The sequence below is a fragment of the Neomonachus schauinslandi genome, chromosome X (genome assembly GCF_002201575.2).
Source record: "Neomonachus schauinslandi chromosome X, ASM220157v2, whole genome shotgun sequence".
In the NCBI taxonomy this organism is placed as follows: domain Eukaryota; kingdom Metazoa; phylum Chordata; class Mammalia; order Carnivora; family Phocidae; genus Neomonachus; species Neomonachus schauinslandi.
In genome coordinates, this window is record NC_058419.1 from 114,651,787 (window position 1) to 114,895,758 (window position 243,972).

Genomic DNA, 243,972 nt, shown 5'->3' on the forward strand with positions numbered 1-243,972 from the left:
ACACATAAAAAAAAGCTCAGGCAATATCCTAATTAGGATGGAATATATTTTAGAAAAAATTTCTGTCTTCAATGGTTTAAACATGCACAACTGGTATAATGAAAACAGTAGATTTTCATTTTGCTCATTCTCAGAATATGACAGTTTTCCTATAGACAAAAACTGTACTCTGGGCAGTTTTCTCTTTTCCCTTACTTCGCAAAGCGGCCGAGTTATTACACAGCTCCTCTCGTTTGGGGTGGCTTTTATTGCTAGGTTCCCAGCATTCTTCTCTGTGTTCTCATGTACTAATTTATATAATATTCACAATATGCTATGAGATGGGTATGATATTATCATCAGCTTTGAAATAAGGAAATGAGGTGTGGGGGTATTATTACCTGCTTCAAGTGACACAGCTGGCGAGGACAGAGTAAGTCCATTACGCTTCCTGGCTTCTTGTAAATGGCAGGCCCATAATGGAGGAGAGCTGTCCATCCCGTCTTCTCCTCTGAGTCTGAACTGTGCTTCCAATTACATTATTTTAGACCATCTACCCTCTTGTTTATTTTCCTCTGGATACTCTCCTGTGTCTCTCTACACTTGCGTTCCTCTGACATGAACTTGATGCTCTAAATTATTTTGCATCTAATACCTCTATTAACAAAGTCTAACATAGTGTGAGGTGAATTTTCCTTTTGTTTGGCAGCCAAATTGGAGTTACAGCTCGTCTTAAGTTTTTTATTCACCCAGCTTGTCTGGGCTGCTGTGGTAGCAATCTGACTGGTCTCCCTGCCCCTGCCCTTACCCCCTTGGTGTCTGCTCTCTTTTCGGCAATGAGACTGAATCACTTCTCTGCTGGAAGCCCTCCAGTGTCTTCCCACATTACTCAGAGTAAAAGCCAAAGTTCTACAATCATCTGTATAGCCCTCCTGCTGTGGCCCCCAGCTTCATCTCCATCTTCACCTCCTGCCACTTTCCTTAGGCACAAGGCTCCAGACACAAAGGCCTCTGATGTTCTTGAGACCTGCCTACACCCTTTGCACTCGCTGCTCCCTCTGCCTGGAACAGTCTTCCCCAGATATCCACATGGTTTTCATCCCTTCCTTCAGGTCTTTGCTCAGAGGTCACCCTCTCATCCCTACGCCGTCGCTCACCACTCTCCTTTCCTGCTTATTGTGAAGTCATAGCATTGATCATCGGCTGTTTGTTTCTTTCTTCTACCCCATCTCATATCAGATGATATCCACAAGAGCTCTTCCTGTCTTATTACTGTATAGCCAACAACTAGGATGGCACCTAGCATATAGTAGGCAGCCAATAAATAATTGTCGAATCAAGATTCTTGTTTTGGACGCAAACTGTTATTAATCAGAGGACTGCTGCATCCTGTACCTGTGTGGTTGTTTCGGGGACGTTTACTTTTTATTCTTATTTTTTGAGTTTCAGTTTTTTATTTAAATTATAGTTAGTTAATATATAGTGTAGTATTGGTTTCAGGAGTAGAATTTAGTGATTTATCATTTACATATAACACCCAGTGCTCATCCCAAGTGCCAACCTTAATACCCATCACCCATTTAGCCTATCTGCCACCCACCTCCCCTCCAGCAACCCTCAGTTTGTTCTCTATGGTTAAGAGTCTGTTTTATGGTTTGCCTCTCTCTCTCTTCCCCCCCCCATGTTCATCTGTTTCATAAATTCTGCATGAGTGAAATCATATGATATTTGTCCTTCTCTGACTGACTTATGTCGCTTAGCATAATACACTCTAGCTCCATCCATGTTGTTGCAAATGGCAAGATTTCATTCTTTTTTGTGGTTGAATAACATTCCATTGTATATGTACCACATCTTCTTTATCCATTCATCAACTGAAGAACATTGGGGCTCTCTCCGTAGTTTGGCTATTGTTGATAATGCTAATATAAACATCGGGGTGCATGTGCCCCTTCGAATCTGTATTTTTGTATCCTTTGGGTAAATACCTAGTAGTGCAACTGCTGGGTCGTAAGGTAGTTCTGTTTTTAACTTTTTGAGGAAGCTCCATAGTGTTTTCCAGGGTGGCTGCACCAGCTTGCCTTCCCACCAGCAGATGTTTCGGGGACATTTAAATCTACTTGTATAACTTTACATTTTGTTAAATCCCTTACTGAAGTGGAAGATACACTGTATACTTTCTATTTGTTTTCTTACTATTGTAGTCTTTTATCAGAAAGGAAATGAGGCAGTTAGCATGTGACTCGTTCCTAGTAAATCCCTAGATATGTATTTAGGACCAGAGACCTATATATTTCCCAAATGCAAACCATATCCTAAAAAATTACATTTTACAGTTTTATCGGGTGTCAAGATCAAAGTCTTCCCTCTACCACTTATGAAATTCACCCTCCAACCCTTTTGAAAAAGTAGAACAGGTTTCCTGCATCTCCAGTTTTCTAATTTTTTTTCTGGGTCTCTGTTCTTTCTCAAAGACAACCCATTCCTTTGAGCCAGTTGTGTTTCTGGGTCCCATCCCCTGGGTCTTTAGTGGAGTCCTTCCATTCTCAGCATGGGCTTGGACAGAACACTGTCAGAACAGCAGTATCCTCTCAGTGGAGAGTGACCAAAAATTCCAACGATCCAGTCTCTGCTTGCCATGATGAGCTAGTTCGACAGAATTATTGTGACAGTTCTTCTATTTCTGACTTTTCCAACTTTCTTGGCTTCCAGAATTTTCCTGCCTCACTCTTATCCCAGGCTCCTTGTCCCTCTATTTTTAGCTCTCAGATTTCATATCCTGCTTTCTCCATTTCAATTTGATCATGTTAATCTTATTTTCTGCCTCAGTGAATTGAAACTGGACTACTTCCATTTTTTTTTTTTTTCCTAAACCCAAGAGCTTCATTCAGGAAGTGACCTGAGTAGAGTTTCGTTTCAGCTTTTATTAAAGTAACATTCCAACTCTTTGTTCAGAGCCTCACCTGCTGCTCCCCTTTCTCTTGACTGATTTTTCTCCTAATGCCTATGAGAAGTGGGTGGCTCCCGGCTTCCTCAAATGTGGGAAGTGCTGTACTTGACTGAAACTTGGAAAATTCACTGATTCCCCCCAACCCCTGCCCCCTGTCAGCTTTCTTCTAACATTCTTTATCATAATTGCTTAAATTTGTCAATTACTTTATTTCTTAGAAGGATCGCATATTTTGATTCACATTAAGGAGAGTAAGAATCCACCTCTTTTGGGGACACCTGGGTGGCTCAGTCGTCTGCCTTTAGCTCAGGTCATGATCCTGGGGTCCTGGGATCGAGCCCCACATCAGGCTCTCTGATCAGTGGGAAGCCTTCTTCTCCCTCTCCCACTCCCCCTGCTTGTGTTCCCTCTCTCCCTGTGTCTCTGTCAAATAAATAAATAAAGTCTTTAAAAAAAAAAAAAAGAATCCGCCTCTTTTTGGTGTGGCAAAAGCAAATCTGTCATCTTCACTGAAGGCACACGTCCTTCTGCTTATACCTCTGTTATTGCTCTTAGACTACTGACTACAACGGAAAGGTCTGTACTCTAGAATCACATGGCATTCCCGGCTCTACCACTTACTAGCTGAATGAGGTTTGGCAATTTATTTAAGTTCTCTGAGCCTCAATTTCATAATCTGTATAATAGCGATTTAAAAAAAAAAAAAAGATTTACCTCTAGGAGCACCTGGGTGGCACCATCGGTTAAGTGTCTGACTCTTGGTTTCGGCTCAGGTCGTGTCTCAGGGTAGTGAGATCCAGCCCCGCATTGGGCTCCACACTCAGCACAGAGTCTGCTGGAGATTCTCTCTCTCCCTCTCCCTCTGCTCCTCCTGCTTGTGCTCTCTCTCTGAAATAAATAAATAAATGTTTTTAAAAAAAAATTTGCCTCTAGGTTTGTTGTAATGCTTAAATGAGATATTATAATGCAAAGCGCCTTGAGCAGTTACTTAGAATTATTTTTTCCTGTTCTATAATAACACTAATTTAACAACTGTGGAATAAGGGAAAGTCATGAAAACTTTTTTTTAAAAGCTTGGTTACTGCACCTGGACCTGGAAGACTTGTTTTTCTGGGTGAAGAAATATTTTCCCTGGGTGAAGGTTTCATAATCACAGTCAAGCTGGCCCATGAGCGCTACCATTTCAAGTGGCTCTACTCTTTTATCTCTGATATACCTGCACCCTGGGAATGAGGACACTGATCCAGCTCCTGAGACTCTACAGGATAATCACTGAAGTCTCTTTGAATTCTGTGTTGCCATGATCCCATGGTTTTGGATACCCAGAGCATAACATGGACACTCTTTGAATTTCACACCATGCAGAGTCATTTTTACTTCCCTGGGACCTCGACTGAGTTTAGAACAGGTAAGTGAGAGGGAAGGAGGCACACAGTGAAGTCGGCCATAGAACCAGTGTTCAACATGGTCATCTGAGAAGTAGAAAGCGAGCCTTTTTAAGTTTACCCAAGCCAGATCAGGTGAGTTAACCTGTGGAGTGGAGTGGAGGGTAGCCTTATACTTTTAAAAAATGGCCAGGGAAATTAAAATTTATCAGAAAAAAAATGAATTCCATCAAGACAAGGGCAAAGCCGTTTATTTAGGAGGGGAAAATGTTATCCAAGTAGAGAGAGACTTTCTGTGAATATGAGCTTGAAATAAAAAGAAAGGAGAGATAACTGACTTTCAATGAAATCCTGTCTGGAAAACACGTAAGTACCACTAATACCCCCATGATCCCTAAATCTAGGCTTCTTTGGTCCCTGTAAAATTATAACACCTTCAGTGTATCTTTAACAGCTTTTTAGGAACATATTAACTAAATGTGCAAGTTCTGATCTGGCCATAAAATACTAGGAGAGCTGTGATTCTCTAGGATTAATGAATAACATTTGTTTATTTGATTTACTTTAAAAAATCATTCTAAAATCTGTTTATATATCTGTCCTCTCCATGATGAACTTTATGGTGGTTCAGCAGACTGTTTACTGTTTCTTCTTCTACTACTTCTTCTTCTTCATCTTTTTTTTTTTTTCATCTTTCCTGCTCAGTGCCCAACCCAAGTTCAAAGGCTGATGAGAGAGGAAAAACTCATGAAGAGGTTTTACTCTAGGGAAAGTTGTTCAGTGGATGGGATCTTGGTGCATAGGGAAAGATGTTAGGCTCTTCCTGGCTCCTTCTCAGCCTTGCTGCTCTAACTGCTGCTCAATCCACCACTGAGGATCTGGTGAAGACATTTTTGGAGAAGTTTAACTATGAAGCTGAAGAGCTGTCTTATCAAAGTTCACTTGCTTCTTGGAATTATAACACCAATATTACCGACGAGAATATCCAAAAGATGGTGAGTTTTCATGGCTACCTAGGGGTATTTGTTGCTTCTTAAGGGTTAGATTACTGCCTGTACAACTGAAAAGGGAAATCAAAGAAATGCTCCGAGTTGTGAGATTGGATGTTTGCTTCAGTATTTCTGATTCTGGAGTCCCAGATGACTAAACTTAATTGACCTTGGGGCTCATTTGGAAGCTGTTACAAAATAATTCACTGGTCTCAGTCCAGATTCTTAGAAACCAGTGAACATGCTTTGTAAAGTTGCCACCATAATTCTCATCATAATCAGGGTTTCAAAGCATTTCACGGAAATGCCATAAGTTATTGAGTTAATAATTTTCCCAAGCCTACAATGTCAACAGGAATATCTAAAGACTCTCTGAAATGATACATTAACTGGAAAATGCAATTGGAGGCTTAGTGAAAAAGCTAGCTAGTAATTAAAGTAACCATGGGTCTGGAGACTGGATTTGGGTGTTCCTTCCTTCATTGTCATGGAGCTCTAAGGGACTTCCAAAGGTCACAGAATCCATCCAGAGCCCTCGCAGAAAAACCAAACTAAGCCAGTTTTGACAAATCTCAGAATGCTCTGGGAAAGCCAGATGCTTTGACAGGGGCAAGGATTTAGGAATTTCTTCTCTCACCGATCCCAAAGCTGTGTCCTTACACATTTGTGCTGGAAATTGAGCAATATTACTTAAGAAAAGATTTTGTGACACTTGTATAGCAATACATTCCTTCAAAAATGTAGTTCAGATATTTTTTCAAATGTTGAGTAGGTTGCGTGTTTAAATTACTGCCACTCATGGGACAGATCCAACCTGAGACCTACCACCTCATTTGAAATACCCCAAGAGAAGGTTTTCCATTTTTCTAATGCTCAAGGAAATCCTGGAGATTTTGACAGCCCGGTGTGGTCATAGGAGGTCATTTGTTTCTTGTCTCCTATTTTTTGGTCTTACCTTTCCTGATCTCTTTATTGTTGGTTTTTCCTCACTTTTTATTTGATCTCTGTTGGAGGTACCTATAGTGTTCCATGCATTTGTTTCCATTCTCAGCTGAATGGTCCCGTAGGCGCTGGTGAAGGTGTACCAGCTTCATGCCTCAGGACTCTGGAGCCAGACTGCCGAGGTCCGGATCCTGGCTCCAGCACTTTCCAGCTGGGTGAGCTTCAGCTGGTCAATTAACCTCTCTGCACTTTCATTATCTCACCTGTGTAAAAGAGCATCCCGCTCCTGTCTGCCTTGGAGGGTGGCTGTGAAGCCCGAATTCATACCCAAAGCTCACAGAACGGTGCTCGATGCTTGTGAGCATGGGAGAACAGCACCGTCTTACTGCTCTGAGTGTGGGAGGGAGTTACAACTGCTGAAGAGACATGTAACAGTTCTGCTGAGTGCCCTTTGCTGAGAAGGCATGTTAAAAGATTTTTTTTTTTAAGTTTTTTTTTTTTATTTATTGATTCGAGATACAGAGAGAGAGAGAGAGAATATGAGCAGGGGGAGAAGCAGAGGGAAGGGGAGAAGCAGGCCCCCCGCTGAGCAGGGAGCCCGATGTGGGGCTCGATCCCAGGACCCCGGGATCATGACCCGAGCCGAAGGCAGACGCTTAACCATCTGAGCCACCCAGGTGCCCCGAGAAGGCATGTTATCGAGCGAGACGGAGTGATGGTTGTTGATAGCATCTCTGGATCATTAGGTGTTATTACTTTTGGATTGCAGTGGTTGATGAGAGCCAAGGCCAGAGAGGAAAGGGCATAAATCACAAAGTGTGGCCAAGCTGCAGAAAGCATGGACCCTTTGAAGGAAAGTGAAAATATTAGAATGCAAAAAGGAAGCAGGGGGCCGCCGGCTACGTGCAGAGAGGGTAGTCCGGTGGTCAGGAGCCGCTGCTGCTTGGCGTAAGGGCAGGCAGCTGGGTAAAAGAGCATGAAGCTAATTTTGGCTAACTCCTTTGGTTTGGAGCAGTTTCGTGGGGTTTCAGACCTAGTTATAGGACCTGGGGGATAAGGTGAGGTTTTTTTCTTTGCTTTTACTATAGAGAGCTTTTAACGACCGCTTTACTGAGACATAACTTATGCACCATGAACTTCTCCAATTTAAAGTGTACGATTCAATGCTTTTTAGTATATTTGCAGAATTGTACAGCCTTCACCACCATCTAATTTTAGAACATCTTCATCTCCAGAAAGAAACCACATGCCTGTCAGTTATCACTCTTCCTCCCAGCTCCTGGCCCTAAGCAACCACTAGTCTACTTTCTGTCTCCATAGGTTTGCCTACTTTGAACATTTCATATAAATGCAATCATACAGTACATGGTCTCTTGTGATTGGCTTCTTTCACTTTGCACATTGTAGCATGTAGCATTACTTCATTCCGTTTTGTTGCCAAATAGTATTCCGTCGTATGATTTTTCTTTATTTTTTATCATAAAAATTTTCAAACATGTATAAAAGAAGAGAGATGAGTATATTGAATTTCCTCATATCCATCGCCCAGTTTACAAATTATTAACACTTTGGCCAATCTTGTTTTAGTTTTCTACTCAACCCCACACTTACTGGAATATTTTGAAGGAAATCCAAAATATGATGTACTTTTATGTGTGTATTGCACCTTCTCGCTCTCAAAGTACTTTTAAAACAACCTTAATAACAGTACCGTGCCAAAAACTTAACAATAACTTCTTCGTGTCGTCAAATATCTAGTCAGCATTCAAATGCACCCTATTTCTTTTTCAATTTCAGCTGTTTTGTTTGAATCAAGATCTAACAAGGTCCTCTCCTTCCAATTGTTTTGAATGATGTACTTTAGCTCTCTTTTAATCTACAGAGTCCCTCCCTCACTTTTTTTTTTTAAATTTATTTGCCAAAGAATTAAATTTTGGGTCCTGTAGAAACTCCCACTTTTTGGACTTGCTGATTGTGCCCCCTAAATATTGCTTAACATGCTCTTTTGTCCCCTGCATTTCCTGTAAATGTATAGATCTAGGGAAGAGGGCAGAGCACTTTTTCTGTAAAAGGCCAGACGGTGAATATTTCGGGCTTTGTGGGCTCTATGGCCTCTGTTCAACTCTGCCGTTGTAGGGCGAAGGCAGCCATAGACAATACATAAATGAGTTTGACTATGTTGTAATAAAACTTTATTTACAAAATCAGATGGTGGACAGAGCCCTGATCTAGAGATTTTATCAAACCCAGGTTTCACCCCTGAGTTATTTTATAGGTGTGGAAATAAATTGAATAAATAATAAACAGATACCTTCAAAGTACCTATATGCAGTATAATTTAAAAATGTTCTAAGACTGGGCCCTTTTGGGGATTGTGAGTTGTTTCCAGAGGAGACTGAGAACGAAATCATTCTTGTAATTTGGTATCAAAGTTTTACCAGAAATTTTGCTTGACAGTACATCATCCTGGATTGGGTGAAGAAGGACAGGGATTTAGAGATAAGTGGTGGGTTGCATAGACGAGTCTGTGCCAAAAACCAAACTCTTCTTTCCATAGCTCACTACTTCCCACTCGTGTGTTACAGAGAAGAACAGAATGTGTTGAATACCATCTATAGTCAATGGTTAGGAGCGTTAGCTTTGGAGGTAAACATATCTGGGTTGGCACTCTGGTTCTTTCAAATTACTAGCTGTGTGACCTAGGAAAGGCTACTTACCCTCTCTGTGCCTCAGTTCCCTCATTTGTGAAGTGGAGACAATCACAGCTACCTCACAAGATTGTGAAGATTAATTGAGAAGTAGTTCCTGAGGGCTTGTATGTGCTCAATAAAGAGAGAAATCATTTTCCATTTTTACTGCCACTATTTTCATCTCTTGTCTGATCCATTGTTGTCATGACCACACACCATTCCCATCATGTCATGTGCCTGCTTGGAGCCCCTAAGTGATTCCCTAGAATTCAAAGAATAATAGTCAAATTCCTTGGCCTGGAAAGTGCAGTCCTGCCTGAAGCCCTGCCTTTGGGATTGGTACTAATTATCTGTTGTGTTAAAAACTACCACAAGCTGGGACACCTGGGTGGCTCAGTCAGTTAGGCGTCTGCCTTCGGCTCAGGTCATGATCCCGGGGTCCTGGGATCGAGTCCCGCATCGGGCTCTCTGCTCCGCAGGGAGCCTGCTTCTCCCTCTGCCTCTGTCTCTCATGAATAAATAAATAAAATCTTAAAAAAAAACAAAAACAAACAAACAAACAAAAAAAACTACCACAAGCTTAACAGCTTAAAATAACACACATTTATTATCCCACAGCTTCGGTGGGTCAGGAGTCCAGGCACAGCTTAGCTGCATCTTCCGTTTCTGAGTCTTCTAAAGTTGCAATCAAGGTCCTGGCTAGTACTGTGGTCTCAGCTGAGGCTTGACTGGGGATGAATCCACTTCCAAGCTAATGTGGTTAGTGGTAAGCATCCAGATCCTTGTGTGCTGCTGGACTGAGGTCCTTAGTTTCTTGCAGGATATCAACCAGAGGCCATCCTCAATTCCTCAACACGTGGCCCTTTCCAAAGGGTCATTCACAACATGGCATCTTGCTACATCAAAGTCAGCAAGGGAAACAAAGTTTAAGCAAGATAAAAATAAGATTCTTTTATAACATAAATATGTACATCCTGTCACTGTTGGTATATGCCACTGGCTAGAAGTGAATCATGGCTCCTGCTCACACTCAAGGGGGAGGAGATCATACAAATGTGTACCACCCGGAGGTAAGGATCATGGGATCCATCTTAGAGTTTATCTACCACAGGATCCAGGATCCAGATGCTGTCAGTTGATTGCCATAACCACTTTTTCTCTCAGCCCCTTTATGCAGATATGAATAATGGAGACAGAATGATTTTCTATCTCATGGGAGTAGGAAGATCAAATGAAGTAAATTATTCTACAAAGTACTCTACATCCATCCAACTCCTACCTACTTTAGGGTCTTCTCCATGAGGGCTTGGCCAAATCTAGTTGCCTGCATGAGTCTTTCTTTTCCTATAGCAGAAACTGACCACTCAAAGTTTATACATTATCATATGCTCTTATATTTCATTAATGAAACATTCATGATGCATACCTTATCTGTCTGATAAAACTGTAAGCAACTTAAGGACAAAGAACTTTTTTCTATAAATTATAAAATAGCTAACTTTTTTGAATGTTTAGGATGTATCAGATACTGTGATAAACATTTTATTATTTGTTAATTCTTCTCATCCTTACAACAACCCTTTGAGGTAAGTCCTATTATTACTCTCATTTTACAGATAAGGTAACTGACTCAGAGAAGGTAAGTAATTTGTCTAAAGTCACACAGCTAGTCAGAGGTGTCTGACTACAAGAATGGAGTTCTTTTTTGTTTTTAAGATTTTATTTATTTGTCAGAGAGAGTGCACAAGCAGGGGGAGCGGCAGGCAGAGGGAGAGGAAGATGCAGGCTCCCCGCTGAGCAAGGAGCCCCATATAGGACTCTATCCCAGGACCCTGGGATCATGACTTGAGCCGAAGGCAGACACTTAACTGACTGAGCCACCCAGGCGTCCCAAGAATGGAGTTCTTACTTTTCTCATATGCTACCTCTTTTATATAGTCTAGAGAAGTACAGTGTACAAAGTAATAGCTCATTTTCATCTTTGAAAAATGGAAATGAGTTTGTACATTGAGAAAAGACTGTACTAGAGGAGTCTGGAGATCCACTTGCCTATACTGATGTTCAAGATGGGGGGCAAGTGAGTTCTGGCATCATCACCTGTTTGTTGGTTTCTTTTGCTGTTAGAAAATCACCATGGCTACCAAGTGGCCATATCCTGGGCAACCTTCTTTGGGGAACATAATTTAAGATCAGAATCTCTGGTAAGTCGTGGCACTATGGAGCTCACTGCAAACTGTTTCTCATTTCTTATGGTTCCAATTGTCATGAGGGGCTGTATCCCCATTAAGTTTGCTCTGAGCTTTACTGGGCCCTCCCTTTAGAGCATTCATCCTCAAATCCTTGATTAACTCACCCACGTCATAGTGCTAAGGCCATAAATTCCAGGGCCCCACAATGTGAATTATCTGTGAGAATTCATTTCCAGTTCAGGGGATAGGACCCTTGGGAAAACTAGGCACTGGGCCAGAAAGAGAGAGTGACCAAGAATGGCCTGGTCACTCATAACCTAAGCCTTGACCTTCAGCAAAGTAGAGAACTAAACCACTCTGGAAATATTAGATATTCCACCAGATGTTTTTTGGACGGCATCTTCTGTTCTATCTGTTCAAGCAGTGCCATTCTGACTTCAACTTTATTTTTTGTCATTTCAGAATGTTGCTGAGGCCAAATGGTCTGCCTTTTATAAAAACCAGTCCAAGCAAGCCAAAACTTACCCACTAGAAGAAATTCAGGATTCTACACTCAAGCGTCAATTGCAGACCCTTCAGCACAGTGGGTCATCAGTGCTCTCAGCAGACAAGAGCGAACGAGTATGTGAACATTCTAGCACTGACCCCAAGAGCTGAAATATTTGGGAAACATTAAACATTAATATCCCCATGGCTGCTTCCTTTATCTGCAAAGATGATAGTGATGCTGACATTAGAAAGAGCTCTGTGCCTAGGTAGGGTGACCACAGAATTTGTCATCCAAACTGGAATCCTTTTGCAAGTGAAAGAAGTCACTGGTAATAATTATGTTAGGACACAGAGTTAAACTGGTGTTGTCTGGGCACTGTGTTATATACGCATACCATATACAGAAGTCACCTTCCTGAGGACCAGGCAGCCTGAAGAATATGCTTAGTCTATGTCAGTCGTGATCAACCAGGGGTGATTTTGCCCCCCAGGGACATTTGATGATATCTGGAGACATTTTTGGTTGTCATAACTGGGGGAGGGGGGCAGCTATTAGCATCTAGTGGGTAGAGGCCAGGGATGGTGCTAAGCATTCTACAGTGCACAAGACAGCCCCCAATGGCAAAAAATTATGTGGTGCAAAATGTTAATAGTGCCAAGCTTGAGCAGTCCTGTATGTGGTCCAGTTCTTTCCCCCTTTCATTTTTGACTCTTCTCTGCAATGTCTTTAACAAGTGGCTAAGAACCTCAGCTCAGACTGCTTTAGAGGTGGGTGATTCATCTCTTTCCAAGACATCCATTCCATAGGTGGGCCCCCCTAATTGATGGAGATACTCCCTCCACTGAGCATTAAGTGCTTTACCTCCACTTTGTTCCGCCTCCTGGTCCAAATTGCTCTTTCCTACAATAGTTTTTAAATAAATGAAGGCAGCTATATATTTTTTAAACTAGTTGAGTCCTTTTATTTTAATCTAGGCTAACTATCCTTCACTCTGTTAATTTTCCTCTATACAGTGGTTTCAAGTTTCCTAACCAGTCCTGGCTGCTGTCTTCATTATGTCAGTAACCTTAAACTAAACACCGCACTCTGAGTTGGTTCCGGTCTGCATGAAGGTGCGCAGGAATATGACAGTCTGCTTCCTGTGCCCTACATCTATTAAGACAGTCTAGGACTATATTAGGTTTTTGTTTGTGTGGGTTGGGTTTTTTGACAGTCAAATTCCATGTTGGCTCATATCAACATCACTGTCAATGAAGTCTCCAAATCTCTTCCATCAATGTTGTTCTAAAATGATAGCTTTCAAAATTCTATTCTTAACTAGGTTGTTTGTTCAAATTTAGGAAAGCCTGTATTCGCCCTGTTAAAATAACATCTCTCATCCCATCTCTCTAGCCTGGGAGCCAGCAAATGTTTTTCTGTAAAAGAAAAGATAGTAAATATCTTGGGTTTGGTGGGCCATATAGTCTCTGTCACGATGAGTTAACTCTGCTGTTGCAGCAGGAAATCAGCATAGCTAATACATAAACAAATGAGTGTGGCTGTGTTCCGATAAAACTTTACAAAAACAGGCAGCAGATGGTATTTGGTCTGCAGATCATAGTTTACAGACCCCTGATCTAACCTATTAAAACATTTTTATCTAAAATATTTGACTATTTAACATCAAAGTCTTCTTTCTCAGTTGCTTGTCCTCTGGAACTCTGTTGTAATCCCCATCTATAAAAAGAAAAAATTAATGATAAGGACAAAGATAAAACCATATGGCATATATCTTCCTACACGTTGATATTTATTATTCCACATTCTTTGGATCCAATTATCCAACTCCTTGTTAATCCACTTTATCTTATCCATTCCATGCTTCCCCATGTTTTTCACAAAGACACCATGTGAAACCTTGCCCATTGATCTTTTAGAGTCTAGATAGCTAGATGGAACCTGGACACTGTATTTTTATAAGATCCCAGGTAATTCTAATGTGCAGCTAAAGTTGAAAACCGCTGAAATGCCTGTAAAAGCTTGGAGTGTTTGGGAAGAGAGGAGACTCAAGGATGCATGAGTTCAATGGAGAGGAAGGAGGAGAGATTGAAAAAGCAGGTAGACAAAGAGACCATGAGGAGTTTTGTGCCATGGTAAGGAATTTGGATTGATTCATTTGGACTATGGGATCTTGTTGAAGTGTTAAGCATGGGCTCTATTTCATGTTCTAGGATAATGACTCTTGTAGCAGAATGAAAGAATAATGGAAGAGGGAATAGGAGAAGGGAAACAGAGTCTTTCATCCAGTGCTTCTTAAATCAAATGTGGAAGAGAACCAGTTCCTCCCCTTCCCTTCCCTTCTTTTCCCTTCCCTTCCCTAGCCTACCCTTCCCTTCCCCCTCCCTCCCTCCTTTTCTCCCTCTCTTATTCCCTTTCTTCTTTTATTACCAATCCATTGCAGATCAATACTTGGTTTACTTCATTGCTCTCATGCCTAGATGTCGTGGGAATATCAAATGATTTTTAAAAGTTTATAAACATTTATTCTCTTTAAAAAAAACATTTATTCTCTTGATTCCTGTACTTATCACAGAATAGAAACAAACCATTTACTGTCTTGCACTGGTCCACAGACCATACTTTGAGTAGCACTGCTTAACTCTACTACCTTTACTCTCCTTTACCTACAGGGTAAAGTTTAAACTCTTTAGTGTGGCACAGATGGCCCCTCACGACCTGGCTCCTGCTGACCTCTCCATCCTTACATCCCCCACTTCCCTCAGTCAGCATCACTATGCCAGTTTCCTTCAACGTGTCATCATTTCTGGAAAATGCCTGCTCTTTCCCAACTTCCATCCACCTTTTAGCTTCTGCCTTCTCTCTCCTTTTTCTACTTGGCTAATTTGTACCTCTCTTCCAAGACACAGCGCTAATGCCCCCTCCTCTCTGAAGCCATCCCTGAATCTCCAAGTTCTTCATTTATCCACTCCCCGCCAGACTGCCACATCACTTTTTCATGGCAGCTATACCACTTGTCACTTGGTTATGTAATTATGATTTCATGGCCCCACTGTCCCATGACTTGAGGACCAGTGACTTGTTCATGTCAGAGTTATCGGAGTGTAGGACATAGTAGATGTTCAGTAAATGTGTACTCAGAGAATGCTGGACAAGACAACAAATGCCCGTCTCCGTGCATGTGTACCTGAGCAACGTCCCCAGAATTTTGGTAGATCTGTTTATTTCAGTCACTCCACATATATTTATTATGTGTGTCTATCTAAGGTTCTGTGTTAGTTAATACGGGGGAATTTAACAGAGATATTCCTACCCTACATAAAGGAGGATACTTGGCAAAGATGGGAACTGCTGTATTTTGAGGGCATAAAAAAATCACATGGTCAAAAGGACATCTTTACCTTAGCATTCCATACAGCACATTTCCCAGTTTAAACATTGTTTGTTATGTTTAATTTGCAGTTGAGCACAATCCTAAATGCAATGGGCACTATCTACAGTACGGGAAAAGCTTGTAACCCAAATAATCCACAGGAGTGCTTATTACTTGAGCCAGGTAGGTTATTAATTTTGAGAAATGATTGTGAATTTTAATTTTTTTACTCTAAGTTTTAAGGATTTTATTTATTTGTTTGTTTATTTGAGGGAAAGAGAGAGAGAGAGAGCATGTGCCTGTGCGTGGGGTTTTGGGGCAGTGGGAGGGGGAGAGAGGGAGAATCTCAAGCAGACTCCGCGCTCAGCCCAGAGCCCTACACGGGGCTCGATCCCATGACCCCAACATCATGACCTGAGCCAAAATCAAGAGGTGGATGCTTAATGCTTACCTGACTGAGCCAGGCACCCCTTTTTACTCTAAGTTTTAAAACTGAGATTGGCACTGGATGATAACATTGTGCCTTTCAAATGGATAATCCAAAGATGATAAGATTCCAAATAGGTGTTTCAACACATAGATGAACTTTTAACTTGTAACAAAACTTCATGGTAAATTTTGTCACATTCCAAGGAATTTAATTAAGTTAGTAGCTAAATGATTTCAATGGTTTATTTTCTCTGCAGAAATATTTTGAAACTATAACAAGGATGAAGAAATTGATAAATCGTGAGATTTCATTTAATAACCTTATGACCTTGATGTCTGCCAGTCTTACTTTTAATTATGTAAAGCTCATATAATTGTTTGCAAATAAAAATATTAGAAATGTATGTTGATTTTTATTGGGTGCTTTGCAATGACAGGTTTGGATGACATAATGGCAAACAGCAGAGACTACAATGAGAGGCTCTGGGCCTGGGAAGGCTGGAGGTCTGAGGTTGGCAAGCAGCTGAGGCCATTATATGAAGAGTATGTGGCCCTGAAAAATGAGATGGCAAGAGCCAACAGTAAGTTTGCCGGTCTAAAGAGGTCCTGAAGCCCTCTATGGGGCTGTGGGCTATTTCTCATGAATTACCAAGGCTGCCCTTTGATAGAAGAAGTATCCCTAAATTAATGATCATCTGCTGAACAAATTCAGGTTATGTGTCTCAAAGAAGAAACTACTAGGGAATAGGGAATGGTGCACTGACATTCTACAGTTTAGAGAGCTCAGAAATGAGACTGAACTACAGGGCGTCAAACAAATCAGTTGTCTGGGGATGTATCAGGAACCTGAGGTAGCCTGGGGATTGAGTAGGGATTCTGGTTCTTAGACAGGATGGGAGACAGAGACACTGTCTCTCACCTAAACTCCTATCTGGCCACAGTTTATTCTCAAAGGCCATTTGTGTCTTTAACTCAAGATGGTGTCCCAGAAAGAAAATAAAATCAGATTAATTTAGGCTGGAAATCCATTCTGTTCTGCAGTTGTAATTATAACTCAGATCGTGTGGTCATAAAACTCTTAACATGGGGCAGAATTTCCATATCTCCTAACTTATTCTCCTGCCTGAATAATGAGCTGAAGCTATGGCATTATGAGTAACATTTTGCTTTGGTGATTCACTGCCTCCTGGGGTTGAGGAAGGAAGAAATTTTTTTTTTCATCTGTTGTTTCTAAATGTCTTTCACTGCCACTTAAACTGATATTCTCAAGCCACAGGCAAACTGGAGACAGTAGCTCATCACCATATCCTTCCATCCAAAGAGTTCGTTCTCTCTTCCTTCTGATCATCCATTGCCAGTGTGCATGTAAAAGTAAACATTATCAGAACAGATTTGCAAACGTTATCGGCTAACATCCTAATGCAAGCTTGTGTTTGCTGATGCACAGATACTGCATGAAGTGCAGAGAGATGTTCTGTGCCGACATGGAATTTGCAAACAAACACAGGCCCCCTGTGGCAAGGTCTAAGATGAGTTAGATGTGAAAATATAAGGCCCTAAACAAAAGGAGAATTTAAAAACTCAAATCCAATCACATGGTAGAAAGCCAAAGCTACAAACTGAAGTCTGGAGAAGGTAGAGACCGAGGGTTAGGGGACTCGCAGTGTGCCTTGCCCCTTACCAGTGGGGTAACCCTGGACAAATGATTTCACTGTCTAAGAACAGCCTGCTAATCTGCATGGTGGGGACTTTGATAATGTCAATCTTGTAGAGTTTTTGTGCTTATTAGATGAGATAATGCGTTAAAATTTCTGGCAGAGAGCAAGTGCTTGACAGACACTAGCTAGCATTATTATTCGTTTCATCCCTTTGAGGGATACTGCCCTATCACTTAGAAGGGCAGTAAAAATGTGACAGATCTTTGGATTTTTTAACCTCCCAGCAAGGTTATTCGATGTATACAGTGCCTCATCTCTTTCTTTCCCTTACGTTCTCTTACTTCTCCTTTTTAAAAACAGATTATGAGGACTATGGGGATTATTGGAGAGGAGATTATGAAGAGGAGTGGCCAAATGGCTATAACTATAGCCACGACCAGTTGATTAAAGATGTGGAACAGACCTTCACCCAGGTAACCAGGGGACCGATGTAGGGCAGTGCATGGGAGGAAGGGGCAATGACCAAAAGCATTCTGGCTTGTTCTTACCACACTCGTCAGCTATTCCCAGGCCTCAGAGTTATGGAATATTAGAGCTTGAAAAGATTTTAAAGAATAATAGGGCAACCGCTATGGATGATCAGAACTGCTCTGCTTTCCTCCCCTTTCCAGCCACTGAACTCACCAGCAATTACCAAGAGCAAGATTATGAGAAGGAAAGATTACAGGGAGGAATGGTCTTTTAGATTATAAGAAGGAATAGTTTTTGTGAACTACATGGGACCCACACTGTCTTACTTTGTTAGCAGAGCTGTAGGTTTTGCTTCCTTCCTCAGGACAACTGATACTGTTGTTTCCTTACCTTCGACTAAGGAAAGTCTTTATAAGGAAAGGAGAGTATCCCATGGACACTTCTCAGTGTCTCCCTGTTTCTTCATTTTGATTCCCACATCTCCCGCTTATCCCTGTGCCTTCAAACTTCTTTTTTTTTTTTTAAGACTTTATTTATTTATTTGACAGAGAGAGACACAGCGAGAGAAGGAACACAAGCAGGGGGAGTGGGAAAGAGAGAAGCAGGCTTCCCGCCGAGCAGGGAGCCCGATGCGGGGCTCGATCCCAGGACCCTGAGATCATGACCTGAGCTGAAGGCAGTCGCTTAACCAACTGAGCCACCCAGGTGCCCCAGTGCCTTCAAACTTCTTATGTAGACTGACTCTGTCATAGCCTTAGTTAGGCAGAGCCATCAAAAATGGAAGTTGGAGAGGGGCGCCTGGGTGGCTCAGTTGCTTAAGCTTCTGCCTTTGGCTCAGGTCATGATCCCAGGGTCCTGGGATGGAGCCCCTCGTTGGGCTCCCCGCTCAGTGGGGAGTCTGTTCGTCTTTCTCCCTCTCCCTCTGTCCCCACCCCTCCTCCCCAGCCGCTCGTGCTCTGTCTCTCTCAAATAAATAAATAAATAATCTTAAAAAAAACCTCACCACACACACGCCAGAATGGTTTTGGTTAAAAAAGCAGGTGCTGGTGTGGGTGTGGAGACACTGCCAACAGAAATGCAAAATGGCGCAGCTGCTGGGGAAAGCGGTTTGGCGGTTTCTTAAAAAGTTAAACACGCACTTATCATGTGACTAAGGTATTCCACTCTTAGGTATCTATATGAGAGAAATGAAAATATAGATCCATACAAAGACTCACACATGCAAGTTCATAGAAGCATTATTCATAATAGCCCCAAACTGGGAACAACCTAGTTGTCCTTAACTAGTGAGTTGTATCCATGAGATACTAAATGAAGCAAACTCAGATGTATTCATACAATGAAACACTACTCAGTAGTAAAAAGAATGAACTACTGATACATCAGTAACATGGATGAACCTAAAAATCATCCTGAGTGAAAGAAGCCAGATACAAAAGGTCACATACTTTATGATTTCATTTATGTGAAATTTCCAGGATAGACAAAATTGTAGAAATAGCAATCAGTTCAGTGATGACCTGGGGCTGGGGGTGGGACTGGAATTGACTGCAAATGGGGACAAGAGTTTTGTCCAACAGTATAAATTTACTAAAACTCAGGAAACTGTACATTTAAAAATGGGTGAATTTTATGGGCTGTAAATGTACTTCAATTTAAAGACAAAGGAAGTAGGTAACATCTTTAAAATGAATATTTTTTGCATCTGCTTTCATTTTGGGACCTGTATTCCTCCAGGTGTGTTAATTGTTTTAAGCAGTAAAGCTAGTCATCATTAATATCTGGGAAGAAGAGATGCTTTCAAACTCTCCAGAGTATTTGAGAGGAGAAGAGATTAGAATTTAGGGAAATTCTACTTGCCTAAAGAGGCTCCTATCTTTAGTGTTGGGGATTGGAAATTGGAGTAGACTACTCTTGGTCTTAAATTTTCTTCCTGGGCCTTTCAGATTCAACCATTGTATGAACATCTTCATGCTTATGTGAGGGCAAAGCTGATGGACACCTACCCTTCCCATATCAGCCCAACTGGATGCCTCCCAGCCCATTTGCTTGGTAAGAAACTCCAGGAACTCTTTGTGTAGTTTGTTCTCTGTTATTTTCACCAATAACCTTTTTTTTTTTTTAATGAGGCCCAACATAAAACTTTTGGAAAATTTTGTGAATGAAGTTAGTAACATTATCGAAATCACATTTTGCCAGCACTTTCTTCGACATAAAAGCCATTTAAAATTGTTCTCCATTGCATTACTTTATTTTACACATAAAGGATTATTATGTTGGCCACAGTCCAAAGGATAAAGGGGTTATTTAAGATAACTAGAGAAAGAACTCCAAGTTCAAATGAGAGCGGAAATGGGGAAAATAAGTTTTATAATTTAAATTGATTGGCTAAGCTCTTGAGGTGGAGTTTGGCATTTTAGTATTATATTGTCAGAGGAATGAAGCTTGGTAGGCTGGGGGTGGTCAGGGGTGAGAGAAAGGCTTTCTAGAATTAAGGTATAGCTTGAGTGAAAGTTTCATAAGTTTATTCTAAACTGCACCAATTACTTTCACTGCAAAGTATGTGCTTTGGAATTATATGGGTTTTGAATGAAGTCTTTGCCATGAAGACAAATGCCTAGCTTAAGAGGAGACTCAGTCTTCCAAGAACTTTCTATCCTGCCACAGAGCCTTTATAGACCATGAAAGTCCTGGAGCCCTTTACTGGATTGCCTAATTCCCTTCCAGAGAGTGGCCATCCTTCCTTCCCCTCTACCACTCCCTAGAAGCTGAGGCCAAATAAGATATACGTGTTTGGAAAGTTCCTGTCATGCGTACATAGCATTCCTACCAAGCTAAGTTGCTGATGGCTAATTCTTCTCAAGAGCCAAAGCTCTCTCTCAGCAGGAGAGAATATGGACAAAGGAACTGTGGAGACTTTTACTCCAAGGCAATATGTAAATACTCTCTACAATGTCTTTGGTAGGCTTTCTTTAGTAATTCAGTTTCTGCTTAAACCTATCTGGTGTGATGTGGCTCTTTCTTCCTTCCAAGGTAGGCTAATCTATTGCTATGTGGCACCAATTATAAGCAAGTTCTACCTTATGTGGGACTGAATCAACACCCCTCTAATGCCTTGCATTCATTACATCTAATTCCATGATATGAGGTTACCCAGAATATGTCCATTCTTCTTCTATAAGATGGCCTTCTGGATCTTTTAAACAACCATTGTATAAGGCACAGCATAGTACTTGGCACAAGAGTATGTAATCAATATATTTTAGAGGGTATTATTGTTACCATCATGTATATACTCTTTGCTTCTTTCCAGTGAAATATCCTATACAGATTTTTAGCCATTCCTTAAAATCTCAATTTTCTAATTGTTCTCCTTTGGACAAGCTAGGCTTTGTTGATGTCTCTCTTCAAATACCATGCTCAGAACTGAACCATTACTCCAGATGAGGTTTGGCCAATATAGAGCAAAAATGGTACCATGCCTTCCTTTGTTCTAGACACTATAATTCTATTTATTTACCTTAAGATCACATTTGTGTTTTGGAAGCCATGTCACACTGTCTCTTGGGTCCCTTTTGGTCTTTTACATGTAAGCTATGTTTCAGCCTGAAGTCACTTATCACATATTTTTATAGTGGATACACCTTTCTTTAAAATTTAAGCAGAGGGGCACTCAGTCAGTTAAGTGTCTGCCTTCGGCTCAGGTCATGATCCCAGGGCTCCCTGCTCAGTGAGGAGTCTGCTTCTCCTTTTCCCTCTGCCCCTCCTCCCTGCTTGTGCTCGTTCTCTCTCAAATAAATAAATAAAATCTTTAAAAATAAATAAATAAAATTTAAGCATAGGCCTCTATTAGGCCTTACCTCTACTGAATTTTATTGTTTAAAACATGAGTTCACTGGAATATTCTTCATGTAGTTATGTTGCCCCCTTCCTTTGGTGCCAACATCCTGGTCTTGCTATTAGATTGACTTTTTCTAGATCCATCTTGCCTTTTAGGGTCTCTGGCCTGGGAATCCAATTTAGCATTTGTTTGAGATGTTTGAAAAATTACCCAATTAAGTGTATTACTATAGTATACTGATAAAGGTGGAACTTTGTTACTAGTTAGTAGAGATTCCTGGATGATGATCCTATATGATCTCTCTTGAGTCCAATATTAGGAATTACTAATAGTCTAACTGGCAATATTTTGTTCCATGGATGGTAGATTATATAAATCTGTTTCTAATCTATAGTAGCTATGATGTTCCATATATTTAATAAATTGTGCCTTTGAATTGTAATTCAAAATGGGAGAAACAGGGATAATCTCCTGCCATTTTAACCTTTTAAAGGAGATAGTAAAAGAAGGGAGTGTTGAAAATTGTAAATAAGAGAACAGAAAAAGAGGTAATGAAAAGAAACTAGATTAAATTTAGAATACTGTGTGGCCTATTTACCGATCCTAACTTATGCACTGTGTAAAATCAGGTCTATGCTTCTGCTGCCTTTGCTATGTATTAACAAAATCTTTTTTTTTTTTTTTTTTTAATAGGCGATATGTGGGGTAGATTTTGGACAAACCTGTACCCTCTGACAGTCCCCTTCGGACAGAAACCAAACATAGATGTTACTGATACAATGGTGAACCAGGTAGGAAGAGGCCTTAAAAACCAAATCTAAATCCTCAACTTCATTTCTTTTTCTGCCACTCTTCCTTCCTTTTCTTTTGCATGTAAAACCATGTAAATAAAAAAATGTTAAGCTAATTTAAATGTATTTCTTGTGGGGGGCCTGGGTGACTCAGTCGGTTAAGCATCTGACTCTTGGTTTCAGCTCAGGTCATGATCTCAGGGTCATGAGATCGAACCCCGGCTCCATGCTCAGCACAGTCTGTTTGAGATTCTTTCCTCCTCCCTCTCCCTTGCCTTCTGGCCCTTTCCACGCCGGTGCATGTGCACACACACACACACTCTCTCTCTCTCTCAAATAAATAAATAAATAAATAAAATCTTAAAAAATAATAAATATATTTCTGATGTAGCTCTCTTTTCATGGAAAAGTAATTTACAATGTCAGTGACATCAAGTACCTTGAATGATAAGTATGGTATTGATCTTGCTGAGAGATATTAAAAATGGAGATGACCTGAGTTTTCCGTCAAGCAGTAAGATGTGGAATTATCGACTGGTTGGCATTACTCTTTCCAGAGTTAGTCACCACTAAGTAATCAGTCTGTAGTCTCTATGAACAGAAAAAATGATATCATTAGAAGATTTTAAAAAAATCATTATTGTTAAAAATACTATAGGAATCTTTACAATAATTTTTATATTACTTTTTGTTACCATCCTTGCGTAATTGTTTAAATTCACCGTGTTCCCTACCATGGGTGAAGTCATGTTATAATTATATGTTTTTCTTTATTCAGCTGATAGTCTACATTTTTCGGGTACAATGTATGGTCATACTTCTCTTGGCTGTATAAAATGTCTTCAGAGAGTTGCACCATGATTTCCTTTCCTATAAGCAGCCATGCAGTGAACATCTTCCCATATATAACATGCTCCTGGGGAAAGGCCACAGCAAAATAAAAACGTGAAGCTGCAAGGGCCTCCAAACTCCTGAAGCTGTGCTCGGCCTGGTTTCACAGTTGAGGAGCAGCAGAAGTTCATCTGCACATAGCTCCTCAGCCTGCTTCCGGTGTTAGTACACGCACCATCTCTCCTAAGGTCGTCTTGACAACACACTTACGAGACTGTCAGGATAGGGATGGTGATGGATCCGTGTTGTAGGTGAGGAAACTGAGGCCTGGGTAAATGTCTTGCCCGAAGTCACAAAGACAATCAGTGGCAACAAAGGTTTGACCTCAAAACTCCTAATATTTCCAGTCTCATTTTCCATTCGTTCCTTCTGCATTTAACAGACATTAACTGTGCTTACTAGCCTGCGCTGTTTTGGTATACAGATATTCTTTCTGCTTGAGAATGCCATACCTACTAATACCAATATTGCCTTTAAAGGGCAATAATAAAAAACATCCCCAGTGTCACATCCTGTTTCATATCCCTGAGGTGATAGAGGAGAAAAACCAGACTTGACTGGTCTTTGAAATCAGAGGAAGTTTTCTGTGTCACCAGAAGTGATTTATGAATTATCTGTCACCTGCACAAACTTAGCTTTGTGGTCCTTTTCCCCAAAGAAGCCCTGATCAGCTCCCAGAAGAGTTTGCTGGATGGCAGACACCTACTGCTGCCCCTTTCTGGTTCCAGAACATTCTGAAACTTTAGATTCCCATGCGGACTATGAAGCCAAGGCCCAGCTACTTACTGGCTACTGGGTCACACTCAGGCCTTTTGGGTTCCAAAAGTCCATGACTTTGTCTGCACCTTATTGTTTATGTCTTCCACTGAGCCTAACACCAGGGCCTCCCCCCGCTTGAAGGAGCTTGATCAAGGATTGTTGGCTTGAGTTGAATAGTTTTTTAGGAAAGAGAAGGTCATTGTTGTTTGCTTATACTTGGAATATAAAGCATAAAAACAAAAACATCACACATAATCTCACACAGTCTACTGTTAATTTTTTGTGTATTTCCTCATTAATATCACATTATATAAGTGGTTTATATATTCTACTTTTTCACTTAATATTAAATTACAAAAAACATCAATAAAAAGTCTTTATGAATGGAATTTATTTAGATTTTCCATTCCACGAAGACATCATTATGTATTTAACCATTCTGGTGGTGGTTTCCACTTTTTTGTCTATTAAAAATCATTTTACATGTTGTATACCTTAAATTTACACAATGTGATGTGTCAAGTATATTTCAATATTTAAAAATAATAAACAAAAAAACCCATTTTAAATGTAATTCTTTGACCTAACTTCTGAGAATTTCCTAGGTTAGTTCCCTAGAGACAGGATTACTGAGACAAAGAGTGTAAACACTTTGAAAGCTTGACATGTCCGTACATGTCGCCAAATTGCCTTCCAGAAAGGTTATGCCTATGTACATAGCCAACAGAAAGAATGCTGTTATTTTAATGCTAGAATGAAATGCTGTTCTTTTTTTTTTTTTTCTTTCAGAGCTGGGATGCAAGGAGGATATTTGAGGAGGCTGAGAAATTCTTTGTGTCTGTTGGCCTTCCCAACATGACTCAAGGATTCTGGGAAAACTCCATGCTAACAGAGCCAGGCGACGGCCGGAAAGTGGTCTGCCACCCCACAGCTTGGGACCTAGGGAAGCATGACTTCAGGTAGTGAGGATGATCCTTACAAAGCTGATACTAAACTGGGAGACAATGGAGGCAGGAATGAGGATGGATTTGGATTTCTTCTCTGCTTCTCTAAGCACAGAAGAGATGTGTGAACTCTCCTTAAATGAGGACTCGGGAGTCCATGAGAGCACATTTGGGCTTTTCCAGGAAAAGGGGATTGTCAGCAGGCCCTAACTTGAACTTTAGCCTGTCTGCCTCATTTGAAATAATATGCACCCATTAGATTTGCCTGGTCATGGGAAGGGTGGTGTCCCCGTGAGAAAGATTTGGTGCTAAGATTTATGGAAGATGGCTGGGTGGATCAGGCATTGTTCTTCCCCTCCATGTTTCTCTCTTATGAGTGAGACAGGACAGGTGAATAAATAAGCTGGGATAAAAGAGAGAAGGTGGTACGTGTTAGAAGAGAACCACAGAGAACACTCTATAGGGAATTGGAAGAGAACTGACTATACCCGGAATAGGATGTAGGCTCAGACAGGGCTTTTCAGGTGGCATTTGAATTAGGCTTGAAAGACGAGAAGGGTTTGGACAGACAGGGCTGGGAGGAGGACACTGGGCTGGAAGAAAAGCAGGATCAAATGCAGAGAGGCAGGGCCTGGCATTGTGTACCAGAACCAGCAAGTTAGGCTAGAATAAAGGTCATGTGAAGAAGGGTCTGTGATACAGCAGAATGTGCACAGGCTTTCGAATCCCAGGTGTGTAACTTAATGACTAGGTAGTGTTGGGCAAGGTATTCAACCTTCTTGGGTTTCATTTTCCTTATCTCTAAAAGGGAGTGGTAATCCCCAGGTAGCAGCTTTGTGAGTGTCTTAGGTTGGGTTCCCCAGCTTGAGAAGAAGATTCTGGTACAGATGCTTCACTGAGGGACAGACGTCAGGCAAAAGGGGGTGAGGGAAGGGGGGTAGGCAGGGGAAAGAGTTAAGTAAGGATGTGGCCTCTGTTGGAGACTTGGCCTCAGCCTGATCCCACGGGGCTCTCTGGACCCCGATTTGTACCACAGTTGGTCACACCTTGAGAAAAGAGGACTGGCCTTTTGTACCCCCACATTAGTCAGTCACTGGCTGCGACTGCCCCAGAGTGTGGGAGGACACATTCTCCTGGTTGAGGCACCTCTCACTTAGCCAAAGGCAGTGCACAAGGAAGCAGCTGTTGGCTTTTAAGGGCTATGACGCAGTCACAATGGGGGATGGGTGGATCTGCCTGGGAGAGCTGGTCTGGGCAGGCCCCCAGCAGCGTCCACTCGAGTAGGGCCTGACAGTCCTGTTCTGTAAAGGGCTGGATAGTAAATAGTCCAGGCTTTGCAGGTCTCTGCTGCAACGATTCAGTTCTGCCCTTGTGGCATCAAAGCAGCCACGTACCGTACGTAAACAAATGGCACCTGTGTTCCAACAAAGCCTCATTTATCAAAGCAATTCACTGACTCCCGTACTAGAGAGAGCCTTAAAAATGAGGGAGTACATGTAAGTTTCCTAGCCCAGGCTCTTAGGTACTGTAGACACTAAACACACAGTAGCTCTTCTTGTGATTGTTTCAAAAGAGAATAGAGAAAAACCAGGTTAGAAAGGCAGGTCTTACTGGGCTGTATTAAGGAAGCTGAGTTTCTTCTTGAGCACTGGGGGAGACTTACAGGGTATTTATCAGGGGGATGACATGGTCAGAGGGGTAAGAAAATTAATTTGGGAACCTACTGAAATATGCCCCCTGCATTCACTGGAATGGAACTGCTCTTGCCAAGCTGAACAGGACCACTGTCAATTGCCGAATGCAGTCCTTTTTGAATTGGGCCACTGCAGCCTTACACGGTGTTTACAAGTTTTCTTCAAAATGCTATTTTTCATTGGCTTCTGCACTGTCATGCTCTTCTGGACTTCTTTGACTCCTCTCTCTCTCTCCCCCTCCATCTTCTCTGAATCATCTTTCTCCACTCCGTACGTACTGGGACCTCCTAGGGCTCTGTTTTTGGCCCTCTTTCCTTGCCATTCTATGCCTGCTTCATGGGCCATCACATCAACTCCCTGACTTAAAATGCTAATGACTCCCAAATATCAATTTCCAGCCCCTTCTCCTCCTACTTCTCTATCTTGGCTCTACCAAACTGCCTGCTGTGTCCTGAATGCTACACCCTTTTCTCAAGCCTTTTTCAATGAGCACTTCCAGGAATGTCAACGTCTTGTCCCTCCCTGCCATCTACCTGGCAAACTTCTACATGTTGATCAAGGTCCGGGTTGCTCATTGCATCCTCAGTTATGCCCTTCTCGGTGCTTCTAGGAGACTGTGCCTGCATTCACTTATTGTTATGCCCAAGGCCATGTCTACTGATCACTTACAGAGTACTTGCCTGAGAGTTTTTGTAGTAGAAGACTCTGCTTATCTTTCTATTAGTTTGTGAGCAATAGGATTCAGCCCTGCCCATCGCTTTATATTGAGCACCTTGTACTGTTTCTAGGACATAAAAGGTAAGTTCTCAAGATTCATCGGTGAACAAATCTTGGAATGATGAACCATGCTACCAAAATCCTATACTGCTCTTACTGTGATGATTAAGTCAAATTCATTGAGATTCATTTTAATCTTGCCCGTTTTTGTGCAGGATCAAGATGTGCACAAAGGTGACGATGGATGACTTCCTGACAGCCCATCATGAGATGGGACACATCCAGTATGACATGGCATATGCTGCACAACCCTTCCTGCTAAGAAATGGAGCTAATGAAGGGTTCCATGAAGCTGTTGGGGAAATCATGTCACTTTCTGCAGCTACACCGAAGCATTTGAAAAACATTGGTCTTTTGCCACCTGGTTTTTCTGAAGACAGTGGTATGGACATTTTTCTTCATGGCTTGTTTTGGGGATTCTTTAGTTAGTTGTGGGCAAAGGCTAATATTATCACATATGGGATATATTTAATTTTTGCCACATAAAGTATATGATATTTATGGGTAACTGGGAATTGCTACTGGTAAAAACATTTTTTAAGGAATATATCATAACAAGGGGTGCCTGGGTGGCTCAGTTGGTTAAGCGTCTGCCTTCGGCTCAGGTCATGATCCCAGGGTCCTGGGATCGAGCGCCATGTCGGACTCCCTCCTCAGCAGGGGGCCTGCTTCTCCCTCTCCCACTCCCCATGCTCTATCTCTCTGTCAAATAAATAAATAAAAACCTTTTATTTATTTATTTATTTGACAGAGAGATAGAGAGCACAAGTAGGCAGAGCAGGCAGAGGGAGAGGGAGAAGCAGGATCTCCCGTCGAGCAGGGAGCCCGACGCGGGGCTCGATCCCAGGACACGGGGCTGGATCCCAGGACACAAGGCTCGATCCCAGGAGTCTGGGATCATGACCTGAGCCAAAGGCAGCCGCTTGACCGACTGACCCACTCAGGCACCCCAGTAAATAAAATCTTTAAAAAAAAAGAAAAAAAGAAAAAGGCATAAGAGAGCTGACTGAATGAATGGTCTTGGAACTTTAAGAAACATCTAACAGGGAATAAAAGATGCTAAAACAGGCCCACAGAACTGAAATGGCTTATCCAAGGTCACCCAGCTAATTAATATTAGAGTTCTGACTAGATCCCCCTGGTTCTGGTAAAAACTTCCCCAAATGTGAGAGCTGGAACATTCTAAAAACTATTTTACAGAGGCAGCAAACTGAAGACAAGAGAGGAAAAGTAACTAGCCCAAGGTCAAAAACAACATAGCAGAACCTGAACCAGAGCCGTAATCTAAAGCTTTTCCCATAATATTATACAAAGCAAAGTGCGACTTGAAATTTGAGAGTTCTTAAAGAAGGGGTGGTGGAATATCAAGATTGGATGGGACTGAAATGTTTTCTTCATCCAGCTGAAGCATGAATTTGCCCCTGTGACATCCCCTCAGATCCATGCTATCCTTCAACATCTTTGCCCAAGGCAGCCTGTTTCTCTTTGGATGGCTGGGACTTGATGGCACATGACGAATGTTCGTGAGATCCAGATTCTTCAGTGAAGATGCCATGACTTTTGATTCTTCCTTGTAAAAGGAGGATACTTAGAGCCAAATATGTTCTCTTCTGTATATTTCTCTCCCCTCGTTTTAGTTATGTGGTTCAAAACATCAGCTCCACTGGCTGGAACGTTTGGTCAGTGAGGTCAAGGTCATGAGCTCCATCCTTGTGGGGGCAATTCACTGTGCCTTGTTTCTGGCTCCAGACTTTGGTGATCTCATGAAGGCCTGGGAGTAGGTCAGTGTAGAGTCTTCATCATGTCTGAAAAAGTTACTGTAAGCATAGACCCAGTGGGTAATAGATGAGTAATAGCACCCTCCCATGAAGGGAGCAACAAAGGAAAGGGAGTTCACGGCAACCACATCTGTTGCCTAATTTTAAAATATAATTCTTAAGGTCGATTAGCAGACAATTAGTTGTTTTTATCATTTTTTAAATATTCCTTGACAGCAGGCAAAGATGATTGAATCACTAGGATAGTACTAGACATGGTTAAATGACTGGTTTGAAAAATTCTTGTTTCCTTCCTTGGCTCTGCCCCTGATCTGTGAATGATGGTAAATGAACCCCTTCATTCCTTCTCTCTCTCCCTCCCTCCTTCTCTTTACCTTGCCTCCTTTCTTCTTCCAAAAATATTTACTGAGCCTATACTATGTACAAGGCATTTTTCTCGACACTAGAGGTACAATGCTGTGCCAAGTAGATAGTATCCCCCTGCTTACAGTTCATTGAGCTTCCCTAGTACACTAGGCATGAGCTCTACTGCTTTTTACATCACTAAATAAAGGATAGATGAGATCACATAATGTGTTAAAGCATTTTAAACTGAGTGAAGAAGATGTCAGTACATTTAAAGTGTACTGTACTTCTGATTATCCAGTGGATAGTTTCTTCTGGGGAGGCTCTTTTTTGTTTGTGTTTCTCCTCCCTGGTTTACTGGCTTTTGGCCACATCTGTTTAAAATTTGTTTTTTAACAAAGACTCAGAGAGGGTATCATGTAGGAGACACCAGGTTAGGTATACAGTCTTGAATGAGACATTTACAGGCACTGCCTTCATGGAGCTTACAAGAATAAATAGTATGACAGTAGATGAAATAGCCCTAATTGGCTCTGATAAGAGGTATTTAAGGAAGGCAATTGACCCTAATGAAAAAATGAGGATTAGCGGTTGCTTGCAGATTCATTTTACCTGTTCTTTCCAAGTCTTCACCCTCCTCCAAGTCCCTTAGCTGAGAAAATGAGTAGATACATATTATTATGTTCATTGTCAGTATTTCTCACGTAATCATCCTTAATGTAAGCATATCTTGAGGAATAATATCTTGAGATTGGGAAATTAATACAACACATCCACTGTCATCCTCATGTTAATATTTATCCTTTTCCATTTTACTTTCAGAAACAGACATAAACTTCCTATTCAAACAAGCACTTACAATTGTTGGAACTCTACCATTTACTTACATGTTAGAAAAGTGGAGATGGATGGTCTTTAAGGGTGAAATTCCCAAAGAGCAGTGGATTAAAAAATGGTGGGAGATGAAGTAAGTCAATGAATATGGAATCAGCAAAATGTTTTGTCTCATGAGTTTACCACTTACCTAAAGGCATTTTCCTGGCTTGTACACACACACACACACACACACACACACACACACACACACACACGCAAGCATGCATGCATGCATGCACACGCTGCCTCCTTTTTATTTTTCAAGTCTTCATTTGGGTGCTTTCTCCTCAGATAATATGTCCTTGGTTCCGCCTTCCCCCAAGCAGGATCCGATGACACAACTTCTCATGGTCTATCTTCTTAAGTGCTGGGTCACCCATTAAACTGTGATATTTTAGGCACTGGGGATCCAATGCTGATCATTTCAGATGTTTTCCTTGACTTCAAAGAACTTTTAGTCTATGGAGGGATGTGGAAAATGAAACCATGGCAATGTGTTCTGTTATGGGAGTGTATGGGGATCCATGAGCATCCAAGGCAAGATCGAAAGCCCAATCTGGTGGGTCAGATGAGGAGAGGCATCCAAATTAAGCTCTGAGAGAGAGGTGAGAGTTAACCAGGTGTATGTAGAGGGAAACAGAGAATTCCAGGCTAGTGAGAGGCTGGCACTTTTGGGCAACAGATAGTAACGCTTTCAATAGTTTCAGCACTACATTCTTCATGCCTGGGACACACAGGTATGAAATAAATGGGTTTGGGATGGAAGAATTACAAAAGAAGACAGGAAGGAAGGAAGGAAAGAAGGAAAAGGAGGAGTCTTTTCCCCTCCCTCTATTAGTCAGACTCCTGTCAATTATTTTGCTTTGTTTTTCTTATTTTTCCTTTTTGTGATGAAGATCTACCTATATAACATTCAGCCCTGTATCCATGAATTTAAGTCAGTGCCACCGTTCTGCCAAGATTCTCTGTTGACATAAATTCTACTTGGGAGGAAGGAGACAGCAGCGAAAATAACTGTTTCTAGTATTTGAGTATTACTGAATTTGTCTCTAATGATCCCACAATCAGAAAGGACAAATGTCTTAAGTTTAAATAATGCCAAGTACATGGTTTCCCTGCATTTTTTTTTTCTGATTGAATTAATTTTTGATCCCCTTTAAAGGTTTATTTTGAAAGGTAAATGGTACCAGACCCTTAAAATCATTCATTATGCATTAATCACTCCATTAGTTCAACAAACATACATGCAGTCTTTCCTTAGCATTTGGCATCATGTTTGACACTGGAACCATAAAGGTAACTGAGACAGCCCCGCCCTCTAGGAGCTCCAATGTCCAGGGCCAAGAAGAAGATGTGTATGAATAATTGTAAAACAGAGAGAGAAATGCCAAAAGAGCACAACTAGGGAAGGCTAAGGGAGCTGGAGGGGTTCACTGTGCTGGCAGGTGGGTGGGATCAGGGGCAGGCCCCACAGAGGAGGGGGCACTCCAGCTAGCTTTGAAGAATAAGATGTCAATGTTACAAAATTCTGTCTGCCAGGAACACATGGAATGTGGTACCAGAGAGGGATTATTAAGATTTTCACTGTACATTTTTGGCCATGGGATGCACTTTATTAAATTAGTGTTTTGAAGATGCAGCTGTTTTCCAGTGGTATATTCTGGATGAATTAAAAAAGGAAGAGATAACCACAGAAGGGCTCTATTCTGTAATTTTTTACACTGTTTCTATTTCACCTGACAACCAGTTCCAGTAAAATGCCATTGGCTGACAAAACCATGTTAACTGCCTCTAACGTATCTGCTTTTCTCCCCACAGGCGAGACTTAGTCGGGGTGGTGGAACCCTTGCCCCATGATGAAACATACTGTGACCCTGCATCTCTGTTCCATGTTGCTAATGATTACTCATTCATCAGGTAAATGACAGTTGTCTTCTCACTGTTTAACCCCCAGGGTTTGTGGACAGCTGTGCTAATGGCAAAGAAATAGGGATCTATGAAGTAATGACTATAATTTCTCTTTCTCTTTCTACCCTCCTTCCCCCTACAACCTCAAAACAGATCATCAGTTTTAATTCAATTTAACTCAACATGATTTATTGGGTCCAATAAAACTTATGTGAGATCTTTTCTCTACCGTGAAGGAATTTATAGAATCCTTGGGGGAAATAAAATTATCTTCGTCTTCTTGTTACTGGCAGTGCTCAGAGTGATGGTAATAGAGTATTTTTAATCTGAAATCCAAAAACCTATGTTCTTCACCTATTAGCCCCAGATCTTGAGTTTGCTGAACCTCAGTTTCTTTATTTGGAAGGTGGAAATAATATTGTTGGCCTGCCATAGGGATCAATTGGCATTATTTATATGAAAGGGCCATAAATATGGAAAGCACAATACAAATGTGAACTAACATTTAACAAAGTAATACTGCCTTTTTAATCAGCTGATACATAAATACAAGTAGGTTATGATGAGTCTGCAGGATTCATATTTGGGTCTTTCTGGAGAAAGAGGTTGGACTAGTATCTCTTTGGTTACTAGAGCCTCAGAATTTAAACATATGCCCCAATCTGTGAGTCCAGCACAGTAACTAAACACGGGACTGCTCTCTTGTTTGTCTATTTTACAGATACTATACAAGGACCATTTATCAATTCCAGTTTCAAGAAGCCCTTTGTCAAATAGCTAAACATGAAGGTCCCCTACACAAATGTGATATCTCCAATTCCAGTGAAGCCGGGCAGAAGCTGCTGTAAGAAATACTTCAAGGGGCCCCTGGGTGGCTCAGTCGGTTGAGCGTCCCATTCTTGGTTTTGGCTCGGGTTGTGATCTCAGGGTAGTGGGGTTGAGCCTCGTTTCCGGCTCCAAGTTCAACAGGGAGTCTGCTTAAAGATTCTCTCCCTCTGCCCCTCCTCCCACTCTCTCTCTCTCTCTCTCAGATAAATAGGTGAAGCTCAAAAAAAAAATTTTTTTTTTCAAAAAAGAAATATTTCAAAGATGTTGAATATTTCAAAATGTTGAACCTCTCCTGCTATCCAATATTACTCATTTCCATGCCTAGGTTTCCTTGTTCTAAAAAGAAATTTCTAGGGGTGCCTGGCTGGCTCAGTCATTAAGCGTCTGCCTTCGGCTCAGGTCATGATCCCAGGGTCCTGGGATCGAGCCCCGCATCGGGCTCCCTGCTCCGCGGGAAGCCTGCTTCTCCCTCTCCCACTCCCCCTGCTTGTGTTCCTTCTCTCGCTGTGTCTCTCTGTCAAATAAATAAATAAAATCTTTTTTTAAAAAAAGAAATTTCTATAAAATTTGATTTCCTTGTTCTAAAAAGAAAAATTTTGAACTCAAAATATCCTCATCCACAAATTAATGGTTTATTTTATGGTCACACAGGAACCTAGACCATGTGATGGCTGGACAGTCTATCTCCTCTCCATGTCATAACTACAGAGCTCCCTTTATAGTCATTAGAAGGAAAAGGATTGAAGGATGAATACATCCATTAACCCACCTGATTTTCTTATCTGCCAGGAGCAAACTTAGCTAAGCCAAAGAGGAGAAACCATAGATCATAGTGTAAATATGTGTACATCTGGAATTCCTCAAAAAGCCCTGAACCCACCCTCCCCTTTTTTCCTGTAGCCAAATGCTGAAACTTGGAAGATCAAAACCCTGGACCTTAGCATTGTATAATGTTGTAGGAGCAAAGAATATGGATGTAAGACCACTGCTCAACTACTTTGATCCTTTGTTTACCTGGCTGAAAGAGCAGAACAGGAATTCTTTTGTGGGTTGGAACACTGACTGGAGTCCATGTGAGTACATTGAGTTGACCCATTTCAAATGCCTCCCTTTCTGCTTCCCCTAGTCTCCTCTGGCCCATCTCATGGAGCTATGACACAGCTGTGTATATTGTCCCTCTGTGTAGACCCTGCTTCTGACTGGCTATGGTGACTGCTGCCATTTTATTGGGGAGGAAACAAATTTGTTAAGCACCTACTATGTATCAAGCATGATGAAAACTACGCACACACACACACACACACACAATTTTCTCTCTCAAGTCTGCTTTATTAGCCCCATATTTAAAAATAAAAGCGTATAACACTCCCCAACCCACTGCACTCAAATCCTGCTCTTCAAAGACAATTTTTTAAAATCAGTTTTAATGCTATTGCCTCTTCTTTCTGGCAGTCACATATTTCTGAACATTTTGTTTATACAATTTCTTTATTGGTCAGTTTTAGGGATGCACTTCTGCCTACTCTCCCACCTCCCTTTCTCATCTCTCAATAAAGTTTTAACATTTTTTACAAGAAGTTAACAGTATTTATATCATAATGCCTGAAGAGCCAAGTAATATACTATTTTAAACACTTTCCTATATGGCTCTTTGTTTGTCCTGGAGTTTCTACTGCCTTATTTCTTTTAATGTCTAATTTGCTATTATTGTTGCATTTATCTTTTCCGGGTATTCCAACATACCTATTCTTTTCAGCCTCATTTTTTCCTAAAGACTTCCTTCGTAGAGTCCTACATTCTTCTGTCTCAATCTGACCACAGTTTTCATCCTGAGTCATCCATCTTTTTGCTGCTTTCCTGGGTTGAATCCAATGCTGCCTGGATTCCATGCCTTCTTTCTTGGATCACCTCTTGTTTTGCTGCAGCAGAGACTCCAAGTGACTTTCTAAGCAAGAGCATGTGGGGTAGGAGGGTCAACTGTGTCCCACAGTGGCTTTAACCATACCTTAACTTTCATTCCCCTTGTTTTCAGTCTGATATCTTCTTCCCACCCCCAGCTGTACTCGAATCCCAAGCCTCTCTGGGACTCTGTGGGACTTTTGGGGTCTGTACTGCCTCTGCATACACATTAGGCCATGGCTTTCTGACCCCCCCACCCCCCCGGCTCCATTACTTCTCATTTTCCAAAAGTGTATGTATTTATACCTGTTAAAAAATTCCTTTACTATCACTTTGGTGGGATCTTGGGAGGGGAAGGAAATAAATGCACATGGTCAATCTGTCATCTGTAACCAACAGTCTATGATTTCTCTTTAATCAGATGCTGACCAAAGCATTAAAGTGAGGATAAGCCTAAAATCAGCTCTTGGAGAAAAAGCAGTGAGTATTCTGGACAGTGTGTCCGTTACTTCTTTTTTTTTTTTTTAAGTTTTATTTATTTATTTGAGAGAGAGCACATGCAGAGGGACAGAGGGAGAGGGAGAAGAAGAGAAGCTGATTCCCTGCTGAGCGTGGAGTCTGCCACTGGGGCTCGATCTCATGACCCTGAGATAATGACCTGAGCCGGATGCTTAACCTACTGAGCCGCCCAGGCGCCCCCGTCCTTTACTTCTTAATGCACTCCCTTAAATGGGACAAATAAGCCCATTCCAGTGTGTTCTAAAAGAAGACAGGCCACATGTTTCTCTTAAAAACTACAAGCTCCAGATTCTGGCTCTTGGGCTTTTTTTTTTTTTTTCAGTAACACATTCTTTATTGGATTGGTGATGTCTACTTTTTCCTTGTTACTTTCAAGTGCTATGAAGATCAATGAGAAAACATCCGATCTTAAATATCGTGTCCACCCTTTTTTAAAAATAATTTTTAAAAAATTTTATTTATTTGAGAGAGAGCGAGAGAGCACAAGCAGGGGGAGTGGCAGACGGAGAGGGAGAAGCAGGCTCCCCACTGAGCAGGGATGCTGGCTCAATCCCAGGACCCTGGGATCATGACCCCAACAGAAGTCAGAAGCTTAATGGACTGAGCCACCCAGGCACCCCAAGTGTCCATCATCTTAATTCACTCTTATCACCATTACTTGTATTTGAGGAAGAGGACAAGGTTATGTTTTGAGAGATTGTTTTTAGAAGTACTGTAGATAGTTTTGCTTTGTTTTGTTTTAGTCAATCATCCATATCCTGGAAGCTTGTTAAAAATGCAGAATCTTAGGCCCCAGCCCTGGACCTGCTTAAGCCAAATCTGCATTTTCACAAGCCCCCAGCTGGTTTGTATACACTAGACTGGGAAGCTCTGATTTACAACAAGATTTCTCAAACCTGGCTGCACCCTGGAGTCTGGAGTCGTATGGGATGTTTAAAAAATATTAAAGCTCGAGTCCCACTTCCAGAGATTCTGACTTAATTGTTCTGAGGTATAGCATCAAGAGTTGGGCATCAAGAGTTTTAAAATCTCCCCCGGGTGATTCTAATTACAGCCAAAGTTGAGAACTACTGATGTCTATCTGCATTTGGGGATAACCGAATGTTTCACGGCAAACCAGATCACTCACACCTGCGTGTGAATTCCTTTCAGCAGCTATTGCTCTACTAGACACCTGTCTCAGGCTAGCCAGGCTGAAGAAGCAGTGGCTTTGGGAAAGAGGAGAGGACTGGGCAGCCCCAGGCAGATGGGGAGCACAGGAGGCCGTGTAGGATGAGAGGACAGCCTGGGACTGTTGGATGGAGCGGCCCCGGGCGCAACAGAAAATTGTGATTTGCACTGGATAGAGCCGAAGATTACATTTCGACCCCCTTCTGTTTCCTGCCAAGTTAAATATTGCCTAAGGCTCCACGGTAGTTACAGCGTCATTTTCCTAGCTAAGTAAGACAGCTAAACATAGATAACACAGTAGGAGTGAAAAAGGAAGCTTTTTTTTTTTATTCTTATGTTAATCCCCATACATTACATCATTAGTTTTAGATGAAGTGTTCCATGAAAAAGGAAGCTTTAAGAAAGAAATAATAAAAATGAAGGCGCATCCCTTCCCAAATCTTAAGCGTTCAGATTTCCAGTTCTTCACCATCATTGAATGTCTGTGGGATTATTTCTCTTATCTTTATATTAGTGCTTCCTTGGCCCAATACATTTTAGTTCCTTTAAAGGATCCAGCAGATCAGGATCCTTTTCAGTTATCTGGTTTTCTTGACGTCTGTCCCCATGTTCTCTTTCCCTGCAGTGAGGGATTGGTAAATGGTCTTCAGAGGGGTTGGTGGTGTGCCGCTCTGAGGCCCCTTAGCAGAGTAGCAGGCTGCTTTGCTGGGGCCGGCCCCCTGCTTTAGCACCCCCGGCGCATCCAGGCCAGAATCTCGGCCCAGGTCAACCTGTTGTATGGCAAAGTCCAGCCGGATCTTTGGCATGGTTTTGTGAACTCAACCTTTACTTTTTTTTAAATTTTATTTTATGTTATGTTAATCACCATACATTACATCATTAGGTTTTTTTTTTAAAGATTTTTTATTTATTTATCTGAGAGAGAGAATGGGAGACAGAGAGCATGAGAGGGGGAGGGTCAGAGGGAGAAGCAGACTCCCTGCCGAGCAGGGAGCCCGATGCGGGACTCGATCCCGGGACTCCAGGATCATGACCTGAGCCGAAGGCAGTTGCTTAACCAACTGAGCCACCCAGGCGCCCCCATCATTAGTTTTTGATGTAGTGTTCCATGATTCATTGTTTGCCTTACTTTTTTTTTAATATGGAAATAGTAACCAGAATATTCATAGTAGCGATATTAATAACATTATTAGTACTCTTAAAGCAGCTTTTTTTTGCCAAACCTGAGTGGTATCAAGCTGAGGTTAATGTAACAAATCTTCTGTGAAACCATGTCATTGTTTTTTCTAAAAGGGAAAGGAGAGAGGCAAAATTTGTGCCATTCATTGATTTCTACTGCCAGCTACTGGAGGAAAGAGTGAATGCTTTTTTACTCTTTTAGCAAATGTTCAGACTATGCAAATACGCCAGCTGTTTGTTTAGCACCGCAAAACAAGAACAAATTACCTTGTCGACAAACAGTTATTTTTTCCTTCGAACCTCAAGTTTCTTTTTCTTGTACACTTGTACATATCTGAGAACTTACTATATACACAGTAAAAGCTCTGCATCTTTGCCTACGATACCTGGACTTTTTTTTTCTTTTTTAAACTTATTTTTTTCTTTCCACTATAATTAACATACAGTGTTATATTCGTCTCAGGTGTACAATACATGGACATTTTAACTAAAACCCACAACTCGCACGGCTCCCATCCATAAAGCTGCCCTCAGGATGTTTATTTTGGCTCCTCTCAAACCGAAAAGGATCCATGAACATGGTCCTTAAAGCACAGGTGCCACCTGGGAGCTGGTTACACATGCAAATCCTCCGGTCCCATGCCAGACCTTCTGAATTAAAAACTCAGGAGGGTAGGGCCCACTCTTCAGTGGTTTGACCAGCCCTCCGGGGGATGCTGGTGCCCACACAAGTTGGAGGTCACTGACCTAATGAATAGCAAGATTCTCCAGAGTATTAGAAAATGTAAAAATAATGCTTCTGGAATATCAGGTTTTGAATGTATCCCATGATCCCTACTGAGCAGTGTTTTTCTTTTGAATTTGCAGTACAAATGGAATGACAATGAGATGTACTTGTTCCGGTCATCTATTGCATATGCCATGAGAGAGTATTTTTCAAAAGTCAAAAACCAGATGATCCCTTTTGTGTGAGTTACTCTAAACAGTATTTCTCTTTCTCTTGGGCCTGAAAAGATATTGTGCTTAAACTTTTATGCAAGTAAAATTAAGAAAAACCTCCTAATGACTCTGGAACTACTCTGATATCCTGAAATTTGGGCCATTCTCTTTAGGGAGGACTGTGACTTACTTGACTTATAGATTGCAAGAACACTGTTCTCTTTCCCCGTCTCCTCCCTTCTCCTCTCCCTCCTCTTTTCCTCTCCCTTTCCCTCCACCAAATGCTTCCTCTACCCTCAGCACTGAAAGGAAAAGACAGACATCTCTGCCTTCACTGTACTTGCCTTTAATGTGTATTTCATGTGTGGATTACAATCAGCAAAATATGTTAAGTGAAATATACTAGAATGAGATGGTGACAAGTTCAAGGGAGAAAAATACCACAGATGGGGGGCTAGGGAGTGCTGGTGTGTCTACAGTTCGGCTTTAACTGCAATAGTCAGAAAAGGCCTCATGAATCCTTGAGCAAACATCTGAAGCAAGGAGAGCACCAGCAAAGCAGACAAGGGGAAGGTAGGTAGCAGGTGGAAAGATTCTGAGGAACGAAGATCCTCCACCTGTTGAAGGAACAGCAAGGAGGCTAGTGGGGCTGGAGCAGTTAGCTCATAGAAGACAAGTAGGAGGTGTGGTCAGGGCGGTAGTGGGGCGTGGGGGTAGGAGGGGGAGAAGAACGTTCTCCTGGGCCTCGCAAGCATTCCAAGGACGTTGGCTTTCTTCTGAGTGAGAAGGGCTGGGAGCCACAGGATCTGCCTTAGGCTTTGTCAGGATCCCTGTGGCAGCTGGGAGAGGCCAGTCTTGTCACCTTGTTGGTAAAGCCCACTCCTTACCCCCTCCCCCCGCTGTGGGTGTAACGCGACGGGTTTTGCCTTGTGGGACTGGGGTGGAGGAACGCACCACCTCTGTTCATGGTACTGAGCCGTCGCCGCCCGCCACGGTGTTTATCACAATCCCGGGGCACCCATGGTTCCTCGCTGGTTCTTCAGCTGCCTTCAGTTCGAAATTTTTCTATCATTGAAAGAAAATGGGGTTCATCTAGGGGGCAGAACGGATAGCGCCAATAGTGTTATTCCAACTTGTGTCCTTGAGTTCATGTGCTTTGGGAAGTGTCGAGGATGTGGGGACAATCACATCCTTCCATTGTTCGCCCTATCCCATGTCTCTCGCCTTCACCCTGTGACTCCCCACCCCGCCCCGCTCCCACCCCCTTTTCACTGGCAGGGGGAGCCCCCATTCTCTTTGCTGTGTCGTCCGTGCCACAAGGGAAGATGTTTCTTTTCTCTGCAGGGAGGATAACGTGTGGGTGAACGATTTGAAACCCAGAATCTCCTTCACCTTCTTTGTCACTTTACCTGGAAATGTGTCTGATATCATTCCTAGAGCTGACGTGGAAGAGGCCATCAGGTGATTTTACTTTCAAACAAGCTCTCTAAGCGGGAGGGAGGCTGATGAATGCACCCACGACAAGGGCTTGTGGTTTAGTGTGCTCTGTGTGCCGGGCACTGTTCTGAGTCCCTTTTCAGCTTAAAGACTGGGGTTTTAATTCCAGAAGGATCTCTCTTGATTTGGGCTCCTCCGTACGCAGGCTCTTAAACAGTTAGTGGAGTATAAGTAGTTGATTTGGGAGGTGATCTCCAGAAGCTCTGAGAAAGAAAAGTGCACAGGGGCAGAGGATGGAAGGAAGATCATAAATGACATGTTATCGAGCAAGGGACCGCGGTGAGCAACTAGAGCTCTATGGTGCCGGGGAATTCTGGGACACTGAGCACATCATGCACCTGAACTGTCCATCCGCGCTGGGGTATTTATCCGCCGCCTCCCACCAGCCATTGGTTGCGAAGTGCTGGCTGGTGCCATGGCTTCCCCGGCAGTTCTGGTGTGCAGGCCGGGCAGCCCCTTGTGGCCTGAGAAAGCTCTCGGGCAAAGGCAGCATGTACTGGCTGAAGAAGGTCTGGCCTGCACGCGTACAGAATGGTAAATGCAGAAGAGACATGGACACGTATTGCCAGCATTTGTTGTAGGGACTCGGATGAAGGAATCGTTTCAGTAACCAGAGTTAGAAACGAGGTGGGCAAGAATAGGATTCCTTAGCTGTCGCTTGGCCTCGACACTAGGAGAGGGACTTACTGTGGGCAGTGAGCATCTAGAAGGAACGATTGGCCCAAGGTGCCTCGTCTGTTTCCCCAAACAGCGAGAAAGAACAGATCGATGACACTAAAAAAAAGGCTTAAGATACCTGCTGCTATGGGGGAGCCCGCTAGGTGGCCCTCTTGAGCCGCTGTTCATCTCTGGAAGCAAATCCAAGACCTGCCGGGCAGAGTGGGCCTGGAAAATCTGGCTTAGTTGGGGTGTACAACCCACCCACATCCAGAGACTTCACCGTCGGCCTCCAAATGACTTGTTTCTGTCCTGGGGAAAAGTGGCAGCTGAGATCAGCATTAAAGAGCCCAGCCCTCCTTGTGAGCTGCAGAGGGTCCCAAATCTCCCGTTTCCAGAATGACTTGAGACGAATTCAGGCTGAGGTTACATGGCTAATTCTGCTCTGACAGATCTCCCTCTCTCCTTTTGACCTCCTGACCTGTACTACACCCAAGGGTAGGAGGATGGGCTGCCAGACCCTTGGGCTTTCAATTCAGAATATTCTCAATTTCCCTAGTTTTGGTTTTTAAAATCCCCTCCATCCTTTTTTGCTCTCTAAAATTTAGCCATATCCCATCCCCAGTGCTGGAGAAATTGGCGAAGACCCCTCTCCTGTGTTCCTCCCCTGCCTCCAAAGGCCAATCACTTTTATTTGGAAACTACAACCGTCAAGACTTGGGTATAGGACCTGGTTGATTTGTAGAAGAGATGGACCCAATTGTCCTTTTCTGTTATCTGATATAAAGTCATTGTACACCTACTCTGACAGAAGGGAAATTCTTGCCAAATACGCTGACTTTGCCTTTACAACACAGCAGTCATGGATGAACAAACACCAGCCAGTTGCATGTTTCCACACTTGCAAACCAATTTTCCAAGGAAGCCGTTGCCAGACCTAATCTAGGCTACAAGATATGAAAGGTGCCTAATTGTCAGATCTCGTACCTTTCATGGGACCTGGCTATCGCCTTTGATTTCATCGCTATTTGAGGTGTACAGTCTTAGGCTAAGGCTTATCACATCCTTTCGGGAGCAATGATGTAAGAAGTAAATAATTACACACAATTCTGTTTTGCCTAAGTGTTTTTGCTTTTGGGAATAGGATGTCCCGGGGCCGTATCAATGATGCTTTCCGCCTGGATGACAAGAGCCTGGAGTTTCTGGGGATTCAGCCAACACTGGGACCCCCTTACCAGCCACCTGTCACCATATGGCTGATTGTTTTTGGGGCCGTGATGGGAGTGGTGGTGGTTGGCATTGTCCTGCTCATCTTCTCCGGGATCAGAAATCGAAGGAAGTAAGTGACCCTTCCTAGACTTACCTTATCTTAAAACAGAAAGGTTTAGGGAAAACTAACTGGAAAATTTGCAGCAAGTGGTAGGTTGTATAACCCAATTACTTTTTTGGACAATTTTGCACCTAAATATTCTGATGCATCCCCTAGAAATTTCCCAGATTTCGTCAGCACTTTGCCTTCCTAGCTGGCGTGCAATGTTCAGCCTAGGGCTTTCGAGTGAGACCGGGGCAACTCCGTCCTGGCCACAGTGTCCTTTCCCTACTGCCGGGAGGTCCTGCAAACTCGGGGAGGGGAGGCAGGCAGGCTCAGGGGATTATCCGCACTCCTAGTCTTCCTTGGTCTAGAAGTGACCCCGGAGACTGGCTCAGTGATGGTTGGCACTGTAAAACCATTCTAGAATGAGCTCTGCGATTCGCCTCAAACTGCCACACTTCCATCATCTTCATTCCCCCTCAGGTGGCCCATGCTCTCTGTCATCCCCGTAGCTCAGGGGCCACAGTGCCCTCTCATGTGTTCTTGAATGGGAGATCCAAGTCCAGTGAGGATTTAAATCGCCAGAGACCTGATTTATAATCTTGCTCTGCCACTAGATGGTTTTTCTGACCTTGAGAAATCACTGGCTTTCATTAGGCTTATGTAATTAATGTTAATAATATTTTATAGCACCTACCAAAACTGTGCACACTGCAGGTTGCCTAAACGTGTTCATGATGGAATTTTGACATGCCCTGGTCTATTTTGCTCAGTTCTTTACTGTGGAGATTTTTAGTTCCCTAAAATAGCTTCAGTTAAGAAAATTAGGCCTTGAATGGAATACATTCATATGGTTAGAATTATAAAAACTCCAAAGGATACCCAGAATCTTCTTGCCACCCTTTGCCTCCAAGTTCCCTTCCCAAAGCCAACAACAATTATCAGTTTCTCAGAGACCTGTCTGCGGTTGGAGGGTCTGCGTTTTTAGTAAGGCCACCCTCAGGTGATTTGTATGCACATGATGGTTTGAGAAGCATTCTTACTTTGCACATGAGCTACTTGGGGAACCTCCTTCATGCCGCATGCTGGCTACCCTGCTCAGTACTTGGACGCATTAATAGTCTCAGCAAACATATGATGTCAATATGTAATTATCTAATTATCTTCATGTATGTATCAAACTGAGCTTCAGAGAGACCAAGTCACTCTCTCAAACTGACATGGCTTGTCAGTAACAGATCGGGATCCACAGCCGGTCTGCAAACCTGGTGGTTGTGCGACAGAGCTGTCCGGCTCTGGTCTGGACACTTGGGAAGCTGATCATTTAGTAGGGAAGCTCTTTAAAAAGGAGGCACTTGGCTAAATGACCACTTCGTTTCTAAGTGACCACTTGGTTTCTATAAAGAATAATCCTGGCTACTATTTGTGGAGGCTTGTGTGCTGGGTACCGTGAGTGCTCTGCCAGCACCATCTCCTGGACTTGGCAGAACCGCCATCGTTTTCCAAATAGGCAAACTGAGGAACAGAAGTGCGCTCTCTCTGACCCTGGAGCAGATACCCTAAGCAGCCTCCCACGCTCTGCCAGCCTTCCCGCCAACCAATCGTGGGGCAAAAGGAGGGAATCTCATGCTCTCTAGGGGTTCCCAGTCCATCGGGAGGGGATAGATTCACCAACGAGCGATTTGATGCTGAGGTGTCAGAAGCCTGGGCCAGTGGGGTCCAGGGGAGGCCAGGTCCTTCAGCAACACTATACCAAGGTGACTTCGCTTTATTTAACAGGAACGATCAAGCCAGAAGTGAAGAAAATCCTTATGCCTCCGTGAATTTGAGTAAAGGAGAAAATAATCCAGGATTCCAAAATGTTGGTGCTGTTCAGACTTCATTTTAGGAAAACCTGTTTGATTTCCTCTTGAGGTGATTTTATTGCATGCAAATGTTAATTTTATGGTACAGATAATAGGAGATTATAAAGCTGTCATTAGATATCAAAACTATGGCTCTGGGCAGGAAAATTTACCCCAAGAAGACATGCCTGAGGAGAGGGCATCTTCACTGGCTTTCAGTATTTATTTCTGCCTCGAGATTTCACTTCTGTTCATGTTTGAGAGTAATAGAGAAAAATGTGTCTTTGGCCTCACCGGCTGTTCGGGGTAATGGAAGTGGAAATGTCTGTTGCCTGGCTGGAGTGGAAAGAGAAAAGAGGGATATATGGTGGGAGCAAGTGGGGCCTTCTATGGAGCCCAGATGGATCGCTTTTAAGGACCGTCTCTGTGAAATGGCGGATCTGCAGGGAGCGAGAATGGCACACGCTGTTCACTTAAAGTCAAGTGTAAAGGATGGCACGCTCTTTCACATTAAGTTAATCTAAGTACTATAGTGATTTGCCCATAGCGGTGAGTGGACTGGATCATGCCTTCTTCGGGATGACAGGTCTAAAGAAGAGAGAAGAATCCAGAGAGCTGGTCACAGATGTTGCCTTTTCACTTCCATCCATGCTTGATCATCATCTCCCTGACAATGTAAGACTAGCCCCAGGGGCCTCCTGGGACCTGCCCCCCCAGAGCACACCTGATGGAAACTCACTTCTGTTGTTCTCCATGGAGTGACTAGAAACCTCAACTGAATGTCCTCCCCGGAAGTGGGTACCCAATCTCTTAAATCTTGTATTCACCCACAATGCCTGAGTACTGCTGAGCACAAAGCAGACAGTCAATAAATACTGACTAGATTCACACTCCTGAGGTCTCACGTGTACTTACGTGCTGGGGCTTCGGGGATTCTGTCTGCTTGTCACTTCCACGGACAAAGTTGCTGTCTGACTGCCTGGGACACTTGACCTCTCAAATGTCTTGGAATGTGTCCCAATTTCTTAAATTGCTTTAGTGTACAAAGTGGCTCTAAGATCAGTCTAAAGAGGGGTGTGTAAGATTGTTGACACTGTCCAGTTAGGAACCAAGCCTAACACTCCTTTTGTAGACCTCAGAATCCAGCCCGGTTCTGAGCACAGCATCCACTACATACCTGAAGACGGATTCAAAATTGATGAAAATACCCCAACTTTACCCTGCAACTCACTCTCTGTGGTGACCAGCATAATGTTAGAGTAACTCTGTACTTAATACAGTCTATGGAGAGGGGCGCCTGGGTGGCTCAGTCGGTTAAACATCCGACTCTTGATTTCGGCTCAGGTCATGATCTCAGGGTTGTGGGATCGAGCCCCACATTGGTCTCCATGCTCAGTGGGAAGTCTGAGATTCTCTCTCCCTCTCCCTTTGCTCCCTCCCTCTCACTCTCTCACATGTGCTCTCTAAAATAAATAAATCTTTTTAAAAAATAAAATAAATTCTATGGAGATAATGGTCATGGTGAATCGGTTAGCCAAGTCAGGAGAGGATGACCTTTTCTTCACTTCCAAGAGCATGTAGGCAGTCCCCTGGCTTAAAACAATAGCCGTAAATGCTAAATATCACCACTAAACATGGTTAAATAGCATTTTCAAAATTATGCATGTTTTATGTGGTATGAGTATTGTTCCTTTCCTTGGCTCCTCCTAGCATCACTGGGCCGCTTTTCTTATAAACCTCTACTGGTATCTTAAAACCTTCCTTGACTTGATGTCGGGAGCCAGGCTTCTAAGCACTGCTTCGGTTCTTTTCATAGTAGACGATTCTGTACTGTTTGAAATTTAGCAATAAGTGTATATTACTTTTGTTACAAAGAAGGTTGTTTTTAAAAAACCAAATACAAAGAAATAAGGAGAAGAAAGGAAAGCAAACTTCACGAGGGCCTGTTGAGGAGAAGAGGAGTTGAGTTACTGGTTCCTTCTTTTCCCTTGGGTAGGCAAGAGCCCTGTCAGACAGTACTTGCTCAAGAAATGTTCGCTGAATGTTATTCATGCCCTAGTGGTTATTTTAAAGTTCCATTTCATTGTAAGGTGAGATTTGTGCACCTCTGTAAAAAAAAAAATAGAAAACTATCAAAAGTCCATTCTTCTGAAAATACAGGAATCTGCATGTATGTGTTAAGAAACAACCAAGAGAGATCACTGGAAATAGCTGGGAGGTGATGGAGTCAGTGGGATGAGACAGAATATGAGGATCTCTTAAGGGAGATGGTTAACTTCCATCCAGAGATGAGGAGCAGCACTTAGTGTCTTTTCAGTATAATTGTGCCTCCAGTGGCCTTTCTCTCTCCCTCCTTGATGTTACAGAAAAGACTGTGAAGTGCTTCAGAAGAGATGAAAACCTATGGGCTCAGCAGTGGGCCGTGAAGGAGAGGAGTCCCAGGAATAGTGTAAAAGCAGAAGTACCTTTTAGTAATCACCAGGAGAAACTGAAATAATACTTCCGTACCTTTGTGTCAAGATAGAAGACTGAAATAGAAATGTCAGTCACCAAACTAGCCAGGCACCCCAGAGCCCCAAACTCAAGGATTGAATATGATTAGAAGGCAGCAATCAATTCTAGAAATAAGACTGTGGTTACACCGTATCCAAATTGATAAGGATTAAAGTTAAAAAAAGGCATCAAGTTTACCTTAGCATCTTTAAGAATTTGCTCTATGTGGAAATATATTTAATATCTTCTTGAATGATACTATTTAATTTTAGTTTTATATTTGCATGGCATACATATATGACCCAAAGAGTCTTTGTTCTAACCTAGAAGTCAAATGAGAGTTGAGTCATTTAGATTGAATTACGGACCACCTAATGCTGCCCCACTGTATAAGGAGGTCCTCTAGGGCAGGGGTGACTGCGAGGAACATCTGGAAGCTTAGTTCCTTAGGAATCTCTGTGTGTGTTTAAGGATTTTATTTGTTTATTTGAGAGGGAGAGGGAAAAAAATGAGCAGAGTGGTGGAGTCAAGGGAGAGGGAGAAGCAGGGAGCCCAACACGGGACTCGATCCCAGGACCCCGAGATCATGACCTGAGTCGAAGGCAGATGCTTAACCTACTGAGCCACCCAGGCACCCCAGGAGTATATTTTAATGAACTCTCCTTTTGATTTGCATACATGGTAAAGTTTGACAGCATTGAAACATGAAGGCAAATGTCCACATTTTGGTACTTGTTAATAGCATATTTAATTATCAGGATAGTGACAATATAAGGAAAAGAACAAATATCCAACAAAGAATTTTTTAATTCGATGCAGTCTTTACAAATGGTACACCCTCTGTCTACCACAATCAGAAAATGTGCTTCTGCTATAGGCTGGGAAGTGTAATAATATTAAGAGCAGCATACACAGAATTACTAATTTGACCTAAATTTCAAGGAACTCTTTTGTTTCTTACCTTGTTCAATTTCGAGATAATACAACAGGCAAACAGCACACAGAACGCTATTAAGAAGAACTAGCTAAATTACATTGTCTGCGTCTTGCTACTTTCCTTAAAAGGAATGAAAATGTTGGCCAGCATTTACATTCGTTCTCATCAGATCTCCTGATTTCTTCTTCAAGGTTTGTCTTTTTCCCGAAGTGGTTCAGTGGAAGCTAGGAGTTGCTGAAATGTGGGACGCTTTTCTGGAAGCTAAATAAAAGAAAAACCCAATGGCTTAGTTTATGAAAGTTAGGATTAAAAATAAAATATAGACGATATGTATACCTCAAAACTAAAGCTAGTGACTGTTTAAGTGTGGAAACACTATGGACATTTCCACTAAAGACAAAACAACTAGAACCCTAAGAATTGGAAAAGAAACAGTAAAAATATCTTTATTTGTGTAAGATATGGTTGTATGCCTGGAAAAACCAGGAGAATGAATGATAGAACCGACCCAAATGATAAGGAATTCAGCAGGAGAGCAGTATGCAAAATTAACATATAAAATCAATAGCCTTCAGGTACATGTACAAGAACCAGCCAGAAGACACAATGGAAGAGAAAACTCCATTTAGAAGAGCAATGACACCAAAATAAAATACAAACAAAAATGTACCTCCCACCCCAAAATGAGGACAGCTTTAAACACTGCTGAAAAATACAAATGTAGACTTATGCACATAGAAAATCATTGCTTGTTCTTGAAGAGGACAAATCAATATCACAAGGATGTCAAATTTCCCTAGTTAAAATATAAACTACAGTCTCCTCCAAAACATGAACAAGTTTGTTTCAAGCTGAACAAATTGATTCTCTAGTTCATGGATTTTTAAAATATGCAGAAATAATACCTGAAATGAATATAACACTGTAGGTTAAGTACACTGGAGCTAAAATTTAAAAAATTTAAAAATTAAACTCAGTTTTAAAAAATGTATGTAAAAATAGCTAGGAAAGGTATAAAAAAAGGTGAGCAATGAGGGAGTGCTAGCCTACCCAGGATTAACACATATTATAAAATCTCTATAATTAGAACAATGCAGTGCTAGCACATGAATAGAGACCAGAGAACAGAAGAGGGAGTCCCCAAATAATCCCAAATACATATGGAAATTTCCTATGTTAGATATTTCGGCACCATTAGATGGTATCTTGCCCCTGGGAATGACATGATCTTTAAATGATGCTGCAGCAAGCAGGTAGTCAATTAGAAAACGAGATCTTTGGATCCATACTTCATACCGTATACGATAACAAACACAAACTAGATCAGAGATCTAAATGTGAAAGAATGAAACCATAAAAGTACTAGAGGAGAATCTGAGTGAATGCTATCATAATCAGGGTCTGGGGAAACCTATCTAACTTTAACTCAGTTTCCAGAAGTAATAAAAGCAAATATTAATAGAGTCAATCATATTTAAAAAAAAATCTTTTGCATGGCAAAAACTACCATAAATTAAGAGATAAGCGACAAACTGGGAGAAAATATTTACAACAATCACAGATAAAATACTAATCTCTTTCATTTATAAAGGGAACTTTAAAATCAAGGTGAGGGAAACAAAAAACTTGATAGAACAAAAGGAAAAGATATGCCATTTAATTCTCAGAAAGAGATACCCGTGCCCTTGAAAGTAAACCTGAATTGTAATGAAAGATGTACATATAAAAGCTGCAGTAAAATGCCATTTCTCATCTATCAGATTGGCAGAAATCCAGGAGCTTGACAATGGTCTGTGTTGGTAAGATGGTTGGAAAATAGGCACATTGATGGAGGGGCAACTCCTGCGGAGGGGATTTGTATGCTCCTTTTTTCATAAGAAAGAAATGGAAACACACACACACACATATGCATTCTCACTTTTGTGCAAAGAAGTATGGGAAAGATAAATTGGAATCTAATGAAAATCGTGAATGTTCTAAAAGTTGTGAAATAGAATATTTTAAAAGTGAGGGACCAAAATGTGCAAAACACTCACTATATGCAGAACCTTCAACTGGGGATTGTCTCTGTGCAGACCCATAGTGTCGTGGTTAAGAGCAGGGACTCGGAGACTAGCCAGCCTACCTCTTACTAGCTGTGTGACCTTGGGCAAGTCACTTAACCTCTCTGGGTCTGTTTCCTCTTAGTTTTGGTCATGCTGGTACCTACTTCATAGTGTGTTGCCTGATGAATAAATGGGTTAATATTTATGAAGTTCTTAGAACAGTGCTGGATGTAAGTTGTTTGTTAAACCGTTAGCACCTACATTGCTCCGTTGCTGGTTTTAAATTACAGACACTTGAGGGAAGGGGCTCGGGGCCGTTGTACCCGCTGCACAGCAGGTGTTTTCCCTCATAAATGACTCGCCCAGTGGTGTCCTAGGCAACCGCCGTGGATGCACCTGATGCCCCTTCCAGCCCCGCCCCCGCGGAGCACTTGCCTCGTGCCAGCAGCTGTACATGATCTGGTAGATGGTGTCCGATGCCAGTTGGGGCCGGTAGAGTCTGTGGCCCTGGGAGACCTTCACAACCACCTGGGAGTTGTCATACAAGTCATACGGCTGCTTCCCCAGGCTGAACACTTCCCACATCAGGATCCCTGCGCCACACGAAGGGCGAATGGCAGACAAAAAGGAAAGAGAGCCCATGGTCAGAAGGTACAGAGTTTGTTGAACAAGCCTCCCACACCAGATCAGGAAGGCTGTGGGGCAGAGCGAGGGATCCCCGGGAAATGAGTCCTAGCAAAAAGGACAGGGTATAGAGGGTGGGACTGTACCATCACTTCTGGAGCCCAGGGTCCCCTTCTCCATGTTCCCGGGGACCCGGGTGCCTGTTCTGGTAAACGGGTCAACGGCAAAGGCAGCCGCATCGGAAGCTACTTGGGGTCAAGATTCTTGGGCTGTTTCAGAGAGGCGGCTGGGGCCTCGTCCACCCTCAGAGTCAACCCCCGGCTCCCACCCGGAGGAGTGACTGACTGAAGTCCTCGCCCTTTCTTTCTCTCTGACTTGGCAGTGGTGTGCAACAATTTCAGTGCACCGTCAAATTGCCTTCCTGTGGAAATTTACAGATAAAATCATTGACAAAATTCCTCCGTTTTGCCTCGGTGGTTCCTAATACTTTGTGGGTCAGGTGTCCTTTTGAGAACCTGATAAAAACCATTGGCTCTCTCTTCGGAAAGTGAACACACAGCATTTTTGTGTTCGGTTTCTGGATGTTCGTGGTGTCCTGAAGCCCATCCAAGGCCATTGCAGACTCCAGGTTTAAAAACCGGGTTCTGGTCATGGTGGTTGAGGGTGGAAGTGGGGTCAGTTAGATGTGGCCTTTGAGGCTCAGTTCTGCCGCTTAGAGGCTGGGTAAGTTTCTCAGCCCTTCTCGGAGCAGGTTCCCTGTCTATAATAAGCCGATATTTGCACATCATAGAGTTGCTGTGAGCATGAACTAGGATAAGACATGCAGAGTGCATAAAGAGCACCAGGACACTTTAAATGCTCTCTAAATGGTGGCCAGTGTGCTGTCGTCCTGACCAAGCCAGAGAATTTCTTTTTTTTTTTTTTAAAGATTTTATTTATTTATTCATGAGAGACAGAGAGAGAGAGAGAGAGAGAGAGAGGCAGAGGGAGAAGCAGGCTCCCAAGGAGCAGGGAGCCCAATGTGGGACTCGATCCCAGGACCCCAGGATCATGACCTGAGCCGAAGGCAGACGCTCAACCATCTGAGCCACCCAGGCGCCCAAGCCAGAGAATTTCAACAGTCAGCCAGCTTCGAAGCTTTGGCAAGCCAGAAATATGTAAGAAGGAAGAAAACTATTCTAGAACCGTAACTGAAGCACTAACTTCAAAATTTCTTTGACTTTTAGGGCTACAGATTTTATGTAAAATATTTACAATAAGGCACTATTACAAGTTGCTGGGGCTGTATTTTTTTTTAACAACCTTCTAAAACAACCATCCAAAAGTTCTGTCTTTGGAAGGCTATCCACTTATCTCAAAAGTAATATCATTGCTTCAAATATCTGTGGGGCCCCCTCTTTGAGAATTGCTTTCAGAGGCCCTGGTTCATTTTGAATATCCTCACTGGGGACAAATTACTTAAGAATGGATTTAGTTTTGGGAAATAGCCAGAAAATATCTGGAGCCAACTTCTAGGGCATAGGGTGAGTAATCAAGCTGGGCAATGCCATTTTGGGATCAAAAACAAGCTATAACTCTTGAGTAAGGATACTGATTTTTAAAAGCATCTTTCATAAGGCATATCAACACAAGGAGACTGAAACTAGTTTTGACAAGTTAATCAGCCTGAAAGGGTATCAAGTATTCACCACAGTGCTATCTTTGTGGTTTTTTTTCTTTTTCTGTGTATGTTGGATTATTATTTTTTTAAGTGAACGATACTACTTTTCCAAAAGTAATAGTTATTTTAAAAATGTACAAAATCTGACACAATACAGGAACGAATGGGCATGGCTTGTTCCAATAAAAATTTATGTACAGAAACAGGCCACCAGACTTGGTCCTGAGCCAAGGTTTGCTGACCCTTGATCTAGCGATGAATTTTAATGAGGACCCTAGTTGAAATTAGTATGGGCTAAAGACAGCACTGAGTTGTGTTTGGGGTTTGCACCAGGCATGCCCAGAGGGTTAGTCGCTTCCAAAGGGAATGGTGGTCACGGCTGCTTTCACGCTGAAAGTTCATGACTATATCTCAAGCCCTTCAACGTTTTGGACTTCACGCAAACTCAGCTCTAATTCTCAACGACTCCTTTAAAACTGTTAGCATTCTTCAGTGGAAGAGTTTTTATCTCCTATGGTTTGATACAAAGCTAGCAGGATGCGGATTTTGTACAATACGAGGCAGACATCCTGATACGGGCCAAGCATAGGTCACCATCATCTTCAATCTCTTGCTTATCTTAGGCCATGAAGGTCATTTCGCAAGTGCTCGGGGCTTTTGCTAAAAATGGATGTTGCTGCTCTTGTGGTTTCCGAGCTTACGAAATGGGGCTGGGGCCCGTGTGGCCACATTCTTACCAAACGCCCACACGTCGGACTTGCTGCTGTACTTGAAGTAGTGAAACACCTCTGGGGCTGACCACTTGACCGGAAACTTGGTTCCTACCGAGCTGACATACTGGTCATCAAGAACATACCTGTGGGGGGAAAACATCAACACAGACCTCAAGTCACTTGGCTGTGCCCTCTGTGGCAGGTTGATTAAGGACACAGAGCCCCGCAGTCTCAGGGGAATGCCTCGGTTTTCTAGATCTTTTGCTCCTTTCAATGTGTAGCTTAGCCCAAGGCTGCTTATGACTTGTAAACCTTAAAAAATTATACCTAACTTTGCAAATACCAAAATCAGAATGCAAAACGTTTGGGAAATATAGAAAAACACAAAAATGTCAAAATCAAATGACTCAATCTCACCCTGAAGATAATTTGTAATTCTGTCATTCAAGATACATCTTTGCTTGTACTTTCCAATCTTTTGTTCTACATATAATATGCACAAAATTGGGTTTCTGTCGTACTGAGGTTTGCTTTTTCCTTTAACAACACAGCAAGAACACTTTCCCCGTGTGGTTACATTTTCTTCTGCGGCATCATGTTTAATGACTGAATAGCATTCCCTCTTGTGGATTAACATCATCTGGTTTCACCTTGTAAGTTGCTTCTAATCTGCTGTTATAAACAATGATGAATGACAATATCCTCTGGAGATACCGAGACCATAAAAATATATATTCAAGTATATGCACTATATAATAATGATAAAAATAGAAGCAACCTCAATGTCCACATGTTGAAGAACAATTAAATATGCTATAGCACATTAATGCAGTAGAACAGTATGTGGCCATTATGAAACAAGATAGCTCTATATTTACCAAAATAAAAAAAATACCCATGGAAAATGGGTGTGTGCAGAAGTAGATATATATAGTGTAATTCCATTAAAAAATATTTTTAATTCCAGTATAGTTAATGTACAGTGTTACATTAGCTTCAGGTGTACCATATAGTGATTTAACACTTCCATATATTACTCAGTGCTCCTCAAGGTAAGTGTACTCTTAATCCCCTTCACCTGTTTCACCATTTTTGTGGGAACAAACAATAAATGTACATATTTGCATATATGATTGGGTATACTTAGAAATGAGGTATGAAAGGACATCTATCAAATGTGTTAGCAGTAGTTACTCCTAGTGCTGAGAATAAGACAAAGGGGTGGGGGCAGATTCTACTTTATACGCTATTGCTATATTTCTTACAATAAGCATATATTATTTCTATAACTAATAGAGGGGAACCCCATATGCTTGCCTAGAAAAAAGCAAATAAATAATGACTCTTAAGAAAAAAGGAAAATGAGGGGTGCCTGGGTAGCTCAGTCGGTTAAGTGCCCGACTCTTGGTTTCGGCTCAGGTTGTGATCTTTACGGGAAAACTTTACACACCAAAAATGTGTTAGAGATATTTACTGTTAAAATGTCAGAAAAATCTGGTTTTGAAAATATTAATATTATGTGAATAATATATTAATATTTATTTAATATATGAATATGTTATGAATAGAATAGGAATATTAATAGCAATAATAAATTACACTTTCACAGGATTACATAAAATACCTTCCACACTTCCCTCCCCCAGACCCCCTCAGCTCCTCTAGACACCACAAGACACCCAGAAACTACTCTGGCACTGGGTCCTGTTCATGGCTTAAACCTTCCTTCAAATAAGTCACAGGCTTCTTAATGGTGACACCACAGGACTTCATGAGCAGCAGGGCCTGGTGCATGGCTCCAGGATTCCTTATTCAGAGCAAGACTTTGTGTCTCCCTTTTCCTAAGCTACAAAGAACTTGACGGTATATTCCCTGGATGCTTGCATAACAGCCAATATTCCCACTTGGAGAACAAGGTGGGGATCAGTTTCCCTGTCCTGGGAGCTCTTTCTCTCACACTCAGAGAGCTACGCATCTGGAGTGTTGGCAGAGGGGACTCGGTGTGTGGTGGTCACAGCGATGGCAAATAGCACACAGCTCAAGGGACATCTTGACAATGTTGAGGTGTCCCAGAAGAGGAGCACTTCCCAATACTGAATTTTGGAGAAGACTTAAAAAGCAGATCCTCCTGGGGCACCTGGCTGGCTCAGTTGGAGGAGCATGCGAGTCCTGATCTTGGGGTAGTGAGTTTGAGCCTCACATTGGGTGTAGAGCTTACTAAAAAAATACATAAATAAACTTTAAAAACCCAGATCCTCCTATGGTGTTTTAGGGCTATGGATGCTGAATATAGAGCTAGCCTTAGTCAACTCTTCAGACCTCTTTGAAAATACACTATTCCTCCTCCAAATTTTGTCAGTTTATGTTGAACTGACACAACTTTATAGCTGTATTTAGTCTCTTGCTCTCTGGATGAAGCTGATCATTTTGAGGGCAGGGACTATCCCATTCATATCAGTGTCTCCCCCAAGGCCTCGGTGTTATGTGGGTACTCAGTAAATGTTTGCTGAGGGTGCCTGGGTGGCTCAGTTGTTAAGCGTCTGCCTTTGGCTCAGGTCATGATCCCAGGGTCCTGGGATGGAGCCCCACATCAAGCTCCCTGCTCGGTGGGAAGCCTGCTTCTCCCTCTCCCGCTCCCCCTGCTTGTGTTCCTGCTCTCGCAATCTCGCTCTCTGTCAAATAAATAAAATCTTAAAAAAAAAAAAAAGTAAATGTTTGCTGAATGCAAAGGCCGACGTGTATGTCTTCGTTTCCCATGTAAAACCATGAACGCTAGCTCTGAGGCTTACATAGTAGGAAGATTCAGAATAAAGAAAATTGAAGACTCTTTGAAACCGCTATCATAAAATAATTTCTCTAAATCATAAAGTGGTGATAGAATGCCAGCTAAGAGAATCTCAAAGTCTACTTTCACGCCTTACTTGGTGATAAAGAAAATTTAATGATGTGACAACAAAAGCTTTCCTAGTGTTAATGCTATGCCTATTTGAATGAATATTAAGAGATAAACAGAGCTAAAGGAGTCTTGACTGAGTTAAGAAAAAATATATAAAACATATTTATCCCAATAATCTGACTAGAACATGTTAAAGTGAATATTTATTAATATTTAATATATAATTTATAATTATATATAGTTTTTATGTATAAATTTTTATATATAAATTTTGTATATAATTATACACAATCTATAATTATGATATATGTTATTGATATATATTTTAACATAATTATACATAGTTATATATAATTATACATAATTTATATTATGTAATTTATTAATATTTAAATATAAATTATTTATTAATATTCTTTCATGGAATTTGTTTATAAGTTTAAAAAATATTTATCAGAGTTTTGAAAGAAGGAAAAGGGACTTTGGATAATTTCTGAAGAACAATCCCATCTTCCAGGTGAAGAAATGAGGCAAAACATGTTTCCTAGGTGGTCAGAAGTAGTATGGGGAGGGAATCCAGGTTTCGAACCCCCCAGTGCAGAGCACGTTCCCTATCGCCACGAGGCCCACAATTCTGCCGGCATGTGGATGTGAATGGAAGTCCCTCTTCCACAGCTTGCCCTTTGGGAGCTGAGCTGGAGCTGGCTTACCTTGTCATTCCAAAGTCAGACACTTTCACGGAGAGATCACTGTCTACCAAGCAGTTCCGAGCCGCCTTTGGGGGAAAAGCAAAATTACCAAGTAGTAAAAGTGGCCAAGAATCTCCCCAGATGAGAATCCAAGATCTTCCTTCTCTCTGGCAGAGTACTCACAAAATCTAAGATCGCCTATCAAAACCGCAAATGTTGAGAAGTTGTCTTTTTTCCCTTTGCAATTCTCAATTTTTCAAAATGAAACTGTGCTCCCATCTGTATTTTCACCCAAGCATCCACCCTTGTCAAACAGCATGAAGGGTATTACACATTAAACACAGAACCTCAGCTCGTCAGCAAGAAGGGAAAAGCTATTTCTAGGGGTTCCTTCTCCACCACTGGGGTACCACATGTTAACGGGCGCTTTGAAGGCATAAATTCTGGCCTAGCACACACGGCATGTTTGCTGTTCGGCACAAGAAAATCTCTAAAGGTAAATAGCAGTGCATAGTAAGTAGAACGCTCCCCACTCCCAGCCTGAGCCAAAGATACACACAAATTTCATTTCCTCCTGGTTTTGTTTTTCTCAGTGCTGGTATTCATTGACTGCTTTAGCGCTAAGCCCTTCCCGGAGCAAAGGTCAGCTTGGGTTTCATGGTTGTGACACGCACTAAAACGACCAAAGTCTTTCCTTTTTATCTGTTTTCCTCCATACCACAACACAGCTACATAAATCGTGACGGCTTCTTCTTCTCTTCCTGTACCGCAAATATTTTATTTTGAAATTGTGGTTCTTAATACAAAAGTGTCATGTGCTTGGGCAAGTCACAAGGGAGCAAAGCACAAGTGGAGACGCCCTCCTTGCCGGCCAAGGGCACCAGCTCTGGAGGCGCGGACTGTGTGGATCCCTTGCTTGCTTTGAGGGGCCCGCGACTTTGCTTACCAAGTCCCTGTGTATAAACTGATGGCTTTCCAAGAAGGCCATGCCTTCACACACATCATAGCACATTTCTAAGAGCTGGGAGGTTTCAAGTCCTTTTCCATGACTCTTCAGGTAATTAAGCAAGCAGCCATTGGTGATATATTCAGTCACTATGTATATAGGGTATTTCTTTGAACACACTCCATAGAATTTCACCAGCTTGGGATGGCTGAGTTTCCTGGAAACCACAGATTTTCAAAGATTAGTACTAAATTTGCACACTCCACTTTCCAGATGTCCCGAACATGAATCACTTGCAGATTTTTGCTGGTTTTAATGTCCCCCATTCTACTTGAACAGAGAAAGAGCGGGAAAAGTTGTGGATTTTATTCTGGGAGCATCAGCCTTTGAAGGCAAAAGGAAAAAAAAAAGCTGCCTCCTGGGTTCGCCTGTCCTACGGAGAATCAGCGAAGCAATGGTCTGTTGTCTCCTAAATCCTGTTTAGTCCCCTGGCATCTAGAGAATTTCCGTGACTGATTTGGAGGAAGCTACACACTAAAGGCAATCACTTCCATTTCACTTTCTCAGTTTTGAAGTCCAAATACTTCGTTCTCAAAAAATAATTGTATCAGAATATGAAGGGTGCAGGAAAAATGAAAATAGTTGCCATGTTACGGAAGTGAGATTACCCATGATTTTTCTCTTTTTTAAAGAAATTCATTTTACATTATTGTTATATTATCTTTCTTTTTTTCTTTTTTCTTGAGATTTATTTATTTTAGAGAGAGCAAGTAGGGGAGGGGCAGAGGGAGAAGGAGAGAGAGAGACTCTCAAGCAGACTCCCCATGCAGAGCCCTACACGGGGCTCGATCCCATGACCCCAAGATCATGACCTGAGCTGAAATCATGAGTCCAACGCTTGACTGACTGAGCCAGCCAGGTGCCCCACATTATCTTTCAATAATAAATTTAGAAAATAGTAACCACCTGACATAGCCCTTCTGGTAGGTCATGACAGACGCTCTGCTATTATGGTGTTCATCCACTTGTCCGTGTAATTGATCAATTTACAGGCTGATTCTTTAATGTTCTGATGTGTAAAGTAAATTTAAAGCCAACATGTCAATTTTAGAATTTTTTAATGAGCATTTATTAAAGTTATTTTATATAGTTATAGTTAAATAGTTATAATTAATTAAATCATTATTTTCTTCTTACTTTAGGGACAGGCCTTATCAGGTTGCTCAAGGCTATGAGCTCGGTTATGCCTCTATCAGCTATTTTAGAGAATGGCCTGGAACTCAGCATTGCTCCCTGCAGAGGGAAGGCTAGTGGTTGGACAAAGATCCCTCACCCAAAAAAAGCTGTTCCTTGAGTAAATTCAGTCACTGACCAGGGGTTACACCGTAAGCCTACAGGAGTTTCTGCTACATTTTTCTGTCCTGCAAAAGGAGGACATCACAGGTCTCCTCCCCAGTTTTATGACAGTATGATTCCCCAAGGCAGGACAGGCTACATAATTTGCAGAGGCCGGTATGAAATGAAAATGCAGGGATCCTTATTTGAGAATTAGTAAGAATTTCAAAATGGTGGGGGCCTGGGTGGCTCAGTCGGTTGAGCATCTGACTCGTGATTTTGGCTCAGGTCCTGAACTCAGGGTCATGAGATCAAGCCCTGTATCAGGCTCCCCGCTCAGAAGGGAGTCTGATTGAGATTCTCTCTCCCTCTCCCTCTGTCCCTCCCCCCACTCTCTCTCTCTCTCTCAAAATAAGTAAATAAGTCTTAAAAGAATTTCAAGCTGTGACATCACAGCAGTAAAGCAAGTGCAGAGCCCTCCTAAGTGTGGGGGCCCTCAAGAACGGTGCAGGTTGCTTGCCCGTGAAACCAGGCTTATGTTCACATAGTACCTCTGCTTCCAGACAATTCTGCAATTGTGGTCAAAGTGATTTTTCGGACTCTCCTGGTACCTTTGGTCTTCACAAAAGAATGACTAAGGAAATGGACTGGAATGTCTGCCTGGGTTTGCATCTCTGCTCTCCAACTTTTACTAGCTTGCTGACCTTGGGCCTGTTACTTAACATTTCTCTGCTTCACTTTCCTATAAAACACAGATAACAATGGCACATCCCTCCTAGGCTTCTTAGGAGGATTGAATGCATTAATATTTATAAAGTGCTCAGAGAGATGCCTGTAAGCACTATATAAGTGTTTAAAAAAATTTTAAAGTGCAATTACTCTGCAGCAGGCTAGGATTTGTGATTTCAACTATCTTTGCTCAAAATCCTGCTATGGCATTGTTTTTCATATCATGTTGATTAGTTCCCTAAAGGCAGGATGACCAGCTGTCCCAGTTTGCCTGGGACTGAGGGGTCCCTGGATCACAGGACTTTCATTGCTAAAGCAGGAAAGTCTCAGGCAAACCTGGATGGTCGGTCACCTTTCAAAGTCTGATTCACCATGTTTATAAGAAGAGGTAGAATCATTAAAATAATTCTTTGTACTTACATAGATAAGAAGAGGGGGCCAGAAGAGGGAGAGAGAAAGTGAGCACATGTGAGTGAGCAAGCTGAGAGAAAGAACACATCAGCATTGTGGACTGTGTTTGGAGCTAAGGCCTGTTAGGAAGGGTATCTTCATTTATCAGATGAGGAAAGAAGTGGTGAGAAAGGGATTCTGTCAGACTGTACTGAAGGTACCAGGAAGGAAAAGGATATTGTCCATAGGACACTGGTTTTCAGTATTGCCTTAGTCCTGGCCACTAGAGGCTCCTGCTCTTGGGCATGTGCTCTACAGAGCCCCACTCTGTTCTTCATCCCACCATGCACCTCCCCAAAGGGCAAGGACATGCCCACTCAGAATCCATGCATCTCTTTTTCTTGGTCACCCTTGGGGTACCAGGACTCTGGAATCCCCTGTCCACATAGTCCTGAGCCCTCTTCCAGGACCTGGGTGGGCCCTTCCTGGGCCAGTTCCCCTAAGAGTGAACCACGCTATTGGTGTGTCTACCCGCAACCAAGATCCTTAACTGATACGGAGCTGTTTGTGAGGGACACAGAGGGAGCTTGGATGCACTGAATGCTATGTGTACACATAATTACTGAGCACATTGCAGGACAGAGCAGGGGGTGGGAGGAGAAAGGAGAGGGGTAGAGTTGGTGTGGGAGTGGGGGTGACATGGGCCAGAGGCTGGTTTCTCTAAAGACTCTTGAGAATTCTAAACTTGAATATGGCCTCTCAGGTTGTTACGGAGGTATACTTGTCAAAGTAGGAGCATAGAACTGATTTTATTTAATGTGTCAGCTTGATTTATAACTTCTAAGTGTACCTATGATACATGGGCTCTTGCTCTAGGCCTTGCAAATGTTAGGGACAGACCTGTTAGCATGAATGTCCCTCCACTGTAAGGGCCAAACTGCCATTCCTCAGAAGAAACTTACATCATGGTCTGGGCCTCCTGGAAGAATTCGTCTTCTGACATGGAGCCCTCCTTGATCATCTTAATGGCAACATCATATTGTCCCTTCCACTTGCCCAGATGAACCACTCCAAACTGACCACTTCCCAGCTCCTTCAGGAGGGTAAGCTCTTCTCTTTTCAGTTCCCATATTCCTAATAAGGCAAGATAGACACTCTTTAGGATGAGAATAGAAGGCTTTGGGGCTGACAGCTTCCCAAGTAATTTCTTCTCCAATGAGTTTCATATTGACAATATAAAGAACAGCAAGACTTTTTATTTTAAGTTGATCACTTAAAAAGATCCTTAGTGACATGGTCTTATGACCTATTTGACCACACGATAATGCCACCAGGACAATATAGTTCTTGAAGCAGCTATAGTTCTTGACAAAAGGCTTAGAACACTCTGCCACCCAGAGGCATCTTAGAAACGTCTGGTGTCAAGACACGCTCGATGCTCTTAGCTTGGTAAAAAAAATCACTAGTGTTTTCTTATAAAGCAAACTAAACTGTGATCTGGGTGGATGTCATGATCCTAAATACACAAGGTTGAAAACGGGCTCCCCTGAGCAAGCACAGAAGCCCGGAAGAAGAAAGGACAGGCAATGGGGTTCTAGAAGCTGATGACTGGGTCTAATAAGAGGCCAAATTGGACAATCTTTTTGGTAAGGCTGAGGAGATTACAGAGTTAGGTCGGGAGGACAAAAAAGATGTTTGGGTTTTTTTTCTTAAAATGAACAAACATATTATTGCTGAAGCCTTCCTGGGCACAATCTGAATAGGGACCTTCTTCCTGTCTTCCTTCTTTTTTTTTAAGTAAATATATATATAATATATTTTAAATAAATATATATATTACATATTTTATATATATAATAAAAATATAATATATATATATAATTTTTTAACGAGAAATGGAGTTTAAGAGCCCAGATGTACGTCCATACCACTTCCCAAGGACACGGAGATGGGAACCTTGTTGGCCTTGGTCGACACAGGGTGGCGGAGTCGTGTGATCATGCCTGCAATGGAACCAGCACCATATCATCACAACATGTCACATCACATGACATCACATGATATCACACCAGGTCACACCTCTGCTTGTGCTCTCTCCAGAGTAGCCGCAAAAGCACAGAGTTCAGGATGTCGTGATGGAGACAGGAGATCCATTCTGGCCCCATTCATCCTGTAGCTGTATTGATTTGCTTGGCTTGACTAATGAGCTCAATGTAAAGCAAAAATTAAAAGAGTAGAACTTTATGTGATTTTTAAAAATCGATCAAATTAGTTGCTCGATGGAATCTTTCATTTAAAAAATTTTCCCATTTTTGTTCTATCTTTTTGTAGTCCCATATTTAAATACATATACACACAGCACATACATCTGGTTAAAAAAAAAAAAAACCAAACAGTACAGAAGGGCACAAAATAAAAAGCAAACCACTCGATTTTTAAACATTGAGCCTATTACTAGGTTGCATTAAACGGTCAAGTCATTTTCATTGCTTACATCAAGTTATGATAAAGATGGATTAAAATAATCAGTATTTATAGTGGTTTGAAAGAACTCATTGAAAAAAATGTTTCTTGCTTAAACGTGTGATATTTTCCAAGTCCTGGGAAGTGTCGCATGTGTCCTTTTTCTCTCCTTCCTTTTTCTATATATTGCTTTACTTTTTATATGAGTGGTCTCCAAATGTTTTAAATCCCAAACTTTTAATCAGCAAAAAAAAAAAAAAAAAAGCTCACTCCTCCAAAATGGCTGCTGTATTGATACATTATGTGAATCATAAAATACACTCACAATAGAAAACTTAAGGAGATTTTGAGAAAAATCTGAAGAAAGATTCTAATGTTTTCTTTCTATACCCTGTAGAGTTTCTCGTGCATCCTCTGGAGTGGAATCATTCTACTTGGAGATATTTGTTTATACAATACCTGTTGAGGGTACTTTTGAGGTGCTAGAGGTTAAAAAATACAATTGAGGAAATTGGGACAAAGGAAGAACACAAGTAAGGACCAAAATCAAAGCCAGGAGTAAGGCTATTTCCACTATGTGCATGTAATCACGTCAGACAGACTTGCACAAATTTGATGCTGAGCCCACAGATGTTTACTTGCTGTTGGAAATCCGTCCAGGCATTGCCCATAAGCGGCACTTGTCTAGAAAAGGCACTTAGAGGAGATTTCCTTTTTTTAAATTTCTTTTTTTCTAAGCTTATTGAGATGTTATGGCCATATGTAATTTTAAAGGTAAACAGCGTGATGATTTGACAGATGTATATACCGTGAAGTGATCACCACACCAGGTGAGTTCCCGCTTCCATTGGAAGGGATTTCTATATACAGTTTCACGGGTCAATTAGGCAAAATCTAAAGAGTAATAGTACCCAGTGTTGGTGAGGATGAAGGAGATTGCTGTTGGCGGGAGTGCATGTCTCTGAAAAGCATTTGAAAATGTCTACGTTTTAAATCTTCTTAACATTATCTTAGAAATTCCACTTCTAGGGAATCTGGCTACAGAAACACTCATACAGAGCCACGTGCACAGGCCCGTGCACAGAAACATCGATTGTAAAGTGAAAATACTGTATGCGATCCAACTGCTAATCAATACAGGGTTAGGTGAATAAATTATGGAGCATTCTACAATAGAATTCTATGTAGCTCCTAAATAGACTGTGAGCTATATGTATTTGCGTGGAAAGACCACTAAGACATGTTGAATGTAGAAAGCAAGCTGAAAAGTAGTATGTGTGGAATGATCTCATCTCGGTAAAAATATAATGTGCATACATACACATATATAATTCATTAATATATATAATAAATAAGTTTTAGTATCAGCACAGGAAAAAATTCTGTCAGGATAGACACCAACTTGTCCGTGGAGGTTCTCTCTCTCCAATGGTAAACAATTCTATAATGCGTGAATTTTGTAATCAACTTATTTCTATGGGCAGAAAAAGACTGCAAATATTTTTATGAAGAGAATCTCTACTTCTAAGTCACTCAGCTTACTCCATTTTTCTGGCATTTTAGAGCATATAATATTATATTCCAGGAAACGTAGGCTAAAAAACACAGCAGGTGTGTGGCTTGAGAGCATTTTTATTCTGATTTTCATGGTTCCCGATAATATTAGGAATATTAGGAGGATTGGTAGTATCCAAGAAAATTGCTATTTATCAACAAGGACCCATAAAAGAAAAACTGAAATAAATTACCTGCTGAATTGTGTTGATGATAGTGAATAAGCTTTGGAATAGAATCAAAACAGTAGTTTTCTGCCAGGTACAATTTGTTCTCAGCATTTGTATGCACATGGTAATGCTTGACAGTTCCTTTTTTATCACTAGTAAGGAAGACAGAATGTTAGATTTTTTTTTAAAGATTTATTTATTTGAGAGAGAGAGGGAGCAGGGGGAAGGGCAGAGGGAGAAGGGGAGAGAGAATTCTGAAGCAGACTTCCCGCTGAGCACAGAGCCCGACATGGGGCTTGATTCCCCCCAGGACCCTGAGATCATGACTGAGTCGAAATCAAGAGTTGGATGCTTAACCAGCTGAGCCACCCAGGTGCCCCTAAAATGTTTTTAATTATTGATTGAAGCTTGATTCAACAATGGTTAAATAATAATTTAGATGCATTTGCAAATTTTGGAGAGGGAAGGCAGAGAGCGTTTCTCGGTCTTGACAGCTGATGTTTTTCTAGAGCTACCCATGACAATTGGTAATTATGGAAGAGGGCTCCTCTCTGAACTCAGCGTCACCTTTGTGCACATACAGAATTCATGTACAATAAAATTCCAACTTTCTGCACTGTTCCTCCCTTAGCCAGTCTAAAACTAGAATCTTCCTTTGATGATTGAGAGCTGTGCAGTTCTTCAAGATCATTATTCTGAACACCAATTCTCTTTTAGGATAATAATGAATATTAAAATGTGGGAGACAAAGGTGATTAGGCTGTGGGTGTTTCACCCAGAGCAGGGGTGGGAGGCTCTTTGGGGAGTGGAGCATGCAAGATGAAATGGGTGGGGATGTCCTTTAATTCCTCACATGAACTTGTACCTTTTCCACATAAAACATATTTTTCCCGTTGCTCTCCTTTTGGAAGATAGTGGTGAATTGATGCACATCGATTTGGGCTAATCAGAAATAATATGCCTGTGTCCGATTTTAGGGTATGGCCTAGCAGCCAAGAACTGGGCTTTGCGTCCTCGTCTTCTGCTTGCTAGCTAACCTCATTTGGTTGTTACAGAGATCGGATGCGCTTTTATATCTAGCAATTCGCACTATGCTTGGCGCATAAGAAACTATTGATAAGTTGTCGTCGCTGTAATACCAGCCTAGTTAAAATTGCAACTATAAAAAGGGAAAGGGGTGTCTTCTTGTTGCAAATGGCTACTTTGCTCTTGGTCTTAGTATGAAATTCATTCAAGCCTGTTGATGATGTTTCATAAAAGAAGGCTTCCGTAGTCATGAATGTGGATTATTTTCACTTGACTCCTTATCTATTTGCTGTTTTTTTCTACCTGGCCGCCTTCAAAAATAAACCTGGTGTCAAGGATCTTGACTAGGAAGACTTCTGCTATCAGCTTTGGCTGAAACTGCAGGGCCAGAGGGTCACAGAGCTCTTAATATTCAGTGAAGCAAATCTTTTCCCCTGGTTCTTACTGGGTTGGCTTTAGCCAGCATCTAGGTGTGCAACCTGGTCCATGAGATGCACCGGGGAGGTGGCTTCCTGCATTGGAAAATGCCGGGTCACTGCTTAGGGCACATCCTAGTCTCTCAAACTGGAGGTAGATACTCCATAAAAACATTTCTCAAAATAAAATAACCTTTTAATCACTCGTTATTACCAAAAAACCTATAGGTGCCAGGGGCAGGGTATACATGGGGGCAGCAGCAAAGTGCAGGGTCGTGCCATCCAACCAGTAAAAGAAATATTTTTCTTAGAAATACATATATATATTTTAAATACATATATATTTTCAAATGGTGCTAGTCAAGATTTGGCCAGATTGTTATCTCAGAACCCTGGGGGTCTCGACGTAGACGCAGGAGTGCGGTTGAAGGAACACGAACTCCGCTGTGGAAGGCCCAACTTCAAGTCGGTCACTTATTAACGTGGTGGGTGGGTCTTCGTGAGCGCTTGTGGAACCCCAAACCTCTCATCTGTAAAATGGTGCCAGTGAAAGCAGCTTTCCTGTTTGCTTCACAGAATGATTAGAAGGAACAAAAGAGCTAACAGCCAATGGGACAGTGGCTTGTAAAACTCTGGCAGAGGATCCTGATGTCGGTGTCGGTGACGGTGACTTGCAGGTGGTGACTGGGGGTGTCGTATGAGCCTGGGTGTTGGGGCAGGGGAGTGGAGCGCCTAGATTCGCTCCTTCACAATAACAACAACTATCGTAGTAATCGCTATTCATGTATTAAGCGCTTACTCTGTGTCGGGCACTGTTGTGATCCACCACGTGAATTAACTCACTTCATCCATAGAACATAATAGTCATTGTTATTTTGTCTTTTCAAATGGGGAAGCCGAGGCACAGAGGTTAAGAAACTTGCTCAGGGTCCGAAAGCCTTGAAACGGTGGAGTCGGGAGTTGGACCCCGAGGTGCAGCTTCACCACACAAAGAGGACAGCACCCCGGAAAGGAGCTATCTGGGGAACACAGATACACTGATGCAACTTTCTGCTAGCCCTGCCCCTAATGGAGAGACTGACTAAAAACCAGACACTGGGGAAGGTTCCTCAACTCACCAGGTGGCTCGGGCCAAGAGTGGACAGACTCCATTGCGCTTTTTCTCTCTTTCTAGGCTTCGGACCAAGTCAAGGGGAACAACCCCAGATTCCCTTAACAAGTGTTTACTGAGGCGTGCTGTGCGCTGGGCACTTCGCTGCCGCCTGGGATGGGCAAAAGAGGCTCCCCCAGAGAACGAGCGCTCAGAGTCGGGGCTGGGTGGGCAAGGTTGCATTCGATAGAAATCCTCTGAGCCAAAACGCCGGAGTTTAAAGATGGTGTCTTATCCCCAAATGTGACTAAATGGCCAACGTATTCAAAGAACATACACACAAGATAAAAGAGAGAAATCCATGTCATACTTACTTCATAGCCTTGCTAAATAAGGACACTGTGTACATTCCCACCTGGCGGGAATTTCTAACCATAAATGCACCTTCTTTTCCCTGGAAAGGAAGGAAAGAGTGGAAGAAATGGAAAACATTTTCATTATTCTTGAAAACTATTTTTCCTGGTAGGTGGTAGGGAATGGATCTTTTCGATCGACTTTAAATGTCATTGACGGCCCAGATCACCCAACAACTGGCACAGAAGGGGACCCACGGTTCAGCTTTCCTCCTTTTCTCTCTCAGTTCCTTGAGAGACCTACCCTGTGCTTTGACTCTCCGTCTCCACTTAGTTTTTAACCCTCTCTGATAATGTTCTCTGTTTTGTGTTTGTGGAAACCTGATATTTTAACCTTTCAGAAATAACACTTAAAACCACCTATCACCACGGAATAGAATACCTCGGAAGGTATTAGAAAGCCAAAGACGCAGAACAAATCATTTGTTAAAGTTTCATGCTCAACTTGTCTTTCTTTATGGCTTGTGCTAATTCCAAGCAGATCCAGATTCAGAAAGAGCAGACAATAAGCTATGAATGTGACAACATTGACGAGATACCGGGTTAGGTGGTGACGTCATCACATTCTCACTAGTACCCCTCAAAGGAACCCCTGGTGTGTTTTACTAGGTCGAACTGTATCACAGCATCAGTTTGGCAGGTGGAAGGAGTTTGCGTCTGTTAATTCCGTGCCAATTTTGTAACAAAATCAGGTAGAGGTATTCCCTATTACACCTGCCGTCCTCCGGTTTAGGTGCTCCTGGGCAGGGACAGAGTTGAGCTAGGCTGTTACATAGATGGCCCCCAGTCAATCATGTCTCTGTATTCTTGCCCTGGGCAGTCCCCTCCCACACTGAGTCCGGGCTAGGCCAGCAGACTTGCTTTGGCTAATAGGGCATCAGCAGGCCTGACAAAAGCCGAAATTCCGTCAGTGCTTGGGGTGAACCACGGGGCTTGTCCCCATCTACCCCTGCCTTGGGATCGCTGGGCTGTGAGGAAGCCCACGTCAGCCACACAGAGCAGAACCATGGCACCCTGTGGACAGAATGGCGAGAACTCCTAAATCTTGTTTCAAACTGCCAAATTTGGAAGTGGTTTATTACCCAGCAGGAGATAATGAAAAACCGAGGAAGTGGCTACATGCGAAGGGCCCGGTAACCCAGGGGCTGGACTGCAGCCTCTATGACCACTTGCCTGTATAATTAGCCATCCGGTTTCTATGAGAAGTAAGGGCATTGCCCTCTGGGCCCAACGAGAAAGATCCTTAAAGGCTACTTTTTAAAGACTAGATAATTTACCTTTTGTCTCAGTAACTGCTCCGATTGGGCCCTGGAGATGTTACCTGCAAACCAGCTACAAGGAGAAAGAATCGCATATTTGCGAGTTAATAATTTGTAACCGCGTGCCTGATCACTCCACTTTCTACCCCGTACAATGAGGCATCAGCTTCGATCAGGGATTTCCCAACCCGACTGCTCTAGAGAATCCCCCCAGGGGCTTTTCAAAACTACGGATTCGCGAGTCTGCACCACCTCCGTATGATTCTGTTTTCCCGCGGGCTAGCACTTAAAAACCTTTGGCCTCTTTCGGGCAGGCCCGTGAGTTCTATGTGTCACTGTTTCAAGCGAGAGCCGGAGATGAGACGAATGAAAGAATATTCCAATGGGAAAGTTGGGGTTGCCTGTCTTTCAACCCTATATTTTTCTTTTAATAATCTGATAGAAGCACACCTTATAGCATCTATTTTCAAAGCAAATGCTTTTCTAATGAATATTTTTTTATTTGCAGGATAGCAGTAGATAAGCCTCTATGGCTAGAGTAAGCCAGTAACAGGTACGGCAACCTGAGAAAGAGATGACGTGGGGCAGCCAGGCATGATCTTTAAATATTACCTTTTTCTCTAAGTGAGCCAAGAGCATCACATCTTACTTTCTGTGTAGAGCTCAACAGGCTCCAGAGTTGTTTCTCACGTGAGATCAACAGTGTCTGCAGTCTTTTGGCTTTGGCTAGAATGTCATACTAGGGAAATGAACAGGGTGTGAGGTGGGATGGAGCATGGGTTTGGGGGCTTACGAGGACCCTCTGGCCAGAGGATAACACCCGAAGAGGAAAAAAGAACCCGAGGGCGAGGATGTATTAGGTGGGGCGGGGGGCGTGTCAGCTGGTGGGCAGGCCAGTGGAGTGGAAAGAGCCACCAGCCAGCTTGGAGGTCTGAATTCTAGACATAACTTCCTAGTGAGTAGCTGTATGGCTCTGGACAAACCACTTGGCCTTTTTTGACCTTGGAATTACCCATCTGCAAAATGAGGATGAGGGTTGAATGTAAGTTTAAAAGTCTCTTCTAGTTCTACCCTTATAGATATGATATAATTAATACTTGAGGTATGAACTGATCATTTTCTTCTGAGTTAATATTTTAAGCTAATCACAGCTAATCAAAAGACTCCTCAGGGAATACGAACCAGAATACATGCCTATGGGAGAGAGAAGAAAGAGATGATCGGGAATAAGGACAGAGGCATGGAGAAGTAAGGTGGGATTGTGAATAAACCCCTCCCCCCAACACACACACACACACACACACACACACACACACTTTACTTGAGATCTGGCTCTGTTTGTTTTAAAAAAGATTTCAGCATGTCATTGCCAGAGGACCAGATTCTTAAGCCTGCTCCTAAGGTATGATTTTCCATCTAAACTTCAGTGCCTTAGCCTTCAATAGAACACAGTAGAAATCTTCATGAAGTTCTGCCCCACCAAACAAATGCTTCGGTGCCACTGAGAGAGGTAGAAGCTGGGGGCACCGAGCGTGGTGCGAGAGGCTAAGCCCCGGATCACGCAGCCCTCTGCTCCCGATTGCCCTTCGGCACCTCTTTGACTTGGAAGAGGGCAGGTCTCTCCTTTGAATTTAGAAATGATGGAGATAGAGATCGTCCACATGGTCAGATCTGGGCTTTCCCAACCGAAGAGAGACTTCCAATTCATTGAAATGCTCGAGATTAACATCCACAATTAGAGGTTCATTGCCATGGGTTTAAGTCTTTGTCATCCGTCAAAGTGCTATTATCTTTGGATAATTTTGGTGCTGGTGTTTCTCAGCGTTTATGTCTTAGTTTGAATTATTCTATCAGAGGCTTTCCTGAGGGTGGATACTGGGGAAGAAGATAGGGATCACGGGGAGCTAGATGGTGGTGAAAAAGCCATGCTGTGGAGGGGCGGGGCCTACAGCACGTCTTCCCCGATGTGGCGGGAACGCCTAGGGCCACGCTGGCTTAGAGGTAAGACAAAGAGTCGAAACCGTGACATGTACTTTATAAAACCTCTCACTGTACCTAGAGCCAATATATCAGTGACCACACTCATAGAAAAATAGAACTGAAAAGATGTATAATCCCAGTGTTCAAGTGAGTTGGCCACCACTGGGGAGACTTTAAATAAAGTTCCGGAGACTTATTTGTCCCTATTTGTAGAAGGATACAGTCTTAGATTTTGGAAAGGACCTTAAGGGCCCCTTAGGCCAACCTGTCTCAGTATAATTGGGGTGATCCTACATTTTTATTCACCCAGAAGAGTCCAATTCATGCCTGATGTCCAGGTGTAATATTTAATAGTGCACTCTTTCTCTTTCTAAAATATCCTAATCTGGATGTTAAATGATAAGGTTGCCCTAGAAATAGGACTCTCCCAACATAAATGCGGTCAAGTTCAAGTCTGTTGCGCTACCTTGTTGCTGTATCATAAATAACTTCAAAAACGGGACTAATAAGTGCTAATAAGAGCCTTCAAAGGTCACCCTGTCCAGAGACCTCCAGGGCAGAAATACTCGGCAGAAATGTCATATGCTGCATCTACGAAGACAAAGTCAAGTGAAGGGGACACCAGGTATATGATAAATCCGATGAATATGTACAGCCAGTTTAGATAATCCAGACTGAGGAAAAATATTTCCCTTAGTGACAACCCAGCTCATTATCACCTGTCATCCAGATAAATGGCCCAGCACCTCATATGAGTTTCCCCAAGTAAATACAGCCTCCCAAGCAAGTCTGAGACATCTGCTCTAATGCCTTTGGGGAAGAATGGAATAGAAACATCTATGTTAGTTTTAGAGGAACACAGAAGACTTTCAGACTCACTCATAGTCATCCAGGTTTTCCTCTTCTTCAGATGAACTTGACTCGGGGAATCCCCTTAAGAAGAGAGGAAATGACATGAATGCAAAAAACCACCAAGAAATAATGCAATTACCTAGCAGTGCAAGGTCGAATCCCACCCTGCTTTCACCCCCACAAATAAAATTTAGACTGTCAGGGTTCCCTCTTTGCACCTGGGAAGGTATCGGCAAAGTGAAGAGAGAATCACTCAAAAGTCGAGTTCATGCCCAGTTTAATGAGAAAATGGCTCTTTGCTACAGGAGGCCCCCAGGAATGTGGATTTGTTTGACTCTTTTGGAAGAGCAGGCTCATGAAATAGATGAATACCTTCGGGAGCAGCTGTAGTAGGAGGTTAAAAAAAAAAATTCAGGTTGTGTATAGAGCAATTCTTAGAGAAGAGTAACTCGACTTGAGGTGGTTCTTCCTCCTGCTAGAGCTGCCCGAGCCGGGTATATTACTGTTCGTGCTAACACCAGTGCATATCCTGAATGACGGATGGGAAATATCAGTGCGAGGAAAACTGTAACCCACAAGTCATCGATTCAGACCAACTGAAGGGTTCAGAGAGGCAAACTACGTGAATTTTTTTGGTTCGTTTTTACCTTAAACATGAAGTCTAGACGCAAAATGATTGCAAATGTGGTTAGTTTTCCTGCCAATGGAAGCAAATCCTAGACGTAAAGGAGTATCTGCATTTGATTTACCATGACATCTTTGAGGTGCTGTGATTTGCAACAGTCCTTTCCCTTTGGTTGCTGGTTGCAAAATCTTCATTGCTGCGACAAAAAGATACATTTTTGTAAACTTATGTTTATTTATAAATGTTAAAGGAGAAAAATAGTTTTGTTAGGTATCTTTTAGCTTCATTTAACATTTTGACCATTGTATTTCACTTGGTTTGGGAATTTAAGCTAATGAGTCCTTTTCACATTTTCATCCTTGCAGGGACCCCAATAACCAGAGGCAGCTTGACAGTGTTCCTAAACAAAAGAGAAGTGTGAATAGAAAAGTTGGATGAATAGATCATCTTGACTCCTGATTTTTTTGTCGCTATGCAAGCATTCGGTCACTTATATATTTTAACATGTTATTTCCCTCTTGGCTGTTGCAATTGCAACGAAAAGTCTGGAGAATACTGAACTTTTAACTCCACATGGGGTTAAGGGATCCTCAAGGTCTTCATCACCCCCTGCCACCCGTCATTTTCCCTCTTCCATTTTGGGTGGTAGGCAGAGCATGAGGAAGTGCCTACCTCTCCAAGTCCAAAGGCTGTTTTGCTTGGAATGTAGGACCTATTTCCTGCTCGCCTTCCTATCTCAGGCCCTTTTTCAAAACCACCCTTCCTAGCAACAAGCTTCCTTAACAAGGAAATGCTTCTCTGGCTCCATTTCAAGGAATGACTGGAGAAAGCCCTCAGCGCTGCCTTCCGAAGAGCCTTGCTCACTAGCATGGCTTTTTTACTTCATCTCTTCAAAAGAAAATTCTTATTTTAAAACGCTAAGCAATTTATTTAGCTTTTATGTTTTTTTAAGAACACACAGGGAATGCCCATCAGTGGTGCATCTCTTAGGTTTATCCATATGATGGAACACTATCTAGACATTCAGAATAATCAGGTAGCTTGCACAACATTGTAAATGTCCCTAACACCTCTCAACTGTATGCTTAAAAATTACTAAGATGGCAAAACGTATGCTATGTTTCACCACCATTCAATATTTTTTCCACATTAAAACTGAAGTGTAGCCTCATGTACTTAAATGGGAAAAAATGTCCAAGATGTGAAGTGAAGACAGAGAGTGGCACAGAAGAGTACGTGGTGAGAATCTGATTTTTTAATTCTCTACACGTGGTAATGTGTGCATAGAAAATAACGTGTGCATAGTTCTAGAAGAATGTACCCTGGATATTCTGCAATACTTGAATGCTTTAATGGAAGCATGCTGTTATTTTACTACTCAGAAAAAATTAAAAAGCAGCTCAAGTAAGGATAGTTGATAAAAAGTATTATCTCCTTATGTGAGCTGAGACTCATGACTGCATTTTTAAAAATCAGTCCACAAAGGTCTTTTAGGAATCATCATCATTCACTCACTGATGTAATGCTACTCAGGCTAAGAAGTGATTCATCGGTTCTTTGTTCAGATAACTAGCTTTCTCGAGTTCTAGGGAAGAATCCAAGGTCGGGACTGAATCTTGGGTGCAAAATCTAAGGGGGTGTCAGAGAAACTCAGTAGTAAAGGTAAATAACGTGTTAATGATATTTTTAAAATAAAAATTAATGCAAAAAATCCAAGATGAAAAAAAGTCAGTATTTTCAATAAATATAGGATTTATGGGGCGCCTGGGTGGCTCAGTCAGTTGGGTGACTGCCTTCGGCTCAGGTCCTGATCCCGGGGTCCCGGGATCGAGCCCCGCGTCGGGCTCCCTGCTCCGCGGGAAGCCTGCTTCTCCCTCCCCCACTCCCCTTGCTTGTGTTCCCTCTCTGGCTGTGTCTCTCTCTCTCAAATAAATAAATAAAATCTTAAAAAAAACCAGAGAGGATCTAGCCATTCAGGCATTGGTGGTTGTACTCCCCCCCCCCCATGAATTAATAGTGCTGACTACTTATTTGAATACTGATCAGTTTCACTGCACGTTTCCCTCAATGAATCCCTGGGGCTTCCGGTAGAGAGCGGGCCCAGGCACAAAGCTGACATGACACTCGCTCTCCTAGGACCTGCGTCTATCGATGGTCTCCTTCCACAAGAACCCTGGGTTGCAGCAAATAAATGTGACATGTCCCCTGAGGGGCCAGGTACAGATGAATGCACTTGGACTCCAGCTCCACTTTGAAATGAAAAGCACCACAGTTTGTTATATGCCAGAAGCAACAACAAGAATACACTCACATTCTTTCAAGTTCCGTGTGGCCCTGTGGTTGTGTCATTGGTAGAGGGAGGCATTTGCTTTAGGTAAAAATGATGAGGATGGAAAGAATAAAAAAATAAGAGCACGAGGGAGAAAACAAAGAAAGGAGATGCTGAGGAGTCAGAGAGATGTTCTGCATCCATTGTGGGGAAAGACAGACCCCGGTGCCCTGCAGGGAGGCTAATGACTGGGTGAGGAGACATCAGACAGTGAAGAATGTGATGGGGAGGAGGGCTGAGGCACCAAAGAGGGAAGGGCAGTCACTTGACCCTTTTTCTATTGTCATCTTGTGATTCAGTTCAATCTTTAGTGAGCATCAAGTATGGGGCCGGCTCAGTCCCAGAGACCCTGGAGAGACACACAGTTTAGGTACTGCCTTCCAGGTAGTTTTCATTTTCGCTTAAAAAACGTGTGAAGACTGATCACATCAGGAGAGCTGAAGGTGTCCATCCTGAGAAGGCAGCCGAGGCCTCGCTGGGAGTGTTATTTGGCATTTGTAAGCACAGGACAAAAGGAAGCCCACCCAAAACATGTAAAGGATACATTTTCAAGCTTCCAAGTTCTCGCACGTAGGGTTATTTGGGGAAAAGGGGGAGAGGAAGGGGAGGAAATAAAATGCGCAAGTATTTCTTAGATCATAGATCAGATCATCTAGGTGGGAAGTCCATGCCATTCGGTCCCAGTGGGCCACTGCTCGCCCAGGCTTCTGGCTCAAGCACTGAGGCTTTTCGGAGACGGCAGCCCTTCTCAGCTAGGGCCTGCGTGGACAGCTTTGAGGCTGACGTCCAAGGCAGGGGGCTGATGGCTACCCTAGGTGCTGGGCAGCCCGACTAAAAGCTGAAGTTTACCTCTTCAGTTTCCTTACTTGCCACCAGTCAGGGCAATCTTCTCTTGGAATATGCTGCATGTTGACAGTTAGCTGGGAGCCGTAGTTTCTCTTTGAGTCACTGTCATACTGGGCCACGGTGGTACTTGAGGATGGTTCATTCATTCTGAAAATAGGAACTGCTCGAGGAATCTTCAGCTTTGGAGGACAAGAGATTTTAATATATCACAGTGAGGCACAGATTCAGGTAGTGGGAGCTAACAAGCTAAGTACATCAGCTCTTAGGAAAGAAAGAAGGAAGGAGGGAGGGAGGAAGGAGGGAAGGAAGGAAGGAGAAAAAGAAAAAAAGAAAGAAAGAAAGAGAAAGAAAGAAAGGAAGAGGAAAGGAAAGAAAGAGAAGGGCAACAAGGGCAGTACTAAGTATTGGCAAAGGTCTGGAGCAACTGGAACTCTCATACTTGGCTGGTTGGAGTTCAGAGTATATAACCACATTGAAGAGCTGTTTGCAGAATCTACTCAAGTCAGGCGCGCACATACCCTATGATCCAGAAAGTCTATATGCACACCCAGCAGTGAAATCAAAAGACACATATAAGAATGTTCGTAGCAGAATTATTTCAATTCGATAAGAACTGGAAATGACCTAAATGCCCATTTAAAGGGTAAAATAATAAACCTATTTGATACTAAACATAAGGCGCTACCCTTCTGGCCCCGAAGATGGAGGAGGGGGCCAGAAACCGAAGAATGTAGGTTGCCTCTAGAAGTTGGAAAAGGCAAGGAGATAGATTCCCCCCCCCCCTAAAGCTTCCAGAAGGAATATCGCTGTGTGGACCCATTTTATTTTAGACTTCTAACCTTCAGAACTTCAAGAGAATAAATGTGTGTTGCTTCAAGTCACTCAATTTGTGGTAGTTTGTTACAGCAGCAATAAAATGAATGTAAGGGTATATTCACACAGTGGAATCCTATACAGCAGTGAGAGGAAATGACAACCACACACTAAAGTGTGGGTCAGTCTCAGAGGAAGACAGATAATATGTGACGATATACTTTATGATTCCATTTACATAAAGGTCAAAACCAAGCAAGTGAGCTATGATGTTATAAGTCAGGCTAGTGATTACTCTCAGTGGGATGTAGTGACCAAAAAGGAACATGATGGTACCCCTGGGGTTCTGTGATGTTCTGTTCCTTGATTTGAGTGAGAGTTATACAGGTGTGTTCGGTTTGTGAAAATTCATCAAGCTGAACACTTCGGGCTCGTATACTTGTCCAAATGCATGTTATACTTCAATTGAAAATTCACATAAAAAGATATAAGCTCTGCATTTAATTTTTCATACTCGTATTTTTACTTTTTTGCAGGGATCGACGACGTCCTGGAAATTTTCGCTCTGCAGGACACTGCTGTTTATGAGCTATGCGGTGGTTCTGTCCAGAGATAAATGCTGTGGAAAGTTCCCTACACGGAAGTCTGAACAGAAGGGCTAGAAAGTGGATTTTTAATTTCCTCAGCTCTGCAAAGTAAGTCCTCTACTGAATGTTCTGGTAAAAACAAAACAAAGGGAAACATGTTTTTCATGATACTCTCGCTGATCCCTGATCCCTTCGGGCAGCTTACAATCAAAACAGACTTAGAAACCCTTGGCCAATGATCTGCCTGACTGATAATTTTCAGCACATTTCCCCAAGAATTCCTTGCCAGAGATTAGATGCAATGGTTTCTGGCTCCTAAATTATCCTCTGCTCTTAGATTTGTTTAAAACAAATTTTACTGGATTATAATTTGCATACCATATAGAAGGTATAGAATTTGGTGACTTTTGGTAAATTTATCAAGTTGGGCAACCATCACCACAGTCCGGTCTGAGCACATTGCCGTCACTCCCATAAGGCGCCTGTGACCGTTAGCGGTCACCCGTTCCCATCCTGGCCCCGGGCAACCCGCTAATCAACCCTTTGTCCTTGTAGATTTGCTTATTCTGGACATGGCTCTTAGGTGTTTAATAAAGCCATAATTTTCAAGCTTCAGGACTGGAGCATGTACCCAAACTAAAATAGCAATGTTGCTGAGAACAAAATAAAGCCCTCCAACCTTAATAATTGTATTAGTTTCCTTGGACTGCCATGACAAATCAGTACACGCTTGGTGGATTGAAACAACAGAGATTTGTTCTCTTGCGTTTCTGGAGGCCTCAAGTTCAAAATCAAGGCTTCTCTATGGCCGTGCTCCCTTTAAAAGCTCTATGGAAGAATATTCGATTGCTTCTTCCAACTTCTGGTGGTTCTAGCATTCTTTGACTTGTGGTAGCATAACTCGAATCTCCTGCCTAGGTGTTTATTTATTTATTTATTTAATTTAAATTCTAGGTAGTTAACATACAGTGCGATATTGGTTTCTGGAGTAGAATTCAGTGATTCATCACTTACATACAACACCCAGTGCTCCTCACAGCAAGTGCTCTCCTTAGTACCCATCACCCACTTAGCCCATTCCCCACCCACCTCCCTCCATCAACCTTCAGTTTGTTCTCTATCGTTAAGAGTCTCTTAGTTTGTTTCCCTCTCTCCCTTTCCCCCATCCTTGCCATATGTTCATCTGTTTTCTTTCTTAAATTCCACATGAGTGAGATCATATGGTATTTGTCTTTCTCTGACTTATTTCGCTTAGTGTTATACTCTCTAGCTCCATCCACGTCACCGCAAATGGCAAGATTTAATTCTTTTTGTTGGCTGAGCAACATTCCATTGTACAGATATACCACATCTTCTTTATGCATTCATCAGCAAGGGACATTTCAGCTCTCTCCATAGTCTGGCTATTGTTGAGAATGCTGCTATAAACATCGGGGTGCATGTGCCCCTTCGAATCTGTATTTTTACATCCTTTGGGTAAATACCCACTAGTGCAATTGCTCGGTCATAGGGTAGTTCTGTTTTCAACTTTCTAAGGAACCTCCATACTGTTCTCCAGAATGGCTGCACCAGTTTGCATTTCCACCACCAGTGTAGGGAGGGTTCCCCTTTCTCCGCATCCTCGCCAACTGTTTCTTGTGTTGTTAAATTTAGCCATTCTGACAGGTGTGAGGTGGTATCTCATTGTGGTTTTGATTTGTATTTCCCTGATGATGAGTGATGTTGAGCATCTTTTCATGTGTCTGTTAGCCATCTAGACGTCTTCTTTGAAAAGTGTCTATTCATGTCTTCTGCCCTTTTTTAAACTGGATTATTTGCTTTTTGGTTTGCCCAGGTCTCTAAATGGCCTTCTTCACTGTGTATCTCCCTGTGTCCTCTCCTCTTCTTATAAAGACACATTCTAATCCAGTATGATCTCACCTCAGTCCTTAATTAATTACATCTGTAAAGACCTGTTTCCAGATAAGGCCACATTTTGAGGTTCTAGGTGAACATGAAATTTGGGAGACAATTTAACCTACTCCAATAATGGATTTCCTTTTGTCCTTCATGGTGGTTCATAAAGATTATATTTTTTTACTTAGAGAGAGGTGTGTGTGATAGTGTGCAGCTGAAAATAAGTGCCCAAGACACCATAGAGCTAATGGATGGGTAGAGACACCCTTTACTTTTAGGAGAGCTTCTAGAGCATCTGTGACTCTCACAGAGCAGAGCAGTCAAGGTTTTGTTTGTCATACTGTAGGCCAACTCCACCCTTGGGAGAGGGTTCTGGGAGCCACCTTGAAAGAAACTCTGTCCAAGATGGGTGAATCGACCCAGCAGAAATATGAGGACTAGAAACTCAAGAGCTGGGCGCCTGGGTGGCTCAGTTGGTTAAGCGACTGCCTTCAGCTCAGGTCACGATCCCAGGGTCCTGGGATCGAGTCCCGCATCGGGCTCCCTGCTCCGCGGGAAGCCTGCTTCTCCCTCTCCCGCTCCCCCTGCTTGTGTTCCCTCTCTCGCTGTGTCTCTCTTTGTCAAATAAATAAATAAAATCTTAAAAAAAAAAAAAGAAACTCAAGAGCTAAGGGTCAAGACTACCCCTCTGTCATAAAACTACATTTGGATATGCACGCCCGTGGTGAACCCACGAAAGTTTCCCATAAGCTAAAGAATCAGCATTAGGAAACTGTCTCACCCAGGAGCCACCCCTACCAAAATCATGATGGGATCAGCCACAAATGACTGCTTTTTATTAGACCCCCTCTTCCTGGGCCCCAACCATGACAGAGTCAGAAATCTCAGCTTCTCCTTGGCCCTCTCCCCAAAGCAGGCTGCCAGCTGATGCACACCTGAGCTATGTGAAGGGGAGAAGTTGTAACTTGGAATGATGTTTGGAGTCGTATGATTATAGCATTGGATGGGACAATTGAGAGGTTCTTCTCATGACTACTAGTAATTGGGACATTCTGTTTCATTGGCAAGCAGCTGGAATTCCATTCCATTCAGGGACAGAGAAGAAAGCCCATCAAGTGGCTTTGAAGGGATAACAGAGAGAAAGAATTAGGTTATTTTCTGCTTGTGCCCTATGGAGTCCCATCCTTCGCCAGGATACTCACATGAGGCAGTCTTGGCCAGGCTGCTGCTGGGGGAGGAATGACAGCTAATAACTCATGTGTGAGGCCATCGTAAGGACATGTCCCACATGCACCCATTTCTTGGCTACTATTTATGTGCTTACAGGTCAGAAAAGGCCCAGTTATTAAGTATAACAATATAAAATGGTAAAATGGTTCAATATTTGACCTTGGCCTTCGATACTGCCGCTGCTATGGGTGACAGCTCACCTTTGTCCTCTTTTTGCTCAGCACTCTGAATGCAGCCCATATTTTCTAGTCTTGAATCTGGCAACTCTTGGTTTATTTTAATATATCCTGGCTATGCAAAAAATTTTAAATATCGACTTACCACTCTGTCTGGGAAGATGGGAACCCTGTGTTTCTCTTCATGGGTTGTAATGTGCAGATCAGCATCTGAAAAGAAAAACCAAGTAATATCAGCAGGGACTTTAAACAAAACAAAGCAAACACCCAATGTTAAGAATCAAAAGACTAACTAGCTTATGGGATCAATGCTTCAGATGACGTGAGTTTAGACGCAGCATCTGGAGTGATTTTGTTGTTTTCCTGTGTAACGCTCAACTAAAACACCACTCCTCCACTTTTGATTAGCAATATCCTCCCCCAAATGGATAAAAAAATTCGAGTTCCTCTAAATCCTGTGAACTATTAATTTATACTGCATTTCCACCTTGTATTTGAAATACAGATATCTAATCTCGTTGGGTAGTACCTATGACGCTAGGGTTCAGAATCCATGTCTGATTCCTCTTTGATTGGCTCATATGAGATGCTTATAAGTAGTTGATTTTTTTTTAGATTTTATTTATTTATTTGAGAGAGAGTGACAACACAAGAAGTGGGGGGGGGGGCGGTCAGAGGGAGAAGCAGACTCCTTGCTGAGCAGGGAGCCCAAAACGGGGCTTGATCCTAGGACTCCGGGATCATGACCTGAGCTGAAGGCAGACACTTAACCGACTGAGCCACCCAGGCATCCCCAAGTAGCTGATTTATAAGTGAACTAAAACTATCCCATACTTTTTTCCATTTCTTGTGATAATTGTTGGTTCCTCTTTCCACTTCCACATGTAGATAGATGCCCAGGCTATGGGTGTAAAGCTGTTATGTGCCTTCCAAGCAGAGCGGCCATACAATTTACTAACCAGCCTGGAACGTTTCTTACAGGGATAGGTAAGCTTTTAATAATTGTGCCAGGTCACCAGCTGCAGAATGAGACTGCTCAAAACAAACTGGGGTGTATGGCAAACTTACTTGTAGGCCACGTACCCTGGAAAAGGAATGGTCCAGGGCATTTTGGAGACAGAAGGAAGCAAGGCTCTCAACTATTTCCTTCCTAGTAACTGTACCCTTGGGCAGCCCTGTAACCCAGCAGAGGAGTAAGTTATACTCGGCTAGATAAGTGATATCATAGCTGCTCATGGGCCACGGCTCCTCCAAATTCTGTCGTTTTCCTCAGAGGCTGGAAAAGAGCCTGTTGTACCCAGAACATACGGCAGATGCCATCCAGACCGAGCCTAGGAAGATAATCCCAAGGGAGTGCTCTCTCTGGCCTTTTTTCCTGCTTCTTCCCAGGGAGGTAGGGTCAGAGCTAGAATCTGGCCTGCTGGGTAATGATGCCAGATCGTGGACAGAATAATTGGGGGAAAGAAATAATGTTCTAAGGAAACATTATTCCTCAGCCCCTTAGAGTGGAGGGAGGATCCATATACACTAGTTTCTGTATAGTTCATTAAATCCCGATAATTCCCAAGTATAAAGGGCAATGTGATATACTTAGGATGAATAAATATTCACTGTGTAGTCTAATTAAGATAGAAAACACAATGAACATTTATTCATTGATTTTTGTTGTCAAATTACTAGTAATACCATTAATGTGAGCGTCGGGTGTCAATACTATAATGGAGTGAATTTGAATAATAGCTCATGTCCCTGTGGGTTTTACAGTTCATAAAGTCACTGCTGATCTTACTCAATTCATTAAAGTTGTAATCCAAGCATATTTTGTTCAGGCTGGTAAAACTGTCATCAGAATAAGTTCTCCTTTTTAATTTATTCACAACTTACTGTTGTTAAACAGTGACAAACTCCTAAAATATATAAGACTGCCTCATGGGGTGCCTGGGTGGCTCAGTCAGTTAAGTTTCGTACTATTGATTTTGGCTCAGGTCAGGATCTCAGGATCTCAGGATTGTGGAATCAAGCCCCGCCTCGGGCTCCTCCCCGCTCACTCACGGATGCTCTCTCTCTCTCAAATAAATAAATAAAATATTTTTTAAAAATCTTCAAAAAGAAAAAAAAGACTGCCCCATGTAAATATCCTGAAGATAGGATGAGACCCTATAGGGGCACAAACAGAAAACAACCTAATTCTTTTCCTCCCTTGCCCCTTCAAAGCCACTCAGTGGACCTTCTTCTCTGTCCCCAGATAAAGTCTCAGCCAGATTTTCTTAGGAATATAACTCTGGGTAGAATCTGATTGCGCTTAAAGCAGACCCTTCACTACCTTCTGTGGTGTTATTAAGAAATCAGTAAACATGTACAGAATGGTAAGCCCTTTAAATATGGGTCATCCATCACTGTGGTATATATGGTGATTCAAAGTGTTACTTAAATATTATCCTTTGACATATTTTTTTAAATTTTATTATGTTATGTTGGTCACCATACAATACATCATTGGTTTTTGATGTGGTGATCCACGATCCATTGTTTTCGTATAACACCCAGTGCTCCATGCAGTACGTGCCCTCCTTAATACCCATCACCGGGCTAACCCATCCCCCTCCCCCCTCCCTCTAAAACCAAAACCTTTGACATATTTTTAAAAAGAATTTTTTTTTTTTTAGTTTATTATTTTAGGTTATGAGCCATGGTGATATGTTCTCCACATTCTACCCATTTGGAGTTTATCTTAAACCAGGGAGAATTATGGGAGGAAATAGACAGCGCCTTGCTCGATTCATGATTCCAATTTAAAAAAACATTTCTCACGAAATCAAAGAACGGCAAATGTTAATATTGTTATTATTTTATGACTCAGTTGACCCTATAATTGGACTTCATCTGCCCGATAGCATTTTTTGAGGCTGAGTTTTCATGATGTCAACCGAAGTGGCACATCTTGTTTTCCCAAGCTGGTGAACTGTTCTGGAATTTGGCAGGTTTGCCTCATGGGGCACCGTCCTCCCAGGGCCCAGCCCAGTGGGGGGGGGGTCACCTTACATGCTTCCCAGAGGGTACATCCTGGGGCCGCTTTGCAGCTCTGCTGGCAGCACAGGAACTTTCCATCCACGAAGAACCCACTGTGGTACTTGATCAGCAGGTGGGGGTTACCCCTTATCTCTGGGGAACAGGCAGGAAGAAAACACAGCATGAGCAAATACTGGCCCGAGAGAAGAAACACATTCAGTAAGCGCTGTTATCACAGAACAATGAAAACCTTATTTTGCCAGCAACCAGGGTAAGAGAAAATGGTTCCCGAAGGATATGTCTTTCACTCAGAAGTTAATAAGCCAAAAAAAATTTTTTTTAAAAGTCTACCCAGGTATAGAGTGAGAACAACACAGTAACTTCTATCAGTCTTACAAAAAAAAAAAAAAAAACCGAGAAAATGTATATACAGATTAACTTGGTGATCTAGGGTTTTAGAAATACATCTATAAAGGAAGCAAGTGGGTTAGGGCACGTGGGGTTCAGGAGGCTGAAGGATAGTCCTAGATCTCAGCAAGACGAGAAGAAGGTTCTAATGCACATGTATTTCCCTCCGCTCTTCATTTTGAAACATTTCAAAGGCACAGATGAGTTTCAAGACTAGTACAATGAATGTCCGTATACACTTCACCCAGACTCACCAATTTTTAATTATTTGCCATATTTGCTTTTTCTCTTTCTCTCTGTGTATACATACTATTATTATTAAAAAATTTTAAACTATTATGTTTTGTTAACCATTTGAAAGTAAGTTGCAGGTATCATGACCTAAATAATGTCACCCATAAATACATCAGCATGTGACTTCTGTTAGTAGGGACGGACCCTTACATAACCATAATACAATTATCAAATTCTGGAACTTTGACATGGATACAACACTACTGCTGAGTATTTTATATTCAAAATTTTCCCAACTGTTCCAGTAATTCCCTTTATAATCATTCACTGTTTCTGACTGGGGATCCAATCCAGAATCACATATGGCCTTTAGTTTTCTAGTTTCCCTTGATCTGGAATCGTCCCTCATCTCTGCCTTGTCTTTCGTGACTTTGACTTGTTTACACTAGGAATGGATCATTTGTGGGGCGACTTTTCTAGGAATGTGCCTATTTTAAAAAAAAAATGGGAATAGGACAATGTTTAAAGAAATGAAATTCTTTTTTTTTTCAAATATGCTGTTATTTTTTAAAGATTTATTCAGTCACTTTAGAGAGGGGGAGCGCAGGAGGGGCAGAGGGAGAGGGAGAGAGAATCCCAAGCAGACTCCGCACCAAGCGCAGAGCCTGATGTGGGGCTTGATCCCATGACTCCAAGACCACGACCCAAGCCGAAACCAACAGTCAGACACTCAACCAACTGCACCACCCAGGCGAGGTGCCACCAAAGAAATGAAATTCTAATACTGGAGTAGAATACTGTTTCTACACCACATGAGCCTCTCTCAAAATACAGCAGAGAAACCTACAAGGTTTAGTAGAGAATAGTTCAAGAAGAGTCTCTAGGTGGGGAGGGCTGATTCTATGTGTGACTTCAATTCTTTTCTTCTTGATTTTATATTCATCTTAAGGCTTCCTTATTTTAATCCCAGGAGAGTTCTGCTCCGCCTTTCCAACCCCGATTCAAGGAAGTGTTTGGAGATAATAAGTGCTTTGCTGGGTCATCAGATCATAACAAACCATAATTATGTAAAGCATCCAGCACAGCATTTGGCTCAGAGCACGTGTTCAACGAACAGTGGGCTTTAGGTGTTATCATTCCCTTAGTTTAGCTCAGCTCAGCTTGGCTGAAAGCACTGGTATTAAAAAAAAAAAAAAAAAAAAAAAAAAAACCTTTACTAAATATTAATGGGAACTAAAGGGAAATTATTACAGAAGTCACAAAAAGCAAGAGGAGTTACAATTATAAAACACAAGTTTGTGACTAGAAACTGGTCCCAAACGGTCATTGCCATTCCTTGGGCCCATGACTTGCCTTCCTGCTCTCCGAGATCTTGCTCCCCATGTGCCAGGATTCCTGTTATTTCCTACTACATGAATTTCGTTTCCTGGGTAACTATTTCTTTTCCAACCAAGTCCAAAAGTCCACATTGCGACACTCCCACCATTTAATAATGACAATAAGAGGAACTCGTATATATTAATGTGTGTGTATAGTTTACATATTTCCCTTCACATGTATCATCTCGTTTAATCTACTCAACAGCCTTGCGGGGAGTTGTTACTGTCTTCGTGGCACTTACAGAGCTAGATAAACTGAGGTGCAGAGAGGTGGCCTAACTTGCTCAAGTTCACAGACCTCTAGTAAGTAGCATATCTGAGACTCAGCCCCAAGCTTTTTCTACTATAATCCGATGCACAGATGCCAGCTTCCCTGTAGAACCCCCTTCAGTTTTCGTTTTTGGAAAGAAGGACACGCTTTATCCCCAATCTGGTCTTCTGAACTCAGAACCATGGTGGCTGACACACCTGAGTCCCCACTCAGTCAGCCCAAACCTCCTGGGTATTGGTTACCGTCTGGAAAATGCCGTGTCTCCGACGCCCCCTTAGTTTATAATGCCCGAGCTAAATAGCAGACAAAAAGACTTCACAGGGGAGAGGACTTAAGTGAGGAAACTCCTTTGTTTTCCTGCGGTGGGTGGCGGTGGGTTGGTTGGCCAGGCTGACAGCCGATACAGTCCTCCTCTCTTGTTTCCTTCAAGCTGACAGCCAATCTCACCCACCTTCTCTCTTGCTATTTACCAGCAGGAAGGCTAGAAAAACCAGATACTGACTTCCAGCCTCCCTTGCATATAGAGGTGGTCATGAGACAGAGTTCCGGCCAGTAAAACATCTACAGAAGTTGGCAGGGGACGCTTCTGGAAAAGCTCAGAGCCTTTCCGAGCGCCTCTAAGGGTGGCAGAGCAGAAAGCTCGCAGGAGCCTGGGTCCCCACTGACTTCCCTGAGCTGCTGCCCCTGCCCTGGACCGTTTACCTCCGGACTTGTTAACTGTGTGAGAGGAACCGACGTGCATTTGTTTCAACAGCTGCTTGGCGTCTTTTTACCTGCATCCCAAAGCATCATTAACTGATACACGCGGCTTCCTGTGCACATGGCAGCCCTAGTGATAGGGTCCCTTTGAAGTTTTACGAGGGGCCAAGAGATTCACCTTCGCTTTTTCTCTCTGCTTTCCTTTATGCTCCATATGCCTTTACCTGAGCTCTCCAGGGCCCACCCAAACCTGCCTGCCGTACATAGTTCCAGAAAGACCCACAAAAGACTCTAGGGCATGACTCAAAGCTGCACACCGGAGGTGTCCACATGGCAACTGCTCCCAGGAAGTCCCCCCGGAGGAGACTGAATGGGAAGCAGTCTCTTAGGGCTCGTCCTGGAGGCCCCACTCTAACCACAGCGACTCACGTTTGTGTGTCGGATGTTTTAATATATATGTGAGTCATTCATTTGTGGCTCAAGATCACTCGAGGAAAGAAGCAACGTGACCTCCCGTTTTATAGGTTAGGAAACTGAGATCCAGAGATGTGAGATGTGAGAGAGGTTTCATTAGGTAACACAGCAAAGTAGGAGTTGGATGTAGATTTATCTGTCTCTAAGACAGATGCCCTTCTCACTTCAACAAGCTGGGAGCAGGGAGAGGGAGGCTTCTCCCCTCACTGGGCCACCTGACTATCCTACAGGATAGGTTGCTAAACCCTTTCATGCAGAGGAAAAATGAAGCCCTATGTGTTAAAAAAAAAAAAAAATGTATTTGCACCAAAGTGGAGTAGGGGGTTATCTAACGTGATATACTTTGAAGTACACTGCGAAAGAACCCTAATCGAAAGAAAACAAAACCTCACCCGATCTGGGGACTTAATATCTGCAATTCCACCAGTAGAGTCATTCATTCGAGTTATATGCTGTCCTCCTACTATCACCTACCTTTCAAATAAGAATATCACGGGGAGAAACATCACAGCGCCAAATTACCAACAGTGTTCTCTCTTCTACCGCGGGCTGTCACCCCAGCAACCTGAGAATCCCTGAGCAAAAGCTCCATTAAATCCCCAGTTTTGCTTAGGGTTGATACCATACTGGTTAAAAGGCCGGGTTGGGGTAGTCGAATTGTGAGTTCTCCATTATTGGGTACGTGACCCCGGCCATGTCTCTTTAACTTCACTTATCTGGCAAAGGGAGAATAAGATCACCCCTTTCCATGGACTTGTCAAGAAGATTACTTAAGGAAATGCTTTACAAAGTACTTGACATAGCAGTTGGCAGAGGATAAGTCGTAGGATAGAACTTTTTGTAAACAGCCAAAGTCCGGTAGCCACAGGCCTTGACACAGCCCCGGGAGAATGGAGACTGCCCTGGGAAAGGGAAGCACAGTGGGTGGGGGGCAGGTGGTCTGGCTTCCTCCAGGCTGCCCGCTGGGAAGGCACAATAGCTCGCTCTGAGCAGGGCAGGAAAGGGAATGCGAGCCACAGGTTTGCTCCATGTAACAATGAGAATGCAAAATGACAGTGAGCCTGGCACGTTCTCTGAGGTTCCTGGGAAAATCAGCAGGTTCTCTCTTGGCCATGGGTCCTTCTACTGCCATATCTCTCCCCAGCAAGCCTCAACAGAACTCCATGGAGGACTCCCTTTAATGACTTTTTAACATTACCTTTTTGTAATGCTTTCAGCCACTGACTTCGGCTCTCTTCGTTTGATGCGTAGACATAGAGAAGCCCATCTTTATAGACAATCTGGAAAGGAAAAGATTGGATGCATTTAGATACAATTGCATCCATGGTTCATTCCGGCGCGACTGCACATTTCCTGGTATCCCAAAGAAAAGTTGAGTTTGCTTATAAAATAGGCATTTGCTCTGGAATTAGATGGAAAAAAATCTAGTTATTTTTATCCTCCGCCTCTCAGTTTGTTTTATCCCAGACACTTCTACACTTGGGAAAATCACAGCAACGATGCATCTGACATCAGTGAACATTGAGGTCTCGGCATGGGTGCCCTGGACCATGGAGAATTATAAAAGTTCAAAATGTTACATATTACAGGTGTCTTAGGAATGTTCTGGTCCATCCACCGACCCAGTGCATGACTCTCTTTATAGCCCATTGGAAAATGTTTACCTGCTCTATCCTTAAAAATATCTTTAGGGACGAAATGTCCTTTACTTTTGCTAAGCCATCCTTGGCAATTTCCATATATTCTGATCATTATATAGTTCATACTTATATTGAGTAAAAATAGGTCTCCCTGTTACTTCATTCCCTTGGGCCAGGTCCCTCCCCAAGGAATCCCCAGCAGAAATCATTGTCTCTTCTTTAAGATGCTTGTTTAAATGTCAGAACATTATAATGTCTTCCCCAGATCCCTCTCTCGTTTATTCATTCAGTTTTTATGAGTAAATGATACAGATCCTTTATTAAATAGCTACTAGTTTCTGGGCTCTTTCCTAGGCACTTTAAGATCTTAATCCTGTCTCGGCTCTGTGAAATGTGGACAATTATGCCTGCTTGGCGAATGAAGAAACGAACTTGGATAGAGGGTTGAGCACATTGCCTATGGGAACACCAGTACAAACTGTGGGGTTAGGAGCTCTGGGCACCTCCGAAGCCTGTGCCCTTTTGAGCGTCCCATGCCTCTGTGATACGAATCTGAAGCATCTTCCAAGAAACCCCCCTGGTTTCTTCCAATTGGAGAGTGAGGAGTGAATCTTCCGCTTCCCAGGACACCAGGGCTCCTTCAATTTCACACTCACCCCCATTATAATGATCTGCAAATGCCTTGGGGACGAGGATGGCATTTGATTCCTTGTAGTGTGCCTAGTACCTTGGAGCCCCTTAGAAATGCTCAGCAACGTTTAATGAAAGAGACTGTCAGGCCCCAAGGCAAGTCAGCCCCCTGTGGCTTACTTGCTCCTCTTTCTTTCTCTCACTCTAGGGAAAGCGGATTGGTAGGTCGAATTTCAACAAAGTGCCCAGCTCCCATCTGGGGAGGTTCTAAGCCTTGTCATTGTCTTGGCCATTTTGCAACATCTTTTGTTATTGCCAATATATGGAGTTCGTAATAGAATGTGGTCCCTCTTACCTGAAAAGGGTACTGTCTCTCCACAGGGGTCTGCTCCTCAAGATTTACTTTCTCCACACATCTGATTTTCTTAATCTCAATTGATCCTTTTCTGCTGCCTCTTCTCTGATTTAAAAACCAAAATATAAGATGTGTCATGCGATAAACAATGGGACACAAAGAAAAGCATAAAGTGAAGGTTATCCTAGGCGGGAGATTGAGAGATGGGACGGGTATGTGAGAATTTTTCCAATTGTTCCATCATAGTCAAAATCCAGTGGCAACAGAATATATTTTTGAGTGTGGGCACAAACTCATATACTCCTCCAAAAGCAAGTCTAGAAGCAGCCCTTAATTTTGTTTAATAATCTTGAAACATATTTCCATCACCTGCCATGTGCTTAATCTATGGAAGATCAAGATTTAACTCCAGAAAGCATCTTTTAAAATTTGGCGGGGGGGGGGGGGGGGGGGGAGAGAGGGAGAGAGAGAATCCTAAGCAAGCTCCACGCCGAGCACGGAGCTGTATACGGGGCTTGATCTCACGACCCTGAGATCACCACCCAAGCCTAAATTGAGAGTCCGAGGCTGAACCGACTGAGCCACTTGGGCACCCCCCCCCCACCGCCCAGAGAGTGTCTTAATTTTGTTTCAATTTTAGGACAGTATTTTAGGATTTCTACTCTGATAGACTTCTTAGCTGAATAGAATTAGTCTGATTTCCAGCACAGTGTTTCTTATCTTCAGCACTATTTGGGGCCAGAGAATTCTTTGTGATGGGGGCTGTTCTGTACATTATAGGATGTTCAGCAGCATTCCTGGCCTCTACCCACTAGATGCCAGTAGCCCACTAGACACCCCTCCCCAAATTATAACCAAAAATGTCCCCTGGGGGCCAAAAATCACCCTCAGTCAAGAACCAGTGTTCTAAAGTTACAATTTGCCTTAGTAAAATTAGCCAATATTTTAAAGCCCTTGATCTTGGTTTAATCATACCTTGGTTAAGAAAAGACAATGTGATAAGTGAACGCAAGTTGATCTTGGCTGTGTGAGCTAAGAAACGGGACATTGTTTCATTATAATTAAGCACTTTGTGGAGACTCAAGATATATAAATAGTATAAACACAGTCGAATAAGCAGGGTCTCACCATTTTGTCATATTCATAGTAGGAGAGATCTGTTTTGGTTAAAACAAAAAGCCTCTCTTTGTAATTACTTGGCGACATTTTCTTTTTTTGCTGTGACCTTTTGAGAAGAAGTTCTTCTAGAATGGATTTTGTGTCCATATTGTCGTCCTAAGTAAAATAAAATGATGAAAATGAGTGTTTGCAGCACCTAGCTACATCCTCTTTTAGCCTTCAGAATTTTGAGTCAACTGTTTCTCATTCAGGGATAATATAAATAATACAGTTTTTACAAATCAGGTTTAGGATTAGCGAAGAAATTTTAACTAAGCAGACTCAAAAACACATACACCTGCCCTTCATTCCTACAGCCTTGGCCCTGACTTTTATAAATATGTTGATTTGTTTACAACATTTCATGTGTTTTACTCGCCTCCCACTCCAGGTCATAAATGCACTGTCTTTGTACTACCCTCCAGACCACCTTATCAAATTTCTCCTTATTCCTTAAGCATTCTGTAGGCATTTGTTGAATCGAATTGGATATGATCAAACTTTGAAATATTTGAACTCCAGACAGCTCACCATATCTGAAGTGACTGATCAACACATTTCTCTCCAACACTGTGGCTGGCTGTTTGACCTGATCATCCGGGCCATTGTGAGACTCTGATATCATTGTAAATGATCCCCACAGTTCCCGATCATGATCCGATCTTTAACATAAAGGACAGGGGTCTACTTTTCAATATTTCTGAGAACAAAACATTTAAAAATGCCATCAAAATCAATCTAAAAGAACTGAACAAAATTGGTACCTTACAAACTAAAAACACTCTTGCTTTTCCTTCCAAAGCCATGGAGAACATTAAAGCTTGAGGTAATTCTATAAAATAAATCCATTAATTTTCTGGTTCTACTAAGACTGTTGCTTCAACTCTCAGTCCGATATCAGGTCTGGTAATGAAAAGTAATGTTAAAAAAAAAGTAATGTTAAGCAGTAGGCCACGAGAGATCAACTTTCTTATGTTCTTCTTTGCTTTGCGAAATCACATGAATACTAGCCGTCAGATGTTCAATAGTTTCTATCTTCCTTTGTTTACTGATAATCTGAATGTCATTACCTTTACTCACCTTGCATTCGATCAGCCAGGGTGTGCTTGTGGGTCCTTAACTTCAACCCTCGAGCTCTAAGCAAAACCTTGCTGCTCTGGGGCACTCATGTTCCCTTTGGCTATGCCAGGATCATGCATTACAAAGAAAATATTTGCATCCTATTTATCACTCTCCATCAGGAAGCACCCACATAGGCATTGCTCTGTGTGGATGGGGGGGGGGGTTGCCAAGTGAACCTGTCCAATCACTAAAGGCCACTTCTCACTGGCCCTGAGCATAATGGGCCCACTATGGCAAGGAAGTGGGAGGGAAGGGAGACACATTGAATAAACCACAGTCAGGTCCAGCCAGCTTCCCTCCTGACATAGACCACACCACTCTAGAAACGGGAATCAAGAAAATCAGCCTATGTTCATTATTTATACAGATGAAGTGGCTATTTATTAATCCCTCACATGTTCTCTAAGGGCATCGTTTGGTTTAGAGGCAGAAGTAATGGAAATCTTATCCATTACAAATCTTATCCATTGGTTACTTTCTGTTTTGAATATTGTTTTAGCGGGGCGGGGCGAGTCTAATTCCTTTGGGAAAGTAGAGTGGGTTTCTTTTGAGCACAGTGGGTGCTATTTGTCATGGTCACTGGTTTCTTGGCCCCCGGACTCAAAGATGGGGCAGAGGTTGGTGGCAGTAAACCTAGCCTTTGTTAGAAACTCTATACATGCACCTGTTCAGATAAGATGATTTTCTACACCCAAAGTCTGTGGCCGGAAGAGAATTTCCTTGAAGACTTACTGAAACTGTGGAGGATCTAGTTTTTTGGAGGTGCATTCCCCTTTTGGGGAGCCATACCACACTGGGCATAGTTTTAAGGCACTTTTGCCTTTTACATTCCTGCATTCTAAAATTTTACTAACAAAGCATACAAAGAAAACTGTGAAAACTTTTGTCAAACGTCTTTTAGATCCACAGCTAAAACATGACTCCTTAAAGCGGAATGCTAGTTAAATAGATCTGGTTAGTTGAATACAAAATTTTTACTTTTCAAAAAAAAAAAAAGTTTACTTTTCAAAACTTTTTCAGTTGCTGAATGAACTTGTAACATTAAAAGCACTGTTTTAAAAAGGCAAATCCCAACATCCCAGGCAGGAAGCAGCCTTTCCCGGTACGCATGACCATACACACACTTTTCTGTTTATAGAAATTTACATTCATTACATTAAAGATTTGGGGGGAGATTTTATCTAAAAGATTAATATGGCGAGTCACAGACACCATTGACAAATGAAATTCACAAGGTTGCTTCTGTATATTGAAGGGAAGAAGAACATTGGCTAGAAAGGAGGGTACCAAGTCCTCGAGCACATTCTCTTGTCAATCTCCAGGGCTTCATTCCTGTTGTTGCATCTGATGCAATATAATTTGTCAAATTTCAACAAAATTGTTCATTCCAAAGCTCTGCCTTTTGTGAATTTTTTGGCTTTCATTTCTAAAATCAGATGTGATGTGTGTTTATTCTACAAAATTAAGAACCACCAACAAGCAAAAGAAAAAAAAACCTGTTAACATCTTGGTGAACGTACCTCTAGATTTTTCCGAATATACTTGTGCATGTGTCTATTTTCACAAACATGAGCTCACACTCTGTGCAGATAGGTCTGTAATCTGTTGTTCTCATGTAACGCACACCTGGGGACACATGTCTTTGGAGACCTCCAGAGTTCTATTCCCTCAGCTGGCCCCCGGAGCTTCCTAACGAACTTGAAGAACCCCGTTTTGATGACTCACGCTTTGGTCTCATCTAGATCAGTTTTCTTCTAGGACAGTAACCTGGTTCCTGCTCCAGATTGGACCTGCCTTTCTACTTCTATTTGCTTCTATCGCTTCCTTGTACTCTTCTCCTACGTTAGCCTAGATTCTAAAATGAAGGCATTTCTATGATCTCCCTTGGTATAGGAAGAGATAATGAGTGATGACTAATTTTTAGAAATGTAATATTGCCTCCCTGTATCAGGACGATAAGTCGACAGGCTCAGGTACCACTGTTGACTCAAATGCCTGCCCGACGGCTAACAAATTCGGCTCTGCCTGCCCATATTTAAGGTATATTCAGTTGGGAAGGTTAAAAAAACACTTTTAAAATGAAATCAGAGGGGCGCCTGGGTGGCTCAGATGGTTGAGCGTCTACCTTCGGCTCGGGTCATGGTCCCAGGGTCTTGGGATCGAGCCCCGTGTCGGGCTCCCTGCTCGGTGGGGAGCCTGCTTCTCCCTCTGCTTCTGCCTCTCTCTTTGTCTCTCTCTGTCTCTCATGAGTAAATAAATAAAATCTTTAAAATATAAAAAAATAATAAAATGAAATGGGATCCTAAAGCTAGTTAGTATTAGCCAGAAATCTATTTCCATAGAAGAGCCGGCAGGATTTGGCTGGGCTCTCATATTACCACCTACATGGAATAGATACATCAATTTGCTTACCAAATAGCCCAGGCTGCCTATTTCCATAAGCACAAGAAACTAGAGAGAGATTAAAGTGCAGGGGAGGCAAAAACAAAAAACAAAACCAAAAATACTGTCAGAGACCAATATAGCATTTTCTCTAGGGAAGCCAGCAACTGTCATGTAACCCATAACATGCGTAAGAGGTGAATGCTAAATTAACGTGACTTGGACTCTCCATGGTTACTTAGCATTTGTAAGGAAATGTTATCAGGAGAGTAGGGAGTTCAGCTCTGCAGGTCTCTCCAGCACACTTGATTTTGAGCCTACAGCATGCCGGACCTCGAGTGAGTGGTTCCAGAAACGAGGATCAGCTCTCCACTGCCCAAGTGACAAGGAGCAGACTTGAGAGATAGGTTTCATAGCTAATTAACGTGCGAGGTGGCCGGACGGCAGTGGACTCAGAAGGCATGGAGGAGGTTACAGGGCTGTCATTTATGAGCTGGGTCACCCTGACTGAGCCCCTTCCCTGCGCTAAGCTTTAGTTTTCTGATCCAGATATATGAGATGGGTTATATAGCTCTCTCATCTTTACGGGACACGAATGAGAAAGCTTATGTCAAAGTTCTGGGCACACCATGGGCACTGAACCACAACTGAAAAAGAAAAGGGGGGAAAGGAACAACTGAAATGCTAGAGCAGAGCCCATGTTCTCTTTGTTCTGAATGGCCCAAGGAAGGAAAGTTGTTTCTTTTTCTTAAGATAATCAAGAAAGACGTTATGGAAGGGAGGACATTAAAACTGGACCTTGAAGGATATGAGTGATTGTAGCAATAATAATCCTAGCTAACATTTAAAGGGGGCTTGCGTTATGCCAGGCACTATTTAAAGCACCTTAAAAATATGCATTCGTGGGATGCCTGGGTGGCTCAGTCAGTTAAGCAGCTGCCTTTGTCTCAGGTCATGATCCCAGGGTCCTGGGATCCCAAGTCCCACCTTGGGCTCCCTGCTCAGCGGGGAGCCTGCTTCTCCCTCTGCCTGCCGCTCCCCCTGCTTGTGCTCTCTCTCTCTCTAGCAAATAAATAAAACCTTTGAAAAGAAAAAAAATATGCATTCCTTTACTCTGTGGGGTAGGCCTAACCCCCCCATCCTATGGGGTATGTCCTAATTCAGTCACCTTTTGCAGTAGTTAGGAAAAAAGCAAAAGGTGGTAAAGCCATGTCCTAATACCTTATGCTGAATTAGTAACGCACAGCACTGCTTAGGTCAGGGTTGGTCAGGGGAGAAGCACCCAGCTGGTGGGTTCAAATCTCTGCTCCAGCTCTGTGCAACCTGGCGTGTTACTTAACCTTGCAAAAGCCCATCTTCCCCATCCGTAAAGGGAGTAAAACAGTAACCACCTCGAAGGGTCAGTAGGAGTTGAGAGAAAACGGCAATATGATGCCTAGCACGCTGGCAGATACTCCCCAATTCTGTACCCCTTCCCCTCATCACTCCCTAGGTAAAGTTAAAAAAAAAAATAAAAGACCATAGGAAAGGTTAAAAACTGAAGAGAATGAAATGAGCCTTGATGATAAAATCTCAGTTCTCATCCCTCTTCCCAGCACGGGGCGGGGGTGGGGGGGGGTGGGGGGTTGTGGCAGGAAGACGCCGGGTGCATTGTCTTGTCCGCAAGCACCTGCCCTGTACGTCGGTTTCAAGCTTTCAGTCCTGGGCTGGCTTACCTTAGATTCAGGGTGAACCAGCCCCTGACTGACTGTTCTTGTGCCACTGGGTTTCTTACGAATCAATACGTGGATGTCACTGCGGGTGTGGTCCACGGACTGACGGTATCAGCGTAGCCCGGGAGCTTGTGAGAAATGCAGACGCTCAGTTCCCACCCCAGACCCTGAGAATCTGCATTTTAGCGAGATCCCCAGGTGCCTCGTGTGCTCATGAGAGTTTGGAAAGCCCTGATCTAAACCGCGATACACGCGCACTCCTTCTTAAATCCAGTGAACTTGTCCTGGTCCGCGAGAACTCTCAACATTATCTGGCGGTGGCTGTTCCTGAAAGCTTCACCTCCCCCATCTTTCCATCGCCACCTAAAATCCCCCCAAACCCCAGACGTTGGAAGCCTTCAGAAACCTGAGAACAAATATTTGTAGTTAAAGTAACACCATAAAAACACAGATTAAATAAAAGCGGGTAAGACGAACATCTCTCTATCTTTTTGGAAGCAGTCAGGAAGCCAGTATGCAAGGTCGCGGAAGGGCAATGCCTGCGGACGAGGACGGAGAGAAGCAGCAGAGGAAACGCGCTGAGCCCGCGGGAGCTGAGCCAGCCCGAGCTGCCGGCCATACACACAACCTGACAGCCTGCCTGAGCGAGGTTGCTGAGCTGGGGGAGGACTTGGCAGTAAAACCGTCGCAGGCCTCCAAATTACATGGTCTCATCCAAAGTCCCCGGAGGAGCCCCAGCTATTTCATATTCGTCATTCTGAACCCATTTGCCTGGAGGATATGACATCGTGTGGCCACCTGCCGCCGCAACGCACCATTCTGGCTCTATCCGCCGCCGGGGTCCACCGCGGTGCGGTTCCTCTGCTCTTGCCCGAACGCAAGCCCCAGCTGCCCTCCTTCCAGCCGCAGCAGCGAATGTCTCACATTTTCCCCCGCTGCTGGGTCAGAAATGGCTACATTACTCAGTGCCCCCAAAACGTTTATTGTCCTGCAAGGGCCTTACACAATCCCACAGGAAACCACGCTCAACACTTAGCCAACACTTGTTGATCTGATTGAATGCAACAAAAACGGAGACAAAAGCCTATTTCATAAAGGTTCCAATTTTGATAACCACAGCTCCTGTTTTTCCCAGGCAGCCCTCGGGGACATGTGATAACCCTGTCTTTGTTTATAGAGCTCTGGGCTGCAAAGGACCAGAAAATAGCTCGGCAAAACCCCACTTCTGACGCTGGCTTCTCTCACGAATCAGGAAACCATGAGGTAACGCCGAAGAGCGCAGAGAATAAGCAATGAAAGCTTCAACTCAACACTGGACGAAGGGACGCTGCAGGAAATGTGGCAGAGAAGGACAGTTAATATGACCGAGAAGGAGCACATGTCCACACCTTACGTTATTAAGGAATCCAGAAGTGGAAAAGAGATTGCTTTGGCTCCGGGAGCAGGCACCACGCTTGCAAGGAAAAAGTGTGATTGTCACTCGACGTCATTATGACAGCATCGCAACTTTCGGCTTTCCTCATGCCACCCTCTTCTCTGGGGTGCACGGACTCGTCCTATGTGATAAACCTGACGAATTCGTTGAGGCTCTGCTATCCACAGCCGAAAGCCTCAATCATCCTTTTGGTATGCAGCGACACACCGTATTAGCTCATACACGGTCGGCTACTTTAACTTACTTGGCAACATCCATGGTGTGACGAAATCTCGGGTTGGCAGAGGAGAGCGAAGCTACCGACTTTCAAAGAGGTCTCCTCTTGAGTGGACACAGGACTAGCAACACTTCCATTTTCTTGTCATTCAGTCAAGTGTTCTTGAGCACCGACCATGTGCTAAGCATTCTGTTAGGGGCCGGAGACAGAAGTCAACAAAACAGGGGCCGCCCACATCTTCAGGGGCCTTAGGTCTAGTGGAGGCAGAACCCCAAGGAAAGGTTTAATTACAGTAGAGTGTGTGAAAAATAGCTTACAGAGCTATTGTCAATGTTTCTGTTTGAAACTGGAATTTGGGAAGGGGCAAAGAGTCCCTCAGAAGAATTCCCAAGAGGGGAGCTTACACCCTGATAGCAAATGAGCCACTGATGGACCCCAAACAGCTCTTCGGTCTCTGGGAATAAAGTAGGCAATCATTCAAGAAACTCAGGGTGAACCAGAGTACCCATTTATTTGGCCAAGTCACTATTCATTCACTTCCTCTGCCACCTCTCCCGGACCTTTCTTCGGCTCTGTATTTTCCATGTCTTCAGTTTCATTCTAACTTGTTGTGGCAACCTGCTATGTCGATTACATGATTTAATTTGTTCAAATGATAGTCTACATTGTCACCTGTGCCCGGTGAGACCCTTAGGAATGTGTTCTAAAGCTTGTTCCTGCAAGCCTTTAGCAGGCAACAAGCTTCTGCCGGGATGCGTGAGATAATTTGACTTCATGACGTAAGCAAGCTTGTTTGCTTGGGAGTCCTAGCGCTTGTCTTTAGCACAAGAAAGAACCTGATGGGATCCATTTTGTGTGTGAGAGAGAGAGAAAGAGGGAGAGAGAGAGAGCACGAAAGAGCCTCTTCTAGCTTCTGGCTGACCTTTGTGTTTTCTCACTTTAAAAAATGCATTTGACTCATGGCTTTAAAATGCCATCTATATGCTTATGATTCCAAATTTCAGCCAGCTCCTCTCCCCTGAATTCCAGACTTTCATTCGACTGTCACCTTGTCCATCTCTACTTGGAATGTCTAATAAACGTGTCTAACTCACCATGCCCAGTGCCGACCTCCCGGCTGACCCGCCCCCGCCCCCCCCCCCACTACCTTCTCCCATTGTCATTCCCTCTCAGATAACAGCAACACAAGTTTTCCCACTGCTCAGGCCAAAGAATGTGGAATCACCCTTGCCTTTTCCCCTTCCTTCGCACCCAGCATCCAGTCCTTCACACGATATGGTGAGCTCTCTCTTCAGAATATATCCCAAATGTGGCCACTTTTCACCGCCTCTTCTGCTACTTGCTGGTCTAAATCGCCACCGTCCGTCACCTGCAATGTTGCCCTTGCCTCCTGACTTCTCTCCCTTCTTCTGCTCTTGCTCCTGGAGGTCTGTTGGCCACTGGCTAGCCAGAGTGATTCTTTTCAATGTAACTCGAGTCCTGCCACCCCTCCAGTCTGAACTCTCCCTTGGTCCGCCCTCTTCTGGTCCACCAGTACTGTCTCTAACCTCATCTCAGGATTCTTCTACCTCACATTGCCCCTCTGAAAGCTGGCCTCCTTGCTCCTCCTACAATATTCAGAGCACTGTCTGCTCCAGGGCCTTTGCATTGGTGGTTTCCTCTGCTTGGCAGACTGTCACAGATATCTGCCTGGTTCATTGGCTCATCTTGGGGCTCTGCTTCAAATGGCATCTTCCTAATGAGCCCTCCCTGGACCACCTTGTTTCGTCCTACCACCTCACTCCACCCAGCTTGCCAGTGGCCCTTACTCTGCTCTATTTCGTCTTTCTCCACGGTGCTGAACACCTTAAAACCTGCTGCACGATTCATTTATTACCTTTCTGCTTTTACTAAAGAGTAAGCCCCAAGGGCATCTCTCTCTACGGCCTGAGCTTTTTCCATGGGCGTCTCTTCCCTGGCCTGAGCTTTTTCCATGGGCGTCTCTTCCCTGGGGGTGTCCCTCTGTAACCTCCTGCATTTATTCCCCTGGTGCTAAGATGATCTACTTGGAGGTTGGGATCAGATGTGAAGAGTCTACGCTTATGGGGCTGGAACGTTAATGTATCGCCTCTCCTAGAAATGCTTGCCTATTAAACCTCGGGCTCAATGGTGGAACAGTTAGACTTGGTCCTTATGAGAGGAGATGGGTAAGTGGGGGGTGGAGGTGGACATGAAAAGGTTTATTGTTTCTTTGTGTTAGCCCCTTTACCGATACGAATGAAATCTTTACAGAGCCTGTTGGCATGCTGTCAATTTTACTCTCACTTTTTAGTGGAAGGTAAGGATTTGGGGGCTAAGATGGGGTTGGCAAACTATGACCACCACCTGTTTTTGTAAATCAAATTTATGGGAACACAGCCACGACCATTCGTGATGTATTGTGCGTGGCTGCTTAGCGGAGCCCTTGTACCAGAGACCTTATGCCCGCAAAGTCTCAAATATTTACTATCTGGCCTTCACAGAAAAAAATTTGCCAACTCATGCTCTAGAAGAATCTTGCCAGCTGTGGAAGTGACCTGGTAGCTTGGAATTAAGTTCAACAGCTCAATTCAACAGACATTCACTGAACTGGACTGCGTACCAGATGCCAGAGTTGGAAGTGAAGAAAGTAGGCAAAGGAGGTATCTTTTTTTTTTTTTTTTGACATTTTCAAGTTTTATTTGATTAGTATGGTAGGAACAAATCCTATAAAAGTTAAACTAGAGTAGGGCGCCTGGGTGGCTCAGTTGGTTAAGCGACTGCCTTCGGCTCAGGTCATGATCCTGGAGTCCCTGGATCAAGTCCCGCATCGGGCTCCCTGCTCGGCAGGGAGCCTGCTTCTCCCTCTGACCCTCCCCACTCTCATGTGCTCTCTCTCTCTCATTCTGTCTGTCTCAAATAAATAAATAAAATCTTTAAAAAAAAAAGTTAAACTAGAGTAAAACACACATTTCTCCAACATATCAAAGGAGGTATCTTTATGAAACCCTTCCGGCCACGATTCCCACTTTGATTCAAATGGTCTTTCCCAAAAGTTTATCATGGGAAATTTCAAAATACAGAAAAGTTAAAAGAATTTGTACCATGAGTACCCATACACCACCATCTAGATTCTGCAATTAGATTTTGCTAAACTGGCTTTGTCATATATCTGTGTATCCATCTCTCTATCCATCCATCGATCCACATTATTGGTCTTACTGTTTCTACTGCTATTACTATTCTTACCATTGTTGTTATTTTCTGGTGCATTCAGAGTAAGTTGCAGACATCGGTCCACCTCAAACATTAACTAGATAGAGGTTAATTCAAATTAGCCTTTTATTTGAACTCCAATACTGTGATCTTGAAAGCAGCCTCCATTTAGCCAGAAGACACCACCATATAAAAGCTGAAAGTGAGAAAGGTTATCAGGGTGACTGAGGTAAGTATCAGGGGAATCATTCACCTAAATTTCTCCACTTCCTTGGTTCAGAGATGGATCAGCCTTTCAGGGCCAAGAACATTTTACTTGTGGTGAATTCTAGGAAATTTCTGTGGCTCAAAAGAGAGGGTCATGAGCTGTTCTTTTCTGGAATGCTGCCAAAAACCCATGGGAAAGATAGGAACACATTATGCGTTTTACGCAATGGTGGATCCCATGTAACTTCGGGGTCAGAAGGCTGGGTGACAGAAGAGACCCGGGGTTGTGCAGATTGCCCTCACGAGGGTGGAAGTGGGAGTCACAGATACCCCTCTCTGATGGATGTATTTGGATGTCCTCAACCAGCAGCCCATTAATGACCTTCATAAACTAATGTTTACAAAACAATCAGTGTCTGATTTGGAGCCAGTCGATTTCCTGGCTTCAGTGAGTCTGAATGCCTAATTTGGAATATTCCAGAGACATTTGTCATTTCATGAAGAGCCGCAGTAGTGCTCTGGGAGGCAAGTTACTAAAACCTGACCAATCTGCGAGAAAGCATTTTTGAGCTGCGTGCTAGAAGGAGACAAAAATTGGACATGAGGAAATATGGAAGACGTCCGTGTATTTCTATAAAATACATCTTGGAGAAGAAAATCAGTAAGTCAGACAAAAGAGGAAAATACAATTTTTGAGAAAAAAAGGTCAAATAAAATATGTCGACATGTGTGGGTCTTTAAAGATTGTAAGGGTGTTATTTAGAATCATTTAGGGAAGGTTCTTCGTTGTCACATCGGCACAGAGTTTTCTTTATGCTTCCCAGGAGCCTGAGGGCCGTTGATGATGTAGCTACACACTCGGATATCCACACACATTGGACATCTCCATCTGGATGGCAGATGACAGTGTGAAAAGTGTGCCAGGCTCCACTTACAGGGTCATGCTGCTCATCTCCAAAGTGGGCCCCGCCAGTGAACAGTTCCATGCCCTGTATTCCATCTGTAAACATTTGCCCCTCTCTGACCTTGCTTTGTCCTTGGTTTCGGTCTTCTAGCTTTTCAGCCCCATTCTTTTCCTCCACGGGGTCTGCAAAGAGAGCTCCCTGCCTTGCCCTGACCAGGCAGGCCCTCGGACTTAGTTTGCCCCCATGACTGGCCTCTCAGAGACAAGAAAAAAGGGAAGCTCTCACTCCTGGTACCGTTTCGAAGGTGGAGGGGGTTCTGAGGCCCAGAGGAGACTTTGAAAAGGTGGACAAGGGCTCCTGGGTGGCTCAGTCGTTAAGCGTCTGCCTTCGGCTCAGGTCATGATCCCAGGGTCCTGGGATCGAGTCCCACATCGGGCTCCCTGCTCAGCAGGAAGCCTGCTTCTTGCTCTCCCACTCCCCCTGCTTGTGTTCCTGCTCTCGCTATCTCTCTCTCTGTCAAATAAATAAATAAAATCTTTAAAAAAAAAAAAAAAGAAAAAGAAAAGGTGGTCAACTGAAAGCACCCCCAAGAGCCTTGCAAATCTGCTAGAGAAGTGGGCAATGATGTACAGTGAAGCCGTTCTCTTCTGCTTCCTTTTAACGCAAAGCTCTCCTTGCAAATGCTGCTTATAACAGAGGAGCCTTCCAGGACCCCTGAACTCCAGACTTCAGTGCTGTGGCCCATGGTATGCAGCGCTTCAGCTCTCAAGTCAAGTTTAAGAATTGTTTATCTCGGGGCGCCTGGGTGGCTCAGTCGTTAAGCGTCTGCCTTCGGCTCAGGTCAGGATCCCAGGGATCGAGCCCCGCATTGGGCTCCCTGCTCCGCGGGAAGCCTGCTTCCCCCTCTCCTACTCCCCCTGCTTGTGTTCCCTCTCTCGCTGTGTCTTCCTCTGTCAAATAAATAAATAAAATCTTAAAAAAAAAAAAAAAGAATTGTTTATCTTGCTGGATGGCTGGTCACCTTGGTAATAACATTTAAATGGACACATCCACTTTCTAAAAGGGTCAATATTTGTAAGAGCGTTTCTCTAGCCCAGGGAGCTTTGAAAACCCACCTCGTCTCCTCTTGCACAAAAGTACATTTTCCAGTTGTCTATCATCACCAAACAAATGATCTAGAAACCGAGTGGCTTAAAACAACCGTTTTTATTTGCGCACAGTTCTGCGGGTCTGGCAGTGGGGAAGGACGCATGGGGTGCTCCTGTCGTATCCATGCGGCACGGGCTTCTCCCCGGATGGTGGTCTCAGAGCCACGGCTCTGCTCACAGGCCAGCTACTCCCAGGAGGAGGAAGCAGAAGCCACCAGGCCGTCTCAGAGCCACGCCCGCAACTGGCACAGTGTCGCTTGCACTGTATTGCACTGGTCAAAGCAACCACAAGCCCTGCTTAGACCCGGAAGAAGAGAAGTAAACGCCACTTGCAATGGAGGGAGTATCGAAGTCACATGGCAGAAGACATGTCTCATGGGACATACTGTTGCAGCTGTTATAGGAAAAGAGAATCTTCTACCCCAAGATGATAAACAATGAGTCTGATCAACAGGGGGTGGTTGTGATTGTCGCAGGCTGGCCTGGGTTCAAGGACCCAGAGGGTTCTCACAGGACCAGCCAAGAGGGCCCCGGCTGCGTGTGGGATAGAAATCAACAGCGAGCCAGGAGGAAGGGAGAGCAGAGTTTATTGAAGACAGAGAGAGAGAGAGCATATACTGAGTGGCTGGGAGACCCAGAAAGGAAGGGGAGTGAGTCTCGTCTTTGCTCGGGGTCTGGAGTTTTTATAGAAGACGATGGTCTGGTGTCCGCGTCCTCTCAGGCATCCAGGAACTGGTCAGAACAAGGAGCAGTGCTCTGATGTCCTCCATAAGTCACTTATGCCCTGGAGCCAGGGGTCTTGGCGTCAAGGTGTCTGGAGTCAGAGGTCTTGGAAAAAGTTCACGATGGCCCGCCTGGTCACTCTGTAGGTGTTATCTATTGCGCTGGAAGACTCCAAAGAAATTGTTAAGTCCTTGACCTTTAGAAGGGGGACATAAGGCGGGGGTGCAGGTCCTAGCAAGAACAGAAGCAGGAAAAGGAGAAAAAAGGCAGTTTTTTCCCCATGGAGCCCCTTCAGCTTCCCTGTTTCACAACGATGGCCATGTTAAACATCTCACCCAGATTTGAGGGGAAGGTTTCCCACCGGCAGTGACATGGAAACTGAGCTAAAAGACGAATGGGGATAAGCCAGATCAAGGAGAGAGAAAGTTGCAGACAGAGGCACAGCAAGCCAACAAGTGGGAAAATACACGTTCCAGAGCCTAAAAGAAGTCAGCCTGGTGGAAAGAGGGAGTGGAGTGCCTCTGTGTGTGTGTGTGTGTATCCTTGAGCAAGTGTCAGCCTGTTGAGGGTGAGGCCAGATTAGAGACATCACAAGACCTTCTCCTGAGGGCCCTGAAGGTTTTCGGCCTTTATTAGATTTCCCTGGGACATGGAGAGTGGATTGGCCAGTGGCCAGCCTGAAGGCAGGAAGAGGGGGGTGGCAATCGGATTTAAGAAACATTAGGCGTGGAATCCACAGGATTTCAAGGTGGAAGAGTGATGGGGATAGCTTGAGTTTCAGGCCCAGGCAATTGGCTAAATGTTGACATTTTTGGTAGCAAATGCAGAACCATTTCCTAAAGATTGCAAAGAGCCTGACCGAGAGTCCATATTTCTATTTTATTTGGAGAGAGTTTCAGAAGTCAGCATAATGATGATAAGTAACAATACTGTGTTATTTCATGGCACTTTTAATATTCACACGTATTAGCTCAATTAGCCTTGAATCACAGTAAGGTAGAGAGGAAGGATTTAAGTCCCACTGACATATAAAGAGTCCAGGGGAAAGTCCTTTTTCCTCTACTACCTTGTTCTTTTAGAGCAGGGGTCTGCAAACCAGGCCTGCAGGCAAGCCTGGCCCACTACCTACTTTTTACAGTCTGTGAGCTGAGAGCAGTTTTTACATTTTTAAGTGGCTGAAATTAAAAAAAAAAAAATCAAAAGAATATTTCATGACAAGTGAAAGTTATATGAAATTCAAATTTCAGTATAGTAGGGGCAAGGGCAGATCACCTCAAGATAGGCCACTTTTTTTTTTTTTTTAAGATTTTATTTATTTATTTGAGAGAGAGAAAACAGGAGCAGGTGGAAGGGCAGAGGGAGAGGGAGAAGCAGGCTTACCGCTCAGCAGGGACTCGATCCCAGGACCCCAGGATCATGACCTGAGCCTAAGGCAAACGCTTAACTGACTGAGCAACGCAGGCATCCCCCCAGATGGGCCACTTTGGCAAGAAGATTATTTTGAGTTAAAAGAGATCAAAACCCAGCAGATTCAGGAAAAGCGCTTTACTTCCCCCTCAACTGCCTACATTTACATTGGAAAGGAGAGCCTGTACCAAAGAAGAGAGCTATTAACAGAGGTTCCTCTTTACTTAAGAAACTTGTGTGCAGAGCAGGGCAACCTTCGTTTTACAAACATCTCTCACCTTCCTGCAAATGGGTCTTCCTTCCCTTTGTTTTCCCACGCCCCGCCCCCTCCCCTGAGCTCTGGACGCCAGATAAACCTCATGGTGCCTCAGTGTCTTTGGAATTTCAGGCTGTGTGGATTCCCTGCATTTACGAAATTAAATTTAATTTTCTCCTGTTCATCTGTCTCATGTCAATTTGATTCTTAGTCCAGCTAAAAGGATCTTGAAGGGCAGAGGAAATCCTTCCTCCCCAACAGTAACCATAATTAAAGTTTAATCAAAACAGCCACACCCATTTATTTACGTGCTGTCTATGGCTGGTTTGTTGCTACCAAGGCCACCTGGAGCAGTCTTCACAGAGAATGTATGTGGCCTGCAAAGTTGAAAACATTACCTTCTGGCCCTTTACAGAGTTTTCTGGCCCCTGTTTTAGAAATGCCACTTTCTTTCCTTTCTCTAAACCACACAATGAGCTTTCTAGTATTTAGAGGACAGAGACCGGCAGCGATGCCTATAGCCTTGGCTAAGCATCCCAGCAATGAACGAGATCGGCTCACTGGCTCCTGCAAGTCCGCACTGCTCTGGGAAAACTCTTCAGCGCCTGCCCACTGCCCTCCACAGCAACCAAGCTCTTAACCAACAGGCTCCCCACTAGAGTGAGTCTCTTTTTTAGGCAGGAGCAAAAAAGTCTGGGCTCTGAGACTTCCCCCATCTTCCTCCCCCGTTCTAAGCGCCAAACTTTCGTGTAGTACTGAGGGCATACCAAGCTCATTGAATTCTCACTACAACCCTACCAGGGGGGTTCTATTATCCCCATCCCCATTTCACAGTGGAAGACCTGGGGGCACAGAGAGGCTGAGCCACCGGCCCCAGCTCGCGCTGCTAACAAGCGATGGAGGCACAAATGGAACCCACAGCGCCCCGATCGGAGCACCTGCCCGGCCCAGGGAGCCCCCAGACCCTGGGGGGGGGGTCGCATCTCTCCCGGGCGGGAGGGGCGCAGAGGTCGCTGGGCAGCAGAGCCCGCAGGGGAGGGGCGGAGGGCGGCGTGAGAGGAGCCCGGCTGCCCGGAAACAGTGGAGCGTCCCCCCCACCAAATCCCCGGAGACCCGCAGACTCCCGCCTCCCGCCCACCCGGCGGCCGCGGGCGCCGAAACGCTGAGTCACGGTGAGACGGCTGGCCCGGCGCCCTCCCCGCCCTGCGCTCAGCGCCCGCGCCCCACGCCGCCGCCCCAGCCGCCGCCGCCGCCGCCGCCGCCGCCGCCGTGTGGGGACCGCAGGCCCGCGGGGGTGCTGGGCTCACGGCGCGGGACCCCGCCTTCCCCAGCCCGCCGTCGACTCCCGGGGGAAGCTCCTGGGAGGGGACGGGAGATGCTTCAGTAGGTCTCTGACACTGGGCGAAGGTGGTAGGCGGCTTTCCTGTCTGCCAAGCACTGCGATCTGGTAAGCACCTCGTCAGTTGTCCGCGTGCACAGCATTTACGGGCGGGAGTCTGGAAGGACCTAGAAGTGGCGCATGGAGGGGGAAAACCCTTCCTAGTTGTTGTAGGTAGGTGCTGACGGTTCTGTACCGCTTTGAGGATTGAATTCACTTCTGAGCCCCACTGTCCAGCACCCAGTAAGTATTGATTGATTGATGGCCTGCCCCCAGGAGGACACATTTTGACGGACGGGCCGGGACTTGCGGAGTAGAGTGCTCTCAATAACAGGAGTTAACGTTCTTAGAAGGCTCACTACACTTCTTTGAGGTAGGCAGCCTTAGTACCCCTATTTCACAGATGGAAAAACTGAGGAACAGAGAGGCTTAGCAAGTGGCCTCAGGTCAAACAGCTGGTACCCGGTGACGCCGGGATGCAAACCCAGGCTCTCGGGCTCTAGGGTCTATGCTTCTTGCTAAAGCATCTCTCTTGATTTGAGTAGGAATCTTTGAAGGAATGGATTCTATTTCGCTTGAAGAGTTTTAGAGATTTGGTGGTACCGTCTGCAAGCATTTGAAGTGGAAAAGATATGGATTGTGTTTGTTCTGGGATACTCCATTCGGTAGAACTCAGGCCCACAAAGAGAAAACTCTTTTGAATAATAAAGGCGGGGTATAGACTGGTCCTCAAATACAGGATGCATCGTCAAGGGCACCTCCTTTTCAGTTTCCGGCGCTCTTGAAGACTTCCTGACCAAGCTCAGATTTCTTGCCACTAAACTTCGCCCTGAACTTTAGGGATAGATGGATCTTTGAATTTGGTGACCCTCGAAGATCCTTTCAGTGCCGAGATCTTCGACATGTTCTGGTGAGAGTCACAGACCTCATGGATTTCCTTCGTGTTCCCTTAGTCACCACGTAAATCTCAGCCTCATGGTAGCACCTACCTTGTGGGGGCAATGTGGGGTTGGGGAGGTTGAGAAATTTCAATGAGATAAAGCAGATAAAGGGGCGCCTGGCTGGCCCAGTTAGTAGAGCATGCGACTCTTGACCTTGAGGTCATGAGTGCCAGCCCCATGATGGGCGTGGAGCCTACTTAAAAAAAAAGGAAAGCAGATAAATTGCTCATTAGTGGTAAGTGCCCAGCAGAGCTGTTATTGCTAAATCTTGTAAAAGATGGCTGTGGGATTATATGAGATTGCAAGTAATTAGTGGTACTGATACATTAGTACTCGTACATATTCACCAGCACTATTGTTTAAAATTTCCTAATCCAGGTCTTGTACAGAGTAAGGAGTCAATATATTGTAGCTGTTAATATTTCGGGCAGGTCTGAATTTAATATCCTTTATTTCGTAGTCTTTGGATGTGCCCGCCTTACGATTTTTCTTTTTTGTTGCTCCTCTTTTGGCCCTCTAACCTCTACAGCTTAGCATCGGAACACTCTCTTTAGACTTCGACATGGCATCCTCCAAGAAGGTTACCCTGTCAGTGCTGAGCCGGGAGCAGTCGGAAGGGGTTGGAGCCAGGGTCCGCAGAAGCATTGGCAGACCCGAGGTATGCTGCTTGGGTGGCTGTTTCGTGCTTTCCTGCAAAAGGCACGGGGGGTGGGGGGGACACACTGAGGCTTAACTTGGGAAGAGAGGGCCCGGGAAAATCATGAGCTGCCTTGTGGGGGTGCCGTAGGGGCCAACTCTAAACTCAGCAGTTAGGGTCCCCACTGGACCAGTCCTAGCCCGAAGGGGGTTTCGCTAACGTGGGTACAGAGGTCCGGCGCAGAAGGTGCAGCTGAAGCATCTTCACCCCTCTCCACATTCCCTTGTCCTATCCTGGGTTGATCTACCAGCCTGAGCATGCACATCTCCAAACACGCCCACCTTATAGCCCCAAGTTGACTCGCCCGCGGTTCAAAGCATCAGGGAGTAACTTTAGGTTCCAGTTCCAAATTCCCAGGGTCACATACCCGCCTCCCCCTTGGCCAGTCAGCCTCGCCAGGGATTTGGGTTCATGGAAAAACCACTGAGACCTGACTTTGTGGACCTCCTGTGGGGACGGGGGTGCATGAAGTCTTCTCTCATAGGAGGTGATTTTAGGTTAGGTAGAGCTCTCTCAGCATGAGAGCAGTTTTATTTGAAAATTACAGAGGACGTGGGACTTGCAGAAAAGAACATCTTATTTGCACAGAAAGGTATCAAATGGTGGTTATAGCCCAGGGAATACAGTGCTCATCGCCATCCCCGATTCCAAAAAGATTTTTTGATTGAAGTATGACTGACATATGACATTGTCTTAGTTTCGGGTGGACAACATAGCGATTTGGTATTTGCATATATTGGGAAACAGTCACCACAATCAATCTAGTTAACATCTGTCACCATACATAGACAACTTTTTTCCTTGTGATGAGAACTTTTAAGATTTACTCTCTTAGCAACTTCTAAATATGCAAAACAATGTTAATTACAGTCACCATGCTGCACATGACATCCCCAGGGCTTATTGATCTTATAACTTATTTATCTTATAACTGAAAGTTTGTACTTTTTGAACACCTTGATGTTTTTCACCCACCCCCCACCCCTCGCCTCTGGCAACAACCATTAAGCTGTTCTCTGTGTCCGTGAGCTTCGTTCATTTATTTATTTTTTGATTCCACACGTAAGTGAGCTCATACGGTATTTGGCTTTCTCTATTTCACTTAGCATAATGCCCTCAAGATCTACCCACGTTGTTGCACATGACAAGATCTCATTTTTTTATGGCTGAGTAATATCTCATTTTGTGTGTGTGTGTGTGTGTGTGTGTGTATACACACACATATATATTACGTTTTCTTTTTCCATTCAGTGGGCGTTTAGGTGGTTTCCGTGTCTTGGCTATTGTGAATAATGTTGCAATGAACGTGGGGGTACAGATCACTTTTCAAGTCTGTGTTTTTGTTTTCTTTGGGTGAACACCCAGAAGTGGGATCGCTGGATCATATTTTTCGGGGAACCTCCTACTGTTTTCCATAGTGGCTGCACCAATTTACATTCCTACGGACAGTGCACAGGGGTTCCCTTTTCTCCACACCCTTCCCTATACTTGTTATTTCTTGTCTTTTTGACGCTAGCCATTCTGACAGGTGTGAGGTGATCTCTCAGTGTGGTTTGGATTTGCATTTCCCTGATGATTGGTGGTGTTGAGCATCTTCCCCCCCCCAAATATTTTTGAATAAAAGAAGAAGTATATTAGGGAAATGGATTCTTTTTTAGAAATGAGGTCAGTTTGTTCCTCTTCTTAAAATCTGCTCTGATATTTTCATACTCTTTCTGCCATTAGCTTCCTTTTCATCTGTGAATGTCTTTTGGGGTCCCTCAGACATTGTTTTCCAAAGGGATACACACAGACAGGATTATTCTAAGGGCTAAATGCACAGTGGATGTTGGGGAGATACAGATGGATGTGGTATCATATTGTACTAGGCCACATCACCACAGAAAAATTACAAAGAATTTGGACACGCATCAGTAAAGCCATTATTGTATGTCGAGGGTAGCTAAATCTTTAATTACTCCATCTGCCAGAACACATCTGCTGAAGGTTTCTTAATTTTTTTTTGTCTCGTGAACCTCTTTGGCGGTCTGATGAAAACAACACGTTTCTTCTCAGAATAATATTTTTTGTTTTTTTTTAAAGATTTTATTTATTTATTTGACAGAGAGGGAGAGTGAGAGAGCACTAACGGGGAGCGGCAGAGGGAGAGGGACATGAGATCATGACCTGAGCTGAAGGCAGGTGCTTAACTGACTGAGCCACCCAGGCACCCCAGAATAATATTTTTTAAATGCAGGAAACAAAACACATAGGATTACAAAGGAAAACATATCGAAATATGATGAACGCAGTATTACAAAAGGAATTTGTAACCTAGTAATTTTGCATTAAATAACAAGACTTGGTGGCAGGTCATATAACTATCTAATTTCAAAGCTGTGAGGAGCATGAACAAGAATAGTTCCGTATACCGGGGCGCCTGGGTGGCTCAGTCTGGTAAGCATCCAACTCTTGATTTCGGCTCAGGTTGTGATCTCAGGGTCCTGAGATCGAGCCCTGCGTTGGTCTCCGCACTCAGTGCGGAGTCTGCTCGAGGATTCTCTCTCTCCCTCTCCCCTGCTCCTCCCCCCCAACGAATAAATAAATCTTTGAAAAAGTAGTTCAGTATACTTGCAACAACTGTCATGTGATATGAAAACAGCTTTGATTTCTAGTGGTGACAGAGTCACAGATACTGGAAATTTACTCTGCTTCTTTGACTGTATTCATGACTAAAGTATTAAATTTCAGCCTGGAGATGGCTGGTGGTGACTGTTGTTCACCAGTGTCAATGTACTTAATGGTAACTGGTAAATTCTATTATGTACATTGTACTACAAAAAAAAAAAATCCAAAAGGAAAACAATTTTCAGTTAGAGGTTAGTGAAAAGAAAGACGTATTTTTTTTCCCAGCCAAGTTTATAGCTGCCCTGAATTCTATCCATGGTACCCAGTTAAGAGTCCCTGGCTGAAAACCTATGCTTTAAAGACCCCCCCACATTCTACTAATTTAGAGGGTCTCCTGTGTATGCCTCTACCCTAAGGAAAAATATGCGGATCGGAATCATTCCTAATGCCACCACCCTGGTTTAATCACGATTAAGACAGAGGGTGTTTCCTTTTGTCTCCATGTAGCCGTATATTTTACATCATGGTGATTATATAAAATAAACAATTTTGTGTCCTTATTTTTTCATTTAACAGAGTAACATAAGCACTTCCCATGGTATTATAAATTGTTCATGCACATCTTTTTTTTCTCTTTTGAGAGAGAGAGAGAGAGGAGGAAGAGGGAAAAGAGCAAGGTGCCAGCTATCCATACTTTTTAAAATTTAATTTAATTTTATTTTTTAAAAGATTTTATTTATTTATTTGACAGACAATGAGAGACAGTGAGAGAGGGAACACAGCAGGGGGAGTGGGAGAGGGAGAATGCAGGGCTTGATCCCAGGACCCTGAGATCATGACCTGAGCCGAAGGCATACACTTAACGACTGAACCACTGAGGCGCCCCAACACACACATGTGAGGCCTGGAGGGGCAGGGGGAGACAGAGAATCTTAAGCAGGCTCCACGCCCAGTGTGGAGCCCAACTCGGGGCTCGATCTCACCACCCTGAGATCACAACCTGAGCTGAAATCAGGAGTCCGACGCTTAACCGACTGAGCCACCCAGGTGCCCCCTTCAGGAACATCATTTAAATAGCTGTGACGTGTTCCCATGTACAGCATACCATTATTGTCTTACTCATGGACCTACTTTTGACCATTAAAATTGTCACCATATTTTTTCAGCGCCCTGCACTCTATCAGCTTGTCGGAGTGGTAGACCCCTCACCCTCCAATCAGCAGAGAAGGGAAGCACCGATCTAGTTTCAGGGCAGTACGTTTGAGACTTTTTGTGCCAACGCTTTGTCTCTGAAGAAACATCTCTGACCCTTTGGAGCCCAAAGCTATTTGAGTGTAGAATTTACAACAGTGTTTGGAATGAGTGGCCCTCAGTGACCTGTTCCCTATGTGTGTAAATGAGGGAGTAGAAGTATTTACAAAGCTTCCACTGAGCCTTTTGGTGATGAACAATAAAGAAGAGACGGAGGGGGGTTAGCTCACACCTTTTATTACGATTCTGTGTGGGTCGAGGCAGCCAAGCTGGATGTGAATGATTGCATAGTGTGATGTTAGCAGCTTCTTCGACGGTGCCCCCAAAAGGAGGGAAGCCCACGACTCATTTGTACTTGCCTCTGTCCTCCACTCCCCCTTCCAGCAGACACTCCTTGGTGGAACGTGATTTTCCTGGGACCACTCTCAGGCATATTTTTTTATCACGAAGAATTTCTAACCTAGAAAAAGAGAGAAAATAGTGTAATGAATCTCCATGTACCCAACCTCCATAGTGATCAACTCATGGACATTCTCATTTCCCCTATATCCCCTGTCCTTTCCGGCCCTCAAAGTATTTTAAAGGTGGATCATTTCATTTTACTTGTGAATATTTCAGTTTGTGTCTCTAAAAGATACGAACTTTAAAAAATAAAACTATAATCCCATTACACACTTAAAAATTATGAGTCCCTTGATATCATCAAATAACCTTGAGGAATCTTGGTCCTGATTGATACAGCCTCTGTAGATGGCGTTCTCCATTATCAGGGTCTCGGGATGTTGAGTCCAGGTGGAGGAGCGTAGAGTCATAGCTCAAGTCCATTCAAGGCTGAATCTAGATCTCAGTCTGGACTACGTACTGGCAGTTTCCTTCTGCCTTTTCATCGTTTCTGTCGGGCCCCTGTCTAGATGATGAGTAGGCCCAGGAGGTAGTCTGAGTTGCTGGAGTCTGCCTTCGATGGGCCTTTCCCTTCTGCTGCTGCCATGTTGCCTTGATATAGGCTGGCGTTTTGTGGGGCGTTGGGAGGGTAGGCCTTCAGTTGGTTCCAGGCTGCCTCCAAGGCATTATTGCCTTTCTCTCAGTTAGCATTAGGTTCAAGCTGTGTAACAAAGTAGCCACTAAAACCCAGTGGTTTACACATGTAAGGATTTGTGTTTCTCTTTCGAAAACCCAAGGTCTAGGGTGGGCCTGAAGCCCTCCCACTTTTCAGAGACCCATGCTTAGTTCATCATTTTTAGTACCTTCTTAAGTGCATCACCTTGTGGCCCGAAACAGCTGTTGGGGCAATAGCAGCCATTTGCCCTTGGGTGCAGAGAGGAGGAAGAGGGAAAAGAGCAAGGTGCCAGCTATCCATGCTTTTTAAAATTTAATTTAATTTTATTTTTTAAAAGATTTTATTTATTTATTTGACAGACAATGAGAGACAGTGAGAGAGGGAACACAGCAGGGGGAGTGGGAGAGGGAGAATGCAGGGCTTGATCCCAGGACCCTGAGATCATGACCTGAGCTGAAGGCATACACTTAATGACTGAACCACTGAGGCGCCCCATCCTTTTTTTAATATATATAAAGGGTTTCCCTAAAAGGCTTACCCAGCAACTTCTACATACCCCCCATTAGCCAGATTCAGTCATGTGATCACACCCAGCTACGAGGGTGCCTAGGGACCTAACATAAGGACCACTCGGGATGTTTGTAGTACTTTCTATGCACACGGAGTTATTCTAGATGGAGTGGAGCATCATAAAAAAGCACAATGTTGGCCCTATCCGCAAGGAACTGACATTCCTGGTAGCTATGCGCGTTTCCTGATTTAAATAAAAGGCCAGGCAGCTGGAGCTTTACTAAGGGAGTACCACAGACTGGAGGGGTGGTGGCCACAGCTCTTGACTGGCCTTCTCAGGACATCAGAAGAAATAGCTTGGAAGCTGCCACCTGCATTTGGCCGCTAAAGGATTTGGAACTGTGTGAAGGAAAGGACATTCTCCTATTGTTCAAAAACTTTGAAAAGATCATCAGTTTAATATGTAGAGAGAGAAGGATGTGGATGAGTTGGTGACCATGTCAAAACGTAGAAAATCCGAGTTCTATCAATCAAATCCTGCCTACAGATCATAAGGCATGCCCTTGACATGCCCTTGAATACTTGCTAAATGTTTACTGAATGTTAGGAACTTGATTTATTTTTTTTTTGAAAGTTTATTTGTTTATTTGACACAGAGAGAGAGAGCACAAGCAGGGGGAGCTGCAGAGGGAGAGGGAGAAGCAGGCTCTCCGCCGAGCAGGGAGCCCGATGCGGGACTCGATCCCAGGACCCTGGGATCATGACCTGAGCCGAAGGCAGATGCTTAACCGACTGAGCCACCCAGGCGCCCCTCGAATGTTAGAAACTTTAATAAAGCCTGATACTCAACCCTGCAAATCACACTTCGGTACAGCAGTCTGATGCAAGATACTCTTGCTTGTTGGAGGAAGAGTGTCTCCCACTTGTGCCCCATCTCTTGGCCGTAAACACTTCATCCTTCTGGCTCTCCTCAGCCAGCCTCCGGCTTCTGCAGGCTTTTCCTCGTGCTACCTTTCTTCCTGTGTCTGTCCCTGCATCGTGGATTGGCAGCCAGAAGGTTCGAATGTGCGATCGATATAGAACAAACAGTCCTTGCCAAGTGATGACTATCGTCCTGTGAGCGGTGGGTGGTGATGAGAGTGGGCTTGGCAAGAAGGAACCTCAGCTTTTCACGATTTATTTAACAGCAGGCCATATTTGCTCATGTGAAACTCTTTCCATTTTTTTTTTTTAGTTTTTGTGTGTGTGTGTGTTACAGTATTTTTACTTCTCTGCTGAAGGTATAGTGGATGGTCTGTTAGCTTCAGTGATTTGATATTTATGTCCATTATGAACTGCTCGCCACCGCAAGCCTGGGCCCCATCTGTCAGCAGACAGCGTTGTCACAGGTGTTATCGACTGTATTCCCTAGGCTGTCCTTTCCATCCCCCATGACTGACTTATTTTGTAACTGGAAGTTTCTACCTCTTCATGCCCTTCACCTATCTGTTGGACGCCAAACTGATACCAAGAAGCAATACATATTCATCTCCTCTTTACCCACATTTTAATATCATAGAACCCTAATAGTGTAGAACTAAAAAGCCATCTTAAGAAGCCATCTGAAGCCTTTTTTGCATGTGGGGAAACTGTGGCTCAGAGACTTGTTGGTGCGCTGTAGCAGATCCCCACCCATCTGTGTCAGACCTACTGCGCTCCAGGCATTGGACCAGCTGCTCGCCGTTCATTGTTTCCAGTCCTTTCAGCTACGTCTTATCCTGTGAGAGGAAAAAGAAATAATATGAGAGGAGAATTTTCACCCTCCTCCTCCCAGCCCTGGTTCCATTCATGGGCTTTCATTGAGCTGAAGTGGAGTTATGAGTGACAGGATAAAATTGAAAAGATCCAGGATTTATTTTCACTGGAAGGGGTAGGAGAGTTCCTGGTGGGAGAGAGAGTCCATTCCAGAAGGTGAGAGGGTATGAGGGTGTGAGGAATTGAGTGAGAGGAGATGGAAATATTGGGGATGTGCTGGAGAGCAGTGAGGGCGGTTTGAAATGGACCTTGAGGTTGATGTGCCCTCTTGGGCACTTGGGGGAGAATTCAGTAAATGTTTTCCTTTTCATGAAAGTTACCTTTTAATATTTCACTACATGAAACGCCGACTGAGATGGGCTTCAAAGGGGCCCAGCTTTTTATGGGTGACAGTCCACATTTTAAAGTGAAGGAACTGAGACTTGGTTACGTGAAAAACTTGCAGCAGCTTGTTGAATTTATGTGTGTGCACAGTATATGGGGTGTGTGTGTGTGTGTGTGTGTGTGTGTGTGTGTGTTTTCCCATGGAGAGTGAAAATAAGAGTAGAAACCAGAGCCAGGGACAAAGAGAGGGTCTAGTACTCTCATTTCTAGCAGCATGATCCAGTAGATACCCTGAAACAAACACGTAACTTGAAAATGTAATTAGCTCAGCTGCTGGGAAGCTGGAGAAAGTCTTAGAGTCCAAAAACAGTGAGAAAGAAAGAAGAAACTCTGAATGGTTTCATAGCCATTAGGGCAATGGAGTCAGTATTTTAAAAGCCTGTTACAAAGACAACAGGTCCAGATGATTTTACAAACAGATTTCACCCAATATTTAAGATACAGATACAGGAGATGAGGCTCCCGGGAGTGCCCCCTCACTTCATGAAATGACATTGCCTTGCAGTCAGCAGCAGATGACAACAGCAAGTGAAAGGATCGCTTTTATACACATTTTTGCAAGAATCATAAGCAAAATATTAACCACTCAGATACAGCAGTGTATAAAAAAGATAATACATCACCACAAAGTTTGGATTGTCGGAATGTAGCAAATTTACTTTAATGTTGGAAAATCTATTTACATAATTTACCAACAGTAAGAGACTACAGGAAATAAAAGGCATCTCAATAGTGCAGAAAAAGCATTCAATAAAATTCAACAACTGTGTATATTCAAAAAATTAGTAAACTAGAAATGGAAGGGGAATTCTTTTATCTTATGAAGGGAATCTGCAGAAAGCCTGCATTAAACAACCTGTGTGCTGGTCAATCTTGAAAAAGCAATCTATATAAAATCCGGGAGAAAACAAGGACATCTATTACTGTCATTTCTACTCAGCATTGTTGTAGACGCGCTAGCTTGCAAAAAAACAAGAAAAAGAAACAGAACGTGTAAAGATTGAAAATGAAGGGGCGCCTGGGTGGCTCAGTCGTTAGGCATCTGCCTTCGGCTCGGGTCATGATCCCAGGGTCCAGGAATCGAGCCCCCGTCGGGCTTCCTGCTCTGCGTCGGGCTTCCTGCTCCGCGGGGAGCCTGCTTCTCCCTCTCCCACTCCCCCTGCTTGTGTTCCCTATCTCGCTGTCTCTCTCTCTCTCTCTCTCTTTCTCTCTCTGTCAAATAAATAAATAAAATCTTAAAAAAAAACCCAACAAATCTAGGGGCGCCTGGGTGGCTCAGTCGTTAAGCGTCTGCCTTCGGCTCAGGTCATGATCCCAGGGTCCTGGGATCGAGCCCCACATCGGGCTTCCTGCTCTGCAGGGAGCCTGCTTCTCCCTCTCCCACTCCCCCTGCTTGTGTTCCCTCTCTCGCTGTGTCTCTCTGTCAAATAAATAAAATCTTAAAAAAAAAAAAAAAGAAAATGAAGGGGAAAGCCCATTATTTGCTGATGGGTGTTAGTTGGAATATTATCCCCAAATATTAACTGCCCACCCCCCCATGGGATTATACACTCCCCCCCCACTTTTAGGTACATTACCTGTGAGTCCCATAGGCAGGGTTTAAGTGCCCTCCTCCTGCCTTGGGCTTGGCCATGTCACATGGTGTGACCAATGGGACATGTTAATGTGATTGCGTACTATTGGCTTGGCTTCCATTTGCTCCTGTCCTTGGTTATGAGCATGTCCTAGATAGTGGCCACTGTTTCAGCTTGGGTTGGAGAATGAGAAGCCATGTGGAGGCCAGCAAAACCCAGAAAAACGGCAGCCTGCCACAGTTTTAATCTAATGCAAGCAAAAGTAATTCGTGAACTGCTGGGCAAAAGCTTATTGATAAATACACGGGTGATCTGAATGTCCACAAAGAAAACCCAAAAGAAGCTACAGATAGATTATTAAAATTAATAAGAGCTTAGCAATGTTCAAAAATCACTCTTCTATTCACATTTTTTAATCCCTAGTAGCATATACTGTTCAAGAACATAATTTAAAAATCCTATTTACGATGTCATTAAAACTGTTAGCTACAAAAACTTTAAAATATATATATACAAAGTCTTTATGGAGAAAATTACAAATCCTAGTGAAAGACATTTTAAAAGCCCCAAATAGATGGAGATAACTATGTTTATGTATAGGAAACGTCAATATTATATGAATATCAACCTTCCCTAGGGGCACCTGGGTGGATCAGTCGGTTAAGCGTCCCATTCTTGATTTCAGCTCAGGTCATGCTCTCAGGGTCATGGGATGGAGCCCCGGCCTGCTTAAGATTCTCTTTCCCTCTCCCTCTGCCCCTCTCCCCATGTTCATGTGCGCGCGCTCTCTCTCTCAAAAAAAAGGCCAGTCTTTCCCAGTTGGTCCATAGACTCAAAGTGATTCCAATCAGAAGTCCCAACATTTTTATTTCTATAAGCTTTTAAATTTAATAAAATTTTTATAGAATAACAAATGGCTGAGAATAACCAAGACACGCTGATGACTGCCTGATCTGTTTCTGCCTCTCATTTGAGCTCGAGATTTATCTTCAGTTGCCTTCGACCTTTTGTACAATATACTGGACACTAACGATACATAGTTAAAACAGATAACAGATAACATTTATGTAGATATCTCAAAGTCAGCATGACCTAAAATGACTACCTAAAATAGCTATTTCAGGGCTGCGGCTTCTGTTAGATTCCTTGTGCTTCTGGATGCCGCTCCCATCTTCCTAGGCACCACAGCTAGAGATCTGGGGGGCATCCAGTGCTCTTCCTGTTTCTCATTCTCCATCTCTACTGCTGTTGCCTAAGTGGACCTGTGTTTTTGCCTGGACTAGTGAAAGTGCCTTCTGAATACTCTTTGTCTCCTGTCTCTTCCTTCTCCCAACCATCTTCCCACTTGAATGCTGAGTGATCTTTCTAAATCTGATCTTCTTAACCTCTGATTAAAACCCGTCACCTTGGGCGCCTGGGTGGCTCAGTTGGTTAAGCGACTGCCTTCGGCTCAGGTCATGATCCTGGAGTCCCGGGATCGAGTCCCGCATCAGGCTCCCTGCTCGGCAGGGAGTCTGCTTCTCCCTTTGACCCTCCTCCCTCTCATGCTCTCTGTCTCTCATTCTCTCTGTCTCAAATAAATAAATAAAAATCTTAAAAAAAAAAAAAGTGTTATGCATTATAAAAAAAAAACCAAAAAAAACCCCGTCACCTTCAGGATAAAACCCCAACTCCTCTAAGATTCGGCCTCTATCCTCAGCCCATCTCCCATTGTAATTTCATGTGTATCTTTGCCCAGATGGAGTAGTCTAACATATGTGTTAAATTGTCTTCCTCCAGAACGTTTATGATAATGCAATCACTGATTTTTTGCATCTGTTCAGGATAGACAGTATCTTGTTTGTGCTTAACCATTTAGATCTTAGATGATCATGAAATGTTTTTCCTCTCTTTGTACTTCTTATAAAATCAGCTCTTTAAGTTAGCCGGTGTGTGTGTGTGTGTGTGTGTGTGTGTGTGTGTGTGTGTGTGTAAGTAGTTCTTTCCTGAAAGTAATTTGCACTGCAAAAGTTTCTCATTAGCTATGTCGTTTTCAGTGAGTTTTGCTAGATCTATCCATGAATATTAGCTACTACTAGTGTGGTTTAAAAGGCATGTCTAATCTGCTGGATTTAATTTTTTATTTCAGTTAAAAAATCTGGATCCATTTTTACTGTTTGATGAATTTAAAGGAGGTAGACCAGGCGGATTTCCTGATCACCCACATCGAGGTTTTGAGACAGTAAGTAAAATAATTTGACTGCAGAAGTGAGTATTTTTGAATTTGCCTCTGTTATTACATCTAGTAATCATTTCTTTTTTTGGTAAAGATTTATCTATTTGAGAGAGAGAGAAAGAGAGAGAGCGTGCACAAGTGGGGGGGTGCAGAGGGAGAGAAACTCTCAACCAGACTCTGAGCTGAGCACGGAGCTGTCTCGGGGCTCCATCTCATGACCCTGAGATCACAACCTGAGCCAAAACCAAGAGTTGGACGCTCAACCGACTGTGCTACCCAGGCGCCTCAAAATTTAATACTCACTTCTTTTTTTTAAATATTTATTTATTTAAGTAATCTCTACACCCAGTGTAGGGCTCAAACTCACGACCCCGAGATCAAGAGTCGCATAGTCTTCTGACTGAGCCAGCCAGGTGCCCGTAGTAATCACTTCTAATAGAAAACTCAAAGTTAGAAACAATGAATGATAGTTAAATTAATGTATAAGTTCTTAGTTATAGACTAGCTACTATGGCAAGCCGCATACTTTACATGAAGTATATTCAAATTTAAATATTTACTGTTTTTAATATTCTTTGAATTTGTGCCACTGGAGACATTTTTATTTGAGCAGTTAGTAAAGAACAAGAATTGGCTTCTGGGCCACCTGGGTGGCTCTGTCAGTTGGGCATTGGACTCTTGATTTCGGCTCAGGTCATGATCTCAGGGTTGTGGGATGGAGCCCCATGTGGGGCTCATGCCCTGGGCATGGAGTCTGCCTGGGATTCACTTTCTCCCTCTCCTTCTGCCCCTCCCCGACCTCTAAAAAGAATAAATAAAAAAAGAGTGGGCTTCTTAAAATATTTATATAATTAAAATAATTTCTGAGAGAAGAAACAATTTAAGATGTAATTTAAATAATTTTATGTAGAAAACTAGTTTTTCTTCAAGAATATTCAGAAATGTTTAATCTCATGTAATATTTTAAACTCCAAAGACAATCCAAAGAACACTATTAGTAATTTAAAGTCAGTTCTCAGGAATTATAGACTCAAGGGCTGAAATAGAACACAGCCTAAAAATTAGGATTTTTAAGGTCATACCAATACATTTATAAATTTAACTGTAAGATTTGTAGCGATTGTGCTGAACACTTATTTTCAGTTTTAGATAAGGAGATAAAAATGTATAATGCAATATTGTGGCACTTTAAAAGATTCTCATTCTCCACATGTACCTCTATTCTGGGAAAACGCAGGGAAAGTTAATGAGAACATGTAGCCATCTGCTCCGTGGGAAGAACCTGTATTAGGACACAGTGTGTTTGTCAAGCCAATTATTGAATGAATAAATATTTGCTAAAGACTGGCGACATGAAGATATTGGTGTCAGGCGATCTTTTGTAGGTTGGGTGTGTGTGCGTGGGTGTTGGCGGAGGGAGGGAGCCTAAGGAAGAAGGAGGCTTGGCACTTGCTTCCAATTCATAATCTGGTTAAGGAGGTGAAAGATGGACCAGTAAAGAGTTAACCACTGCAGTGTAAATGTTGAGTAAACCAAGAAGCTTCTGGAAATAATATGAAGGATCAAGGTAGTTGGACCGGTCTCCCTTTCTCACATAGCCATTGGCCTTCCAGTTCTCTTGTCTGTTAGCACTCTGGGGGCATTGTGTCTTGCCTTACAACAGGAATGGAGACCATTCCTTTCACTTACCCTACAGCCATGCTGGATTCTGACTCGGTTCCCAGAACACGTCTCCCCACAGTGCTCCTCTGCTTCTGGTATCAGGACATTCTCGCCGCTTCCTCACGCAGCTCCGTTACCATCGTACTAACCCCTCAAAGTCTTTTTCGATGTCATTGTCTCCATCAAGTGTCATAGGACAATCTCAAGAGGGTGCACTTTCTCCTTCGTTGGGTCCCCATAGCATTCTGTTTTTACTAGTCTCATGCACATGAGACATTTACGGTGGCCTCGATCATATTCTGTCAGGGATTAGGGTTAGGAATTGCCTCAACCTCCCCTCCCATAGTCCAGAGGACTATAAATTGCTTCAGCTGAGATAATCCCACACCTCTCCATGTTCTGCAGGTGGAGATACTCAGTAACTCCCGGCTGAATTTAATTGGATAAGGAAGAGTTTTTGCTAACGACGATGAGTATATTAAATAAAACGAATGATGGCATACATTGCTTTCTTTTCCATTACGGAAAAGGAAACTTAATTGCCTTTATAAACCGCAATTTATAAATTGTAAGGTGCTCAACTTTAAACCGTGAAGGAGTTCAGCTGTAGCATACTGGTGTTTGGCCCTTGACTTTTGAGTAAGAATTTTCCTTCCTTAAAACTGAAGTTATAATTACAGTCAATACTCATTATGTGTGGATTCAGGTACTGTCTTAGGTGGGCGAGCGCAGAGCCGGTCAGTGTGCGCCTTCCCAGCTGAGGGCGGACGAGGCCACGCTGCCTTCTCGTTTCAGCTCCGACTGTAAACAGGTGTCCTTGCGGTCTACTCAGTGCCACATCTGCCACACTGCTGTGCTTTTTGTTGGTGAGTTCACTGTTTAAAATAGTTCCCAAGCATAGTGCTGGAGTGCTGTCTAGCGTTCTAAGTGCAAGAAGGCAGTGTTGTGCCTTTTGGAGAAAGGAGGTGTGTTAGATAGTTCTGTTCAGGGTTGAGATAGAGGGCTGCTTGCTGAGTTCAGTGTTAATGAGTCATTACCTTGACCTAATGAGTCAAGGTAAAGATACCTTTAAAATGAGGTATCTTTAAACAGAAACACACATAAAACAAGGTTATATATTGATTGGTTGATGAAAATGCTGTGGTTAGAGGCTCCAGGGGACCAGACCCTGTATTTCCCCAAGAGCTTTGGTTCGGTGTTCATGAATCTGATGATCATGGCAACTTTATAGAACTATCGGGAAAAACTAGAATCAACTGTATCCGCTTTTCCCAGGCGTGTAGGTAAGCCGAGGGCTCCTCTGCCTCTTAATGTGAATGTTAAAAGTCTGCAGTTCAAAACAGGGCCTACTTGTAGGCTCTCATCAACTCCTCCTGGCTCATTTTCTACAGGCTTGGTATAAAGTTTGAAAAGGCTAATTAGTATAAAGAAGGGAGCTAGGGGGCGCCTGGGAGGCTCAGTGGGTAAAGCGTCTGCCTTGGGCTCAGGTCATGATCTCAGGGTCCTGGAATCAAGGCCCGCATCGGGCTCCCTGCTCACTGGGGAGTCTGCTTCTCCCTCTCACTGTCCCTCTGTGCTTGCTCACGCGGTTTCTCTCTCTCTTCTCTCTTTTCTTATGCCTGGAGAAATACAAGCATTCCCTGAATGTTGACGTAATGGGTGCATTTTCAGGATCAGTGGTCCTCAAAACAGGCTGGGAGCTACGTGGGTCAGTGCCGTGCTGACGGACATTAACTTTTTAAAATAAAAGTGCAATTCTGTTGTACTAACACATGAATATAAAATATAAATAGATATATACATTAGGAGTGCATGCTCACTTCTTAAACTAATAGTGATATGTGATCAAAGAAACGTGGAGAATATCATCCTACAAAATTCTTATTACCTTGAGTGTGAACTGTGAAACTGGGACCTCAGGCTCCCCCTCTGATCTGCGGATGCACATTCTGCATTTCATCAACATCCTCGAGTTGCAGTAAGACTGGAGAAGCGCCCATCTAGATAATCTTCGAAACCAGAAATACCGTAATTCTATAAGATAAGAGCCAGGACCTGATTTTACTGAGTTAGCGGGTAATCGTTTCTTTTTAACTTAATGGTTTGGATGACTATAGCTTTTCTGTTCAAAACTTGCCTGACAATTGAGGGAGAAGGAATGTGCTGGAAAAGGAGGCACAGCTGGAGGTCACAAGACAAGGGGGGAAAATGCATTCAGTATTTCCTGCCGGGAGTTAGGACTCTGGGGAGCCCTGTTTTCAAAAGGCCTGAGTGGTAAAGGGTGGAATAATTTTGTAGTTACCTATTTCTGGTCAGGCATCATATCTTGATTTGCTTAGGGCGGCTATGAACAATCAGAAGCATAATGATCTGAAAAACCCATGCCCTGCCCAAGTTTAGTTTAGCTCGAAAAAGCAGCGCTTGAAGTTCAGTGCACCATTGATGAATTTTTCACCTGTTCTGAGAAGAAACGTGTTTTGTGCCTTTCAAAATCATCCTTTAAATTACAGCCTCAGGACTTTCCTGGTTCCAGCACTGAAAGTCCCATGCTCCCGGGAACCCCTCAGTCCCGGGGAAGGCGGCATGGTCTGTCACTCCCCTGTGGGGACATTTACGAAACCATCATACTTCAGGGACATTTAAGGATGACCTCGTCGCTTATGTTCTTAGCTGGGCTTGGGAGTGTTTTTTCAAGTTTTTCCCTACAAGCCTCAGCAGGCTTTTTGATTTTGCCCAGGAGAACAGACCGGTCCTGTTTGCAAGGGTGTGCCCGTCGGAAAGGCCACACTCCTATTCGCTGGATGGCAGCCAGCGGCATTTGCATGCAATGCCTGGACCATATCCTGGTGAGGAAGGGAAGGGTGCTGGTGATTCACACCTCGAGCCCACACAGCCTGTTTTTTCTAGCTTGCTGTGTACTCTCAAAACCAAGCCATAGCAATTGTTGAAGCCAAGCTGGGGGTTGGGGGGGACAAAAAACTTGATTAAAGTCAAAACCCATTTTGCAAAGACAAAAACTTACTCTAGGAAAACTGGGAAAGAAGGGTACTTTCTCAATATCATGAAGACTCTTCAGTGAACTTCTCGTGTTGTGTCTTAACACTGAGATATTAGACTTAATCCTGCTAATTTGAGGAAAAAAAGAGATAAGACTCTCTGCCAGCACCATTACGATTTAATAAGGCTCTGGAAGCTTCGGAGCTACTCAGGCACAGCTGTCGGAGAGGAGGAGGAAAAATTATTTATTTGTAGGTAATACAGTACTAAAAGCAAACCCTACAATGGCCACATCCAGCTTTGGGTGGTGATGTTGATTGAAGGAGGATGGAGGGCACAGGATTTGTCCAGAAGCTGTGCTTACCGTGCACGCATGTAGGTTTTAGCTTCTGTGTGTGTTTGGCATGATTTGGAGTTGAGGCTCAACAGATTATAGTAAGGAAGCGAAAGCCACCTTCACCTCTCTCTGTGCTAAGAGTATCAACCAAAACCTCTTAGTAAGTGGCTGGATATAAAATCACTCTGCGAAGATCACTCACTTTATTGCATGAAAGCAATAAGCAGATAGAATGGGGGAAATATCCCCTTCCTAGGAGAAATATCCCCTTCCTAGGAAATATCCCCTCCCCGTATATCTCAGAGGAAAAAGTTATGCCCCTTTAAGCACAGTAATCCTACTTCTAGAAGTCTAAATAATTTTCTGGAAAAAAAAAAAAACCAAAGTAAGAACAAAGGCTTACTGTACAAATGTTTATTCCAATTTTAAAAAGTTGGAAAAAAGGGGAACAAAGTAAGTGTCCAAAATAATAGGGGAATCATTATGTGTCTGGAAATGACATATAAGGAAGTTTTGTTTTGGAAGATGGCATATTCAACATCATTTATAAAAGCAAATATTGGAAATAATTTACATTCTCCTTGATCATGGGCTGCTTAAATCAGGGCTTCTCAACCTGGGCACTAGTAATATTTTGAGAGGATACCTGCTGTGGGGGCTGTCCTGTACATTGTAGGGTGTTGAGCAGCATCCCCGGGCTCTACTCACTAGAGGCCTGCAGTGGTGACAACAAAAAATATCTCCAGATATTGCCTGCTTTGGGGGAGTGGGGCCACCCAATGGCCCCCAGATGAGAACTAGTGGTTTAAACACATGTGTCCATACAATGACATATACATGACATACTACATAGTAATTAAGAAGAATGCCACAGCTTGATCCATTCTAATCTAGAATAATCTCCATGATAGTTGGAAAGTGACAGAATTATTGTGGCATAGTGTAGGATTTATATAAAAAACAAAAAACTATACCTTTATTCTGTTTAATTTTTTTATTGCATTTTTTTAAGGACTTATTTATTTGAGAGAGAGGGTGTGCTCGCAAGCCTGCTTGGTGGGGGGCAGGGAAAGGGGAGAGGGCGAGGGAGATTGAGAATCCCAAGCAGACTCGTCTTGAGCTGAGCCCAGAGCCCAACTCGGGGCTCGATCTCACGACCCCGAGATCATGACCTGAGCCGAAATCAAGAGTCAGACACTCAACAGACTCCCAACTGTGCCACCCAGGGGCCCCTACCTTTATTTTTAAAAAATGGTTTATTGGGCGCCTGGGTGGCTCAGTTGGTTAAGCAACTGCCTTCGGCTCAGGTCATGATCCTGGAGTCCCGGGGTCGAGTCCCGCATCGGGCTCCCTGCTCGGCGGGGAGTCTGCTTCTCCCTCTGACCCTCCCCCCTCTCATGTACTCTCTCTCATTCTCGCTCTCTCAAATAAATAAATAAATCTTTAAAAAAAATGGTTTATTATCATTGGTATTATGGGCAAGCTGGGCTATTTTAATAAGTGATTATTTCTACGTGCTACATTAATGCAAAGAAAATAAAATTCAAAAATTCACGTTACAAGTCCAAAAGATGGCGCTTAGAAAATAAACGCTTAATGACAGATACAGATACATACTCATGAGGCTTTTTGAAAATATTTAGCGGTTTTTAGTATTTTCACAATATTGTGCAACTATCACCACTGATTCCAGAACATTTTCATCAACCCCCAAAGAAAGCCCATACTCACCGAGAGTCCCTCCCCACCCCCACACCCCCTAGCCTGTAGCAACCATGCTTTCTGTCTCTATGGGGTTGCCTATTCTGAACATTTCATATAAAAGGAATGCTACGATATGTGGCATCTTGTGTCTGGTTTCTTTCGCTTAGCAAATGTTTTCAAGGCTCATCCATGTTGTAACGTGTCAGAACTTAATTCCTTTTTATGGCTGAATAATTATCTACTGTATGCATCTGCCACATTTTGTTTATTCAGTCATCTCTTGACGGACATTTGGGGGATTCCCACTTAGGCCCTGATTCTTGGGTATGCCTAAATTACCTCTGAGAGGACACCCAGGAAGCCGGGCCTGTGCCTTCCAGGGAAGGTTGAGTGATGAGTGATGAGAAAGAGTTCATTTTCACTCTAACCCTCTTTTTCTTGTGGTACCTTTGCAGTTTTGAGCCACGTGTGTTGGTTACTTAAATATCACTATTTTCAGAATTCCCTCTTCACATATCATATTTGAAGATCAACAGTGCTCTCGTGGCTGGTGAAGATCCTGATGCCCCCTGGCCCTCTGGGAACTCGTGCTCAGGCCTCCAACTTGGGTCTGCCCTCTCCACATAAAATCAACCAGTCCACCAGTTAAGCTAATACTGTATGCCAGTGTGTAATGGGGAGGGTGACCCAGGGGCAGCTTCCTTTAGGAGACATTTGTGTGCCGTTAGAGGGTCCCACAAAATGTAAAGGAGTGCCTCAGATTAAAAAGCATGACATTCTCCTCTTTAACACTTCCTTGGCCAAAAGGAAATTAGAATCGTGTGTGTGTGTGTGCGCGTGTGCACAAGCGTGCACGCACACGTGAAGGTGAGTTCAGAAGGGGTGGGGGCAGAGGACTTCTAGTTTGCCAGACTGTCAGAAAACACTTAAGGGGGAGCAAGAGAAGTCCCGTTGATGAAGTTTCACATTCTGAGGGAGAAGCTAGCATTTCTCACAGAAAGGTCTGGGAGAGTTTCAAGGCGGGGGGAATTGGCCATTTAGTACAACCTTAAGGAATCAGATACAAGTCTCTGGACAATGGAGGAAAAGGTAGAGGGCGTGGTATGGGGATACACTAGAAATAGTGAGTAAGGAGTCAGACTTAAAAATTGGATGTGTAGGGGGTGCGGGGAGCCTGGCTGGCTCAGTAGAGCATGGGACTCTTTTTTTTTTTTAAGATTTTTATTTATTTGACAGATTGAGAGAGCACAATCACTGGGAGCGGCAAAGAGCATGTGACTCTTGGGCGCCTGGGTGGCTCAGTTGGTTAAGCGACTGCCTTCGGCTCAGGTCATGATCCTGGAGTCCCTGGATCGAGTCCCGCAATGGGCTCCCTGCTCGGCAGGGAGTCTGCTTCTCCCTCTCCCGCTCCCCCCTCTTGTGCTCTCTCACTCTCTCTCTCTCTCAAATAAATAAATAAAATCTTTAAAAAAAAAAAAAAAAGAGCATGTGACTCTTGATCTCAGGGTTGTGAGTTCAAGCCCCACGTTGGGCCTAGATGGAGCTTACTTAAAAAAATAAATAAAATAAAAGCTCTGTGGGATACATGTTTAAAAAATTGGATGTGTAGGGTTGGGGTGGGATTAAAGCTATAGGTTGGGCTGTTAGTGGGGAAGGTCTTCACAGCAGTGCTTGAGCTCCAGTTACGAACAGATGGCCAATGTTTTCTATCCCGACACTCCCAAGTTAATGCTGTCCTTCTAAATTAGCGCCATCTTAAGTCTAAAAGTTGGGATTTGAGACTGTGTGTGTCAGGTTCTCAACCAGGGGTGACCCTGCCTCCATGAGGTCAGTGTGGCAGTTTCTGGAGACATTTCTGGTTAATACCAGCTGGAGGGAGCCACTGCCATCTAGTGAGGAGAGGCCAGGAATGCCGCCCACCATCCTGCAGTGCAGGGGCCTGTTCCCACAGCAGAGAATCCAACCCCGGCCTATGTCAAGAAGCACGGGTCACACGCGGGAAAGTAGCAGTGAACTGAAATGTTCTTCAAAAGCAATCCATATGAATTCCCAGCAGCTTTCCCCATCTGCCCCGCCCCCACCCCATTACAATTACAAACAGAAACCACTCATGTCTGAGAGACTACATTCCTAGAGTTCTTAAGTAGACACTTCTGGAAGAGGGGACGTGATAACGACCGTAAACCAGTCATTAAACCTCCTTTCATGTCGCTAAATAACGCTTTTGAAGTGAGACTGAAATTAAGTCCAGAGTAAATGAACAGAGATCATTACGTGATGCAAAGCTCCTTGCCGGGGTGCCTGGGTGGCTCCGTCGGTTAAGCGTCCGACTCTTGGTTTCAGCTCAGGTCATGATCTCAGGGTCGTGAGATCGAGCCCTGTGTCGGGCTCCGCTCTCCGTGTGGAGTCTGCTTATGACTCTCTCCCTCTCCCTCTCCCCCCCCCAAAATAAATAAATCTTTTAGAAAAAAAACTAAACTCCTTGTAAATCTTCAACACTATTAGCCAAGCTGCTTCAGAATTCTCCTTCAATAGACTCTCTTTAAATGAAATGCCTGAGGGGCGCTTGGGTGGCTCAGTCATTAAGCATCTGCCTTCAGCTCAGGTCATGATCTCAGGGTCCTGGGATCGAGCCCCGCATCGGGCTCCCTGCTCCGCGGGAAGCCTGCTTCTCCCTCTCCCACTCCCCCTGCTTGTGTTCCCTCTTTCCCTGTCTCTCTCTCTCTCTCTCTCTGTCAAATAAATAAATAAAAATCTTTAAAAAAAAATGAAATGCCTGACCATATGGGACTAAACCCGAAGGAAATTTGCCATGCAGTATGAGCTACCAGCTTTATGAGAAGGTCCACATGCCTTCTGTACGTTACCTCCAAGCTTCACAACAATGCTGAAAAGTAGGAATTGTTCCCCCCCATTTTACATATGAGGAAACAGAGGCTCAGAAGTGGTGACTTGTCAAGGTCACACAGCCCACGTAGGGGTGTGGGGGGGCCCATCCGATCCCAGGCCCACACCTGTCCACTCTCCATGCTACCACTCCCTCTGGAACAGAGTTCCCCTTCTATACATCTGATATTGTCTCAAAACATTGTCAAGTTAATACCATTAGAAATGAGTTTGGACCTGTGACATGGATCCCCAGCTGTGAACACCTCAAGAGTCTCTCTGTTACTTACTGTGGGACCCAGTGCTTTTGTGGTTCAGGGATTCCAACTTCCTGTCTGTAAGTGCAAAGTAATGCTCTTCTCTGAACCTCAGTGAGGAAATGGATGAGGTTGGTTCACCGCCTGGATGTTTAAGGATAGTCATTTCACTTCTTGCAGCCACAAGACCATTTCTGACCTAGTAATAACATGATAATTAACAAAACCATGCTTTAATTGTTTCTGGCCTTTTACTACAGCCTACAAATTCTTTTTCTCCTTCTCTGTACTTTTTTGCCCCATACACCCCAGCTTTTCCCCAGTAGTGCAATTTTTTTTTTAAAGATTATTTATTTATTTATTTGAGAGAGAGTGCGAGCCCATGAGCAGGAGGGAGAGGGAGAAGCAGACTTCCCGCCGAGCAGGGAGCCCCATGCAGGGCTCGATCCCAGGACCCCAAGATCACGACCCGAGCCTAAGGCAGATACTCCACGGACTGAGCCACCCAAGCGCCCCCCTCAAGTAGTGCAATCTTTTAAGGACCAACTGGGGGGCTGCCTCCTCCATGAATGACTCCCCCATCCCTTCAGATTCTTGCTCATCAGAATTAATCTTTTTTCCTGTGTTTCCACAGGGACTCATTGTACTTTTTCTTTTTTTTAAGATTTTATTTTTAAGTAATCTCTATAGCCAACGTGGGGCTTGAACTTGCAGCCCCGAGATCGAGTCGCACGCTCCACTGACTGAGCCAGCCAGGCGCCCCTGTATTTCTTTTTAGTATTAAGTTCTTTTATCTGCATATTTTAGTCGAGTTTCCCCTGCTAGAGTGGTGGCTCCCTGAAGGTCGGAAAGGGATGATCATTGTGTTCCTTTTGGGTGATTTCTAACTTCCTCTTTATGAGTTTGTGATGACATTTCCCCTGTGCAAGCTGCAAAGAAAGGGGAAAAAAAGAAAGATTTAAAATTACCCCTAAAGTTTATTAAAAAAGGCAAAAGATAAAAAATTGACATCCTTCTATCAGGCCCCCTTATTATAAAATGTTTTCATGGCTTCTTTTTGTTTGTTTGTTTGTTTGGGGGGTTGTTTTTTGTTGTTGTTTTTATTGCTTCTTGAAGTCCAAAACCTGAGAAGTGTGACCCAGTAACATCAAGCACAATGAACACACTGGCCAAGTTTGACAAGTTAAATCCTTACAATGAATTGAATCAGAGAATAAGAATAATGCACCCATCTAAAGATGTCAGCTACTTAATGAAATTAAATATTAAAATGAAATCTTAATAGAATATTAAAACAAGAGGGAAATCCCTTAAACTCATCTCGGTAAGAGCCCTGTGAGCCCCAAACCTTCATTCATTCTTAGGTGTCTGCCTTGACAGCTTTTAACTAGAGACCGTGGGGGCAGAAAACCTTCCCTCTACACCACAACAGAGCTGGTCTCTTGACGTCCAGATGGTAACCTGCCACCCCCACACGGTCTTGAAGCAGAGACCCTACGCACGTGCTAGAAGACATGCTTAGTTATCAGCGGCTCTATTCGTGAGGCCTAGCCCTCTTTGCGTGAGGTCCGATGGGACAAAAACAGCGAGCACACACTGTTAGGATCAGCAGAGGGCACTCGTCAGCAACAATACTTCCAACCATCCACTTGCTCACCCTGGCTGCAGACACAACACTTTTTTTGCATGTGGGAAATTCGGGTCATCATAGAAGTTGGCAAACCATTCCCTTGCGGCCCCTTCAGTATAACACAGGAATGATAACACAATGTGCGTGAACACCTTGACCGCAGTTTTAAGAGATGTAGGTGCTGTCAGCCTGATGATTACACGAGGAGCCAGCGGTAGTTTGTCTGAAGAGATTCCACAAAAGGTTGAATCCTGAGTGGGGTTTGAAGAGAAAGGGCATTCCTGGCCTCTCCCCAGGGTTCTAGAAGCACCTGGAAGGTTCTGAGGGAGTCCGTGATTCAGCTCACCTGCGTAGTTGGATTCAGGAATGTAATTGTTATCGAACCTTGATGTGGATTCCAGATATTTTACTCCTAGGGAAAGGAGAATGGGTAGGTTTGGGAGACATTTGCGAATGGGAGCAACAGAAAAATATAAAAGAAAAATTGCCTAAATAAAGTCAGTTGTTCTTTTCTCTGTAGTTAGACATTGTTGGGCTCTTCATGTCCATACCAAGGAAGGATCCTGGGAGTGCCTCCTCTCAGGAACCTGCGGTTGCCTGTCCCTCCATCCTCCTCTTCTCCACCTCACCCAGGACTCCTGAGGCCTGTTTTCAGCTTTGCATACAACAGCACAAGGACCTTTCTTTGCCAGAGGTGGCCAGTTCGCCTAAAGCCCTTGCACTTGGCAGCCCTGGCTGGTTCGTTCTCTCTCTCTCTCTCTCATCAGAGAAAGAATGAACAGGGGAGAGGGGCAGAGGCAGAAGGAGAGAGAATCTTAAGTAGGCTCCGCACCCAGCAGGGAGCCCGACGTGGGGCTTGATCTCACGGCCCTGAGATCATGACCTGAGCTGAAATCAAGATACCCAACCGACTGAATGACCCAGGCGCCCCAGTCCTGGCTGATTTTGCAACTCCCATCAGATCTCCTAGCATATGCGGGGCTGCCAAGATGGCGAGGCGGCATGGGAGGGTGAAATGGTTTTATTTTCAGAGACAAAATGTTAATTTAAGTCCTTGCTCTGCTCTTATTAATGGCGTGAACTTAAGCACACTAAGCCGCGCTGTTTTCAACACTGATATGTAGATAATACATTCTCAGAATCCAGGGCTTTGTCCATGCTGAAATGCCATGCAGATACGAGATGCTGCTATCCATTCATTCGTTCTGAAGATCTTTCTTTAGTGCCAGCACTGGGCTGGAACCTTCAGGGAGGTTATGCTTTCTTAGGGAAGACAGACAATGAATAACCAAATAATTGTATGGTATAGTGTCCCTTTGGGAAAAATCGAGGAAGAAGAAACAAGTCAGCACAGGAGGATAAAGAAGAGACGGACCAATGTGACGGGCTGGTTGGGGGGTGTCCTCTCAGGCAGTGACGATGTGTGAACAGAGGCCGGAATGAAGTGAGGAAGTGAGCGGTGAGAATATCAGGAGAACTACTTTCCAGGAAGCATGAGGGAAGACCCACGAATAGGATCTGTGCTAGCAGGAGTGTGGCACGTGTGCTGGTTCCAGAACTTACTGAACACTTACGTGCTAGGCACTTTGATTTAGTACTCACCACACTTGGTGAGCTCCTCTCCTAGGTCCCGGTTGTACACGAAGAAACCGAGCCTCCAAGAAGTTAAAGGACTTGGCTCCACCTTTCACACTTGGTAAATGGCAAACCTGAGATTCCAACAGGGGCCCCAGAGCCTGAGTGCTTCTCCAAGACTGGGGCCCGCCAGCAGGGGGCAGTGCGGTGGGAGTCCCTGCAGCATTGGCCCCGGGGCAGGGTTGGGACAGGAAATGACAAGGCAGGACCCAGTAGAGCTTTAAAATATTTGGCTGAATACCTAAATGGTGCTGGTTATCTTTTCCTTTTGTGTGAAAACCGCCTTTTGGCCCTTGTGAAGGTGTTTATGTGGGGTCGGGATTGGATGAGTTTATTTAGTGGGGTAATATTCCAGATGTCTCGGTGATTGCCCAAGTAATTAAAACATTTTTGTAAATAACGTGGGTCCTTAATTGTATGGATTCGAACATTACCTTTCTATCCTCGAAGACCTGCTAGCCGCTTCTATTATGCAATATGTTCCTCGCTGGCTTCTCAACAGCCATGGGCTCAACCCATGTTTTTGTTTTGTTTTTCTCTTTTTCCTTACTCAGCTACCAATAGAAAAAAAAAGCCACCATTTGGGGCCCGTGGAAATGAAAAGTAAACATAGTTTTATCTATAATATAAACGTTTTGCTTTAAAGAAAAAGTCTTGCATTGAGAAACATTGAATGAGGTCATCACACTTGTCCTTCTAAATACCAGCCAGAAAGAAACAACAAACTTTACTTTGTCTTGTGCTGTAATTCTTCAGAATTAATTGATAGCTCTTAAATTTCACATCGCAAGTGCCACTTTTCTTTTGTTCCTGTTTTGGTGTTGTGTCTCTCTCCTCCCGAATATATGAACGTAACAAGAAGTAAGAACTGACAAGGAAGCCAAAGTGTTTTCGTGAAGATGCATGGAAAGTTTAGGACTAAGAAGGGGAAAGGACTGAGCAGGATCAGGGCGCATGGCAAGTCCTTTAAGAAAACACCTGTTTCAGGGGCGCCTGGGTGGCTCAGTTGGTTAAGCGACTGCCTTCAGCTCAGGTCGTGATCCTGGAGTCCCGGGATCGAGTCCCGCATCGGGCTCCCTGCTCGGCGGGGAGCCTGCTTCTCCCTCTGACCCTCCCCCCTCTCGTGTGCTCTCTCTCTCATTCTCTCTGTCTCAAATAAATAAATAAAATCTTTAAAAAAAAAAAAAAAAAAAAAAAAAAAAAAAGAAAACACCTGTTTCAGATTACAGATTTCTTAATGAGACACACGCAACTCTTGAGTTTAAACATAACACTCCCAGTTCAGTCAACCACCCACGGCCATTCTCCAGGTGTTTGAGATTATGTAATGTCCTGAAAAATCATCTGGATTGTGTCAACTCAGAGTACTGCTTGGGTTTAAAAAAAAAAAAATCCGCTGCAGGCATTAATTTATACTTAAAGTCTCAGTGTAGCATTTATAGCACTTGAGAAAAATAAATAAATAAAATAAAAGTCATAAATAAGGGGTCATTGGTTTCTGATCTTTTTCCCTCCCAATGGCTAAAAGTATGGGGTTTTTGCTTTAAGTAGTAAAAGGCAGGCATTATGAACTCTGTAAAGCTTCATTGACCAGACTTCTCTAATTCAGATTTTCTAGTATTTAGGATGGTGTTTACTCTTGTATTACCAGAGAAAAGAGGACATCCACACTGAGAAAGTAGAGGAAAAGTGGAGATAACTGTCTTCTGTCTTTTAGAAACAGCGTTGACATTGCTTTCTAAAATAAAACTTGCAACACACACACACACGCACGCAAACCTCTTTTGGTGTCTGCGTAAATTTTCATCTTTAAATGAGTCATGCTCACCACAATTTACTTTTTCAAGTTGACATATTTTTAGATGATTAACAACTTGAAAATCCCTAGGCTTGGGTAATTGAAAAAACTTTGGGGATGGAAGGAATACGATTTGAAAGAGACTCCTTTTAGAACCCAAAGCTTCAGCCCAAACAGAATGAAAATTGCCTTTATTATGCAGTTATTTTAATTAAAAATGCATGCGTAACAGGAAAAGGAAAGCAATTCTAGACACTGCTCCTTCTAGCTTGACTGGTTGTTTTGAGATTTGGAAGCTTTTTATTTGTCCTCTTCCATTTTTAAGCTTTGCATGAGGTCCTAAGTGCTTCATTCCTATTTTGGCCTCTATACTAATTCTAGGTCTTTTCTGTCTAGCAACGTCTTAAAGTCAGAGCTAACTACTTTTGTCCTCTCACATAGTATGGCGCTATTCTTCCAATTCTTTGTATTTTCCCTTCTGTCTCACAGCCTTCCTGGCCAGTCCCCGTTCACCTAAAGAGGGAACAAATATTCACCAGCATCTCTGCAGAATAGAGCATATCACTTCTTTTCATTCGCTGATTAGTGGTAGCATCTTTTTATTTTCGCAAGATACAAAAGTTGTTTCCGTTGTAAAAAAGTAAACTACTCCTTGCAGAAGACCCAAACTATCAGAAAAGCGGAAAGAGGATATAATAAAATGTACTTGCAATTCCACCCTCTAGAGAAGACCACTGTCCACATTTTGGTGTGTCCGTCCGGGCATCTCCACGCACACCGTAACATGACAAGATACAATCTTTTAAAATGAACCCATTTAAACTCATCACTGTATGTGACCTCTTTAAATAAAATTGCTGTTCAGTAACCTGCTTTTTTTGATTAAATAGTATTTCATTTTTCCGTGTCAGTGAATCGAGATCTACGTCACTTTTTAACAGGTGCGTAATATTTTCTTGTATGGCTGTACCATAATTAGGTGAGTGTACCCTAGTAGACCCATCATCCGGATTGTTCCTGTCTTTTTGCTATCATAATAGACACCACAAAGATAGGTTTGTGCTGACATTTTGTATTCTTGTTGTCTCCGTAGATTTAGATCTCAGAAGTGTGTTTTTAACGTTTAAATCTTCTATGCATTTGGAACACATTTCCGTATATAGTGGGGGCTTACTCTCTTTACTCATACGGTCGGCCAGTTGTGTTCCAATACCGTTTATCGGAAAATGCATCCTTGCCATTAGTATAGCAAGTTCCATTTTACCGTGTATCTCAGTCAAGTTGACACAGGAAATTAACCATCCCAACCTAGAGCCTCCAATTTCCGTAGCTGTCTGCCTGTCACCTGCTGGGATAAAGGTTGCTGCTGAGACCATTCTGTACAGAGTGTACCTCAGTGTCATTGTTTGGCAGGATGACACATGGAGGGCCCTCATGTCAGCCAGCCCTGATTTCTCCTGTCATAAATGCTCTATATAAGTCTTTGGTTTCAGGAACTGGCATCCAATAAAGTTGGCTCAGGAAGAAGGTGGTTTAGTATAAGGCTACAATATAAGATTTCAACAGCTTGACAGTAGGCAGGTCTTTAATTGTCCTACGGTTGGGGTATGAGAAGGCAGAGTAAATGATGGCCTGTTTTCCCAACATGAATTCTGAGCCAGTTGAGAAGATGAAAGAGTAAGAAAGATGGCAGACACGAAAAAATACCTTATTTCTGATGAAGCTGATATTGGAGAATGTGACTTCTATCTGCATGTAGCTGAGCTTCCAAATACCGTATGTGGGCGAAACTTAGGCAGACTTTATTCAGATTTCACCGGCTGTGCTGGACCTGTGAAGGCCACGGCCATGGGGGCTGGCCCCTCCCAGATGGACTGGCTTTCTGTGGGCAGGCTGATTACCTAAAAGGAAGGGGAGAACCAGGGGTTTGTCACTTGAAATGTGGCTAGTGTAACTGAGGGGTTGAATTTTTAATTTTGTTCCACTTTAATTAAACTTAAATAGCTACACGCGGCTAGTGGCTACTCTCTCGGACAGCACAGAATTTCTTTCCATTCTTAGATTTAGTATGGACATGCCCCTGGAAAAGTTGGCTTTAATTTATATGAATTCATTTGATGTTTCACTTGGGTTTATCGAGCACCTAAGTGAGTTTGTATGCCTGGTGTTGGAAATACATTGCCTTTGGATTTCTCAAGTCAGCTTTTAGGGGAAGGTGTGGAGACCTGAAATCTGTTGTCCGTCCCACACACCTGGCTGAACATGGCCTTGGTAACATGGCCCAGCTGTTTCAAAGGGAGCCTCCTCTTTCACCCTGAGCTCTAGGACCCATCATGGTAGGCTGAGGGGACAAGTGGGGGCTTCTGTCATCTGGCTGTGAGCTCTGGCCTGCTCAGGGCTGCATCTACATGGAAGAGGGGGCTCCTGTTTGGAATTCTCTCAGAGACATTTTGTATGGACTAGCATGGTCCTTTCACTAGAGATTCATTCTCTCAGCTTGTGCTACTGTCCTGGCCACCCCTGACACTTTCCTCAGCACATTTTCTGTGGAAGAAGTGAACAGTTCTTCATAGCTGCCAAACACCAACTTTTTCTTCTGCTTGTTTTGTCAAAGGTATCTTACCTCCTGGAGGGCGGCAGCATGGCCCATGAAGACTTCTGTGGACATGTTGGTCAGATGAACCCAGGAGACCTGCAGGTATGGCCGAAGACAAGCAATTGCTGATGGTTTAATAGCCTTTGGGTGTGCATGCTTGCTCTCATCCAGTTCCAGTACATTCACACTTCCCTCCTTCTCTCTCTCAAACTTTTGACCTCTTCCTTTTTGTGGATCCTTCCATTCAGCCTAGAAACCTGCACTGGTTTGTTGTATTCACTCAGGCTTTCCTTAACCCCCTCAGTCACTTTTTAGTTCCCAACTAGTCTTTCTCTTACATTTCTCAAAAGCATAATCAAGGATGATGGTCTTAACTTACTCCTCTTCCATTTCATGCTTCACTCACAGAAATCAGGGTTGGCCTCTCTCAACATCCACCCAAACCTCTAGGTTTGCTCAGGCAGTGGTCACTCATGATGTCCCCATGGCCAAACTCAGTGTACCACTTTCTGTCCTCATCTTTCTAGACCTTTCTACTGCATTTGTGACAATTTTTTCTTTTTTTTTAAAAGGTTTTATTTATTTATTTGAGAGAGAGAGTGAGGGCAGGAGGAGGGGCAGAGAGAGATTCCCAAGCAGACTCGGAGCTGAGCGTGGAGCCTGATGCAGGGCTCGGTCCCACCACCCTGTGAACACAACCTGAGACGAAAGCAAGAGTCAGATGATTAACTGACTGAGCCACCCAGGCATCCCGCGACAATTTACTCTTTGTCTTCCAACTTGTTTGCAGGGGTAAGTGTTGTCACTTAAGACCGTGATCCAAATCTTGCCACCGTCCTAGGCTTGTTGGAGACACGTTAGAATTAGAAGCCCCAGCAACTCTTGGGTATTCTTTGCTGGGTTTGTAAGTCTGAACTCAATATCAAGAACTTTCTGGGATTATTTACATATTGTGTGGAATTTTAACTGCAAATATTTGAATTGTGTTTCAATGAACATGAAATTGAAAGCATTTTCATGTGAGTAATCTCTCTAAAGTAAGTATTCTTTTTACCTCATTTTTAAAATGAGAGAATGGGAGTGCCTGGGTGTGGCTCAGTCGGTTAAGTGTCTGCCTTCAGCTCAGGTCATGATCCCAGGATCCTGGGATCAAGCCCGCGTCGGGCTCCCTGCTCAGCAGCGAGTCTTCTTCTTCCTCTGTGATCCCTCTCGCTCTCTGTGAAATAAATGAATAAAATCTTTTAAAAAAATGAGAGAATGGGGATTTAAAGTTGTTGAAAAAAGACGTCCATGGCCTCAGAGCTTGTAAATAGCGAGGTGGAAAAGAGAAATCTGCTCTCCCCCTCCAAATCTAATCGGTGGGTTGTACATATTAAGAAAGTTCCTGCCAAACTAGGTTATATCTAAAAAAGGATAAACAAGGTATGAAAAGTAGATTGAAAATATGGAGAGATAAACTGAACAAAACAGAAAAACACACGGGAGGCCAAGTCTCTGAGGAGCCCCAATAGCTGCCATCAGATGGAAGAAGCGCAGCGTGGGGCAGTGCTGAGATCTCCTTCATGTTGTGTTAGAGCTGTGGTCAGCGAATGTTTTCTGTAAGAAGTGGATAGCACCTATTTTAGGCTTCGTGGGTCATATAGTCCCATATGTGGCAACCACTCTGTCCTACCTTCGCAGCATGCGAGCAGACAGACAGCGTGTCACTGAACGGGCGCGTCTGTGTGTCAGTAACACTTACGTACAGAATCAAGTGGCAGGCTGGATTTGGCCCCTGGGCTGTCATTAGCAGACCCCTGTACTAGAAGGTGTCATCAGTCTGGTCAAATGGAAGATGGAAATCTATTTAGATTTAGTGACAGAAAGAAAACTAAACTATGTAGTGGCCTTCTTTCAGATCTGGGAACGGATATTGCCCATTCTGGTCTCAGAGTCTTTTCACCTGCTGTTCCCTTTGTATGGACTCCCTTCCTCTCGCCCTTCCCGGGTTACTTCTTACTCCTTGTCTGGGTCCCAGCCTGAAGGTTCCGCCCTCAGGTAAGCTGTTCCATTTCCTGCGCTCTCACAGAAGCCCGTGGTGCCCGCTCCCCCGCCAGCGCCAAGTACAATCATATGCCAATTGATTGTCTCATTGTTTAAGGATTTTCTCCGCACGAGGGCCGGCTGGAGGATGCTGTTGGTGGCCTGCCTCTTGGCCCTCTGCCCCACCCCCGAGTCCAGGTGGCAGCAGTCCCCGTGTGTGTGCGCGCATGCGCGGCTGTCCATCTCACGCGCAGCTACTCTGCCCGAGGGCGCTCTCAGCTTCCGGATGTGCTCGGGATTGGACACCCCCAGAAGAAGTCTTGTCAGAGAGGGATGGGAGTTGGCCACCCATCTGTGAGCCCCGGGGGCCCACAGATGGCCCCTGCTCGTCCCCACCCCTTTTTGGCTTTCTCCCTTGCCGAGCTTGCTTTTTCCTTCTTCACTTGTGCTTTCTATAGCACGTCCCAAAGAAATACTTGCCCTTCACTCCTAGTCTCGGGATTTCTGTGTCAGAAGCCAAGCTAGGACAGGCGGGGAACCTGTCTGCCATGTTCCATCCCTAGGTCCCGAGGTTAGTGTCTGGGGCTGGCCCCTGCTAACGCTCTCGATAAAGACATAAACAGATGCTTGCAGAATGTGCACACCGGTGGAGGCAATTACTGCTCCAGGTAGTGAGGGCTCCATTAGCGGAACCGAGCAAGCACAGACAAGTCCCCTGTGCACGGGGCAGTGGTCGCCGCGGGCCCCCGCGGGGATCTGTAGGCGGAGGCCCATGGCCTCCAGCTGCGCCAATACGGCCTAGCACCGGCTCTCAGCTGCGGCCTATCCTGGGCCCCGCGCTCTGCAGCAGGCGCGGCCTCTGCCTGCCTGCTTGTGCTCCCACGGCTGTGCTCCCCGTTGCGGCTTGGGTCCCGGTTAATGGCGTGCCCATGTGGGGATAGGAAAGCTCGGCTACCTCGTCTCAATTTGGGACAATTCGGAAGGTTCAGCCAACACTGGAGCTCCGTGTTGGACCGGCCGAGGCGTCCGTTGTAACTGCGCTGCGCTTTGGCTTCTCCCCCAGCCCGGTCATGTGCTTTTCACGTAAGGTGTAGCTCCTGAGAGTGGTTCCCGGCATACTGTCCCCCTGCTGCTCCCCATCTCAGAGCTCAATCTAAGACTCGGGGCGCCCAAGCGAAGAGCCTTCCATTTGTGTGACTTTCAGGTCTGATGCTTTGAATTCAAATGAGGAAGCTTGCAGAGCTTTTGGAATCCTGGAAATGGCTTCAGCAGTTGTCATTGTTGCTTTGTTATTCCTCACCACCCCGAAAGCAGCACTTGTAAGGGGCCTGGCTTAGTCCCCATGACACAGTTGCCCCACCTGCAGACTTGTTAGAGGCTGGGTTACATTTCCTTCTTGTTGGTCCGCTGTTTGCAGTGGATGACCGCAGGCCGGGGCATTCTGCACGCCGAGATGCCTTGCTCAGAAGAGCCAGCCCATGGCCTCCAACTGTGGGTTAATTTGCGAAGCTCAGAGAAGATGGTGGAGCCTCAGTACCAGGAGGTGAAGAGTAAAGAAATCCCCAAACCCAGTAAGGATGGTGTGACGGTTGCCGTCATTTCTGGAGAAGCCCTGGGAATAAAGGTGAGCTGCGCTGTTACGGGTCTGTGAAAGCCGAGGTGTGCGGTCACGTGAGGCTGGCCCCATCGGGGTCTCCGGGTCTCGCTGGTTGGATCACAGTTCACATCCCGCGGGGTGGACTTGATTCAGAGGTGTCAGAAGAAGTGGAACCCAAAGGAACCCAGACCTTTTTTGCCACGTGCAAACCCATAGAGTTAGGGAAATTTCAAGAAAGCAAGCTCGTATAAAAAATGTGGTCAAAAGCAATTTTCAAGGTCTAAGGGTGTGTGCGAATTATAGCCTCTCACTTATTGTACAGTTTTATAGCTCCTTGGTACTGCACGTTTGTGACCTTTAAGAGACAAATAACCCAAACCAGCTCCACTCCCTGAAGATTTATTTAAATCATCTAAGCCCAGCTTAGAAAGGAAAGCACACTACTATATCATAGAAAGGGCTTTTTTTTTTTTTTTTAATTAACTTGAACATTGATTTAACCCACACATGCCATGCCGTGTACATTCTTCTCAGCTGAGACTTTATAATATTTAGGATTAGGGTCCCACCTTTTTGATCAAATAAGACCAATTGAGGCTAAAGATTATGGACATATTTGTGGTAGGAGAAGGGTGTGGCTCAAGTCCCTTGTTCATTAACTGCCACTGGGTTGGCCAAATGATTCGTGCTAATGAAGTGGCACGGTAGTGAGCCGGGTCGTGTAGTTTCTTAGGGGGCATTTCCCAGAGGCAGACCCTGAGCTGGGAATTCCTGTGATTGTACAGGAAGTGCCCCTAGAGAACAGGAGAAGGAACCAGGGCAGGGAAGGGAAGGGAGCCAAGCAAGGGTGTCCTCTCAAGCAAAGTCGCAAAGAGGACAGGGACTCCAAAAGGTTCAGTCTGCCTTCAGGTTGTCCTGACCCACCCCGGGCAAGGGAGCTGGGCTTTCCTGTTCTCTTCCTCGAAGTCATTACCTAATGGCCGTTGAGTTTGGGCTGGGGGCACGGAAATGGTTACAAGGGTTCCTCGGGGATCTGGAGGGCTGTATCCACAGTTTCACAAATGCCACGTGGGGCGGAGAGCATCAACATATTGGGAACCACTCTGCCATTCTCCCTGTGGGCGGTCAGCACCTAAAACTATTTTAAACACTAATTTTTGTAAACTTAAATGTCACTTACATGCACTGACAGGGATAATGGCTTGGCAGTGGCTACTAGCCAACCACTCAGTGGGATATGTATCATGGTTAACAGGTTGGTCAGGATTATTGGTTGGGACTTACCAGTGTGTATTTATATCTCCTGTTTTGCTGAATGTTGGGTAGTGCCCTTTTCAAATGTATGGCAAATGTGTCCTGCCTTTCAGCTCCACAGAGCAGAATTCAGATCCTGCGGCGTCTTCCTGGTACAATGCGAAGGACATTGCCGTGTATAGGAAGGATCAGGCAGGGAGGCCTAAGGAGAGCTGAATTCGTGCAGAAGCTAAGCGGCTCATTCTGTTTCCTGGGCTATTTTTCATTCTGGGTTTCCAGAACTCTGGGGTTCTAGGGACCTCCCTTCAGGGGATACTGATCGTGGAGGTCAAGAGATTTTCCCCTCTTCACTCCCAGATGCCCGTGCTGTTTGTCGTATGTGTAATGAATGGCTGTGGGATCCAAGACACAGGAGTTGACTCGTCATGAGGAACAGGTTGATTACGTGCCTAGGAAAGGTGTTCAGGTTCAGCTCTGTGGCTTTTGGCAAATCTTACCTAACTTTTCTGGATTTTAGTTTCGACATCCATTTGTGCAGGGTGTTAAAAGCTTGTTTAAAGTCCTTTTTTTTTTTCAGTCTGAAAGGTAGGTGTGTCCCTCTTCCCAGGTTGTGTATGTCTCAGCACTCGGGAAGCCACAACCAATTTTGAGCAAAATTCTGCCAGAACATCACGATCTCAAGTGAAGGCTGAAAGGAGGAAAGGATAAAAATGGGATACTTTGCATAGTTTCTGTCACTTCTGGAAGGTCAAAATCACATGTTTATTTCATGACAGTATGAAATTCTCCAAAGCCCATTCCATCCTTACCAGGCAGCCAATCAGCAATGTTTCTTGGCCGTTCTCTCTGGAATATAATGCCTCTATTTGTCTCCTGCTGTTTTAAATTCCACTGTGTCAGAAGCAAACCTTAAGGAGGCCTCAGTCCCACTGGGGTCAGAAAAAGGCAACCTGGAGCCAGGCTGCCTGGGTTCAAGGCCAGCTCCACCACGGAGTAACTTTAGAAAGGCCACTTAAGCTTGCCAGGCCCAAGTGTTCTCATCTGTAAAATGGGTCGAGAGGATTAAATTGGTTAATATGTGTAAAGAACTTAGAACAGTATCTGGTGCAGAATAAGCTCTAAGTATTTGCTGCTTTTAGTTTGCAGAAGCTTTGTACATTGTTCATGTGGCCTATAGACATAACGAAAAGGATCTTCCTTCTGATGGACGGATTGTATATCCACGTGTTGGATGATAATCAACATTTTCAAAATTCACTTTCCAAAAAGTGTCGGCCAAGCATCTCCTGTCATTCGCTCAGATCTCACCACTGTACCTCAACACCTGAAACAGTGCCTGATACATACCAGACAATTCACGAACATTTCCTAAGTGCATAAGTGAAATCATTACAATGTAAATGAATGCTGGAATAGGAGAAACAGGTGAAGTAGTAAGAAGGTAGACAATCTAGGGGTTAAGAATGATTGCAATAAGCTTAATATGAGCTAATTAAAAAGTTGAGAGAACAGTAAAATTAGCTAAATTGCATTTTTAAACTACTTAAGGGATTACGAAGTAGAGAAATTAAAAAAAGATCTTTTTCCTTTAAATGTGAATACTAGGCTGTTTTGCAAGACCCAAATTGTTCCCTGCAGGTTTCTTAAATTCAAGCAGTGACAACAGGGATGGGCAGAGATGTGGAGGCTTGGGGGTCCACAGGAAGCTGTCTTCTCTGCTTTAGCATCTTTCCTGTTGGTTTTCAAGGTGTGGCTTGATCTCTAGTAGGGGGCGTGCTTACCAGCTTTCAGTGCGTCCCTTTTGGATATCCCCCCACCCCCCGCTCTGGTTTCACTCCGGCAGGTGCTGGGTGACCCTGTGTCCCTCGTGCATGTCTCTCCACCAAAAAGCAACCTGCCCGCTAATCAGCCTGCGTTGGTTGTGGGTTGGCACATGAGTTAGAACCAAGTCTGATTGTTACCTCCTAGGCAGAGAGCTGATGGAGTTTTCCGGCTGTGTAGCAGGCCGTTGGTGCACACACATACTTGTTCCTATACCAGAGCTAGAAAGAGCTTCTGTTTGCATCCAGGAAACTTTAAAGGCAGAATGTCATTTGCAGCACTTTATCACCAGTATACAATTTTGTCAGTATTCCTTGCACCTTAGTTGGATTTAAAATATATAGAAAGTTTGTGTGGCTTTCAGAGAAGTAACCTTGATAGCACATCCAAACAGGAGTAGGTTTTTGGCAATCCTAATACTGAACAGTACACTTAGAACATTTTTGCATTGTACCTATTTCTCTATTTCCGGGATAAGTTGAACTCTGTGTTTGGCACATTTTAAGTGGATCTTGCAGACTTTACAGTTGACCCCCCCCCCCCCCACGTCTCGGCTCCCCTGCTCTTCTGCCTTTCTGAGTTTGTTCCCATTCACTTTGTGATGTGGGGAGAGCTGGCCCCTCCACGGGAGCCCTCTCTTTCCTTCCCGAGCTCAGAAGAACAGCTTCTCAAAGTAGCATTTAAAAAACTATTAAATCATGAAAACAGGTAGCGCAGGCACACTTTTTTTTCCCCCCTCTTTTTTTGCCTTTGAGGTATGCCAACAAGTTCATGGGTCTGGCTCAAAAAAGAATGATGAATATTCTCACAGTGGCAGAGGTTGTAAGTGGCACTGTGTGCTCCTGACGAAGGGGACTGGAGAGAACCGGCTCTAGCTGCCCCAGAGAGTGAGCAGAGGGGAAATGCCACCTGCTCAGAAAGGAATCGTCCCTTCCAAAGGCTTCTCTGTTCATTTATTGTATTCCTAAGTCAGCACACTCTGTGATAGGCTTAAAAACTGGGTATTTAAAAAACTGTTCCCTTTGGGGTGAGGGTGGGGGGTAAGGACGGATCTGACACTTCTCTCCATATGTCTTTTTCTTTTCAGTTTTGAAAGATGTAAATGTTTACGTATTTAAAATATCAAGTTACACCAGAAAAGGAAAAAAACCTCAAATCTTAAAATCAAAAACAAACAGAAACAAATGAAGACCTTAAAATGTGTATAAAGCTCTCAGCAACATAACTACACAGAGAAAAGTATCTATTTTAAGGACTTTTAAACATAGTTCTCTGACAGTACATTTTTAGTGGGATGTACTCTAAAGAAAAAAAGCACAAAAATTTTAAACTTGACTCCATCGTTTATTGTTAGTATTGGCATTACAGTTTTAAAATAGTTTTGTGTATATTGTGAAATAAAAACCAATGAGTTAACTTGTTAATATTTTGGGGAATCAAGATTCTCAGTGTAAGAAAAATAGATACAAATATAGAAGAAAGAGCTAAGGGGCGCCTGGGTTAAGTATCTGCCTTCAGCTCAGGTCATGGTCCCAGGGTCCTGGGATCGAGCCCTGCATCGGGCTCCCTGCTCGGCGGGAAGCCTGCTTCTCCCTCTCCCACTCCCCCTGCTTGTGTTCCCTCTCTCGCCGTGTCTCTCTCTCTGTCGAATAAATAAAATCTTTAAAAAAAGAAAGAAGAGTTAAGAAAAATACTGTAATACTCAATGTTACATTGAACAGTAAGTGGACATTTTAAAAAAAGGATGGCCATTATCTCTATGAGGCAGTTTCTGGAAATCTAGTATGATTTGACCACTTTAGGAATCCCAAGCTTTTTAATGATGTGATTTTATGTTTCTTCCTGATAACGGTCTTTATTTTCCTCTAGTTGTTATTTCCATTGATTTTTTTTTATTTTGTTTTTGTTATGGTCCATGTTTAATGAGATGCTATGAGGAATGCTAAGTTAAAGTCCCACCTAAGAAATTCAGTCACCCAAATGAATTCTGGCCGAATTTCCCTCTTGAGACCTTAAATAAATAAGAGGTGGGTGTTGGGAAAGAGGAAAGGAAATATCAGCACAAGGCAGAGAACCTTGTGGTCTCCCTTTGTTTTGTTTTATTTTATTAAGAATTTTTATTTAGTCATTTGAGAGAGACCGAGAGAACATGAGCAGGGGGGGACAGGCAGAGGGAGAGGGAGAAGCAGGCTTCCCGCAGAGCAGGGAGCCCGACGCAGGACTCGATCCCAGGACCCCAGGACCACGACCTGAGCCAAAGGCAGACATTTAACCAACTGAGCTGCCCAGGTGCCCCTCTGGTCTCCCTTTGACACAGGGCGAGGGCAACAGCATTTGCCAGGAAAGGATATGGTGAAGTGCAGTCCTGTAGAAACGTGGACTTGAGGATTTCACCATCTCTACCTCCTTGCCATTCACCAAGGTCCAGCCTATGTCCCCTCTCTTCAGTGAAGCCTTCTCAGCTGCCCTAGATCCCTACACAGCCATCTATTTCCACATCCCGTGGGATTTGGGACTGACAGCTATTTAATCCACGTGTCCCATTTCTCTGTGAGCTCTGTTCGTTCAGTCATTAGGCACCAGCTGTGTGCACATCGTGCAGTGCCCTGGAGATAGGTGACTAAGAAGCAACCGCCGTCCTCAAATAAGGTCATGGTCTAGCGGGGGAAGGGAAACTGGCACACATCAGAGGTATCATATGATATGTGAAAGGTGAAGCCAGCAGCACGCGAAGCTTCCGTGATAGTCTGGAGGAGGGACCATCGATTTTGCTTGTGTGCTTTGTAAAGCGAGGGAAAGAAAGAAAAGAGACGGGGCAGGGGTCATGTTTTAGAACGGTGTGGATAAAAGGCGTGGGTAGTAGGAGTGTGATACCTATTTGGGGATCATGATGGCAGGCTGCATGGATAACCAGATCCTCATGGGGTTGTGACCAATGCAAAAGGAGATGGTGTAAAATATGGGGCCGGAGGGAAATCCAAGACCAAGTCTGTCTACTCCTGGATTTTTGCCTACAGCTGACCTTGGCTGTATGCATCTACCCCCGTCGTCTCCTTCTCTCCCAGGGTTGTCAGAGGCATGGTTTGAGGATAAGGTAGGGTGGAGTGCTGCGTGCAGCCTTCTCTTCTCTCGAATTTCAGAAAGCCACCCGTTCCATAGGAACTTCCCCCCACAGGCCATGGAGCCCGAGCGGATGATCAGCATCATTCCACAGACAAGTGCAAAACTTGGTTCTGATTCAGTGTTGAGAATGGGCACAATTCGGTCTGTTGGTCTTGATGAATAAAGATGAGGACACGAAAGAAATGCATCCGGTAACTTCAAAGACTTGTCCTATGGTAGGCAGCCGTGGTTGGCACTTCATCTGCAGTTAGGATTGTTCACATAAACAGCGGTCAGGATTTGCTCAAATCCGGTATACAAAAGGTTGCTCTTGCCCAGGATGCTCTGTTCACCCCCGAAATACCATTCTTGGTGTGCACAAAGGGTGCCAGATGTTATTATTCCTTCACGATGTCCCGCTGACCTAGGAAGCACATTCCAGTGGTGGTGACAAGCCCTTTTCTGGCAATAAGTGAAGAATGGGTAGGTGTACTTTTAAACCAGAGGTTACTTCCTGTGCCCTTCATACATCGTTGCCCTTGGTCATCAGGATGACAGATTAGCCAGGAGATTTAGAATAAGAGTAACGAAAGCCATAAAGAGCCCAGGTGTTTCCCTCAATAAAGTTGAGTGGACACTTTACAGACCATTGTAATCACTTGTATGGCTGTCAAGGTTGGACTTCCAGGAGATAGTAAGTCTTTCCCCAGGAACACGTTACATATTTTTTTTCTAAGCAGAGTGAAAAATACAGGACGGCTACATCGAGTTTCAGAGGCTCTTGCATGTTGCCTTGAAAGCTGAGCTCTTGCAGATATAAACAAGGTACATGTCAGTATTTTAAAGACCCGTACTGGCATGAATGAAGTTATGCTACAGATAGCTGCAAACACAGTATTTTCTTTTGCCCAAAGCACAGACGCTCAGGATCATATAGCTTATGAACAATTTGACCAAACTCAGGATGAAAGGTGGTAAGAAAATTTGTTCTCAGATACCAGTCTGATTCCCTGAAGCTTTAGGAATTCTGCTCCTGTGGATCGGTAGAGGTACTCCAAGATGGACAAGAATTTTTAAATTTCAACTCACATGCGCTCTAGATCACTGATAGGGTTTATTCTGTTAAAGGAGGAGCGTGTTGTGGTCTTAAAACCACAGGGAATCCTTTTCATCATCCACAGCATGTCCTTGGGCTGTTGAGGATTCCCTTGACTTCGCAAAATGAGATTAGGAAACCGTCAGATCCTCCCATTCCTGGAAGGACTTCCATACTGGCCATGGGGAATTGGAAGGATTTCCCAGAAAGGGAAATAGTTTGGTGGAGCTCAGCAAGTACGTATGGAGGGCCAGCTGTGTGCGAGACCCTGTGAAGGTATGGGGGAAAAGATGACAGAAATCAGGGAGCTGGAAGGGCCCAGTCGAAGGGACAGACACATCAGCTGCTAACAGTAGTATACTGTGGTGTCACCGGACTGGTGAACATGGCGGCTTTAGGGGAAGGCAGACTAGATAAGAGGCTCAGCCCAATCTGAAGGTTCAGGAAAAGCAGGCCCGAGTCTACAGGAGCCACCTGACCCGACAAAGAAGGATGGAAAGTGTCTAGACAATGCGAAGGAGACAGCACGAAGCCCCAGAGGTGTTCATAAGGTGTTTCTGCTTCCAGGTGGGGAAAGACCCAGTGGAATAGCTCCATGCTTGAAGAAGGCCTTCAAAGCATATATATTCATTGTCTTAAGCACAAAAATGGGAAAAATTATCATCTTTACCATGTAAAACTTTTCTGGTCATTTATCTCCCTCTCTTTCTCTCTCTTTTTACTTTTCAATTTCATTTTCTTCTGTCTCTAGACATCAATTGGAGGTTCTGCGAATTGAGTCCTGGCCAGCTCAGCTTGTCAGGAGTCAGAACCACTTACATCTTTGTGTGCCTTGGAGATTTTGAGTGTCTCCGAGTCACTCCCGAGGCTTGGCTAGTAGACTTTCCCAGCATCAGATACTGATTCGAGGCCATCTGTTACTGATCAGTGCAAACGAAGTTTTGAGTGAGATTTCTGGTGGCTGTGATTAAGTGTTTCCATAGGTTTTAACCGCCAGAGTCTGTCAGCCAGACAAAAGCAGAAGAGGACTTCAAATTGGGTGGAAGTCAAATGGAGGGAGCTGAGGTAGAGGAGAGGACCAAGAGGTCATTATCATCTCTTCCCCTCCCAATCTCAGGATGAATTGAGACATAGACTCTGAGGAGTTAGCCAGATGGGGATCCAAATGTCATCTTTATTACCAGTAAAATCTGGATAAAGGCACATGACTTGTCTCTTGAGACCTTTTGCGCTTTTAATACTTCCTGCACTTCATTAAACATGTCCTGGCAGAGCTTAGAGTCATAGGCATCATTTTCAGAGGCTGGCCTCTTAGCTCGTGGCAGAAGAGACAGAGAGAGAGAGAGAGCAAACAGCCTAGCTGAGCATGCTCAGTTCCTTGGATTGCCCTTACCACTAGGATCCTATCCTTCCCTCTCCCCTCCACCCCTTATGGGGACATTAGGGAGGGGTCTGGAGGCTCCCCCAGTATTCCTCAGCATGTTGTTTCTTAATGTACTGGAGTTGACATTTAGCAGTGACCGTCCCCCCCCCCCCCAGGGAAGGACAGAAGTTTGTCACTGTGGACCTCTTCCCACCAAAGCTAACTTCAACTCTCTGGGATAAATTTTACCCCCAGAAGGGTCTGAAATGAGTATAGAGAGTATTTTCATTAAATAAATACCAAGGCGCATTGTATTCTAGGCTAGTTCCCTGTTGAATTATTCCCAACCATGTTGACAGGTGTGTGAGAAGCCCAAGTGGTAGCATAAAAGTTACCTAAATATTAAAATGTCCCAATCTTGAACACACATTTCTCCCATCATCAGATTTCTAGGAAGAAATCTAAACCCCTGATCTAAAACCTCTTGCTTTTATAAACTGAGTCAAAAGAAATTATAATTTCTAATTACACGCTAAATAAAGTCCCAAAGCCTCCTTACCCAACTTTATTTATTTATTTATTTATTTATTTTTAAAGATTTTATTTATTTATTTGAGACAGAGAATGAGAGACAGAGAGCATGAGAGGGAGGAGGGTCAGAGGGAGAAGCAGACTCCCTGCCGAGCAGGGAGCCCGATGCGGGACTCGATCCCGGGACTCTAGGATCATGACCTGAGCCGAAGGCAGTCGCTTAACCAACTGAGCCACCCAGGCGCCCCTCCTTACCCAACTTTAATTCTGCTTTGCTTGGGGGGAGTACAGGTTTTCTTGTCCTTTATAAGCACCACAGCCTGGCGTGTCACCCAGACACCCAGATGTGGGTCCATCAGGATGCCAAACTTGAATTCTTTCTACACCGCTTCTCCTTCATCTCACTTGAGAAGTAGTCCCAGAAGGTAGTAAGAGACACATTTATGGCAATACCAGCCCTGCTTCCATGAGATTTCATTGTACAACCAAATCTCCAAGCCCTAGAGTGTTTATATCTGCAGAAAATTGATGGACATGGTCAGTCCAGAGCATTACTATAGCTGGGAGAAGACAGCCATGTGTCCATAGTCCTCCACCCTCTGAGCTGAAACATTCTTGCCTTCTTGAAAAGTCAGAGGCTTGCGTTGGTGGCAACTCCAGGTACCAGGTCTTAAGAAAATCTTTCACCCAACTATGGAAGGCCGATAAGAATATGAAGAGATGTTCTTCTAATCAATATGCAGAGAAATGGACATTCAAATAATATGCTACCACTTGACACCCTTCAGATTGGCCAAAGTTAGGAAGTTGGGTATTGTCAAGTGTGGCAAGGATGGGAAGAACTAGAAACTTCATGCATGGCAGGTGACTAACTGTATTCATTGTGGAGAGTGAGCCGGCATTGCTTGGTTACTTAGTGAAGCTAATACAGAATATAGAGAGTATGCCCCAGCATTTCTGCTCCTGGATATTTACTCCAGCAAAACTTCAACAAGTAGACCTGTGGCAGTGATCATCTCAGCATTACGGGTGGTGGAAAGGAGTCGGAGACGATGTCGGAGTCACCACTTAAGGACCGGATAAGTAGGATATGGTAGTTACGTATGGTGGAACATGATGTAGCTGCCAGACGCAATAGATTTATATTTACTTATGTCTACATTAGTAGATTTTAGGAAGCAGTGTGGCATAAATCAGAACGAGAAAGCAGTTTTGCACACAGTAACACTTTTCAAGGACACCTGTAGATCTAAATAAACATATGAAGGGTATTATTGAAAGGCTGTTCATTATGTGTGCTCAACTAAGAGCCAGTGGGAGAATGGGATTGAATGGGGAAAAATACAAAACAAAGGGGGCTCTCGTGGCTGTATGATGACCACGTGCCATGGACCAATTGAATTCCCTTTCCTGCACTCAAAGCGAGAGGGGTGGGTAAGGGGGATATTGATTGATTGATTTGTGTTCAGCAGCAGCTTTTAACTTGGTTAATGTAGTTGACCTCCTGGGTAGGTGATTTAAGGGAATTCTAGGAAGCCCTAACATATGTCAAAAAGCCTCACTTATTGAAACCATACCAGACCATGAGAGCCAATCCTTTGACAGTATGCTAGATTGAAAAGAGCATGGACTGTGGAGTCAAGCAGACCTGGGTCCAGTTTTCAGGTCTGTTTAATACCTCTGTGACCTTGGGAAAATTATTTTGAGCCCTTACTTCCTTATCTGCCAAATGAGGATAATAATGAATAGGCTTCGAGTATTTGTATGATATATAATTAAGGGTACTTAACAAGTATTTGTTCCCTTTTCCCTGTCTGTCTCCCTTTCTGTTCCCACATTCTTTTTATCATTAGGCTTTATTGAGAGCAAATCTCTAGAACTTCTTGGCAAGGGAAATGAAAACAACTAATCTCTCTTGTGGACTTACAAGGTACTAAAATCTAAGTCAGGGCTGTCCAATAAAAACGTAATGGAAGCAACATGTAATTTAAAATATTCAGTAGGCACATTTAAAAAAAAGTAAAAAGAGGGCGCCTAGGTGGCTCAGTCGGTTAAGCGTCTGCCTTCGGCTCAGGTCATGATCCCAGGGTCCTGGGATCGAGCCCCGCATCGGGCTCCCTGCTCGGTGGGGAGCCTGCTTCTCCCTCTCCCACTCCCCCTGCTTGTGTTCCCTCTCTCGCTGTGCCTCTGTCAAATAAATAAATAAAATCTTAAAAAAAAAATGCAATAGGAGAGGGCGCCTGGGTGGCTCAGTCGGTTAAGCGTCTGCCTTCGGCTCAGGTCATGATCCCAGGGTCCTGGGATCGAGCCCCGCATCGGGCTCCCTGCTCAGCGGGGAGCCTGCTTCTCCCTCTCCCACTCCCCCTGTTTGTGTTCCCTCTCTCGCTGTGTCTCTCTCTGTCAAATAAATAAATAAAATCTTTTTTAAAAAAGTAAAAAGAAACAGGTGAAATTAATTTTAATTGTTTATTCAAGCCCAGTTATCCAAAATTTTGTCATTCCAACACGTAGTTAGTGTAAGTTTATAATGAGATATTTTACATTTTGGTACTAAGTCTTTGAAATCCAATGTGCATTTTACACTTACAGCACATCTCGATTCACACCGAGCACATTTCATGTGCTTAATAGCCTCATGGTTAGTGGCAACTGTATTAGACAGTGAAGTTCTGAGTGCTTTACTTGTATCAGTTTTTTTCTCCTGATTTTTTTTGGTTAATATTTTATGTTATTTCTTATTTTATTTATTTTTATTATTTTTTAATTTTTTCCCACCAATTTTACTTGGGTTCTTTGGAAAACAGAGCCTGGGGCAGGTCTTCCCTATGATCCCAGGGCAGCGAGTGTGAGGGAGAAAGGAAATGAGACAAATACTTGGTGGTACAGGATGCCTGTTCAGAAAACCCTACCTCAGGACTTTCTAATGGAGAAAGAGAGAAGAATTTTTCTGTCATTCCACATCTTCCATCCCTCTTTGGCCAAAGCTCACCCCATTGGCAAGGGCTAATGCCCTTCTGGACTGTGTCACCTGGCCACTTGAGGCAGCCCCTGAGGAGGGCGCGTACCACATCCAGTGGCTTGGATCATCATTCCAGGCTGGGTGTGCATCCAGAGCCTCAGTTGGTCTGTTGGTCTGCCTCAGGCCCAGGAGCTCTGGAGCTGCTGTGGTTCCCGCCATGGTGGGGGCAGTCAGTGAGGAGGGGGCCAAGGGCTCAGGAGCTGGTGAGGCTGAGAGACTCTGAGGAGGCACCATGTTGTGTGATTCATCTTGGGTTCTCAGAGCAACGTAACGAGAGAGGGAACTGAGGCACAGCGAGGTTAGCTATGCGTCTAGTGAGTGACAGAGCTGGCATTCTGACTAGATGTCTGGCTCCATAGTTTGTGCTCTAAACCACAAGCTCATAGGTCCTTACCAGTTTGGCACAACCCAGCATATATCAGATTTTCTGCCGAGAACAGGTTTTTATCTGTGGAAACTTTGAAGACAGGGAGGCCTACGAGGAGAGATGTATTGTTGAAGGGTTCAGAGGAGATTCTTGACCCATCAGTAATTTTGCTAAGGAGCTGACCACTTCCTACTTGCCCAGATGGGGGTAGGAGTGGGTCTCCAGCCCTTTAGTTGATTTGGTCAACTCTTTAATTTCTCAGAGCTGTTGCTGAATAGTAGGGAACCTCCTCTTTTGTTTGTGGATAGAGCGGAGGCCATATTCAATACTTCTGGAGCCTGTTTATATACTTACTTTATTTAGATGGGTTGGTGTAGTAAGTTTGGGGATTTGGAAGTTGATCAAGGAAGAGACAGGTTCATGAGAGGCGGTAACACAAAAGCTTTATTTGGGTGGTGCATGGACAAGGTTGCGTAAGAAGGGAGGTGCCTTACAGTTGGGAACCTTCCAGAGACAGAGGCACAAGGCCACACCCAGAAGGGGAATAGCGCAAGAGACTTCCTGGGAGAGTAGGGGAAATCAGAGAGGGGGCCTACCTGTCTAGATGATGTCGCTCAGCAACAAGGTAGAGGGCCTCTGGGACAGAGAGCTCCAAAGGGCAGCAGCATTTGGGGGACTTTTCTAGCTGCAGGGTGTTGTTTATTGCTAGGAGACGGTGGGTGCGATTTCGTGGGGTATGTGTAGTAGGTGGGCTCTAAATGGCTAAAAATATGTTTATTTGGAATATATTTAAAGCAATTGGATGCAGGAGAATTTAAGTTGGCTTCAGCAGACTTTGGGCTAAACAACATAGGGGCCATCTCTGGCCTATTTACATAATAGTTGGACAAGAAACTTGCCATTCATTCACCTCCTTCATTGCTATAATTGTGTATTAGGCTATGAATGAAGTTCTTAGGGCAGCAAGAGTTGAGAGTTCGTGACACTATGAGTTGCTTTTTAGAGCCAACCAAGACCTACTCTTCCTTTTTCTTCTGTTGGAATCAGAATGTCAGGCAACAGTAGACAGGAGAGCTCAGCTCTCCAGCTCTTCCACCACTTGGTATAGGAGAAGGCTGCAGCCCCACCTAGGTGACAGTCTTTTCCAAGGTCACACAGCTCATTGTGGAAGGAATCTAGGCCCAGACTCAGGTCTCCTGAATTTTGCCCCGTTTTATTTGCACAGCACCTCTCCCTTGCCGTACCATTCAGCCCTGGTGCATAAACTTGCTGAGTGTGTCTCTTTCCAGTTTGGGAATGCCTTATCTCTTTTTCATGGAAGGCAGCTTCAGAATGAAACTTTCTCTCTTTCTACACCAAAAGGGTACCTTCAGGCATGTAACTGTACAAGTAGATACCCCTGACTGGGTCAGAATGTCCTGTAAATGATCACGTAGGAGAAGCCCTGTGCCATAATAAATTCCCCTGTAATCATATCTGCACAGAGGTATCCGTTCCGGTGCTCTGTGAGATCTTATCTTTGCCAAATAGCTTCCCATCTTGATGTACTTTCTTGCAAGAACCCTTAAAAACATCTTAGTAAATACCAAATGTAACTAATAGAGATGAAAAATATTATAAAGCCCCGTGAGGAATATTCTAGCATCAGTTAATAGATTTGCTGGCTCAACCTTGGAACACGTTACCCATGGATAGGAGGCAAGGGATAGGAAGGCTCCCTGTTGACATATTTGGGGGTCATTGTGGTTTTACTGTACTGTTGTCTTTGTAAGATTATGGGTGGGTCATTCATATAAGGGATGGGTATTTGTTCTTCCTCTGGTTTTAATTTTCCAAAAAATTAAAACATCTCTAGCCCAACTTCAGGCAATAATGCTGACTCAAATAGTGAAGAAGTCCAAGTTCAGTTTCACAGTTAACATGCCTCTGCTTAAGTATCAGGACCGCGAGTCCTGTCAGCATCTTTATTCCCTTCCTCTTTTAGCTCTTCTCTCCTCACTACCCCTCTCCTAAACAGAAGGTGTTACTGTTACTGTTGACAACAGGGCTGCTCAAGATAAGATGCTGTAGACCCTGGACTGAAGGCTAATGTGGCTATGTCCAGAATTCTCTGTCAGCTGGACAGCTTGATGCTCACGATTTCCTGAAATCCTTTATGGTTGATAGAAGTTAAAAATGTCTGGCTCTCTCTCTCACCCCATACAGAGTTGTTGGCGTTTTGCCCCAGTGTTCCTTTTTGTTTCTTTATGTAGCACCTCATGTATATGTCAAAATATGATTACGAAGTTTTAATCCTCCCACGATACCTTTGGCACCGAGGATGGAAACTAATCTTTCCCACTCCTTTTCAGAATTCTTTTTTTTTTTTTTAAAGATTTTATTTATTTATTTGAGAGAGAGAATGAGAGAGAGCACATGAGAGGGGGGAGGGTCAGAGGGAGAAGCAGACTCCCCGCCGAGCAGGGAGCCCGATGCGGGACTCGATCCAGGGACTCCAGGATCATGACCTGAGCTGAAGGCAGTTGCTTAACCAACTGAGCCACCCAGGCGCCCCAGAATTCTTTAAAATAATCAAGAACTCAGAAATCTGAGTGCTTTGGATTGGACACAGAAAACTTACCATTTCATTGAAGGGCATCAGCTTATTCTGAGCAATGAGTTCAGAAGTTTGCTTTAAATAATGTGGTAAATGTACTTTTCACTTCTTCAAAGCCTTAAGATCCCCAGGAGAAAGAGTAAGGTATGGTTCTCCACTTGGGGGCCGAGGGGTCTGGCAGTGAGTTTCTTGAGTGTGTGTGAAGGTGTTAATGGTAGAGAAAAAGGGTCTGTGCTGGTGGGTTTTTTCCCCTCTGTGCAAAGCCCAGCAGACCATGAGAGTAGGACGAGGAGATTGGAAAGCCCGATGGGAAGTGTACTAGATCAAGATCATGCCAAGAACCCCTTATGGAATAGATCTTCCTCTGTTAGTTGGGGCTCCTGAGCTAGTTAGTGAAGTTTTCTTCATTAAGTCTCTTCCTTGTGATTGACAGAAAGAGAACCTACCTGAAATAGACCCAAGAAGATAATCATCAGGAAAAGATAAGGCAACTGGGACAATTGATTAACGATTCATAAAAAGATACCAGTTTAGCTCATGATCTCCTACCTCATAGCAAAATAAATTCAACATAAAGAATTAAATGTTAAAAATTGAGAACTAGCAAAATGTAGGGAGACACATGATCTTTGGATGGGGAAAGACTTTCTAAGTTTAAAAGCATCGGAAGGAAAAGACTGATAGCTCGACCCATGTTAGAACTGCTGTAAATGAAATTAAAGCCAAAAACAAACTGGGAGATTTTTACAGCAAATATTATTAAAGTCTAATAGCCTTAATTAATTCATTTTTTAAAAGATTTTATTCATTTATTTGACAGAGACACAGCGAGAGAGGGAACATAAGCAGGGGGAGTGGGAGAGGGAGAAGCAGACTCCCTGCCCGAGCAGGGAGCCCGATATGACGCTTGATCCTGGGACTCTGGGATCATGACCTGAGCCAAAGGCAGACGCTTAACGAACTGAGCCACCCAGTTGCCCATAGTAGCCTTAATTTATTTAAAAAAAAAAAACACCTTTCATAGAAATTGATAAAGAGAAGCACCTAACTCCCTTGACGCCTCCTTACCCCCTCATTCTCTGCTCCCACTCAGTCATAGTCACAGAACATTTGTCTGCACGTGTTGTGTCGGCTTCCCAACATCCTCAGTGCTCTCAGCCTGGCGTCCAGCCCCATCAGTGCCTAGAGTCACCACTGACTTCCATGTAGCCAAACCCAGAGGTCGTCTTTTCTTTTCACGTTGACTCTTCCTTTATACATCGGTTGACTGCTTCCTCCTTCTCCACACCCCCTCTCCGTTCCTTGGTCTCTGAGATGATGGGTCCTTTTGTCTCCCGGTGCACCTTGCTCCTTCAGTTTCCTTTCTCGGGTAGGTCCTCTTTTCTCTGTCAGACCCCTACATGCTCAAGTTCCCTGGATCTCAGTCCTGAGTTCTCTCTCCCTAACATCCTCTCCCTAAGTGATCTTGTCCATCCCATGGACGTAGATGCCATTTATAGTCTTACAACTCCCACACTGATACTCACAGTGCAAGCCTTACCTCTGAGCTCTGTGTACTCATTTATTCAACCACCTTCTTGGCATCTCCTTTTTCATGTTCCCAGGCCTGTCACATTTAAAATAGTAGAAGTTGAATTCTTGTTCCTCCTACTCCCACATGTCTTGACAACAAACCAGTGAAAACTCCTTTCCCTTCCAGTCTTTTCCATCTTAATAAATGAATGGCACTCACTGCTCAAAGAAAAAACGTGGTCATCCTTATTCCTTCTCCTCCCCAACCCACATCCAGTCCGTTAGCAAAACCTCTCTATCCCTAAAATATATTTTAAATTTATCTACCTTACTCCCATCCCCTGTCCAGTGATGGACAGACCCACTGCAGCAGCCTCTTCAGGGGGCTCCTCTCTTCTGTTCTTACTCCCTTCCAGTTCTCCAAATTGTGGCTCAAGATATCTGTCTAAGATAAAAATTGGATCAGTGTGTTCCTGTTGTACTTTTTTTTTTCTGTTGTATTTTTAAAGAAATCCCAGATATCTTACAATGGCCTGCACTTGACCGGGTCTTTTCTGACTCTCTGAACTCATCCCATACCATTCTCTGCAGCCGTCTCTGTGTCTGCATATCACTCTCCTCTTACTGCCTTAAGGCCTTTGCACAGTCTGTACTCCTTTCTCTGACCAGAAACCTTTTACCCTCAATTCTGTTCATTCAAGGCCTTCCATTGCTCCCCTGATTTTCTCTCTCTACACCCTATTTATTTCTATTATAGCATGTGTAATTTTATATTTAATTTGTTACATTGTCTTCCTCACTAGAAAGGAAACGCCGCAAAGGCTGAGCAGATCTGTTATTCAACAATATACATATCCAATGACTAACACACTACATGCTCTCAATCAGTATTCTTTAAATGAGGGAACTAATTAATAAATGAGTGAAAACTTAACTAGGTAATGAGCAGATATTTTATAAGATGGGATATACAAATGGCCTAATTAATACATAAGAAGCAGCTAGAATAGTGCCTGGTACATACTAAGCCCTTACATATTTAGCTATTGTTATTCTTTTTTAAAGATTTTATTTATTTGACAGAGAGAGAGAGAGAGCAAGCGTGCACAAGCAGGGGGAGTGGCAGAGGGAGAGAGAGAAGCGGGCTCTGGGATCATGACCTGAGCCAAAGGTAGACTCTTCACTGACTGAGCCACCTAGGCACCCCGCTATTGTTATTCTTATATTAATAATACTTAATAGTAATATCACCCAAAGGTATAGCAACATCAAAAGAGCAAGGAGATAACAATTTCTGCTTCTTAAGTTAGCTAAAATTAAAAATATATATGACAGTCAACATTTTGATGAAATGGGCACTTTTTAGAGGTAGTTACCAAGTGATTTGACAAAGAAACAATTTGGATGAAAAGCAATTCAGTTACTATAAGAATTGGTCAAAATGATTTTTTGTTCAAAAACAAGGGCTGCTAGACCCTGGTTGTTCAGATATTGGTGTTTGTACTATGGAGGTGGTGCCTTTAAACTTTTTTGTAGATTAAGCTTTTTTCCTTATTTTTTCTTTTTGTCTATTTTTTCAGAGATTTTTTGGATACTTTTTTCTTTTCCTTTCCTTTTTTCCCTCCAGAAATTAATCCTTCAGTTCTATATTTGTGACAAGGGTGTATTGGAGAAAAACATCTAAATATGCAACAATAGGTGATTTGTTGGAATGTGTTAACTTCCTAACAATTGGGGGTTAAATGGGGGGAAAAAACAACATTTAGACCATGTAACTAGTTGAAAAACTGCCCTGTGGTGTAGAAAAATTACCAAGACTAGAAAAACCAATGGCTAACAGTAGACTTGTTCAGCAAAATTGCTGTTCAGTCATGTGATTGTGTTGACCAGTTTGCTTTTGGCCACATCACATTTAGCCATAAACCTATAGATATATCAAGAGCCCTTATAATGTCTAGACTTTTAGGCTCAAAATTTCACTGTGAAGGAAAAAAATAGAAATGTGGTCAAAGGTTTACGTGTAGAAGGAGGAGTTAAGATGGCAGAGGACTAGGAGGACCCTAAGCTTGTCTTGTCCCTCGAACACAGCTAGTTATCAAATCATTCTGAACACCCAAGAAATCAATCGGAGGTCTGAGAGAACAAAAACTGCAAGTCTACAAGTAGAAAAGTGACCACCTTTTGGAAGGTAGGAGGTGCAGAGAGTTGATGTGGGGGAGTTAAATCTATGGATATGGCAGTGGGGAGGGAGCCTGCTTACTTACAGAGGCTACTGCAAAGTATTATAAACAGCAGAGCACAAAATCTGAACTTTTAGAAGTCTGCTACTGTGGGGAACGTGCCTGGCTTAAAGGTGCTCAGGTGGTGAAGGAGGGCAGAATCCCAGGAGTCACAGCATGGTCTGAGGGTCCCCTGGATCACAAGAACAGGTGGTGCTATCCTACTGCAGTGTTCCCAGGAAGCTGGCTGATAGCAGTGGGTCTTGGTGCCTGCTTTCTGCTCTATTTTGCCATAAACTGTGAACTGCTGTGAGGTCGTGTGACCACTTTCCTGGGACCAGCCAGGAAATGGCAAAAGCTTAGTGAGACCCTCCCTCAGAGGAACAGCGCCCATTCATGTCGCAGGAATCCCCAAATTTGGACTTTTGAAACTCCATCACTCACCTGAGATAAAAAAGCTCAGACATATGCAGGTGAACACAGGTTTTAGATGGAAACCAGGGACACAAGTAGGGTGATTGATTGCTCTTCTGTGTGGGCTCACTGAAGAGTGGGGGGCCCGAACTTTCAACTCTGGGGTAAGAGAGTGGAGTGCCACCATATCCCGCTGTATTCATCCCTCCCATCGACACTGAAAGCCTTCAGGAAGCAAAACAGCGCCACCTAGTGCAGGCTGGAGCCGCTTACACCAAACTCTGCCCCCCCTGCACCCTGGAGGCACATTTCCACTAAAATAAGTCAGCCTGAGAATCAGCCCAGCAGGCTCCTCCCCCCGAAAACCAGCAGAAACAACCCGCTTGAACCAAGTCTCCTGATCATAGAGTACTACAAAGCTTCAGCTCTAGGGGAAATAGGATCTAGCTTCCTTTTTACTTTTATTCTTGACTTTTTTATTGTTTTTTCATTTATTTTCTTTTTTTCAGTTCCCTTTTAAAATTTTTTATTAATTAAAAAAATTCTTATATATATACATACACACACTTTATATATTTATATTTTTATTTCTTTGTTTATTTTCAGGTTTTTTTGGGGGGTGGAATCTGGATTCTTTTAACAAGCAGACCAAAACACACCCAAGATCTTGTTTTTTTTTTTTTTTCTTTGTCTTTTATTTTGTGTTTTTGTTTTTCTTCTTTCTCCTTTTCTCTTCTGGACAAAATGATGAGACAGAGAAATTCATCCCAAAATAAAGAATAGGAAGTAGAAAGGCCAGAGATTTAATCAATACAGATAAAAGTAAGATTTCTGAACGTGAATTTACAGCAATGATTATAAGGGTACTGGCTGGGCCTGAAAAAACCATAGAAGGCACTAGAGAATCTTTTACTGCAGAGGTAAAAGAACTAAAATCTAGTCAGGCCAAAATTAAATTAAAAATGCTGTAACTGAGATGCAATCCCAAATGGAGACCATACAAATGAGGATGGACAAAGCAGAGGAGCGAATCAGTCAGTGATAATAGAAGATAAAATTGTGGAAAATAATGAAGCTGAAAAGAAGAGGGAATGAAGGGGTAACGGACCATGAAGGTAGATTTAGGGAACTCAGCAACTTATTAAAATGTAATAAAATTCGTATCATAGGAGTCCCAGAAGATGAAGAGAGAGAAAAAGGGCCAGAAGGTTTATTTGAACAAATTATACCTGAAAACGTCTCTAATCTGGGGAAGGACACAGACATCAAAATTCAATAAGCACAGAGAATTCCCATTAAATTCTACAAAAGCCGACCATTGCCAAGGCATATCATAGTCAAATTCACAAAATACACAGGCAAGGAAAGAATCCTAATTCACAAAATACACAGACAAGGAAAGAATCTTGAAAGCAGCAAGGGAAAAAAAGTTAACCTACTTTTCCCTTAACTTATGAGGGAAGTCAGATCAGGTTAGGAGCAGATCTGTTGACAGAAATGTGGCAGGCCAGAAGAGAGTGGCATGAAATACTCAAATGTGCTGAATGGGAAAAATAGGCAGCCAAGAATTCTTTATCCAGCAAGGCTGTCATTCAAAATAGAAAAAGAAATCATTTCCCAGACAAACAAAAACTAAAGGAGTTTGTGACCAGCCCTGCAAGAGATTTTTAAGGGGTCTCTTTGAGTGGAGAAAAAAAGACCAAAAGCAACAAAGACTAGAAAGGAGCAGAGAACATCACCAGAAACACCACCTCCATGGTAACATGATGGCACTAAATTCATATCTTTCAGTAATCACTCTGAATGTAAATGCTCCAGTCAAAAGACATAGGGTATCAAAATGGACGAAAAAACAAGATCCATCTATTTGCTGCCCACAAGAGACTCATTTTAGACTTTATTAAAGATACCCACGGATTGAAAGTGAGGGGGTGGAGAACGATCTACCATGCTAATGGACATCAGAAGAAAGCCGGAGTAGCCATACTTATATCAGACAAACTAGATTTTATTTTTGTTTAATTTTTAAAAAGATTTTTATTATTTTTTTAGAGCAGGGGGAAGGGCAGAGGGAGAGGGAGGGAATCTCAAACAGATTCCCCACTGAGCACAGAGCCTGATGCAGGGCTTGATTTCACCACCCTGAGATCATGACCTGAGCTGAAATCAAGAGTTGGACACAACTGACTAAGTTACCCAGGTGCCCCTGGACAAACTAGATTTTAAAACAAAGACTGTAACAAAAGATGAAGAAGGGCATTGTATCATAATTAAAGGGTCTATCCATCAAGAAGATCTAACAATTGTAAATATTTATATCTCAACCCCAAATATATAAATTGATTACTAATAACCATAAAGAAACTCATTGGTAATAATACAATAATAGTAGGGGACTTTAACACTGAACTCACAGCAGAAAATCTAAGCAGAAAATCAATAAGGAAACAATGGCTTTGAATGATACACTGGACCAGATGGACTTAACAGATATATTCAGAACATTTCATCCTAAAGCAGCAGTATACACATTCTTTTCAAATGCACATGGAATGTTCTCTAGAATAGATAACGTACTGGATCACAAGTCAGCCGTCAACAAGTACAAAAAGATCGAGATCATACCATGCCTATTTTCAGACCACAACACTATGAAACTTGAAGTCAACCACAACAAAAAATTTGGAAAGACCTCAAATACATGGAATTAGAGAATATCCTACTAAAGAATATCCTACAACCCCTAATGAATGGGTTAACCAGGAAATTAAAGAAGAACTAAAGAAATACATGAAAGCAGATGAAAATGAAAACACAACAGTCCAAAACCTTTGGAATGCTGCAAAGGCAGTCCTAAGAGGGAAGTATATTGCGATACAGGCCTACCTCAAGAAGCAGGAAAAGTTTCAAAGACACAACCTAACCTTATGCCTAGGGAGCTAGAAAAGGAACAGAAAATAAAGCCAAGAGCCAGGAGAAGAGGGGGAAATAAAGATTAGAACAGAAATGAACAATATAGAATCAAAAACACCAGAATTGATTAACAAAACTAAGAGCTAGTTCTTTGAAAGAATTAATAAAAGTGATAAAGCCCAAGCCAGCCTTATCAAAAAGAAAAGAGAAAGGACCCAAATAAATCACGAATGAGAGAGTTCACAACCAACACCACAGAAATACAAAGAATTGTAAGAGAATACTATGAGAAATTATATGCCAGCAAACTGGGCAACCTGGAAGAAATAGGCAAATTCCTAGAAACCTATGAACTACCAAAACTGAAACAGGAAGAGATAGAAAATTTGAACAGACCTATAATCAGCAAAGAAATGGAATCAGTAATCAAAAATCTCCCAATAAACAAAAGTCCTGGGCCCGATGTCTTCCCAGGGGAATTCTACCAGACATTTAAAGAAGCGTTAATACCTATTCTTCTCGAACTGTTCCAAAAAATAGAAATGGAAAACTTCCAAACTCATTTTATGAAGCCAGCATTACCTTGACTCCAAAACCAGACAAAGACCCCACTTAAAAGGAGAATTACAGACCAATATCCCTGATGAACATGGATGCAGAAATTCTCAATAAAATCTTGCAAATCGAATTCAACAGTACATTAAAAGAAGTATTCACCATGATCAAGTGGGCTTTATTCCTGGCCTGCAGGGGTGGTTCAATATTCACAAATCAATCAACGTGATACACCACATTAACAAAAGAAAGGATAAGGACAATATGATCCGGTCAATAGATGCAGAAAAAATATTTGACAAAATACAGCATCCTTTCTTGATAAAAACCCTCAACAAAGTAGGGATAGAGGGAACTGACCTCAACATCATAAAGGTCATATATGGAGGACTCACAACTAATATCATCCTCACTGGGGAAAAACTAAGAGCCTTTCCCCTATGGTCAGAAAGAAGACAACGTGTCCACTCCCACCATTACTTTTAAACATAGTACTGGAAGTCAAAGCCTCAGCAATCAGACAACAAAAAGAAATAAAAGGCATCCAAACTGGCAAGGAAGAAGTCAAACTTTAACTATTTGCAGATGACATGATACTCTGTGTAGAAAACCTGAAAGACTCCACCAAAAAATTGTTAGAACTAATACATAAATTCAGCAAAGTTGCAGGATATAAACTCAATGTGCAGAAATCTGTTGCATCATTATACACCGATAACGAAGCAGCAGGAAAAGATAGCAAGGAATCAGTCCCATTTGCAATTGCACCAAAACCAGTAAGATACCTAGGCATAAACCTAATTAATAGGTAAAAGATCTATACTCTGAAAACTATAGATCACTTATGAAAGAAATTGAAGAGGACACAAAGAAATGGAAAAGCATTCCATGCTCATGGATTGAAAGAACAAACATTGTTAAAATGTCTATAGTACCTAAAGCAATCTACACATTTCATGCAATTCCTGTCAAAATATCACCAGCATTTTTCACAGAGCTAGAACAAACAATTCTAGAATTGGTATGGTTCCACAAAAGACCCCAAATAGCCAAAACAGTTATGAAAAAGAAAAAACTGGAGGCATCACGATTCTGGATTTCAAGCTCTATTACAAAGCTGTAGTCATCAAGACAGTATGGTACTGGCACAAAAACAGACACATAGATCAATGGGACAGAATAGAGAACCCAGAAATGAACCCACAACTCTGTGGTCAACTAATCTTCGACAAAGCAGGAAAGAATATCCAATGGAAGAAGGACAGTCTCTTCAACAAATAGTGTTGGGAAAACCGGACAGACACATGCAGAAGAATGAAACTTGACCACTTTCTTATACCATACACAAAAATAGATTAAAAATGAATGAAAGACCTAAATGTGAGACAGGAAACCATCAAAATCCTAAAGGAGAACACAGGCAGCAACCTCATTGACCTCAGCCGTAACAACTTTTTACTAGACCCGTCGAACTGTTGGGACTTCATCAAGGTAAAAAGCTTCTGTACAGCAATGGAAACAATAAGCTAAAAGGCAGCCTACGGAATAGAAGATATTTGGAAACATATCTGATAAATGGTTAGTATCCAAAATCTACAAAGAACTTCTCAAACTCAACACCCAATAAACAATCCAGTTAAGAAATGGGCACAAGACATGAATAGACAGTTTTCCAAAGAAGACATCCACTTGGCTAACAGACACATAAAAAGATGCTCAACATCACTCATCATCAGGGAAATACAAATCAAAACCACAATGAAATACCACCTCACACCAGTCAGAATGGCTAAATTTAACAACACAAGAAACAACAGGTGTTGGCAAGGATGTGGAGAAAGGAGAACTGTCTTGCACTGTTGATGGGAATGCAAACTGGTGCAGCTACGCTGGAGAACAATATGGAGGTTCCTCAAAAAGTTAAAAATAGAACTACTCTATGATCTAGCAATTGCACTACTAGGTATTTACCCAAAAGATATAAAAATATAGATTCGAAGGGGGAACATGCACCCCATTGTTTGCAGCAACATTATCAACAATAGCCAAACTATGGAGAAAGCCCATTGTTCATCGACTGTTGAATGGATAGGAAAGGGGTGTGTGTGTGTGTGTGTGTGTGTGTGTGTGTGTGTGTGTGTGTTTGTACGCTGGAATATTACTCAGCCATCAAAAAGAATGAAATCTTGCCGTTTGCAACAACGTGGATGGAGCTAGAGTGTATTATGCTAAGCGAAATAAATCAGTCAGAGAAAGACAAATACCATATGATCTCACCCATATGTGGAATTTACGAAAGAAAACATGAACATATGGGAAGGGGGAAAAGAAAAAAAGAGAGGGATACAAACCATAAGAGATAATTAACAATGGAGAACAAACTGAGGGTGATGGATGGAGGTGTGTGGGTGATGGGTATTAAGGAGGGCACTTGTGATGAGCACTGGGTGTTGTATGTAAATGATGAATCACTGAATTCTACTCCAGAAACCAATATTGCACTGTATGTTCAATAACTAAAATTTAAATTTAAAAAAGATTTATGTGCAAAGATGTTTATCAGAAGTTAGCAATGATGCCAAAAAAAGACCCAAACATACCATAAAACATAATATCCAGCAGTAGGGCGATGATCCAACATGAGGGCTAGGGTCCCAGAATAGGTGGATATTCTGTTTCTTTCTCTTCTAGGGTTTTGAGGGTTTGCACTTGTTTGTACAATTACTTAGAGGAATTTGCTTAAGCAACATATAGTAAGATTGAGCATTTGAGTGCATTTTCTGAAAAATAACTAAATCATAAAAGGGTTTTGAAATCCTTCCCACAAAGAAATGGGAATGCTTTTATTACAGCTCTGACATGTGACAAATTGCGGCCACTTGCTTTTAGGGAAAGCCAGCATGGTGGCGAAATCAGCAGCATTCAGCAATCAGTGGATGGCAGTTACGTGTGAAAGGAGCAGAGACGAAATGAAAGAGACCTCCTGCACCATGCTCACACACAGCAACCAGTGTGTGCGCGCTCTCCTTTCTCGTGGGAAGACGTTTTAAGCCACATGGCTTCCATGTGGAAGTGATTTCATCTCCTTAATTAAGATCACATTTACGAATAAAAGCAGAGTCAGGAAGCCAGCTTGACAAGGGTATCCTACCAAAAGCCAGGGTAAGCAGGAAGTCTTTGAAGGATCTGAGATGAAGGTAGCTGGGGTTCGGAAGGAAGTGGTTTTGTAGACCTTGTTTGGTCTTGCTTGCACTGCGGTCATTATTGGAGTGGTGTGTTAGGTTCTATAAAGGTTTAATCCTGACATTTATGGAGAAAGAGAGACAAGGCTTATCTGGATTTGGTAACACCCCTGTTGTTGTAGGTTAGCCAGAATTTACCCTTAACCTCTTCTGAAGAGTTTTACGTTACCCACTGGAAGCTTTGCCTACATATTTGAATTCTAAGATTTTAAGCGATTAGATTTTTCAAACACAGACTAAAACCTTTAAAGATAAGTTTCCTAAATATTTTTAACAGAAATGTGAATGGGAAGAAAGACAAAAGAGGAATAGCCTTGGATTTTAGTAGCTGTTCAGGCAAGTATTGATCAGGACAAAAACAGGGAAAAGGAAAAAGAAAACAATTTCACTGATGCACTTTAAGTACGTTATTTCTGTTGATGCTGAAATGGATTCGTAGAATAATATTTTATTTTAGGTTGTCATGGACTAATTTGTTTTAATTCTGTGGAACTAGGTATACATTGATAGCTAAGTTTTAACCAAGAAAGAATAATTTGTTTCATTAAATTCTCAATCTGTTTCGAGGACCATATTAATAGTTTAGTACTACACACAAAAATAAAACAGAACACAGGAAAGAATGTTCTAATGGTGATCTTTCTTTATGGTTGCAAATCAACAGTGTGTGTAATAGAAAAATTAAATCTAAGTTTGCTCAAAGTGCATTCAAGGCTGGCATTATCTTTCAGTTAAATGAACATAATTTACATTTGCTATTTCAACGGAGTTACCATGGAAGATCCAATTATAAAAAAAGCTATCTGCTTTTCAAAAACTATGTGTAGGGGCACCTGGGTGGGTCAGTCGTTAAGCGTCTGCCTTCAGCTCAGGTCATGATCCCAGCGTCCTGGGATCGAGCCCCGCATCAGGCTCCCTGCTCGGCAGAAGCCTGCTTCTCCCTCTCCCACTCCCCCTGCTTGTGTTCCCTCTCTCGCTCTGTCTCTCTCTGTCAAATAAATAAATAAAATCTTTAAAAAAAAACTATGTGTATATAACATGTATATATATACACCTACACATACTCATGGGAACAGCTTCCAAATTGATTTTATCTCATTATGGATTAATTGAAACAGAATAATATACATGTAGGTTTGGGGTAGTTGATTATTCAAGACGTGAGTTATATTAAAACTTTCAATGCCCCCATTTTCAGTAAAAAAAAAAGGGTATTAGAATTGGGATTCTCTTTTAGGCTATAGATGTAAAAAACACTTCCAGAATGAGTTAAAAATTTCCCTTTAGCCCTTTTCACACTGCAAGTTGATGGGATATATTTGTGGCTTTATAATGTATCTCATTGGTTTCTGTTTAGATTTTTGTAAATGAGTACAGAAATACAGAATTCTGTGTGTGTTTATGTGTGCACATGTGGGTCTGTGTAGTGGCAGTCTTAGTGAGATAGGCTACTCTTTTATGGACAGTATGGATGAGGTTGAGAAGCTTGAGGCAGGAAGAAAAGAAAAAGAGCTAGCCGGCAGGGCAAGACTGATTGATGACTACGGTGGAGGGCAAGGTTAGAGCAAGTTAACCAGTGGCTCCCCACTTACTCCCTCCTCACTCCCTCCTGTTCCAGTTGCCCTCCCTTGCCCCAGACACATTCTCCCTTCTCGACAGCTCTAGTCTCAGAAATCAGAAGGGAACTTTCAAAATTAGAACTTGGAGGTAAACGTTAATTTTCTGACTCAGAATTTTAGAACCGTACATGGGTTTGAACATCAGTGAGTCCTATCATGAGATTTTCAGAATAGTGAACTAAGCCCAGTAGAAGATTCGTGCTTTGTTAGTCAGCGGGAAAAGCTTTTCAAGCCTCCAGGTTTCTAGCTCAAGAGTATTTTTATGCTACATTCTGGGAGAATTCGAGTAAAAATTAAACCAAGGGCCTCTTTGTGATGAATCCCTTCGCTGTAGGCAGAGATACTGCATCTGCTACTGAGGCAGAAGTTAGGAAAGACAGTTAAATGAAATGGATTCTTTTTGTGAAGGAGAACCAAATATTGCCCAGGCAGAGGAATCAATGATATTACGTGAAGCTGACCCTGGATCTTTTTATTTTATTTATTTTTAAAGTAATCTTTACCGTCAACATGGGGCTCGAACTCACGACCCCGAGATCAAGAGTCGCATGCTCCACTGACTGAGGCAGCCAGGCGCCTCTACCCTTGATCTTTTTAGAAGTAATTTTAGAAGACTTCTTCAGAAAAAAACAGATCCTTTCCAGATGGTGCCATACACACCTAAGGATCGTAGAGAATTAGATCCTGTGTCCCATGGGTGCTGCCCTGGCTTTATGTAGGTTTCAACATCTTCAGATTAATTGTGAATGTTTGGCCTCAGGTTGCACTCAATGCCATAAGTGTTTCTGGTTTCACTTATGCATGCATAGGGGAATTTTCTTTTGCAATCTTTGAAGCTGTATTGATGCAGCTTGGCCTTCTAAGCCACATAAAACCACCTACCAGACCTTTTAAAACCCAAAGCTTCACAAATGAGATATTCACAGGAAAGGGAACAATCTTCTGATAACATTATTTACAATTCTCTATTCCAAAATTTAATGTACAGACATACACTTTGACCATATCAAATCACCTGTCCTGACGAGAGCCCTTTTGCTGCATGTAGGTAAAGATACTGATGAGTAATGCCCTATGTATACTGTAAATAAATGTATTACTATGCATGGGATTTTTCCATTATGAAAATCATTCAGTTGATAAATATTTATTGAATACCTACCACGTGACAGGCACTGTGGGTTGGCCCTGGGTGAAAAGGCAGCAATGTTCATGTCCTCATAGTGTTTATAGAAGTACTCTCTGCAAAATGATGCCTTTGTCAAGGATAGTAAATAATTCTAGGCTCTGGATTCTCTTTTGGTCTATTTACACGTGCATGTTTTTAATGAATGTAAGCTTTTTATTCAAATAGAATATAGACACAGAAAAGCCCATAAATCAAGTATATATGCTCAGAAGAATTTTCACCCAGTGAACACACCTATGAAACCAAAGCCAGGTCAAGAGACAGATACTGTTTGGCCTCAGACATCTCCTTTTTAACCCCTTTCAGCTACTGAGCTTCCCAGGGTAACCACTTTTCTGACTTCTGACATCATAGGTTAGTTTTGCCTTATTTTGAACTTCATAGAAATGGAATCATACGGTATGTGGTCTTCTGTGCCTGCCTTCATTTGCTCAGTATTATGATTGTGAGATTCATCTGAGTTGTTGTATATAGTTGGGTTCATCCATTCTTCTTGCTGTATAGTAGATTTCGTTGAGTAAGTAAATTACAACTCACTTATCCCTTCTGTGGTTAAAGATAGCTGCCATAGTTCCGGTTTTTGGCTGTTACTGATAGTATCACTATCAAGATTCACGTACTTAACTTTAGGTGAACATTTCTGTTGGGGATCCACCTATGTATGGAATGCTGGGTCATAGGTTATGCATCTATTCATCTCTACTGCATACTGCCAAGCAGTTTTTTGCAGTGTTTATACCAAGTTCTAGTCCCACCAGCAGTGTATGAAAGTTCCAGTTACTCTACATCCTTGCCAAATTTGATGTTGTGTGCTTTTTCATTTTTGTGTGTATTTTCAGTTTTTAAAAAGTCAAACAGAACCACTGGGGCTTTGTGATAAACAATGAGACATCATATAAATCATAGCAACAGTGATAATCCCTTGGATTTTGGTCTGTGCCAATGATTCAAAATGGTGTCATAGTGGATTACAAACTCTGCTTAACCGTTGATGGAATCAAAGCCACTGTTTACAGTGGAAAATCCTGTAGAAGTTTGCCTTTCTCACATCTGGAATTGTGGCTTTTTCAAGCCAGTGGTGGTGAACGACCTTTTTTTTGCAAAAGGGTCAAGTTAGAACAAATAAAAATATTTACTGGCCACTTTAAAATTTTTTTTAAATGGACATGGCTTTATTGAGACCTGGGGAAGAAGCATGCATTTTGGGCATGAGATAACCTACTATATCAAGTACAAGATTGGAAATGAGAAAGCTGGAGCAACTCTAGGCCAATAAACTATTAACCTCAGACCGTATTTGAGAAATGATTCTAGGGAGAGAGCTGTCATCCTGAAAGTCTGTCAACCATATTGGAAAGCTAGGAGGACTAACTTTTAGACCAAGATCCTTAAGAGGAGGCTGTATGGTAGCCCATCCCCTTGCTTTAACAGCACTTGCCAAGGAGAAATTGTTAACATAATCATCAGGGCCCCAGGCCCATCAGAGAAGGGCACAGCTGAAGTGAGGAAGAACTTTATTTTTGGAAAGATGCTGATGGTTTCCTTTTCCTTTTCAGTCTAAGATTTATACTCGCACACCAACCTTATATTTGGACTTCAAATTGGACCATGGAGCAAAGCATTGCCAGCCTATTCCTAAAGGTATGATGGCTTCTGGGGTTTCGTCATCAGAAAAAAAAACAAGGGACCGCTTTCCCTGAAATGTGTTCATTTCTGAACCTCAGCACAAGATTCTGTGAACTTTGTTTATGTGTAATTACATTTAACAAATATTGCTGGGGCTTTTTGAGCAAAGAAGATCAGGTAGAATTCATAGAACGTTAGGGCCAGACTGTCTGCCCCCCCCCCCCCCCCATTTTACAGGTGTAAACACTAAGACCCAACAGATTCGTTACTTGTTCAAGTCCTCATAAGGACTTTCTGGACAAGGCAGAACTTTTCCCCATGTGTCCCGATTTCCTAGCCACCGGTGACTGTAAGTGTTCCTGGAGGCAAATTCCAACTTTGTCACTTATGAACAGGTGCACCTCTGATTGAGATATAGGTATCTCTTGATAAACGTATTGTTAGGGATGACTTACCCTAAAGTTGACTTTTTAAATTCAAAGACTAATTAGAAAACTCCCAAGTGTTTAAGGCCGATTTTATTTATTTATTTATTTATTTATTTATTTAAAGATTTTATTTAGAGAGAGAGCACAAGTAGGGGTAGGGCAAGAGGGAGAGAGAAAATCCCAAGCAGACTCCCCACCAAGTGTGGAGCCCTACATGGGGCTTGATCTCACAACCCTGAGACCATGACCCCAGTTGAAACCAAGAGTTGGATGCTCAACTGACTGAGCCACCCAGGCGCCCTGAGGCCAATTTTATTTTTAAAAGTGTTTGCACCTGAGGTCATTAGGCATTCACCTTGGATCCATTATTTTCTTCTTTGGTTTTGTGGTTCTGGCTATTTTTAGGTACAGAAAAGCTTTTTAATTAGTTCACTTAGACATATTACTCTACCCTTAAACGCCATTTTTTATAACAATAAGTATGAAAGCACATATGCTTTCTTCTAATAGATTTTATTTTTATTTTTTTAGATTTTATTTATTTATTTGACAGAGAGAGAGATAGCAAGAGCAGGAACACAAGCAGGGCAGTGGGAGAGGGAGAAGCAGGCTTCCCGCCGAGCAGAGAGCCCGACGCGGGGCTCGATCCCAGGACCCTGGGATCACGACCTGAGCCGAAGGCAGATGCCCAACAACTGAGCCACCCAGGTGCCCCAATAGATTTTCTTTTTTTAAAAAATTTTTAAATTTTATTATGTTATGTTAATCCCCATACATTACATCATTAGTTTTTGATGTAGTGTTCCATGATTCATTGTTTGCGTGTAACACCCAGTGCTCCATTCAGTACGTGCCCTCTTTAATACCCATCACCAGGCTAACCCATCCCTCCATCCCCCTCCCCTCTAGAGCCCTCAGTTTGTTTCTCAAGAGTCCATAGTCCCTCATGGTTCATCTTCCCCTCCGATATCCAGCCCCCTTCATTTTTCCCTTCCTACTATCTTCTTTTTTTTAACATATAATGTATTATTTGTTTCAGAGGTACAGGTCTGTGACTCAACAGTCTTAAACAATTCACAGCGCTCACCATAGCACATACCCTGCCCAATGTCTATCACCCAGCCACCCCATCCCTCCCACCCCCCAGCACTCCAGCTACCAATAGATTTTATTTTTAAGTAACCTCTACACCCAACATGGGGCTCGAACTCACAACCCCGAGGTCAAGAGTTGCACGTTCTTCTGACTGAGCCAGCCAGCCGCCTGAAAGCACATAGGCTTTAACCTTTAGTGCAGTGCTTTTTCCTTTTACTTTCGAGTTTGCTTCCCTCCAGTTCCTTCCAGTACCTTCCCTATATATCCCAGCTCTAGGATATATCGTAGATATATACTCAAATTAGATCTTGCTGTGTAATGGTGGTATACTGTGCTATGGGTTGAGTGTGATGCATTTAGCTCTTGCCTCTCTGCAGGCACTCCTTTCGTACCTAGTGCTTGGCCACTGCACACTGGTCTGCGATAAACATCCTTATACACGTGTCCTTCTGTACAGACACTTATTCTGATGCAGTGGGTTTCCAGGGATGGTCACAAGGTAGATGCATGTTTAATTTTAAAACATATTGTCAGACTGCAATTCACAAACACAATCACACTTTCCATCGGGAGTATCTGAGAGTACCACTTGCTCAGTGACCCCATTGACGCTAAGTGGATGGTTCATGTTGAGTTTTGTTCTACCCTTAGTCACTACTCTGTATGGTCTCATGAGAGAATGTGTGTATGTCCCTTGAAAAGGCTAGACTTCGGTTTTATTTTGTCCTTAAAAATTCTAAACCTGAGATTTGTTTTCAAAAACATTTTTGGAGGGATGCAAAAGCCAGTAGCTTAGAAATGCACGTTTATCACTGAGTCAGTATAAACCCACTTGGAACAAGTCTGTTATAAACCCAGCTATAAAGCCAAAGAACCTATCTTTTCCAAGACATCACTCCAGGTATAGCGTGTCCTCTCTTTTTCTCAGTGTCTCTGTCTCTGTGTGTCTGTCTCTCTCTCCTTCTCTCTGTCTCTCTGTCTCTCTCTCTCTGTCTCTCTCTCTCACACACACACACACACACACACACACACACACACACACTCATCCATGTTTGCATTACATTCAGTGACAAATCCAAAGTTTGAGGCATCTCTGTCCGGTACCAGACAAACAATTTAATTCAGGTATTATAAAGCACTTATTATTTACAGACTTGATAGTTCTGGGTGCCTATAATCAGCCATATTGGCTGGTGAAATTATGCTGCATAAATTTTATTATCAAGTCATTCAAGTCAAGATCACCCTTTGTCCTTTTTTTTTTTTTTTTAAACCACCTTTCCGGGCCAAATTCCATTATAAAACCCAAGGACTGTTTAAATTCATTTTATTTGGGTGCTTTGCTGTATCCAATATTTCTTAAAATGTGTTTGTCATTGGCTGGGTTCTGGACATGTTTTGTTTATAATATTTTGATTGTTTTGTTACTCATGGTAAGGGGATTTGACATGGATGTCTGGGTTATGTTTGGCTTTTGGCATAAGCTTTGCGATCTCACTGATCTAAGGTTGACATCACTGTATCATTACCAGAGCAGTGGGATAGAACTAGAGGCATGCAGTCCTACCATCGCATCCCCGATACCAGGGAAATACAGATTTCCCAAGGGACATCCAGTTAAGGGTGATTGGAAACATTTCTTGTGAATCAGACTAGGTTTTATCTGAATTCTTTCCTGTAAATAGTATGAGAATTGGTTTTTTTATCATCTCTCTCTTGCCTTTGGTTATGGCGTATTTCTGTGGAATTGGGCTAATCCTGCAGAAAACATGTTTCATGCAGTGATGATTTGGAAGGGAGCTGATAGCAGGAACGGAGCCTGGACAGTGCATCACTTACAAAGAATCCAATTTGTCAAGTCTCTGACAGTACCAGATTCCTTCAGCATTGGCCACACGTTTTTCATGTTAGTTTCTGGCTAGAATAAGTGGTTGTTTTTGTTTTGGGGTTTTTTGTTTGTTTGTTCGTTTTGCCGTGACTTTTACCATCTTCTTACAAAGCAGTCTGATTTTTCTTCCTGCAAACTGACTGACAGATAACGCTGTTATCATTTACTGAGAAGGACCTGAATCTGTATTTCTAGGAATATATCAGTTTTTCCCAAGAGACTTGGCCCTTTTGGTCCTCATGTCCCCTTTGTCTTCTGATGGCATCGAAGTTTGGCTCTGAACAGCATCTCTGTTGCTCCCCATCTTCCTGCACAGTGATTCTGCCACTAAGTATTTATTTATTTTTATTTTTAAAAGATTTTATTTACTTATTTGACAGAGAGAGCACAGGTAGGCAGAGAGGCAGGCAGAGGGAGAGGGAGAAGCAGGCTTCCCGCTGTGCAGGGAGCCTGATGTGGGACCCAATCCCAGGACCCTGGGATCATGACCTGAGCCGAAGGCAGACGCTTAACGACTGAGCCACCCAGGCGCCGCACTGCCACTAGGTATTTAAAGGCGTGATCTGCAATGTTAAAAATGGACGATGGTTATGGTATGGAAAAAACTTCATCTTGTAAGGATTTTTTGCTTCCCCCAACCTTTTAGTTTTCTTTACAGTATGTATACATCAATCCCCCAAATTTCTACTATCCAAGGAGAATAGCCTGGATAGTCCAGGTGGCCCCAGTATAATCAAAGGGTCTGTGTTAATGAAGGAGGGGGCGAGAGTCAGAGGGAAAGATGTGATGGTAGAAGCATCAGTCTAGGTGATGCCGTTGCTGCGTTTGAAAATGGAAGGAGACCTCAAGCCAACAAGTAGGGGTGATCTCTAGAAGTTCGAAAATGCAAGGAAATGCATTTCTCTCTAGAGCCTCCAGAAGGAAGGCTGTCCTGCTGATAGCCTTGACTTTAGACCCTCGAGACCCATGTTTGGACTTCAGACTCCCAGCATTATTAGATAACAGGGTTGTATTGTCTGTGCTCCTGTGTTACAGTATGTCTGCTTTTGTGGGAGGAAAAAACAGAAAGGAGCCCTGTCAATTACATTGCAATAAAGCTGGGGGAAAAATAGAAACTGGTGCTTCAAAACGCTTTTCTAAAAAGTACATTTGAGGGGCGCCTGGGCGGCATAGTCAGTTAAATGTCTGACTCTTGGTTTTGGCTCCGGGTGTGATCGCAGGGCTCTGCGCTCAGGGAGTCTGCTTGGGATTCTTTCCCCTCTCCCTCTGCCCGTCCCTCCCCACCACCCGCTCTTGCTCTAAAATAAAATAATAAATCTTTTTTTTTTAAGTAGATTTTAGGGGCGCCTGGGTAGCTCAGTGGTTGAGCGTCTGCCTTCGGCTCAGGTCATGATCCCAGGGTCCTGGGATCGAGCCCCTCTTCAGGCTCCCTGCTCAGCGGGAAGCCTGCATCTTCTTCTCCCACTCCCCCTGCTTATGTTCCCTCTCTCACTGTCTCTGTCAAATAAATAAATAAAATCTTTAAAAAAAAATAAAGATGAGAAAAATGTCTGTCCAAATAAAGCTAAGAAATAATAGTAACGTATTATTTTAGTTAAAAATGATCACATTAATATATCTCAGTGGTGGGGAAAACTTCCCTGTAGATTTAGTCTGTAAAGAGCAGGAAGCTCCCAGGGTATTCTAATGCTTTTTTTTTTTTTTTTTTGCTGTTTTATTAACAAGAAAGTAATCAGCAGAGCTTGTCCTCCAGAGGGCTAGGCTCCATTCTGGGCACATAGAAGGCTGTCTTCATTCTAGAGAGCTTGTGCTGCTAATAGATTTCTCACCCAAAATGTTAAATTTTATTCATTTCTTAATTTTTCTGTTAGTCTCTGGTGCAGTGAATGTTCAATATTATCAGTGGTGGACTGAACCATAGGGGAAGGTTTTCTTGTAGGTTGCAATTCTTCTTGTTAAAATATAGGACCTTTAGAGATAGCTCTTAATGGTATATGCCTATGGCTTATAAACATAGACTGAAGTATGATCATTCTTGAGTATATAAAACATTCTGAGTATATTTTATTCTGGAAAGCCAGTCATCTCAAGTGTCTTTATGTTGGTACCATTCTATGCATTATCATTGGGCATTTTATCACTGATGTCACCAAATTTGGTAAAATGGGTATTCTCTTGTTTTCTTTTGCTAGAATTCCTACAAGGTCATGTAATGACCTACCTCTTTTCCTATCTCTTTGGCAGAGCTATAATGCCGATAACTCTCTTGTTTGTGTTTACTAATAAGATGGGGGTAAAATGCCTGTGCTTGGCGAGCTTGTAGATCTAGTGAGCTGTCAGCTGCTGTATGATCAGAAAACCTACCTTATGCTACCAATTCTAGACTGCAGTGTTCAATGGGACACAAGCAATACCCTCAGTGCCACAGGGTTCTTGATGAGGACAGCAAGGATCCATTCTCTACACTTTGGGAAATGACGTTGCTGAGCTTTGCTCAGTGTATACTGTGGTCCAAGAGACCAGTCGGCTTGGAGTTGAGGGTGGTGCTCTGGGGACCGTGGGGCCATCTCTGTGACAAGGACCCTCCTCTGGCCTGGGTCACAGCTTATCAGAAGCATGGGTAGCAGCCTCTGCAACCTCATGACGTGTATAAAGTGGGAGGAAAGTGGAAAGTGAAGGAAGGCACAGGAATGGGGAACTGGCATTTGTTGTGTAGATAAGGTGACAACATCGAGCACGGACACGTGTGTAGTATACAGATATGTGTATGTGTTTAGACCGGGCCCACAGTGTCACTTGGTCAGCATAACAGCCGCGTTGTACATATTATTTCCTTATTTGACACACCAGGAAACTGCCTCAGACCGGCTAACAGTCTGCTCCTAGGTCGCCCTGCGGGTCTTTTGCTGAATTTTAAACCTGAGTTTTCTGCTTGTGATTGTGTGCGTTCGATTGTGTTGCCTGTTTTATAGTTACTTCATTGCTTTGTTTTCCGTGGTACCACAAGGTCCCTGTAAGGTTGGCTTCGGCCTTCCGCTTCTTCCTTCCCCCGGAGGGGTTTCCTGGGTTAGAATGAACCGAGAAGGTAGGACGAGCAGAGGGGCGACCGTACTGGAGAAGCAGGACCAGACTGAGAAGAGTCTGTCTTTTAGGGCCTGGAGTCTGGGCTTGTCCGGGAGAACAGAGAGCCATTGAAGGGTTTTAAGTGAAAGGTCCCCTTAGCTGTGTGTAGCAAATGGATTGAAGGCAATCAGGGGACATTTCTCTCACCTATAGGATTTTATCTGTAAAAGAAAAGAAAGATAGGAAATATGGCAACACGTATATTCATTATTTCCTCCTTTGTGCTCTTCTGAATTTAAACAATTACAGCCTTGAAAATAAACTCTAAAGTTGGGGGATGAGGGACGCCTGGGTGGCTCAGTCAGTTAAGGGTCTGCCTTTGGCTCAGGTCATGATCCCCGGGTCCTGGGATCGAGCCCTGCATCGGGCCCCTTGCTCCGCGGGGAGCGTGCTTCTCCCTCTGCCCTCTGCCTGCCACTCTGCTTACCTGTGCTCTCTCTCTGACAAATAAATGAATCTCTAAAAAAAAATAAAGTTGAGGGCTGAAACCATTTGGTCTAATGACGAGGAAACATCAGACAAACCCAAACTGAGGGACATTCTACAAAATACCTGGTCTGTGCTTTTAATGAAAAGCATTGAGAAAGTGTTGCCCATGGAAGGAGATTCGATGTGGGGACTAAACTCAGCCTGTGACCCAGGATTAGAGCCTGGCCTGGGCTTCTGTTTTGGGGTTTGTTTGTGTGGTTGGGTGGTTGGTTTTTTTGTATTTTTGTTTTTGTTTTTGTTGTCCATAAAAGACATTACTGAGACATTTGGCATAGTTTGGATATCTGTATATTTTTTTTCCATTGGTATCATATCAGTTTCATAGTTTTTATAAATATGCTATGTTTATGTAGGAAAATATCCTTGTTTTTAGGAAGGAATACTGCTAAAGAACAAAAATTGAACTGAGTAAATCTGAAGATCAAATTGGCTTTATTCAACAGTTCATGATTGAGGCAGCATCCCATCTAGTAAGGTAGACAGGGGCTCCCAGGAGTTGTAAAAAATGGAAGATTTTTATAGGCAGAAGAAGGGTGGGACAAGATACTAGCAAAGAAAGGAAAGGATTGTTTCAGCCCTGGGTGTCTTTCTTTTTTTCAGGGAAGGGACCCCGAAGGGTTTTTATCATGCAGATGACCTTACTAGGGGTGGTCAGGACATTTCAGGGTGACTCTTAAAATGTCACATTCCTGGGAGAAGTTGAAAGTTGTAATTAAGGGGCACCTGGGTGACTCAGTCATTTAAGCATCTGACTCTTGATTGCGGCTCAGGTCATGGTCTTAGGGTCGTGAGATCAAGCCCCACGTGGGGCTCCAGACTCAGCAGGGAGTCTGCTTGAGATTCTCTCTCTCCCGTTCCCCACCCCCCCCACCCACCCCCCCCGCTCATGCTCCCTCGCTTGCTTGCTCTCAAATAAATAAATTTAAAAAAAAAAGTAAGTTGTAATTAAGTCTTGGCTTGCTGTCTTGGGGGACAAATGACTTCATTTTGAACTTCTTTTTTAACAATACTGAAAGACCCTTCAGATGTGTATCAGTGGGCCATATGCTTGGGGGATGATTGCCAACATGTATCTTAGGTGGGGTGGGAGGGGGAGTAGAGATAAAAGAAGTTTCCAAAGGAATTTTTATATGTTAAAGTAGACTCACAGGATCCTGGTGGTCAGGCTAAGATTGCCTCTTGCCCCTAGCAAAGTATTAACATGAAGGCAGCTGAGTTCCTAGAGGAATGTCTCTGCCTGTTTCAATGACTTGTCAGCGAGCTGTAAGTACTAAGGACATTTTTTTTCCCTTGTGCCTCTGTTTCCCACATCACATGTATAGAGAGTAGCTGTAAAATTCATAGAAATAAGGAACTCTCCAGCTGAGGCAGGAGGAGGATGAGCTGGGTTAAAGCAAGGACGATAGGCCAGGAAAAGCTCTCACTAGGGACACTGGCAAGAATTGGAACCTCCCTGGAAATGAGAGCAGAAGCCACAGAAAATGATTTTCATATTTAAAAGTCTTACATTTTTTTATGTTTGACTAAAGGAGGTCCGACTTAGCATGTGGTGCTGATTAAACCATCCTGCGGGGCCAGAGGTGAAATGAGACCTCCGACCCCTGCTCTGTCAGGGCCCAAGGGAGGGGAAGGGCTTCCCAGCTGCCCAGCGCCAGTAGCTTGGAGACCCTGTTGGTGGAAGAAAGGAAACTGTAGGGCCTGTGACCTCTGACAGAGCAATAAAAATGCGGGGATGGCATTAATTCCTGGTGCAGGACATAAAGTTGGGGGGAGGGAGCAGGGAAAGATGAGAAGGACCCACACATCTCACCAGAGAGCGCTTTACTGATGCAATCCTGCTCTTCGCAGAGAAAGACTTCTCATAAAATGTGATGGTTCTTAAACACAGGAAGTGTTCACACCATTGGGCTCTTGTTTCACTGCAGCTGGAAGAAGGCAGAGAAACAAGTAGTGGTGAAACAAGAAAGGAATTTATTTATTTATTCCAACACCGGGAATACTGCAAACTAGTATCTCAAAGATTATCTCCAAAGTGCTGAAAATACGTTCCGGTTTACAGAAGGAAAATGTGGGGACATGGTTGAGTTGGGTACATGCAGGTGGGCAGTGAAGGTCAAATCAATCAGGGTCTTGGAATCCATCATGGGAGGGGTTTCGTTGGCTCAGGGTGGTCCTTATTGCTTGAGGGGCTAGTCTCAGGTCCCATCAGGGGATGCTTTGCTCGCGGGGTCTTCTGCCTGAGCCAAGAGACAAGCCGGAAAGAACAGAATCAATTAGAAAGTTTGAGGACAAAATGTAGGTAGTTGGAAGTCCTCTTTCAGGTTTAACAGAAGCAAGTGCACTTGGACAATATGTTAAAAAGAAGGGAAAAAAAGGCAATTTCCCCCTAATGCTGTGTGCCTTCCAACCAGTAACATGAATTTTGTTACTACTGGTGAAGAAGGGCTCTGTATGCTAGTAGAAGACTTTTGCAAGGGGCAAAAATAGGTGAATGCATTTACTACATTGACTTGCCATGACTTTGAGCAAATGTTTGATCCTTCTGGATCGTGTATAAAGATAAAACAGAAACCCAGCCATGGCAATTATGTGTGGACTAGTTTTCTGTTTGGTGGGTGAGTAGGAATGAAGCAGAGAGGGTGGAGAAGAAATGAGATTAGACCAATTAAAGTAGTCCCCAATAAAAACCCACTAGGGCAATTGAGAGCTTTGAGGTTTTGTCAAAATCAGGAGCCATTATTTTTTTAGTACCTTTCAAGCACAAAGAGGGGCTTGGTTACGTAAATTATGACACGTCCTTATACTGGAATGCTTTGCAGTCTTGCCCGAGGATGAGTTATTTCTCTCTTTTGACATGGAAAGGTATTCAGAATAGAACATTGAGTTTGTTCGGGTTTTTAAGCAAATGATACCTAGCGCCAAAAACAAAAAAGAAACTGAAAGCATAAATATCAAATTGCTAGCAATGTTTATGTCAGGCCAAGAATGAAGATTGCAGAAAGATTTTCAGTTTAGAGATTACACACTTCTAAGTCTTAAAATATGTTTTAAATTTATGGGTATGAGGTTTTTTTTTTTATATATATAATCAGAAAAACACAGTGAGGACATTTGCACTTTGAAAAATCAATTTAGGGGCGCCTGGGTGGCTCAGTCGTTAAGCGTCTGCCTTCAGCTCAGGTCATGATCCCAGGGTCCTGGGATCAAGCCCCGCATCAGGCTCCCTGCTCAGTGGGGAGTCTGCTTCTCCCTCTCCCACTCCCCCTGCTTGTGTTCCCTCTCTTGCTGTATCTCTCTTTGTCAAATAAATAAAGAGAGAAAGAAAAACCAATTTAAACAATGCTCGGTGGTGGATATTTTTTAAAAAAGCAGCGAGGAAAGGGGTTTTGTTGCAGAGTTTCGTTACACGTCAGGCTAAATAGGACTGGAGAGGCCGAGCATCCATGAGAAAGTGGAGAGAGCAGTGGAAGTAGGCTGTGGATTGTTCGCCTGGACTTTCAGCATCAGTGAACCTCCCTCCCGCAAATTGCACAACTCGTACAGCCCAGCTAGGCCTTCTTCATCCCAGTGTCTCCGCCCACGGCACATGCACAGGAGTGAGTGCTGTTCCCTAACTGCTGGGAGACTGGGCACGTGGGTCCGGAAGGGAGAACAAGTAGGGGTGAGCCATCAGCAAGTCAGATTACTTCCAGAGGCCTTAAACTGAGACTGGTAAAATCTCAGAGAGGAAAAACTGGGAAATTGGAGGGTGAAAAGACCTCCTCTAGTGTCCGCCCAAGTGTTTTGGTCTGTTTCACCATCCATTGGATTTTCTTAACCAGACTTGGTTGATGTCGAGTGTTATCAGTTATACCATCTCTTTGGTGCCTCTCTTGTGTGTTTCAACCCGCCTGTCCTCGCACCCGCATCCCTAGAGTATATGTTGTCCTCCGTGATCCTTCCACACCTGCCTTTGCTTTGTTCACTCTGTCACCACGTTGACTCTTGCACAGACTCCAGTCTGGGCCCTGCCCTTCCACTTTGAACTCTACCATCCCACCTCTTCTCCTTTTCCACTGAAGGCACACAAGTGATGTCCTGATTCTGTTTTGAGCTTGCCATTTCTGGATTCAGGTCTCCTGGGGGCCCTGCAGCATCCCTTCTGGGCCGTGGGTACGAATACCCATGGAAACCCAGTGCTGGCTGGCATTGGGAGAGCAAGTGGCTGGTTGTCTGTGGCTCTGAGCTCTTGGCCCCATGGGTTACAGTAGGAGTCTGCTGAATGCTATGTACCCTCCTCCCAGAAAAGTGTACACACTTGAAAAATTGTGTACGCAGTTCCAGGGAGTGCACGGACCATCCAAACCCCATGTGTACCCCCAAAGATCATGCATCCCCAAATCCCTGGAACTGATCCTCTATTTTAGGATAGATGAAAAGGAGTGAGTTCACTAGAAACCAAAGTAAACTAAGTAAAGTGTGTTTCTAGAATTTTCTTCACACTTAAAACTACCTGGAGGCACAATGAACTGAAGATAAACCAGATTGGGGTGTTGCAGTTATTAGCATGACGTTAAAACTGGAGGGAAAGCTTTGTTAATACAGCTGTTGGCATATAGCTGTGTAGTCAGGTGAATTGTATACTGCCTACTTGGGTGGCTCTAAAACATAGTGGGCCAAATCATTTAGGTTTAGGGGTACGTGTATATGTATGTTAATGCATGTGCGAATGTGGGAGTATATGTTTTTAACAGCTCACAGAAGTTAAAATTTTAAATATGTATCTAAGAGAAAATAAAGGATTTCATCTCAATTTGTCTTTCATGTCTGATAGATATATTTATATTTCATAGAGAGTTGTTGAATATATCGTTGTATCTTTGTTCCTTTTGGCATTATGGACACTAACCTTTTAATGTTGCTGGTCCCTTTTCAGGATGGACAAGCTTCATTTATACCATATCTGGAAATGTGTATATTGGTAAGTGATGATGATGTTGCTTTGGGTTCAATTGCACTGAAATTTAAACTACTGAAGGAGAGGGAAAGCAAGATGGAACCTCTCATGTAATCAAATACTATGCCGCCTTCTGTCCAGCACCAGCCCTCTTTACATCCTAGTACATCTTGCATCCTGGTACGCCCAGGACAGGGCACCTCTCAGCTTCCAGCATGTTCAGTGAGGGAGGAGAATATGAACAGCAGGCACGACAGCCGCCATTTCACTGTGGCTTGTGTGTGGATGTAAGGTCCACGCATGATCATGTGGGTTGACACCTTGTTAAGAGGTTGGCGACCTCCGTGCTGATAAAGGGATGGAGCTCTAATGGGCTAAGGAGAGCAGGAATCTATCTCCTGGGAGGTGGAAGGAGGTGAATTTGCGGTCCCACGTGCCGCTGAGAAATCTCAAAGTTGCTTTTCTCTTATTTTAAGGGTTGTACACCTGTCTCTTGTTGAGTCTAGTCTAGGAGGGATATTCAAGACCCAAGCAACTGTCATCTTATAGATGACGAAAGTAAAGTCTAAAGAAAGATCTTTGACTTGCCAGGATTATGCCTTGGTGGACCGGGGACCAGAACCAAGGACTCCCCAAGCCTGTTTCCCATGCCGCACGCCATCATCTTTGTACCATGGCAACACAGCAGCCCCACCATGGAACCTGTCTTTTCCAGTCTCAACCTTGTAGCCAGCCCCGCAGCAGAGTAGGCTGGCTTGTGTCGCCCTGTCCTCCCGGAAATGGCACGGGTGTCAGGCACGTCTCTCTGTGGGACTGACAGAACCCCGCGGTAGCGGGTGCTCTAGGTGCCCTCCCCACAGCCCTGAGGCCTCAGCTCCACGGAGCTCGCCGGCCAACTTCTAGCTCGCCAGTGGGCTCTGTGTCTCGTGGCCTGAAGCTTGCTCCGAAACTGGGAAGGCTGCTCTCTCTGCCCCACTCAGGGCAGGATGGCGGTCCTGGCGAATTGACATTCCCAGAAGCTACCTCACCCCTCAGGTGGGATAACTGAGTGCTGTGTGTGAGGCCTTTTCCTAGCCTTTCCCCGTGGGCTTATGTCACAGCCACCCACACACTTGATGACACACTCTTCTTTGTCCTCGTTCCCTTACCTAACTCTCTCAGTTCCTGGACTGTTGTTTCCTGTGTCCTCTCGGATGAATTCCTTGCACTTAAATATGCATCTCAGACTGTGCTGCTGCTGGGAAAACTGAAAATAAGAGGACCAGCCTCCCCTCTCCCCTCCCCTGCCCCTCATGACAGTGATGCGTGGTGTGGAAGGGGGAGGGTGGGGCAGGCCAGGAGTGTCATTTCGGAGACCCTCTGGGGTTGTGTGGCCTCCACCCCCCTCCTGCACGCTAGCCTCCTCAGCAAGAACTGTCTTCCTGGGGCCCTAACGTGCCTACCTCCTGGGGTAATAACAGCCCCGACCGCTGGCTTATTGATAATATCTGCTCGGGACTTGAAGGCGACACCCAGAGCCACTTAAACCATTCTTTATATATAATCTCTGAAAGGAGTTCAATTGCCTCAAATTACTCTTCTGGAAAATAGTGGTAATACAAACCCATGTATTTTGATCTTATACAGTAAAAACAGCCTTAGTTCCTCTTTCACTGAATAGCATTTCAATTATGGGTCAGAAGCAAAGCTCACTTAGCGTTTGAAAAACGGTGAAAAAAATCAGTAGTAGTATCCCAAGTGTCACAAACTATATTAACCATCTGAAAGAGATGAAGCATCATTTGTTGTATGATCCTCTTTTGAAAATCATGAGTATCACAATGTACTTGATACACATGGAGAGTAAAGACTGTTTTTGTGGAGGTAGCACCCATTGACTTAGGATTTCAAGAGAAACAAAATAATCTGCACAAATGGAAAGTAATAAAGAGAGCATGTGAATTCTGAGGTGGTAAGGATACCGGAAATGTTAGTGTAGAATGAGAAAGGGCAGGGGCAGCAAATTGTTATAAAGGGCCAGATAATAAATATTTTCATCTCTGTGGACCATATAGAGTTTGAGTTGCAACGACTCTTTCCTGCCCTTCCAAAAGCAGCCACAATAATACGTCAACAGTTGGGGTGGCTGTTCCAATAAAACTTTACGGCCACTGAAACGTGAATTGTGTATATTTTTCATGTATCATGAAATGCTATTCTTTTGATACTTTTCAACCATTTAAAAAGGATAGAAACCTTTCTTAGCTTCTGGACTCCACAAAAAGCTCATATTTGATTTTGGTTTAACTGGTGGTGTGGAGGATGAAGGGGAGAAAAATTAACAAATAATCTTCAAAACCTGTTTTTTTAATTGAGGTATAGTTGATGTACAGCGTTACATTAGTTTCAGGTGTACAACATAGTGATTCAACAAGTCAATAGGTGATGCTGTGCTTGCCACACCTGGAGCTCCCATCCGTCGCCATACAACACCATTCTGGACTATAGTCCCTATGCTGTACCTTTCATCCCTGTGACTTATTCATTCCCTAACTGGAAGCCTGTACCTCCCCCTCCCCTCGCCCATTTTGCCACATCCCCCTCTCTTCAAAACCTGTTTTTTTTGGGCGCCTGGGTGTCTCAGTTGGTTAAGCGACTGCCTTCGGCTCGGGTCGTGATCCTGGAGTCCCGGGATCGAGTCCCGCATCGGGCTCCCTGCTCGGCAGGGAGTCTGCTTCTCCCTCTGACCCTCCCCCCTCTCATGTGCTCTCTCTCATTTTCTCTCTCTCAAAAAAATAAATAAAATCTTAACAAAAAACAAAAAAAACCTGTTTTTTTTTTAAGATTTTATTTATTTGAGAGAGAGAGAGCTCTAGCGCAAGCATGAGTAAGAACAGGAGCAGAGGGCGCCTGGGTGGCTCAGTTGGTTGGGCGACTGCCTTCGGCTCAGGTCATGATCCTGGAGTCCCGGGATCGAGTCCCGCGTCGGGCTCCCTGCTCGGCAGGGAGTCTGTTTCTCCCTCTGACCCTCCCCCCTCTCCTGCTCTCTCTCTCTCATTCTCTCTCAAGTAAATAAATAAAAAAATCTTAAAAAAAAAAAAAAAAAAAGAACAGGAGCAGAGGGAGAAGCCGACTCCCCGCTGAGCAGGGAGCCCCACGCAGGGCTCCATCCTGAGCCTAAGGCAGATGCTTAACCAACTGAGCCACCCAGGCACCCCCACAAAATCTGTTTTAATCAGTAGTTACAGCCCTGTTTTCTAACAGACCTTTAGTCCCAGAATTCAACAAGTGAAAAGCTCAACATTTGGAGGGGGTAAGAATGACCTATACATCCCCTTGTTTTTCTTGGGAAGGCAGGAGTTTCCTGAGCCATTTCTATTCACTGGCCTGGTCACCTCTCATGACCGTGGGCCACAAGTGCAAAACATCTGGCAGGAAATGGGGTCACAGTCCACAGCGTTGGAGCGAACTTGCATCTGTCTGGGGTAAACTGGACCGTGGAGAGAATCCACTCGCATAACTGGCCCCTTGGAACTCTGCTTTAGCCAATGAGCAACTGGCCAAATGATCTCATTTGAATTGTATCTTCTTCCCTTCCTCCTACCCCCCCATAGAAATGTTAATGAGAAAAACAAAAGGGCAAGAACAAATCACCAGAGGAAAAAAGACAAAGCAGAGATAGCTATTAAATATGTACTGACGTATAAAATCTATAAGAGAGAATCCGGAAAACGCTTTCTGACTTTACTGCCTCAATTTTATCGTGCTTTTAAAACCACAGATGGCAGGAACTGATAAGCAAGTAATTGTCTTTTCGAAAATGTCACGCACCTCCATTCTTTTGGAATAGATGTTATAAATGTGCATTGAGCTGGAATAAATAGACTGCCATTTGGGTTGAGAAAATAATCTGTGGAGATTCCATAAAATGGAGATTTAGGAGGACTCAAAAAATATTTTTTTTTTTTAAAGATTTTTTATTCATTTATTTGACAGAGAGAGAGACAGCGAGAGAGGGAACACAGGCAGGGGGAGTGGGAGAGAGAGAAGCAGGCTTCCCACTGAGCAGGGAGCCCGATGTGGGGCTTGATCCCAGGACCCTGGGACCATGACCTGGGCTGAAGGCAGACGCTTAACGACTGAGCCACCCAGGCGCCCCAGGAGGACTCAAAAAATATTAATTGATGCAGGAAGTTCTTGCAAGACAGATATTGGTACGTTGTAGGACAGGTGGAGGTTTCAACAGGACAGATTACTGGAGTGAGATCTTTGACAGTCATCATTTACTGAGGCATCAAGTCCTTTGACCAGCCCTCAGCTGACATCTCTGCAGTCTAGGATAAAAAAAAAAATCGAAACTAAAAACCGCACGGTCAGAAAGCCAATAGATCCCAAGTATACTGGCGCTGAACCCCTTCCCTGCAGCTGAGATGGAAATAACATTACACATTAACACAGAGATCAAAGGGTAGAGGAGTTTATATCCTGTATCCCCGCAGCGTGGGACAGTTTATCAGCTTGGATGTCAGTCTCCTAGGGGGACCAGTATCAGGTATACTGTTTGGGCTGAGAAAAGCTATTTGGAAATCTAAAAATACTTGTCTGTGGTTATTGAAATGACACCTAACTCGTTTATGCGGGTAGTGAAATGTTTCAGACTTACTTAAATAAGTCATTATTCACGCTTAGTTTGTGCTCAGCCCTTTGCTTCTGGTTCTGGGGGGTATAAAGTTTGACACCACCCCTGGATGTCAATGAAGGTGGGGAAACACTTAGAAGCCCTCGGAACTGACCTCCACTTACCTAGAATGAACTAGACTGAGAAGTGTGCTCATTCCATGGGGACTACCTTGCGTGAGGTGCTTTGAACACCCAGGATGATCAGCAACCCTGGTCTGCCTGCCCATTGCTACTCCCTCCAGCCAAACTGAGGCAGTTGTGATTGTTCTCAAATCTGTTATGCCACTTGCACCGATAATTGCAATTATGTGATTTAATGAAACAATATGTAAATTAATGAAGTAAGTAAAAAAAAGAGTTGGTATTTTTAGGGGTGCCTGGGTGGCTCAGTTGCTTAAGTGTCTGCCTTCAGCTCAGGTCATGATCCCAGGGTCCTGGGATCGAGCCCCACGTCGGGCTCCCTGCTCAGCAGGGAGTCTGCTTCTCCCTCTCCCTCTGTCCCCCCACACCGCCCCCGGCATGAGCTCTCTCTCTCTGTCTGTGTCAAATAAATAAATAAAATCTTTTTAAAAGGAGTTGGTATTTTTAGAACAACTAAGTCCAATGCTTTGTAAAAGTGAATTGCTCAAGAAGAGCTTTTGAATTAGTATGGGAAAGATGACAGAAAAAGAATGGGAGCAACTGATCTAGAAGGATTTTGGTGGGTATAGTCATTATAGGTATGCTTTTGAAAGACAGGGCTTCAACCCAATCAGCCAACCCACCTTGACTGTATTTCTAAAAATTGGCAAATGTATGCACATTTACACTTTAAAATGTTGTGGAGGCAGCTGATTGTCTTTCAATTAATGATCCTGATTTCATCAGATAAGAGGGCTTCGACTGTACATACAAAATTGATGAAATCAAACTGTAGTGAAGTGCCAGCCTGTGTGCATTGGCCAGTCACTGGGATGGCAGTCCTTATAAAAAGAGAAAGGAAATCTGGCATATAGGGAAAAGTTGCCCAGCAATTAATCACACACTGAAGCTGCCGCACTAACTTGAAAATATGTTTTCAAGTATTTTGCCCTTTCAGGACTGCTTAGGCAAACCAAAATATTTGCAATTCAGTTGTTTTCAGTTACATCTTCCTTAACTGCCCTATTAGATTTAACATTCTTGGCGAAGCTTCTCAATGGAAACTATTTATTATCTGATTTGGCTCTGTTTGTAATTGAAAGGAGTCAAAAACAATAAAGTATATTTTCTTTGAGACTAATTTTAGGTTCAAGAGATAACCAGGTGGGTGAAATAGCATAGAAAGAATAAGAAGAGGGACGCCTGGGTGGCTCAGTCGGTTAAGCATCTGCCTTCGGCTCAAGTCATGATCCCAGGGTCCTGGGATCGAGTCCCGCATCGGGCTCCCTGCTCCGCGGGGAGCCTGCTTCTCCCTCTGCCTCTGCCTCTCTCTCTCTCTCTCTCATGAATAAATAAATAAAAATCTTTAAAAAAAAAAAAAAGAATAAGAAGATAGAAGCAATCTTTGTTTTCAGGGATCCTGTTGTAAACATTTCATAAAACAATACAGAAGCTAAAGGTACACTTAGAATGACCTGGAAACCTCACTCCAGCCTCTGTAACAAAGGTCTACCTTAAGCTGGAGCATTTCACATGGCCTCTTCAGAATCAGCAGTGTGATTCCTCCCCTAGAGCAGCAAAGAGAGTGGGCAGAAATTTGCGCTCCATATAAAGGGAGGATTGGTGTTCTTAGGACAACATGAACTCTTTGCTTCTGAATTCATGTGTGCTCACAGACCCATGAACACCGCAGTCAAGCAAGCTCTCCTGAGAGGAGGTGCAGAGGAATCCCAATTCTGCATTATTTGAGAGTTGTCTCTTGCCAGCTCACTCCATAAAGACAGGGGAGGGGCTGTATAGGTTGTTGGGGTTTATGTATTGTGGAACATGCTACATCATAAAATGAGGGGCCAGGAGTAGACCTTGTGGGTAACATATATGGGCGTTGTGTATGAATGAGTTGAAGATAAAAAGACATGGCCCATTGCTCCCAGGGAATCTCAGTAAAGCACCCATAATAAAATGCTTCTTCATCTCACAGTTAAAGATATTACCCAGTTCTAAACGTGGTTATTCTTAGACTCCCAGACCTCTCGGTTTTATTGCCAAATCCATGCATGAGTAGAAAGCCTGAGGAGGCCTATCGTTCACTTCCATGGCACCTGTTGACCTAAATCTTCGATGGAGAAGGGACCTTTAGTGGTGCGCTGGGCTGGCTGTTACAAGCTCGCAGGGGCCCATCGAGCACCTCTTCCCTGACCTCACACCTCACATCAGTAGCTTGAAATTGACCACAGTGGGAGCCTTTATGCCACGGAAATGAGCATGCTTCAGATCGGGTTCGTTCTCCCGCTCCAACCTGAAAGCCAGTTTTATTTTATTTTTTATTTTCTTAGATTTCATTTATTTATTTGTCAGAGAGAACGACCGCAAGCTGTGGGGAGCGGCAGGCAGAGGGAGAAGCAAGCAGCTCTACTCTACATTCTCAGTAGTGATTCACATGAAGTGTGTTTTGGGATGGCCACGGCACTGTAATGGGAGAGGAAAATATCTGTGATTTCTACTGGAGATGGAGTCGGCGGCCCAGCGAATACTACAGTGTGGTTGTTGGCTACATTCATGACCAAAGGAAAGGCCACATCTCAGCTAGGTGTTCGTGAAAAGAAAGATGTGGTTTATCTGCCATCCAGTGATTGCTCTGAGTTCTATCCATGGGTCCAGGGGCTGCACTGACTAGGTTAAGAACTCCCACTCGGTTAGAATCCTATTTCACATTTGTAAGCATCACAGTGAGCCTTGTTGCTTCACACAGGTTATCTCCCAAGTGGAGTTTACAAGGGAGGATTTCTCTAGAAAGAAAAATAGCTTTGTTTGGACTCCAGTAGTCACAAAATTCACAAATTAGGTGTCTGTTTATATAATAATTCCTCAAGCTATTATTTTCATTTAAATAAGCACCCCCTAATTGATTAATCAGCTTTAATGTGTCAGGGGGATGCCCATATTTATATCCCCAAATGTCGTGAAGGTGTATCCCTCTTAGATGTCTCTGTGGGCTTTTCTCCCTGCTTGCAATCTTTTCTCTGTTGTCCATTTGCATGTCTTGGTTTTTTACCCAACTGAAAGAACCGGCCCAAACCCCACCTCCTGTCTCCAGGCTCCTGTGGCTATTCCAGCCCACCGTGGCTTCTCCATTCCCTACCCTCGTGCAGAACCACTGCTGTCATCTTCAGGTCACTATATTATTCTGTTCCTAGTGAGGATCCTATTGGACTCCTCTCTCCCACTGTTGCCAAGTCCTTTAGATTCTTTCTTAACCCCACCTCTAAAATCCGTCCCACTCTCTCAGTTCAGATTGTAATTCGATTTTATTTATCCATTTGAGAGAGAGTAGAGAGCACATGTGTGCGTACTAGAGGGGGGCAGAGGGTGAGGGAAAAGGACAAGCAGACTCCCCACTGAGCATGGAGCCCAATGCGGGGCTCGATCCCAGGACCCTGAGATCTGAACCTGAGCCAAAGTCAGTTGCTTAACCGACTGAGCCAGCCAGGTGCTGCCAGACTGTAATTCATTTTCTTTCTTTTTTTTTTTTAAAGATTTTATTTATTTATTTGAGAGAGAGAATGAGAGAGAGAGAGAGCATGAGAGGGAGGAGGGTCAGAGGGAGAAGCAGACTCCCCACTGAGCAGGGAGCCCGATGCAGGACTCGATCCCGGGACTCCAGGATCATGACCTGAGCCGAAGGCAGTCACTTAACCAACTGAGCCACCCAGGCGCCCTGTAATTCATTTTCACTGAGACTGTGATATTAAACACCTAACAGGTCATCCTAACTTCACTCTTGCCCCCTCATTCTATTCTACACTCTGCTCCCAGAGTTATGTCTTCAAGACATAGATCTGACCATTTCACACCCCACTCTCTCCTCAGAGGCCCCCCACTTTATATGGATAAGCATGGCTTCCAAATCTTATCTTGATCTGAAGCCAGTCTACATTTCCATCATTCTTCCCAGAGAAACGTTGCAGCAGTGGTAGAAGGATCACCCTTCCCCTAGAGACGCCCTGCGTGTTTCCCACACCTTACGTTTGCACAGGCTATTGTCTTGTCTAGAATGCCCTTTCTCCTAGCTTTTCCCAGGGTAGGTCTCTGTAATCCTGCAGAGCTCTATTCAAGTCAACTGCTCCACAACAAATCCTTAGGGCCCCTAGACCTGAGTTAGCACCTACACCTCCGTTCTCTCATTGAACTTTGCTCATTATTTTATTGTTGCACTAAGACACAATTTCATCTGTATTTCATCTGTCAGTCTCATTATAGAAGGGATAGAACCGTAGCCATCCTGAAAACAGCCCCCCCCCCCCAACACACACAGCATTTAGCACAGAGCCTTGTTCATAGTTCACTAGCTATCCCACTTACTTATTTTTCAAGGGAATTACTCTCTGATTCTTTAATGAAAATATATTTAGCTCCTCCCAATGAGATTTGAGTTATTTGTTTAAAAGGAATCTGAGGGGTGCCTGGCTGGCTCAGTCGGTAGAGCTTGCAACTCTTGCTTCTCGGGGTCATGAGTTTGAGCCCACGTTGGGCATGGAGCCTACTTAAAAAAAACAACAACAGGAATTGGCTTTGCTCTTCTTTGGATTTTCTCATAGTACTAAGCACTTATGGGTGCTCCATAAATACTTGTTGGCAGGAATTAATGATGGCATTTACTAATTTTCCTAAGTATGCTTAATTCTTATGAGGTATGTATAATTTGCTCAAGGAAGCATTCTTATTAGCATGTAATCCTGAAGACTTTGCTTATTAATTGAACTGTTAGACCTGCTATCAAAAGTATAAGTGGAAACATGATGCAGGATTCATCTCCCTGTTTTTTTCTACATTGGAGGCCAGCCAGTTTCGGACTTTAATACTTGCAGATATAATCAACCAAGAGATTTAAGGAGATTCCTAAGTCTCTTATGTCTGAAGTTAAAATGAATATTACAGTGCTATGGAGTTAACCACATTTGTAACCATGTGATAAATGTACTATAAAGAACGTTCGATTTCATGGGTCATCTTTTTTATAGGGCCTGATGATGCACAACAAAAAATAGAACCTCATCACACAGCAGTGCTGGGGGAAGGTGACAGTGTCCAGGTGGAGAACAAGGTAAGTATTAAAAATCGTTAATTTTCTTAAATTGCACTTTCTACTAGTTTACAGGTAAATGCCTAAATCTCCAGTGCAGCTGGAAATTTTTCTCTCTTTCTTAGGCAAAGAAACTATACCCCACGTTTATTATCCCCTTTCTTTTTTTTTTTTTTAAAGATTTTATTTATTTATTTGAGACAGAATGAGAGAGACAGAGAGCACATGAGAGGGGGAAGGGTCAGAGGGAGAAGCAGGCTCCCTGCCGAGCAGGGAGCCCGATGCGGGACTCGATCCCGGGACTCCAGGATCATGACCTGAGCCGAAGGCAGTCGCTTAACCAACTGAGCCACCCAGGCGCCCAATAAAATATTTTTTTAAAAAAAGTTTGGGGCACCTGAGTGGCTCAGTTTGTTGAGCCTCTGCTTTCAGCTCAAGTCCTGATCTCAGGGTCCTGGCAGGGAGCCCGCTTCTCCCCCCCCCTCTGCCCCTTCCCCCCTGCCCCCTTACCCCCCTATCCCCACTCATGCTCTCTTTCTCAAATAAATAAAATATATATATATTTTTTAAAGATTTTATTTATTTATTTGACAGAGAGAATGAGAGACAGAGAGCATGAGAGGGAGGAAGGTCAGAGGGAGAAGCAGACTCCCTGCCGAGCAGGGAGCCCGATGCGGGACTCGATCCCGGGACTCCAGGATCATGACCTGAGCCGAAGGCAGTCGCTTAACCAACTGAGCCACCCAGGCGCCCCTATTATCCCCTTTCATTAACCTCTTTATTTCTATTGGTTTGTTTTAAGGTTTTCTCTATACCCATTGCTCATCTTCTGGACTCACCTGAAGTCTCTGTTGTTTACCCCTAGACATTTGAATCTGGAGGCAACATGTCTTCCTTGTCTCATAATTTTCTTTCTTTAGACACTTGATTTATTTTATTTTTAGACTAAGCGAAAATGGATCCGCCCTCTGGGAGTATAAATATAGATCTCCATGCTTACTCACAGAGAGCCCTTTGCAAGTCAGCCCCATTTCGAACCGAGAGGAGCATATGATGCATTTCGTAGTCCCTCTTGTGTTGAACCCCTGCTTCTTAGGTAGAGTTTCTGAGATTTTAGGAGTCCCCTTGCCTAGTTTCTTCCCTGGCTCTCTTTCATTCCCTTGGGTGATTCTCTTACTCTCTTGTGAGCCTGCTAAGCCAATCTGATGGCTTTGTGTTGTTTTCATAAAGAGGATTGAAGAGACAATTGTGCAAAAGCCTCTGACAAGCTGAATTTTTCAAAGTAGGGATGAAAACTACTTCAGTGTGTAGGTGACTGGTGGAGAGGCAGGCTGACTGCCGTGTGGCGCTCTGCCCCTGGGGTTGTAGAATGCAGTGGATTTGAAGTATTACTACATCCTAGCCCACTTTTCTGGCAGCTCACCTACTGCTGCTTTAGTCATCCACGGCACCACCATGAACTAGGAATTAAGTAGAAGAAAATCCTCCGGGGCACCAGAGAAAATGCAGATCTCAGGGTCCGTGCCCTCTCTTATTAGGTTGAACTGTTTGAAATTGCTACTTTTGACCTACGGAAATGACAGTTTCCTTTGTGCCGACCCCGTGCAGGAAAGAAGCATGGAAGCTACACATAGGCCAGAACCTCCTGATAGCAGATTTGTTTGTAACATTATCCGATTTAACTTGACACCTCCGTTCTTCCTGTAATCTAGCAGAGGGCACATTGCAAATGAGAAGGACTCGGAAGCTGGAATGAACCACCAGAAAGTTGCCGAGGAGAGCCAGAAAGACAGGAGGCAGCTGGGAGAGCCAGGAGTTGGCGAAAATGTCAGTTCACTGGCTCCAAAGGCACCGTTCTGTTGTGGACACTTCTGTCATTAATGCTGTGTACGAGCACAGCTGGAGCAGCAAGGCATGAGAATGATTTCTATGAAAAAAAAATTTTTAGAAAACTAGCATTTCAATGGGTGTGTCATGCTTATGTCCGTGGGTAGCAGCAAGTCCCTGTAGATTACAACGGAGAAGGAATAGTGAAGGTATCTAGGTAGCTTAGAAAGTTCACTATTCCGAACGGCTAATTTAATAGATAGTCATGTCAGATACATGTTACCTAATGAGGATTCATACTTTAGGCCCGAAGATTCAGGGCACATAACAGTTTCTAGAGCTAGAAAAAGCCTCTAAAATGTCCTGATTCACTCCATGGCCCCAGGTCAGGGTTATCTGCACTGGGAACTGAGCTTGAGGATTAAAGAAGGAAGATGTGACTTCCTAATGCTCCCCCTAATCCCATTTGCACTGAGTTGTGATCAAGAATAAGGATTTGGGGGCGCCTGGGTGGCTCAGTCGGTTAAGCGACTGCCTTCGGCTCAGGTCATGATCCTGGAGTCCCAGGATCGAGTCCCACATCAGGCTCCCTGCTCGGCGGGGAGTCTGCTTCTCCCTCTCCCCCTCCCCCTGCTTGTGTTCCCTCTCTCGCTATGTCTCTCTCTGTCAAATAAATAAATAAAATCTTAAAAAAAAAAAAAAAAAGAATAAGGATTCGGTATACTCCCTGGCTTCCGTCTAGCCCTTTCAGTACTCCTTACTTCTGAGTCTTCCACAATCATGCCTGTCTACCTGGTTAACCAGTGGTATGTGTGGTTTCCTCTAGAGTGGCCAAGCCTCTGGGGCAGGAGAGGGGGGCACTGAAGGGTTGATGTGGATCACGTCTGTCCCCAGGTTTCCTGCTCCATCTTAGCATTTGACTTGTCTTAGAGTCAGCACATTTTTGGCTTCAGGGACCCCTGTCTTCTTGCAGAGGGTGGATTGTCCTCTGTGACTATTACTCTGAAGTCTTCCATGGCAGGTAGCAACTGCAGGGGGCCTGGTTTATGCCAGATTTCAGAGTCTTTAAGCCAGACCGTTGACTTTTTGGAGGAAGCCCTAACTCCCAACAGTGGCTTCAAAATAGTCTTAACTTATTCAGAGTTCTTAGAGATTGGGATCAACCCCATGCTGCACTGGGCATTTAATCCTGGACTGTACTGATGACCCTGAAACAGCCTCTGTTTCAGGGAGTAAGGCTCCCTGTGCTGCTTTGGCCCACAGTTGGTGCTCTGGGTGCCAGGATGGCTCCCTGATCAGGAGCACATTGGTTTGATATGAAAGGCTAGATGTCACCTTGAGAGACATGTCCTATTGAGAAAGTCTTAAGCCTCACGCATCAGCAGATTCACTTGTAGTTTGTCAAGGTAGACAATCAATTCTTCATTGGCTGCCCCCAAAACGATATTTGAGAGTCACGATACTCTTAACTGCCACCATTCATGGGGAACTCAGTAAATGAATACAGATTAACCTTTTGATTCAAATACAGATCAAAAGACAGAAATAAAACAAAACACCCTATTAAAGCTAGAGACAACTTTTTTGCTTATTTATGGGTAAAAATTCATAACCATTAATTTTTAAAAACTGGTAACAGTTCATTGTTTTATCTTTAAATTGGCCTAAGAAGTGTGAACAGTGAAATCCAGTAAGAACAAGTGCATACAATTAAGTCAAGCTAAAGTTCGGTTTCTTCCTGGTAATTGTTTTGCGGTAATGTATCACTATGAAAGGTGTCCTTAAACCAAAAGCATGCCCCTTAACTCATTCTCAGAGTCCTACTGCCATCTCAAGCTTCAGAATTAATCAGACTGTGAGTCCATATTAACAGTGGAGAAGTTATCAACACCTTCAGTGAATCATAGGGCCTTCACCTGGGTATTGATCATTTATTGTTGGTATCAATGGAACTCAGGACCTATCTTGGCAATAATATTTACGGGATAACAAGAGCAATTTGTAAGAGGAAATTATTCAGTAAACCCAGAAGGGCCTAACTCTGAACTAAGAACTCTGAGAAGGTTCACTGAAGTCAAAGACATGGTCTGGGCTGGAAGTGATCATGATCTTCAGGTGGGGTAACTATACATGAAGCAGTAAGTGGGCTCCCGTTGCCTTTGTATGGGGTCTTTTCATCAAGCCCTAAAAGGTATTTACTGAGATCCTCACAGGGACTCATGTCTGAAACAGCTCTTCATTCTCTTTCCTTGTGCATGATTTTCATCATTTGACATTATACACAAGGACACCGTAGATGAGGACTTTTCAAGGTAACAGCAGTTGGGACTTTTAAGCACATCAGCACTCTACTAAAGTACAGAAAGATGATTAGCTTTCACCAAAGAAGGCTAGATAGGGAAAGAAAAAAAGATACAATTAAGAAACAAGAAAAGGACATCAAACATCTGGTTTGGGGTAGAGGAGAAGGGGCTACTGAGAGGTTAATTTAGTGGAAAGGTCATTAAAGGAAGTGTGGACCATCATTCAGGTTTCTGAAATGGGAATCCAAACTCCTGACCTCCTCAACACCCAGCAATGAAATCATTTTTCATTTCACATCAAATGTAAGTGTCCCTTTATTATACGGTCCAAATTATAAATGGAAAGTCATCATTTGATCTAAGTAATATCAAAAGAAGCAAAACTCTTACTTTTAAGCTTGATCATCATTCCTAATGTGTAAACTGGAAGATACTTTGTCATTCACAAAAGGTGCATCTTCTGAATTAAGAAACTTACATTCTTGGGACACCTGGCTGACTCAGTGGGTGGAGTGTGTGACTCTTGACCTTGGGGTTGTAAGTTTGAGACCCATGTTGGGTACAGAGATTACTTAAAAATAAAAACTTTTTTTTTTTGAAGAAATTTACATTCTGAGGAGTTGGCACATCCATGACCCAAGGAGGTCGGCCATTCCTTGCCCCTTCTCCCGTAACCCCCAACCCTTTCTCCGCCTGCTGACCCTAAAACTCAAGCGTGTCTCTGAAAAAGCACCTCAAATCATTATGCAATGACATCTTCATTCACATTAAATTATATATGATATAGTACCAATGATCAGAACTATTTTTCTAAAATACCTTTCTTTCACATGTCTTTTGATTCACACTTAAATTTCACCACTCCATAGTCGTTTGGGAATAAAGCTTTCTTGATAACTGCATTTTTTAAGTTGAATTTTTAGTCATTTAAACGTGATGTTGGAAAAAAAAGACATCATTTCCGATAGAAACCCCACCCTTTCCTATGGGTTTAGTGTATATTATACACAATTTAACTTGTTCATAACCTTGGATCATCAGCATGTGTATTAATTATTGTCCTGAGCTATAATGTATGATGATGTCTGTAGAGCCTGTTGGCTTCACTAAGTGGTCCTAGACTAATTTTTAAGCTTCTGTGCCTGTTTTACATAGTCTTTTTTTCATTTCCATCATTGATCTTAAGCTGTTTTCTTGTATTGCTCTATAGTAGTTACTTTTCTGTCTTCCAGCTCTGAATCCCTCATAGATCTGAAAACCACAAAGCCTAATTGTTAACATGATGTCTAAAGCAAGAATAAGTAGGGACTGAGTGTCTGCACTTAGTTTAAAGCGCTAATCTTTAGTATACGGAGTTTATGACATCTCTTTTTAAAATGTGAACTACCAGAAGCCTTTTTAGGCTTTTTGATTTTCAGGTGAGTTCATGTTAGCATACTGTGACAGCAGGTTGGGTTATGGATAGGTAAGGTGATGATGTATAAATAAATAGAGCCTGGAAATGGTTAAACAGAGATGTTTTTTAAACACGAAGAACTGATTAGTGCACCCGCTGGGTGGCTGTGCTAAATGGCACCAACCCTGGGACTGTAGGGGGTAAGTTACGACTTTTGCAGAAACCGTTCTACCCCAGCTTACCTTTTAATACTTTAAAGTTGGAGGCAGAAGGAGAAATCAATTTCAGTCCTGTACAATACGAATTTTTTTTTAACTACATGGAAGTCTAAAAAATTATTTATTTTTGTTGAATCTAGATAAGTCTTCTGGTACTAGTAACATTATAATGATTTCTACTTAATAAGCTTTGTATTAGAAGTATATAAATATGATGTAGTATAATTATCTTACCACATATTTAGAAGTAATGCTATATTAGGGGCGCCTGGGTGGCTCAGTGGGTTGAGTGTCCAACTCAATTTCGGCTTAGGTAATGATCTCAGGGTTGTGGGAGGGCTCTGCCCTCAGCAGGGAGTCTGCTTGAGATTCTCTCTCTCCTTTCTCTGTCCCTCCTCCTGTGTACGCTGCCTCTCTCTAATAACAAATCTTTTTTAAAAAAGAAAAAAATTAAAAGAAATATGCTATATTATTAGAATAGGGTGAAGTTTTAAACAATTTTTGAAGGCTTTGTTCTAAAGCTCCTCATCATTATTGCTTTATTTATTATTTTATTCTAAATTAGATAGACCTAAAAGATGCCTCCAAAGAACGTTCAGTTCTCTATTAGTGATTAACAAATCACCCTAAACTCTAGTGGCTTACAACAGTTACTGTTTCTCACAAGTGAGGTGGGGGTTCTTCTTCTGCTTTCTCTGGCATTGCCAGGTCACAGGACATCAGCGATAGTGGGGGTTCGGAGTCATACTGTCAGAGTTCTCTGGAAGGATTCCTGTAGCAGCTTAAAATCTCCCAAATGATCTATAAACGTGTCTTTTTCCCTGCATCCACACTGGCACTGGACATTGTAATTCATACTTCCAGTTTGGGGGAAAAAATCGAATCTTAATTCTAAAGACAAACTTTTAGAGACTTTAATATAATAGGACCCGTTTGGAGAGAAATTTACCTGAGCAGATGTCACCTGGATGTTTTTAGAAGGTTCCATTTAGTGCAACATTTCTGGGTCATATTTTACATTAATAGCAAAAAATGTCAAAAGTAATCAAACCTTACTTTTGGATTTACATAGATAATGTTCCCTTTTAAAAATTGTTAATGGGAGATTATAAACCCTGTAATACGATAAGCAAATCCCATGGTTTGTCTTAAGGGTGTTTCCGGTTAAAGAAAATCTTTTCAGGGGCACCTGGGTGGCTCAGTCGTTAAGCGTCTGCCTTTGGCTCAGGTCATGATCCCAGAGTCCTGGGATCGAGCCCCGCATCGGGCTCCCTGCTCGGCAGGAAGCCTGCTTCTCCCTCTCCCACTCCCCCTGCTTGTGTTCCCTCTCTCGCTGTGTCTCTCTCTATCAAATAAATAAAATCTTTAAAAAAAAAAAAAAAAAAAAGAAAATCTTTTCATTTGCATTCTCCTCCTTTATCTGAGAAGGTTAATCTTTTGGCGGTCTGGACGTACTCTTGAGTGCTGATTGAGAAGACCAATCATCTTAAGGAATAAATGTTTCCATATTGAGTGTTACACAGAAAATACTTCTGGAATTTATATTCAGAATTAGGAACATCATCCTTCTGGCCAGCATGTCAGTTTCAAATTATTCCTAATTTGACATTCAGAAATAATCATGTTTAGGGTGCTGCCTGGGTGGCTCAGTCAGTTGTCTGCCTTCGGCTCAGGTCATGATCCTGGGGTCCTGGGATCGAGCCCCATGTTGGGCTCCCTGCTCAGCAGGGAGCCTGCTTCTCCCTCTCCCTCTGCCCTTCCCCCTGCTTATGCTCTCTCAATAAGTAAATAAAATCTTCAAAAAAAAAAGCATGTTTATTGTTTGATGTTTTCTTCCTTCACTTTAGGATCCTGAGAGAAGCCACTTTGTCCTAATTGCTGGGGAGCCATTAAGAGAACCAGTTGTCCAACATGGTAAGCCCCAAACAATGGCAATTTTCCTGGTTGATTTCTTTTTCTTTGAAACTAGTATACATGTATAGTATTATGGGGAAGAATAGCTGGATTTTTGTCCTCCTTACCTACAAATTCGAAGATTTTGTTTCATTGTTCCATCATTGGAGGAAAATATATACATGGTATTTATTTCCATATTCATTCTCTCCTTCTTTTAAAGGAACAGTTCTTGAATACCTATCACGTGTAGGACATTGAGCTTAGAACTGTAGGGAAACAGAAGTAGTGTTTTGCATTCTGTCATAGGGAACTTCAACTTACAGAAAGATTTTGTGGCCTGCTGCTGGAATATCATTTTTATCTTTACTAAAAACAACAGTGATTTCAATACTGTTTGTAATCCATTGTATTTTTAGTGAAAAATAGGTACCTCTTAAGAATATCTCTTGTGGCAGTTTCTAAAATATTTGAGTCACTCCTTCTTTGTTTAAAAAACAAAAATGAATAGAGGGAACTGTGGTATAGTAGAAATAGGACTTTAGTTGGAGGCAGAAACTCCTGGAATAAGTAACCAGTCACTTCACTTTGTCTTGACTTCCTCATAATATTGTTGTTTTATTAAATGAGGAACATCTAAAAGCACCTAGAATCCAACTTAATATTCATTTTTATTAAGAAATTTTTTTGCCAACTTATTTAGATAACTGCCTATAAAACATGTCTACTTATCTAATTATGAAATTTAGCGTGCCTTAAAATCCCATCGTATTACCTTGCCTTGCGTGAATTCCCAGGTATACACAATGATTTCAGGGAAAAAAGCCCAGCTGATAATACATTTCAAGAACAACTGATTATTTAAAAAACATTGTTTTTGTTCTATTAATAACTTGAGGGGAAAACATTAAATTATACTCCACCTAGCCAACAGTGGTTGGCCTCCATTTTGCATGCTTCAGTTTCCACTCCAAAGGTGCATGGTTCTAGTTTCCTTTTATCTTGATTGAAGAGCACTGAAATCATTTGTTCTTCTGGAAGAAGCCTGAAGACAGATTGAGAAGGGTCATAATATTTATTCATAGTGGCTAGAATTTAGGTGGGAAAAGGACGTGTGGGATGTAAGTCTTTTGAGTTTAATAATTGCCTCTGCACCAATGATGAGAAATGAGAGTCTGACCAAATGAGGTGACAGACCGAAGGGGTAGGTCTGCTGGGGGCCCCGCCTCCGTTCGTGTTAGGGGAATCCTCTCTCAGAGGCTTGGATCTTGGGAACACTGCATAAGCCTGCACATTCAAACTCAGATTAAGAAGGGAGGAGCAAGATGGTGGAGGAGCAGGAGACCAAACTCAGATTAACCAGACAAGATAGATAAGTGCCTTGACATCTGTTAATGAGAGGCAAAGCATTTTGTTTGGTTTGTTTATTGTGGGGTTTTTTGTTTGTTTATTTTTACTTTTTAAACCCCAGAAAGTTTTTCTTTTACCTGTGTGTGTTTAAAGACAGCCACAACCATCTCTTGGCTGTTTGGGAACCAGTACCAATTTAATGAACTAGCCAAGGACCTTGTTTTTCTTATCAGGGAGTGTCCTTAATGATGTGTCTACAGATTAAGCATGGAATGTCACAGAATGTTGGAATAGGAAACGTCTTTAGCATCGATGTAGTCATGTCCCTTTTTATAAATGAGGAAAATGAAATCAATATATTTTATTTATTTCCGTAACAGATACTTGGGTAGTATTTATCATTGACTATGATGGGTCAAAGTACTTTCCATCTATTAATTCATTTAATCTTCAGGACAACCTTATGAGGTTGGTACCCTCATCCCCATTTTACAGATGAGGAAGTGGAGGTACAGAGGTTCATTGGCTTGTCTACTGCCACATAGCTGGATTCACAGTCGGGCTGTCTGATTTCCAACCACCCTGCCCTTCTGCTTCTTACCGTGTTGGGTTGACCCTCGCTCTGCCCTCTGGCTTCTCTGTTGGGAAGTGATGATTAGTAGTGGAGCTGGGATTCGAACCCTAGTCTTCTGACCCCATGCTTTGTGCTCTCCACTATACCAGGGTTCTACATAATGAGAGCTTGAACTCACACCATTTTTATTACTCAGGAGGGAGTGTAAAGGTTTAAGTAGAGAAAAGATGAAAGCTGTAGTTTGAAAGAGTATTTACGAGATTATTGATGACTATCAAATAATTTTCTTGTTTATAATCCTTACAGTTGATCGATTAAAAAACATGCTTTCTGGGGGATGTAATGTGCAGCATGGCGACTACAATTAATAATACTGTAGTGCATATTTGGAAGTTGCTAAGGGAATAGATCTTAAAAGTTCTCATCACCAGACTGAGGCGCCTGGGTGGCTCAGTCAGTTAAGCGTCTGACTCTTGGTTTTGGCTCAGGTCATGATCTCAGGGTCATGAGATTCAGCCCTGTGTTGGGCTCTGCACTGGATGTGAAACCTGCTTAAGATTCTCTCTCCCCCTCTGCCCCTGCCCTCCTCCGTTCTCTCCCCACCCCCCAAAAAAGTTCTCATCACAAGAAAAAAAAATCTGTAACTTTGTGTGGTGATGAATATTAACTAGACTTACTGTGGTGATCATTTCACAGTATGTACAAATATCAAATCATTATGTTGTACATCTTGAGACTAATACAATGTGTGTCAATTATGCCTCGATTTCAAAAAACAATAAATTTAGTGATATAGTATGCAAAAAAAGAACAAAAGGAAAAGAAAAACAAAAACATGCTTTCTGGTTTTAGTTTTCTTCTTCCTCTTAAGGATTTGAGGAGACAAGCTTCCTCAGCTCAGCTTTTGAAGGCTCCAAGCTTCCAGTGCTTCCCTTGTTTCTCAAAGTGTGGCCCACGGACCAGCAGTATCTGCATCACTGAAGAATAGTGAGAAATGCAGGGTTTCAGACTCCACTCTAGACCTCCTGAAACAGAATATACATTTTAATAAGATTCCCAGGTGATTCACATGCACATTATAAATTGAGAAGCAGAGCATCATACTGTAGAAAAGTGTCAAAATGGAAGCCCAGAAGTATACCATTTTTTTCAGAAAAATAATCAGGGGATGGGAGAGGTGCTCCACAAATCCAGACTGTAGTGGTATTATGACGTGCAAGAAATTGGTCCTTGGCCCAGGATCTGCTCTCATTTTGAGTTCCATTTCCCTTTCTTCTATGTGTCCTTTAAAAGTTGACTTCTCAGGGCACCTGGGTGGCTCAGTCGGTTAAGCGTCTGCTTTTGGCTCAGGTCATGATCCCAGGGTCCTGGGATCGAACCCCGCATCGGGCTCCCTGCTCAGCGGGGATCTTGCTTCTCCCTCTACCTCTGCCTGCCACTCTACTTGTGCTCTCTCTCTATCTCTCTGTCAAATAAATAAATTAAAAAAAAAAAGTTGACTTCTCCAAGGTGTTCTCTTGGATTGATTTTGTATATGAGAGCTCTGTCATTCTTTCCTACCTGATATAGTCCAGGTCTCTATCTCCAGATGAAATTTATCTCATGAGCCCCAGATCCATGTTTCTAGCAACACACCAAGCACCTCTGCCAGGAAGCTGTTCTCTTGTCTCCACTTCCTTCATGTCAGAATATCCAGAGCTGGACTCCTTGTTCTACCCACAGCCTCCTGTGTCTGGTATCTCAGCTGCCCTTAACAATTCTACCATTGGGGCGCCTGGGTAGCTCAGTCGTTGGGTGTCTGCCTTCGGCTCAGGTCATGATCCTGGGGTTCTGGGATCGAGCCCCGCATCGGGCTCCCTGCTCCGCGGGAAGCCTGCTTCTCCCTCTCCCTCTCCCCCTGCTTGTGTTCCCTCTCTCGCTGTCTCTCTCTCTGTCAAATAAATAAAATAAAATCTTTAAAAAAAAAAAATTCTACCATCAACTCAGCCTCACAGGCCAGATACCTTCTCTATCCTGGTGCCAAAGTCTTTAAAAACTACAAATCAGATCACATTACTGTCTGCTGAACCCTTCAGTGACTCTTGATCGCCTGCAGAATTATGCCCGAACTTCTTCCCACAGACCACATCCAAAGCCCACAGGGGTCTGGCCTCTTCCTGCATGGCCATTCTTCCCCCCTTCAGTCTCTCCTTCTAGCACTGTGCCCCCATCCTCAATTCGTCCACTTTGAGCAAAACCCGAGTTCAAATGTAGGAATTAGACAAAGGCGCCAACAGGCTGTGACCCGTGGGCCAAATCTGCCCACTGCATGTTTTTGTAGATAAAGTTTTATTGGAGCACAGCCATCCCTATTCACTTTCATATAGTCTATGTCTACTCTTATGTCAACAGAAGAGTTGAGTAGTGGAGACAGACACTGTTTGACCCACAAAATCTAAAATACATACTATCTGGCCCTTTACAGAAAAAGTTTGCCAACTGGTAGAGAAACCAAAATGTGATGGTTTCTTGACTCAAAATGTTTGTAATCTCCTGTTTATTGCCAATGAGTTGCTGCTAATTTTCAAAAGTGACTCAAACCCCTCATATAAGGGCACAGCTTTGTATACTGTGTAGACACCAAAACTGTGACATTTGCCAGTTCTTTGCATCAGATCGGTTCAGTTCTTGACCTCAGCTGTTGCTATCAAACTAACAAACACAGGAAATCTTAAAAGTTCCTACCATGAGAAAAAACAATTCTGTGTGTGGTGACAGATGTTAACCAGATTTACTGTGCTGATCATTCCACAATATATACAAATATTGAATCATCGTGTTGTCCACCTGAAACTCCACCTGAAAATACAACATAATGTTGTATGTCAATTACCCCTCAGTAAAAAAAAAAAAAAAAGGAAGAAAAAACTCACAACTATAAAAATTGTTTTAATGGAACCAAGCCCAAGAATATTTCGAATGAAGAGATTACCATTGCCGATGACAACTTGCAACAGTGACTTGAGTGGGATGCAGTTGTTTATGTGATTTGTTTATCTGAAGTTTGGCCTTTATAATTCTACACAATACTAGTCAAGAAACTTGTATTATAGTCCTTAGGGATTGGACGCTGCGAAAATCACCTTTTACTGCTCAGATATGCCTGGATTGGTTTCCGATTAAGAACTCCAGAAATATATATCGTTTTTAGTAATAGAAGAAAATATTATCGTCACCCAGAACTTTCAGAATGTCTCTTTCTGCCCTAGGTCCATTTGTGATGAACACCAATGAAGAGATTTCTCAGGCCATTCTTGATTTCAGAAATGCGAAAAATGGGTTTGAAAGAGCCCAAACCTGGAAATCAAAGATTGGAAACTAGTGAAGAGCACCAGACCAGGTCTCCGTGCTTTCTAGAATTTTGCCAGGCATCCATCCATTCAGCACATTGAGTTTCCAAAGCTGACTGAGCTGATGCTTCTAAAGTGATAACACGGTTTTTATAGCAATGCACACGAGATATTTCCTGGTCCATGCAAATAAACCTAATTGTTGCTTCTTTAAAAATCAGTGTTCTTCATTTTGATCTAAGTTACTAAGTTTCTGTTTAAACAAATCATTTTGTGTATGTTTCCCTTTTCATGTGTATATGAATGTTTTGTGATTTTTGCGCACGGGTGAGTTTTGTAAGCATATCTGATTGCTTTCTGCGTGTCCCTGGCAGTCGATGTGTGAGCGTCTGAGGTCCCTTCCCGGGCAATGCAGTTTCCATGCAACATTCATGCCTGTGTGCTGGGGTTTCACATTACGGGTTATCTGCGTTAAAGTAACAGCAGTCCTGAGGGTTTGAGTCAGTTTTTAAACTGGCCCTGCTATTGGTAGGGACACGACAGGATTACAGCCAAGACTTCCCTGCATTTTCTGCCAAAATCGCTGTCAGATTTAAGACACATGCTTCCGCAACCTTCCATGAGGGTTGCGAGAAAAGTTTGAATCCAGAATTGGGTTCCAGCCTTCTGTGGCTGCTGACATTGGTGGCCACATCACCTCCTCACAGAGCAACTAGAACCTGGGGCATAGGGTGGAAGGATTGTTTTTTTTTTAATTTGCTGGACGTGAAGTGAATTTCGAGTGCTTTTTCATGTCAAGTGCAAGTCATGTCCACCTCCTGATTATTTTTGGAGCATGAGAGCATTTAAATTTTTTTTTTTTTATCTCTCTCCCCGCATAAGATTGAGCAAAAACGTTCCTTGACTAATTGAAGTCATTTCATTGGATTTTGATCACAACTGATTATTTGTTTTTTTCCATGTGAAGTCTTGGGGTTTCGAACTTTCCTTCTGGAGAATGCCTTTTGAAACAGTTTGCTCTCGCTGCCTGATGTCAACTGCTTGGTAAACCAGTGGATATTAAAATACTCAAAATGTACAGACAATGGGCCATGCTGAATGTTTTCATGATGTCTTATCTGCAGTTGGTGCAGGGCTCCAGTTATGAACATGGACCAGTGAAGGTAGGTGGCTTAATTTTTAGTGTGATGCAGAGTTTTCTTATTGGCTTATATAGAGGACTTTCTTTCTTTGCCCCCCATTTTCCAGACAATATAAGACACTCCTAGTAGTGGACAGGATATATCTTGGCGTTGGTTAATGAGTATTCTGGTTCTTAGGCTTACTAAGATTCTTGCCATGCGTGTTTGAAAATGCTGGTTTTTTGTTGTTGTTGTTGTTTTTTGGAGATGTAATAGAACATGAATGAGCCTTCTGGGCACTTTTCAGATGGCTAAGTTTCTCCTTAATTAGATATGCAGATGGCACAGTGATTTTCTAATGAAACACTGATTTGTTTTTGTGACACGGATAACTGTGTGGGCCATTTATTCACATTGTTTGTAAGCAGCAAGCGTTAGTTTAGTTTAATTTCTTTTGTAAATCGCAAACTGCAATACTTTCTCCAGATAGTTTCTCTCTGGTTTTCTAAAATACCCATAGCTACCATCTAGAAAAATGTCTTCTTGGAAGTCGTTTGGTTTTTGGCTTTTTGAAATGTGTAAAATTCAACAGTAATTGAATCCTTGGTTCTATGGGCAAGCCTCGGAGCCGGATGAGTTGAGAGTAATGCAAAAGAATTAACTGGGATGTTACTTGGCGAGCAATATTTTGCCCAGTTTCATGTATTTTGTAGATTATACTGTTTTCTTCAGCTCTTTAGTTTGAAAATGATTTGGATTTAATTGTTTTGACAGAAGCGGTGCTGAATTGTTACTGATTAAGGAATTTCTGGCCACGAGCAGTCAGATGTGAACTTGAGGTTTTGTAGCTGTTGTTAGGACACACATTTTCAGCAGGGGTGATATCGCCCCCAACAGGAGAAGATTGGTCCTTGGGGTGAACAAGTCTTCCTCTCATTCCATGTGGAGTACAGATGTACATACGGTGCCTAAACAGACACACAGTTTGTCTGTGAAGGTTGAACGCTGTGCTGGGGGACAGCCACCTTGTCTGGCAGTCTACTCAAGTCTTTCTAAAAAAGAAAAGAAAAAAGGAAAATCTGGCTTCCCAAATTCCACATGCACTCCAGAGAACCCACAGCTGCTGTTCGGCTCCCCCTCATTGCCACCGGCGTGCGGGCTGCATCTCGATGCCAGATGGTAGGCAGAGAGGAATCCACTGTTGAGCCTAGGTGACAGGGGAAGAAATTGGACTTGTTCGAAGCAAATAAGACTTCTCAGGCTGTTCAGCTTTTTTGAAGTCCACGAAACTCAGGAATCCTTTAGATGTGCTGGGTTCATGGAAGCTTTTTTTTCTTTTTTCCTCTCCAGTGTTACACATGGATTTAAAAAAATGTTTCCATTTGACTTTGAACGTTACTGCATTGGACAGCACAAGAGGAGATTTTGAATTGTTGGAAAGAAGTAATATGCTTGAGGTTCTTCCGCTCTTTTAAAGAGCTCAGACACCAAGAATTCTTTAGGTGTCCTAGGCATGGTGAGGTTTTAAGTGTTTCAGATGTACTGATCACACATGAACTTATTTCGTGGGGCGGTGGAAGAAAGAGTTTGAATTTGCATGTGACAGAAGACATGTCCTTACACATGGAAGATGCAGCATTATATGCTTAGTAATATACTATTAGCGATTTTTTCGTATATGTCTGAGTTTCCTTTAAAAAATGAAGCTCCAGGGTGCCTGGGTGGCTCAGTCATTAAGCGTCTGCCTTCGGCTCAGGTCATGATCCCAGGGTCCTGGGATTGAGTCCCACATCGGGCTCCCTGCTCTGCGGGAAGCCTGCTTCTCCCTCTCCCACTCCCCCTGCTTGTGTTCCTGCTCTCGCTATGTCTCTCTCTGTCAAATAAATAAATAAAAAAATCTTAAAAGAAAAAAATGAAGCTCCATATATTGCGCTTCTGTCTACCCAACCCCTAGCTAAATTAAATGTTTCCGATGTGAAGGGCGGGGGTGCCTGGAGTAAGCAGAAGTTTTGGCATAGATGTGACTGGGTAGTGTGAGGGATAAGGAGCTGCACCATATTGGTTATTGGACTTTTCCTTTAGCCCCTTTTTCTTAAGAGAAAATCTAAGAAGAAATATGCTTCTTAATGTTCTTGTTTAAATGAAAATTTAGTATGGAAGTGTATTCGAGATGGTAATAAACACTGGGATATGAATTTATTTTTTTACTCTGGGAGATAAAAATGTTCCATTTATTATTAGACATTTTCAAGTTCTTCCTTAGTAGTAGGTCCATGAACGTGTTCTTCTCTCCACCCTCCTGTCTTCTAGCCCCCTCTGTTCCTAAATGGATGGCAATGCCAATTCTGTTCCCTAGGTTGCCCTTCCCTTACAGTCCTCACTTTCTGTCCTTGAACATTGTCCTTGTCTTCAGGTTAGACTAGCATTGCCTCTACCCTAATTATACGAGTCTGTGAATATTTTTCCTGCAACAGCCATGCATCCAGCTACTGATACCCCAGACGATTGCACTTAATGCCACTGGAGTGTGAGGCATCCTAATTTCATTAGTCTTGCTACTTGTATTTAGGAGAGCTGTTTGGGGTCAGCAGTGCATGGACTTTGTGAACTGAGATAATTCTGTTTGAAAATCTCAACGCAAATCTGTATATACTGTTTAGCTGCTAAGTTTCTCAATCTAAGCAGAACACATTTTCTTCTAGAAACAGGGTTAACCCAGTGCCTGATCTTGGCTCACTGATATAATCAGATTAACCATCTAGATGTGGGATTTATTGGTGTCTGTTTTCTCCAGATTTTTTTCTACAGTTGGGGTAGTCCTATATAGTTGCACAGGATGTGCACTGCCCAACTCTAGGAAGCTTTACATAGACTCACATCTGTATGTGACACCCTGAGTACCACAGTGTTCACATTCTGGGCATTCGGTCGTAATTACCTATAATTTCACTGTCCAGTCGTTCACACTGACTGTCTGGCCAGCACTATTTCTGGTTTATTTGATAAGCGGTTCTTGTCATCGGGAATCCTGGCATCTCCTTGAGCACTCCTATGAAGCCAGCCTCCATAAATCTTTTCAAAGTCACTGATGCAAACATACCACTAGAGTGATGAAGGAATAACTGCAGGTTATGGTAGGCTTCCCCCACTCTTTTCTGGCAAAATTGGTTTCCTTCTCCTCCACACTACCTCCTAGCCCCCTCTTTCTTCACTGGTGGATGAATGTTGGTGGGTGTTGGAGCCATTCAAACTGTATGTGATACCAAGACCCACTGGAACGTCTGAACTTTCATGAGAAGTCCCATGGCCGACAGGACTTCATAGGCTTGGTGTCACGTGCCTTCTCCTGAAATCGACTCTAGAGTGAATTGAATAACAGGAACTGAGGGCACCTTGCTTATTTCACTCCAGGAAGCAGACCCTCTTTTCCCCTCCCTCTTTTCGCTTCCTAAGTCATTCACCGGGGAAGTCCATTGACTCTGTTGCTGGTCACATGGCCCAATGAGTTCTTGTTCACTTTTCGATCAGGCACAGTCCTTGGCACAAAAGACATTTGAAATGTTTTCTATTAACTTCTTCATTTATGAGCCTGTAGCTAACTGTGATGAATTACATGCTTCTATACACAGATCTGTTCTATCCTAGTCAGTCACTTTTAACTGGTGGTTGAAGCTTTTATATCACCATAGCATGTTATTGGTATTCAGGATACAATAGAACCCACCGTATCTTACATCTTCCTTGTATGACTTATTTTTTAATTTAAAAATCCTGATTTAGACTTGTGGATAAACCTTTATTGTAGGCCCCTACGAGCACTAGGAAAAAAATACCAGTAATGCTAAATGTTGAACGAGTTCCATTATGGAACCCCTTTTGGGAGCAGCTTATAAAACGTAGTTTATGGGATGAAAATATAGTGTTTGGACACATGAACCCTTCCATGTAGAGCCTGATGTAAGATCTGGAACTCCTGGGTACATTTATCACTACCACAATTGGCTGGAGGTCCTAGAGAAATAAGGACACACATGACAGTAACCTTGTTTCTGAGCACATTTCTAAACTTAACTCTTTCCTACCACTCGAGATTAGCAGAGAGGGTGGGGAACTATACATAATTGGGAATGTCACTGAGATGAGAGGCAAGGAGACCTTTCTTCTTAGGTGGCTTCCATGCAAAGTCCAGTTTTTTCTCTCTTGGCACAAATTCTTATAATCTCTAGCAAGATACTAGGACATTATAAAGCAAAGACACACTGCGGCCTCCCTGCATCGTGAAAGATTTGACCGATCATAAGGTCCCAGTTGGTAAAAGATCTCCCTTGCCTCGCGTTAGAACTTAACTGTGTTCGACAGTTCATTCACTCAGTTGTTGAGTGCCTACGATGTCTGGGCACTGGCGTCCGTGCTGGAAATGCAACAGGAAAGAGGACGGTGCTTCGACTCTCCTGGAACTTCCATCCCAATGGCGGGGAGAGGCAGGCAGTAGCAAATCTATAACCTGTCAGGGGTCGTGCCATGGAGAAAATCAGGCAGGAGGGGGAGACACAGAGTGATGGGTGGGGGAAACTTCTCGGATTTGATTTCACTTGTGCAGAGCCCTGAAGGAAGTGAGGGGGGCCGCGGCAACCATTGTGCACTGGCCGTGGGGAGGGCAGGGAGGTGGCTTGGGGGTTTGGGTTGTAGCCAGGGGGCCAGTGAAGCTGGAATAGGGAGGGAGGGGGCGCCAGAGCCACAGTTGTTGAGGTTGGCAAAGTAGCCAGGGCGGATCATATAGGGTGTGGCTGTGTTCCAATAAAACTTTATGGACACGACTGGACAGTGTGAACGACTGGAAATTTGAATTGCGTATCATTTTCATGCGTTGTGAAATAATCCTCATCTTCTCTTCATTTGTTTCAACCACTTAAAATTACAAAAAAATCATTCTTAGCTCATGGGCCATAGTAAAATCGGCTGTAGGCTGGATTGGGCCCGCGGATCATAGTTTGCCAACCCTGATCTATATCATTACATGATTTTATCTTCTGCATTGTATGTATCGGTACTTGAAATTTTTAATTTGGTATAAGTTTAGTGCTTTGTCATCCTCCACTAGAAGGAAAGCTTTTTAAGAACAGGAACTTGTCTCTTTTTTTTTTCTCTCCTCCTTCGTTTTAAGAAGGTGCTTATGCTCCTTGGCGTCGGGCATGCACCCCTGCTCCGGCCCCAGCCAGAGTTCCTTCAGAAGTTGCTTATGCTCCTTGGCGTTGGGCATGCACCCCTGCTCCGGCCCTAGCCGGAGTCCCTCTGCCCCAACGGCAGCCAGTCCAGTGCACCTGCGGCGTGTCCTTATTACCACCTGCAGGGTGCCCTGAGCATGGGAACTCTGCATTACATGCTTCGGCATCTCAGTCACCTACTACAAAGCCCGTGAGAGAGTAGATACTAAAAGAAGTGTGTGTGGACTGACTGATGGACAAGGCCTCTGGGATTTTGAGATACCCAGCTTATAAACTGCTGCATTAAATAATCTCCAACATCTACTCTCACCATGGCTTGTCTGATTTCAGTTGTTTACATTTGGAAGCATTTTTGATAAGGCAGTAGATTCACCCTGTGCGGTTTGCCTCTGGGGATTAGAGAGGGTTCACATGGCGTTATCAAAGAACCCTGCAGTGTCCTTTTAGCCACAAGCCCTCCCGTAAGGTGTTCACTGCTAGGAGCCAGTTACAGAAGGAAGTCCCCTTTGCCCATATTCTAGCCTAGTGGTCACAGAAAGAGAGACAGGCAGAACAGCATTGGGCCACACGGCAGCTCTGGATAAAACACGGACATCTGGATGATTTCCTTCACCTTGGAGATCCCTGAGAAGTGCTGTCCATGTTTTCATCTGGTGATTGGTGATTTGTGGGGATGTGGTAGATTATGGCAAAGTACTCTGGTTGGATACTTTATCAGTCAGCATAGGCCAGGATTTGCTGCAACGATAAGCACCCCCCAGATCGTGGCAACTCAGAAACAGGTTTATTTATTGCTCATACCAAAGGACCATCCTGATTAGTTCAGGATGAAACTGGCTGAGCCTCTACATCTTGAATGTCATTAATCACTGTGACAGAGGGCAGGAGAGCACCGGAGAGTCTTGCCTTGGCAATTAAATGTTCTGGCCCGGAAGTGACACATGTCACTTCTGGTCACAGCCCCTTGACCCATTGCTCCATCGAACCACAAGGGGCCAGAAAGTGCAGTCCTTCCATGTACTCAGAAGATAGAAAGCTGGAAATATTTGGTGAATGGTATTAATGACTAACACAACTCTGATTGCTTCTAAATATTTTTGAACATGTCTTTGAGATGGGAAACAACCATGGTTGGATACTGGGGTAGAGTCGCTGAAGGAAGACACTTAAGTTTATTTCTCCTGTTCAAGAGTAGGCTCCTTTTCCCTGGAAAAAGAACAGCTGTACATTCAGTTCAGTAAGTATTTGTGGAATGTCTATGATGTGCCAGGCACATGAGTGGAAATGATATTTTTATGAAATAAAGATGTCTTAGTTATTTTCATGTCTTACCAACAACCGAGGAGTTCAGTTTGGCCTGTGGGAAGGATAATTTTAAGGCCTGGAGCTTTAGGTAATAATGTAAATTTTTAGGAGTCTTTTTTTGGTTGTTGTTCATTGTTACCTAAATAATTATAACACTCACATGTTTGAGAAAAGTGTTGCTTTTCTGAAATCTAGGTTTGGCTAAAATTGTTTCTGGAGAGAGAGAATGACATTTGCGGGATATTTTGTTGCTGCTTACGGTTCCATTCTGCAGAGAGTTAGGAAGGGTGTAATTTTGACTGGGTGAATGCCCTGAATTCATCCTAAGTTAAGATTCCTCAAAAAGGGGTGCCTGGATGGCTCAGTTGGTTAGGCGACTGCCTTCAGCTCAGGTCATGATCCTGGAGTCCTGGGATCGAGTCCCACATCAGGCTCCCTGCTCAGTGGGGAGTCTGCTTCTCCCTCTGACCCTCCCCCTTCTCATGCTCTCTGTCTCTCATTCTCTCTCTCAAATAAATAAAATCTTAAAAAGATTCCTCAAAAAGAAGAGTGGGATGAAGAAGTAAATGCAGACTTTGCAGTGGTGTGCTTGGTTCATAACTACACCCTCACAGCAAGACTGGGGATCATTGGACATCTTCAATGGTGCAGAGAATATTGGCAAGGAAGAGAAGGAGAGCCCTGGATGTTGATGTGAGACCATTGCGTCTTTAGAAGAAGGGAAAAGTGGGACACACTGGGCTGACTGCCAGCAGTATAGTGGGGTGCCTTGCCAAAAAGACATGAAGTTTTACGTAAAGATTCTCTGCCCATCCAACAGATTGTGGTACACTTAGGCTGAAATAGGGCTGTAGCAGTTAACTGTGCCACAATAACGCTGTGTAACAAACCAGTCCAAACTTCAGTGGCTTCAAAAATCTATTCTCACTTGTGTTGCTCTGGGTCAGCTGGGAGTCAGGATCAAGGCTCAAGCCATCGGTTGAGTGTGGGTCTGCCCCACGTGTCTCTCATCCTCCTTGGATCAGTGGGCTAGCAGGGGCAGGTACTTGTGATGGCAGAAATATAGAAGTGTACACTCGTGAGTACATTTCAGTACTCTATGTCATATCTTGTAATGTCCCACTGGTCAAAGCAAGTCACATGGCCCAACATCAATAGGGCTTAAATACTTCTCCCTTTTGGGGCGCAGCTGTGAAGTTGTTTTTAACAATAACCTAATTACCATGAAGGCTTTGAGTTGTTTCCTTACACATTGGGCCCTTGATCTTTGAGATCAGTGATAAAGAAACTGTAACAGACCTCAGGAATACATACTCTTGGGGTTATTCAGAGCACCCTTTTGAGTCTTGCCACTCAAGTCCATCCCACATTCATCTACCCTACATTTCCTAAGCACAGATACATCAGATGGGAGCAGAGGCATTTGAGTAGAGCCTGGATTTAAAACATGTAAAGGGGGTGGTGCCTGGGTGGCTCCGTCGGTTAAGTGTCCAACTCTTGATCTCAGCTTAGGTCTTGATCTCAGGGTCATGAGTTCAAGCCCCACATTGGGCTCCATGCTGGGCGTGGAGCCTACTTAAAAATAAAAATAAAATATGTAAAGGGGGATGTTAACTAAATTGAATTTAATAAAAATATTTTTTTAATATTTAGACTTAAAAAAAATGTAAAGGGGGGCATAGACATCTCCCCAAATCTCCCCACTTGGCGGGGGAGAAAACCACCCACAGGATTCATCAAACTGGACGATGTGGAGGTCCCAGGCATCTTAGTCCTCCAGTATCCCCCTAAAATACCCAGACACCTATGCACACACACAGAAATACATGCACGCGTGTGCGTGCTTGTGAGTACATGCAAACACACACACAATTTCCCTGTGTTTGCGATTCCTTTCCTTAGTCAAGTTTAATTAAACACCCTAGGTTTCTCATGTATATACATTTCAATACAGAACTACATAAGTCAAAGAGCCACCGAGAGCAGGAGGCCCCCAGATGGCCAGGTTCCTGGATTTCAGAGAAGCAGGACCCAGGCCCTCGGCTCCCTCTGAGCAACTCCAGCAGTAATTACTAGCAAGCCTGTATTCTCCTCCCTGCCCTCAGTTGGTGCACCCCGTTCCATTAGGTACCATCTATCTCTAGGTAAGGCCAGACCCCAATAACAGAAGACAAAGGTTTAAGAAGTGGGTTGTTTGTTTCTTCACCCATCTATAAAGATATAGGTAAAGCCTGAGCAGATTACTTTGAAGTTGGCCTTTCATCTGAAAACACTTCCAAGAAATGTTTAAAAAGAAGACGAAAAAGCTTGTCCTTGCTTTACCCTGGAAAAGTTTTTCTCTTTTCAATTTTTATTTACTGTGATTGAGGTTGCACCATCTTGCTCTTGTCAGACTCACCTCTGGTTACTGAGGGAGACGAGGGGCCAGAAGACACAGACCTCTGAACTGCAGCACAGGACCAGTCCCCCCCCAACTCCCAAGAAAGGAAAGAAAGAAAGGGCATTAACTTTGCTAGACACCTACTCTATGCCTGCCCCTTTCCCCCATGGGACCTCATGTAATCTCCCCATCAGCTCGCCGAGGTGGGCACTGGGAGCATCACCAGCCATAAAATGAGGAAAGGAAACCAAGCCTTAAGGAAGCTGAATAATTGACCCTCAATCACATAGCTAAAAAGGAGCAGTGCCTTGATTCAAAGCCTGCTTACTTTATGTTTTAAAGTCATTAATGTTTTTTTTTCCCTTTTGGCGGGCAGTTCCATGAATTTTCACACACCATAGAGATTTGTGTAACCAGTGCCGTAATCAAGATAGGGAAACATTCATTTATGCTCTCCTTTCCACCAAGCTCTGGCAGCCTCTGATCTGTCCTCCAGCTCTATCATTTGGGTTTTTTGAGAATGTCATAAATGGAGTCACACAGTAGGTAACCTCTTGAGATTGGCTTCTTCCACTGCTGATGCCCCGCGGACCCATCCGAGTTGCTGCACGCACTGGATCGTTCGGTTTTCTTGTTGAGTGGCATTTCACAGGATGGATGGAGCAGTTTGCTTAACCACTCACCCACTGAATGACATACGGGTTGTTTCCAGTTTGGGGACGATTATGAAGAAAGCTATTGTAAACATTAGTGTAAAGGGTTTGGGGTGAACATAAGTCCTCCTTTATCAAGGGTAAATTCCCAGGAATGTGACTGCTGGGTCATATGGTGAGTGTCTGCTGAACTTTGTCAGAAATTGCCAACATGTTTTCCAGGGTGCTGTTCCATTAAAAACCAGTCGTGAACAACTCAAATCCATGTGTTCCCCTCTCGTTAGCTGTGGTTTATGGATATCAGGCAAAGCTTCCTTTCAGGGAATGTTATTTTTACTTGGGAGCTACGGGAGGCAAAGGCAGAAAACTTCATTTGGACTCAGCAGAGTAACATGGCCCAGGGATTCGAGGGGCAGGGGGAACAGTCTTCGTGGAAGACAGCTGGGAGCATGACTGTGCCACCTGGACCCCAAACCAGGAAGAATTCAGTGGTTTTGGCTAAGCTTTAAACGTTTTGTTGGAATTGAAATGGAATTGAAATGCCAAATGCTCTTGCCGCAAAATAGAAGTTACTAAAGAGAGGAGGGAACGCAGAATTATTTGTGTTGCAACCTGATCCATCTCCCAAACCCACTGCAAAGGGAAATTGCTGACTGTTTCAATGCCCCCGACCTCCAGGGGCAAGTAATAGAACTGTGTCCCCAGGCAACACTTGTAAATCCCTGAGCAAATCTAGAGAGAGTCTTGTGAAATGTGTTCCCTCCATAGCTCACCCAGAAGCTTCTGGATTTTCCCCGATATATAAATTCTGTTCACTCCACCTCCTTATTACCGAACTTCCTGAAGATATTGCCAATATGGTTGACAAAATAACATTTTTTTTAAGTTTTTTTTTTTTTTTAAGATTTTTATTTATTTAACAGAGAGAGAGAGCACAAGTAGGCAGAGAGGCAGACAGAGGGAGAGGGAGAAGCAGGCTCCCCACCGAGCAGGGAGCCCGATGCGGGGCTCGATCCCAGGACCCTGGGATCATGACTTGAGCCAAAGGCAGCTGCTTAACCGACTTGAGCCACCCAGGCGCCCCTTTTTTTAAGTTTTTAAGAGGCTTGGAATCCCAGGCTTAGACTCCGCATTCTCAAAAGGTCCAGGGAGGAATTTTGCAAAATTGGTCTTCCTTATCTAGGACAGGAGGATTCCTAATAGCATGGGACTGGATGGCCCAAGAAAAGCTTTTCCTGGCGCTTTGAAGAAAGTAGTCAGCAACCCCACTCCGAAATTGCTTGCCAAAAGTCTGAGAGCTCGGAGCCGGGATCCGAGCCCTGCCATGTACTCCAAGCCCTGTTCCTGCCGCCTAGGCATCCATGTTTATACTCCTCATTTATGTTTTCTTTCAAATACTTTATGGACTGCCTTGTGAAAGGACTCTAATTTACACTTCCCTGTTGAATTCCAGTAGGTCAAAGCACTGCCTATTATTTTTATTTCTGTTTTGAGAAATGGGTTGTTTTGAGTCCTTGGAAATTTGAGAAGCGATTTATTGTCATTTAGCCTGGTCTCAAGAAAGGCAGCTGACCTCCTCATGCTCTTTGGCGTGGAAAACGTTATTGTTGGTCTTCAATCTTGAAAAAGGCATACAGGTTGGGAGCTGGTCCACCATCAATCAATCAGCTGACTTGAGTTAAGACAGGCTTTGGAAATCCAGTAAAGCAAGATACTTACACAAATATTTTGAATCCAAGGTGTAACCCAAAAGGGTTTAAAGAATAAGATTATTTCTCAGCATGCGTCTACCATTTATTCCCTACTGAATGGACTAACCAAGGTCTTTGGACTTTCACCAGCATGCACCATCCCCCAAATGAGTGGTTCTCATTAAAATCACTTGGTAAGATTTTTTTTTTTTTAAGATTTATTTGAGAGAGGGAGAGAGAGAGAGCACGAGGGGGGCAGGGGGGAGGGGAGAGAAGCACACTCCCTGCTGAGTGTGGAGCCCATCCTGGGGCTTGATCTCATAACCCTGAGGTCATGACCTGAGCTGAAATCAAGAGTCGGCCGCTTATCTGACTGAGCCACCCAGATGCCCCAAATCACTTGGGAAGATTTTTAAAAATAAACTTTTTATTTTGAAGTAGTCTTAGATTTACAAAAAAGTTTCAAAGGTAGTATGGAGAATTTCTATATATCTCCCGCCCATCTTCCCCGAAGACTAGCAAACACTCGGAAAGTTTAAAAAAGAAAAAAAAATCCTGATGACAAAGCTGCAGCCCAGACCCATAAAATATGAACCTCTGAGGATGGGATCCCAAAGCATCAGTATTTCTTTGAAGCTTCTTCCCCGGTAGGTTCAACGCGAAGCCAAGATTGAGAACCGCTGCTACAAACCCTTACTTCTCCAAGTATGTTCAGCCAAACAGCAGGACCACCATCACCCGGGAGCTTGTTAGAAATGCAGCATCATGGGGCACCTGGGTGGCTCAGTCAGTTGAGCGTCTGCCTTCGGCTCGGGATCGAGCCCCGCATCGGGCTCCATGTTCAGCTGGGAGCCCGCTTCTCCCTCTCCCTCTGCCTCTCCCCCTGCTTGTGATCTCTCTCTCTCTGTCAAATAAATAAATAAAATATATATATAAAAAAAAGAAATGCAGCATCCTAGGTCTCGCCCCAAACCTCCTGCATCAGGATCCGCATTCTAACAAGATGACCAGGTGATTTGTATGCACATTAAACTTTGAGAAGCACTACTCTATACAAAACATTAAACAGACCACACAAACCTGGGTCTGATTGCTCTTTGTCAAATGCATGTATGTATTTATTACTCATCAGTTTCTTCCTCACATATGTACTAAGTGCTTATCGTGTAAAAAGGACGAAGCAGACATGTATTCTACTTTCAAGGAGATCACAGTCTAGTGAGGAAATGCAACGTGTTCATAAATCATAGAGTCTAAGTTAGGGACATCATATAAAGCTTGATGGAGGAAGCGGCATTGGATTTGGACTTGGAAAGAGGACACCTGGAGGAAGATACTTGAAAGATAAGTGACGTAGTTTGAACAAATGAATAATCTCAGGGTTAGATTTTCTCTAGCATTTGATGAATCCATTTTTTTCATATATTTAATAAATCTTTATTTAGCTCAGACATCTCATTTCTGCTTCAGTAGCCCTTACAACCCAGTGGGGCAGACAAACACTAAGCAAGTAATGACACAAATAATTCATCAGTGTCAGTGGTGATAAGCGCTGGGAAGGAGAAAAATGGGGTGCTGTGAGTCCATGTGACCTAGGGACCAGACCCAGGTGGGAGGGGGTTGTGGGGGAGGTTTCCCTAAGAAGGTAACACCTGGCTAAGAAAGGCTTACCTGGACAGAGAGTGGAGGGCACTCCCAAGCAGAGGGAACAGCGTGGACCAAGGCCAGAGCAAGAAGAAATGAACAAAAGAGCAAACCAATGAAATGGATGTCCAGTAATATTCAGCTCTCCAGTGTTTTCCATTGCCTCCTGAATTGGTACAAGTAGCCTGGCCTTTAAGCTTCCAACCCTTCCTCTTTTGGTTTGAGACAGTTATGGTGATAGACAATCTACATACCCTAAAACTTACGCATTCACCTGTTTTAAGTAAATCGATGATTTTTAGGAAACTTACTGAGTTGTGCAGCCATCATCTATGTAAGATCCCTTGTGCCCTTTTATAATTAACCCTCATTCCCACTCCCAGCCTCGGGTGGCCAATAATCTATTTTCTGTCTCCTGGTGGAATACCTAGGAGTGGAATGGGTTGGTTGTGTGGTAAATTTATGTTTAACTTTTTAAAGAACTGCTGAACTCTTTTCCAAAGTGGCAGCACCATTTTGCAATCCCATCAGCAACGTAAGAGGGTTCCCATTGCCCCACATCCCCAACAGCACTTGGTGTAACTAACTGCTAGTCTTTTTGACTCTAGCCATCCTAGTGGATGTGAAGTGGTACCTCTTTGCGCCAACCTCTCCCTAATCTTATTTGCCCGTCCTCCCGCTCTTCAGCTTGCTCCGTTCCCAACCAAAGTGACCCTCCCACTGTTCTTTTCAGTGTGGCTTCTTGATATCCCCAAATCATGGCTCTGTTTGCTCTTTGAATGTGTTACTTGACTAGATATTTTTGAGGAGGAGGGGGGATGGAAATTTAGAATTCAAATTATCAGGCGTACAGGAGGCCTTTGGTTTCCCCACAACACGGACACTTCCAAACCCCTCCTACAAACCCAGCCACCATACCTTTCCAAGCATCTTGCCTGCCATTTTAGTCAGACTTGGCCCAGATTGCCGACTAAGCCTGAGCTGGGGAGCTGCTCCTGCTTCTTCCGGGGGCGAGTGCCCCGGGAACTTAGCAATTAACAAAAGGAGAAATGGCTACTCTTCGTCTTACACTGCAGAGAACAGTATACATTTAAATAAGGAGACAATCTTGTACAAAGACTTTAAGCCTCATGTTTTAGAAACTGGCTGTGGTAGCCAGGACATCAGAGAATGATTTGTTACTTAGGAGTGAAATTGCTAACAGTATCGGATTAATTATCGCACACATGAATTAAAAGACAAAAACAGAGACCGGGTAAGCCTGCTTCCCTTCCTTCCTCTTGCTGAGTGCTTTCTAATTACTTTAGTTTTGACTAGGACTTCCACTAGAAAAGAGGAAGAAATTATGAGCAACTTATTTGGCAAATGTTTGGTAGTTAAAACCGTTGAAATCAGTGGTTTAAATATAGATTCGGGACTCTATTTTACGCTTGGCGAGTTTAATTTTTGTCTTCCCAAGCAGATAACATCAAGTTAATTATACAAAAATCAACCAGTGCGGAAAGTCTATTGGAGACCAACAGCCTTTCTTGACCCTTTGTAGACGTATCCCCCGATGAATTAGTTGTCAGATTTCAGCTGATGTTGAGTGGTTAGTACTCCCACTTGTAATAGTGAAATGACCGTCTGCAATTTCTCAGCTATTTCAAACTAGATTTTAAATTATGAGGCTTAACGCATGCTTAGATAACTCTGAGTATTTGAGTAAACACTGCGTTTTTTTATGATGAGCAAATCATATGAGCCGTTTGGTGCCTTTCATGCAATCCAGAGATTTGATATTTTCCTCCCGAGCTCTCAGTTGGATATTTTAAAAACATTCCTGAGATTGAATTAAAGCCTGTCAGAACTATGGATACATACATCACTCTATATTTATGGATGGTATTGAATGAAATTTGCCTCAATAAATAAAAATCCTTTCGCTACAGCATGATTTTTAAAACATTTAAAAAGCTGTTTGATTGGTTTCATTATTTTCATGTGGAAGCAACGCTGTAACAAAATTTTATTTCAAAGATGATGTTGAATATGAAGAAGTAACACTGTCCAACCAGAAGAGGCAATGAATAATCAGGAAAAGCTCGATTCATTCTGTCCCAGTATACATCTAATAATCAGGAAAAGACAAGTGAGCCTTTAATGGAGAACCATCGCATTTCCGAGTTGCTTTGAGACATGAGCAATTATGCAGTTTCATCCCCAAATCTCCTAGATGAAGAAGCTGTGGCCTGCTGCTTAAACTTGATGCCTGTTCCACAAACCCTATCTTTGCTCTTCAAGCTTCCTCCTCCCCACGCTCCCTGAAAATTGCCTTGATTTAAACTTCACAGAGAAGTGAGAAATCATAGGTCACAAGCGTCCTTGCTGTCTACAAACCCATGTCATTCTCTGCGAGGCTCCTATTTTGGAAGGTGATCCTCTCATCCATGAATCCATTTATCTCTGGAACTTAGGTCAAACCAACCCCTCTGCTTTCTCTCTCCTGCATATGTGTTCAGTGTCTTCCTCTCTGGTGGCGCTTTCCCTCGGCTTAGAAATATGTTCAAGACTCCCCCGCTTTTATTAAACACACATACATTCATATCTGAACTTCCAAGCAAGATGACCTTCTCAATTCATGTTTTGAGATCTTTTATAGTCCATAGCTGTGATAGGTAAAATAGAAAATCGATCAAGGGGCGCCTGGGTGGCTCAGTCAGTTAAACGTCCGCCTTCAGCTCAGGTCATGATCCCAGAGTCCTGGGATCGAGCCCCACGTCGGGCTCCCTGCTCAGCGGGAAGCCTGCTCCTCCCTCTCCTCCCCGTTCATGCTCTCTCTCCTATCTCTGTCACTCTCTCTCAAGTAAATAAAGTCTTTAAAAAAAATTGATCCAATGCTGGTAAACATCTGCAGATGGCAAACATTGGCAGGAATGGTACCAAAACCAAGAAGCTGAAAAGATCAACACGTTGTACACCCTAAACTCATACCAAGTTGTATGTCCGTTATATCTCAATACAAATAAACTTTCAAAAAACATGAAGCTGAAGCCGCAGAACTGGGTCTGGAAGGCGGAGGCCCCCGAGAATTCAACCTCAGTGGGCAGTGTGCTCTGTGAGTGCGTTCTCTCAGCTCCCTGGAAGCCGAAGGAAGAGTTACCGCTCATTGCTGCCTGGAGCGTGTCTTCTCTGACACTGTTTAACTAGGGGCAAAGGAGGAAGCAGATACTTCCTGGCAACCAGGACTCGAACTAAGCTGATCCGAGTCATAAATACTCAACAAGATTCTGGATTCAGGGCCCTGGGAGTCAGGGGGTGCAACCACAGAACTTCTCAATGAAGAAAGAATAGAGAGAAAGAAAGACAAACCCCCCAATGAAGGTGAAACTACTAAACAAAATTCCAAAGCACATACGGGTAATTATTACTAAGAGACCGCCAATAACATTTATCATCAGGATATAAGTCATATATATTAAGTTAAAATAGAATTTGAAGAAATAAGTATATTTGGGACCCTCAAAGTGATAAAGGAATAATATAAGATAAAATGACAAATTAGGAGAAACATACAGAAATGAAACAAAAAGGAAGGAGAAGGAAGGGGAAATATTTGAAATTAGAAATACGGTGATTGAGGGTGCCTGGGTGGCTCAGTTGGATAAGCGACTGCCTTCAGCTCAGGTCATGATCCTGGAGTCCCTGGATCGAGTCCCGCATCGGGCTCCCTGCTCGGCGGGGAGTCTGCTTCTCCCTCTGACCCTCCCCCCTCTCATGTGCTTTCTCTCTCATTCTCTCTCTGTCAAATAAATAAATAAAATCTTAAAAAAAAAAAAAGAAAGAAATGTGGTGATTGAAATGAAAAACTTACCAAAATAAACTCTAGGCTCACACAATTGGAAAATTGGTGATTGGGAAGATGAACCAATTAATTTAACACATTGAAGAGAGGTGAAGGGAGAACAAAACAGATAAATATGAAAGCACATTTAAGAGACATGTAAGATCATTAAAAGCCTCCAATATATGTCTGATAAGTATTTCAAAAATAGAATTGAGACAATGTAATACATGGAATAATGAAAAATATAATGCCTGAAAAGATAGAGAATTGAAATTTGAAATGGCCTCAAGGTTCAAACTGCTGTGAAGGTCTCTGTTACAACTTCTCAACCGTGCCATTACAGACAATATGTAAATGAATGTGCTTGGTGTGTGCCGATAAAACTTTACTCATGAAACAGGCAGGTGGCAGGCTGAATTAGGCCAGGGGGCTGTAGTTCGACAGCCCCTGATCTAGAGTAGGAACGATTGTTTATATTTTCATGTACATCCCTCCAGATATTTTGTATATATAATTTTACATATATGATTAATGATGGTTAATTGCTTATATATGCATACATATATCATGTACATCATACACACATAAATTAAAAAGGCATCATAACTGAATCATACAAAACTTGGACCACACTTGCTCCTCTGGGCACCCACTTTTGGACAACACTCAGTACCCATCGTTGTATCTAAAAACAAGAAATCCTACTCCTAAAATACTGATGAACGATGCAGGTTTTAACTAAAGTTTCTCAGGGGCGGTGGAAGGGGGTGTACATCACACCACTCAACATAAAGCTTCCTGAAGGCCCCATTTGCTCACCTCTCTTTCCATGCTGTTCCTCCCCCTGCAGCAGGCAGCTGATCTCCACCTCTCTGTCCACCTTCCTCAGTACCATCCTGCAGCTGCCCTGGTCCCTCGGTCCCCTCCTCACCCAGCTCTAAAAGTCCCCTCAGCCCGCATATCCCAGCTGCCCAGGAAAACAAAGATCCAGAAACCACAGGCTCGGCAGGAGAAAATCCAGGTGCCTAACAATGGGGACAGACCACTGTATCATTTCTCCAGCACGTTCCAGGCAGGAGCTTGATTCATTCTGTCCCAGTATACATCTACATCACTGGTTTTTATGACCACGTAGTATTTCATTGTATGTATGTATCATTGTTGATATAACCAAGCCCCTAATTTTAAACAATTTAGCCACCATACTGAAAATATTGTATTGGTGGGGCGCTTGGGTGGCTCAGTAGGTTGAGCGTCTGCCTTCAGCTCAGGTCATGATCCTGGGGTCCTGAGATCGGGCCCCGCATCGAGCTCCCTGCTCAGCAGCGAGTGTGGTTCTCTCTCTGTGCCCCCCCCCCCCCCCCCCCCCCCACTCTTGCATGCTCTCTCTCAAATAAATGGAGAAAATCTTAAAAAAAAAAAAAAGAAAAAAATTTTAAAAAAAGAAGAAAATATTGTATTGGCAGTCTCAAAAATCCATGCATTGTTGTCAGCCAATACAGTTCGTGCAACTGTGTGGAAAGCAAATTTTCAACATAAACTTTAGAAGTGTATTTTATCAGAAAAAAAAAGATGTCTTTGAAATAGTAAACAAGTTTTTCAAAAAAGGCTCAGGGTCTTAAAACCTTCCTTCTTGGGCGCCTGGGTGGCTCAGTTGGTTAAGCGACTGCCTTCGGCCCAGGTCATGATCCTGGAGTCCCGGGATCGAGTCCCGCATCGGGCTCCCTGCTTGGCAGGGAGTCTGCTTCTCCCTCTGACCCTCCTCCCTCTCATGCTCTCTGTCTCTCATTCTCTCTCTCTTAAAGAAAAAAAAAAAATCTTTAAAAAAAAAAAAAAAAAAAAAAAAAAAACAAAACCTTCCTTCTTGTGTGACTGCAGGCAGGGTCCCCAGGACTTTGTGGGTCAGTTTCTCAGATCACAGGAACGAAAGCCATTGTCATTGGCTCCTTTTTTTTTTTTTTTTTAAGATTTTATTTATTTATTTGACACAGAGAGAGATAGCGAGACAGGGAACACCAGCAGGGGGAGTGGGAGAGGGAGAAGCAGGCTCCCCACTGAGCGGGGAGCCTGATGCGGGCCTCGATCCCAGGACCCTGGGATCATGACCTGAGCCGAGGGCAGACGCTTAACGACTGAGCCACCCAGGCGCCCCTGTCATTGGCTCCTGTCATAAAATAGTATGATTTTGAAATTTGTATTAATTTCCTGTGGCTCCTGTACCAAATTACTATAAAGTGGGTGGCTTAAAACAATAGAAATGTATTCTCTCAGAGTTCTGGAATCCAGAATTGTGAAATCAAGGTGTTGGCAGGGCTGTGCTCCTTCCAAAGACTCTTGGAGAGAATCCTTCCTTACCTCATCCAGCTTCTGGGGGCTCCAGGCCATTTCTGGCTTCTGGCTGCATTCCTTTAACTTCTGCCTCCATCTTCACAACACTTCCTCTGTGCCCATGTCTTCCCCTCTCTGTCTCTTATAAGGACATTTTGCCTGTGTATTTAGGGTCCACCTAGATAATCCAAGGTGGTCTCATCTCATGATCATTAACTTTATTACATCTGCAAAGATCCTTTGCCCAAATAAAATCACATCCCCAGGTCCTGGGGGTTAGTACATGGACATATCATTTTGAAGTCCACCATTCAACCCACTACGATATTGTTTTTAAATGTCCTGAGAACCCAAGGGGAATAATTCCTCTGATTCAATCATAAATGAGCAGAATGTGAATCAAAAATACTAGTATTTTTCCTATGCAGCTATCAAAAGGAATAAGATCTTGCCATTTGCAACAACGTGGATGGAACTGGAGGGTATTATCTGAGTGAAATAAGTCAAACAGAGAAAGACATGTATCATATGACCTCACTGATATGAGGAATTCTTAATCGCAGGAAACAAACTGAGGGTTGCTGGAGTGGGGGGTGGGGTGGGAGGGATGGGGTGACTGGGTGATAGACACCGGGGAGGGTATGTGCTCTGGTAAGCGCTGTGAATTGTACAAGACTGTTGAATCTCAGATCTGTACCTCTGAAACAAATAATGCAATATATGTTAAGAAAAAAAAAAAAGAAGAAGATAGCAGGAGGGGAAGAATGAAGGAGGGGAAATCGGAGGGGTAGACGAACCATGAGAGACGATGGACTCTGAAAAACAAACTGAGGGTTCTAGAGGGGAGGGGGGTGGGAGGATGGGTTAGCCCGGTGATGGGTATTAAAGAGGGCACGCTCTGCATGGAGCACTGGGTGTTATGCACAAACAATGAATCATGGAACCCTACATCTAAAACTAATGATGTAATGTATGGGGATTGACATAAATATTAATAAACAAAATATTATTAAATACAAAATATAAACAAAATATTAATAAACAAAAATATTAATTTTTCCTAGACACTGGTGTACATTTGAATAATTTCTCTACTTTCTTTTCAGCTCTATTTACATCTTTAAGTGTCAGCAATGAGGGTTATCAAGACAAACTAAAACTTCAGTAACTGGCTTTGAAACCAGTGTTTTTGGTTTTTTTGTTTTTAAAGCGGACATCTCGGTCAACATTAGAACGGTCCGAACAGCAGATTAGGGCAGCTTCTGGTTTAGAGGAACTGCTGCGAATCACACACTTCGAGGACTGGAAGCTGTGGAGATGCCGACTGAAGCTCAAAAGTGTGACCAGCACAGACTCTCGCTCAGCATCCCATCGGGCCACCAGGTTTGCGGCAACTTTCTATGACATTGAAACCCTAAAAGGTAGGTGTGTGTGTGTGTGTGTGTGTGTGTGTGTGTGCGCGCGCATGTGCGCATGTAAGTGCAGATGTGTGCATGCGCGCGCATGCGTGTAAGCCAATTCTTGCTCTTTATCAGCTACCAATACATGTACCAGTTTCTTCCAAAGGTTTCAGTAGGGTAGGCACGTGTGCAGGAGAAGAAAAGGGTGTCTTTGATTTCATAGCTTTGGTGTTAGCAAAGAATCCTGGTTTCCTGTGTTTACTCTATAGAGAAATATATTCAATATGATTTTGAGATCTAAAACTGACACAAAAGAACACTTCAGAATTCAGAAATATATTGAACTCAGAGATGTGAGTGCAAAACAAACCCAGAAAGACCATTCTTAATAGAAAAAAAAAATCACTGGGCTTACTTAAAAACATAAAACAACCTAGGTCTTCATCAGCAAGGAGCATTCTACTGCCATACCTACATGAATAAAAACCAGTGGATTAGGCAGGGCTTTTTTATTTCTTCAAAATTCGGTGATTTTTTTTGTAGTAAAAATGAAAAGTAGAAGTCGGAAGCTGAGTTGTAATATTGCATATGGAGATTACTAGGTGATGGAGGTGGGAAATCCTCTAGACGAAAGAATCCGAACTCCAGACAGGAAATAACCTAATTTGAAATAAGGGGGATGATTGTTCCCTAGTAAGGTATGGAGGTTCTTTATAAGAAAACCATTGTCCTATATGTACTGTGCCATACCTGAATAATACACTCTTCAGTTGCATGACAGGCTAAAAGAAAACCTTTAAAATTGTCTTTATCATAAAATTGAATCATTTCCCAAAACATCTGTAGAAAAGGCTCTACAACTTTGAGTATCAAAGTGTCAGCATCTAATTTTGAAAATAAACTATGAGAGAAAAGCAAGTACTGTTTTACGCGAAAGTAGGTAATCTTTTTATTCCCAGAGGCTTGTCTCTTTTTCTTGTTTCCCTCAAATTAGCCAGAACGGCCAGAATATTGCTCCTGCCATCGAATAAAACTGGCCTATTTCATTATTTTACTTAAACATTGGTATTGGGCACTCACACATGAGAAAACCCTCACTCGAGGAAAGATTAGTTCCACTGAAATTTCCGTTCATGTAATTTGCTTGCTTTGAATCCTACCGTAGTTACTTAAGCAACCAACAGAATTGTGTTTCTTGACAGTGTGAAGACCTACCCACACCTGACTTCAGGTAGAAGAAAGGCTATCCAGCTGTGTCCTTAAATTGCTTAACAAATGACACTTACATGTTATTTCTTTACATGCTTCCATTTACCCCCTTATTATCCAGCTCATCCAGATGTACCCAATGTTGTTTTATAGGGAGATGGTGTTCTTTACCAGAGAAGGTACTGTATACATGGGAAGGGGCACAGATTTGGGGTTTAATTTTTCTGAAAACAATCTTTGGCTAAGGGATTGACAAGTTATCCATCTCGTAAGATAACCGGCACTGGACATGTGAACATGACCGTGTTCAGCACCACCCTGGTGCGTGCTGGCCTGTCAGGGCCATTTCCGGGGCTGGCCCCCATGAGCTTCCTCTCTGCAGTGATAGATGAGGAATGGCAGCGGACCCAGTGCAGCCCCCGAGAGACGTGCGTGGAGGTGGCTAGCGAGCTGGGGAGGAGCACCGACACCTTCTTCAAGCCACCCTGTGTGAACGTGTTCCGGTGCGGTGGCTGCTGCAATGAAGAGAGCCTCGTCTGTATGAACACCAGCACCTCCTACGTTTCCAAGCAGGTAGGAGGGCATCCGCCACTGTGCCCCGCTCCGAAGGCCCGAGGACAAGCGTGTTGACAGCTACAGCTAGGCTTATTGCCCCGCATGGGCTTTGTATCAGTCAGGTATTACTGTGTAATACACACTCTAAAACTTCGTGGTTTCAAACAATAATGACTTATTCTTACCCATATATTCAAGGGTCAGTTAGTTTCGAGTGGGCTCACTTGGGCTTGACTCCAAGCTACAGGTTAAGTGCAGATCTGTTCCTTGTGTCTCCCATCTCTTCGGCCAGCACACCTGCCAAATCATGCTCTTCTCATGGCTACAGCATACGCAGGAGAAAGTGAGCCCACAAAGCACACACAGTTCAAGTTTGTAGTTGTGTCATGTCTGCTAACATCCTGCTGGCCAAAGCAAGTCACATAGCCAAGTCCAAAGGACTGAAAAGGAAAGAAAGGACGCAATAATCTATTCACCATGGTCTCAAAGAAACTTCATAGCTATAATTTCATTTAGTCCGTATAATTTACACTCACATTTCAAATAGGAGCAGGGACCAACAGTGCCTTTTACAGGGGTACCAGTGACACCAAAAAGTTAAGAGATTTGGTCAAGCTTAAATATTTGGTAAAGTTGCGTAAGCCCCCGGTCTCCTGACTCCCAGCCCAGCATCCTTTCCATCATGCCAGCCGTTATCCTTATTAGTTCTGTTGTTAATGGACAGCTTTGCTAAAGTCACTACCATAAAGGACAAAGGCAAAAATGCAGACTATAGAAGTTATTATCTAACAATATATATGTGTTATGGTTCTTTCTGTCTTCTAGCTCTTTGAGATATCAGTGCCTTTGACTTCAGTACCTGAATTAGTGCCTGTTAAAGTTGCCAACCATACAGGTTGTAAGTGCTTGCCAACGGCTCCCCGCCACTCATACTCCATTATCAGAAGATCCATCCAGATCCCAGAAGAAGATCAGTAAGTACTTCTTGTATTCAGCTATGCTTGTTCTTGCGTTTGCTAAAGTTGTACGTGGAGAATACTTCATTAATTAGGTGTTAGATGTATATTGCAGTAGGACCAAAAAGCTCAGTGGTTATGAACTTACCCATCTACTTATAGACACCTTTGTTCTATTTTTAAATTATTTTATTTATTTATTTATTTATTTATTTATTTAGGAGAGAGAGTGGGTGTGTGCGTATGAAACCAGGGGGCGGGGTAGGGGTCGGAGGGGCAGAGGGAGAAGGAGAGAGCGAATCTTAAGTGGGCTGCATGCCCATGCCCAGTGCAGAGCCTGACGCGGGGCTTGATCTCACCACCTGAGATTGTGACCTGAGCCGAAATCACGAGTCAGATGTTTAACCAACTGGGCTACCCAGGCACCCCTAGACACCATTGTTCTTCTTTTTTTTAAGATTTATTTATTTATTTTAAAGAGAGAGTGAGCATGGTTGGGGGGAGGAGCAGAGGGAGAGGGAGCGAGAAACTCAAGCAGACTCCGCGCTGAGCATGGAGCCACACGCGGGGCTTGATCTCACGACCCTGAGATCATGACCTGAGCCTAAAACAAGAGTCATGCTTAACTGACTGAGCCACCCAGATGCCCCGAAACCTTTGTTCTTAATATGCATAGTCCAGTGTGGTTGTATAACTCTACTCCAGCCTCAACTTTGGCACATGTCCCTATTCCAGAACAAGCATTACATGAAACTCATTTCCAGCTCTTTATCCTTTTAACTCCCAAAACTGGGGGAGGGGGGAGGTTCCCAAAGTCCCTGAGAGTGGTAAAACTATCTGCATCTGAGTTTGGTGACTTTTCTGACTTTCCTCTTAAGAGTACCAAATGGAAAAGTCTTATTTTAAATTAAAATGGCTTAAAATTAATTTGACATTGAAATTTCCTGAGAGTAGTCTGTGGTTCTTTATGAGAAAAATTATGACGCCCTGGTGTCCTGAAATCAAAGGTAAGAATCACTGATTTGGGGGGGAAAAAAAAGAATTCCATAAAGAGAAACAAAGGGCAAATGCCAGTGAACGAAAACCTAAAGTAACTAAGTTAGATACTTAGATCTTGCAGAAGTAGAGCCGTAAAAGTATTGGGTGGGTGGCAAGTGGAGTGAGCTGGTACTTATGTTAGTTATTACCGAGCCAAGTAAACACTCCTATTGCTCTCAAGCAAAAAAGAAAGCTCCTATAAAAAGAACGTTTATCCTCAGGTTGTTCCTGCTGTCCTTGCCAGTGTTCTTTCCTCCATTTTATTTTATTTTTAAAGATTTATTTATTTATTTGAGAGAGAAAGAGAGCGCATGTGTGCGGGCCAGGGCGAAGGAGAAAGAGAATTTTCGGCAGGTTCCACGTCCAGCATGGAGCCTGACACGGGGCTCGATCTCATGACCCTGAGATCACGACCTGACCCGAAATCCAGAGTCGGATGCTCAACCGACTATGCCACCCAGTCGCCCCTTATCTCCATTTTAAAGAAGGTAGTGCTTAAGAGCTATGTCAAGACAATGTTTACTTTTGGTAAATAAGCTCTGTCGACAGCTAATCTGCACCATTTTAACAGCAATCTTCTTAAAAAGATTATAAATGTCCAAAATTACAGTTTAGTTTCCTAATAGAATATTTGTGCTTACAGAATTACTATCTAATAACATACAGTTCATAAATATGGATTAAGCTCCTTAAAAATCTTAACTATTCTCCACTCAGAAATGTATTCAACATTTTTTTAAAAAATGCCCCAAAGGTATGATTGCCCTTGAAAGATTTTAAATCTGGTTTATTGTTTTCTTTTCCTAGCTGTTCCCATTCTAAGAAACTCTGTCCTATTGACATGCTGTGGGATGGCGACAAATGTAAATGTGTTTTACAGGAGGAGAATCCACTTGTTGGAATGGAAGGTAATGATAACAGTAAGGAAATAATAATAGTAATAATAAAAGTAACAATTGTAACTAACATCTATTGAGCGCTTACTATGACACGGCAATGTTGTAAGCCTTTTAGATGTATTAACTCATTTAATCCTCACAACAATCTGTAATGTACTATTATTATCCCTTTCTTTTACAATGACAAAATGGACACACCAAGATGTCTCGTCATTTTCTCCAGATTACACAGCTAAGGGTGATAGAAGCAGTCAGGTTCCAGAGCCCTCTGTGTTCTCATTATACAGTAAGTCTACCAATGCATGACTCTGCGTTTTAATCTTAAAGAAAAGCCCAGTGATTAGAGCATCCCACAGCATTGGATTTGAAAGGCACTGGTAGCCTTTCATGAAAGCCACTCCAGAGCTAAACACTAGTCAACCACATTTTACTTAATTTATTTGTATAAAAGTCTCACAGGAACATAAAGTAATTTTAGACTTGTTGGTTTCTTTCAACGGTGGCATGTGAAAACAGGCCAATTATTTGAGAAAAAAAGGGGGAGTAGGAGAAAACTTTTTCTGAAACTAGGGCAAAGTAAAAGCAAAACATGGCTAGCTATTGGGCTAAGAGGAGTTGGGAACCAAATGTCATCACTGCTCGGAAGTCGTAATGCTGTGATGTTTGGTGATGACTCTTTGGCTGAAAATGAATGCAATGTTAAAATTTATTTCCCAGAGAACATGACAGGATTCCACTGAAAAAAATCACAAGGAGTCGTGCACTTTGAACCTTGCTTGTTTTAAACTATGATCTACAAGCAAGACCCTGTAAGGACTAAACTCTACGCAATACTGTCCTAGAAACTGTAAATAACATTCTATTTTCTAGACTTCTGTCTCTCAGTTTCCTTCTAAATGCTTTCATGAAAGCTCATGCAGGTTTTGAATGTCATCTACATCCTTCCCTCCAAGTGTTCAGATTATCCTCTGCTAGAATATACCTCAGTCATGGAGGAGCCTGCCACCTACCAAGGCAGCCCAGTTACCCTGGGCACACTCTTTTTAGTTAGTAAGCTATATTGAACCTCAGTCTCTCTCTCCAGAACCGGACTGTTCAATGGAACGACAGTGAGAGTCATGTATGTAACTTACATTTTGTAGTACTCACATTAAGAAGGTCAAAAGAACAAGTAAATTTAATTTTTATGTATTTTTATTTAATCTAACATATCAAAATAGAATCATTTCAACATGAGATCAATATACAGTTAATAAAGGAGATATCCTGCGGAGGGACTCAGCTGGTGCACGTGTGTGCTGAGGAAAGGAGAGAAGAGCTCCGAGCAGGGGAAACATAAGCGCTCAGGACTGGAAGTGCGAGAAGGTAGCATGTCAGCGTGCTAAAAAAAAGTTCAGCATGGTGCGAACATAATGGGAGAGGGCTGGGTAGATGTGAGAGGAAGCTGGAGAGGTTCACAGGGGACCTTGGGCACCTTGTCCCAGAGATTGGATGTGATGCTTAGGGCAAAGGGAAACCCCTCAACTGGCTCAAGCCGGAGAGTGAGAGCACCAATTAGAATTTTTTTTTAACGATTTATTTATTTATTTTAGAGAGAGAGAAAGAGCATGCACATGAGTTGGGGGAGGGGCAGGGGGAGAGAATCTTCAAGCAGACGTCCCGCTGAACACGGAGCCCAACGGGGGCTCTAGCTCATGACCCATGAGATCACGAACCATGAGCTGAAACCAAGAGTCAGACACTTAACGGACTGAGCCACCCAGGCACCCCATGGTAGCACCAATTTGAATTTTAACACAATCAACCAGTGACAAGGTAGAAGAGGATGTGTTGGCCCAGGGCAGGAAAGGCGGCAGGGGACTTTGGGGGAAGTTGTAGCAGTGATGGAAGTGAGAGCATGGGGTAGCTAGATCACGGTCACTCCTCCAGTGGCCTCATCAAACTGATGACATATACTGAGTTTACTGTTCACTAAATACCCTTTTCACATATGTGGCTGTTACGCCAACTGCCTTTTCTCCATCCACAATGTCTTCTCTTCCCTGAATGAGCGAGCACATGTGGGTTAGTGAATCCAAGACCAGTTTAATTTCATCTCATTGGATTCAGATCATAGCTTTAAAGTGTTACAACAAACAATACCAAAAGAGAAAAAAGAAGAGTTGGGGAGTCCTCATTTTCTCTTTTAAATTCTTCCAGATAGCCACAACTTCAAGAATTTATTTGGAAGAAGTCCATGAGCTTATTGAGAAAAATGATGAATGAAACAAGGCTGGGAACAGAACTCATGGCATTCCATCATCAACCTCCCTAGGATTGAAATCAATATGTAATACTTCAGGGTATCACCCTTAGCTAGTTGCTGCTTCACTCAGTTCTCCTACCCCAGTCTCTGGTACTTGTTGTTTTTTTTTGTTTTTTTTTTTTTAAGTAATCTCTACACCAAAGTGGGGCTCAAACTCGTGACCCTGAGATCAAGAGTCACAAGCTCTACCACCTGAGCCAGCCAGGTGCCCCAGTCTCTGTTACTTTTTTTTTTTTTTTAAAGATTTTATTTATTTATTTGAGACAGAGAGAATGAGAGACAGAGAGCATGAGAGGGAGGAGGGTCAGAGGGAGAAGCAGACTCCCTGCCGAGCAGGGAGCCCGATGTGGGGCTCAATCCCGGGACTCCAGGATCATGACCTGAGCCGAAGGCGGACGCTTAACCAACTGAGCCACCCAGGCACCCTCTGTTACTTTTAATTAATGCCTATAGGGATTCAAACCAGCCTCTGCCAGCTACCTTGCTGCAGCTCAACAAACACCTAGGGGACTGTTTCCCTAAAGCATCGAAGGGCACTGGTAGTACCTGAGGTGGTCTGAATGAATCTCTACCGCCACCCAGTGAATCATGCTAATCTATTAAGAGCTACTTAACTATCCTTTAACAATCTGTTTTGTTTTGTTTTGTTTTTAGTTTTTATTTTAATTCCAATATGGTTAACATACACTGTTAGAGTAGTTTCAGGTGCACAATACAGTGATTCAGCAATTCTTTTGAATTCCACATCACCTGGTGCTCATCACAGCGCGTGCCCTCCTTAATCCCCATCACCTATTTCCCCCATCTCCTTACCCACCTCCCCTCGGGTAACCATTAGTTTGTTCTCTAGAGTTAAGAGTCTGTTTCTTGGTTTATCTCTCTCCCTCTTTTTTTCCTCTTTGCTTGTTTGTTTTGTTTCTTACGTTCCACATAAGAGTGAAATCATAAGGTATTTGTCTTTCTCTGACTTAGTTCACTTAGCTTTATACTCTCTAGCTCCATCCATGTCGTTGCACATGGCAAGGTTTCATTCTTTTTTGTGGCTGAATAATATTCCACTGTATACATATATACCACTTCTTCTTCATCCATTTATCAATCAATGGACAATTCCAGCCTTGAAGTTATATTATTAAGCTATAGTCATCAAAACAGTATGGTCCTGGCACAAAAATAGACACATAGATCAATGGAACAGAATAGAAAACCCAGAAATGAACCCACAATTATATGGTCAATTAATCTTTGACAAGGCAGAAAAGAATATCCAATGGGAACAACCTATTCTCAACTTGCCCAAAAGTGGCATTTGCCTCATTGGCGTATAGCTTACAAAGCTCACCTTTTTCCTCTTCACGCAATTCCAAGAATCTCCCCAGATCTAGCCTTCCAACACCTTTTCCACATGGTTCCTTGAATATCATCAACCACAGAGCGGTTAAAACTATGAGATTAGACAACATGAGATTGCCATTTTGATATACTATCAGTGGTCAGATACTGACAAGAACATATGGTTTAACTCAATGTCTTGGAACGATGGCTGGGATTCTTCAGAGTCTTCATACATGAGCCTGTTTCAGGACCCTTTTATTACAGCAGATGAACTCAACATTTATCATGTGCCTATTTTATGTCAGAATGATGAGCTCCGATTCCCATAACCTTCAGCATTTTTAATTCATAGAGGAAATAGACAAATGTAAACAGTGCAAGAAAGGACAGGATGGAAATACGCACAGGGTAAGGGCACTTAGCTAAACTTGTAGAAGTTGGGAAAGCTACCTGGGGAGGTACCTGACGGGCAGGGAGAAGGGCAAGGCCAAAAGCATGGAGCTGAGAGACCCTGGCATATCAGGGGAACAAAAAGTAGTATAATTTGCTATGGATGGAACATAGGATATATATGAAGGGGGGGGCGGGGGAGAGGGAGAGAGAGGAGCCTGGGAAGTTAGTAAGCTCTAGTTCATGGAGGGTCTCATATGTCCTGGTGGGAAGATAGTCTTTTATTGGGAAACTTTTAAGGAACTTAAAGCAGTAGAGCAATGCGATTAGATTTGCATTTAATAATATTGTGGAAAATGGATTGAAGGGATAAAATTTGTGATGGCAAGATCTGTGACAGCCATCTACACAAAAAATATAAGGGTACTGACTGAATTGAGGGGGTGGCAGTGTTGATAGAAATGATAGAACAAATTCAGGATGGCAGAACCAGGTAGACAAAGTGATGAGACCCAATATGGCAGTAGAGTCAGGAGTGATGGCACCATTTTGGAGAGAAGTGGGTTTGGGGAAGAAACTCACCACGTACTGGCCTCCAGAACCTTCAAGAATGCTCAAGTGTCACAGTCAAGTTCTTCCCAAGTTTCTATCTCTTCCATTTCCTGCACTGAATGTCAACTTGATGATCAGAATTGGACATGGAGCAGTAGTTACCCAATTGTTGTGTACACTTTCTAGAAGAAATAGCTGTCAACTCGGTGTGTCAAAAACCTCTCAGACCCTCCTCTCAGCTGAATGTATTCTTCCAACAGATGTCTGTGGAATCAAAGTTTATCATCATTGTTGTATCTTTTATAACAGCGTTGTGATCTGTGGTGAGGAAATATGTCACTGTTTCTATCCACAGCCTGGAAGGTCTGAGGTGTATTTCTATCATGCCAATACCTCTGTTCCTCCCTCCTTTTAATCTTCATCTAAAAACTAGGAAGGACCAGACTCATAATTCTTAGCTAGCCTATGTTTTATTCCTAATACTTGGTTGTGAAAGTTTGCATTTTGTAACAAGTCACCAACCAAAAAATCTCTTTAAAAATGCTATCGAAAATATTCAGCTTATAGCCTCTTTCTCACCAACTTAAGAGAACACATGAATTCAGTGTTTGTATTATGAAATCAGAGGTGAACCTCCTTCACCGCGTGAAAAGATGAGGGAGCAAGAATCTACAGGAAAGGAGATTAGGAGAATCCCAGTTATTTTTAGAATAATGGAATGTATACAACAGCTTTGATGCCACGTTATCTGTGCGGCAGCCGTTTGAGCAACCCTTCTCTGTTTCCGTTTAGACCACTCTCATCTCCAGGAACTGGCTCTCTGCGGGCCGCACATGAAGTTTGACGAAGATCGTTGTGAGTGTGTCTGTAAGACGCTGTGTCCCAGAGATCTCATCCAGCACCCAGAAAACTGCAGTTGTATGGAGTGCAGAGAGACCCTGGAGAGCTGCTGCCAGAAGCACAAGATATTTCACGCAGAAACCTGCAGGTCAAAGGCATTTTCACTTTTATCTTCATTTGACCCACTGACATTGAATGTGAATGCCCTTCCGATTTGGTGAGATTCCTTCTTAAAGCATTGTTTGCAGTGCCCAAGCCCCTTTTTTTGGATAGTAAAACAGAGGTTTGGCAACTGAGGATGAAGTGAGAGTATATAAAGTGATGATTAAGTGTGAAAACAAGACAATCCTGGGGCGCCTGGGTGGCTTAGTTGGTTAAGCGGCTGACTCTTGGTTTCAGCTCAGGTCCTGATCTCGGGGTCCTGGGATCGAGCCCCGTGTCAGGCTCTGCGCTCACTGGGGAGTCTGCTTGAGACTCTCTCTTTCTCTCTCCCTCTCCTCCTCTCAAATAAATAAATCAATCTTAAAAAAAAAAAGAAAATCCTGCCTGCTATTGTTGGGTATGGATCTTCAGCAGAAAGTTAATTGATGAGATTTAAACAATTATTTGGGGGGTGAGTTTCAGATCAGCAGACTCTTTGGTTCGATCTCTCTCAATATATGTCCACCTAACTATGTTTGTTTTTTCTTTGAGGAAGGGGCTGGCACTGGATTTATATAGCAAGAAATTTATTGATTAATAGAACCCTTACAGGTTACCGTTTGGGCTTTCATAGATTTTGCATCCATGTGGAATAACCATTCAGGATTTTATATTGACATTTTCAGTACATATCTGGAAAATTCACTTGGATAAACGTAATCAAATCAGAACAGAGTTATTCCTTTGAATGTAGTCCTTTATTCTGAATTGTCATGTTTATTTTCTTTTGCAACAGCTGTGAGGACAGATGTCCCTTTCACACCAGAACATGTGCAAATGGAAAACCAGCATGTGCAAAGCATTGCCGCTTTCTAAAGAAGAAGGCTGCCTGTGGGCTCCACGGTCAAGAAAATCCTTGACTCAAATTTGTTCCTAAGTTCCCCATCCCTGACATTTTAAACAGCATGCTGCTTTGCCAAGTTGCTGTCACTTTTTTTTTTTCCCCAGGTACTAGAAAAAAATCCGTTTTACCCATAGTCCCACAGTGACTCCAGATCACTCTTCCATTGCACACCAGCTGAGGATTCCCTGGTTCACTGACAGATGTCTTCCAACTGAGATGCCCCTGCACACCGAGAATGGAGAGGAGGGGACCTGTGTAAACGCTTTTTTTTTTTTTTTCGGTGAATGAGAAGGGTCTGATCATCCTAGAATCAGAGGGGCCATATGATTGATTACTCCAAGCCCATGAGGCAATTTTATAGTCTCCAAGTCCTTTGCTAATGCAACTCTCTTGTGAATCATTCTGACTCTTTATTATGCAGATTTCGATTTGTAGGATCAGCCCTGATTTTCTGATTACTGTCCAGCTTGTAGTTTCGAGTTTACTGAACTACTGTCTATTGTTTCATATTTAAGTGTATTTAAAGAAAATAAACATAATTATTCCGGCCATGGAATTTTGTGTTATTTAATATGGTATCACTCTAAATTTTATGCCAAAGGACAAAAACATGTTTTAAAGAGAGAAAGGACTTGAGAAGGGGGAGGGATGGGGAGAGATATGGGCACAACAAAACTTGATGTCAGTTTGGGAAAGCCCAGGGAGTAGCTCTCAGAAAGTTTAAGATTCTAAATGAGGTTAAGCGTCTGCCTTCGGCTCAGGTCATGATCCCAGGGTCCTGGGATCGAGCCCCACATCGGGCTCCCTGCTCAGCAGGGAGTCTGCTTCTCTCTCTGCCCTCCACCCTCATGCTCGCACTCTCTGTCATAGATATATAACATCTTTAACAATACATACATACATACATACATACATACATACGGTTAAGCAAGTGTGACCCAAGAATCAGCTGTCTTTGCTTTGAGATTCAATTTGACTTCACTTGACCCACATCTCATGATGGAGGAGAGCCCACTGATAACCCCTGATGTCTTTGAGAACTTGCGTCTTCTGGGTGCCTCCAGCTCCAACTTTGTGCACTGGTTCTCTGGTCGTTCACCTCTCCCTTCTCGTGACCAAGGGATTCTTCTCTCTGTCCCACGGCCACCCAGGAAGGGAGCATGGGCCTCTTCCCTTGCTTTTTCTCCAAAATATTCCCACAAATACTTTTTTGATGGCATAGACTTTACTGAAAGTTTGGTAAACCAGAGGGAGTTAGCATTAGCAGAATGAAGGTAGCTTTACGAGTATTAAGTGTTTTTAGCAAATTAAAAAGTTAATGCACAGAATCAAGTTGTTTAGCAAATAACTTAAAAATGGATGCCCTCCCCAGCATCTTGCAGAAATAGATAGAAAGATCAATAGATACACAATCTATTATAACACTTCATCACTTTTGTAAATAGCTGTGTTAATGCTTCTCTCTCCATACACTGCGACCTCCTTACAATTGGAAACTGTCCTGATCAAAATTGTGTGACCCAAGCTGTACAATAACAAGGGGGAAGAAGATGACCAACAAACATGGCAAAATAGTTTTGTTTCTCCTGATGCTGCATGGTAGAATTGCTGGATCCTGGCCCAAATCCCTGCCCTTCCTCTCCCGGTCCCTAAGCAGTTCCTGAATTCTCCTCTCGTTCACCCAAGTCCTCTGCGGCCTGTGGCTCCGGGCCCCTGCTCCTTTCCTGGCTTTAGTTCTCAGTCTCTGCCCTGGGGACACGGCTGATCTGGACCTGGCTTGGGACCAGTCCCCATCGTGCTGCCATTATCACTTCTGTCACTTGCTGGCTTTGGCCCAATCATTCCTCTCCTGTAACTGTTCCTCTTGCCCCCGCTTTATGACCTTCAAGCCAAAGGGCCTTCTTCCTTCTAGTTTCACTGTTTGATTCCTAGCCTTCTGAAAGGGCTCGTACATAACACATTAGCATTCAACTCCTAGCTGTGTTCCTTCACTCAGTTCCTACCCCTCTCTCCTCCTCTGTAGTTGTTGGTCAAATTCCCCTGAGAGCTGGGGCAGACAGGCAGCCCGAGGGACACTGCACAAAGGAGTCACTTTGCTCATCTTTGGTAAAAAGAGAGTCTAAATCCAAGGACAGGCTCTGCCACCTAATCTCATTATGAGGCTGAGAAACCCCATGGATCCTTAGCTTCCACACCTGCCAAATGTGGGTGATAATCCCCTCTCCTTGCTCTCACAGTTGCTAACTTCACCTGAGTTATGGAAAGTGAAAACAATTTGAAAAATACAATGTAAATTACAAATTAAAGGGATCATCCTGAAAGAGAGAAGCATGACTGTGAGCAAATTTCTTGGTTTATGCTGGATTCCCGGATCTTCCCTAAAACCAACTCAAACCATGTTTTGGTTAGTGGCTCTGGCTTCCTAACTGCCATTTAGATGGGGATATAATAGAGAATTCTGGGCTAGGACAAAACTATTTACTGTCTGGCTTTGCACTTCTAACTCTCCGTAACTACCAAGGGATGTGCACTTGTCATACTAATAGCTTTGGAATGTGGGCTGAAAATTCTCAATTTGTTGCAAAATAAAAATATGTGGGAAGCCTCAAGAGCTTAAAGCAAACACAGTAAATGTGAGTGATGCATGATGTCTCTGATTATCTAAGCCACAAGGCTAGAGAATGTATTAATAGGGCAGCACAGATCATAAATCTGTGACTAAAGAAAGCAGTGTGGCAGGAGGCCCTTTAGAGTTGGAAACAGATTAGACAGCATAACAGTCAGAGTTGGATGAGATTAAAATACTGAGATACTTGATCAAGGAGATGACACAAATCATCCATTTTACGTAAACTCTATCCCCAATGTGGGGCTCGAACTTGTGACTCGGAGATGAAGAGTCACACACTCTACTGACTGAGCCAGCCAGGAGGCCCCCATTTTAAGGCTTTCAAGGAAAGTAGTAGTTTGGTGAAAATTGTGACCTTAATGGATTTGGTCACTTGGTCAACAAGAGCTGGACTTTGTCTAATTTACTCATAATCCTCGGTGTGAAAACAGTGGCTTACATTTAGTAGGTACCTAATAAATAATAATCAATAAATAATAAAGAAGTATTACATTAATTTTGTGGAAGCCCAGGATGAACTCTCATTCTCCACGGCCTCTCTCCAGGTGGCTTTTCATCATTCAGTATCTTGCCTGAGCTTCTTTGCTGCATAGCCATTGGCGATCAAGAGGACAGTATCCATTAGGTCATTCCTCTGTGCATAAGCACTTACTAATGAAGCTTCTGCTGCCTCTCATTTACTGATGACCCATTGGCCAAGCAAGTCACACAGCCCAGCCTGGAGTCAGTGTCGGAGGGGATAAGATAAGAGTGTGAATACTGGAAGGTGGTTCATTGAAAGCCGCCAATGTAAACGCCTCCCCTGCCAATGTAAACGCCTCCTACAAGCCTGGTTGCTGTCTCTAGCCACATGCAGAGCCCTTAGTCTTTGTCATTCTTCAAGAGCTGAACCCTGTTCATGTCTCCCTGCTTCCACATACAGAGTCCAGGACCTGTGGTGGCTTTGGTTGGATTACCATTTTGCATTTTGGTTCTCTTTCCGGCACGCGGAAATCTTTGTTCTTTTTTAAATCACAGCTATAACATTTTGATTTTCTCATATCTCTTTTTCTTTTTGAAGCATAATGGGGAGTGAATCGTCTCAAGATGTTAATTGAAAATATTATTTCGGCTGCAAGTCTGGCTCAACATCAAGTCCATTTTCCTCAGGAAGATCCTCCACCAGTTTGCTTCAACTTTTGCTGGAAATGCCACCGTTGTCCTGTCTGAATCCTCCCCCCCCCCCCACCCGCCCTCATCCCCTGCATAACCACACAGTAGTATACACTGGACAGTCAGCACCTGTCTCTCTACCTTGTTCCCATTGTTCTTGGAATGATCTTGCTCCCAACAGTTGCATGAGCACCTTTTACTTCTACGCTGAATGCTGGCAGCTAGAAATACTCTTTCCCTCTGAACTCCCAGTGTTTTTCTTGTAGTTCTCTTACAGTGCTTATCACTCCCTACCTTTTCTCACAGGTATGCCTTAACTCCGTCTTGGTTCCTTGGGTGTAAAGCTCGTGCCAGAATTTCCCTGCCTCGTGTCTTGTATATAGATAGGAGGCTCTCGATACAAATATGTGGCCTTCCCACTCCAAAATTATCCAAGGGAGCTTGGAGTTGAATTTACAAAGAGCTCGATTTCAAGGGAAGGGGATATCGACATTTATTTTATACCTTCTCCATTTATAGGCTATTTTATACCACAACTGGTACTGACTGCCCTCATATTTTACTAAGTGTAATCAGAATACACTGCCTGTAAGTCTTTTATTTTAATTTTAGTAGTTTCTAAGAAAATCCTCTAAAAGCATACCTTGATTCCATACATTTAGGCAGCACACTATAATTAGAATTATCCCTAGTTTTATAACTTAATCCTGATGCTACAACTTTGCTTTGACTTTTAGAAAGTAGCCTTAAATTTTAACTGACTATAAATAGAGTCTCATACCCACATGAGATTGTGAGCCATGTGCAGACTTATGATTTATTTGCCTTTAATGCTCAGTGCCTAGGTCAGAGACTGGAGCATGATGAATGAATTTCAATGTTTTCAGACTGCCAGAACCTATACACTTCACTGGAACAGCCTGTAGTTTTCTCAGCCCTCTCCCCCGCCACAGAGACTCAGCAACAGTGTGCCTTTATTAATTATTTATAAAGGTCAGCCTGTCCTACAGTATTTAAAACACAAAGAACATTTCAAGGAAACTGGATTGCTTTTTACTATTGCAAAAGGTATATAAAAGCTAGGAAGGATTTAAAAAAACTTTTAAAACATAGGGACTATGTTTAATATTCCTTGTATTCCCCACAAAGCCTTCCACAGAGTCGGCACTCAGTAAATGTTTGATGATAAAGGTAGAAAATATTCTGTTTTGAAAAAAGATCACAACTCTTTTGAAGGAATATTGGCATCAGGATCTTAGAATTTCAAATGGGTATTGTGATTAGAACTATGGCACTGGCAAACCAGGGGATCAAGAAATGGGCTTACTATACTTTCCAGGGTCTCTGCCCACACCCTGTGTCTTAAAACCTATCGCAAAAATGAAAAGGAGACCAAAGCAATGCTGTAGCATCTGGTAGTGTTGGTGCGATCTGGGCAACCAACTGCAACTTATTAAGCTTGAATAAGTATCCTTGAGCCTTCATTATCTTTATTCTCTGATGCTTCAATATTAGTGCAGCGTATCTATTCCTACTTGACTTAAATAACTTCAACTCATTAAAGTTAACTCACTGATACACTTCAAATCCTACAATCAAAATGCTCTTTGAATTATATCACTGAACTGTAATTTTTAAAAAATATTTATTTATTTAGTTTTAGAGGGAGGGAGGGAGAGAGAGAGAAGGGGCAGAGAGAGAGAATCTTCAAGCAGACTCCCCCCCCCCCCCCCCCGGCCCCGCCCAGTGCTGAGCCAGACGCTGGGCTCAATTGCACGACCCATGAGATCAAGACGTGAGTCGAAACCAAGAGTCAGACGCTTAATGGACTGAGCCACCCAGGTACCCCTGAACTGTAATTTTTATATGGCACACTCCATAAAATATTTTTAATACATTTTATTGGGTATATAATATGTTTGTACTGGGACTGTACTGGTATTGGATAAAAAAAATTCACTAATACAACTAAAACTTATTCAATGTCTATTACCAGGAACAAACCCTGCCTCAGCTTACTATCTGGCCAGGAGGGCAGACATTTAACAAGAAAATTCAATTGCCAGTTTTCAGAAAGAAGTCCATGTGAGATCCCAAGAAGATAGAGCTCAGGAAGGCATCTGCTCTTCCAAAGTGTACGCATGGCAGAGCTGGGGGAACTCCAAGCACCAAATGGAAGGGGTGGAGGGCCATCAGACCACTTCCACGGATTCATTAGCCTCCTGGCCAAGCACCACCATAGCCAGTTGAACCAGTCTGAGTGGGAATTGATATTTCAGGTCAGACCTTGGATTTTTTTCTTCGGAGTGCCTGATAAAATATAAGATACCCAGTTAAGTTTGAATTTCAGATCAACAACGAGTAATTTTTTAGTAAGGTCTCCAATGTTTGGGATATACTTGTATAAAGAGTATTTATCTGAAATTCAAATTTTTATAAAATTTGATTTTATTTTACTCTTTATCTGTGTGATTTTATTTTACTCTTTATCTGTGTATTTTTATTTGCTACATCAGGCAACCCTAGCAGGGTGGCTAAGAACAAGCATCGTTCTGCTGCGGCACAAGAAAACCACAAACACAACGCCACCACGACCCCGGTAGCCTTCCGCCCCAAAAGTCTCTCCAATTCGAAGCCAGTGAGAACGGGCTTCCAGAAAA

General features: G+C 43.2%; 4 protein-coding genes across 10 annotated transcripts; 3 read left to right on the plus strand and 1 right to left on the minus strand.

Moving 5' to 3' along the window:
- Positions 1-4,099: 4,099 nt before the first annotated feature.
- Positions 4,100-44,940, plus strand: ACE2 (angiotensin converting enzyme 2). Of its 2 annotated transcripts, XM_021680805.1 has the most exons (19): positions 4,100-4,337; positions 5,020-5,309; positions 11,587-11,745; positions 15,074-15,167; positions 15,851-15,994; positions 17,432-17,544; positions 19,489-19,594; positions 22,077-22,174; positions 24,614-24,783; positions 27,395-27,621; positions 30,185-30,329; positions 32,057-32,155; positions 32,868-32,990; positions 33,875-34,047; positions 35,295-35,353; positions 38,609-38,709; positions 40,025-40,141; positions 41,979-42,173; positions 43,926-44,940. In XM_021680805.1, the coding sequence occupies exons 2-19, from the start codon at positions 5,124-5,126 to the stop codon at positions 44,032-44,034; spliced, it is 2,418 nt and encodes an 805-aa protein (XP_021536480.1). In that variant the 5' UTR covers positions 4,100-4,337; positions 5,020-5,123; the 3' UTR covers positions 44,035-44,940. The 2 variants fall into 2 exon arrangements, with proteins under 2 accessions (XP_021536480.1, XP_021536486.1); XM_021680811.1 differs by lacking the exon at positions 32,868-32,990.
- A 2,263-nt stretch (positions 44,941-47,203) lies between these two features.
- On the minus strand, positions 47,204-95,621 carry BMX (BMX non-receptor tyrosine kinase). 3 transcript variants are annotated; one of them, XM_021680774.2, is made up of 19 exons: positions 95,461-95,504; positions 89,400-89,546; positions 88,272-88,376; positions 86,845-86,926; positions 82,215-82,334; positions 79,318-79,382; positions 74,474-74,649; positions 71,420-71,491; positions 70,698-70,751; positions 67,857-67,911; positions 66,541-66,620; positions 63,659-63,786; positions 61,376-61,450; positions 60,410-60,581; positions 56,994-57,210; positions 56,069-56,133; positions 52,487-52,605; positions 49,901-50,058; positions 47,204-47,681 (listed from the first exon to the last, which is right to left on the minus strand). In XM_021680774.2, the coding sequence occupies exons 1-19, from the start codon at positions 95,461-95,463 to the stop codon at positions 47,607-47,609; spliced, it is 1,968 nt and encodes a 655-aa protein (XP_021536449.1). In that variant the 5' UTR covers positions 95,464-95,504; the 3' UTR covers positions 47,204-47,606. The 3 variants fall into 3 exon arrangements, with proteins under 3 accessions (XP_021536449.1, XP_021536460.1, XP_021536468.1); XM_021680785.2 differs by lacking the exon at positions 61,376-61,450 and having other exon boundaries at positions 47,221-47,681; positions 95,461-95,621; XM_021680793.2 differs by lacking the exons at positions 61,376-61,450; positions 88,272-88,376 and having other exon boundaries at positions 47,221-47,681; positions 95,461-95,575.
- A 9,762-nt stretch (positions 95,622-105,383) lies between these two features.
- Positions 105,384-205,045, plus strand: PIR (pirin). Of its 4 annotated transcripts, XM_021681096.2 has the most exons (11): positions 105,384-105,603; positions 106,304-106,444; positions 107,005-107,133; positions 118,478-118,570; positions 136,085-136,168; positions 139,506-139,712; positions 170,054-170,138; positions 182,062-182,106; positions 191,883-191,965; positions 199,536-199,602; positions 204,754-205,045. In XM_021681096.2, exons 3-11 carry the CDS (start codon positions 107,038-107,040, stop codon positions 204,864-204,866), a joined length of 873 nt encoding a protein of 290 aa, XP_021536771.1. In that variant the 5' UTR covers positions 105,384-105,603; positions 106,304-106,444; positions 107,005-107,037; the 3' UTR covers positions 204,867-205,045. The 4 variants fall into 4 exon arrangements, with proteins under 4 accessions (XP_021536771.1, XP_021536763.1, XP_021536780.1 ...); XM_021681088.2 differs by lacking the exon at positions 106,304-106,444; XM_021681105.1 differs by lacking the exons at positions 105,384-105,603; positions 106,304-106,444 and adding an exon at positions 105,635-105,708.
- Positions 205,046-205,907: 862 nt separating this feature from the next.
- Positions 205,908-238,081, plus strand: VEGFD (vascular endothelial growth factor D). The gene is made up of 7 exons (XM_044911704.1): positions 205,908-205,997; positions 226,218-226,428; positions 227,999-228,189; positions 228,997-229,145; positions 230,973-231,073; positions 236,439-236,634; positions 237,424-238,081. The coding sequence occupies exons 1-7, from the start codon at positions 205,908-205,910 to the stop codon at positions 237,545-237,547; spliced, it is 1,062 nt and encodes a 353-aa protein (XP_044767639.1). The 3' UTR covers positions 237,548-238,081.
- Positions 238,082-243,972: the final 5,891 nt, after the last annotated feature.

Coding starts and splice junctions, on each gene's coding strand:
- ACE2 (XM_021680805.1), top strand. CDS start 5,124: ATGTTAGGCTCTTCCTGGCTCCTTCTCAGCCTTGCTGCTCTAACTGCT. Junction 19,595..22,076: donor CCTCCCAGCCCATTTGCTTG/GTAAGAAACTCC, acceptor TTTTTTTAATAG/GCGATATGTGGGGTAGATTT. Junction 22,175..24,613: donor CTGATACAATGGTGAACCAG/GTAGGAAGAGGC, acceptor TTTTTCTTTCAG/AGCTGGGATGCAAGGAGGAT.
- BMX (XM_021680774.2), bottom strand. Junction 88,377..89,399: donor ACTATGAATATGACAAAATG/GTGAGACCCTGC, acceptor TTTTTAAATCAG/AGAAGAGGCAGCAGAAAAGG. Junction 79,383..82,214: donor ATGTACCCTCTGGGAAGCAT/GTAAGGTGACCC, acceptor TTTTCTTTTCAG/ATGCTGATCTGCACATTACA.
- PIR (XM_021681096.2), top strand. CDS start 107,038: ATGGCATCCTCCAAGAAGGTTACCCTGTCAGTGCTGAGCCGGGAGCAG. Junction 107,134..118,477: donor GAAGCATTGGCAGACCCGAG/GTATGCTGCTTG, acceptor TTTTTATTTCAG/TTAAAAAATCTGGATCCATT. Junction 199,603..204,753: donor AGAACCAGTTGTCCAACATG/GTAAGCCCCAAA, acceptor TTTCTGCCCTAG/GTCCATTTGTGATGAACACC.
- VEGFD (XM_044911704.1), top strand. CDS start 205,908: ATGTACAGACAATGGGCCATGCTGAATGTTTTCATGATGTCTTATCTG. Junction 226,429..227,998: donor TGACATTGAAACCCTAAAAG/GTAGGTGTGTGT, acceptor TCCTCTCTGCAG/TGATAGATGAGGAATGGCAG. Junction 236,635..237,423: donor TTTCACGCAGAAACCTGCAG/GTCAAAGGCATT, acceptor CTTTTGCAACAG/CTGTGAGGACAGATGTCCCT.